Here is a 288,358-nt window from a genome sequence, read left to right as displayed (position 1 = left end):
TTTATTGACAAGTCCACATAGAACCTATAAACCATAGCTAATGAGTTATTTTTAAATACTGCATTTGTAGGAAACATGATATTTTAAAAGTGACAATAGTTTATCTAAAAATAAAACAATAACTAGTATAGCTAGTTCTCTAAACTCATAAGAATTCTAAGGTTGGTTTCATTTGTATGGTTAATTTTCTAAAAATGACAGTGGAGTGGATTATTAATAGTTAAATTTGATCAGTGTTCTATCTTGAAAAGTTGTATTTTTAATTATGGTGAGTGAAGCAGAACAAAAAGATAGATGACTACAAGAATGATTTCTCCTACCTCTCTATTATGAAAACAGGTTTGTTAAATTAGATATTTCCTCTTGAAGTGTAGCTATATGCTATCAGTATACCTGAAAAAGCTTAGCAACAATATTTATCTTGGTTTGAATTCCAGCTGTTAAACAAGTTAGTAAGCCTTTCTTGGCCTCAGTTTCTTTTACAAGCAAATTGGAGTTCTAACCTTTATGCGGGAGCATTTTTAAATGATGTACAAAATATAGTGACTATTACAATGCTGGGCACATACTAGCACTGTATTTTATTTTTATATACTTATTGCTTCTTCCAGATAGAGATTAATTATAATGAATAATTGTATGATTATTACTGAAAAAAATGAATGAAAGTGCTTCAGATTTCATATTTTGTTCAATATCCCACATATTCAGAAGGGATTAAAAATTATTAAATGCAGAATTTCTTAGTCCCATATCATAACTTTAGACTTATGTCTCCCGAATTTTTATTCTTAGTATTTTTTTCTTAGTACTTTTAGGTAGTCCTAGTTATTTTTCTTCCTCTATTACATTCCATGATTAATGTAGCTTATAAATTAGAATCTCAGATGAACAAAAATTAATGCTAACTTCAGTTTCAGTTATGTGTAATTCTAAGGGCCAAAAGAAATGAATAATTTTTGAATATAGAACAGACTTTCTCAACTGGGATACGTTTTTTAAGTAGGTATTATTTATTGAGGTAATATTTTGTCTTTTTCTGTACTACATTTTTAAATCCTATATTAAAATATAATTGATTACCAAAAACACACACATTTCATGCATAAAATTTGATGAGTTTGGACATATGCATGCACTTGTGAAACCATCAACAATCAACATAATTAAAATAATAGACATAGTTATTCATTATTTCTAAAAGTTTCCTTTTGCTTTTTTACTTATTTTTTAATAAGAACACTCAACATTAGATCTACCTTCTTAACAAATTTGAATGTACAATACAGTACTGTAAATACAATACAGTATTTAACTCAAATGAGAAGTTGTGGTTCAATGGGTATAACTAAGACTTTAAACCCACTGAACCACAATTCCCCATGTTGTTCTTCCCCATCACATGGCAACCACCAATCTATTCTCTGCTTCTGTGAATAGAGATTTAAATGCATAACCTAAAACTGTAAAACTTCAAGAAGAAGACATAAAACAGAAGCTTCTTGACATTGGTCTTGACAATGATTTCTTGGATATGATACCAAAAGCTCAGGTAATAAAAGCAAAAATGGACAAGTGGGACTACATCAAATGAAAAAGTTCTGCACAGCAATGGAAGCAATGAACAGAATGAAAGGAAAGCCTATGGAATGGGAGAAATATTTTCAAACCATATATGTAAGAGGAAATTATTCAAAAAAAATATAAAAACATTTATAACTCAATAACAAAAAAGCAAATAACCTGATTTTTAAATGGGTAAATAGCTTGAATGGACATTTCTCCCAAGAAGACATACAAATGACCAACAGGTATATAAAAAAGATCATCAACATGGCTAATCCTCAGGGAAATGTAAATCAGAATTGCAATAAGATATTATCTCACACTTGTTGATGGCTATTATTTAAAAATGTGTTAATGAGGATGTAGAAAAATTGGAATCCTTGAACACTCTTGGTAGGAATATAAAATGGTGCAGCCACTGTGGAAAATACTATAAAGGTTCCTCAAAGGATTAAAAGCAGGACTACCATGGGATCCAGAAATCTCACTTCTGGATATTTATCCAAAAGAATTTAAATCATAATAAAAGAGAAATCTGTATTCTCATGCTTGTTGCTACATTATTTACAATAGATATGATATAGTAGAAACCCAAGTGTCCTTCAACAGATGAATGGAAAAATAAAATGTGTATTATAATTGAACATTACTCAACCTTAAACAGATGGAAATCCTACCATTTGTGGTAACATGGATGAACCTGGAGGACCTTATACTAAGTAAAATAAGCCAGTCACAGCAGGAGAAATACTGCATGACACCACTTATATGAGATACCTAAAATGTACTACATTTTTTGGTGTTTGAGAGAAGGTGACTGGGTATTTTCACAAATATACCGGCATCAAAAATTGATTTCATGATGGTATTTAACTTTATGTTTGATTTTATAAATATGAATGTTGAATAAGGCCATTTATAGATTATTCTGATTAACTGATGCATGCTTTACCACTTTCCAAAGCACTTTCTTAATATATTCATTATTTTCCTTTATGTAAAGAGACACCCTACAGAAACCAGTGGGATATTTTCCCACTACTAAATCTGAACAGTTATGTAATTAACTCAAAGGCAGACATTTCATAAATATGATTGAGATCTTTCTACTTGAACTGTTTATTTATATGCTGTTGTACTTTGTGGAACAAGCAGCTTTTAAAGCATGAGCCTGAGATTAATTATAAAAGTAGTTTGACATCTTGACTCCTTTCACTAAGGTTTCAAGAAACTGTCTCATTTGATTTTAAAGTACAAGTCATGAAATTTAAAATGTCTCTCTGGACACTGGATATTTGTTCCGTGAAAATGTGTGGTATTTGTAGGAATATGTGCCCTATCTCATCAGTCAACATTATTTTAGACAGAGTGCTTGCTTTTTCCTGGGTGACACATATGCCAATTATCCAGAGGAATTCAATTCTCTTCCAGCTGCTTCCAGTTCTTATTTATAGACTTGACTCTCTGACAGACCAATCCTAAATATGTAGCTAGTGGTCTAGAAATGTCATCCTCACCTTTACAAGACAAACAATTCTGATAAACACTGCGTCTGTAGCTTCAGAAGTAGTCCGAGCATGGAGAACACAAATGGCGTGGTTTTTTTTTTAACTATATTTTATGATTAAGATACCTTTGAAACATAATCACACACATGAAAATACTAGTGATTGAACCAATTTTTATGGCCCTAAAATTGTATGTTATTTTTATCTTTGAAAACACTCAATTCATAGTAATAACTATTTGCACTCAAAATAGATTTTTTAAAATCTTAGATTGTCAAACTACAATCATCAGTCTGAATAGTGAGGTAGATAAGTGTTATATTCACTTCTTAAATGTTTATAGTAAAGCCACTCCAAAATGCCAAGACAACCAATTGAAAAAATAACAGAAATCAGTCAAAATGGATATCCATTGGCCACATAACAGATGTAGACTACTTTATTTCCTTGATCCATTTTCATAGATTTGACTGAACTAACTTCAAATTTGAGATTTAGGTTTTAGTCTGTGATCACATACACGCGACAATGAGGTTCTGAGAACTTTGCTGACCTCTATTAATTTCACCAACCATATAATAAAACTTTATGTAGAAATGAGGAAAACCAGACATTCTGGTCAATCTTTTATGTGCCAGTACAAGACTGATAATTTAGCTTAATATAGAATCAGAATACCCTTAGGATGTCTATATTATTGTTTGTATAGATGCAGCATTGATATTTAAATGGTTATACAATATTATAGCATATGATTTTAATAGGCTAATTGTAAGGAAGCGTTTTAAAAAAATTTTTGCTGAAACTTACATAGTGTTTCTGTAAGTCTGTGCCATGCACTATTTAAACATATTGCACATTTTATTTAATCTTCACAAAACTCAAAAACTGTAGATAGGTAGATGTTATATTTTTCCCATTTTACAGAAGAGGAAAAGGCACAGAGCAGTTAAGTAATTTGCCCAAGTTACACATTGATTAACTCCTAAAACCATGATTCTAACATAAAAAGTAGATCTCCAGGTTTACTAAGAATAGTTTTAATAATGAAACATCAATAAAGTACTCTCAATTTATTGTAGATTCTTACATATATGTAGAAAGGATAGTAAATATATGATTTGGCTTTTATCTTTGTACAAAATTAAAAATAATTCATCTGGGAGAAACATCACCAGGATGGCCAACTAGAGTTGCCTGACACTAGTTTCCCCAACAAAAGGGACCAAAATAATGAATAAACAAATATATTTCAACTGGAATAACTGAGGAAATATTCTGTTCCATCACAGGAGCAACCAAATCCCTGGGGAACATGGAAGCCCAGGATAGCACCATAGAGAAGGGATTAAAACATCCTGCCTCTGCAACAGTCTGTTCCTTTGGGATCAGCTCAGAGTAAGGGCAGCTGCTTCCCACAGGATAAAAGTAAGCTGGAGATCCCCAGTAGTTGCCATTGCTGAAACAGATGCTATTGGTCCTTCTGCAGAAGAACCCCCAGTTCTTACGGGCTACAAATACAGTTGGGAGAATTGCCAGTAGTTCACACAGCTGCATGGCCTCAGAGCCACTTCTGTACCTCTCCCTCATGACCTAAGCTGCTATGGCATGGCACCATCTTAAACCAGTCCCACAGCTAGAGTGCATCCTGCTCTGGGAGCCAGTAGCCACTGCATCTCTCCATCACTGAGGCCCTGTCATCATTACACAATCTTAACATGGGTCCATGCAGTGCCACTACTTCAGCTGACTGAATCCTGAGCCTGATGGAATGACCAATAAACTGCCATCTGAACCCATATGGCATCCCACCCCCTGGGAAACAAGCAGACCTGTTCAAAAGTCAAAGACAAAAAGAATTCTAAAAGCTGGAAGAGAATAGCACTAAGTTAAATATAAGGCAATACCTATTAGACTATCAGCAGATTTCTCAGCAGAAACTTCTCATGCCAGGAAAGAATGAGATGACATATTCAAAGTGCTAAAAGAAAAAAAATTCCACTACACTGTCAGCCAACAACACTACATCCAGCAAAGCTATTCTTCAGAAATGAAGGAGAAATAAAGACTTTGCCAGAAAAGCAAAAGCTGAGGGAATTCATCACTACTTCACTGGCCTTGCAAGAATGCTTCAGGGAGTGTTACAACTGGAAACAAAAGGCAATAATTACTATCATGAAAACACATGAAAGTATAAAACTCACCAGTAGATGTAAATTTATAATCAAACTCAGAATACCCAATGCTGTAATGGTACTATGAAAATTTTTCAAAAAAACCAACAACAGTTACAGTTAGTGGCTAAATAACACACAATAGATAAAGATGTAAATTGAGGCAACCAAAATATAAGTTGTAGGGAGGAGGGAAATATCTAGAATATTTTTATGCAATCAAAGTTAAGTTTTTGTTATCTTGATATAGTTTATGATAACTACAAGATGTGTTATGTTACCTTCATGTTATCTACCAAGAAATAAATTACAGCAGATACATGAATGAGAAAGAGAAAGGAAACAAAGCTTAGCATCACAGAAAACCACCAAGCCACAAAATAAAATAACAAGAGATAAAGAAAGAAACATAGAATCTACAAGACAACTAGAAAATAATTTTTTAAATGGCAAAAGTAAGTCCTTACCTATGAATAATAACCTTGGATGTAAATGGATTAAGTTCTCTAATAAAAGATGTAGAGTAACTGAAACAATAAAAAAAGTCCCAGCTAAACTTCCTAAAAGAGACTTGCCTAACCATTAAAGACAAACAGACTGAAATTGAAGGGATGAAAAAAAAATGGAAACCAAAAGCAAACAGGATTAATCATACTTAAATTAAATACAAAAGACTTTAAGCAAAAAACTTAGAGAAGTGACAAAGAAGGTTATTTTATAATGAGAAAGGCAGAGATACACTGCAATATAATAATAGTAGGGAACTTAAACACCCCATTTTCAACATGGACAGATCATTTAGACAGAAAATCAACAAAGAAACATTGAACTTAAACTCTAAGACTAAGTGGTCTAAGCACTCAACATAGACTATAGGTACACATTGGTTAACTCCTAAAACCATGATTTTTAACAGATAGCTACAGAACATTCCATCCAATAGCTGCAGAATACACATTCTTCTCTACTGCACATGGAATATTCTTCAGAATAGATAATGTGTTAGGACACAGAACAAGTCTTACAAACTAGGTAAGACTTAGTTTGTAATGGTATAAAACTAGGAATCAACAAGAAGAACTTTCAAAAGTACACAAATATATGGAAATTAACCAACATTTTTTTTTTTTGAGGCAGAGTTTCACTCCTGTTGCCCAGGCTGGACAGAAATGGTGTGACCTTGGCTCACTGCAACCTTCACCTCCTGGGTTCAAGTGATTCTCCTGCCTCAGCATCCCAAGTAGCTGGGATTACAGGCAACTGCCACAACATCTAGCTAATTTTTGTATTTTTAGTAGAGACAGAGTTTCACCATGTTGACCAGGGTAGCCTTGAACTCCTGACCTCAGGTGATTTGCCTGCCTCATCCTCCCAAAGTGCTGGGATTACAGGCATGAGCCACTGCGCCCGGCCACAACATGCTTTTAAGTAATGAATGGGTAAATGAAATTTTAAAAGGGAAATTAAGAATTTTTTTGAGACAAAAAGAATGGAAATACATCATACCCAAACCTGTGTACCACAGCAAAAGCAGTTCTAAGAGGAAAGTTTATAGCAATAAACACTCACATCAAAAAAGAAGAAAGATTTCTAATAAATAACCTAGCAATGCCCCTCAAGAAATTAGAATAACAAGAAAAAACTAAACCCAAAATTGGTAAAAGGAAGGAAATAGTAAAGCTCAGAGCAAAATAAATGAAATAGTGACTTAAAAAAATTTAAAAAGCCAACAAAATAAAGAGTAGGATTTTTGAAAAGATAAATAGAAATTATGAGCTTTTAGCAAGAATAACTAAGAAAAAAGAGAAAGAACTCAAATAAACTTACAGCTGAAAAAGGAGACATTACAACTGGTACCACAGAAATACTAGGGATCATAAGAGACTATTATGAACATCTATAAACCAACAAATTTAATAATATAGAGAAAAATGAATAAATTCCTGGATGTATGTTGCCTATCAATATTAAACTGTGAAGAAATAGAAAATTTGAACAAAACAATAATGAGTGACTAAATTGAAACAAATAAAAAGCTTTCCATCACAGAAAAGCCCAGGACCTGGTGGCTTTACTGGTCAATTCTACCAAACATTTAAATAACTAATATAAATTCTCCTTAAACTATTTCAGAAAATTGAAGAGGGGGGACTACTTTCAAATTCATTTTATGAGGCCCACATTACCCTAATTCTAAACCAGACACACACACAACAACAACAACAACAAAAATCTACAGGCCAATATCCCTCATGAATATAGACGGAAACATTTTCAATAAGATACTAGCAAGCCAAATTCAACAGCACGTTGAAAAGATAATTTGAGATGATCAAGTGGGATTCATCCCAAGGCTGCAAGGGTGGTTTACCACATGCAAATAAACAAATGTGATATATCATTAATAGGAAGAAAGACAAAAACCGTATTAAAATATTAATAGATTCAGAAAAAGCATTTGACAAAATTCAACATTCCTTCACGCTGAAAACTCTCAACAGTTACGTATAAAAAGTACGTACCTCAACACAATAAAGGCCATTTATGACAATCCCACAGCTAATATCATACTTAACAAGGATAGCAGAAATCTTTTTCTCTAAGATCAGAAATATGACAAGGATGCCCACTTTCACCATTTCTATTCAACATAGTACTAGAAGTCCTAGCCAGAGCAATTAGACAAAAGGAAGACATAAAAGACATTCAAGTTGGAAAATAGGATGTCAAGTTGCCCGTTTGCAGATAGCATGATCTTCTATATAGAAAACCCTGAAAACTTCACCAAAACACTATTATAATTACTGACATTGAGAAAAATTGTAAGTAAAAAATGAATATATAAAAATCACTAGTGCTTTTATATTCTACCATTGAACTATCTAAAATAAATAAAAAAATTCCATTTATAATTGCTACAAAAATAATAAGATATGTAGAAATAAACTTAGATAAGGAAGTGAAAGGTCTCCCCAATGAAAACTATAAAACATCAATGAAAGCAATTGAAGAGACACAAACAAATGGAAAGGTATCCCATGTGCAGGGACTGGAAAAATTACTATTGTTAAAATGGTCATACTACCTAAAGTAATCTATAGATTTAATGAAACCTCTATCAAATATAAATGGCATTCTTGACATGAATAGAAATAATTCTAAAATTCATATGGAACCACAAAAGACCCTGAATAGCAAATGCAACCCTGAGCAAAAAGAACAAAGCTGGAGACATCACATTACCTGATTTCAAAATATGCTACCAAGTTATAGTAACCAAAAGAGGATGATACTGGCATAGAAATAGGCACATAGGCCAATGGAACAGAATAGAAAGCCCAGAAATAAATTCATGCACCTACAGTCAACTGATTTCCAACAAAGGTGGCAAGAAAACACATTTGGGAAATATCTCAGTAAATAGTGCTGGGAAAATTAAATATCCATATGCAGAAGAATGAGATTAGACTCCCAACTCTCACCATATACAAAAATCAACTCAATGTGGATTATAGGTTTCAACGTAAAACCCAAAACTATGAAACTGCTACAACAAAATTTAGGGGAAACACTTCATAGCATTAGGCTGAGGAAGAGTTTTTTTTACATAATGCCTCAAAAGCACAGGCAACAAAAGAAAAGTAGACCTTGGGGTTATATCAAAATAAAAAGCTTCTGCACAGCAAAGAAAACAGAGTGAAGAGACAACCTACTGAAATGGGAGAAAATATTTGCAAACTGTACATCTGTCCAGGGCTTAATATTCAGAATATGTAAGAAACTCAAACAACTCAATAGCAAAAAAAACAATCTGATTTTAAATGAGCTAAAGATCTAAATAGACATTTCTCAAAAGAAGACATACAAATGTCCAAAAGGTATATGGAAAAATTTCAATATCATTAATCATCAGGAAAATACAAACAAAAACCACAATGTGATGCCACCTCACTCCAGTTGGAATGGCTATTATCAAAAATAAAAAGGAAGCAAGTGTTGTGGATGTGAAGAAAAGAGAAGACTTAAACATTGTTGGTGGGATTGTAAAAAGTTCAGCCATTATGGAAAACAATATGGCACTTCCTCAAAAAATTAAAAATAGAACTACTATATGATCCAGTGATCCAACTACTGGGTATACATCCAAAGGAAATGAAATCAGAATGTTGAAGAGATATCTTCACTCTCATATTTATCGCAGCATAATTTATAATAGCCAAGGTATGGAACCAACCTCAGTAGTCAACAATTTGTGAATAGATGGAGAATGTGTTATATATACACAATGGAGTACTATTCAGTTATAAAAAAGAATGAAATCCTGTCACTTGTGACAATAATGGATGAACCTGGAGGACACCATATTAAGTGAAATAAGGCAGGCACAGAAAGACAAATACCACATGATCTCACTCATATATGGAATCTAAAAATGAAAGCAAAAGGTTCATCTTATAGAAGCAGAGAGAACAGTAGTTACCAGACATGGGAGGAGAAGAGGGAGGGAGAATGGGAAAAGTTGGTTAACAGCAATAAATTTACAAGTACATAGAAGGAATAAGTTTTGGTGTTCTATTGCACAGTAGGGTGATGATGAGTTAATAGCAAGGTATTATATGTTACAAAATATCTAGAAGACAAGCTTTGGAATGTTCTCACCACAAGGAAATAATAAATGCATGAAGTGATGGATATATTAACTACCCTGATTTGATTATTATACAACATACATATATATATATGAAAAGATCAATTTTACCCCAGAATATGTATAATTACAATGTGTAAATTTAAAAATAAAAAATAAACAGAATAGAAAAACTGATTCATTTGAATAAACATGCACATTTTTATTTTACTTATTTAGTAACTTATTAATTTAGTAAATAACTTATTTTACTTATTTAGTAAGTAACTTCTAAAAGTTAAACCCTAAAGTCATTTTTGGATTAAAAAATGAATAAAATCATCATATTAGAACTTTTAAGTTACCTACAAAGAGACATCTAACTTAGCTCCAAGTATTAAAACAGTTGAGAAAAAATAAATGAATTAGAAGAAACAGTCAAGGACAAAGGTGGGGAGCTAGCCTATCTTATTATCTTAGCATATTTTTTAAGCTCCTTGTATATGGATTCTGATTTAATCTTAAATTAAATTCGTGGCAGAGGAAATATTATCCTTAGTTCACAAAATAGCAACACGAGACTCAAGGAGATTAAGTGTATCATCCAAATTCACAGAGCTAGAAGATGGCAAAGCCAGGATTTGAACATGTTTGACAAAGCCCACAATTATTCTATTCCACTTAACCTCCAGTGAAAGACAACATACATATCATTCAATAGCAAATGTAAGCTCTTCTCTAGAGCTAAATTTTCCATGGGATTTCTCTTATGAATCTTCTTGTAAGCTGTAATGCATGTAAAAGTGGACAACATCTTTGGCTAATCTTTTATAAATACTAGTATATAGCAATTGCAATGAATGATTCTTATACCTAACCCTGATAAATGCAGCTACATTACACTATTAAGTCAAGATACATCCATCTGAGTGGTATGTGTGGGAGAAAGAAACATGAGGGAAACATAAAGAATACAATTTCTCAAAATAACCAAAAAAATCACTGGGGATGAGGTACAGTTGAAATGATTGTTGAAGGATGAATGAGACTTCAGTTACCAGATAGCTAGAGAAAAACATTCACAGGAGAAAAGAAATAAAATATGAACAGCTAAGACAAAAGCATTCCAATATAAAAATATAAATGATTAGTACTATTTTGAATGTTTTATATATTAATTAGTTAACATACATGACTTCTTTTTATTTATTTAGTTATTTTTTAGATGAAATCTCACTCACTCTGTCGCCCAGGCTGGAATGTAGTGGCTCAGTCTTGGCTCACTACAACCTCTGTCTCCCGGGTTCAAGTGATTCTCCTGCCTCAGCCTCCCGAGTAGCTGGGATTACAGGCATGCGCCACCATGCCCAACTAATTTTTTTTTTTTTTATTTGTAGTAGAGACAGTGTTTTGCCATGTTGGCCAGGCTGGTTTCAAACACCTGACCTCGACTGATCTGCCTGCCTCGGCCTTCCAAAGTGCTGGGATTACAGGCGTGAGCCACCACGCCCTGCCAACATATATGACTTCTAATTTTTACAATTTGCCTGAGCGATAGATATCATTATCATCATTTTATGAAAGGGGAAACTAAGACTCAGAAATACTGTTAACTGAACATAGGAAAGAAGTGATAAATTATTAAAACACGGAAGTACATAGCAACTGATTGGAGGTCATAAGGTGGAGCAAGGGCTGACTAGGGGAGATAATTCTAATATTAACATTTATGTTTTGCTCATGGTATTCTAACCCTGGTACATAAAATTTCTTATTTAAACCTTCATGGACCTTTGAGGAGCCTATTAGGATCACCACTGATGTTCACATAAAAAATTGAGTCCCAGAGAAATTAGCAAGTTGCTCAATTCATAAATCTAGTAGCAAAGACCCCTTGAAATTATATAATTTTATGCAGATTTGCTTATGTGCATTATCTGGGGAAAGGGTATGTAGCTTATGTCAGCTTCCCAAAAGAGTTCATGATGCAAAAGAGAGGGTAAGAATCACTGTGTGCATTGATACAGAGAGGCATGATAGTCTGGCAGAGTTCATAAGAGGGGAGCTTTTGATCAATAGGGCTACATGTTAGGGTCTGCAGATTGTCTACATTGATGAAGATTGAGCAAATAGGTAAATATGTTGAAATAATGGGAGGCTGGCTTCTCACTATTGGAGAAGGAAGTTACAAATATGAAAGAGTGAAAGCTAGAATGAACTCTACGGTGTTGAAATGGAATTAGTGGTATTGGTACAAACATGTAATTTTCTTTTTTGTAATATATACTTTTATTATACTTTAAGTTCTAGGGTACATGTGCACAACGTGCAGGTTTGTTCCATATGTATACATGTGCCATGTTGGTGTGCTGCACCCATTAACTAGTCATTTACATGTGTCATTTACATGTCATTACATGTGTCATTAGCTAGTCATTTACATGCATGTGTCTTTGTATTAGAAGGATTTATAATCCTTTGGGTATATACCCAGAAATGGAATTGCTGGATCAAATGGTATTTCTGGTTCAAGATCCTTGAGGAATCACCACAACGACTTCCACAATGGTTGAACTAATTTACACTCCCACCAACAGTGTAAAAGCATTCCTATTTCTCCACATCCTCTCAAGCATCTGTTGTTTTATTGGAGTCTTCAGGGAAAAAAAGTGTTTTGTGTCTGTGTGTGTATGTGTGTGTGTTTTGGAGGTAAAAATTCTTTCTAATGTTCCACTCACTGGTCACATCTCCCTTCACTTCTATAACATTGTGGTTAGATAGTGAAGTACATGGAGTTCAAATATATGGGTTCATAGTTTTGCCTGGTTTTGCCCCACACTGGATGTAGGACTTCCTTAGTCCTTCTTTGTCTCAGTTATGCTCATTGCTACCAGGGTGATCAGAGCTAAATATATACACACATATATATACACAAACACATATGTATACACATACATATATATTTATATATACAAACATATATATACATATCTATATTCATGTCTATATCTATCTCTACATATTGAAAATTACACGTTTGTTCCCTTTACCATTATGTAATGGCCTTCTTTGTCTCTTTTGATCTTTGTTGGTTTAAAGTCTGTTTTATCAGAGACTAGGATTGCAACCCATGCTTTTTTTGTTTTCCATTTGCTTGGTAGATCTTCCTCCATCCCTTTATTTTGAGCCTATGTGTGTCTCTGCACGTGAGATGGGTCTCCTGAACACAGCACACTGATGGGTCTTCACTCTTTATCCAATTTGCCAGTCTGTGTATTTTAATTGGAGCAGTTAGCTCATTTACATTTAAGGTTAATATTGTTATGTGTGAATTTGATCCTGTCATTATGATGTTAGCTGGTTATTTTGCTCGTTAGTTTATGCAGTTTCTTCCTAGCATTGATGGTCTTTACAATTTGGCATGTTTTTGCAGTGGCTGGTACCAGTTATTCCTTTTCATATTTAGTGCTTCCTTCAGGAGCACTTATAGGGCAGGCCTGGCGGTGACAAAATCTCTCAGCATTTGTTTGTCTGTAAAGGATTTTATTTCTCCTTCACTTACGAAGCTTAGTTTGGCAGGATATGAAATTCTGGGTTGAAAATTCTTTTCTTTAAGAACGTTGAATATTGGCCCCCACTCTCTTCTGGCTTGTAGAGTTTCTGTTGAGAGATCAGCTGTTAGTCTGATGGACTTCCCTCTGTGGGTAACCCGACCTTTCTCTCTGGCTGCCCTTAACATTTTTTCCTTCATTTCAACTTTGGTGAATCTGACCATTATGTGTCTTGGAGTTGCTCTTCTCGAGGAGTATCTTTGTGGCATTCTTTGTATTTCCTGAATTTGAATGTTGGTGTTCCTTGCTAGGTTGGGGAAGTTCTCCTGGATAATATCCTGCAGAGTGTTTTCCAACTTGGTTCCATTCTCCCTGTCACTTTCAGGTACACAAATCAGACATAGATTTGGTCTTTTCACATAGTCTCGTATTTCTTGGAGGCTTTGTTTGTTTCTTTTTATTCTTTTTTTCTCTGAACATCTCTTCTGTCTTCATTTCATTCATTTGATCTTCAATCACTGATACCCTTTCTTCAAGCTGATTGAATCGGCTACTGAAACTTGTGCATTCGTCACATAGTTCTCATGCCATCATTTTCGGCTCCATCAGGTCATTTAAGGCCTTCTCTACATTGGTTATTCTAGTTTAAGCCATTCGTCTAATCTTTTTTCAAGGTTTTTAACTTTTAACTATCCTAGATATATATGCGTCCAATACAGGAGCACCCAGATTCATAAAGCAAGTCCTTAGAGACCTACAAACAGACTTAGATTCCCACACAATAATAGTGGGAGACTTTAACACCCCACTGTCAACATGAGACAGATCCACTAGACAGAAAGTTAACAAGGATATCCAGGAATTGAACTCAGCTCTGCACCAAGCAGACCTAATAGACATCTACAGAACTCTCCACCCCAAATCAACAGAATAGACATTCTTCTCAGCACCACATCCCACTTACTCCAAAATTGACCACATAGTTGGAAGTAAAGCACTCCTCAGCAAATGTAAAAGAACAGAAATTATAACAAACTGTCTCTCAGACCACAGTGCAATCAAACTAGAACTCAGGATTAAGAAACTCACTCAAAACTGCTCAACTACATGGAAACTGAACAACCTGCTCCTGAATGACTACTGGGTACATAACGAAATGAAGGCACAAAGAAAGATGTTCTTTGAAACCAACAAGAACAAAGACACAACATACCAGAATTTTTGGGATTTAAAGCAGTGTATAGAGGGAAATTTATAGCACTAAATGCCCACAAGAGAAAGCAGGAAAGATCTAAAATTAACATCATAACATCACAATTAAAAGAACTAGAGAAGCAAGAGCAAACACATTCAAAAGCTAGCAGAAGGCAAGAAATAACCAAGATCAGAGCAGAACTGAAGGAGATAGTGACACAAAAAAAAAACCCTTCAAAAAATCAATGAATCCAGGAGCTGGTTTTTTGAAAAGATCAACAAAATCGATAGACCACTAGCAAGACTAATAAAGAAGAAAAGAGAGAAGAATCAAATAGACACAATAAAAAAGGATAAAGGGGAGATCACCACCAATCCCACAGAAATACAAATTACCATCAGAGAATACTATAAACACCTCTACACACATAAACTAGAAAATCTAGCAGAAATGGATAAATTCCTTGACATATACACCCTCCCAAGACTAAACCAGGAAGTTGAATCTCTGAAGAGACAAATAACAGGCTCTGAAATTGAGGCAATAATTAATAGCTTACCTACCAAAAAAAGTCCAGGCAAGACTGGTTCAACATATTCAAATCAATAAACGTAATCCAGCATATAAACAGAACCAAAGACAAAAACCCATGATTATCTCAATAGATGCAGAAAAGGCCTTTAACAAAATTCAACAGCCCTTCATGCTAAAAACTCTCAATACATTAGGTATTGATGAGACATACTCAAAATAATAAGAGCTATTTATGACAAACCCACAGCCAATATCATACTGAATGGGCAAAAACTGGAAGCATTCCCTTTGAAAACTGGCACAAGACAGGGATGCCCTCTCTCACCACTCCTATTCAACATAGTGTTGGAAGTTCTGGCCAGGGCAATCAGGCAGGAGAAAGAAATAAAGGGTATTCATTTAGGAAAAGAGGAAGTCAAATTGTCCCTGTTTGCAGATGACATGATTGTATATCTAGAAAACCCCATCATCTCAGCCCAAAATCTCCTTAAGCTGATAGGCAACTTCAGCAAAGTCTCAGGATACAAAATCAATGTACAAAAATCACAAGCATTCTTATACACCAATAACAGACAAACAGAGAGCCAAATCATGAGTGAACTCCCATTCACAATTGCTACAAAGAGAATAAAATACCTAGGAATCCAACTTACAAGGGACGTGAAGGACACCTCTTCAAGGAGAACTACAAACCACTGCTCAACAAAATAAAAGAGGATACAAACAAATGGAAGAACATTCCATGCTCATGGATAGGAAGAAGTAATATCGTGAAGGTAATTTATAGATTCAATGCAATCCCCATCAAACTACCAATGACTTTCTTCACAGAATTGGAAAAAACTACTTTAAAGTTCATATGGAACCAAAAAAGAGCCCGCATTGCCAAGTCAATCCTAAGCCAAAGAACAAAGCTGGAGGCATCACGCTACTTGACTTCAAACTATACTGCAAGGCTACAGTAACCAAAACAGCATGGTACTGGTACCAAAACAGAGATATAGACCAGTGGAACAGAACAGAGGCCTCAGAAGTAATACCACACACCTACAACCATCTGATCTTTGACAAACCTGACAAAAACAAGAAATGGGGAAAGGATTCCGTATTTAACAAATGGTGCTGGGAAAACTAGCTAGCCATATGTGGAAAGCTGAAACTGGATCCCTTCCTTACATGTTACACAAAAATTAATTCAAGATGGATTAAAGACCTATATGTTAGACTTAAAACCATAAAAACCCTAGAAGAAAACCTAGGCAATACTATTCAGGACATAGGCATGGGCAAGGCCTTCATGTCTAAAACACCAAAAGCAATGGCAACAAAAGCTAAAATTGACAAATGGGATCTAATTAAACTAAAGAGCTTCTGCACAGCAAAGGAAACTACCATCACAGTGAACAGGCAACCTACAGAATGGGAGAAAATTTTTGCAATCTGCTCATATGACAAAGGGCTAATATTCAGAATCTACAAAGAACTCAAACAAATTTACAAGAAAAAGACAACCCCATCAACGAGTGGGCAAAAGATATGAACAGACACTTCTCAAAAGAAGACATTTATGAAGCCAGAAGACACATGAAAAAATGCTCATCATCACTGGCCATCAGAGAAATGCAAATCAAAACCACAATGAGATACCATCTCACACCAGTTAGAATGGTGATCATTAAAAAGTCAGGAAACAACAGGTGCTGGAGAGGATGTGGAGAAATAGGAACACTTTTACACTGTTGGTGGGACTGTAAACTAGTTCAACCATTGTGGAAGTCGTTGTGGTGATTCCTCAGGGATCTAGAACTAGAAATAGCATTTGACCCAGCCATCCCATTAGTGGGTATATACCCAAAGGATTATAAATCATGCTGCTATAAAGACACATGCACATGTATATTTATTGCAGCACTATTCACAATAGCAAAGACTTGGAACCAACCCAAATGTCCAACAATGATAGACTGGATTAAGAAAATGTGGCACCTATACACCATGGAATACTATGCAGCCATAAAAAATGATGAGTTCATGTCCTTTGCAGGGACATGGATGAAGCTGGAAACCAGCATTCTCAGCAAACTATCACAAGAACAGAAAACCAAACACCACATGTTCTCACTCATAAGTGGAAGTTTAACACAGGGGCACAGGTAGGGGAACATCACACACCAGGGCCCGTGGGGGGTTGGGGGCTAGGGGAGGGATAGCATTAGGAGAAATACCTAATATAGATGACGGGTTGATGGGTGCAGCAAACCACCATGGCACGTGTATACCTATGTAACAAACCTGCATGTGCTGCACGTGTATCCCAGAACTTAAAGTATAATAAAAAAATTTTATTATAATGATAAATCTTTTGATTCTTTACATTGTTGCCTCAAACCTATCACTTACAAATATTTTTCCTAGATTAGTCTCTATTGTCACTACTATTTGAAATATAAAAGTGTACATTTTAAAAGTTAAACTAATTTAGATAAATATTTTTGTACATGAATTTAATCATAAAAATTAAGTGCTAAATTTACAAAACTTACAAAAATATAGGCAGTGTGGTAACTGCTTTACATAAATTATCTCAAATAATTTCTACAACAACATCCTGAATTCAAATCTGTTACTATCACCATTTTGGGGATGATGAATCTCAGACTTAGAGAGTTATTAAATAAGTTGCTCCAATAATTTATGTTAGATGACTTGATACATTGCAATGGATTATTGTGGACTCATATACATTCATCACAGGATCACAGATGTGTGGTGCTATGACTCAAATTTCCTGAATACCCATGAAGAAGAGACTAAACTGAAAGATACCTGTTTTTCAAAAACAAAGCCTTTTGTGGAAAGTGACTGTATGCCCCCCATTATAGTCTGTTTCACCCTAAATAGAGGGAATTTTGTGATATTATAGAGAACTATTTGAAGAACTTAAGGATGCTTTAACATTAAAGCACATATCAACATTTGTTTCAGACTTATTTTTTCTTTCTAGGCATTGTGTTGCACTGTCCAAAAAAAAGAGGTATTTTATCATACAGAGATAGGCCTAGAGCTAATGTGCTCCACACATCTGTCACTGACATAGGAACTAGTCAATTGAGAGAAATGTTAGTGAACTAAAAACAAGGCTTAGAAAAGCTTTCAAGAGTTCTAGCAGCACTGAACTTGCTGAGAAAGGTGTGGAAGTATAAGCCCCAAATGACTCAACTGAAATCCCTGTAGAGATTTGAACCAACTGTAGTCAGAAATACAAAGTAGAAGCAGTGGAAAACAGGAAAAATGAAAAGTAAATGGTAACATAAAGCAAACAGACTCAAATTTGAGATCAAAAGTATATAATTCAATTGCAGGTGAAGAGTATATCATTCAATTGCAGGTGAAGGGAAAAATAGAGTGGCTAAAGTTTGTTCATAATAGGGCACTTAATATGACAAAAATCCCTGAATAGATAGGGATATGGAGATAATAGGGTTTTTTTACATACAATATTTACCTATTTAAATGATCAAATATTTCCAATTTTATATGAAATCGGTTGGGGAGAACAGTTGAAAGATATCTATGAGTATAAAATGAAAGACATTTGTAAAGTCTATGTTATAAAACCTGAGCTATGCCAAGAGGAGTCTGAGTTAAAAAGGTAATTGTTCATAATTGATTAGTGTTTGGAAAAGTATTATTAAAACACCTTGCAATTTTCATAACTGTGAATAATAGTAAACAAAGTTGTGCATTTTTTAAATTGGAGACTATTTTTTAAGAGCAGTTTTAGGTTTACAGAAAAGTGGAAAGGAAGTTACAGAAATTTCCCATATTCCCCTTGACCCCACACATGCACAGCCTTCCTCATTATCAATAACCCCCACAGGAGTGGAGCCTACATTGACACATCACTATCACCCAAAATTCATAGTTTACATTAGAGTTCACTGTCAATTTCATGCATTCTGTGGGTTGGGACAAACGTATGATAACATGTATCCACCATTATAGTATCATATGCAGTATTTTCACTGCCCTCCGCTCCTCCTATTTATCCCTCCCTGCTGTCACACCAAACCCTGGAAGGCAGTGATTCTTTTCACTGTCTCCTCAGTTTTGCCTTTTTAAGAATCTAATGTAGTTGGGAATATACAGTATGTAGTCTTTTCTGATTGGCTTCTTTCACTTAGTAATATACATTTAAGTTCCTCCTTGTTTTATCATGGCTGGACAGCTCATTTATTTTTAGCATTGAATAATATTTCATTGCCTGGATGTATCACAGTATCTCTGTTCATCTGCTGATGGACATCTTGGTTGCTTCCAAATTTGGGAACTTATGCATAAAGCTGCTGTAAACATCTGTGTGCAGGTTTTTGTGAAGACCTATGTTTTCCAGTCTTTTGGGTAAATACTGAGTGCAATTACTGGATTCTTTGGTAAGAAGAAGTTTAGTTTTTTGAGAAACAGTCATTGAAAGAGGTTGTACCATTTTGCATTCTCATGACCAATGAGTGAGAGTTTCTGCTGTTCTACATCATTGCCAGCATTTGGTGTTGTCAAGATTCTGGATTTTGTCCATTTTAATAGATGTGTAGTGGTATTTTACTGTTGTTTTAATTTTAATTTTCCTGATAACATATGATATGGAGCATCTTTTATATGCTCATTTGCCATCTGTGTATCTTCTTTGATGTGGTATCTCTTAAGGCCTTTGGCCACTTTTCAATCAGTTTTTTTTGTTTTCTTTTCTTGTTTTTTTTTTTTTTTTACTGTGAAGTTTTAAGAGTGTGTTGTATGTTTCAAATAACAGTCCTTTATCACAAGTGTCTTTTGCAAATATTTTTTTCCCAGTCTACAGTTGGTCTTATCATTCTATTGTCTTTCACATAGCTGAAGCTTCTAATTTTTTTTTTTTTTTTTGAGACGGACTCTCGCTCTGTTTCCCATGCTGGAATGCAGTGGCGCGATCTCAGCTCACTGCAATCTCCACATTTCTGGTTCAAGTGATTCTCCTGCCTCAGCCTCCCGAGTAGCTGGGACTACAGGCGTGCACCACCACATCCAGCTATTTTTTTGTATTTTTAGTAGAGATGGGGTTTCCCTGTGTTAGCCAGGATGGTCTCGATCTCCTGACCTCATGATCCACCCACCTCGGCCTCCCAAAGTGCTGGGATTACAGGCGTGAGCCACTGCCCCCACCCAGAAGTTTCTAATTTTACTGAAATCAAGCTTATTAATTATTTCTTTCATGAATCATGCCTTTTATGTTGTATCTAAAAAGTCACCCTCATACTCAAGGTCATCTAGGATTTCTCTTACGTTTGTCTATTAGGAGTTCTTATTTAAAGTTTTGTGTGCTGCATTTAGGTCTATGATCAATTTGGAGTTAATTTTTGTGAAGAATGTAACTTCTGTGACTAGATTTATTTTTTCTTTTCTCCCTCCTCCCTCCCTCCCTTCTTTCCTTTCTTCCTTCCCTCTCTCCCTCCCTCTCTCCCTCCCTCCTTCCCTCCCTCCTCCCTCCTTCCCTCCCTCCTTCCCTCGTTCCCTCCTTCCCTCCTTCCTTCCATCTTTCCTTCCTTCATTTTCTTTTTTTCCTTTTCTTTCCCTCCCTCCCTTCCTCCCTCCCTTTTTTCTTTTCTTTTCATTCTTTCTCTTTTAACATGTGAATGTCCCATAATTCTAGCACCATTTGTTTAAAATGATCTTTGCTCCATTGTTTTGCCTTTGTGTTTTTGTCAAAGACCAGTTAATTATATCTGTGTACAAGTCTATTTCTGGGCTCTCTATTCTGTTACACCGAGCTGTTTGTCTACCTTTTGCCAGCGTAACACCGATATGGCTTAAAGTAGGGTAGTGTCAGTCCTCCGACATTTTTTTTCATTCTCTTTCACCATTGTTTTGGCTATCCTGGGTCTTTTGCTTCTCTGTAGAAACTTTAGAATTGGTTTGTTGATATCCACAACATAACTTGCTGGTATTTTGATTGGGAATTACATTGAATCTGTAGATCAAGTTGGGATGAATTGACATATTGACAATGCTGACTCTTCCTATCTGTGAACATAGACCGTCTCTACATTTATTTAGTTCTTGGATTTCCTTCATCAGAGTATTTGTAATTTTCCTTATATAGATCTTGTACATATTTTGTTAGATACATAGCTAAGTATTTCATTTTGGGGGGTGTCAATGTAGATGGTATTGTGTTTTTCATTTCAAATTTTACTTCTTCATTGCTAGAAATTTAGGTAAATTATTGATTTTTCTATATTAACCTTATATCCTGCAACCTTGCTATAACCACTTCTTAGGTTTTTTTATTTTTAATTTTTGTGGGTATATGGTGTATATATTTATGGGGTACATGAGATATTTTGATACGGGCATGCAATATAAAAGAAACACATTATGAAGCATTTGTCCATTGAGTTGCAAACAATCCAATTATACTAATGTTCCAAATATACCAATATTCCAACATAATCCAATATACCAATATTCCAAACATGGAAAAATATTTTTCCGTTTTTTGTTGTGATTACTCTATGTGATTATAAAATGTACAGTTAAATTATTATTGACTATAGTCACCATGTTGTACTAGAAAACACTAGGTCTTATTCATTCTTTCTAACTATTTTTTTTTGTACCCATTAACCATTGCCACCTCCCCATTAGACCCTCACCACCCTTCCCAGCTTCTGGTAACCATTTTTCTACTCTCTATGTCCATGAGTTCAATTGTTTTGATTTTTAGATCCCACAAATAAGTGAGAACATACAGTGTTTGCCTTTCTGTGCCTGGCTTAATTCACTTAACCTAATGATCACCAGTTCCATCCATGTTTTTGCAAATGACTGGATCTCATTCTTTTTTATGGCTGAATATACTCCATTGTGTATATGTACCACATTTTTTTCATCCATTCATCTGTTGATGGACACTTATGTTGCTTCCAAATCTTAGCTATAATAAACAGTACTGCAACAAACATAGGAGTGCAGATATCTCTTTGATATACGGGTTCCCTTTCTTTTGGGTATATACCCAGCAGTGAGACTGTGGGATCATATAGTAGCTCAATTTTTAGTTTTGTGAGGAACCTACAAACTGTTCTTCATAGTGACAGTACTAATTTACATTCCAAGCAACAGTGTACAAGGGTTCCTTTTTTCTCCACATCCTCTCCAGCCTTTGTTATTGCCTGTGTTTTGGACAAAAGCCATTTTACCTGTGGTAAGATGATATCTCATTGTAGTTTTGATTTGTATTTCTCTGATGATCAGTGATATTGGGCACCTTTTTATATGCCTGTTTGCCATTTTTATGTCTTCTTTTGAGAAATGTCTATTCAAATCTTTTGCCCAATTTGATTGGATTATTAGATATTTTCCTATAGAGTTGTTTGAGATCCTTGTATATTCTGGTTATTAATCCCTTGTCAGATGGGTAGTTTGCAAATATTTTCTCGCATTCCATGAGTTGTCTCTTCACTTTGTTGACTGTAACCTTTGCTATGCAGAAGCCCTTTCACTTGACTTGATCCCATTTGTTCACTTTTGCTTAGGTTGCCTGTGTTTGTGGGTAATGAGATCAAAGCATCTCAAGAAATATTTGCCCAGACAAATGTCCTGAAGATTTTCCCCAATGTTTCCTTGAGGTAGTTTCATAGTTTGAGGTCTTAAATTTAAGTCTTTAATTCATTTTGACTTGATTTTTGTATATGAGAAGACATAGGGATCTAGTTTCATTAATTTCATTTTTCTGCATATAGATATCCAGTTTTCCAAGCACCATTTGATTGAAGAGACTCTCTTTTCCACAGTGTATGATCTTGGCACCCTTGTTGAAAATGAACTCACTATAGGTATGTGGATTCATTTCTGGGTTCTTTATTCTGCTCCATTGGTCTATGTGTCTGTTTGCATGGCAGTACCATGCTGTTTGGTTACTATAGCTCTGTAGTTTTTAAAGTCAGGTAATGTAATTCCTTCCATTTTGTTCTTATTGCTTAGGATAGCTTTGGCTATGATGGGTTTTTGTGGTTCCATATAAATTTTAGGATAGTCGTTTCTATTTCTGTGAAGACTGTCATTGTTATTTTGATAGGGATTACACTGAGTTTGCAGATTGCTTTGGGTAGTATGAATATTTTAAGAATATTGGTTCTTCAAATCCCTAAACATAAAATATTTTTCCATTTTTTATTGTCCTCTTCAATTTCTTTTATCAGTGTTTTATAGTTTTGTTATAGAGATCTTTCACTTCTTTGGTTAATTCCTAGGTATTCAATTTTATTTGTGGCCATTTTAAGTGGGATTACTTTTTTATTTCTTTTTCAGATTGTTTATGGTTGACATATGGAAATGCTACTGATTTTTGTATGTTGATTTTGTATCCTGCAACTTTACCTCATTTGTTTATTAGCTTTAGTAGTTTTCTTGTGGAGTGTTGGGTTTTTCCAAGTATAAGATCATATCATCTCCAAATAAGAATGTTTTGACTTCTTCCTTCCAATCTGGAAGCCCTTTATATCTTTCTCTTGTCTGATTGTTCTAGCTAGTACTTTCAGTACTATGTTGAATAACAGTGGTGACAGTGGCTATCCTTGTAATGTTCCATATCTTAGAGAAAAGGCTTTCAGTTTTTTCCCATTAAGTATGATATTAACTTTGAGTTTGTCTTATATGGCTTTTATCAGGTTGAGGTATGTTCCTTATATATGCAGTTTTCTGAGGATTTTTATCATGAAGTTATGTCGAATTTTATCAAATGCTATTTTGGCATAAATTTAAATGATCAGTTTTTAATTCTTCATTCTGTTGCTGTGATGTATCACATTGATTGATTTACGTATGTCGAACTATCTTTGTATCCCAAGAATAAATCCCATTTGGTCATGATGAATGGCCATTCTAATGTATTATCAAATTCAGTTTGCTAGTATTTTGTTGAGGATTTTTACATCAATATTTACCAGATATATTGGCCTTCAGTTTTCTTATTTTTTTCTTTTTTGATATGTCTTTGATTTTAGTATCAGGGTGATACTGCTCTTGTAGAGTAAGTTTGGAAGTATTCCCTCCTCCTCTGTTTTTTGGAGGGGTTGGTATTAGTTCTTTAAATGGTTGGTAGCATTCAGCAGTGAAAACATAGGATCTCAGGCTTTCCTTTACTGGGAAAATTTTTATTACAGCTTTGATCTCATTACTTGTTATTGGTTTGTTCAGGTTTTGGATTTCTTCCTGGCTCAGTCTTGGTAGGTTGTATGTATCTAGGAACTTTTCCATTTCTTCTAGATTTTCCAATTTATTATCATATAATTGCTCATAGTAGCCACTAATGATGCTTTGAATTTCTGCAGTATCAATTGCAATATCTCCTTTTTCATTTCTGATTTTATTTATTTGGATCTTCTCTCTTTTTTTCTTAGTCTGGAAAAAGTTTTGTCAATTTTGTTTAACTTTTCAAGAAAAGCCAACTTTTTGGTTCATTCATATTTGTGTTTTTTTTCATTTCAATTTCATTTGTTTCTGCTCTGATCTTTATTATTTCTTTTCTTCTACTAATTTTGGGTTTTATTTGCTCTTGCTTTTATAGTTTTTTAAGGTGCATCATTTAATTGTTTATTTGAAGGTTTTCCTCTTTTTTGATGTAGGCACTTACAGCTATAAACTTTCCTCTTAGTACTGTTTTTGCTTTATTACAAAAGTTTGGATATGTTGTGTTTCTGTTATGATTTGTTTCTAAGAATTTTTCAATTTCCTCCTTAATTTCTTCATTGGCTTACTGTTCCATCAGGAACATATTGTTTAATTTTCATGTATTTGTATAGTTTCCAAAATTTCTCTTATTATTAATTTCTAGCTTAATTCCATTGTGGTAAGAGAAGATGCTTAATATTATTTCATTTATTCAATGTCATAATAATTTTTTGTGACCTACATATGATCTATCCTTGAGAATGATCCATGTGCTGAGGAAAAAAAATGTATATTCTGCAGCTCTTGAATGAAATGTTCTTTAAATATCTATTAGATCTGTTTGGTTTATAGTGCAGATTAAGTCTGATGTTTCTTTGTTAATTTTCTGTCTGCAAGATCTGTCCAATGCTGAGAGTAGGGTGTTGAAGTCTCCAGTAACTATTGTATTGGGGCTCTTCTCTTTCTTTAGCTCTAATAACATTTTCCTTTATATATCTTGGTGCTTCAGTGTTTCTTTAGCTTTAATAACACCATCTTTATATATCTGGGTCTTCAGTATATTTAAAATTGCTATATCCTCTTGTTAAATTGACTCCTTTATCATTATATAATGACTTTTTTTGCCTCTTCTTACAGTTTGTGTCTTGAAATCTATTTTGGCTGTTGTAAGTATAAATACTCCTGCTCTTTTTTGGTTTCCATTGGCATAGAATATCTTTTTCCATCCCTTTATTTTCAGTGTGTTTGTGTCTTTATATGTGAAGTGTGTTTCTTGAAGGCAGCAGATCAATGGGTCTTGTTTTTTCATCCATTCAGCTAGTCTATTTCTTTTGATTGAAGAATTTAGTCTGTTTGCATTCAATGTTATTATTGATAAGTAAGAACTTACTCCTGCCATTTTAGTATTTGTTTTGTGGTTGTTTTGTGGTCTTCTCTTCTTACTTTCCTTCCTGTCTTTCTTTAGTAAAGCTGATTTTCTCTGGTGATATGGTTTAGTTTCTTTTTTTCTTTTTCTTTTTTTGAAACAGTTTCGCTCTTGTTGCCCAGGCTGGAGTGCAATGGCATGATCTCGGCTCACTGCAACCTTCACCTCCCAGGCTCAAGAGATTCTCCTGCCTTAGCCTCCCAAGTAGCTGGGATTAAAGGCACCTGCCACCACACCCACATAATTTTTTGTATTTTTAGTAGAGACAGGGTTTCACCATGTTGGTCAGGCTGGTTTCAAACTCCTGACCTCAGGTAATCCACCTGCCTCAGCCTCCCAAACTGCTGGGATTACAGGCATAGGCCACCGCGCCAGCTGGTTTAGCTTCTTATTTTTTTGTTTATCTGTTGTATGTTTTTTGACTTGAGGTTACCATGAGCATTGCAATACTATCTTTTAACCTATTATTTTAACCTGATAACAACTTAACACCATTTGCTTAAACTAACAAAAACTCTCCTTAACTTTGTCCCCCTGCTTTTTAACATTTTGTTGTTTCTATAAATATTCTGTTTTACTATGACTTGAAAAGTTGTTGTAGTTATTCTTTTTAATTGGTTTATTGTTTAGTGTTTCCACAGAGTCGTTTCACACCACAGTTACAATGTTATAATATTTTGTGTTTTTCTGTGTACTGACTTTTATCAATAAGTTTTGTACCTCTGGTGATTATTTATTGCTCATTAATGTCCTTTTCTTTCTGACTAAAGTGCTGTCTTTAGCATTTCTTGTAGGATGGGTCTAGTGTTGATGACATTCCTCAGCTTTCGTTTGTTGGGAACTTCTCCTCCTTCATGTTTGAAGAATACTTTCACTGGACATACCATTCTAGGGAAAAAGATTTTTTTCCTTCAGCACTTTAAATATGTTATGCCACTCTCTCGTGGCCTGTAAGGTTTCCACTGAAAAGGCTGGTGCCAGATGAATTGGAGCTTCATTGTATGTTATTTGTTTATTTTCTCTTGCTGCTTTTAGGATCCTTTCTTTATCTTTGGCCTTTGGGAGTTTGATTATTAAATACCTTGAGGTAATCTTCTTTAGATTAAACTGCTTTGTGTTTGATAACTTTCTTGTACTTGAATATTGATATTTTTCTCTGGGTTTGGAAAATTCTCTATTATCCCTTTGAATGACATTTCTACCCGTATCTCTTTCTTTACCTCCTCTTTAAGGCCAACAACTCTTAGATTTGCCCTTTTTGCAGTTATTTTCTAGATCCTGTAGGTTTGCTTCATCTTTTTAAATCTTTTTTCTTTTGTCTCCTCTGACTGTGTATTTTCAAATAGCCTGTCTTCAAGCTCACTAATCCTTTCTTCTGCTTCATCTATTGTTTTATTAAAGGACTCTGATGCATTCTTCAGTATGTTAATTGCATTTTTCAGCTCCAGAATTTCTGCTTGATTCTTTTAAATTATTTCAATCTCTGTTAAATTTATCTGATGGAATATCAGATTTCTTCTCTATATTCTCTTGCATTTCTTTGAGTTTCCTCAACACAGCTATTTTGAATTATGTCTGAAAGGTCACATATCTCTGTTTTTCCAGGATTGGTCACTGGTACCTTAATTAGTTCATTTGATGTGGTCATGTTTTTCTGGATGTTGTTGATGCTAATACATGTTCTCTGGTGTCTGGGCATTGAACTGTTAGTCATTTATTTTAGTCTTTACTGTCTTGGCTTATTTGTGACTGTCCTTCTTGAGAAGATTTTTCAGGAATTTGAAAGGTCTTGAGTGTTGTGATCTAATTTGCTTCTGCTTTAGGGGGTTCCCCAGGCCCAGTACAGATTCACAGAGGTACTGCCTTAATGGTCTTAGACAAGATCTGGAATTCTCTGGATTACCAGGCAGAGACTCTTGTTCTCTTGTCTTACTTTCTTCCAAACATACAAGTCTCTTTCTCTGTTCTGAGTCACCTGAAGCTCAGAGTGGAGTGACACAAGCACCTGTGTGGCCACTACCACTATTATTGCACTGGGCCAGACATAAATCCAGGATAGCACTGGGTCTTGCCCAAGGCCTGCTGTAACCACTCCCTGGCTACTGTCTATGTTTTTGTTCAAGGTCCAGGGGCTCTATAATAGGCAGGGGGTAAAGCCAGCCAGGCCTGTGTCCTTCCCTTCAGAGCAGTGAGGTCCCCCAAGTCCTGGGTGGGTCCAGAAATGCTGTTCAGGAGTCAGGGACTTAAATGAAAAACCTAGAATTCTACCTGGTATTTTATTGTAGTGCAGCTGAGCTGTCACTCACCACACAAGAGGCAGTCTTTCCCACTTTTCCCTCCCCTTTCCAAAGGCACAGGAGCCTCACCCTGTGGCCACCAACAACCCTTGGCTACAAGGAGTACTGCCAGACTACCACCAATGTTCCCTTTAGGCCCAAGGTCTCTTAAGTTAGCTTGGGGTGAATGCTGCCTGGCCTGGGCCTTACCCTTCAGGGCAGTGGGCTTTTCTCTAGCCCAGGGCAGGTCTACAAATGCCATTCAAGAGTCAAGTCCTGGAATCAGAGACCTCAAGAGCATGCTTGGTTCTTTACTCCCTGTTGTTGTGTTGGTACCTAAGGTGCAAGACAAATTCCCCTTTATTTTTCCCTCTGCTTTTCTCAAGCAGAAGGAGTTTTTCCCTTTAACTATCATAGCAGGTAACATGCTATGTCTCACCTGAAGCCAGCAATTCTCAGATGCTCACTCACAACACTTGATATAGTACCTGGGTATTGTTTCTTGTTATTCAGGGCCCACAGTCTCTTCAGTTAGCAGGTGATGAGTGTTGCTAGAACTGAATCCTTTCCTTCAAGGCAGCGGGTTCTCTTCTGGCCTGGGATCTGGTCTAGAAATGTTGTCTGGGAGCTAAGGCCTGGAATGGGGACCTCGTGACTCTGATTGGTGCCATCTCCTGCTCTGGCTGAGCTGGTATCCAAGATGCAAGACAAAGTCCTCCCCATTCTTCCCTCTCGTCTCTTCAAGTGGAAAGAAGGGGTCTATTTTGGAGTTGCAAACTACAGCCTGGAGCTAGAGGAGGGGTGATGCCAGCACTCCCTTGGCTGCCCCTCCTAGTGTCTCAGTATGTCATATACCCTCCCAGTCCACTGCCTCTGGGCCTAGTTCACCCCTAGGACTTGCCTAAGAGTTTCAGTCCTTATGGCCTAGACTGCCTTTCAAGTTTACTTAGAGACCAAGAGCACTCTGGCTTTAGGTGGCATGAAGTTTGCGGGCACTCAAGTTCTGATGGCTGGGATTGGCAATTCCCCTCTGGATAGGGCTGGTTTAAATGCTCCCTCTGTGGCTGGATGCCAGCTGAACCTGGTCCAGTATTTCTTTTCACATTTTTTATTCTTTTTTTGAGATGGAGTCTTGCTCTGTTACCCAGGCTGGAGTGCAGTGGCAAGACTCAGCTCACTGCAACCTCCACCTCCCAGGTTCAAGTGATTCTCCTGCCTCAGCCTCCTGAGTAGCTGGGATTACAGGCCCCTGCCACGATGCCCAGCTAATTTTTGTATTTTTAGTAGAGACAGAGTTTCTTCATGTTAGCCAGGAGGCTTGAACGCCTGTTGATCTAGCATTTCTAAGTGTTCTAACAGAATAGCCCTGTTAATTGCCTCACAACTGCTGCATTCCCCATTCCTCAGGGCCCAGAGATGCTCTCTCTGTACCACACAGCTACTCTGAGGAGTTGGGAGAGGGGATTCAGGACTGTTTCTTCCATCTCTTCAGTGCCTCTTTCAGCCATACAAAGTTAAACCAGGTGGCATGTGTGCTCACCTGATATTTTGTTCTAATGAAGCTGTTTTTTCTGTGGAGATAGTTGTTAACTTGCTGCTCTTGCAGGAGAAGGATTGGTGGAGATTTCTGTTCAGCCATCTTGCTCCACCTCCTCCTTCTTTGTTTTTGCCAATTCTTTAATATTGTCTTCAGAGACAATCATATCATCTGTGAACAAAGACAGTTTTCTTTCTTCCTTCCTAGTCTTTATATTTCCTTTTTTATTTTACTACATTAGCTAGGACTTGCTGTACAATGCTGAAACAAAGTGAAGAGGGGGTGCACCCTTGCCTTTTTCCCAATCTTAATGGGGAAGCTTCCAGTTTCTTACCATTGAATATGTTATTAGCTGTAGTTTGTGTGTGTATGTATGTAAATATTTTTTATCAAGATGAGAAAGTTCATCTCTCCTCCTAGATTATTAAGAGTTTTTATTATTAATGGCTACTGGATTTTGTCAAATGCTTTTTCTGTATTTGTTGATATGATCATGTGGTTATTCTTTTGCAATCTGTATATATGATGAATTGTATTAACTAATTTTCAAGTATTGAAGCAGTCTTACATACCTGAGACAAATGTATATATTTCTATACTTGTATTGATTGATCCTGGCATTTTTTAATACATTGTCAGGTTCAATTTACTTACAATTTAATACATTTGTTGGATTCAAAACTACTATTTTGTTGAAGACTTTTGCATCTATGTTCATGACAAATATTGGTCTGTAGTTTTATTGTCTTCCAAGGCCTTTATCAGTTTTTGTTATTAGGATAATACTGGACTCACAGAATGAGTTAGGAAATCTTCCCTTTGCTTCTGTCTTCTGAAAGAGATGGTCAAGAATTGGTATGATTTATTTTTTAAATATTTGGTAAAATTTACCAATAAACTGATCTGGAGTTTGTGCTTTCCATTTTGGAAGATTATTAATTGTTGATTCAACTTCTTTAATGGACATAGGCCTACTAAGGTTGTGTATTTCTTCTTATGTGAGTTTTAAAAGATTGTTTTTCTCAACAAATTTGTCTGTTTCATCTAGGTTAACAAATTTGTGGGCATAGAGTTGTTCATTGTATTCCTATATTATCCTTTTTGTGTCCATGGAGTGTGTAGTGATGTTCCCTTTTTCATTTCTGATTTTAGCCATGTGGTGATGTTCTCTCTTTTATGTTTGATATTATTAATTTTTGTCCTCACTCTCTCTCTTTTTTAGTTAGCATAGCCAGATGCTTATCAATTTTATAGATCTTTTCAAAGAACCAGCTTTTGTTTTTATTGACTTTCTTTATTGAGTTTGTTTTCAATGTTACTGATTCCTAGTCTAACTCTTATTATTTTTTTTCTTCTGTTTATTTTGAGAACTTGGCTCAGCTCCTGGAAGTACAATTCACAAAAGTTTGTACACCTCCCCCTGCCCCCATAACTTGGTTCTCCTGGAATTTTTAACCCTCAGACTTGTCCACACTGAGCCTCCAGTAATTTGTCTATTACAGTTAAGGTTTTTCTATCCTCGAAATAGTTCTCATGGTATTTCTGTGAGTCTCTGCTTTCATAAGCCATGACTTCCTGTGTTCATCACATGTTTATCTCTCATATCTTGAGGGCAGTGGATTGCCCTATGTCTTCACCTCTCTTACAAGTGCAAGAATTGTTGATTTATCAGTCTCTTCATTTACTTTTTGTTTGGGCAGAGTGGCAATCAAAGCTCCTTATATGCACAATGAGAAACTGAAAGTCTAGTTGTATAGTTTTTGTAAATTTCTTTTCTATCCTCCCTACTTCTCAAGAATGTTTCATGTGTGTGTGTATGTTTGCCAGTTTTTCCTGTCACAGGACTCTGATGCTATCTGAACTCCTAATTATGGCTTATTAACCTAACCACACTGCTATGGTTTGGATATAGTTTGTTTGGCCTCACCAAGTATTAAGTGGTTATTAATCCCCACTGTTGGAGGTGGGGCCTGGTGGGATGTGGTTGAGTAATGGGAGTGGATTCCTCATGAATGGCTTGGTGCTGTCCCCACAGTAATAAGTGAGTTCTCACTCCACTAGTTCCCGTAAGAGTTCTCTTGAGAGCTGGTCATTAAAGAGAGCCTGTCACTTCCCCCCATCGCACTTTTGCTTCCACTCTCTTATCATGTGATCTCTGCATGCTGGCTCTCCATTGTCTTTTCCCATGAATGGAAGCAGCCTGATGCCCTCACCAGAAGCAAATGTTGGCTCCAGGCTTTTTGTGTAGCCTGCAGAACCATGAGCCAAATAAGCCTGTTTTAAGTAAATAAATAAATAAATAAATAAAAATAAATTACCGAGCTTCAGGTATTCCTTTATAGTAACACAAGACACATACCATGCCAGAAATTATTTTTTTATTTCTTTTGTTTCTCCTATAAAGAGATCAGGTTTTAAAATCAACCAGATCTAATTAGAAACTCATGTTCTTGTTATTGCCTTATTCTTATGATTTGAGTAAGTAATGTAATGTTTCTGGATCTCAATTTTTTCTCTGAAAATTAAAATTAAAATATCCACCCTTTGAAGTTTATTTTTGGATTAATTAGAATACATATCAATATCTTGGCACACTATGTGGTATATACTGGATGTCAGTTAATATTAGACAATAATGATAATGATTAGGTGATAATTTGCTGATCCCATGTTAGAAGAAATATACATTGTACAAATTTATACTGAATTGTCAATTTATTTCAATGGTCATTTGCACTTAAAAGATAGAAATATTTTATCCAATTAAACCATTGATGTATTTTTAAAAGCATTTAGGAGGATTTTTTAATGTTCTAACTAAAACTTAATTACAACATATATGTTTCAACTACATTTAATATTAATATAGATAAATTATATAAAACAGATAAATTATAAGCATTAAACATCTATAGTGGTAAATCTGGCTCTGACTGGATTTCTCTCTTCCCTCAGGAACAAGTATAAAGACTCCATTGAATATATTTGAAAATTAAATGTGTAGGTATTTTAAATTCCTGGATATGGAAACTCTAATTAAGTAAACCTTCTCCATATATTTACATCCTTGGAAACATAAAAGTGTAAGGCAAAATTATATAGTATGTTCTCTACCAAAATGTTAAAAGATGCCCTTACTCTACATTCAGTCAGGTTAATGTAAATTTTAATAACATAACTAAAATATAGCAAGGTAAAGTTTCCAAGATGCTGGAAAGAGAGGGTCATCAATAATCTATTTGTAATTAATGCACAGTAAATGCATATATATTAACTAAACAAGAAAGAATGAATAACAACATTCACACTGCTATTATTTTCCCTCCTTCCTTCCTTCCTCTTTCCTTCCTTCCTTCCTTTTTTTCTTTCTTATTGATTGATGCTGTTAACATTATCTACTTTTGAAACGTATCACATGTTCTATATGCAGTTTACAAATTAATAGTAATAGCAAAAGTGGTAATCTACTTAACATCCTACCTACCCAAGATAAAGCATAGTTAATTGCCTGTATTTTAGGAGCTCCTATGTGCCCTTATTTAATCATATTGCCACCTGTCTCCTTCTTTTCTTTGTACTGTTTCTAACTATGTACATATCCTTAATAGCATAATGGTTGATTTTGAAAAGCATATGACAAAGACAAACCTAGTTGCAAAAGAGAATGACAATATCACAGCTATTAAAGGACTGTTAAAAGAGTCCAGGAGACGGTAAGCTGAACAGAGTCTCTGGATCATAGTCTGACTTCATCTCCTTTGAGAGTTTCAAAGATATTCTTGGAAAGTCAGTGGGTAAGGACATAAAAAGGTTCTGAGAAACATTTAGCTTAGCAACATTGGGACATATGACAGGCCTAGAATATAGGCTAAGTTTTGAAATTTCATAGGTAATATGGAGTCTCCTGCTTCTAAGCTCCAATGTCCTACCTCCTGCTCTTCAGTATAGCTCAAAGCAGACATCTGTGTGGGAGAAATGAGAGTCATCAACTGATCCAAGCAACAGGATATAAACAACAGAGTAGGAACTTCATTAACAAAAGGTTAGATAAGCCAAGTGAAGATACGAATTTGAGTCAGGTTTACCATGGCATTTTGTTCTGAGGTTACAAAGCTAGTACCTAAAATGGCAAAGGGGACTTGGTGAGAATAGCCCTCATCAGATCTGTTTCTTAAGTCACCGGGTATAAATGTGGGCCCATAATCCTATATATCGGTTTGTGGCTCTTTATTCTCTATCCATCTGGGAAATTCAATAGAATATCCTTGTTTGCTCTCCTCCTTATGCAGTCCATGTCTTTTGCTTTCTTGTCTGTATTCTAGTTCTGAAAGAACACATCTTCAGTGGTGTTTTAAGAAAAGATGTATATGAGATAATTTTCTAAAGAACCGTGTGTGCTTAAAAGTATTATTTGACATTTGCCTTTATTGGGTATAGAATTTTCTTCATAATTTGAAACTCCAATATCTTTGTTATTCTAGTGCTGCAATTGGACTCATTCTGATTCTTAATACTTTATATATGATCTGTGTTTTTATAAATCTCTCTCCATGAACTTGTATACTCTCATTTCATCATCAGTGTTTAGAAAACCTGCAATGTGTAGATCTATTTCCATTAATCATGCTAGGCACTCAACCTGGCAACTGTTTATCAGTTCTATAAAAGTTTCTCAAATTCTTTCTCTGATAAAATCCCTTCTGATTTTTTCTTTTCTGTCTTTCAAGAACTCCTCGGACTATTGTACTTCTTTCTTTCATCTATATGATTTTTAAATTTCATTTCTGGGAAATTTTCTCAATTTTATCTTCCTAACCTCCTATCAGAATTTTACTTTCTATTATGATAATTTTAAATTGCAAAAGTTTTTCCTTATTCTCTTAATGTTTATTTCTTTAAATCACTCCATCGTGTGAAATGGATAAATTGCCATGTCTTGTCTCACTGATAATGCTAATCCTAATGCTCTGTTCTTTCTTTTGAATATAATTCCTTGTCCTCTAAGATTAATTATGTTTTTTGTTTAGTTGCTTGTTCAGGCTCCTCTATACTTTACATGTTGTATGCTTTCTTAGGTTATTTGATTATTCTTTATTGTTTTCTCATGTTTAAAAGTCTGAAAAGAGTTGACTGGGAGTCATGGATAAGTATGTGTGTGGGGGGGGAGCTGTTCTCAATATAATCTTGCTAAACAGTTCTCTGACTAGGCTTTTTGTTGTTCTGGTGGTGGTAGTGTTGGTAACAATCAATGTCAATATATTTAGGTCTTTAATCTTGGTCTTGTGAATTCACCAACAAAATATTTTTTAGTTTCTGCCGGATTGATTCTGCATCCAGGATTCTGAGAACTTGATGGGGGCGTAGGGCTTGAGCTCAGAGAATTCACTATTTAATATGAATAAGGTCACTTATTCCCTTTGTTTTCTCTCCAACACTAATATTCTCACATGCATCTAACAGTCCATAGTTCCAAACACTCTGCTTTGCCTTCTACATTAGCCTGGAGACAATGTAACTTGTGACCTATTTTTTTCTGGTAGAAGGGGCAAGAACTAGCTAACCATCTTTCTTACTGCTTCTCTTGGCTCTTGCTCATGTTGTGGACACTGAGGTTGGTTGTGATCTTGAATGAGAGCTATTTTACCCTTAAGGGTGTGACTCTCCTGGAGCCAGTAGCCCAGCCAATACTTCAGCTCACTTCCATGCCACCACCTTGCAGTGTACAGTTGGCCTTCTGTATCCTGCAGGTTCAATCAGCCTCAGATCAAAAATATTTTTAAAAGTAAAATAATGGTAATACAAGAATACAAAGTAATATAAATAAGAAACAATACAGTACAAAAATTATTTGCATAGCCTTTACATTATATTAGATATTAGACATAATCTGGAAATGATTTAAACTATATGGGAAGATGTGTGTAGGTTATATGCAAATACTATGCCATTTTATATAAGGCACTTGAGCATCCATGGATTTTGGTATCTTCAGGGGTCTTAGAACCAATCCTCTAAGGATACTGAGGAATAACTCTCTATGATTCTTCAGGTGACATGCCTGGGACCAAGAGCATCTCAACAGAGGAAGCTAAAGTCAGTCCTCCCTCAGATAACCATGCTATCCTGCCAAGATTATTCTGAAGTGGCAGCCTCTGAAGCAGTTCCCCAGAGTCTTAATTGGTGAAAAACGTATCTGAGAAACCTCCCTTCTTTAGGAATCAAGCCCAGAAAAGGGAAGGATGTAGACATAAATGTATTTGACAAACACGATCAGAGCACTTACTGTCTACCAGGCATGGTTTTAAGTGCTTTATATTCAATTGCTTTGGCACTTAATGTTTACAACCATCTTATAAGAAAGCAACTTAAAAGGTAGGTATTACTATTACTAATATCACGGATAATAATGGGGTTGGTAATGAGGAAACTGAATCTCAGAATAATTTGACTCAGGCCATGGGTCTAATAAGTAGTGGGGCTAAGATTAGATCCTCATTCTAATCACTGTGCTATACTGCCTCCAAGCTTATCTCTGCTTTGTTTTTTCTTTGCTTTTTTTTGTTATTTCTTTATGTAAGTCTTTATATTTTTTAAATATTTTTATTTCCATAGGTTATTTTGGAATTGGTGAGTTCTTTAGTGGTGATTCATGAGATTTTGTTGCACCCATCACCCAAGCAGTATACACTGCACTCAATTAGTAGTGTTTTATCCCTCGTCCCCTTCCTACACTTTCCCCTTGATTCCTCAAAGAGTATTGTGTCATTCTTATGCCTTCACATCCTCATAGCTTAGCTCCCACTTATGAGTGAAAACATACGATGTTTAGATTTCCATTCATGAGTTATTTCACTTAGAATAATAGTCTCCAATCCCATCCAGGTTGCTGTGAATGCCATTAATTCATCCCGTTTTATGGCTGAGTAGTATTCCATTATGTGTGTATATATATATGTGTGTGTGTGTGTGTGTGTGTGTGTGTGTGTATGGGCACTTGGGTTGGTTCCACATTTTTGCTAGATTATATTGAGAACACCTCCCATACACATACATATCTACTTTGGCCCAATGCCTCCCACAATACTCTCCCTTCCACTTTTTGCTGGGACTCACCTACCTTACATCAGTGGTCTTGTCATTCAGGCCTAGTACTTGTTATCTTAAGAGTGAATTCAGGCCTAGTACTTGTTAAGAGTGAATGCACTAAGAAATCCTTTTCCTTTTTTGACAAAGCCAGGTTCTTATGATTACTATCTTGCTAAAGAAGTCCAGGAAGTCAACTATGAAACCCAAAGCTGAACAGAGGTCTAGTTTTTAGAAATATTCACCCTCATCTTTCCTCACACAAAGCCTTAGGAAAGGAAGGCTTTAAAGCAAATATACTGCAAGTTACATAACTGCGATTATTTATTCTTATGATATTAGACAGAGAAATAAAAAATGACTCAGAATGGTATAGCATCATAAACACCATAAGGGGATAGATAATTGAGATGGAGCATGTGATTTAGTTTAAACATGGGTTAGGGAGAGAGCAGATTAATATAATTCTCTTACAGCTGGTAACAGATGATTACTATCGTGCTAAAAGAGGAAGGGAGAGTATTTTGAGAAGTCCATAGCTGAGTAATGAAAAAGAGTCTCTAGTCAATGGTGAGATAATAAGTAAGTGAAAGAGGCAGTAGGCATGTATGGCACATTCAAGATACTTAACAATGGAAGAGAAGATAAATTCACACGTAGAAAATCAGGTGTCGAACATTATATAAATTCAAATGTGTTCTGACAAATAAATGTTTTATATCTGAGAAAAACAATTACTGACAAAAATAAAATCTGGTTTTAAATGCTCAGCAGCTGCAAACCTAATTGTTCTACTTCAGTAATTATCTAACCATCCTCCTCAAGTTTTCTTTACATCCTTTTCCCTTTAAACACTTGTATGTTTAAAAGGGGCGTGTTAATATACATAGCCTTGTCAGAACTGGTAGGAAGGAAAGGTCAGAAATTCCTATTGGCTTTACATTGCAATGTTAGTTTGCCCAGATTTTTCATGGTGCTTAATTAAGCACCAATTTAGAAGACTAATGAGAACATTTATAATTTGGGCATGACATTACTATGCTAAAATTGACTACTTAATTATCAAATTAATTTTATGATTATAACCGTAGTTTTACACAATGTTTATGATGTAAACATTTGGGGACTTTTAACTATAAAAATGCTTAATATCTCTAAACTGTTCCAATGTGTAAAGAGCTATGAAATTTGAAAGGTCTAAGAAACATGCCAACAGCTATAAAATAAATATATACCCTTGATATAGTGCTACAATGTGTACAGCACAATTGCCTTTGTAATATCATTTGCCCTTGGATCTCAGTTGTGTTTCCCATATTTGATGTACCTTAAAAGTCAGTGGTGTCTCAACAATAGCTGGCTTGGGCATGAGGTGATAACGGTAACATTTCACGAAAATTATGGTAAGAACAGCTTTCATGAAAGGTTGCTGCCTGAAGTTAGCAAACCCCTAATGACTTGTTAACAGTTGAAATTTACTATCCTATTATTAAAGAGGAAGAAAACACACACACACACACACACACACAAAGGCTAACCAAACAACAACAAAAAAATCTAATTTGCTTGGCTCTTGAGACAGGAGCCTTGCCAATGCCCCCGGCCGAATAAACCCCTTCCTTCTTTAAAAAAAAAAAAAAATCTAATTTGATTAACATTCTGTGGACAAGTCCATATAATGCTGTCAAAACAATAATGGAACAAAAGAATATTTTTCTTCTTTCTTCTTTTTTTTTTTGAGACGGAGTCTCGCTCTGTCGCCCAGGCTGGACTGCAGTGGCGCTATCTCGGCTCACTGCAAGCTCCGCCTCCCGGGTTCACGCCATTCTCCTGCCTCAGCCTCCCGAGTAGCTGGGACTACAGGCGCCCGCTACCACGCCCGGCTAATTTTTTGTATTTTTAGTAGAGACGGGGTTTCACCGTGTTAGCCAGGATGGTCTCGATCTCCTGACCTCGTGATCCGCCCGCCTCGGCCTCCCAAAGTGCTGGGATTACAGGCGTGAGCCACCGCGCCCGGCCTTCTTTCTTCTTAAGTTTAATTGAAACCTGAATTATCCCAGACAGATTTTTACCCCCTTTTCTTTAATCAATTTCAGCCTAATTAATTCTTCTGTTGCTGAGTCTTGTTACATTAGTTAGTCTGCTGATTATTTCCACGATCAAGAGGCTGTATATTAATGCATTTTCTTTCCATTTTTACCCCTTTTATTTTTAGGTGACACAATGATTGTACATCTTTTTGGAATACAGTGTGATATTTCTATAAGCGTGTACAATGTATAATTATCAAATTATGGTAATTAGCACATGTATCACCTCAAAACAGATACACAGGCCAACATTTATCATTTCTTTGAGTTGTGAACACTCAAAACCCTCTCTTCTAGCTGTTTGAAAATATACAATACATTAAAGCTAACCATTTTACCCTTGTGTTGTTGAACACCAGAACTCATTCCTCGTATCTACCAGTAATATTTTATCTGTTAAGCAAACTCTCATCATTCTCCCCTCCTAAATACTCTTCACCGCCTCTAATACCCACTATTTGATTCTTTACTTCCATGAGCTCAATTTTTTTCATGTCCCACATATGAATGAGAAGGTGCAATATTTATCTTTCTGTGCCTGACTTACCTCACATATATTCCAGGCTCTGTCTTTAAGGTAAATTTCTAGCAAGGTTATTTCTGCATCAAAAAGTAAATGCATAAAAATGCAAAAAGTAAATGCAAAAAAAAAATGCTTTTCTAGATATTACCAAATTCTCTTTGAAAGGGATTCCACTATTTTGGCACTTCACAAACAATGTAAATGAATGCTGATTTTTGCATCAATTAACCAACAGAGAGAAACTTCTAACTTTCTTGAATCCCAGGTGGGCATGTTACCCTTTAATACATAAATCAGACCTTCTTTCATTTTCAGAAAGTTATCTTAGATTACATTTTAAACTAAGGTTGCCTTATGTTGTGTTTTTCTTATTTGGGCATTCTAATGAAGTGTATGCTGAATTTCTTTATTGATCACTTTCTCATTGATCATTTAAAAAATATATTTCTTTTTTTTCATTTTCATTAACTTGACTATTTTTGTTTATTTCTTCAAGTTCCCTTTTATACTATTAGCTAAATCTATTCTCTTATTGGCATGTGGTAATTAAGACTTCATTTCTTTGATAATTTTGAATTTTTTCTTAAGATTCTTTCAGGTTGAATCAGATCTCTTTTTATAATATAGCTTTTAATATCTGTGTCTGTTCTGAGCTTTTTATTTTCTGATATGAAATGCTTTAACTCATATTTTAAAATACTTGTTAAGATAATTAATTTGAATTGGGGTGCTATGTTACAGATTTCTATTGCCTCATGTTTTTATGTAGGGACATTTTTATTAGTCAAAATGTTATGATTCTCATTATCTTTTTTCTTTTTGGTAACTACTATAGTTTGGATATGATTTGTTTGTCCCCAACAAATCTCATGTTGAAATTGGATCCCCATTGTGGTGGTGCTGGGAAGTGGGGCCTATGGTAGGTGTTTGGCTCTTGAGGGTGGATCCATCATGAATAGATTAGTGCCCTCCCTAATTGGAGGCAAGTGAGTTCTCACTCTATTAGTTCCTGTAAGAGATGGTTGTTACAAAGGGCCTGGCATTCTCCCAACCTCTTTTTCTTCCTTTCTTACCATATAAGGCCCTCTCACCAGGTGCTCAATTTAGAACTTTCCAACCAGCAGAAACATAAGCTAAATAAACCTTTTTTCTTTATAAATTACTCAGTCTTAAATAGTCTTTTATAGCAACACAAAAAGGATTAAGACAGTAACATTATATGGATGTTACTTTGTCAGAGAGATAGAGAGAGAGAGAAAGAGAGAGAGCCAGAGCAGAGAGAGATATTGAGGGCTTCTGGAATGTGGCTATATGTATAAATCATGAATTGCCCCGCAAGGATTTCTAGTGGTGATTTGAAGCTATTTACCAGGGAAATTGTGCACTGGGGAAAAGAAAATACACAGAACTTCTAGGCAGTGTTAGATACTGGCTCTGAACTGTTGCTAATACCTGGAGACCAAAATGCAAATATGGTCTGTCAGTCTGACTGTGGGCTTATAGAGGCGAGGCTATAGACGAATTATTGGCTTAAGTCCTTCTCCTTCTCATGGAAAGTTCAGTAGAACTATTGTCTCAGCTTCTGATTATTCTCCAGGTCCAGAATATTTAGTGGAAAAGGATGTACTGGGTGCCTAGTAAAATATACACGTTGTTTCCCTAATTTTTGAATGTGGAACTATTATAACATGAATTGTTAAGTGGGAGTTCCTAGAACAGTCTCTGCTACAGATAAATAAATACCGCATCTCTAGGGAGGTTGATTAGATTATGCAGGCCTGGTGTTTCTAATCACCTTGCCTTTTGGCCTCTACTTAAGCAATGAGTGATGAAGACTGACTATATTTTAAAACAGTTTAATCAGGTAGTAGTGTCAATATTCCTTGTTCCAGATGTGATATTCTAACTAGAGCCAATCAACATCAGCCTTGATGCCTAGCGTATAAATCCTAAAGTGCTTTGTATTTATCCCATACCTATCACTAAAGAAAATCAGATGCATTTTGTATTAATGGGGCAGATACAAGTCTCCTTTATTGTCTTACCTTGAGGCTATGTTAGCTCTCTGGCTTTCTTTCATAATATAGTTAAGTGCTGTCTTGATTATCATTATATTCAACAGAACAACACATTGGTTCATTACATTTATGATATTATTTCAGTTGTAACTGGTGGACAGGAAAGAGCAAACATCCCAGATGCTTGTAAGGCACATGCGCAAGAGATGGAAACATAATTTCTGTGAAAATACAGGGCCATGGCACAACTGTGGTTTGTAAGTACCCAGTGGTCTTCAGCATGTTGACATACTCTTTCAAAATGTATGTTAATAGAAAATAAATACAATACTTGATGGACCTCTTTGGATTTTAGAGACAATGCATAGAATATTTGTCATATGACTCTGACCTATTTTCTGGATGTTTTATAAGGCTGCTGGTTTTTATACATCTCAGAGCAAGAAATGGGTCTGCATGACATATGGCTGCAGTATAAGCTACTCTGACACTTGGGGATTATGAGCTGGAAGTTCCAAGTGTCTGTGGTAGATACTGTATAGCAGGAGTCAATATTAGAATAATAGCCCAGTGTCTGAGGCATTTGTAGGAAGGCCATAGCCTATTCTGACAATAAATTTTGTTCATTAAAAGCAGTTCTTGGTTTGCTACTGGAACACAAAGTGACTATGCACCCCCAATTGCCCATTATGAACTGAATATTATCTGATCTACCCAACCATAAAATTGAATGTGCATAGCAGCATTCTGCTGTAAAATGGAAATGGTATGTAAAAGACGGAGACTGAGCAGGATCAGAAGGAATGAGTGAACAGCACTGGTAGGTGGCTCAGACTTCATATCTGCTTCCTCTGCTGTGCTGGTTCTTCTTCAACTCATACCTTTGGTCCCATACAAAGTCAAAGTTACCTATGACTAATTAAAGAAGAAGAAAAAACTGAGGCCTGATTTATGAATGCAGCTGCATAGTGTCTTGGCACTAGCTAGAAGTGGCAGCCAATCCTTTACAGTCCTACCCTGAAGAAGCTCTAAAAATGTGGTGAAGAGAAATATTCCCAGTGGGCAGAGATTTCTATGGCTAATATGGTATCATACAAAATAGTTTTCCTACCATAAAATATCTTCTATACTTCAATTATTCACCCATCTTCCCCTCCACCCAATCTCCTGGCAACCATTGATGTATTTTTTTTCTTCTTTTCTATCACAAAAAAAATGATATTTGTATTTGTGCTCAAATATATAGATTTTTCCATCACACTGACAGAGGACTGTTTTAAGAGACAATCGTAGGTCTATACAATGATGTCATTAAAATGATGTTTGTGTGTTCAATAATAAAAAACATATATATGCTAAACTGTAAAGAGAATAAGAGATTTTAAAATACTGTTTATATTAACAGCAATTACTTTTGCACCAACCTAATGTGTATTCTATTTTCATGATAATAAATATATATATTTATATGCTAAAAAAGGTTATAGCTAGTGAGGTTACAGGTTATTTTTACTCATTTTCATTTTGCTGGTCCTTTTTTTTCTAAATTTGGTACAACAACCACATATTACTATTTTTAGTTACTTTTATAATAGGAAAACTAGTATTTTTAAGTTGACTCTCACATAATAAATGGGAACTTGTGAAATATGCAGGGTACCAGGAAATCTAGCCAGATGAAGAATACAGTAGAAGGGTAATTTGTGTGTGTATTTTTATCATCCTGTTTTCTTTTCTTTTTTTGATTTTTTTTTTAAATTTGTATGGATTTAGGAGTATAACTGCAGTTATGTTACATGCATACATTGTGTAGTGGTGAAGTCTGGGCTTTTATGGTACCCATCACCCAAATAGTGTACATTGTACCCTAAACGTAGTTTTTCATCTCTCACCTACCCATTTTTTGGACTCTCTAATGTATATTTCTCTGGTCTGTATGTCTATGAGTACTTATTGTTTAGCTCCCACTTATAAATGAGAACATGTGGTTCTCAGAGTTTCTGTTTCTGAGTCATTTGTCTAAGAGTAATAAGCTTCAATTCATTCATGTGCTACAAAAGACACGATTTCATTCTTTTTCATGGCTGAGTAGTAGTCCATGTTGTATATCTACCACATTTAAATTCAATCATCCTTCGATGGACACAGGTTGATTCCATGACTTTGCTATTGTGAATAGTGCTGTTATAAACATACAAATGCAGATATTGTTTTGATAAAATTATTTCTTTTCCTATGGGTAGATATGCAGTACTGAGATTGCTGGATCAAAGAGTTGTTCTATTTTAGTTCTCTGAAAAATTTTTATACTGTTTCCCATAAAGGTTGTACCAATTTACATTTCCAGAAACAGTGTGTAAGAATATGCTTTTCTCTGCAACATTGCCAACATCTATTTTTTTTTGACTTTTTAATAGTCGTTCTGACTGGTGTAAGATGGTATCTCACTGTGGTTTTAATTTGCATAACTCTGATGATTAATGATATTGAACGTTTTTTCACAAGTTTCTTGGCCATTTGTATATCTACTCTTCACAAATGACTGTTCATGTCCTTTGCCCATTTTTTAGTAGGGTTGTTTGTTTTTGTCTTATTGAGTTGTTTGGCTGCCTTGTAGATTCTGAATATTAGTCTTTTGTTAGATTAATTGTTTGCAATTTTTTTTCCCATTCTGTAGGTTGTCTATTTACTCTGTTGATTATTTCTTCTGTGGTGCAAAAAGTTTTTAGTTCAATTAAGTCTTATTTGTTTATTTTTGTTTTTGTTGCATTTCCTTTTGAGGATTAGTCATAAATTCTTTGCCTACATGAATGCCCTGATGAGTTTTTCAACTCTTCTAGGATTTTTATATTTTCAGGTCTTACATTTAAGTCTTTAGTATATCTTGAGTTAATTTTTGCATGTGGTGAGATAGAGGGATCTAGTTTTCTTCTGCATGTGACTACACAATATTCCCAGCACCATTTATTGTTTTGTCTGATATAAATATAGCTACTCCTGTTCCCTTTGGGTTTCTGTTTGCATGGATTATCTTTTTCCTCTCCTTTATTTTGAGTCTGTAAGTGTCTTTACTGGTTAGGTGGCTTTCTTGTATACAGTGTATCATTGGATCATTTTTTAAATCTATTCTGCCAGCCTCTATCTTTTAAGTAGAGCATTTAGTCCATTTACTTTTAAGATTAATATTGACATGTGAGGTTTTGTTTTTATCATTATAATGTTTACTTAATTGCTTTGTTGTCTTGATTGTGTAATTGCTTTCTAAGACATGTGAGTTTTATACTTTCATGTGTTTTCATGTTAATGACTATCATCCTCTTGTTTCCAAGTTTTAAACTCATTTGAGCATTTCTTGTAGGATCTGTCTAGTGGTTACCAATTTCTTTAGTGTTTGTTTCTCTAGGAAAGACTTTATTTGTCCTTCATTTATGAAGCTTAGTTTAGCAGGATTCAAAATTCTTGGCTGGTATTTTTTTTCTAAAAAGACAGAAAATAGGGCCCCACTTTCTTATGGCTTGGATGGGTTCTGCAGAAATTGCTGCTGTTTATCTGATGAGATTTCCTTTATAGGTGCTTTGATGCTTCACTCTTGTCACTTTTACTATTCTTTCTTTCATGTCGACCTTGCCATGTTGAGGTTCTTCTTGAAATTTATTTCCAGGAATTCTCTAGGATTCTTATATCTGGATATCTAGATCTCTAGCAAAAACAGAGAAGTCGTTCATCTCTGCATGAGAATGGAGGGGCAGTGAGGCTCTTATTTCAAGGAAGCAGGTGCACTGGATACTTGGAATTATACCTGGGTGTGAATAGGAGAGGGAGTCAATGCACTAAGATCTCCGCACAGGAAGGGAGAGGTGACCCAGGTCCCTGATCCAGTCAAGCGGGTGTGTTGAATGCTTGGAATTATGCCTGGGTGTGGAGTGGAGGGAAAGCCCTTGCACCAAGAACTCTGCATAGAAATGGAAGGATTACTCAGGCTCTTAATCCTGGCAATTGGGTGCACCAAATGCCTATAAATACATGCCACAGTGAGAAGTAAAGTAACTGCTGCAGTGTGGATTAATTGCTGCTGCAACAAGGTCTTTGCATGGAGAGGGAAGGGCAACTCAGGCACCTATTCCATGTCAATAGGTGTGCTAAGTGCCTGGAAATATGTCCAGTCATGGAGCAGAGGGGGCATTGCTGCACCAAGTTCTTTGCCATAGAAGGAGGATGTGCCCCATCCTCCCAATCCTGGTGAGCAAGAATGGGGTTTGCCTCCCTCCCACTCCTTGCAACTGGTGGGCCATGCTTCTCTGACTGATCGAGGGAACAGGTGGGGGCATCCAGCAATGACACTTGTAGACCAGTCCCAGCCCATAAATCTGGCTACAAATCACATTTCCCAGGAGAAACTGTGACCTCAGCGACTCTCCTGGGCTCTAGTCCAGGGATAGGAGAGAGCCCATTTTTAGCACCTAATGCTGGGGTACACTCCACACTCATCACTGAATTCTGGCCATGGAGGCTTTCCCCTACTCCAGAACAAGTGCTCCAATATCCAGCTGGAGACTAAAATGCCTGCAGCAGCTGTCACTTCCTGGTCACCAAACTATGACTTACTTTGTATGAGTCCATTTAAAAATGACATCCTCCTCTTAGTCCTGGGTCTGGGAAAATGCCTTCAGTGATTCCCTGTGTCTTTCCCTCTCACATTCTCCCAACCTATCCCCAAGTTATCTCCAAGACTTAGGAGAAACAAGGTGCTCTCCTGTGACCTGGGTGGCACAGACCCCTACTGGAAAAGTGAATCACAGAGGCAGTCTCTTTGCCTCCATCATGTAACTGGAGCTTCATTCACTTTTTTCAGTAATATGCCATCATGCAGGCTGCTTGCCAACCTTCTCTTCTCTGGGATTTGGAGTGTCCTTTGCTTTTCAGATGAATTCTCATATTGCTTCTTGTATGAAAGCTCCTAGTGTTGAACTTTACGCACTAGTTTGCAAATTTCAAGTGGATGAGGTATGCTAAAATCCTCTAATTTACCATCTTGGAAAAAAGAAACCATAAATTTGCTCATTATCTTCATACTTTTGATTTTCTAGAATATCATATAGTTGGGATCATAGAGTATAGAGCTGGCTTCTTTTGCTGAGCAATGTGCATTTAAAATTTATCCATATTTTTTCATGGCTTTATAATTTATTTGTTATTTATTAGGGTAAAATATACATAAAACATAATTATCAGCATTTTAAAGTATACAACTTAGTGGCATTAAGTACATTCGCATTTCTGTGCAACCATCACCACCTCTATCCATCTCCAGAACACCTTTTTTTGTTTGAGACGGAGTTTCGCTCGTTGCCCAGACTGGAATGCAATTGCACAATCTCGGTTCATCGCAATCTCTGCCTCCCAGGTTCAAGCGATTCTCCTGCCTCAGCCTTCTGAATAACTAGGATTACAGGCATGTGCCACCACATCTGGATAATTTTGTTTTTTTAGTAGAGACGGGGTTTCTCCACGTTTGGTCAGGCTGGTCTCGAACTCCCGACCTCAGGTGATCTGCCCGCCTCGGCCTCTAGAACACTTTTCATTTTGCACAACTGAAATACTATACCATTAAACAATAGTGTTCCATTACCCCTTTCCCCCAGCCTCTTAAAAACACCATTCTACATCTGTTCTTATAAATTTGACTACTGTAAATACTTCATATAAGTGGAATCATACAGCATTTGTCCTTTTATGACTAGCTTATTTCACTTAGTATAACGTCCTCAAGATTCACCCATGATGTAGCATATGCCAGAATTTTCTTTCTTCTCAATGATGAATAATATTCCACTGAAAAATCAACATACATAATCAGTACCATTTCTATGCACTATCAGTGAACTATCTGAAAAATACATGGAAACCACCCAATTACAACAGCAAAAAATGTATAGAATACTTAGGAATAAATTTAGCAAAGGAGGTGAAAGACCTGTACGTTGAAAATTATAAAGCATTGATGAAATATTGAAGAAGGTACAAATACAAATGAAAATATATTTTCTGTTTTTATACACCAAAAGAATTAATATTATCAAAATATTATTAAAATTTTCTCCACCCAAAACATTCTATAGATTCAATGCGATCCTTATAAAAATTCTAATGACATTTTTCACAGAAAAAAATCCTAAACTTTATATGGAACCACAAAAGACCCCCAGATAGCCAAAGCATTCTTGAGTATAAAGAGCTAAGCTAGAGGCATTATCCTACCTCATGTTAACGTCTGTAAGAAAGCTATAACAATTTTTTTAAAAGCATAAAACTGTCATAAAAATAAACACATAGATTAACACAACAAAGTAGGAAATCCAGAAATATATCAATGCATTTATGGTCAATTGATATTCAAAAAAATGCCAAGAACACACAATGAGGAAATGACAGTCTCTTAAATGGTGCTAGGAGAATGATATACAAATGCAGTAGAATGAAATTAGACCCTTACCTCACACCATATACAAAGATAAATTCAATATGGAATAATAGTGGAATATATTTGCAAACTCTATATCTGATAATAAGTTAATACAAAAAATGTATAAGGAACTCAAACAATTCAAGAGTAAGAAAGCAACCTGATTTTAAAAAGGGCAAGGGACCAAAACAGACATTTCTCAAAAGAAGACATACAGGTGGCCAATAGGTTTATGAAACAATGTTCAACGTCAGTAATTATGATGGGAATTGCAAAGTAAAATCACAAGATATCACCTCATACTTGTTAGGATGGCTATTATCAAAACAATGAACAATGACTGCTAGCAAGAATGTGGAGAAAAGAAAAGCCTTGCACATCATTGATAGGAATGTAAATTAATGTGGCCATTATGAAAAACAGTATAAAGGTTCCTCAAACAATTAAAAATAGTACCAACATATGATCCAGAGTTCCCACTACTGTGTATATATATTTCAAAGGATATATAATCATCAGTATATCAAGAGACATTTGAACTCCTATGCCTATTGCAGCACATGCACATAGCCAAAGTCTAGAATCAACCTAAGTGTCTATCAACAGATGAATGAATAAAGTAAATGTCTCATATATATACACAATGAAATATTATCCAGCCTTTAAAAAGGACATCTACATGAATGAACCTGACAGACCTTATATTAAGTTAAACAAACTAGGCACAGAATGACAAATACCACATGATCATTCTGATATGTGAAATCTAAGAAGCAGAACTCATAGAAAGATAGTAAAATAGTGGTCACTTTAGAGTTGGGGGTGGGGGAGTTTAGGTATGTTGGTCAAAGGACACAAAATTTAAGTTAGATGGAGGAATAAGTTCAAGATATCTATTGTATGTTATGATGACTGTAGTTAATAATATATTTTACACTTGAAAATTGATAGAAGAGTGAATTTTAAATGTTCTCATTACATACACAAAAATGATCAGTATATGAAATCATGTATGTGTTAAATATTTTGATTTAGTCATTCCACAATGTATGCATGTATTAAACATCATGTTGTATACCATAAATACATACAATTTGACTTGCCAATTAAAAAAATAAGGAAAGAAAGAAATACAATGAAATCCTGTGTTGATTTTTATCCTGTAACTTTGTAAAATTTAAATATTAGGTTTAACAGTTTTTTTTGGTGTGAGGAACACTTAGGGTTTTCTACATATAAGATCATGGTATCCATGAACAGAGATGATTTTGTTTTTCCTTTCTAATTTTGATGCATTTTATTTCTGTTGTTTGCCTAATTGCTCTGGCAAGGACTTCCTTCCAGTACTTTGTTGACTATAAGTGGCAAAAAGTGACATTTTGATCTGGTTCCTAATCTTAGATAAAAAGCTTTCATCATTTAACCATTAACTATGATGTTAACCATGGGCTTTTCATTACACTTTTCATTATATTTTCAATATACTTTATTATGTTGAGATAGTTTCCCTCAGTTCCTAGTTTTTTGACTTTTTTAAATCATCAAAAGGTGACAAATTTTGTCAAATGTTTTTTCAGCATCATTTGAGATGATGTGAGTTTTTACCTTAATTTTATTAATGTGGAATTACATGGATTGATTTCCACCTTTTAAACCATTCTTGAATTCCAGAAATAAATCCCTCTTATTCATTGTGTATACTCTTTTCAGTGGGATGCTGAATCTAGTTTGCCAGTGTTTTGTTGTGAAATTTTGCATCTATGTTCATCAGAGATGTGTATCTGTAGTTTCTTTTTCTGGTTTGGAATCAGGTTAGTGCTAACCTCATAGAATAAGTTTAGAACTGTTCTCTCTTCTATCACTTTTTGGAAGAGTTTGAGAAGAATTCATATTTGTTTTTAAATGTTTGATAGAATTACTCAGTGGTCATCTGATCCTGGGCTTTTGTTTTTTAAGAGTTTTTAAAAAATTATTGATCCCCTTATTAGTTATAGGCCTGTTTATATTTTCTGATACTTCATATTTTAATCTTGGTAGAATGTGCATTTTTAGAAATTTGTTCATTTTATCTATGTTATCTATTTTTTGTATACAATTGTTCAAAATACTTTCTTATAATCCTTTTTGTTTCTGTAAAATTGATAGCAATGTCCTCTCTTCATTTCTGATTTTAGTAATTTGGGTGTCCTTCACTTTCTTAGTCAATCTAGCTAAAGGTTTCTTCATTTAGTTGATTTTTTTTAATGAAATCAACTCTTGCTTTCATCGATTTTCTCTGATATTTTCTATTCTCTATTTTTTTTTTTTACTACTGCTCTAATCTTTATTATTTGTTTCCTTCTGGTAGCTTTGTGTTGAATTCTTTTTCTAGTTTCTTACATTGTAAGTTTAGGTTTTTAATTTGAGACTTTTCTTCATCCTTTTTTTTTTTTTCTTAGAGACAGGATCACACTCTGTCACCCAGGCTGAAGTCCAGTGGTGTGATCATAGCTCACTGCAGCCTCAAATGCCTGGGCTTACGTGATCCTCCTGCCCCAGCCTGCTGAGTAGCTAGGACCACAGGGATATGCCACCATGTCCAGCTATTTTTTGTTGTTGTTGTTTTGTAGAGACAGGGTCTTGCTATGTTGTCCAGGACAGTCATGAACCCCTGGGCTCAAGTGATCCTCTTGTCTCAGCCTCCCAAAGTGCTGGGAGTACAGGCATGAGTCACCATGACTGGCCAAGGTCTTTCATTTTTTAATGTAGACTTTTACAGTTATACATTTTCCTGTTATCACTGCTTTCATTTCATTACTTAAGTTTTTGTATGTTATGCTTTCACTTTTATTTTTCTCAAGATATTTTCACATTTTCTTTGTGATTTCTGATATTTTCTGGTTGTTAAGAGTGTGTTGTTTAATTTTCACATATTGGTAGGTATACTGGTTCATTCTCACACTGTTATTAAGAACTACCCTAGGCTGGATAATTTATGAAGAGAAGGAGTTTAATTGACTCACAGTTCTGCAGGCTGTACAGGAAGCATGGCTGAGAGGCCTCAGGAAACTTATAATCATGGCAGAAGGTGAAGGGGAAGCAAGCACCTTTTCCACATGGCGGCAGGAGAAACAGAGAGCAAGGGGGTGGTGCCATACACATTTAAACCATCAGATCTCATGATAACTCACTCACTATGATGAGGAGAACATGATGGAAATCCACATCCATGATCCAGTCACCTCCCACCAGGTTCTTCCCACAACATTTGGAATTACAGTTCAACATGAGATTTGAACTGAGAGCTCTCTGTCCCCTCTCTGGGGACAGAGAGCCAAACCGCATCATTCTACCACAGCCCCTCCCAAAAGTCATGTCTTTTTCATATTTCAAAACACAATGATTCCTTCATAACAGTCCCCCAAAGTCTTAATTCATTCCAGCCTTAACCCAAAGCCCAAGTCCAAAGTCTCATCTGAGACAAGGCTAGTGCCTTCCAATTTTCACAGCTCTACTAGGCAGTTCCCCAGTAGGGACTCTGTGTGGGGGCTCCAACCACACATTTCCCCTCTACACTGCCCTAGTAGAAGTTCTCCATGGGAGGCTGAGGTGGGAGGATCACTTGAGCCCAGGAGTTCAAGGCTGCAGTGATCTATGATTGTGTCACTGCACTCCAGGCTAAATGATAGAATGAGAACCCATTTTTAAAAATATATGAATAAAAAAAGGTAAGAAGATATTTGGTATTATTTCAATTTTTAAATTTTATTATTTTATTTTTATTTTTATTTTATTTTATTATTTCAAAATTTAAATTTTAAATAAGGCTAGTGCCTTATTTTACATGTTTTATAAACCTGTAAAATAAAAAACAAGTTAGTTACTTTGAAGATATAATGAGGATACAGGCATTGGGTAAATACACCCATTCCAAATGGAATAAATTGGCTAAAACAAAGTAGGTAAAGGCCTCATACAAGTCTGAAACCCAGCAAGGCAGTCATTAAATCTTAGAGCTTCAAAATAATCTCCTTTGACTCCATGTCTCATATCCAGGGTACACTGATGCAGGGAGTGGGCTCCCAAGGCCTTGGGGAGCTCTGGCCCTGTGGCTTTCCAGGGTACAGCCCCCATGGCTGCTTTTGCAAGCTGGCATTGATTGTCTGTGGCTTTTTCAGGCTCACAGTGCAAGCTGTTGGTGGATCTACTATTCTGCAGTCTGGAGGATGGTGGCCCACTTTTCACAGCTCTACTAGGCAGTTCCCCAGTAGGGACTCTGTGTGGTGGCTCCAACCCCACATTTCCCCTTTACACTGCCCTAGTAGAGGTTCTCCATGAGGGCCCCTGCAACAGACTTCTGCATGGACATTCAGGCATTTCCTTACATCTTCTGAAATCTAAACAGAGGTTTCCAAACCTCAACTCTAGCCTTCTGCACACCCACAGGCCCAACACCACATGGAAGCCACCAAGACTTATGGCTTCCACCCTCTGAAGCCACAACCTGAGCTGTACCTTGGCCCCTTTTTAGCCACAGCTGGAGCTGGAGCAGCTGAAACACAGGGTGACATGTCCTGAGGCTGCACAAAGCAGCAGGGCCCTGGGCCTGGCCCATGAAACCGTTTTTTCCTCTTAGACCTCCAGACCTGTGATGGATGGGTCTTCCAGAAGGACTCTGAAAGGCCTGGAAACATTTTTCCCATTGTCTTGGCTATTAATGTTGGGCTTCTCTTTATTCATGCTAACTTCTGCTGCCAGCTTGGGCTTGAATTCCTCCCCACAAAAAGTTTTTGTTTTCTATCACATGGTCAGGCTGCAAATTTTCCAAATTTTATGATCTGCTTCCCTTTTAAATATAAGTTCCAATTTGAGACCATCTCTTTCCTTATGCAAATGAGCATAGGCTTTAAAAAGCAGCAGGCCACATATTCAGTGCTTTGCTGCTTAGAAATTATTTCCCTCAGATACCCTAAATCATCTCTCTTAAGTTCAGAGTTCCACAGATCTCTAGAGCAGGGGCACAATGCCACCAGTCTCTCTGCTAAAGCATAGAAAGAGTGACCTTTGCTCCAGTTCCCAATAAGTTTCTTATCTTTATCTGAGACCACCTCAGCCTGGACTTCATTATCTATATTACTATTAACATTTTTGTCACAACCATTCAACAATTCTCTAGGAAATTCCAAACTTTCCCACATTTTCCTGTCTTCTTCTGAGCCCTCCAAAATGTTCTAATCTCTGCCAGTTATGCAATTCCCAATTTGCTTCCACATTTTCAGGTATCTTTATAGCAGTGCCCAACTGCCAGTATAAATTTTCTCTGTTAGTTCATTCTCACACTGCTATAAAGAACTACTTGAGACTGAGTAATTTATGAAGAAAAGTGGTTTAATTGACTCAGTTCTGCAGGGTGTATAGGAGGCATAGCTGAGAGACCTCAGGAAACTTAAAATCATGGCAGAAGGTGAAGGGAAACCCAGCACCTTCTTCACATGGCAGCACCAGAGAGAGGGCAAGGGAAAAGTGTCATAGACTTTTAAACCACCAGCTCTCATGAGAACTCACTCACTATTGTGAGAATAACATGAGGGAAATGCACACCCATGATCCAATCACCTCCCACCATGTCCCTCCCCCAACGTTGGCAATTAGAACTCAACATGAGATTTGGGTGGGGACACAGAGAAAAACCACTTCAGTAGGCTTTCCAATTTTTCTTTTGAAAAAGATACTTTGGGCTGGGCATGATGGCTTATGCCTGTAACCCTGGAAATTTAGGAGGCTGAGGAGGGAAGGTTGCTTGAAGCCAGGAGTTCAAGATCACATGAGCAACATAACAATACCTCCACCTCTACAGACTTTTTAATTTTTTAATTAGCTAGGCTTGGTGGTCCATGACTATAGTCCTAGCTACTTGGGAGGCTGAGGTGGGAGGATCACTTGAGCCCAGGAGTTCAAGGCTGCAGCAATCTATGATTGTGTCACTGCACTCCAGCCTAAATGATAGAATGAGAACCCATCCTTAAAAATATATGAATAAAAAAGGTAAGAAGATATTTGGTATTATTTCAGTTTTTAAAATGTATGAGACTTTTTGTGATCTAACACATTATCTATTCTGGAGAATGCTTGAGTAAAATGTATACCTTATTCTGCTATTGTTGGGTGGAGTGTTATGTGTATCTTTGATAGGTCCAATTGGTATATAGAGTAGTTGAAATATTTTATTTTCTCATTTATCTTCTGCCTGATTATGTTATCCATTATTGAAAGTGCGGTATTAATTAAAGTTGCCTACAATTATTGTCAAGCTATCTATTTCTCCCTTCAATTCTGTCAATATTTGGTTTATATATTTAGGAACTCTGATGTTTGGTGTATATATTTTTATAATTATTATATCTTCTCAGTGTATTAATTATTTTATTGGTATATAACATTCTTCTTTTTCTCTTTTACCAGTTTTTACCTAAAGTTTATTTTGTTTGAAATTAGTATAGTCATGCTTGATCTCTTTTAATTACCATTTGTGTTGAATATTATTTTACATACTTTCACTTTTAGTCTATGTGTGTCCTTAGATCTAAAATGAGCCTCTTGTATACAGCAAAGAATTGAATCTTGATTTTTTAAATCCATTCAACCACTCTCTGTATTTTGATTGGAGAAATTAATCCATTTACAGTTAAATTAATTATTTATATGTGAGGACTTTTTGTTTTCCTTATGTCTTACATTGGTCTTTCATTTCTTCCCTTATTGCCTTGTTTGTGTTTAATTTTGTTTTTAGAGTAATATGTTTTGATTCTCTGATTATTTCCTTTTTTGTATATTCTATAGATTTCTTTTTCAGTCAGAAAACAAGTAACAAAATGGCAGGAGAAAGTCCTTATTTATCAATAATAATCTTGAATGTAAAGGGACTACATTCCTCAATTAAAAGACACAGATGGTTGAACAGATAAAAGACAAAACAAAATACATGCTACTTACAAGAAATTCACCTCAGCTATAAAAACACACATAGACTAAAAGTCAAAGTATGAAAAAAGATATTTTATGCAAACTGAAACGAAAACAGAGCAGGAGTATGTTTACTTATATCAGATAAAATGCACTTTAAAAAATAGTAAAAAGAGACAAAAAATGTTGATATATGATAAAAGAGTCAGTTAAATAAGAAGACATAACAATTATGAATATATGTGCATCCAAAAATGGAGCACTCAAGTAGATAAAGCAAATATTAACAGATATAAAGAGAGAAATAACCTCTAATACAATATTAATATGGGACTTCATCACCCCACTTTAAGCAATGGACAGATCATGAGACACAAAATCAACAAAGAAACATCAGACTTAAGCTAAACTCTGGACTAAATGAACTGAAGGGACATTTACAAAGACTTCATCCAACTTCTGCAAAATACATATTATTCTCATAGCACATCGAAAATTCTCCAGAATAGATCACATGTATAACCATAAAACAAGTCTCAAGAAATTTAAAAAAATCTAAAGTATATCAAATATATTTTTGACCACGTGGAATAACACCACAAATCAGTAACAGAAGGAATTTAGGAAACTTTATTAATACATAAAAATTTTAAAAATATGCTCCTGAATGACCAATGGGTCAATGAAAAATTAAGAAGGAGATTTAAAAATGTATTGAAACAAATAAAAATGGAAACACAACATACCCAAACCTATGGGATACAGCAAAAGCAGTACTAACAGGGTATTTCATACCAATAAATGCTTACATAATAAAGTAGAAAGACTTCAAGGAAACAACCTAATGATGCACCTCAAACAATTAAAAATGTAACAACCAAACACAAAATTAGCACGTGGAATGAAATAATAAAGATCAGAGCAAAAATAAATGAAATTGAGACTAAAAAATTACTAAAGATCAGTGAAATAAACGATTTTTTAAAAAGATAAATACACTGAAAAATTTTATCTAGACTGACCACAAAAAGATAGCAAACCCAAGTAAATAAAATCACACATGAAAAAGGAGATAGTGTAACCAATACCAAACAATACTAAGAATCACTGGAAACTATTACGAACAATTATATGCCAACAAATTGGGAAGTCTAGAAAAAAATGGATAAATTCTTGGACACATACAGTCTACCAAGATTGTATTATGAGGAAATAGAAATCCTGGACAGACCAATAATGAATAATGAGATCCAAGTAATAAGAAAAATTGAACTATGAAATAAGAACCCATGCCTGGTTGGCTTCATTGATGAATTTTTACCAAAAATTTTAAGAAAAATAAATACCAATTATCCTCATACTATTTCAAAAAATTGAGAAGAAGAAATCCTCCCAAGCTCATTCTATGAGGCTAGCATTACCTTGATACTCAAATCAAACAAGGACACAACAAAAAATAAAACTATAGCCCAATATCCCTGATGAACATAAATGCAAAAATCCTCAAAAAAACACTAGCAAACTGAATCCAACAACACATTAAAAAATTACTTGTTTTGATCAAATGAGACTCATCCTAGGAATGCAAGGATGGTTCAACATACACAAGTCAATAAAAATGATACATCACATCAACAGAATGAAAGACAGAAAAACGTGATCATGTCAATAGATGTGGGAAAACATTTGATAAATTTCAACATCCCTTTATGATAAAAAAAAACTCTCAGCAAACAGTGTATAGGAAGAATATACCTCAACATAATAAAGGTCATGAATGACAAACCCACAGCTAATACCATAATGAATTACAAAATATTGAAAGCCTTTCCTCTAAGGTCTCAGACAAGATAAGAATGACCATGTTTACCACTTTTATTTAATGTATTGCTGGAACTCCTAGCCAGAGCAATTAGGCAAGATAAATAACAAGGACATCCAAATTGGAAAGGAAAAAGTAAAATTATTCCTTTTTGCAGATTACATGATTTCATATTTGGAAAAACCTAAACTCCACCAAGAAACTATTTGATTTGATAGCAAATTCAGTAAAGTTGCAGGATACAAAATCAACAAACAGAAATCAGTAGCATTTCTATATTCCAACAGTGAACAATCTGAAAAGAAATCAAGAAAGCAATTCCATTTACAATAGCAAAAATAAAGCAAAAGAAACAAAAAAAACCCACCTCGAAATAAATTTAATAAAAAAGATGAAAGATCTCTACAATAAAATAAATTAAGCAGAACACAAACAAATGGAAAGATATTTCATGCTAATGGTTTGGAAGAATTAATTGTTTAAATATCCATACTACCGCAATCTACAGATTCAACACAACTCCTATCAAAATGCCATGACTGTCTCTACAGAAATAAAAAAAAATCAACCTTAAAATCCATAGGTAACCACGAAAGACCCTGATTAGCCAAATCAATCATGTACAGAAATAACAAAACTGAAGGCTTTACATGACCTATCTTCCAAATATTCTACAAAGCTAAATTAACCAAAATAGCATAATACTAGAATAAAAACAGACACATAGACAAACGTAAAAGATAGATAGCCCAGAAATAAGTCCACATATAAAGTCAATTTCTGTTTGACAAAAATATCAAGAACACATATTGGGCAAAAATCTCTTTAATAAACAGTGGTTGGAAAACTGGTTTCATATGCATAAGAATGAAACTAGATTTCTATCTCTCATCATACACAAACAGTACATCAAAATGAACTAAAGACTAAATGTAAGACATGAAACTATGAAGCTACCAGAAGAAAACATTGGAAAAATTCTTGCCAGGCTTGGACTGGGCAAAAATCTTCTGGGTAAGACCTCATAAACATAAGCAACAAAAGCAAAAATAGAGAAATTGGATTATGTCAAGTTTAAAAGCTCCTGTTCAGCAAAAGTAACAATCATCAGAGTGAAGAGATAATCTAAAGAATGGGATAAAATACTTGCAAACTATCCATCTGCCAGGGAATTAATAACTAGAATATATAATGAACTCAAACAACTCCATAGCAAAACACCACATAATCCAATTTAAAAATGGGCAAATTATCTGAATATGCATTTCTCAAAAGATAGCATACAAATGGCCTTTCAAAAATGTGATTATAGTGTTTCTCCTTGTGCACCTCTTTAAGTTTGTCCTACCTGGAATTTATTTACCTTCTTTTATTTGCATATCTATTTTTTACCTCAAAATTGAATGTTTTCAGTCATTATTTATTTAAATAAGCTCTCTTTCTATTTTTCTGCTCTTTTCTAAGAATTGATCAGTTAGATGTTGTTCCATAATTCCTTTAGGCTTTGTTCACTTTTCTTCATTTGGTTTCTTTTTGGTCCTCAGACTAAATAATTTCAATGACTTTTATCCATGTTTACTTATTTTTTTTCTTCTGCCTATGCAAGTCTGCTGTTGATCTCCTTTAGTAAAACTTTAACTTCAGTTATATTATTTTTCTAATCCAGAATTTCTTTTTGGTGATTTTTTACAGTTTCTATCTCTGTTGATATTCACATTTGTTAATATATTGGTTTCCTAATTTTTCTAGTTCTGCGTCCATGTTTTTCCTTTAGCTCACTGAGCATGTTTATGATGGTTAGTTTAATATCTTTGTCTAGTAAGTACAAAGCCTGTATTTCTTCAGGGTTGATTAATAGAAATTTATTACTTTTAATTGTCCATGTTTCCTTGTATGTTTGTATGTTCACTGAGTTTTTTTATAAGTTGGACATTTGGAAAAATAGTCACCTCTTCCAATCTTTGCAGACCGGCTCTATGAGGGAGAGACCTTCATTAATCTGACTGGCATAAAGACTTAAAGTCTTCTCAGGAATTTTCTGGACATATATCTTCCCTGGGCCTATGCATGCACATTTTCCCCATATTGCCCTCATACAAAGCTGTATTTAAATGTCTTAAAATTGCTACATGCCTCATCCCTGCCTCTTCTCAGGGCCTTGGATATTCTACTCTATTTGTCTTTCTGCAATTTCTTGCTCCCAGTGCCCACAGTGATTCAGTCTCCCTAATGTTTCTGCGTGTCACAGAGCCCACTATAGATTTCAGAGGCCTGCAATCTGAGATCCTAACTATGCCACCATTCCTGTTTGAGCTCTGAGTCAGGCAAGACAGAATCCCATACTCTGGGAGCCGATGGACAAGACAAAACACTGCCACCAATTTCTTCTTTTTTTACTTCTATCCCAAGGGAGTAACTAAAATTGGGGCAGCTTCCTTTTGACAACACTATGCTGTGGCAAGGGGAGGATGAGGCATGAGTAAGTAAAAACGTTTTGAATTCTTCAACCATTTTGTAGGTTTTTTCTTCTGGATTATATGCTCTCTTGGCTTCTGCAGATTCTTGGGTGGTTTCTGGAACTCCCGTAGAGCTATTTTATACACCACGTTGTTTACCTGATGTTTCCTCAGGGCAATGAGGGCCAGGTGCTTCCTAGTCACCACATTGCTGATGTCACCTTGTGGTGATCTCTGAAAGCTCACATTTCATAAGGGAATTTTCCCTAACACATTTTGGGCTGTGGATGTCTCCTATTGACATGACTTTTGTCCTTACAGTGGAGAAAGGAGTTTTCAACTCAAAATGGTGGCTTTAGTCACAGCTCCATCACAGCAGACAATGGGTGTAGTTTAAGATTTTTGTCTTTTTCTTTCTTTTGGCCTGACTACTTGTTTCTGGTCATTACATGAACCATACTTGGAATTAACACATCAATTATTCTTTGTAAGTAATCAGGTGTGTCTCCATTATAATTAAAAATTATCTATTTATAAAGATTATAGTTTATTGCAGGAGATTTCAGTGTTTACTATATCTTATCTTGGTTCCCTAACTATCTTGTACTCCTTCTACTACATGGTCACTAAAATCCATCTTTAGGTTAAAAGCCTCTGGGTCACACATTTCTAGAATAGTAGCAGCTGCAGGACCCAGGGTTTATTATGTCTTTGAGCACTTCTTTTTAAATGTTATGCTTTCTATTTTTTTTCTCAGAATGCTGAATTTTGCTGTTTGCTCTTCATTATCTAACTTACTAGAATCTTCTTTATAATAATTTTAATGTCTTTGGTCTTTTGCATTTCTTTTTTTTGTCATTTCTCAGGTCTAGCTACCATTTTTATGTTTTGTAATATTGTATCTGTGTTACTCTAATATGACTTTAACTCCTATAATATTTTTTATTTTTATAATTTTATGCTGGTCTCTGATTATTTTCTATTTTCTTTTGCCTTATATTCTCTTTTAAGAGCTATTTTATCTTTATTTTGAGCTCTCTCTCAGTAAATATCATACTCTCTTTTCTATTCCTGCACCTGATCATTTTTTAGAGTACTCTTGAGACATTTCTGTTGTAGTATTTGTTATTTAACTTAACTGCTTACATTTATTCCTTCAATTAAAAAAATGCTCTTTTTAATGCTCTTCTTTCTGATTACTTCTTATTTTTAGCAGGGTTGGCTATGTTCTAGAGTAACGTTGTGACCAAGGCAATACCATCCTGGACATGAAAACAGGCAAAGATTTCATGACAAAGACACAAAAGCAATTGCAATAAAAGCAAATATTGACAAGTGGGATCACATAAGAGCTTCTGCACAGCAAAAGAAACTATCAACAGAGTAAACAGACAATGTACAGAATGAGAGAAAATATTTGCAAACTATGCATCTTTGGTCTAATATCAAGCATCTATAAGGAACTTAAACACATTTACAAGAGAAAAACAAACAACCCCATTAAAAAGTGGGCAAAGGACATGAACAGACATTTCTGAAAAGAAGACATACATGTGGCCAATAAACATATGAAAAAAAGCTCATCACTGATCATTAGAAAAATGCAAATGAAAACCACAGTGAGATACCATTTCACACCATTCAGAATAGCTATTATTAAAAAGTCAAAAATAACAGATACTGGTGAGGTCACAGAGGAAAGGGAACACTTTACACGATTGGTGGGGATGTAAGTTAGTTCAACCATTGTGGAAATAATTATGGTGATGCCTCAAAGAGCTAAAAACACAACTACCATTCAACCCAGCAATCCCATTACTGGGTATATACACAGAGAGATATATATCATTTTACCATAAAGACACATGTGTGCAAATGTTAATTGCAGCACTATTCACAATAGGAAAGATACAGAATCAATCTAAATGTCCATCAGTGACAGATTGGGTAAAGAAAATGTGGTACATATACACCATGGACTACTATGGAGCCATGAAAAAGAAGGATATCATGTCTTTTGTGGGAACACGGATGAAGTTGGAGGCTATTATCCTAAGCAAACTAACACAGGAACAGAAAACCAAATACCACATGTTCTCACTTATAAGAGGAAGCTAAATGATAATAACTTTGTGAACACAAAGAAGGAAACAACAGAAGTCAGGATCTACTTGAAGGGGGAAAGCAGGAGGAGGGAAAGGAGTAGAAAAGATAACTATTGGGTACTGGGCTTAACACCTGGGTTAATCACCCAGGTGTTATATATATATTATATATATAACATATACAACATAATTAATTATATACAACAAACCCTCATGACATATGTTTACTTATGTAACAAACCTTCACATGCACCCCCAAACTTAAACATAAAAGTTTAAAAAAAGGAATTGTGTGTGTATGTGTGTGTGTGTGTGTGTGTCTATTAAGGTTGCAGGGAAGTGTAAAGCCAGCAATTACTTTCAAATATTGTATTTGAAACTGACATGAGTGGGGCCAGAACATCTTCTATATCTGTGTTCTTTTCTAGGATAAGTCTAATTTTGAATTTGGTTTTCATGGGGTCTCCATGGCTAAAAACAAGGCTCCATAAACTCTGTTTTTAAAACTGACAGTTATCCTCCTCAATTTATTTCTTCTGATGCTTTTGTCTCAACCAGAGACAAAATCCTCCTTATTTCTTCTGATGCTTTTGTCTCAACCAGAAATTTTATGTCAGCAAGTTTTGTTCTTCAACAATGCTTTTGCTATTTTCCTGTTGTATTGCACAGAATTTTTTTCGGAGATATTACCATGATTTTAAGCACATTTTTATTATGTTCTGGCACTCAGAACATCTAATTAGCTCTCAGAACATAGATTTCAGAGTATTTACTGAAGTTCTTTGAAGATCTGCTTCTTTCTCTGGTTCATTGAAGATGAAATTTTCTTCTGTTTTGCAATTTTTATATTAGTTTAATAAAGGGGAGCAAGATAAAAATATCTTATATGTCACTGAAAGCCTCATTTAAGGGTTTAAAAAAAGTTCCCATTAATTCTCATGTTGTACCTTCGTCTGACAAAAGATGAGATACATTGTTTTACAAATTAAGGAAACTACAGTTCAATTGTTAAGATTAATGTTATTAAAATATAATGTGGAATTAAATCTGGGATTCCATTTTTATGTTTTCTATGCTTCATACAATGTTTCATTTAATACCTTAGTAAAATCCTTTACTGTATAGAGTAGGTGTGATAAAACACTCAAAAATACTTGGAGATATTTCTACTGAGGTTGATCTCTTCTTTTGCTTGTCAGGTATGGCTTGTGTCTCTAGTGCTTCTCATAAGGAAACTTCCCTCTCAGTAAGTTAAAGGCCATTGATTCCTCAGGGCCTTGATAGAGTTGATGAACTGAAGTCTTTTCAGATAGCAGGAGTTTCTTCACTTCTACAGTTGAAGTGTTCTTAGTGCCCAAGCTTAGGTTTCCTTTTGACCAGCAGTTTGAACAGAGTACTGCCTGTGTGTATCCCATAGGATTAAAATAGGTTACTCCAAATGCACTGAAAATTTTTACAAAATAAAATCCCAATCTCTCCAATTTGGCAATGAACAGGATATCTTTATTCAGGAAGGATGATGGATTATCCTTAAATCTTAAACCTTGTGTTTCTCCTTCACTTTTGGAATCTCTCAGTGATTAAGTTGTATTTACAGCACAGTATAGTACTGTTCTAGAACACTTACATATTATTTTACTAAAGCTAAGGAATAAAAAAATACACAGAGTGTAATAGGCAGGTAGATCATCTGGTTGAAAATTGATATATTTATTTTCAGCTCCCTTCTTGATTTCCTGATTCCCTCCTTTTAGCAGAAGTCTTGTTTAGCCATTTTCCCTCATTCGGAAGAGTCTCAGAAGACCAAATACAAAAAGGAGAGACATAGAAGGAGTCAGAAATTTTCATTCCCACTTAATAAAGAGCTACTTTAACAGTTCTGCATTCTTCTCTAAGAACTCTTACATTCTTATTATTGATGCCAGGACTATGTACCTCCTTTCTGAATAACAAAGACATATTGACTTATCTTATTGACTCTAAAAGTTAAACATATCAGAGTATATTGCAATAAATGCAGCATATATACAAGAAGTAGTAATTAAGTGAAACAGGATATTTTTTGAATACTCTGTGGCTCGTAGGGAAAGTAACACCATCAACATCAAACACTGGCATTTATTGGCTTGCTTGCTTCCTCTGTGTTAAATGCATTATCTCATTTGATCCTCAATGACATGTGAGCTGGCTATTAGTATTACTCCACATGACAGGTAAATAAACTAAAGCTTAAAGAGGCCATACAACTTGCCTATGGTCACACGACTTGTTAATGCTGAGGTCAAAATTGTTCTAGTCAGTTTGTTAGGCGAGGCTATCCAATTATTTCTTGCAGCCCATCCCCAATTTCCTGCTTAAGGGCTGGATATGTCTCTAGCCTTCTGCATTTTTTTCAGTGTTTCTGATGGGACTGGACAAGAAATGGATAAGCAGCTTTTGAGCAGTAACATGGCTAATCAGGAAAATACTGCTTATCCATGAGCCAGGGAGCCAAAGGCTGTATTATGTGGAGGGCTGTGGTGAATTTAGTGCTTCGCATGGTAGGTGAGTATCACCAGCCTTTTTACCTGCGTGGAACCCTGAAAGAAGTCAGAGAGGTCGTCTTTAGGGAAAAGTTATAGAAAACTTGAATTGATTGGAAATAATTTTTAATAAATTAATGCATTACCCCAAATCTTCAAACATTTTAGTCTTATATTAACATAAACTATGTTCTTAAAAACTATTTTTAATTTGATGAAATAATAATAATCAGGTTGATAAGTATTTGGGTATACCTAAAGAAAATTCTAGGTCAAAATGGGAATTTACATTGAGCTTTGCTTTTATTTTGTTAGTATTTAATGATGAATTCTTTATGCTTGCCTCTTTTGATGTCTTAAGTTATTCTAAGACAGTTAGAAGACCTTAAGCAAGATTAATTAAATGATGAAGTTAAGATGATTACAAAAGAAGAGACTACTTAGGTTGTACCTAAAAATAATATTTAAACTTTTAATTGATCCAATAAGTAGACCCAGGAAACTAGTCCAATTATTTTTTCTATCATTATTTTTTATCACTAGGAAAGTTAAAGTGTTCTAAAGAGGACATATCAGCTTTTAACAATGATTTTCTGAAAAACATCTCAGAAATCATCACTAGTCCTTGCAGGTTTGGGTTCAGATAGAGTCAGCTGTGATGAAAATAAATTGATACGCTGTAAAAAGGACTAGCAGGATAATTTATTTTCAGGAGAAGCCCAAATACTAATTCAGAGAGATTTCAAGATTAACTGTATCCTGGAGTTTAAAAAAAATCTAATTACCCTGACTACTGCATTTCTTAGCAAATCAAACTTTGCTTTTGTATCTGGGCTACAAAGTCAGTATACTAGTAGAGCTTTATAGAGGACTTTTTCATTAATATCTATAGATTTTTCAAGTTATCGAGAGTAAAATTTTTACATTTTCAGAGAGCTTGGTTCAGAGTGGTAATTTTTCCTAAGTAAGTGTATTTATCACTAAACCCAGATTCTTAATTCTCTTCTTTAGTGATTACATGTATTTCAAGCCTAATTATTTCAACACTAAAATCATATAATTTGAAAATCAGGAAATTATTTCATTTGTCTCGTTTCATTACATTCATTTATTGTTTTTCTTATATACTGGTTAATATGTATTTTTATTTATCATTGTCATGGAGTTTTAAAAATCTACTGTTTGCACACCTTGCTACTTCTTCAATTTACAATGCATTTTAGATGCCCTTGCCTGATAAAAGCACCTGAACAAATTATAGCCAAGAGAACAATAACACATGCCACCATTGCAGGTTTAAAATACCATAATCTTTAACTGTCTTGTCCAAGGGTTTCTTGTCTTCCTTTGTGTGAATATTTAATTGCTCAGGATAATCCTATTTATGTTGTCAGGAAGAAGAAAAATATAGTGCATTCTGAATATAACCTTCTTTATTAAATATTCTACTAGCATCCCTCGTGGTTGCTGAATTGTACAAGCTATTGAAATAGATCTGGGAGTCAACAAGAACCCTGATTACAAATAACCAACTACACTTTATTAATCTTCTAAATGGCTACACAAATGTTCTTTTTCTCCCAACTTCTTGGAAGAAAAGCAGCATAATGGGTAGATCAATGAAGCTAACAACAAAGAAAGGAACACCGTAATTTGATTTTTAAAGTTATAATTCATTATTATAATTTCTTTAGTCTTCTCAACCACAAGGAAACTTAATACTATTTCTGCTTCCTTATGATAGTGCAATTTTTGAAGTTAAAAGATAAATATTAAAAGATTTACAGCTGTAGGATGAATAATTTTATATTTAATTATATGTGTATTATAATTAATTTTATTGTATTTCAAAAGAAATTTAAAAGCCTAATAAATAACTGGAAAATTTTTGGTCAAAGGATGGAAATGTTTACTTATGTGAGATGAATATATTATGGAGGTCTAATGTATAGCATAGTGACTACAGTTAATAATACCATATTGTATACTTAAATTTGCTGAGAGATGACCTTAAGCTTTCTCACCACACACACACACACAAAGAAACCATAACTCTGTGAGATGATTAATATGCTAATGATCTTGATTTTGATAAGCATTTCAAAATGAATATGCATATCAAAATAACACAATGTATGCTTTAAATATATACAATTTTTATTTGTCAAGTATACATCAATAGAGGTGGACAGAAGGATGCTGCTAAAAAATGATAGTGACAATAAGGTAGTGACTGTGTAGATATAAATAAAAGTATACGGTTTTAAAATCCAAATTCAGGCAGGTGTTTGAAATGCAAACAGGAAGTCATTATATGAGGGTCATATAAGACATAATATGTAGAAAGGAATTAAAAGCTAAATTGGCATGCAATTTAAGAGTCGGCAAAGCTTTTAGGCTTGAGCTTAATTAGCAGAGTGGCATAATTACTAAAGAGACCTCCACAAAGTGAGAAACAGAGGAGGGCAAGAAGTACAGCTAGCAGGAAGGAAATAAACTTAGAGGAATCAGATTTAAAAGAGCATTAATAGAGAAAGAATGAAGAGAGAGGTAGAGAGGAGCTATACAGTGATGTGATAAAATACATACATCTTATAGGTATTAATAATGTAAAAAATGCATGCATTGGTTTGGCATTTTGAACAACTATGTATTTAGGGTAACCAAAGAGTTATGGTTAACATCTGTTTTACTTATTTTTTAAATATATAATTAAATATTTAGCTCGTTTAATTAATTTTCTATCCCTTTTGTTGATATGTTTTGTTTGTATATTTTGTTGAATATTGTTTTAGTTTGTATCCCTTTGTTATTGTGTATATATATTCAATATCATATCCCTTTTATTGAGTAAGTATAGGTAATTACCATATCTATATATGTTAATTAATTCTGTATCCCTTTTAATGGATATCTTTATGATGACAGAGTAATACAAATTGTTCCAGAAATCAGAAAACTTAGATTATTCCTTACTCTGTATAAATCACTGGATATAGTTGTCTATTATAAAATGGAAATAATGACACCAGCTATGCTTACTTCAGAAAGTTAAATATGCAAGTTTATCATTAGTGGCCATTGATCTTTCTTTTTGAATCCTGAACTACCAAACTGTCCCCTGCCTGTCCGTATTCCTGCCGCCCAGGACCTACACAATATTTACTATCCTACTATCTTTTGTTCTGTTACCTTATTTCACAGATTCTGAAATAGTTAAAAAAAAAAAAAACTCCTGTAAAATTGGGATAAACTTTACCATGTCTAGGAGCTTATAATCACTGCTGGCTAGTCAGCATTGTTGTTTAGTGCCACTGGATATGTGAACTTGGCTATTATTTCTTATTAAACAATGATACTCCCTCAGTGTTTCTGTGTACAAACCATTTTAAAACCACTTGAGGAAAGATTATGTGTCACTTTCTAATATAATCAAGAAAGTGACAATAACAAAATATGGAAAGTTTGGAAGAAAATTCTATTGCCAGTTTGTATGCTAGTCTTGTGAAAAAACAGACATAAATAGTTCTGAGTTGAAAAATCATTCAGAAGAATCAGACTCTGAAAGTAATTTTTTTAAAACTTTTATTTTAGGTTCGGGGTATGGGTGCAGATTTGTTATATAAGTAAACTGCACATCATGGGGGTTTGGTGTACAGATTATTTTGTTATCTAGGTAATAAGCATAGTACCCAATAGGTAGTTTTTTTGTTTCTCTGTCTCCTCCCACTCTTTACCCTCAAATAGGCCCCAATATCTGTTGTTCCTCTCTATGTGTCCATGTGTTCTCATTGTTTAGCGTCTGCTTATAAGTGAGAACATGCAGTATTTGATTTTCTCTTCCTGCATTAATTTGTTTAGGATGATAGCCTCCAGCTCCATCTGTGTTCCTGCAAAGGAAATGATCTCATTCTTTTTCATTACTGCATAGTATTCCATGGTATATTTATATATAGCACATTTTATTTATTCAGTCTACTGTTGATGGACATTCAGGTTGATTCTAGTTTTTGCTATTGTTAATACTGCTCTGATAAAGATATGCGTGCATGTGTTTTATCGTAGAATAATTTATATCACTTTGGGTATATACCCAATAATGGAATTGCTGGGTCGAATAGTAATTCTATTTTAAGTTCTTTGAGGAATTGTCACATTGCTTTCCACAAGAGTTGAACTAATTTACATTCCCACCAACAGTATGTAAGTGTTCCCTTTTCTCCACAACCTCACCAGCATCTGTTAGTTTTTGACTTTTTTAATAGTAGCCATTCTGACTGCTTTGAGATGTTATCTCGTGGTTTTGATTTTCATTTCTCTGATGATTAGTAATGTTGAGCATTTTTTCATATGCTTGTTGGAAAGTAATGTTAGAAGCATATTAGAAGTTCATTTTTCTTCTATTTTCCTTTTTACATATGCATAAGTGAGATATGTGATAAAATCTACGTGTAAGAAAATGCACTATAGCTTTTACAGGGAGTGAAAAAATACAAATTCCAAGTTATGATTAGCATTGTGTTGTGACTTAATTGACAGCATTTTAAATTTTGTAGTCATACATTAAGTAATAATGAATCTTACAACTGGTAGTATTTAGGATTTGACTTAATAATTACATCTCCTAACTGGTTTTCCTAACCCTATCCCCGTGCTTCAGAAATTTTTCTCCTTTATTCATTAAAGAACACTCCTTTTCTAGACTCTATTTCTCCTGGGCCTTCCCAGGAGATTAGTCAAATTAGACATTGATATAAGCCATGATAGCTTCAAAGGAAGTAACAGCTTCGTGTACTAATGAATCAAATTAATACATTTGCATTTATCAATGGTTTTTGGATCTCAGTAGTTCAAGAGAATAATTTTAATTATACGTACCTCAGGTGCCATGATTAGCATATGCTTATACCAACAATTGCTTGTTACTAACAGCTGTTCTCAGATTCTTCCCATGAGCCCTATATGGGCTCAGTGAAGGACACTGTTTTTATTATTTAAAAAATAAAATGTAGGTTTATATTTGTATATAACAGCATATGTTCATGTAGAAAATGTGGAAAATACATAAATCTGGAAAAATTGCAGAATATCCATAATCTTACAGAGAAGGAACCTACAGGTAACATTTTCTTATATTTCTTGTCATTTTGTTGTTTTATATAATTGTAATCACGTGTCTATATATATAGTAGTGTTTTCTTTTTTATGTAACACTAACAGTTTACTATGCTATGAGGCTAATTATATACAATATTTTAACGTCTGTATACTATTTAATCAACTACATAGGCTTCATGTTCCTGTAGTTACAAATTGGGGTTATTTTCAATTTGTATCTCTTCAGTAAATATGTTTTAACCCAAAGTATTTTTTCTTGTGTAATTTCAAGTTAATTTTTAGACTTCAATCTAGACATAGACTCAGAATCCATTGTAAAAGGGGATGACCTTCTTATTTTATATTTCTATCATTGAATTCCTTTCTAAATGCTTTAAAATGTTTTGTAGTCCTAACAGCACTGTATAAATGCACATGAACTTATTTTTCATCAAAGATGAAAAACACATTTGTCTAACATTTTCTTTCAGGATTCTTTGATTTTCTATCAATAGAAATATTAAATATCAAACAAAAACCCTGTTTTAATAAAGAAATAGGCTGACACAGACAAGCATTAGACAAAACAAAGCAAAAGAAATAAATAAGCATGTGATACGTAATAGAACTTTAACAATATAAGATTAAAAGAATTCCAAAGTGTATCAGGCCTTGGATCATTGACTGTTTTTGGCTAACAATTTAGAAATCCTTAAGTGTGAAGGTAAGTTAAAAATGATGAGATCCTTTCTTCCTATATAATATTGACAACGTATATTTATATTTCTGCTCTAATTGCATAATGTTGTGCTAATATAAAGATTCATGGGCTGACATAACACTCTGTTTAGTCAGAAATCTTCTTGCTCATAGAAATCTATTCCTAGTTACACAATTTCTCAAAGTTCACTTTGAGAATTGAGTTTTCCTGGGGATATTTGTAATTTCACTATGTTTGCCAAATATTTCCCATTAATCACTCTGGGGATATTTCATTGTCTGCTTACATGGCCTTGTCAACTGCAGTCTTTTTTAATTCTAAGCACTTTATGTTCCACATGCTGATACAATGGGACATATTAAAAATTACTAGTTCCGATGGGAGAAAGATCTTTGCAATTGAGGCGCAAACATGCTGTAACTCTTTCTCTATGCAATTAAATGTCTTTACTATCTCACAGAGTTCAGCATTTTTTTTTTTTTTTTTTTGCTTTAAGTTCTGGGGTACATGTGCAGAACATGCCGGATTGTTACATACACGTGCCATGGTTGTTTGCTGCACCCATCAACCCATCATCTACATTAGGTATTTCTCCTAATGTTATCCCTCCCCCAGCCCCAAACCCCCAACAGGCACCAATGTGTGATGTCCCCCTGCCGCAGTGTTCATGTGTTCTCATTGTTCAACTCCCACTTATAAGTGAAAACATGTGGTGGTTGGTTTTCTGTTCTTGTGTTAGTTGACTGAGAATGATGGTTTCCAGCTTCATCCATGTCCCTGCAAAGGACATGAACTCATCCTTTTTTATGGCTGCGTAATATTCCATGGTGTATATGTGCCACATTTTCTTTATCAATTCTATCATTGATTGGCATTTTGGTTGGTTTCAAGTCTTTTCTATTGTGAACAGTGCCACAATAAACATACATATGCATGTCTCCTTATAGTGGAATGACTTATAATCCTTTGGGTGTATACCCAGTAATGGGATTGCTGGGTTAAATGGTATTTCTAGTTCTAGATCCTTGAGGAATCGCCACACTGTCTTCCACAATGGTTAAACTAATTTACACTCCCACCAACAGTGTAAAAGCATTCCTATTTCTCCATATCCTCTCCAGCATCTGTTGTTTCCTGACTTTTTAATGATCACCATTCTAACTGGCATGAGATGGTATCTCATTGTGATTTTGATTTACATTTCTCTAATGACCAGTGATGAGGAGCTTTTTTCATGTGTTTGTTGGCTGCGTAAATGTCTTCTATTGAGAAGTGTCTGTTCATATCCTTCACCCACTTTTTGATGGAGTTGTTTGTTTTTTTCTTGTAAATTTGATTAAGTTCTTTGTAGATTCTGTATACTAGCCCTTTGTCAGATGGATAGATTGCAAAAATTTTCTCCCATTCTGTAGGTTGCCTGTTCATTCTGATGATAGTTTCTTAAGACAATCCTAAGCAAAAACAACAGAGCTGGAGGCATCATGCTACCTGACTTCAAACTATACTACAAGGCTACAGTAACCAAAACAGCATGATACTGGTACCAAAACAGGTATGTAGACCAATGGAACAGAACAGAGGCCTCAGAAATAATGCCACACATCTACAATCATCTGATCTCTGACAAACCTGACAACAACAAGCAAGGAGGAAAGGATTCCCTATTTAATAACCACACATCTGCAATCATCTGATCTTTGACAAACCTGACAAAAACAAGCAATGGGGAAAGGATTCCCTATTTAATAAATGGTGTTGGGAAAACTGGCTAGCCATATGCAAAAAGCTGAAACTTGATCCCTTCCTTACACCGTATACAAAAGTTAACTCAAGATGGATTAAAGACTCAAACGTAAGACCTAAAACAGTTCAGCATTTTTATGTTTTATCATTTAAATTTCCTTCCCACATTGATTTCATTTATCAAAGTCCTAACCTAGTTTGTAATCCATAAGAAAAATACATCAATTAATGTCAGTTGTTATTAAACATTTATATCTTTATTTTTAGTAACTACAATAATAAATATTATAATTATCAAGTCATTAATTATATTTATTAACATTAAATTTAAATATTTTAAAATTATTATTAAATAAAACAATGTTTATTGTTTTAGATTTGCATTCCATTAGTCTACTTATCTTTTCCCCAAAGTTTTCATTGTCCTAATCATATCTTTGATGTCTTAATTTAGCTATAGAGAATCTGATCCATACCAAATTTTGATTACATGATTGGACAATTTGAATTTATAAAAATAACATTCTTAATCCTTTTTACACCCACTACTCTCCTTCTGCCTAGCCAAATATGATGTCATCATCCTTTGATTCTGCTATACTTACTAATTACTCTATCTCCACCCAACAATTTATTGAGTAAATTTATGAGAAAATACAACTTTGATTTTTCACATATCACTCATATTACATACCACATGCAGTTTGACTTGTTTGCTTACTATTCTTCTCAGACTACTCATTCCAACCTCATTATTGATTATCTAGTTGAAGAAAGGATTTTTTCTCACTATTCATTTGAATTAAATAAACTGTTTTAAGTTCTTTGAGAAATCTCCACACTGCTTTCCGCAGTGGCTGAACTAATTTACATTCCCATCAGCAGTATATAAGTGGTGTCTTTTCTCCACAACCTGGCCAACATCTGTCATTTTTTCACTTTTTAGTAATAGCCGTTCTGACTGGTATGAGATGGTAACGCATTATGGTTTTGATTCACATTTCTCTAATGATTAGTGATTTTGAGCATTTTTTCCCATATACTTTTTGACCGCATGCAAGTCATCTTTTGAGAAGTGTCTGTTCGTGTCCTTTGCCCACTTTTTAATGTGGTTATGTTTTGCTTGTTGGCTTGTTACAGATTATGTACATTACACCTTTGTCAGATGTGTAGTTTGTAAATATCTTTTCCCATTCTGTAGGTTGTCTGTTTACTCTATGGATAGTTTCTTTTGCTGTGCAGAAGCTCTTTAATTAGGTCACATTTGTCAACTTTTGTTTCTGTTGCAGTTGCTTTTGGAGACTTGGTCATAAACTCTTTGCTGTGGCCCATGTCCAGAATGGTATTTCCTAGGTTTTCTTCTAGTGTTTTTAGGATTTTAGGTCTTACATTTAAATCTTTAACCCTCCTTGATCTAATTTTGGTATATGATGAAAGAAAGGGTCTAGTTAAATCTTCTGCATATAGTTAGCCAATTATCCCATCAGCACTTATTAGATAGAGAGTACTTTCCCCATTTACTTGTTACCAACTTTGTTGAAGATCAGATGGTTGTAGGTGTGTGGCCTCATGTCAATTCTTTATCCTGTTCCATTTGTCTATATGTCTGTTTGTGTACCAGTATCATGCTGTTTTGGTTACTATATTCTTGTAGTATAGCTTGAAGTTAGGTGGTGTGAAGCTTCTGGCTTTTCTCTTTTTGTTAGAATTGTTTTGGGTATTCAGGTTTTTGTTGTTGTTGTTTCATATGTGTTTCAGGATAGTTTTTTCTAATTCTGTGAAAAATGACATTGGTAGTTTCATGGACATAGCATTGAATCTGTAAACTGCTTTGGGCAGTATGGTCATTTTAACAATATTGTTACTTTCTACCTATGAGCATGAAATGTTACTCCATTTGTTTGCATTGTCTCTGCTTTGTTTCATCAGAGATTTGTAATTCTCATTATAAAGACCTTTCACTTCCTTGGTTAGCTGTATTCCTAGGTATTTTATCCATTTTCTGGTTATTGTAAATTGGGATTGAATTCTTGATTTGACTGTCAGCTTGGACGTTATTGGTGTATAGAGATGCTACTGATTACAGAACTACCATTTGACTTAGCAATCCCACTATTGGGTATATACCCAAAGGAAAATAAATTATTCTACAAAAGAGACAGAAGAACTCTTTTTTTTTTTTTTTTTTTGACAGGGTCTCACTCTGTTGCCCAGGCTGGAGTGCATTGGCATGATCTCAGCTCACTGCAACCTCTGCCTCCCAGGTTCAAGAGATTCTCCTGCCTCATCCCCCTGAGTAGCTGGGATTACAGGAGCCCGCCACCGTGCCCGGCTAATTTTTGTATTTTTTAGTAGAGACAGGGTTTCACCATGTTGGCCAGGCTGGTCTCGAACTCCTGACCTCAAGTGATCCCCAACTTCGGCCTCCCAAGGTGTTGGGATTACAGGCGTGAGCCACCGCACCCAGCGACACAAGCACTCTTATGTTCATTGCAGCACCATTCACAATAGCAAAGACCTGTAATCAGCCTAGCTGCCCATCAGTGGTGGACTGGATAAAGAAAATATGGTATATATACAAAATGGAATGCCACACAGCCATAAAAACAAATAAAATCATGTCTTTTGTAGCAACAGGTCTTTTGTAGCAACATGGGCACAGCTGGAGGCCATTATCCTAAGCAAATTAATGCAGGAACAGAAAACCAAATACCACATACTCTCACTTGTGAGTGGGAGCTAGACATTGGGTAAATATGGACGTAAAGATGGCAGTAGTAGACACTGGGGACTACAGGAGGGGAGAGGTTGGGAGGAGATTAATGAGTTTAAAAAACTACCTATTGAGGGCCAGGCGCGGTGGCTCACGCCCATAATCCTAGCACTTTGGGAAGCCGAGGCGGGTGGATCACGAGGTCAGGAGATCAAGACCATCCTGGCTAACATGGTGAAACCCCATCTCTACTAAAAAATACAAAATTGGCCGGGTGCAGTGGCGGGCGCCTGTAGTCCCAGCTACTGGGGAGGCTGAGGCAGGAGGATGGCGTAAACCGGGAGGCGGAGTTTGCAGTGAACCTAGATAGCGCCACTGCACCTCCAGCCTGGGCAGCAGAGCGAGACTCTGTCTCAAACAAAAAAACAAAAAACTACCTATTGAGAACTATGCTCACTACTTTGGTGATGGGATCATTAGTATACCAAACCTCAGTGACATGCAATTTACCCGTATAAAAAACCTGCACATGTACTCCTTGAACCTAAAAGTTGAAAAAAAATTTAATTTAATTTATAAGCACATACTTATCCTTAAAACTCTTTTCTTCCTTGATCTCAGCGACATTGCACTTTGTGATTATAATTTTACTACTCTTTAATTAGAGATCACACATAAACTTTCCAATTGTAAATCACTGTAACTCCTCCCTGTAAAAGTCTAAGACAGGCTGGGCGTGGTGGCTCATGCCTGCAATCCCAGCACTTTGGGAGGCCTAGGCAAGCAGATCACTTGAGTTCAGGAACTCGAGACCAGCCTGGCTAACATGGCAAAACCCCATCTCTACTGAAAAAAAAAAAAAAGCAAAAATTAGCTGGACATGGTGGTGCATGCCTGGAGTCCCAGCTACTCGGGAGGCTGAGGTAGGAGAATTGCTTGAACCTGGGAAGCAGAGGTTGCAGTGAGCCAAGATCACACCATTGCACTCCAGCCTGGGCCACACAGAGAGACTGTCTTCAAAAAAAAAAGGTCTAAGACAAACCACACTGATCTTGATATCTTGAGTGGTCTCCCTATTGCAATAGCAGGAATAAAATCAATGTACTTATTTGCTTGTTTACTGTGTTTGACAGTGACTTTAGATTAACCTCTCCCAATTCATTTCTTTCCATTTTGTGCAAACAATCTGATTTTGTTTTCTCCTGACTCACCATCAACCTCACCCTTAAAAGTATAATTCCTTCAGAAATGTTGTTCTTTTTAAAAATTGCATTACCTGAGTAATCAAATTATTTGAAAATATTCAACTTCCATCAAATGGATACCTCTCTCTGAATCTCCAGGCATGTACTTTCAACTCCTCACTGAACATCTCCAGGCAATCATGTATCTGTTCTTCACATTCAATATGTCCCAGATCAAACTCATTGATTTTCCCCTCCCTGCTTCATCCTGATCTTCCTCATAATTTTGTTATTGATAATTTACATTACTATCTAGTCAGTTTTCTAAACTAGAAAACATATCTTTGGCTCTTCCCTTACACCCAGTATACAATTAATCACTCTGTCTCCTCTTTATTTCTCTTCTGTACTGACTTCATTTAGTTTCATCACCTGTCAGTTAAAAAGACTACAGTAAATTTAAATAAAATCCCCCTTCCTGAGGTCATAATCTCCCTCCAAATCACCCTCAACAGTGTTACTAAAATTGTCTTCTCGAATGCAAATTTGATATCACCTAGTTATCAAAACATATCTAATTCCTTAAGTTGGTACCAAAGATCCTTTGGCATCTGAACCCATCCAATCTCTCCAAACTTAAACTGTGTTCTAGAAATAAACGCCAAGATGTCAAACTGCCTGCCATGCATCGTAGATGTTCCCCATCAGTCATGTTCATGCTCTAACAGTGTGGAATGCTCATTGCCTTCTTGCCTATCTGATGTCTTTAAAGCTCTATGCAAACATTTCTTCCCAGAAATGTCTCACAAGCTCTTTCTTTATATTGAGTTATATATCCCTCCTATGGTTTTTATAGTATTCACAATACACTGCATTGTAATTGTTCAATTGTTTTACTCATACATAGTCTTTCTAGCACCACAGAAATAAATAGGGTCACTCTATTTCTATGTTCTTATAAACTAGCAGATTGCCTTGCCATGTCCATCCATTGTCCCTGGAGGGATTTCTGTTCAGGCTTCTTCTCTTACACTTATTAAACTGCAAAGACTTTGGTGCTAATATTAGTGTCCCACCAGACCATGTTGGTTTATAATCTTCTTGATAAGGATGTTGAAAATAAAATTACAATTCCAACTACCTGTCATTTTCATAAGAATGGGCACTCCTTTGAACAAAACAAACAAAGAAATGCCAATATAAAAACCCTTCATATGAATAAAGAGAGGGTCTCAGCCTGGGAAAAGCCACACAGCACAGGTTTGGAGAAAAACTAATCATTACATGCACAGCTTTATAGGAAAATTTACCTTTTGCTCTATCATCCCCTATGTTTCCAAAGGTCAAGAACCAAGACAATTGTTATTGCTATTACTTTTTTATTATAAATTAAAAAGACATTTTAAATATAAAAAGTCATTTTTTTCCAGGGAAAGAGCAAGATGAATGGCTATATCAGATAAGTACTGGGGTAATTTTAAACCACTTTTAAGAGATTTTTCTCATTGCCTGGAATCTGGTGCCAGACTTTTAGTTAACACATCTCTAGTTGTTTTTTTACTTTATTTTGTTTTGTTTGTTTGTTTGTTTATTTATTGGAGACGAGTCTCACTTTGTCACCCAGGTTGGAGTGCAGTGGCGCGATATCAGCTCACTGCAACCTCCACCTCCTGGGTTCAAGCGATTCCCCTGCCTCAGCATCCTGAGTAGCTGAGATTACAGGTGCCCATCACCACACCTGGCTAATTTTTGTATTTTTAGTAGAGACAGGGTTTCACCACATCGGCCAGGCTTTGCTGGGATTACAGGGGTGAGCTGCCGTGCCCGGCCTTTTTTTTTTTTTTTTCCTTTATTTTTTCCAGACACAGTCTTGCTCTGTTGCCTGGGCTGGAGTGCACTGGCACAATCACTGTAGCCTCAGACTCCTGGGCTCAAGCGATCCTTCCACCTCAAGCCTCCGAAAGTGCTGGGATTATAGGCATGACTCACCATGCTTGGCCTTCTAGTTGTTTTGAAATTACTCATAGTTTCTGAGACTCAAATTCTGTCAATTTTATTAATCATTCTCTTCAGTGAAGAGAATAACAAATGTCAACTATTTTGACCTTCCAAATTTAAAGTACAAAGTCCTTTACCTCACAGGCAGCATGCAGGATTAGAATATAGTGTTTTTAGTCAGATATTCCAGTGTTCTCTTTGAAAACATCTTTTTCAGAAATGGTAAAACTCATTGAGACTTTTCCACCTGACAAATCTGGTTTGAATTCTGACTCTGCACATAAGAGACTTTGAGACTTTGGCCAATTTAATAAACACGTCCAACCTTAGTGTTCTCATGTATAAAATAGGAGTAAGCATATTGACCCATAGAAGACTCTGGTGTTTTTCTTTTTGTTTGTTTGTTTGTTTTGCATAATATCCCTTCCCACCTTCTTTTTCTTCCTAAGGAAACTGACATTTTTCAGATACCTACCCCACATCTAAATAGCTATGTATGTAAAATAAACCTCAAGAGACTCTCAGAGATAGGTCTAATTAAAACCCATTTCCTTTTCCAATGATTGTATTAGGAATAGACATATGTTCATATGTCCCAATTCCTAAGACCCTGTGGGCCTTGATAAATTTTATTCAACACTTTGCCGAAGAGTGTGATGATTGTCCTAAAAGCTTCATTGGGTAAGTAAGGGGATGGAGATCGTTTGCCTAAATACCACCTAGCCTCATTCTCCATTCTCCTCCCAATTCAGTTTTTCATCTTATAAATACTAAAACTAATGCTCCTTTTTAATATCAATGATTTTCTCAATTGCTTAGTTTATGATGACTTCATTAAGTGAAGGAAGCATATCTGATTTCAGTTTCTAGTGGCTCTGCCCACATGGAGTGAAGGGGAAGGCTGTGAGTGGAATAAGTATTAGTAAGAATGGAGGGTTTGGTGAGAAGGTTATAGTTGGTTTTGTGTTTTCATAGATTTTATTGAAAATTTAGAAAATAACTCCACAAGAATTATATTTTCCTCATTACTCCACCAAATTTTATATATGTGCACACACACACACACACACACACCAGACATGGTGGCTCATGCCTGTGATCCCAGCACTTTGTGAGGCTGAGGTAAAGGATTCTTTGAGGCCAAGAGTTCAAGACCAGCATGGACAGCATAGTAAGACTGCATCTTTAAAAAAAAATTAGCCAGATGTGTTGATACATGCCTGTATACCTCGCTACTCAGGAGGCTGAGGCAAGAGGATCTCCTGAGCTCAGTAGTTCAAGGCTGCAGTGAGCTATAATCATATCACTGCTCTCCAACCTTGGTGACAGAGGGAGACCCTGTCTCAACGTATTTGTGTGTGCATATATGTGTTTGTGTATACACTATTTTGGCCCTGTATCCTACAAAATAATAACTGAATATTTTCTATGAAGGACACATCTATCTCCACTGTATTCTCATTAGAGCTCCCTCATATGGATACATAATGATTGAAACAATGGAAAAATCAGCTCTCTCTAGCTCCTAGGACTGTCCTCTGACCATGGGCCATGGTACCAAGGAATTCAGTTTGTCTCACCACATTACAAAGTGATCACATTCTGCTCTTCATCTTAATCTTTGAAATTCTCTCTAAATGTACCCCTGTACAAATGTTCTGGGCAAACTGATGTTCTCATTATCTTCCAAATACACTATCTGGTCTTTCCTAACCTGGCTCCTCCCTATAGCATATTGCCTCTTACTGTCCCCTCTATTCACCCCACATTTATGATAACTCTTCTTGGTAAAGCTGGTTGCTGAGTAGGATATCAACAAAATCTTGGAGGTAAAAATTTTGTCCCAAGCCCTGCTACCAAAGATCTGAAGTTATGTAGAGCTATCACGGTGAAATAGGATAGGCCCACTGAGTGTTTGTTAGACAAGGTAAGCAAGGAATTCGTGGAAATAAAAAATTATGTAAAGGAAAAGAGTTGACTGGACTGCAAACCAGGGTTCAGAACACAGGTATAATATTTCATGGGACTAGAACATTTTCTGGAAGTTAAGGCTGAAAAAGAAATGAAAGGAGAAAGCAAGAGTGAGAGTGAGACAGGAGAAAGATGGAAGGAAGGAAGGAAGAAAGGAAGGAAAGAAGGAAGGAAAGAAGGAAGGAAGTCACCCTTAGGAAATAGGAAAAGTGTGTACGTACTGGGCATTGAGAAACAATGGCTGAGCATAAGAGATGAGACTCTGAAACTCAATTTGTGGGCTTCCCTGCAGCCTGTGCAGAGATCTGAACCAGAAAGAGCATTGTCTCAGAGAGACAGGAATGTGAAGATCAAGGTTAAGTTTCAATTCTGGGGGACAAGAAGAAGCAGTAGAAAGAGAGGAATAATAAAACTTTAACTTTATATCTAACTGGCATTTAGAAACAACCAACCTCTTTTAGATTTGACAAAAATTTGGAGGTAATTTAAGGTAGCCTCAAGTATTTCAATTATGGGATGTAGGTGCTTCAATGATTACATTTAAAATAAATAAATAAATAAAATAAAGCTAGCCATGACCCAATGAGGTTGTGAAAATTAAGTAGGGGAATGTCAGAACTACCTGTGTCCAAAATATATTATCAGAGCAAATATATATTCTATTTCAAAAAAAAACAAGGAATAGCAATTCATAAAATGATTTCAACAAATTCTATAACCAATGAAATAAATTGCTTGCCAAGTGATAGATACAACTTTAGTAAAACTTGAAAGGAGTTTAGCATGTTGTGAAGACATGTATAAGTCATGTCACACTGCAGGGAAATGTAATTTTGGGAAAAAAGAAGCATATATAAATATTTTCATGAAGTAATAGGCAGTGAAGATTCCATCATTTCAGCAGAACTGATCTTTATTATTTGTAATGCTAGATGTTCAGGAACTTTTTAAAAACATATTTTTCCTCCTTCTGCATAATGAGAACTTAACAAGACAGTCTGCATCTGATCATCATAACATTACGGAAGCAGTTTCTCTTGAAATTTTTAAAACAAAAATCGTAGAGGTGAAATATTATAAGTCATGGCAAGTGAGAAAACTGGTATGTACTAGAAAACAATGCCTCAGAGTACATGTATATTAAGGAGAAGCAGTCAACAGGTTGAAAACGGCCAAGATTTGTCTCCATGGAAATCCAGCAGGCATTTTGATTATGTTTGGCTCTTCTACACCCATTATATTAAAAATTAAAAATAACCTATTTCAGGTCTATTTACGGTCTAATGAAAATACATTTTAAAACATGTATTTTTATTGTAGCATAATTTTTGCTCACTTCGTAACACTTTTTTGCTAGATTGGGGTAAAAGTACCACCTTCAAAAATCTTTAGGTTAAGATTATGCATGATAGATATTTCTACAATTGTGTGAGAAAATACGTTATAGCAGTTCTTATAAATGTGGAATTAATGGATTCCTCAAGATATTTGTCACATTTTTCATGACAGTCAACTTTTTCTGGAAAAGTAAAACTAATGATGGAGGAAGTAAATTGGCATAAATTCAAAATTCATGGGCCCTTTCAAAAATACCAAAGTTTTGGTGAGTGGCTTCATCTCTAAATGACAGTAAGTGGACTGATAGTCACACGTGAATGTCTGAGTAGATTTTGCGTGGTCTAATGTGGACATTTTATGAAGAAGCTCATGACTTTGTGATCATTTGTGCTATGGAGGAGGTTGGAGAATTTTCTGTATACATAAAGCATTTCTCCTTAACTAAGCTTCAACAAGTTCATTAACCAACATCAGTTGAACTCATTTTTGAGAAGTGAACCTCAGGGACTACCAACGGCTTGGAGTGAAGGCCTAGAGCTATGATCACATTCTAGTCAGGGTATGAATCAGTGTGGAACCACAGCTGAAACATCACGCATTTTATTAGACCCATTGCATGAGGATTTTATCTCAATAATAAATAAAATTATTAATAGATGTGAGCTGTAGATATCCATGAGAAGCCAAATGGTTAGAAGGCAACTATCAGTTACTCTTAGGATGCCCTTGCCCACCAAAAATGTGAGAGTGGGGTGAGGAAAGAGAAAAAGAGAGGAAGAAATAAAAGAAAAAGAGATTGGATCCACTAATATGGATCCACTAACCTAGAATTCAATCAGTGAAATTATGTGATTAATGTCTTCAAGGTCACTTAAAAATAGTGTGTATTCACTTAGGATTTTCTAATGCTGAAAAATTATCTGTTATTTATTACCACATAATGCCTTGAAGATCTTAAGTACATTTTTAATGCCATTAAATAATTTGCCTAAAATTTGCCTCAACAAACAAAGGTAAGTGTATTAGTCTGTTCTCACCCTGCTATGAAGAAATAGCTGAGACTGGGTGATAAATAAAGAAAAGAGGTTTAATTGACTCACAATTCTGCAGGCCTGGGGAGGCCTCAGAAAGCTTACAATCATGGTGGAAGGCGCCTCTTCACAGGGTGGCAGGAGAGAGAATGAGTGCCGGTAGGGGAAATGCCGGATGCTTGTAAAACCATCAGATCTTGTGAGAACTCACTCACTATCACGACAACAGCATGTGGGAAGTTGTCCCCATGGTTCAATTACCTCCCACCACGTTCCTCCCATGACACTTGGGGATTATGGGGATTAAAATTCAAGATGAGATTTGGGTGGGGACACAGCCAAACCATATCAGGAAGCAACACCCTGTGCTTCTCAAAGTATCTATATTTTTTCCTTTGAGCCATTGAGGGATGAAGGCTTTAAAAAGACAAAATAAAAATGAATGAACAGAAAAAGGATGTTGTTCTTGGATGTCTTAGCAGTGCCATAGTGCAATAAAGGTTTCTAAGCACTTACTCTCAAATAATTTATTGATATTGTCATGGACTGTGTTATTTTGCAGTCCTCCATTGGCCTGCAGGCCATATTTTAAGTAGCGCTAATTTGGAGAACGTTGTTTTGGCCAGGATTTTTCCTGTGGTGGAATTTTACTTATATAATCACAGAGCCAGTGCTGGAGACAACCTGCTATCATCTTGTAGCACATATTACTTAGATTTCATATTAAGGTATTCGTTTTTGATCATTTGATTGGCATATCCAAATAGTATGGATCTGACATATTTAGGAGTGGAATAATGGTATTTGGGTAACTGTGTTAAGTGACAAAAAACAATTAAATGCCTTCTTTTATAGTTTAAATTTATGAACATCTAATTTGTATGATAGTACATTGTGGCTTACAGTTTGGAAAGACCAAATTTTAATTATAACCAGAAGGGAATCTGATTAAGAAAGAATGAATCTTGATAGACTCAGCAAGGATAATAAATAGTTGCTCATCCCATCTGCATTAATACAGAGTGTCCATAACAACACAACACTTCATCTGACAGTTTAAAATGAGCCTGTAAGGTTCTCACCCTGTCTAAAAGCTTGTAGCAATTTTATATTATCTCAAATTTGCTGCATTTCTACACAAATGATACTCTAATTGCTGCATAAATTTACATTTTAAGTTTGACATTTACTCAAACAGCCTCTAAGCACTATTGATATTCAGGATGGTATCTAAAGCACATCAAGACAACAAAATACTTCTTGAGACTCAGAATATTACCCATCCATTTACTTCTATAAATTTATTATCTCAAATAATTATTGAAATAGAGCTATGTAATCTTAGCTTCTCTTCTTGTATTCATTCATTCCTAATATAGATCAACATTATTAGGAGTCTATACTCTAAAAAAGTTAGTCAATTTAAGGTAACTAATTCAGTTGGTATATATATATATATATATATATATATATATATATATATATGATAGTCACTATTTTAAAAACTTAAACTAAGAGACATTGTAAAATTTTGCATGTAGCTAAATGATAATTCAATTTATGAAAAATATCCCTAAGTATCAATCTCAGGGTAAATTCAAATTACAGGATAAAACAGCTTTAAGAGAAATACTGAATAACCTTAAGAATACATTTTTCTTCCCAAATTAATAGACTAATATATTCTGAACACTCGGAAAAATTTAATTCATAAAATACATTTTACCAAATTTTCATTCTTCTCAGTATCAATATAGTTATAATATACATGTGTGCATGCATGTGCATGTAGATGTATGTCCTGTGTGTGTGTGTGTGTGTGTGTGTGTATATATATACACACACACACATAGGAAGGCAATGTAATATATATGTATGTCTATACATATGTGTGTGTGCCTGTGTGTGTCTGTGTGTGTGTGCATGGAATGTAGTCATCCAAATAAACAAGTCTTTTTATCCTACTCTGTTTATTGTACTTTTGATAAGATCTATATAAAGTTATAGTGACATAGTTTATGTAAAAAGTCCACTTTGTTCTAAAGTCACTTATACTGATCTTTATTTTACTGTTCTAACTCTATGTTTTCCTCCAAGTGTTTAAGGCACTGAATATATAATATTGTTACACATAATGTATGTGGCTACTGATATAATTAAAGGGTGAAATAAAAGAAATTCTGATGATCAAATATATTTCATTATTTTAATTACTATTCCTTTTATTAAAAATGTAAGATTTTACCCTTTACAGCCAGCCTCCTTAAAAGCAGTCTTTGCCTCCTGGCCAATCCTAAACTTACTATATTGTGCCTTCAAACAATCCTAATAAAACTTCATTCACTAAGGTCACCATTGGTTCCAGTTCCTAACTCAAGGTTCACTTTTCAGTTCTTAATTTATTTTCATAGTTTGTGTTTCATTATATTTTCTATTTCTTTCTTAAAAGTCTTTTTCTACCTTTGCTTCTGAAACACTACTCTCTTTTTAAGTTTCTTTACTACTTAGTGTACTTTGAGGACACTCCTTGACTGATCTATCCTTCCAATGATGGTGGTCCAAAAGGTTTGATTCTTGATGTACTTTTCTTCTTACACACTCCCAGAAATATCATTTTCTTTCATGGCTTTAATTACCATGTGATATGGTTTTGCTGTGTCCCCACCCAAATCTCATCTTGAATTGTAGCTCCCATAACTCCTACATGTCATGGGAGGGACCCAGTGGGAGGTAATTGATTCATGGGGGCGGGTTTTTCCCATGCTGTTCTCATGATAGTGAGTAAGTCTCATGAGATCTGATGGTTTCATGAAGGGAAGTTCCCCTGCACACACTCTCTCTTGCCTGCTGCCATGTAAGACATTACTTTGCTCCTCCTTCACCTTCCAGCATGATTGTGAGGCATCCCCAGCCATGTGGAACTGTGAATCCATTAAACTTCTTTCCTTTATAAGTTACCCAGTCTCAGGTATGTCTTTATTAGCAGCATGAGCACAGTCTAATACACCATGCATAAGTAGACAACTGAAAATTTTTTTATTGGTAAGAAGAGACTAGGCTTTTCTTTAGTAATAACCAAGCCCATAATATCCCAATGGTTTAACTCAATAGATATTTATCTTTCACAGAATAGCTGGGGTGTCAGCTGTCTTCGTGGTCACTCAAAAGAAGTAGTAAATTACATTGTCTCTTAAAGCATCTTTGTGGAAATAACATATACATCATTGTTTCTCACATTTTATTGCTATGACTTTGCTTACAACAAGGGAGCAGGGGATTGTGATCCCGCATAAAAAAAGATGAGATATTTGTGAATAACTGTAATACTGTCACAACCTTCAACTTCTACCTCCAGCTCAGATTTTAAGACTTGCGTATTCCTTTGGTTATTGGAAACCTATACTTATACTCTTAAATGAATTTGAAACACATCTAAAACGAAACTCCTATCTTTTCACTTACGTTTGAACATCCTGTACCAATGAATTGCCTGTTTTAATAAATGACAGTGATTGGCTATCTAGATTCTTAAGTTTAAAACTTAGGAAACCACCCTTGACATTGCCTTTAGAGTGATCTATCTGAAATTAACTTCCTTGTACAGTCTTTTGCTAGACACATCTTGCAAATAAAATACAACTAAAAAGTCATTAGTATGGCACAAGGGCTTTTATTATCTGCTTTAGTTATCTTAGAAAACTTAAGACCCAGCACTCTGCAATTTGCAACTTTGGCTCTTGCTAAATTTAACTCTGGATTCTAATTTCTGAAAATTTCTCATGTAATTTTTTATTTGGTATGAAGATTTAGAAGGTGTTTCTCAGTCTCATCTTGAGTTGACTAATACCTGGCAGCCCTCCCCCCGACTCAATCCATGCTATCTTCTGTGGCAAACCTTCTCTGACCCCACAACCTCCAGCCCAATGTAGTGCCCCCACAGCAAACTCAGCTCATCTCCTCTCTCAAATTTGATTTACTTCTATTATTATTTGTTAATCTCAAATATTTACATCTATTATATACATGATTCTCACCCTTATGGAAAAATACGCAGATAATGCAGAACTACTTAGGGGTGGGGAACACTCAATAAATAAAGAGATATACAACATAATTACATGCCATGGCACACTTTTTTTTTTTTTTTTTTTTTTTTTTGAGACAGTCTTGCTCTGTCACCCTGGCTGGAGTGCAATGGCGGGATCTTGGCTTTCTGCAACCTCTGCCTCCCGGGTTCAAGTGATTCTCCTGCCTCAACCTCCCGAATAACTGGGATTACAGGTGCCCACCACCACTCCCAAGTAATTTTTTTGTACTTTTAGTAGAAATGAGGTTTCACCATGTTGGCCAGGCTGGTCTCGAACTCCTGATCTCAAGTGATCCACCCGCCTCAGCCTCCCAAAATGCTGGGATTACAGGCATGAGCCACCGTGCCTGGCCACATTTTAAGGAAATAAAAAGAGTAATGTGATAGGGAGTACCTGGTAGCGCTTGGAGATTCTTAATGATTGAGAAGCAGCTTCTGTAAGGAGACAATAGTTGAGCTAACAATAGCATAAAGAGCCAGGTTTATTTTTTTTAAAAAGTTATGTGGCAGGAAAAGGTTTGTTATGTTCAAGGCACAAAATTGATGCCAGTGTAGCTCCCTTAGTGAGCAAGAAAGAGAGTGGTTTAAGATAACTGAAATGACGAGCAGAGAGATGCTGTGTAGGGCCTTGTAGGTCAAAGTGAGCTTTATCTTAAGAGTAATGGAAAGCCATTTGAAAACGTGAAACTGAAAGAGGGGTTGGTGAAGAAGAGAGATGAACAGACTGAAATGATCCGATGTACATTTTTGAAAAGTTTACTCTGTCTTTTCTGTAGTATGTGGCTTGCAGAATATAAAGAAGAAGAAAGACAGTTGACTGTAGTAGCCCTAGAAAAAGACTCCCATATATTTAGCACATATCATATATGTGTTATCACCATTATGCAGTACATTGTAATATGCTAAAATTCCCTAGCATCTATGCACGTGCACTTCATGTGGATGTAATATTGGTTCCTCTGTAGTACAGCAAGTTTATCTATGGATAAAAGTCTCTTGATAAATATATGTTAATAGAGTTGTTAAAGAGAAGACTGAAAAGAAGTGAAAAATTATTGATATATCTTAAGAATATTTTTATAATATGGGAATTTTAAAAAAACAGACATTAATTATAAGTTAAAGATAATTTTGAAGAGCTAGCTGTTGGTTGAATATTCAGAAACAGAATTTCAAGGAAACCTTAAAATTTGCCTATCAAGTTGTTGTTGGATAACCTTAGAAGGTTTATATTTTTGCTCTGGGAAGAATTGTAAATAAGGTGAAACAGAGGCACAAGTATAAAGATAAAATGTATGGAAAGTTTACAATAGACTCACATGCCCCAGTGAATTTCTCTTGGACACATTTAGGAACTCAAGTTTGCAACCAGCTTTTGTCTCCTGTCATTTCTTTCTCTTTGCTTTTTTCTTCTCTTCTCTTTCCTCCTACTCCTCCCTCTTCTTGTTCTTCATCTTCTTATTCTTCTTCAGTAGATTTACTAGTAGGCATTTCACTCAAAATGTTTTAATTGGTATTTACATGAACTTAGAAGTGAAGTGCATCCTAGATTGAGGTAAAGTCAAAAGATCAGAATCAAAGAAAAATTACTTTTAAGAATTGGTGTGACATAAAACAAAATTTAAAGATTCGGCAGAATAATTCAGATTAACTAGAAAACAATATCAGAATCTTCAGTAATGTGGATGCATGTAATTGAGAAAAATCATACAAGAAATCTGATATATGCTACATGGAACAGATTGTATTCATGAATTATTACATCTTTGATAGTTACTGGCTAACACTAAAAATACTTGTTAAATTAAATTTGGAGATGAAAAGAAAGTCTGATCTGATTTGATTTTAATTGTAAAGAAAATCTCACTAACTTTACAAGTAAAAAGAAGCTATAGTTTCAGAGTTTGGTGTTTGAAAGGAAAATATTTGTAATATAAAGTCAAAGTTGTAAGACACAAAATAACAGAAGTTTTGTACTGCAGCCTATAAATAAAAAAGCAATTAGAAATCAGTTTGCTTAATATAAAAGATTTAATGAAGTGAAATAGACAGTACAGAAAGTAAATAAAAGAGAAAGGAGTCTTAAGGTGATACACATAGATTTTGAACTCTCCAAGGGTGGATATCTGGATGTAGAAAGAGAATAAACAGTCAGTTGTTGAAAAGATTTAGATTTATTTTTTAAAATAAAAATTTCCCCTTTAATCTGATAAATAGTATTACTTAAATATTCTGCATTTTTAGGAAAAATGAAGATATGTGGGTTTTCAATATGTGAAATATTTGTAACCATTTTGGACATAGCTAAAATTTTTCAAGAGCCAGATTATATAATTTCTTATTCAGTGATTTTCAAATGAATTACCTGGCTTTATGTATATTGTGGTTTTATAAAATGAAATTGAATTACTTAATGTTTAAGGCATTCTTTATAGTCATATACATTTATTGATTTATTGTGTTTAATTTCTAGGTGTTGCAGTAACATTAGCCTGTACCAAAAATCAGTCTTCAGTTAGAAAAAAGCCCTTATTTTGCTTATTCCGTTTATTTTTTAATCTCTTTACTTAAAAAAATTGATTGTTAGCCTATACTATTACTTTTCCAGAGAGCAGGCCTCTATTGCAAAAAATCAACAAAAGTATTTAAACTAAAGCATTTAAAAAGCCAGATGATGTATTTTTTTTAGAAGGCAAAAGATAAAGTGTTCAATTAATTACACAGTGCTTGTGCGCATAATTGGAATTACATATTTTTCAGCATAAGAATTACCTTACCTATTGTGGGCTTCATTTCTTAATTAAAGGAAGAATTTAACACAACTCAAGTAATTATTATACTTTCTTAATATTTGTTTAATGAAAAAGTCACTTAAAAATCTAATTTATGGGGAGAGATACCTCTGTGGTTTGTTTGTATAAATGTGCACAGAGAATAAAGACTACTTAGAATACGTTCATTCTCTGGCTTTCTCTCTACAAAATAAATAATTCAGTAATTTGCCTCTATTAACTTGAAATTTCACATAATTTGCTTAAGTACTAAACTAAATATTATGTTTACATAGGAATAAATGTAATATTGAAAATAATATTTTATAATTTTCTCTACATGTAAAAATAAATCCTTACTTGTTAAGTAAAAGAGCACGTGAACACCATGCCACCTGTGAGCCCACCACCCACAGTTGACTGCTCCTGATATTTGCATGTTTTTTCTTCTAAACATTCATCTATGTATGTACAAACACACATAATTAATATTGATTAAATAGTTTTGTATCTGCGTTCTCACTTAATAGTTTCTTACATAAACACTGATTATTTAACAATCTTTGGAAACATAGTTTTAAAGGCTACAACATATTTCATTTTTATAGTTTTTACCATGACTTATTTAACTACATTTACATTGTGGATTATTTCACGTCTGTTGTTGTTGTTGTTTTCATGTTGTAAACAGTCCTAATACAATAGCTTTATATATAAAGCCATTGACCTATATTAGACAAGACTCACTTTTTTGTTTCTGGCAAAAGCCAGAAACAAACTCTATTAGCTTAAATCAAACCAAAACAAAACAGATTTGTTGAAAGGATATGACAGTTTGATAAGTCATCAAACAATTGTCCAGAATGGCAGGTTTGGCAAAAGGACTTCAAAATCCTCATGGCAAAAACAAAAGCAAAAACCAACACCTTCATCTCTCTGGGATTTTTGCTCTGCACAGGTTGCATATTAGCTTTCCTTTTTCTCTCCTTCCTCTGCTTCTCTTGAATAAATGGAATACAGGTGGTACAGCTTCTGTTTTCTTCATATCTTTAATCGCTAATAAGAAGCTCACACAAATTTCTCTTACTTTGTCTCTAGACACAAAAATCCAGCAAGGATGCTCTTTGGCTCTGGGTCTGATGCTCATTGCTGAACTTTACATACTTGCCAGGAGGGCAGGTGGAATCGTCAATTCTATGTGTCAACCTGACTGGGCTACGAGATGACCAGATAGTTGATAAAACATGATTTATGGATGTGTCCATGAAGGTGTTTCTAGAAGAGATTAGCATTTGAATCAGTAGACTGAACAAAGAAGACCCACTCTCACCAATGTGAGTGGGCAACATCCAATTTTTGAGGGCCTGAATAGAATAAAAGGCAGCAGAAGGGCTAATTTGCTGTCTGCTTGAGCTGGGTCATTTGTCTTCTGCCCCTGAAACACTGGAAACTGTACATTAATGCTCCTGGTTCTCATGCCTTCGGACTCAGACAGGGACTTACACCATCAGCTCCTTCATTCTCAGGCCTTTGGGTTAGACTGGAACTACACTAGTAGCTTCCTGGTTCTCCAGTTTGCAGATGACAGATTCTGGGACTTAGCCTCTATAATCACGTCAGCCAATGTTTTATAATAAATCTCTTTCTATATATCGATATATATTGTATTGGTTCTGTTTCTCTGGAAAACCCTTACTGGTATTGCAAAGCACTGTGAATAACCCAGCTTAATCTAGGTGCCCACTCAGGGATAAAGGCTACATTATAGAAGCTTTGCTCTTGCTTAAGCTAAGTGTATAAAGGAGGCATAGGCAATTTTGAAGGACCCTGTGACAGGCAAGTCACACCAGAACAGGAATCACCATCATTCTGCTTCCTGGAAGTCAGATCTTTCCTAAGATGGGAGTTGTGAAAATTTGGATATTATCATTATTAAATTTGGATGGTCTACTTGATTGGTTGGAGAAAGAGGAGTGCAAGTGAGATCTCTTTACTGTTTAAACAAACTTAGGCTTTCCCATGAGCCCAGAGATGAAGTCTAAACCTTGATACATTACCAAGAAGTCATAAGCAGGGTCCGTTAAGTACAGTTGAAAACATGCAGCTGCATTAAAATCCTGTTAAAATGAATGGCAGAGTAAATGGAAAAGACACAGGTCTTCACATGGCCTCGTGAAATACATACAGAATGACTCCTGGAATTGTGTTATGATTTCTCCACATATCCTGAGATGTGGCCTCTAGTTTTTTTTTTGTTTTTGTTTTTGTTTTTTTTTGAGACAGAGTCTCGCACTGTCACCCAGGTTGTAGGGCAGTGGCGCGATCTCAGCTCACTGCAAGCTCCGCCTCCCGGGTTCACGCCCTTCTCCTGCCTCAGCCTGCGGAGTAGCTGGGACTTCAGGCGCCCGCCACCACGCCCGGCTAATTTTTTGTATTTTTAGCAGAGACCAGGTTTCACCGTGTTAGCCAGGATGGTCTCGATCTCCTGACCTTGTGATCCGCCCGCCTCGGCCTCCCAAAGTGTTGGGATTACAGGCGTGAGCCACTGCGCCCGGCCTGTGGCCTCTAGTTTTAATGAAACCAAGTGTTCTCTAAACCAGAAACTCCTTTTCTTATTATTTTAATAACACAGGACCTTGCAGCAAATTTTCCTCTTTGTACCCAACCAACCATCTAAAATCTATATTTAACAGCTTGTCTGGGTTGAGGAAAGATGTGGCCTATCTGCTTTTGAAGTTATGGATACCTTCTTCACTTCTAGCCCTCTACATACTCTGGAAGTAGACGCAGACGCATCTTTAAAAAATCAACTTTTTGGCCAGGCGCAGTGGCTCACACCTGTAATCCCAGCACTTTGGGAGGCTGAGGTGGGCAGATCACGAGGTCAGAAGTTCGAGACCAGCCTGGCCAATATGGTGAAACCCCGTCTCTACTAAAAATACAAAAATTAGCGGGGTGTGGTGGAATGAAGAACAGTGTACCCATTCCCTCAAGCATTTATCCTTTGTGTTATAAACAATCCAATATGCTCTTTCAGTTATTTCAAAACGCATGATGAAGTTATTATTGACTATAGTCACCCTGTTGTGCTAGCAAATAGTAGGTCTTATTCATTATTTCTAACTAAATTTTTTTATATCAATTAACTATCCCCACCTCCTCCCCCTCCAAATCTTCACTACCCTTCATGGCCTCTGGTAACCATCCTTCTACTCTCTACATTCATAACTCAATTGTTTTAATGTTTAGATCCCACAAATAAATGAGAACATGTGATGTTTGTGTTTCTGTGCCTGGCTTATTTCACTTAACATAATGATCTCTAGTTCCATCCATGTTGGTGGAAATGACTGGAATTCATTCTTGTTTATGGCTGAATAGTACTCCACCATGTTTTCATTATTCATTCATCTGTTGAGGAACACCTCAGTTGCTTCCAAATCTTAGCTATTGTGAGTAGTGCTGCAACAAACATGACAGTGCAAATATCTCTGCAACGTACTGATTTCCTTTATTTTTAGTATATATCCAGCAGAGAGATTGCTGGATCATATGGTAGCTCAATTTTTACTTTTGGGAGGAACCTCCAAACTGTTCTCCACAGTGGTTGTACTAATTTACTTTCCCAGCAAAGAAGGTTTCCCTTTTCTCCACATCCTCTTCAGCATTTGTTATTGCTATATTGTTTTTTGTTATATCTTCTGGATATAAGCCATTTTAACTGTGGTGAAATTATATCTTACTGTAGTTTTAATTTGCATTTCTCTGATGATCAGTGATGTTGAACACCTTTTCATATGCCTGTTTGCCATTTGTATGTTTTCTTTTGAGAAATGTCTATTCAAATCATGTGCACATTTTCTGATCAGATTATTAGATTTTTTTTCCTATAGAGTTGTTTGAACTCCTCATATTTTCTGGTTACCCTTGTCAGATAGGTAGTTTGCAAATGTTTTCTGCCATTCTGTGGGTTGTCTTTTCAATTTGTTGATTGCTTCCTTTGGTGTGCAAAAGCTTTGTAACCTAATGTGATCCCATTTGTTCATTTTTGCTTAGGTTGCCTGTGCTTGTAGGGTATTGCTAAAGAAATTTTTGCCCAGATTAATGTCCCAGAGATTTTCCCCCAATTTTTTTTGTAGTAGTACTTTCATAGTTTGAGGTCTTAGATTTAAATCTTTAATCCATTTTTCCTTGATTTTTTTATACGGCCAGAGATAGGGGTCTAGTTTTATTCTTCTGCATATGAATATCTAGTTTTCCCAGCACCATTTATTGAAGAGGCTGTCTTTTCCCCAGTGTACCCTCTTGGCACACTTGTCAAAATGAACTAACTGTAGACATGTAGATTTGTTTCTTCGTTCTCTATTCTGTTCCATTGGTCTCTGTGTCTGTTTTCATGCCAAAACCATGCTGTTTTGGTAACTGCAGCTCTTTAGTATAATTTGTAGTTAGGTACTATGATTTCTCTAGTTTTGTTCTTTTTGCTTCAGATAGCTTTGGCTATTATGAGTCTTTTTGTGTTTCCATATGAACTTTAGGGTTTATTTTTTCTATTTGTGTGAAGAATATATCATTGGTATTTTAAGAGGGATTGCACTGAATCTGTAGATTGCTTTGCTCTCTTTTTAGTTCTAATGATATTTCATTTATATATTTGGATGCTCCAATGTTGTATATATATTTAAAATTGTTACATCATCTTGGTGAATTGACTCCTTTATCATTATCCAGTGACCTTCTTTGTCTCTTCTTATAGTTAGTTTCTTGAAATCTATTTGGACTGTTGTAAGTATAGCTGCTCCTGCTATTTTTTGGTTTCCATTGCTATAGAATATCTTTTTCCATCCCTTTATTTTTAGTCTATGTATGTCTTTATAGGTGAAGTGTGTTTCTTGTAGGCAACAGGTTAATGGGTCTTGTTTTTTCATTCATTCTGACACTTTATGGTTTGATTGGAGAGTTTAGTCCCTTTACATTCAATGCAGTTATTGATAAGTAAGGACTTACTTGTGCCATTTTGTTACTTGTTTTCTGGTTGTTTTGTGGTCTTCTCTTCCTTCTTTTTTTTCCTTCCTGTCTTCCTTTAGTGAATGTGATTTTCTTTGGTGATATGATTTAGTTTCTTGCTTTTTAATTTTTGTGTATTCATTGTATGTTTTTTGGTTTGAGGTTACTGCGAAGCTTCCAAATACTGTGTTATAACCCATTATTTTAACCTGATAATAAGTTAACACTGTTTGCCTAAACAAGCAAACAAGCAAAAAGAAAACTAATAAAAACTCTACATGTTAATTTTATAATCCCATTTGTAAACTTTTTGTTGTCCCTATTTATATCTCACTCTACTGCTATGTCTTGAAGAGCTGTTGTAGTTATTATTTTTGATTGGTTCACTGTTTAGTGTTTCTATTTAGAATAAGATTAGTTACACCACAGTTACACTGTTATAATATTCTGTGTTTTTCTATGTATTTACTATTGCCAGTAAATTTTGTAACATCGGGTGATTATTTACTGCTCATTTAAATCCTTTTTTTTTTCTGACTGAGATACTCCCTTTAGCACTTCTTGTAGGACAGGTCTTGTGTTGATGAAATCTCTCAGCCTTGTTTGTCTAGGAAAGTCTCTATTTCTCCTTCATGTATGAATGCTATTTTCACCAGATAGGGTAAAAGGTTTTTTTGTTGTTGTTTGTTTTGTTTTTGTTGTTGTTGTTGTTTTCCTTCAGCAGTCTAAATGTGTCGCGCCACTCTCTCCTGGCTTCTAAGGTTTCCACTAAAAAGTCTGCTGCCAGACATATTGGTGCTCCATTGGGTGCTATGTGTTTCTTTTCTCTTGCTGCTTCTGGATCCTTTCTTCATTCTTGATCTTTGGGAGTTTGATTATTAAATGCCTTGAGGTAGACTTCTTTGGGTTAAATCTACTAGGTGTTCCCTAATCTTCTTGTGCTTGGATATTGATATCTTTCTCTAGGTTTGGGAAGTTCTCTGTTACTATCCTTTTGAATAAACTTTCTACCCCTATCTCTTTCTCTGTCTCCTCTTTAAAGCCAGTAACTCTTAGATTTGGCCTTTTGAAGCTTTTTTTAAATAGATATGCTTCATTGTTTTTTATTCTTTTATTTTTTGTCTCCTCTGACTGTGCATTTTCAAATAGCCTGTCTTCAAGTTCAGTAATTGGTTCTTCTGCTTGATTCATTCTGCTATTAAAGGACTCTGCTGCATTCTCCAGTATGCCAATTGTATTTTTCAGCTTTAGAATTTCTGCTTGATTCTTTTAAACTATTTCAATCTGTTGTTAAATTTATCTGATGGAATTTTGGATTCCTTCTCTGTGTTCTCCTGAATTTCTCTGAGTTTCCCCAACACAACTATCTTTAATTGTCTTTCTGAAAGGTCACATATTTCTGTTTCTTCAGGATTGGTCACTGATACCTTATTTAGTTCATTTTGTGTGGTTATTTTTTTTTTTCCTGGATGGTACTGATGCTAGTAAATGTTCTTCAGTGCCTGGACATTAAAGGGTTAGGTATTTATTGTAGTCTTTACTATCTAGGCCTGTTTGTACTTGTTCTTCTTGGGAAAACTTTCCAGATATTCAAAAGTACTTGGGTGTTGTGATCTAAGCTTTACTTGCTTTAGGCGGCACCCCAAGCCCAGTAATTTTGTTGTCCTTGCAGACACATAGAGGTACTGCCTCAATGGTCTTAGATAAGATCCAGGAGAATTATCTGGATTAGGCATCATCTGGCAGAGGCTTCATCTTTTCCCTTACTTTCTCCCAAACAATTGGAGTCTCTCTCTCTCTCTCTTTCTCTCTCTCTCTCTCTTTCTCTCTCTCTCCTCTCAGCTACCTGAAGCTTGAGGTGAAGTGACATAAGTACTCCTGTGGCCACCACTGCAATGACTGCTCTGGGTCGTGCCTGAAGCTAGCACAGCCCTCGGTCTTGCCCAAGGCTTGTTGTTATCACTCTCTAGCCAGTGCCTGTGTTCTCCTAAGGCCCTGGAGTTCTCCAGTCAGCAGGTGGCTGACCTGAATGGGTTCACAGATGCTGTCCAGGGGTCAGAGAAGAGTCAAAAACCTCAGAAGTCTGCCTGGTGTTCTATTGTACTGCAGCTGAGCTGGCACTCAAACCAAAAGATGCAGTCTTTCCCACTTTTTTATCTCCTTTCCAAAGGCAAAAGAGCCTCACTTCATAGCCACTGCCACCACAGACTACAGAGAATACTGCCAGACTACTGCCAATGTTCTTTTATGGCCCAGGGGCTCTTAAGACAGTTTTGGTGAATGCTGCCTGGCCCCTAGCACTTACCCTTTAGGGCAGTGGATTCCCCTGTTAGCCCAAAGCAGGTCCAGAAATGCCATCCAAGAGTCAATTCCTGGAACCAGGGACCCTAAGAGCTCATTTGGTGCTCAACCCTGCTGTGGCCATGCTGGCACCTGAAGTCAGCAAGTCTCAGAGGCTCACCCAAAGCCCTCGGGTAGTACCTAGGTATCACTGCTGGTTATTCAGGGCCCAAGGGCTCTTCAGTTAGCAGGTGATTAATATTGCCAGGACTGGGTCTTCTCTTCAAGGCAGCAGGTTCCCTACTGGCCCAGGGTGTGTCTAGACATATTGTCCAGGAGGTAGGGCCTAAAATAGGGGCCTCATGACTCTGACCAGTGCCATATCCTCCTGTGGCTGAGCTGGTATCTGAGATGGAAGACAAAACCCTTCCCACTTTTCCCTCTCCTCTCCTCAAGCAGAAGAAAGGGATCTCTTTTGGAGCTGTGAACTGTGCAGGCTGGGGATACGGGAGAGGTGATGGTAGCACTGTGTTAGCAGCCCCAGCTAGTTATCTCAATGGAACGCATGCCCTCCCAGTCCACTGTCTCTGGGCTCAGTTCAACACTAGGACTCACCTAAGAGTTACAGTTCTTACGACTTTTCAAGTTTACTTAGAGACCCAGAGCACATTAGCCCATTCTGGCAGAGATCTGTAGGAACTGCAGTTCTTACCTCTGGGATCACCAGTTCCCCTCTGGCTAGGGCTGTTTTAAATGCTCTCTCTGTGTGTGGGCATCAGCTGAGTTTGGTCCAGTTTTCCTTTTTGCTCTAACAGAATATTGCTGAGTTCCGTGTATCACAGTTGCTGTGTTCTCCCTTCCCTAGCACCTAGAGAGTTCACACTGTGCTGCTTTTGTTAGGGGAGTGTGAAGAGTGGTGCCAGTGATTCAGGACTGTTTTTTCTATCTCTTCAGTGTCTGTTTCAGTGATACAAAGATAAAACCAAGTACTATGAGGGCTCACCTGATTTTTGTTTTTCATGAAGGTGTTTTTTTCTGTGTAGGTAGGTGTTAAATTGGTGTCCTTGCAGGGGAATGATCAGTGGAGCCTTATATTCTGTCATCTTGCTTTACTTTCCTCTCAAAGAAAAAACTTTAAAAAATCAGTATGTGCATGATTTTTGTACATATACCTATCAGCATAGTATTGCTAAACACAATATATTTTCAAGAAGGAAGGTGATCATTTTTAATATGTCTTCTCTGCTTTGACAATCAAAATTTCATTCTTAAGAAGCAAATATTTTTTAGTTATTATTTTGAAGTTAAATCTCTTTGAATATATTGCCAGATCACTATTTTTTTCCTAATTCACATGTGTTCAACCACATTTATACCTTGTCCAAACATAGGATCTTCATTATTCTGGTTAGCTAACACAGAGGGACGTAAGTTGAACTTTTTATTTCATGATTTCTACAACATTATCTGGGAATTAATATTCAGTAACAAAGGCTTTTTAAAAAACTCACACATTTAAGGAGGAAATATGCATTATGCTGCCCGAAGAGGGATTTATAATTCTGAGACTCAATTCTGCAAGTGCAACAAGGACTGATACCTGTAAATACAAGCACCTACAAGGTTTGCACAGATACTGGGAGTTCATCCTTCATCAATGTGTTCATTCAATAACTAGGTATTTGGTTCTTCTTGGTGCCAGATGCTGTACTTGAGTGCACAGGGTATAAATAACAGGGCTCATAGTTGTTTACAGTGAGTAAAGAGCAAGATATATTACATAAGTTTCTTCTAACACTACATCTTTGGTCATAATCTTGAAGATTTTCATTCACTGAAGATGTATTAACTATGATTTCTGTTCACCCTTTCTTTTTTTCTCATTACAAAAAAAGTCTATATATTGTATCCACAGAATAATTTAGAAAATATGATGTTATGTGTTTTTGGTAATTCTAAATTTTATAATGGTTTTAAGTTATCATGTAACCTTTTTATAAAAAAGATTAGATGATAACAATATCAATAACTGGCATTTATTGTGCTTTTCCTGTACTGGGTGCCAGGCACTGCTCTATATGCTCTAACATGTATATCTCTGTGTATCTTCACAACAATCCAATTAGGTAGGTATTCATATCTGTTATCAAAGTTCTGGTATCCAAAACCCTGGAAACTGAAAGCTGTTTTCATTCAATTGATGATAAAATTTATTTGGTGGCAGAAGTCTGAACTGAATTGATTTGGGGTTAATCATAATCTTTAACCAAATTTACTTAGTGTGAATATTTATATATTTAGCTGAAAAATACTTTCTTGTAATAGGTATTGCTGTGACTGTGATATGGAATATGGAGAGAATTACCTTATTATAATACAGTTTACACTGAGAAATACAGCTAGTCTCAGGGTTTCAGTAAAGGGATTGCGGAACTTTTTTTAATACTCATTTTACTAATGAGAAAACTGAGGTTCAACATGCTTAAGAAACTTGTCCAGGATAACATAGTCAGTGTCCGGAGAGGTAGTGTTGAAACTCAGTCTTAGATGGCTAAAAGTCAGGAATGACTAATCTCCCTCATATTCAAGTAATGTATGAATAGACATTAATGAATAAATGCTGTGGAAACATTATAATTAAGAGGAAAGAGCTTTTGTCTGAGTATTTGAGTATCTTTAAAAAGAAATTCTAACCCAAGTTCTATTACTAACTAGCTATTCAACCTTAGGCGAGTCTCTTAAATGATCTCTATTCTAAATTCTTGTTCATATGATGAGGATTATTATACCTTCTTTTAAAAAAATCTTGTAAAGTTAAAGTGCAATAATATTGCTGAAAGTACTTTGAAACTAATTAGTTCTATACTTATATAAGATGTTATTATAACAGTTTCATAATATAGAGATATTTTTATTCCCTTGAAATGAAAAGTACATTAGAACCAAATCAAACTTAAAATACTCAAGAGAAGCATTTTCCAAAGTGCGTTTCACAGAACACCAATCTATGAAATACTCTAGGACAAAAACAATGTCGTGGTCCAAAAGTTGGAAAAAGATGTATATTATTTCTCCCTCCTGAAGATTCATAAGACTCACGAAGCTACTAAAGACCCTTATAATATTGCCTAAAGAGAACTCTTTTTTGTAGTATTTAACCCAGAATTTCCTAAATTCATTAAGCCACCCTCCCCACTTTAATAACATCTTTAATATCTTGTGAAACTATTTTGAGAAACACGCCTTAGGACATTTTCACAAAAGAATTAATATTTAGAAAGCTAAAATTCTCATTATTGCTAGTTGAATTTTATTTCTACATGGAAAATTATTTAGTTATTTTAGTAATAACAGTCATTCTGTTATATTTAGAAAAGTATAGTTTTATTTCCTTCTGCCAAAAATGTGTTCACAAAATATTATTTCTTTTTTCAACAATACTTCTCTCATAAGAATAGCAATTTATTGGATTTCATCAACATTGCCATAAGTGTGCTACACAAAAGAATTCAATTTTTAAAGAGTTCTCATTTATTTATTTTTTCTTATTTTTGTTTATGAATAAAAAACTGCGTACAGTTTTTTGGTATATTCCATTTTATGTGTTAGGGGGACATAGGGTGCCCAGATATTTGGTCAAATGTTCTTCTGTGTGTTTCTGTCAAGGTGTTTCTGAATGACAATGATATTTGAATTAGTAGACTGAGTAAAGTGGATTGCCCTCCCTAATGTGGGTAGACATTGTCCAGTCAGTTGAGGCTTGAATAAAACAAAAGACTTAGTAAAGCGAACACTGATGAAGCCAGGCGCAATGGCTTATCCCTGTAATACCAGGGCTTTGGGAGGCAAAGGTGGGTGGATAGCTTGGGCCCAGGAGTTTGAGGCCAGCCTGGGCAACACGGTGAAACCCTGTCTCTATTAAAAAAAAAAAAAAATAGCCAGATGTGGTGGTGTGCACCTGTAGTTCCGGTTACTTGGGTGCCAAGTAAGGAGGATTGCTTGAATGTGGGAGGTTGAGGCTGCAGTAAGCCAAGATCACTCCATTGCACTCCAGCCTGGGTGACAAAGTGAGACTCTGTCTCACAAAAAAGAAAATGCAAAGATTAATAGTACATGGTATGTGTTGTAGAAATAAACATTACAAAAACGAAAACAAAAAGGGGTTATTTACTCAGAATCACCCACCCTCTCTAGTATTTCCCAGTGACTCAAAGCAGGCAGTGGAGTGGGAAAAGTTCATAGTGAAAAAAATGTGAAGGCTTCATGTATGTTCTGATTAGAGATTATTGGCATGGGAAGCTGGAGGCAGGCTAGGTAGAGTCAGGGTATTTTTTGTCATTGTTTTAGGGAAGCATATTTGTCTTTCTCTGGTTGACCTGTAATTTGAAGTAGAGACAAAAATTAGGGAAGTTGGAAGTCATTAACTAAGTCCTGACCATTCTGGATCAGTTGCTGAAGAGGCTGTGGCTTGGCTTCCTGGACAGGTTGCTATAGAGGCTTTAGTTTAGAGTTCTATTTTTCTCTATGGTCTGTCCATTTGTACGTTCAATCTCTTGGTGAGACATCATTATAATATTATTGTGAAATAATTTTAGAAGATAAAGTAAAATTTTATATTATGTACACTAAGGGGGGGGAAAGACTTTCATGGTTGTTTCTAGCACGGATAATGGTAATGGTCTCTCTGACAAAGGTATCATATTGATCATCAAAGTCACTGATAGAGAATATGGAACCATAGGACCAACAAATCAATAGTGGTAGGAGGTGTGGGAAAATTTCTGAAAATTATACTCTATGGATTTAAATAATAAATTTAAGGTGCATACCCAACCTATCTTTTCTGTGAAGAGATGCATGATCTATTCTAGTGTATATTGTTAGAATATACCTTATTCTTATCTAACTTTAATTATGGCAGCATCAGCAAATTTCACACTGACTCTCCAATTTAGCAGATTTTGCTGGCAGACTTTAGCCAGTTTATCCCGATAGTTGGTCTACTAATTCACATTAGCCTCTGTGGAAGAGCAAATTGCACTTAAGTAGAAGAGTGATGTATTTAAATGACAGATCTGCATATACAGAACCTCTCACATCATGAATGTAAAAAGGTGAGGAGCAGAAACCTCGGTTGCTCATTTGTTTTCCTTGAATGATCATTTGCATTATTCACTTTCAAAACATAAATGGGCTCTTTTTATTCTCACTCACATATATATCTGCCATATAGTATCTAAGAAAAACATATGCATAGCTCTAAGAAAATGATGTATACATTCTTGTGAAGTAGAACACTTATTTTTCAAAGATCAAGAGAAAACTTATTTTTTGCTTTTAGCAATAAGATAGCATTGCCAAACAGAAAAGTGTTAGGTTCTTTGCAGCCTTTTACAAGAAATGACTATACAATTGTACCTAGAATATGCCTGTTACAAATAAAATACATATTGTTTTGTGTCTTTCATTTAGATACTTTATTGAATAATGGATGATTATTTATGTCTTCAATTTCTTTGGCAAGTCTTAGAGTTTCAGCTCTGTAGACCATTAAGTTGCAAATGATACAGCTTCTTGCTTCACAAACTGAAGTGCCCTCAGCAGCAAAGAATGCATTCAAGTCCCCAGGCCCTCCACTGGGGCCATATTTGGGACAAGTGACATTTTTAAAAGATTGTTTGAGGGTTGAGTAGGGAGAAAGTTAAGTGTGATCTGTTTCTCACAGGTCAAGTTGTTTGTGTTTTCACAGGGCTGACATAGGGTTTCTGATCAGCAATCTCAGGGAAACAACTGTAAAAGTCTTTTCAGTGGAGAGATAACCCTGTAATGCTATTTATTTAACACACATACGCTATATATGTTTCACATGCAAAGTGAAGTACTAGCTCAAAGAAATCAAAGTTGTCTCCATCTCTCAAACTTAGTTTTTACTAGAGAAATGTTATTTCCTTGTCTAACTTCAGGGTCTGATCCACAATTTAGGGGATCAACCATTAAAATAAACAATAAGATAAACTATTTTGCTTTGTGTTGTTTGAGACTGTTCCACTTTAGAAAAAATATCTGTTAAAAAAGCCGATGTCTGACCCTTTATCACTAAACTCTTATCTGATCCCTTGCTACTCAAGCGTACAGTGGTTTCATGTTCCATATTTCATTTTATCTTTTGACATGCAATCTCATTTTTCAATGTGAAGAAAGTAATGAATTAACTTGGTGCTCAAAATAGTCATAAAAAGCCAAGATTGTCCACTTATTTAGGCAAGGTACCAGTATTATTTTTCAATTACAATAAATTGACCTAAAATAATCAATCTTCAAATTAGTCTTTTTATACCATCTACCATTTAAAAAATTTCAGTTGATTGGAGGAAAAAAAATGTGGAAGTAGGAGAATATAAATAAATGATAAAATGGCTAATGGTGCATCCTGGAGTGGTAATACCCCACATGCAAGCATTCTTTCCCCCACTTTGTCTGTTAATACCAGAAAAAAATTACCTTACACGTCTTCTGAAATTCTATTCACAAGTTATTTTGACATCATATTTGGCCAATGACTGTGTAATTTATTTCTCTTTACAAACATAATCACTTTAAATTATTAGGTTACATTAGTAAAGTAGCTGGACATTATTACCCAAGCTTACATCCAGCTCTTAGACAAAAAATTCTACTAACCTCAAGCTCCCAGAAGTTTAGAAAGTCATCTGCGTGCAGTGAATCCCTTAAAAGTCTTATTCAACAAGCACATCTTTTCTAGGTTAGTGGTCTGGGTTTTTTGTTGTTGCTGCTTTTTGTTTGTTTGTTTGTTTGTTTGAGATGGAGTCTTGCTCTGTTTCCCAGGCTGGAGTGCAGTGGCACAGTCTTGGCTCAGTGTAACCTCCACCTCCTGGGTTCAAGCGATTCTTGTGCCTCAGCCTCTGGGGTAGCTGGGATTACAGGCGTGCGCCACCATGCCCAGCTAATTTTTGTATTTTTAGTAGAGGTGGGGTTTCACAGTGTTGGCCAGGCTGATCTCGAACTCCTGACCTCAAGTGATCTGCCCGCCTCGGCCTCCCAAAGTGCTGGGATTATAGGCATGAGTCACTGCGCCTGGCCTGGTGGTCTGTTTTTTAACCTCGAACAGATTTTGCTGTATCTGTAATGCAAGATGGGTTAATAGTAACTTAATTGTACTTTTTAAAATAATGAAAAGAGTATAATTAGATTGTTTGTAAAAGAAAAGATAAATGCCTGAGGTGATGGATTCACCATTTAGCCTGATATGATCACTGCACATTGTATGCCAATGTCAAAATATCCCATATGCCCTATAAATATATACATCCACTATGTACTCAGAAAAATTAAATTTTTTATAAAGATGCCATCAAATTGTTCTTATTTAGCCAATTGCTTATTGAAAAATGAATATGTCATTTTATTTTGCATTTTGTAGCTTGATCATGATGTAGAGGTACTTTTTCCACTTTCTTAATATCACTAATGATTCTTTGCATTTTCTTTTGTTGTCTTTTTGAAAAATCTATTTTTATTATTGATTTGTAAAAATTTTTCCCAAATTTTTCAAGTTATTTGCTTTAGTTTTTTAATATCGATTTTTTTTATTTTATGCAAGCCTATTTATTATGCTTTTCTTCTGTGACAGTGTAGTTATTAAGAACACAGGCTATGGAGGCATATACATGTGAGTTTAGTCCCAGCTTTACCAATTAAATGCTGAATGACTTTGGACAAGTTGCTCAACCTTGCTGAATCTCATTTTTCTCTTTAGTAAAGGTGATGTAAGGACAGTACTGATCACATATAGTAATCACGTCTGCTACATGAAATATTATGCTTAGAGCATTTACCATAGGCTTAAAGTAGTTTATTTATTTTCCCTGATATAGGATAAACATTTCTATTTAAATATTCTATTTTTTTGTAATTAACTGTTTAATTAATTAGAATTGATTTAACATGTGTTATGATATATAGTCAGGACTTACTTCACCTGCAGCAAATATTTAAATAGTTTTTTTAGCTAATTAAAATAATTTGACATTTTTCTGCTTAATTGATGTCACTATGGCAATACATTAATTTTAATTATACATATGTTTATATACTTGAGTCTATTTCTGTGTTTTGATTTTATCCCATTAATCAAATTTTTTTATAAAATTACAGCTATTCAAGAATTAAAAATTCATTACATATTTTATTATCTACTTGTGCAAGCTTCTCAATAACATTTTATTTAAAATTTTTTCTGTTGAGTTTCACATGTATAACATTTTACATTAACTAATCAATATTAGGATTGCTTGGTGAAGTCCACTTGACACTTTGACACAAAACTGAAATTGCATTTAGTGTATATAAATGGATTTGTTTATTATGATTATTTTCACATTATAAAATCCCATTCAAGAATAGAATTTGTCTCAAATATTTTAATGCTATTTTATGTCCTTCATTAATGTTTTCCATTATTCCTAAAAGCCTTACACTTTTCTCTTTGCTTAGTTTTAGGTTAGCACTGGCCAGTAGAACTTTGAGGCTATCCACAAATTTAAGCCACATATGCAAATTTAAATTTTCTAGTAGCCGTAGTAAAAAAAAGTACAAACAAACAAATGAAATTAACACAGAGAAACCCCGTCTCTACTAAAAATACAGAAAAATTAGCCGGACATGGTGGCAGGCGCCTGTAGTCCCAGCTACTCGGGAGGCTGAGGCAGGAGAATGGCATGAACCCGGGAGGTGGAGCTTGCGGTGAGCCGAGATCGCGCCACTGCACTCCAGCCTGGGCGACACAGGCTAGACTCCATCTCAAAAAAAAAAAAAAAAAATTTAATAACAGATTGTATTTAACTCAATATATCCAAAAGAATGCCATTTAACCTGTAATCAATCTAAAAGTATTAATGAAATATTTCACCTTTCTTTTCTGCTAAGTCTTTAAAATGCAGTGCATAGTTTACATTTTAGTTTGGACAAGCTACTTACAAATACTCAACAGCTGCATGTGAGTTAAAGCTACCGTATTGAACAGCACAGTTCTGGACGTCTTAAGATAGTTTATAATTGCCATTCTGAACAGAATATTTTTATTTTATTATATTTTCTTGGAATTCTTTGTTTCACATGATAGCTATTTTTTTGTACACTTTGTGTTTTTTTATTTTTTTATTTTGTGGGTACATAGTAGACACATATTTTTGGGGTGCATGAGATATTTTGGTGTAGGCGTACAATAATCACATCATAGAAAACTGGGTATCTAACCGCTCAAGCATTTATCTTTTGTGCTATCAGCAATCCCATTGACTCTTTTAGTCATTTTAAGATACACGACTAAATTATTATTGACTATAGTCACCCTATAGTTGTCATCCTATACTGTACTATTGTACAATCAAATACTGGGTCTTATTCATTCTTTCTGTTTGTTGTTTCTACCTGTTAGCTATCCCCACTTCTTCCCCCACTTCCTCACTACCCTTCCCAAACTCTAGTAACCGTCCTTCTACTCTCCATCTCTGTGAGTTCAATTGTTTTGTTTTTTAGAGCCTACAAATAAGTTAGAACATGTGATGTTTGTCTTTCTGTTCCTGGCTTATTTCACTTAACATAGTAACCTCAAGTTCCATCCATGTTATTGCCAATGACAGGATCTCACTCTTCTTTATGGCTGAATAGTACTTACTAGTGCATATGTACCACATTTTCTTTATCCGTTCATCTGTTGATGGACACTTAGGTTGCTTCCAAATCTTAGCTATTGTGAACAGAGCTGCAACAAAGATGGAAATGCAGGTATCTCTTCAATATGCTGATTTCCTTTCTCTGGGGTATATAACTAGCAGTGGGATTGCTGGATCATATGGTAGCTCAATTTTTAGTTTTGTGAGGAACCTCCAAACTTTTCCACAGTGGTTATGCAATTTATTCTCATTATTGATATCTTTTACTAATTTTAATAGTTTCTATCTATGCAGGCCTTGGGTTGATCTAAGATCATTATATTATCTGCAAAGAGAGATACATATTTCTTCTTTCCAACTTTTATGTCTCTTATTTCCAGAAAAAAATGTAGACATTAGAATAATAATAAGCTTCCCTGTTCTATTCCTAATATGATCAGACATTCTGCAAATGTTTGAGCATTAAATTGGGGGTATTCATTTGAGACAGCTATTGTATACCTGTTAAATAAATAAATAAATAAAGGTCTTTCTACCACAGTTCATTAAAAAGGTTATTTTATCTGTTTATTTTGTTTTGTTCACTTTGATGAAAAGAGGAAAAGATGTTGAATTTGAGTTAATGCCCTTTGCTCACTTATTTGGATGTACAGTTGAGTTCTCTCCTCTCATCTATTAAGTACTCGCTTATAGTGGATTAATTTTTGCATTTCTACCGCAAATTCTTCTTGGTCAGGTTGTATTAATTTCATAATATATAGCCAAAATAGTTTTTGTTACCATTTTATTTAAATTTATTTTATGTATATATAAACTTGCTTTTTCATAATGTATTATTTTGCGTGCTATATTTTAGGCTCGATATTAAGAATATGCAAGTTTATAAAATGAATCTGAAAACTTACCATCTCTGTATCTCTGAAGCAGTTTATGAAGTGTAAGAAACATTTATTCTGCCTTAAAAATACACACAGTATAAACACAATGGAGGAAATCATAAAAGGAGTCCTTACTAATAGAGTTAAAATCACTTGCCTGTGAAAAGAATGATCCTATGTTTTAGTTACTTGGTCCTCTCAAGCTTCTCTTGGTAACATGTTAAGCTCAGGCCAAAATTATGTCACAGATGTTTTGTTTTCACATACTTTCTGATTACTGCATTTTGTGTTTCTATTATATCTTAATTACATATTGAATGATTAATTAATCTTCCTTGTTTTAGTTATGCAGCTTGTAGCAGGGAAGGTTAATTGTCATGCTATAGGCCTTGAAAATCTCTTTCTAAGAAAAAGATTTTGTTACAGACCTCGCTCTAGCATGTAACTATGAGTGCCACAGCCACAGCAATTAGACCAACCAGGGGCACTTGTTTCAAGGACAACAATTGTACAGCAACCAGTGATCTAGTAAACCTGATGAGCCAGAGTCATCAGATTTTTCTCTCTTAGGAGTATGGCTAAAAACATGCAGGAATTTGATGGTCATTGTTAGAAGCTGCAATCGAAAGATCATGAAAGCTAGTTGAGCCTTAAAAATGTATAATGGATTATTTATAAATTGATGTTGCTAAGGAACAGGAGCTAAAGGGAGTCAGTCAGTTATTTTAAGTGGGAAAGAAAATAGACAATCAGAACGTAGCTTAATCAACTTAATGGTGTAGTATCGGAATGAAAACCGTAACTTTCTTCTCTGCTAAGATTATTGCACCAATTCTTAATCCATACTCTCCATGTGGCTCCTGTTTTCCTGAGATTGTTGCACTTAAACTCCTGGCCTTGAAATTCTAGAGGGGATCCACCTGTCTTCAGGCATAACAAAAACCATGATTATCTGAAGTAGTTATTTCTTTTTCTTGCAACAAAAGTAGCTTCATCCAATAAGTTGCCTTTACAAAATCCACCTTCTGAAGTGCAAAATGTATGTAAATGGTAAAACTATTACGGATATCTTGGATCAGACAGCTAGGTGAAATTCTCTAACTACTGTTAGATTTGTCCATATTTATTTCCAAATATTATACCTATATACTGAATTGTATGGTATAGCCTATTAAATAACAGAACAGGACATTTTAATTTATTTAATGCTGAATATATAAAAAAATTTATTTTGTGAAAGTAAAGGAGACTAACCCGTATATGGGAAAATTTTTAATTTGACATGAAATAAAAAAAAAAGCTTCTTTCAAACTCAAATTGCTAGCTAACCATTTGATCTATTTTTTTAATTCTTAAATTACCCAGCAATATGTCATGTCATTCTCTACAGACTAGTTTTTTTCATAAGACCAACACTATTTTAAAGATGAGAAAGATAGGAATAACCAGAGATGTAGATAAATAATTTTTACAGTTATTTATCATGATTTCAGATTACATTTTGAATGCCATCTCTCTGTAATCAGATATTTTTTAAAGCAATGTTAAATGTTTGCCCTCGGTTGTGAGATATCTTCCCCTGCCAAGAGAAACAAAGAATGTCCATGAAAATCTTTATGAGTTAGGGGAGCATGTGTCAGCCCAGAATTCCATGAAGAGCACTATCAAGCAGCCTTCATACCAGAGAAAATTTCATTATCTGGAATAATCAATTGTTTTGGGTCCAAGCTAAGAATGATATTAGCTTGTCTGGAAGTGGCAATCTAAATGGGTCAAGCCCAGTTGCTGCTGACTAAAATAATACCTGTCTTAATACTGGAATATCTGGGGAATAGTGCCATTTAGAGAAATGAAAAAGTAAAATTGAATTATAAAATGAATTTGTCTTCACTTGTCATCACGCTTTATTTACACTGGCAATTTAAAAGCCTCATATTTCAATCTTTTAGGGCACAATATCACTTAAATTCGTTCTTCCCTTGTGTGCTCAGGGTGGGGGTCATGGTTGTGCAATGCATTATTTTAAGTGCATATTGGCATGACATACAGATACTTAAGAAAGAACCCTTCTGAGAAGGAGAGGAGAGACAAGGCAGATATTACTGGTCCCTGTGAATGAGAGACATGCAGTGTAGAGTGTTTGGCCCACTGTTGGCAAGCTATTTAGTCCTGCTAACAGTGAATTCTCTAGGATGACAGCAGGATTTGTCAGTGGCGGCTGCTTGACAAGTTGAAGTGAGAGGGGCACAAGAAGATAGAATGAAATCACACTGCAGCACAGCCTCAAAAGGTTCAGCATAGGCATGGGATACAGCACAACACGGCAGCTGAACAAGCAACTAGATATCACAGGCAAGACAGACAACTCTTTCCTAAGCCAAGATAGTGTGTAGTATATGAGCAGAAGAGGATCCATGACTAAATTGAATTTTTTAAATGTCTTATCTTAGAACACGTAGCTGTTAGGACACACTGAAGTCCAGCCCAGTGAATGTCATGTAAAAATTTAAATGACACAAATACAAGAGTTCATATTTGAAGGTGGGGAGAAAGAAAGCCAGAGAAAGAAAAAAAAATGCTTTTTAGCAGTATAGGTTATTTGAGGAGTGTATACTCCTGAATAAATGTGACTTGGGAGTTATAATATTGCTGTTCTTTTGGGTTTCTCGTAGGCAGATCATCTCTATCTCCCTGCTCTTACTGTACTTTTCAAGTTTAAAGGTATACACTTTATTTTTGTAATAGCATCTCTCCTAAAAACATAGCAGCTACTTTAAATAAATTCATCCAATGCTGAGAGAATAAGGTGACTGACATGGTATACTATTCTCTACTTAACCACTTTATTAGCTCTTTTCAAAGGCAATTTGCCCAAATATGATTTTCATCTTATGCACTTACTTTAGAATATCATCTCTAGGTAAAATGAGCACCATGGTGAAAACACGTATTTCAGAGGGAAAGAGAAATAGGACTTTTAAAGCGTGTCACAATTTGTGGATAACATTTAAACAGCGGCATTCTTCAGAGAAGAGCGATGTGCACACAAATATTTTCATGGTAACTCTCATCTGAAAGGAGTACATATTTGATAGTAACTGTCATCTGAAATGCTTACAGATCTTAAAGGATTACTGCATATGTTGTAAGACTGCCCCAAAAGATGATTACTTCAACAATAAAAGATGTTTAAAATAACAACTTTTATTATCTCATATGTTTACAATGATGTGACTGCACCTAAAGGTGAATGCAAGATGGCCAGTGGGGGTGAGGGGAGAAAGCACTACAATGCATATTTTTTATATAAAAAATAAGAAATAAATTTATTCTTATGAATTTTAACCATAACTTTGTGTCCTCACTTTTTACATCAAATAAGGATGTCACCTATATAGCACATAACTGTACAGAGAGAATATTGAGAGTTCCATAGAAATCTGAATATATAAGTATTGATATTATTATTATTATTCATTCAAATTATAAATTATAAGCCTGAGGCATAACAAATATTTTCCATTGTTAAAGATCAAATTTGGATAACAAATATTTCATGACTGGTATCTTAAAAACTCAATATTGATTTTAATGACCTAAATCTTTGATGAACAATGTTAGGGCAAAAAATTGTTTTACCCATCTTCCTTAAAGAGCTAAAAACAAATAAATAAAATAAAAGGAAAACAAAAATTATTCAAAGATAGCTGTTTCTACAATTTAAGGCCTTTTACCTCTTTCAGATATTGTCATTTTTTTTCAGAATATCTTACATATCTTTAGGTAGAAATGTTTATCTGTACAGTGGGGTCATTGATGGCTTTCCATTGCAGAAACATTTTGGTTGGGGGCACAAATTTTATGGCTGTTGATCACAAAAGTAGCTTTTTAAATATTACTCTTTCTTTATTTACTAAGAGAAATGCAATAGCCTTGGTTCTTCTTACACTGAAGTAGTGCTCTTGTTATTAAAGTAAGGATGACAGTTCTAACAAAAACTTAGAAAGCACATGTAAAAGTACCCTTTATTAATCTTTGAAGTGTTATTTAAATAGAAGGGCTAAATATACTTATCTTTCATTCGCAGTGGAAAATGATTTAACCTCCACATGGGGACAATCCGTTTTCATGCTTCATAGCATTGGGTTGATAAGTTAATCACTAAGAGAATATTGAACTTATCATCACAATGAAGCCTCTTACCTGTATCATAACAGCAGGGCTAACCTTAGACTTACTTTTAAAATTGCCCCAGTTGTCCCCTTTGAGTAATTCTTCCCTTTAGTGCCTTCTAACTGCTCCTCCCCAACTGTCATGATTGCCCCTTGGAAAGCATGATTATCTGGGACATTTTACTCCTGGCCTAGGAAATTTACTTGTATAGCTCCTGGGGTCTCAGAGAGATAAAGTTAAATTTTATTATTCAAAGAATCATAGTCATAATTAGAGTTTCATGCCAGTTATGAGGACAGAGGGTATCAAGGCAGATCAGTGGTGGGGGAGGGTGTGGTGAGGGGGTGCCATATTTGAGCCTGGAGATATCTTCAAATCATAAGTGGTTGGAAATTGCTTACTTTCTTTTATGTCCCTAAGACAAAAAGATACACAATATATATATCAAGATGAGGTTTAGGAACATTTTCGTAACATACAGAATCTTCTAAGATGTAAAAACATCTTGACAATTAACATAGTCCAAACTCTTCCCCATATAAAAGAATCATAATTAAAAGAAGGAAGATTTTAAAATTTCTAATTGTATTTTTTAAAATAAGACTATGTAATTCTAAATACATTTATGGGATACAGTTTTAGGTGTGAATAAAATGTGAACAAAAGCATTATCCAAAGAACAGCTGTTATGGAAATTTCCAAGATGGGAGAACAAAAGAAAACAAATCTCCAGAAATGAAATATGTATTCAAAACTTGCAAATAGATTTTAATATCAGGTCATAAAAACCTCAAAAAGAAAGTCAGTGAGTAACCATGACAAGAAAATAAAAAAGGAGTCCAAGAATCTATTATACGACCATAACAATGAACAAAATCAAATTTTGGTACAAAAAAAGGACAGTACAGAAATAAAGTAATTGGAGTTGTGCACAGAAAAGTTACCCAGGAGATATAAACAGATCTAAGTGAGGATAAAAATCAACTATACAGATCTTAATAACTCTTATTGTCAATGAAAGTAGAATCCCAAAAGAGAGACTGAAAAGTTGAACAATTCATTGGCTGGCAATAGAAGAAAATAAAATGTGAAAACAGCTAGGTAGGGACTTAGATGTTATTTTAAAGTTAATGCACTGTGAAAAGGAGCAGAGAAATGAACATACCCAGCATCACAGTAATAACCAAAGTTCAGAAAAGTTGGTAAGAAAATTCAATGCCTCTTTATCATATTCTATACACAGAGGAGACAATCTGCCAAGAAATCTTTATAGGTTTGACACAGAACTTTACAAATCAGACGAACTGAAAAACATCATTAGCAAAAAGAGGAAAAAAATATAATTATGTAGCCGGCTCAGCCTTTTAAGTGGAAGAAAGGAATCAAAAAAGATGCCAACTCAGAAACATGATGAGACCTTTTATAAATGCTGCTGGGGGCCTGGGCAACATCTTCTTTTGAAAAACATTGTATCTGTCCGTGAATGGTTTTTATATTTCAAGGGGCCATGGTTTGATTAACTCTGTCTTTTATCGCCTCCATAGTCTTCCTGATCTTTGCTTTCCCCATTTCCCACCCACCCCACATCACACTCTCAGATCTTTTTATTTCTGACCTCCTTCTTTATTGAGAAAATTGAGAGACCCAGGCTTAAATTCTCTCAACTACCTGCCCCACTGTTATAGACTTACTTATATCCAACTGAGCCTGACCTCGAACACTCCAGGTTCAGCTGAAGGGGTATATTTCCTGCTTTTTTATTTCAACAGCTCCTCCCTTACCCTTAACCTCAGTCTTTTCTATCTAAACTAAGTACTTGGTCTGTAGGAAGACCAAGATGGCCTTAAGGCCATCTTGAAGAAACTTTCAAAAAGCTTCTTCCCGTTGGGTTCGATTGTAGACTGTTGACCTCTCTTTACTTAGAACATTTACTTTAGAAAACTTGTAATTGTGAATCTTTTCTCTATCCTTTTGACATGTAAAGTTTATAAAAAGCTACCGGCTTAAAAAAAGAAAACAAACAAACAAACAAAAACACAAAATTCCAGAAATGTCTTTTTCAAGGACATGGAAGCCATTCCTTAAATAAGGGTGCTATCTTTCTTGATGAAAAATTTCCGTGGGAAGATAGGAGCCTAACCTCCACAGGTAAGGAAACTAAATTGTAAAACAACCTCATGTCATGAAGATATGAGAAAGTTTACTCTCCTTTTGAGCAAAGTCTATGATCAGAGAAGGCCTATGATCCCCCTACCCCAGATCTTCAAAACTTTCTAATCATTTGTCTGAGTTGAGTTCAGAGTTCAAACTCTCTCTCCTATAACAGTCACCTTGAATAGAGTCTTCCTATTTAACTTTGTCCAGTGCTAGTTTTGCTTTGATTATCTTAACTTTTTTCCAACAATTTAAAACACTTCCTGTCTACAGGGTCATTTCATCAATTATAATAAGGCTTAGCTGTCCTATACTCCCCAAGCATCCTTCTAGTCCTTTAGTTACCAGCTTCTTTTTTTCACTCATCCAAATTTCTTAAAAGATGAGTGCCCACTTACTATCCCATTTAATTTTCTCATCTACTATACACTTCTCAAATTAGTGCAACATTGTCATTCCACTGTAGCTTTTCTAGCTGCTATTACCCATAAACTAAAAACTGTCAAATCTAATAAACATTTAGTTCTTATTTGAACTTACTGTACTGCCATTGTTGGCTCCTTTCTCCTTGACATTCTTTCATATCCCTTTGCTTCTGTGACAACATGCTTACCCTGGCTCTCTTCCTTCTGCTTTACACACTGCTTCTTAACCTCCTTTGTTGGATTCGATTTTTCTGGGCATCATGTTAATATTCTTAATCCTTTTCTTCTTTTCATGTTCCATTCACTCTCTGAGAAAGAGCTTATCCACATCCAATAATGTTGATAACACAGGCCCCACTTCTGACTTCTAAACTCAAGTCTCCACCCACTTAGTGGACATCCTCACTTGACTCAAATACAGATGCACTATGTTTATTATCTGAATTCACCTTTCCTCCGTAGGTATTTTTCTCTCTTTCCATTCTAGCTCTGGAGGTGGCACAAAGCTTCGCATGGTCTCCCAAGCCCAAATCTGAGGACCTTCTCATATCCCTTCTTCCTTACCCTGCACATCTAAATAATTAGCACATCTTGCTTCTAAAACCCTTCTCAAAAACAAGAAACATGTATATCTGATTCACTCTTACACCCTTTCAATTGTTTCAATGATTCTCCAGCTCTTACACAGTGAAGAGCCAGTTCTTTAGCAGACATAAAGGACACCTGTGACCTGGATCATGCTAAGCTCCTAAATTATGTCAGCCACCTTTCTTTTTCTTGCAATTCAGCAATTTTAAAACAGTTACTCTTCAAATTGTTGCTAATGGCTCAGTTTATTTCCTCACACATTGTCACAGGATTCTTCTCTATAATTTGTTAAGACTCAGATCAAATATTATTTCCACTGGGAAGTTTATTCCAAGCTATACCCCCTTCACACTTGATGGACATTTATGCAGTGCCTGATGTAAGTAAGGCCTCAGTAAGATTGAGTAAATATTAATAGAACTATGAAATGTTGTAATGTAGTCCACCTAGAAAAATCTATATTTATAGTTCTTTTAAACTACTGAAATACTAATTGGGAAAAATGTGAGGAGACAAAAATGAGAAATAAAATATTACAACGATTTTTATTCAAATTTTTTTCTTTGTAAGATATATAATATAGCTGGATTTAGTAAAGACCCTTTTGAAACCATTCCTGTGCTGAACAATATTCACAGAATAATCATACATCAATCTTGTTGTATTTCCTCAGTAGGTTTAAATGATCATACAATTTCTTCAATTACAACTAGAGCTAATTTAGTAAGAAAATGTAAAGACTCTCTCTCTCTTTTGCTGGAGCACAGCAAGAAAGTTCTAATTTTGTTTTGCATATACATTTGTTTTGCAATAAAATATTTTCGGATTATTTCACATTGTAAATTTTAGGTTACCTTTTGGGATCAGTCAGGTTTTCCCTGGCAAGAGAGTAGATAATGACAAGATAGTGAGTTTATACTAATTAGATCATGTTAGGGGTTGACAGATACTAATTAATTGAACTGAAAACTGTGCTTATAGTGATTTATATACAGTTCTGTAACTGCATTAAAATAAACCCTTTGATAACATTTACTGAATATTTACTATGCAACAGGTCCTCATCTAAAAGCACTTCTCATGAATTAATGTACCGAATCCTTACAACATTCCTTTAATATAGGTATTATTATTCTTTTCTTTTTGCAACCAAAGAAACAGAAAAATAGAGTTGATTAAGGTTACACAAGTAGAAAATGGCAGGTGGTTTAGCTCCAAAACTCATGTTACTGTATTTTAAAACTCATATTCAATAAAATATAACATTCTGGTATATTTTAGTTATATCTCCCTTCATACCATTCAGTTATAAATAATACGCTTGTGATAATTATTTTTAGTTTGAGGGACTAAGGATTTATCTTATTTTTATATTGTTTTCTTTCATAATAAATATTCTCATCTTCTGTCCCATTGTCTTTCCCTGTTATTTCTGCTACGGCACTGTTCTAATGTTGACTCATATTAATGTTATAATTATTTCGTAGATGAGAAAACAGAGGCATACAAAGGTTACCAGGTATTCCCAAGGTCACAGAGCTAGTAAGTGATAATGCGGGGGTTTAAACTCAGACAGGTCAGACAGAACCCATGCTCTTTATTAGATTATGTTGCCTATGTTTAAAAGTGTTCAAATTCAGTCTTTTACATTGAAAATAACTTTTTTAAGTAGAATGAAATCTCTTGTTTATATTTTTGATCTATTATTGATAGATAGTATTTTTAAAAGAGTTGTAGAATTTAATTAAATTATTCTCATTTTATATCTGGAAAAATGGAGCTATAGATGCAAATGAAAGAAAGTAGGGATTTATGAATTTCTATTCCCTGCTTAACTTTTGTTGATACTTCAATAGTTGCAAATCTTTTTCTAAAACTTCAAGGGCATCCCCCAACATTCCATGTGATAACTCTTTTGAAGCCCTTTGTGAAGACATAGATAACTTTCCAATTCTCTTTGATGTAAATGCCAATTTAGATGCTTACAGAACTCATCAAATTTTATACTATTGAGTCATCACTCAGCTGAGAATGGAATGGGGGCATTGATATAACTAGTAATTGAGTTGTGACAACTTAACATATGTTGTGGTCTTACCTGTATCACACACTGTGCAAACTCCTTTGTCTGCACTATACTAAAAAATAATTTCAGCAATTGTAGGGTGGTCACTGATTTTTTTTTCATTTTATATGTCAGAAAATAAAGACAGATCAATGTCATTAATTTCACAAGCTAATAAATTTTGCAAGCTGATAAGTAGAAGAGCCAGGATTTTAGTCCACTCATTTTGTCTTTGGGTTTGACTCTAGCGCCATCTTAGAGGTTGCCAAAAATCAACTTTTACTTTTATTATTAAGATTTCATGTTGGCTTTTCATAATAAAATATATGAATCCACAAAGGAAGCGTTGTTGGAAGGGCATGCAAAGGGCCCTGAAAGAAAATGCTTTTTTTTTCTGAGGCTACATTTTGTAAAATTTTTCCATGGAATGTTAGGATGTTAGATATAACTATATGAATACACATATATACATATATATGGAGAGAAATTTCGCCACAGAAATGATAGAAATCATTACTAAAGGGAAATTATAGCAAAAGAACTTAGAGTGTAATTTTTAGCTGGAGAAGAAACAGTATAGTTAGTGATTAAGTTTTTTTTTTTTTTTTTTTTTTTTTGGTCTGAGAACATGTTTCAAGACAGAAGAAAATGAAGAAAAGTAAAATAACAAGGTCAGGGGCAGCAGATGTATCCTCCTTGCTGTCGTAGGGAGAGAATGACAAGCAAGGAGCTGGCAGGAAGCCCAGAAACCTGAGGTTGAAACTCTTAGCATTATTTCATAGCATGCCTAAAATGCTGACATGAATGAGAGGCCTCCAACAGGTATGCCGAAGACTCTGACGACTCAATGACAGTGGTCGATTGTGTTTCTGTGATCACTTGTACTGCAGCAGGGTAACAAATATGAAAGGATGACAAGGAAGGGCAAAAAAAAATTCAAAAGCTTGTATTTGCTACACTGAGCTTTAGGGCAATGGTTATTTTATCCTTTTTGTTTTATTATTTTTCAAGTTTTTTTTTTCCTAAACCTCTTTGTAAGGAATAGTATTCCTTACTCGTTCATGATTTCAAAGCATGTGTTGCTTTCTCTACAGACATGGTCAGACACTATTTTGAAATAGATGACATTTTCATTGCTTACTCTGTTCAACTTTTATATTTAATTTTCACTGGGATATTCACTACTTTTTTTTCTCACTGGGCATTGGCTTATACTTGGGGAAACTATATCATCTAAACTTAACTTTACATTCAAGCTTGTCTGTTCTTTGAGAGTGGATGTTAGTGACTTGATATATTATGCCTTGTGGGCAACGTATTTGCATTTTTACTGGTGCTTTTTGAATGCCTGATTCCATAAAAGAAACTTAGAGCATTAGCATTATAAAGGAGGCAAGGTTTTTCCTCTAGTAGTGTTTGTTAACTCTTTCCCAAAAGTAGCCCTTACCTCTATTAGTAATCTAATACTCTCAGGGGCTATATTATTAATACTCCAAATATCTATTTAACATATATTTATTCCATATTTACTATGTGGCAAGTACTAAGCTTAGCAGAAGTGTGGCAAAGATAAAAAAGACAATCCCTGTAGTTAAGAAACTCAAAACTAATAGAAAAGGCTGAAACAATTATAAAGGCTATCAATTTCTTCCTAAATATTTTATTCTTTTTGACGTTATTGTCAATGGGATTGTTTCCTTAATTTTTTGGATAGTTTGTTGTTAGTATATGGAAATGCAACTGATTTTTGTATGTTGATTTTGCATTTTGCTTACTTTAGTGAATTTGTTTATTAATTCCAACAGTTTGTTTTTGGTGGAGTCTTTAGGGTTTTCCATATATATGATCATGTCATAGGCAGAGACAATTTAACTTCATTTCCAATTTTGATGCCTTTTATTTCTTTTTCTTGCCTAATTAGTCTGGCTAGGTCTTCCAGTACTCTGTTGAATAGAAGTGTCAAGAGTGAACATCCTTGTCTTTTTCCTGAGTTTATAGGAAAATCTTTCAGTTTTTCACCATTAAGTATAACGTTATTATATATATTATTTATTATGCTGAGAAAAATTCCTTCTATATCTAGTTTATGCAGTTTTCTTAAATCATGAAAGGGTGTTGAATATTGACAAATGTCTTTTTCTGCATCTATTAAGATGATCATATAAATTGTATCCTTCATTTTGTTAATGTGATATATCACAATTATTGATTTATATAGGTTGAACCATCCTTTCAACTCAGAAATAAATCCTACTTGATCATGGTGTATGATTTTTTAAAATGTGCTGTTAATTTGTTTTGCTAGTATTTTGTTGAGGGTTTTTTCATGTATGCTCATCAGGAATTGTATTAGTCTGTTCTCATGCTGCTAATAAAGACATACCCGAGACTGGGTAATTTATAAAGAAAGAGGTTTAATTGACTTACAGTTCCACATGGCTGGGGAGGCCTCACAATCAAGGTTGAAGGCCAATGTGAAGCAAAGTCACGTCTTAAATGGCGGGAGGCAAGAGCGCTTGTGCAGGGGAACTCCCATTTATAAAGCCATCAGATCTCATGAGACTTATTCACTACCATGAGAAAAGTATGTGGGAAACTGCTCCCCTGATCCAATTGTCTGCACCTGGCCCCACCCTTGACACTACAGGATTATTACAATTAAAGGTGAGATTTGAGTGGGGACACAGCCAAACCATATCAGGGATATTGACCTTTAATTTTCTTTTCTTGTAGTGTCTTTATCTGACTTTGGTATTATGGTAATGCTGGTCTCATAAAATGAGTTTGGACTCCAATAACTCTTCAATTTTTGGAAAGAATTCAGGAAGGATTGATATCTTTTTATGTTTGGTAGAATTCACCAGTGACACCATCTGGTCCTGAACTTTTCTTTGTTGGCAGGTTTTGATTACTGATTCAAGCTCTTTACTCTTAGTTTCATTGATTTTTTCCTACTGTCTTTCTAGTCTCTATTCTACTTATTTCTGCTCCAGTCTAAATTGTTTTCTTCCTTCTGCTGACATTGAGCATGGTTTGTCTTCTTTTCCCAGTTTCTTGAGGTGTGAAGTCAGTATTTTGAAATCTTTGTTTTTTCTCAGTGTATAGACATTTATCACTATAAACTTCCCTTTTAGAACTGATGTGCTCTATCTCATAATAAGACATTTATGAAAGAACTGAAGAAGAACACAAATAAATGGGAAGATGTTCCATGTTCATGGATTGAAAGTTAATATTGTTAAAATGTGCATACTACCCAAAGCAATCTGTAAATTCCACTACGCAAAATGATCTACAGAGTTAATGCAGTTTCTTTCAAAATTTTAATGTTGTTTTTCACAGCCATACAAAATATTCTAAAATTTGTTTAGAACTAGAAAATTTGTTTAACCTAAATAGCTAAAACAGTCTTGAAAAAAAAGAAGAAAGCTGGAGGCATCACACTCCTTAATTTCAAAATATATGACAAAGCTGTAGTTATCAAAACAGTATAGTACTACCATAAAAAGAGACACATATGAATATGTGTCTGCCAATGAAGCAGAATAGAGAGCCTAGAAATGGATCCATATATATCTGGTCAACTAACCTTTGACAAGGGCACTACGACTACACAATGGAGAAAAGATAATCTCTTCAATGAATGGTGTAAGGAAAACTGAAAATCAAAAAATCAACAACATTTTAAAAATGAAATCAGACCCTTATTTTACAACATGCATGAAAAGTAACTTTAAATTGATTAAATACTTACATCTTTAAGTCTTAAAGATCTAAAACCATAATACTTCTAGAAGAAAACATAGAAAAAAAACTCCTTGACTTTGTTCTTGGCAATGTCTTTTTTGATATGACATCAAAAGCACAGGCAACTAAAACAAAATTAAACAAGTGGGACCATCAAACTAAAAAGCTTCCACATAGCAAAGGAAATAATCAAGAAAGTGAAAAAACCATACATGAAATGAAAGAATATATTTGCAAACCAAACATCTGATTAGAGATTAATATTCAAAATATAAAAGGACCTCACACAACTCAAAACAGACAAAAATGTAACAAAAAATTTTAAAATGGATCAAAACACCTGAGTAAATATTTTTCCAAAAAGATGGACAAGAGGTATGTGAAAAGATGCTTAACATCACTAAACATTAGGGAAATACAAATCAAAACCACAATGAGATATGTTCTCTTACCTATTAGGATTACAGTTATCAAAGAAGACATAAGTGTTGGCGAGGGTGTGGAGAAAAGGGTACTCTTGGGCACTATTAGCAGGAATGGAAATTAGTACAGTCATTATGAAAAAACAGTGTGGAGGGGCCCCCAAAAATTAAAAATAGAACTACCATACAGTCCAGCAATTTCACTTCTGGGTATATACTCAAAGGAAATGAAATAGATATCTTGAAAATATATGTCTGCAGCCCCATGTTCGTTGTGACGTTATTTACAATAGTCAAGATAGGGAAACAGCCTAAATGTCCATCAACAAACGAATGGATAAAGGAAAATCTTAAATTGAAAAACATATTCCAATATAGAAAAATGGATCTTCGCTGGGTGTGGTGGCTCACACCTATAATCCCAGCACTTACAGGTTGGCAAGGTAGGCAGATAGCTTGAGGTCAGGAATTTGAGACCAGCCTGGGCAACACAGTGAAACCGCATCTCTACAAAAATACAAAAATAAGCCAGGCATAGTAACGGGTTCCTGTACATAGTCCCAGCTACTTAGGAGACTGAGGTGGATGGATTGCTTGAGCTTGGAATTCAAGGCTGCAGTGACCCATGATTGTGCCACTGCACTCCAGTCTGGGTGACAAAACAAGACACTGTCTCAGACCAAAAAAAAAAAAAAAAAAAAAAAAAGAGAGAGAGAGAGAGAAAAGAAAAAAAAAGTATCTTCAAGTTATGTATTCAGCAATTCATGTATTCAAAGCCATGGCTTAATAGCTTATGTACATAAATTACTTTCTATCCTTTCTGTCTCTGAATTTCTTCACCACTTGTAAAACTCTTTATATTTACTCTCAGAGATGGTAACCTTCAGAAATGAAGTCTTGGAAGTTCAGTATTTAAACACTGAATTGAGAATTAATTTTTCTTTTCCTCCTCACATCTTAATTGGGGCTATACCTATATATAGAGAGAGATATCCTACATGAAAATATCACATATGTCTATGAATTTGCATATACGATATTAAGGGAGCATAAAAAAATTACATTAATAATTTTCCTTCTTTTCAAAGATGCCACTAAATAGGCCACCATAGAGTATCAAGTGAATGAAATCAAGCACTCACATAGGTTTCTCAGAGTCATTGGGCTTTTATTCATTTAAGGCTGATGTCATATCTGTTCTAAGGAATCTCTTACAAGCATACACCATGAAACTAGCAGCAATATGGTCTTGAGCAAGACAGTTTGGTCCTGGAGACTTCAGGTTTTTTCCTAATAAAATGAAATGTATGTAAGTATATATAAAATAATGTACTAACCTGTCCAAAAAATCAAAGAGTCTATTCAAGAGACACCTGTGATGGATTTCTTTTTAAATCTGTTTGCAAAGAAAATATTTTAAAATGTTTAATTTAATATTTTATTTTAAAATGTATATATGCACATTTCATATCATTTAACTCACCTACATAAGCTTTTAAAATACATTATTAAATCATAAACTTTTATTTTTAATGAGCTATATAATTAAAATTTGTTATAAGATTACATTTCCTGGATTTTAAATATTAGTTTAACCTCTGCACTTGGCAACATGTCTACTCACAGTAGTTTTTTCCCCTGTTTTTTAAAAAGTCACAGTACTTTAGAAACGCTGAATTAACATTAAAGGGAAAAAAATGAAATCCTCCTTTGATCTAACCTTAGAATAATCCCAAAGATTTGTCTTAACAGATGCCAGAAGAGAATTATTATATTTTATATACAAAAATGAATCAGAAAGCCAGGTGCAGTGTCATGCATCTAAAGTCTCAACTATGAGCGGGGTTGAGGCAGGAGGATTGCTTGAGCCCGGGAGTTCAAGGCTATGATTGCCACTCTGAATACCAACTACACTCCAGTCTTGGCAACCTAGCAAGACCTCATCTCTAAAACAAACAGGCCCCAAAAACTAATCAGGAAAACATTCACATACAAGGCCTTTTATAATATATAAGCCTTGAAAATGTCAAAAAATTAAATTTTACTTTTGAACCAGAATGCTCTTGGAAAAAAGTTCATATTCTTTTGTTTATTTTTTCACATAAAATAATAATTGTGGACATTTTCTTGGTCTAGCCTGTTCATTTTGGAAAAAAAATTAAGTTCAAACTCATAAATTTCCTCTTGGACCTAACATAATTATTACCGAGATATTTTGATAGATGGCAGTTTGAAAAGCTTAAATGATTCATCTAACATGACACAGAAGTCTGTATGAAGTCTGAGAATACAATTCATTTCACTGGGGTAATCATTAAGAAATTTCTCTATCTTTTATTTTAAAATGGATTTTAGTTTGCTAGCAGAATCAAACCACTTGTTATAAGTCATTTGTTGAACATGCACTGTTTACTTGATACTTGAATCCATCTCCCTGACTTTTCAAATAGAATCTAAACTTTTAATTCTCTTTCTTCAGTCAATTTAAATACACTAGCCTTCATTATAATGTTCTGAGTATATACATGATAGACATTCACTGGTGACCGCGGAGTATCTATGTATTTTAAAAAGCCTTTGCCTAAGACATAGTGGCAAGCTCCTTCTCCAATTACTTTTGCTTCTGCCCATCTTACTAAATTGTAATAAAGCACCCAGGTTTGCATGTTTAACTATCCTTGACTTTAGCCCTATTCACTCTGTCTTCAGCCCCTGCCTTACTGCTTAACAAATACTAAGTGCCAAATAATTGTTTGTTCAAAATCTAGAAAGTGGAGAAAACAAATTAAAACAGTAAAGCATTTCACGAAGTATATTTCTAAGAGATAACCAAATTTAACATTATGTTTAATTTAACAACAATATATAGTTTCAAATAGCTAGAAGGAGGGAATGAATGTTCTCAACAAAAAGAAATGATAAATGTTTCAGATGACGGATATGCTATTTACTCTGATCTCATCACTATACATTATATGCTTTGAAACATCACTATCTACCCCATGAATGTGCACAATTATAATATGTCCATTAAAATAATAAAATGAAAGAAAAAATGGCTTAAAGACAAAAAATGTTGTAAAAATTTAAGATTTTTGGTCTAATTTATATATGTATATATATGTATACATTTTGTATACATTACAATGAAATACTTTATTTTATAATCTCCCTGATTCCTATGAGATATAACAAATACCTTATTAAGAAAATTTAATTGTTATCAAAAACTTTTCAGACACATTTAATAGTCCCAATATAATAGTTCATTAAGTCCTTCTGAAGAAGAAAATAATTACTACTTTTAATCATTCACGAATGCATTCAACAAATGTATTAAGTACTATGTGCCAATATACTTGAAAAATGCAATTTATTCACATTTTCATAGTTTTGTTTACAAGATAAAATATTTAAAAAACAATTTGAAACAATATTAACTTGTTTAAATAAACTACATTTTACTGAATTCTGTGCAGCCTTAAAATTTATGTTAATAAATAATTGTTTATAATGAATTGTTAATTGAAAGAAAGTATAAACACTCTATTTGGATCTTAGTAGTATTTTAATTATTTCTGTAGCCATATTATATAAAGATAGCAAAAAATTATACATTGATAATTTTTTTTTTTTTTTTTTTGGAGACGGAGTCTCGCTCTGTCACTCAGGCTGGAGTGCACTGGTGTGATCTTGGCTCACTGAAACCTCCGCCTCCCAGGTTCAAGCAATTCTCCTGCCTCAGCCTCCTGATAGCTGGGATTACAGGCCCACACCACCACACACAGCTAATTTTCTTGTATGTTTAGTAGAGACGGAGTTTCACCATGTTGACCAGGCTGGTGTCGAACTCCTGACCTCAGGTGATCCACCCGTCTCAGCCTCCCAAAGTGCTGGGATTACAGACGTGAGCCACTGCAACTGGATAAATTATTCAAATAAAATATTACTTCTTATGTATGAAATGAATAGATGTGATGTTTGCCTGAAACTGCCTATTTGCCCATTCAAATATATTTAAGGAACACCTACCCTCAGTTCTGCCTCCGATTCCATAACTATTGCCTGAAAAATTTAAAGTTAGATAATATATTTTAATAGGAGAAGAGAGATAAAATTAGTATGCATGATAGCAATTTTACGTTAAAAAGAAATTAATATTACAGTGCATATTAATCTTATCAGTATCATACACATTTAAATATTCCCTGTTATTTTTTCAAAATAAAATTTTATTTAGTTATCCATAGTTACTAGGAGAAATTGTCATCCAATTTGGAGTAGCAGAGTGATCAGCATTATGTGTAGACAGAATGATTCTTTTGGGAAGAGATTATTTACCTGAGCCGATCATCTTTAGTGTGATTTACTCTGCACCATTTTTTATACCCATCCAATATTTAAAAAACAAAATACAGACGTTTGTTCTTTCTGGGCAGATTATTATGTGAGCTATTTTTATGTTTAAGTGTTTTTGCCTCAAAAGGAATTATAAAAGAGATTTTAGTAGTTTTCCAGTAAATCATCACATTTTAAAAAGGTATTGGACATTTTGATAGAGTTGCAGATGAAATGGGATTGACCAGTTTCCATTTAATGGTGCACACACACACACAAAGGGCAATAGCCTCAGAAGATAAAAGCTGAAAGTGGAAATGATTGAAGTCCAAAACATTCTGAGGGATGTGTATACAGTAACTTCAGATCTTTTTATTTGATCTCTAATTACTAGAATAAGGGTGACTTTTCACACTTGAAAGTGATTATAAACTTATGAAAGCCATTTCCCAGAAAGGTGATGTTGTTCAAGAATAGTTCAGATAAATTAATTGATGGCAGATGCGTGTCAGCTTGTCAAAGGAAGTTAGAAATCTTCAATGTAACATTTTGAGAGCTCACTTACTGGAATGCGTAAATGATTGATCTGCTCCAGGATGACATTTTTCTCATATTTTCACAATTTTACTGGTAATAGAGACAGTTAATGTTTCTTGTCAATTTATTCCAATAATTTTGTGGCAGCAAATTATTTGTTACACTGCTAGAGAGTCATAATCCTAGTATTTTCCTCCCAAATCCAAAAGCAGCCTTTAAAGGAGAGTAAAGACAGCATCTCACAGGTGCCAGGGTCTTATTTCTTGAGTTAATGTGAAGGAAGTAGCTTCTCTCATGTCATTTGCTTTTTTGAGGCCTGACATTTTCTCTGCTCTAGCCTAAGAGCATGAGCAGGTTTCCTTGGGAAAGATGCCCAACCATGCTGACCCATCCCTCATTCAGGGCGATTTTCTGTCTTGAACCAACTTTTTTTACTTTTGTGTTTTAAGATACTCATAGACACAGAATTTATACTTTGTACCACATCACTTTTTGTACATTATTTCTACTTCCAATAATAATGTTGTCAATATATGTATACATGTATGTATATATCACCGTGGTAATGGACTCTAACAGAAATCCTTTCTTAACTGACAATTAGTTTATTTGTGTGTGTGTTTTTTTTTCATTCTATTCAAATCATAAGCTTCTTTTAGAGGAAACATCTCTTACAGGTCTAGAACTCTCTTATATAAGTAGTTCTTGAAGGAATATTGAATGCATCAGGAGGCTAAAAGCTAGATTTTTGTTATGCCTCTCTTTCAAGACTTTGACCAGGCCACTCATGATTTCTGGATATTAGCGTCTACATTTTTAACATGAAAGTTTTAAATTATATGATCTCCAAAGTCACTTTCTTTCTAAGACTGTATGACTTTGTTATTCTAAGGAAATTCCAAAATATTTGCTGTACAGTGAGACCAGGAATGATAACTCTGGGAAAAGGAAAATCAGTGAATAAAGAGGTAGATTTATTTAGATGAAAATACGTCATCACATAACATAGTGTACCATCAAAAGACTTTTATGCTCCTACTGTTGCCTAAGAAGGGGGTATTAATTGAAGAACTTTTGGGAGAATAGGATTTTGAAACTTTACTAAGAAGAATGTAAAACTTCTTTCTTACAAAACCAGTAAGTTCAGGGTAGAATTATCCTCTTCATTATCATTTTGATACGGGTTTTAGCAGTACTAATTAGATCTTGGTTATGTATTTATTAATTTAATTTGATACATAGATGATTGTGAAGTTTTTTTCACTTCAAAACTCACAGACAACTTCAACTAATGTTGAATGCCAAAGTGTAAACGTTTATCATGTGGCAAATGTAGATTGATTCATGAGGAGAGACTGTGGTTTGGTGCAAAGAAAGTGTCCTGGAATTGGAAGATCTGGATCAGACTCAGGCTCTGTCAGATAATGGCTGTATCATCTTTGAAAAGTTAAGTAACTGTCTGGGGCTCTGTCTCTTTGTCTACTATATGATGATAGAAATACCTAATTTACACTGTTACTCTGAGAAGTAGATGCTAAGTAAAAAGACCTTAGACAAATTCTTATCATCTGGTAAATACATAGTAGTGGTTTAAAAAATCAAAAAAGAGGCTTGATGCAGTGGTTCACACCTGTAATCCCAGCACTTTGGGAGGCCAATGTGGGAGGATTGCTTAAAGCCAAGAGTTCAAGGCCAGCCTGGGCAACAAAGTGAGACACACTGTCTGTAGAAAAAACAAACAAACCAAAAAAAAAAAAAAAAAGGAATAAAGTTTTACAGAGGTAATATTTGGAAGTGAATTTTTAATTTAATTATGACTGGATTTTTGTGCTTATTTTTCCTTGTTTTTGTGTAGTCTACATAATGGTGACATCTTTCTTCAGGCAAAACAATCTACTAATGAAATCAGAAGGATTTCCAGTGATGCTGCCCACATTTCTGTGAAAAAGAGGAAGTTTTTTAAGTCAGATGGAAGTTACACTTTTTTAAAAAAAAATATGCAGGGAAGAATAACTCTCTCTCATCAATGTGGTAGGAAAATAAAATATATTAATAGTTAATAAGTAACATTTGTTGAGAATTTATAATATCCTAGTTGAGAATTTATAATATCCTAGATATTATGCTATGCTGTTTATATGCATTATTTCAAAAATACTAACAATTATGAGTTATGAATGATCCTTATGCCTATTACAATGATGACAATTCTGAGGCTTAGGTTAAATAATTGCAAGAGTTCACAAAAGCAGCAAAGGATTGGAACCAAGACTTGAATGCAGATGACCTGACCCAAAGCCTATGCATGTAACAGTTTTTTATATTGATGTGTGTAACGGTTAACTTTATGTGTCAACTTGACTGTACCAAGGGGTGCTAAGATTAAACATTATTTCAGAGTGTGTCTGGGAAGACATTTCTGGATGAGATTAGCATTTGAATCAGTGGACTCAGTAAAGTAAATGTTCCTCCGCAGTGTGAGTGGTCATCGTTCAATCCATGGAGGGCCTAAATAGAACAAAAAGGCAGAGGAAGGTGAAATTCACCCCATTTGCTTCCTGCCTGCCTGCTTGAGCTAAGCCATTAGTCTTCTCCGATTCTTGTACTGGGATTTACATCATTGACTTTCCTGGTTCTCAAGCATTCAGACTCAGACTGGAATTACGCTGCCGGCTTTCCTGGGTCCTCAGCTTGCAGAGGGCAGATCATGGGACTTCTGTGTTTCTATAATTGTGTGAGCCAGTTCTGAATAATAAATCTCTCTCTCGTGTGTGTATGTATATATATATATGATGGATATAGATATGGAAACATATCCTATTGGTTTTGTTTCTCTGGAGAACCCTTACTAATGCTATGCTTCTTTGCATCACTGATAACTAAAATTTTATTTTATTCCCTCTGTGTCTCTAATTTATGAAAACTTGGACAAGTTAAATGACTACACAAACCCTGAGTTTCCTGAAGTGCTAAAAAGTGAATAATTACACCTATCTTATAGAGTTGTCGTAATGGCTAAAAAAGAAAGAGAATGAATATAAATTGCTTAGCAATATGTCTGGTGTATAGACTGTGTAATAATTGAGACCATCATCTGAGAACCTGGACAGTGTCATATACCCTTTAAAAGCAGCAGAATAGGGAAATACAAATGAAGGAAGAAGGCAAGAACAAAATTGACTGTTATCAGGCATTTACCACAGCATTAGGGTAAATGACTACTTACCAATGTAGCTGATAATGTCTCTTGTTTAAAAGCTTAGCTTTGTGACTAGAATAAAGAAAAGCTGATACCACTTAGCAATTATTTAGGTACTTTCTACAAGGGAATCTCTAAACTACTTAGAAGGACATGGAGCATTTTGAGACACATAGAAGGAATTTAGCCAACCTAGACAATGGGAGAAGAGAAATATTTTCCAGGATAACATAAGGACATTTTCATAGCAACACTTGGCCAAGGTTTTCTATCAAAACACCAAATGATAATATAAAAATTCAGATCATCAGTTCTATGTGATATTTGCAATGCTGAAATATATTGCTATAGAAACTAACAGGTAGTATGCTCTCTGACTCATTTTAATTGTGTTGGCTCAGAACCCATTCAGGCACCATTGTAAATTGATACATAGCTGTGAGGTAGCCTGTAAGACTGTCAAGATTCTCGTATTCAGGGTGGGCAAAACCTTATGATCAAAATTCCCAAATAATTTTGTTTGACTGAAAAAAACCTTCCTATTTATGTGTGTTGCAACTTACTTTTTTACCATGTAATTACAGAAAAAAGCTAACTTCGAAATGTGAAGTTATATGAGTTCCTCAGGATTTTCTCGGGACTATCATTGGCTTTACGCAGATAGAGAAAATTTACTGCGTTCATCTTCTGTATCACTTCTCAACCCTATCTGCAAACATACCTATTATCCAAAACAATAAATGATCTTTATTATTAAAGAAAGTCAGATATGGCAAGACTTCACAACTTGAAGCTGATTTAAGGGTCTTATAGCCTGTTAAACCACTTTGTTGCAAGTAAAGTCTTTTAAAAACCATAATCTGTGTTTTGGCTATCAGAAGCAAATGTTATTACATATAGTCCATCAAGAGAAACCAGTGAAAATTAGTGGGATAGTCTACTTATTGTTTTGTTGTATGCCTCTTAAAAATATAATGAGTTTCAACGTTTTTATAAATAGTACATTGTGATGGTTAATTTTAGCTGGCAACTTCATTAGGCCACAGGATGCCCAGATATATCATTAAATATTATTTCTGGGTGTGTCTATGAGGGTGTTTCTGGAAGAGATTAGCATTTGAACTTCTGGATTAAATGAAGCAGATAGCCTTCTCAATGGAGGTAGGTAGCATCCAATCTGTTGAGGGCCTAAATAGAACAAAAAGGTGGAGGAAGGTTAAATTCCCTCTCTGCCAGACTGTTTGAGCTGAGACATCAATCTTCTCCTGTCCGTGGCACTCCTAGTTTTCAAACCTTCAGATTTAGACTGGAATCTACACCACTGGCTCTCTAGCTTTCAGGCTTTCAAATTAAACCACAGGCTTTCCTCGGTCTCTAGATTACAGATGGCAGATCATGGGACTTCTTAGTCACCATAATTGCCTAAGACAATATTTTATGATAAATTCATTTCTAGGGATTCTGTGTGTGTGTGTGTGTGTGTGTGTGTCTGTCTCTCTCTCTCTCTCTATATATATATATTTTTAATTTTTGGGTACGTAGTAGGTATATATATTTATGTGGTATATGAAATATTTTAATACAGGCATGCAATATGAAATAAACACATTATGGAGAATGGGGTGTCCATCCCCTGAAGCATTCCCCCTTTGAGGTACAAAGAATCCAATTTTATTCTTTAAGTTATTTCAAGATACAAAATTAAGTTATTATTTACTGTAGGTACCCTATTATGCTATAAAATATAGGTCTTATTCGTTATTTTCTCTTCTTTTTGTACCCATTAACCATCCCCACCTCCCCTCCAAACCCCCACTGGCCTTCCCAGACTCTGGTAACCATCCTTCTACTCTCTATGTCCGTGAGTCAAATTGTTGTCATTTTTAGGCGCCAAAAATAAGTGTGATGTTTGTCTTTCTGTGCCTGGCTTATTTCGCTTAACATAATGACCTCTAGTTTCATCCATGTTGTTGCAGATGATAGGATCTCATTTTTATTTGTTTATTTATTTATTTATTTTTTGAGACGGAGTCTTGCTCTGTCGCCCAGGCTGGAGTGCAGTGGCACAATCTCGGCTCACTGCAAGATCCGCCTCCCAGGTTCACACTATTCTCCTGCCTCAGCCTCCTGAGTAGCTGGGACTACAGGCGCCTGCCACCATGCCTGGCTAATTTTTTGTATTTTTAGTAGAGATGGGGTTTCACCGTGTTAGCCAGGATGGTCTTGATCACCTGACCTTGTGATCCACCCGCCTTGGCCTCCTAAAGTGCTGGGATTTTATTTTTGTTTATGAGTGAATAGTACTCCATTGTGTATATGTACCACATTTTCTTTATCCATTTATCTGTTGAAAGACACTTCAGTTGCTTCCAAATCTTAGCTATTGTAAATAGTGCTGCAACAATCATAGGAGTACAGGTATCTCTTCAATATACTGATTGTCTTTCTTTGGGGTATATGGGCAGTGGTGGGATTATTGGTCATTTGGTAGCTCAATTTTTAGTTTTGTGAGGAAACTTCAAACTGTTTTTCATACTGGTTGTACTAATTTACATTCTCATCAACAGTGTACAAGGGTTATATAAACCATAGGTATAATTCAATTTAAATTTAAATTAAATCTATAGTTAACACGTTTGAAACATTGATTATTTGTTTATTTTTTATAATTTTTAAAAATAGAGACGTGATCTCACTGTGTTGCTTAGGCTGGTCTCAAACTCCTGAGTTCAAGTGATCCTCCCATCTTGGCCTCCCAAAGCTCTGGGATTACAGGTGTAAGCCACTGTGCTAGGCCAAAACATTGGTAATTTAAACTTCTCAGATCATTATAAAGAAAAGTGAATTTTAAAATATTTTCATGAATTAAATTTCAGAGAAACAGGGTAGAAATCTGGGTCCCCATTAGAAGAATAAAAGGTTTGTGACTGAGAGAAAGAGGGAGGCGTATGAATCCCTGCACATTCATGTGGAGCCCACTGGTGTTTACAAACCTATATGAAGATAAAAGTTTTCATTTTTAGGAGTTAAATTAGGAATGAGCTTAGGGTGATATTTGAAATGAAGAGAAAGGGAATTTAACATTTACCAGATTCTTCACCTAGAGTAACATGTAGAAGAATCACATATGCATCTATTAGAGGAAACATCTTTCTTTATTAGCATGCACATCACTAATTAGGGAGATACTAACTTCAGGATAGAAGTTAATTAACTGTGAGATCAATACCTAATGCTGATTTCACTTTTTACATCTCTCTAACAACACCAAACTAATAAAAGCATTATGTTCTTGAGTAAAACTTACTTGACCAGAACCTTAAAGTAAATAGTTTCTGAGGCTCCCATCAAGAAGGAAAAGGTGGTTGAGTTGGTAAAAGTTGGGTGTTCACCAAAACCAAGTAAAACTAAGATTATATGATATGCCAGCTTATCTGAGTTATATAAATAATATATTCTTTAAAAATGGTCACAAATAAGATTGTTCATTATTTCATTATATAATTTGTACATGGGATTTCAATAAAATTTATTCTGTTTATATCATGGTCAAAATTTTTTTCTGGAGGAGATAGATTATATCTTCCTCTTATTAAGGTTCAGAATTCCCAGGCTTAAAGTGAGCACTTTATGTTTCTTGAGGAGATTCTCATTTTTTAGTGTAAAAGATTTTGACCCAAACTCGGGGCCACATCAGAGGGAAGATCGGATATCCTTTGTGTGATACTTTCTAATCTGCTAGGTAGCAATTTTAGTTATGGGAGCTTTGTCCTAAAGGCAGTGGCAGCAGGACAGTATCTGTGTATTGTCATTATCCAATACCAGTGTCCAAAGTGTCTATTAAAAAATATTAATATTAGAGGCTAAGCATTAACCATCCTGAAACCGAGCATGAAATTGAAGTGTAGAACGTACTTGAAATCATTCGCTCTCCTTATTTCTCTCTCTCTAAACCAAAGACTTGGCATTCTTCCCCCAAGGTACAGTATCTGTGTTTTTGTAATGACTTGTTTTGTTCCAAGCTAATTGCTTTAGAATGCTCTGCTACATTTCGCATTTTTTATGGGTCTCTTGCTAGAGACTTGAGTTAATACACGAAAAACACTTAGAACACTGTCACATGTAAGCACCTAATATCTGTTTGCTATTGTTATTATAATTGTAATAATAACACTCATTATTGTTTTAAATTTCACTGACTAGTTTGTAATAACCTATGTAATATCGAATATGTAGCATAGGATACGTGGGGAGTTGGACACTGGAAGCGCACAACAAAATTTAAACAAATATAAGGAATTCTGAGAACATAGTGAGTTGAGCACAGTTTGAGTCTTCCAGAATTCCCTAAAAAATGGAGCACAGAGAAAGCAAAACCAAGGACTCACAGACATTATTTACCACAAAACTAGTTGGCAAAAGCATTTGGCGAGACATCAACATAAAGACTAAAGTCAATATTAAATATCAGAAATATATTTACCCATAGAACCAAGATAGGTGGTGTTTTCATAGACATAGTGTGATATCTAAAACTATATTCCCCAATAAGCTAACACAAGTGGGGGGAAATAGGAAATGTTCATGAAAAGTAGAATGAGCTTGCTGGTTGCCTTATAAATATATTCTAGCTACTAAACAAAGACAAAATCGAATTGAATCAAATCTTTTTTTCAAAAACAATTGTGGATCGATGTATGTAGCAATGAGCACAATTGGCTGATAACCTCACAAAATCAAAACCAACATTACAAACGTTTTTATGAAAAAGCACATACAACTCGCCTTTGAAGTAGGCACTTTGAAGTAGGTATGGTTGTATGTGTTCTTTCCTCAAAAAGTTTGTACCTCTTGCAGTTATTAGTTCAGCAAATGATTATCAAGAACCAACATGTACCATGCACAATTATGGGTGCTGGGTTCAGTGACTTCCAAAAGAAAATAAAACTAATAATAAGAAACCAACCTGGCATGTACAGTCACATTGAACAAGTGAGCATTAATCAAATAACCTTGCCAATAAGTGCCATATCACCTCTGTAAAACATAGAAAAGTGTATGGCACTAGGAGAATAAATAATAGGAAGATCACACCTAGTGTGATAGAAAAATAATGAATTATCTGGAAAAAAGTTATATTTGAACTAAAATATGATTGATGAATAGGGTTTAAGGAAATATAAGCCTGGAGGAGGGGTGGAGTCAGAGAAGACTGCTTTAGACCAGAGTGGAAAGCCTGTGCGGAGGCCTTGAATGAGGAAGGAGGATGGTATGTTCCGGGATCCAGAGGACGTTCAGTATATCTGGTGGGTATGAAGTAGAAAAGGGTGGGATAGGAGAAAAAACTAGAACTTGGAAAGGTAACTGTGTAATTTATTGTTTAAACTGGATCACTTTTGAGAGTGAAAGGGAGGTACTATCAATGATTACACCAGAACAACAGGTGGCAACTGGGACTCTGAGTCAACCTAATTATAGGCTGTGTTACAGATAGGTCTTTATGCAGAGAATGATGGAATTGTTTGGAAGGATTTTAAACAGAGGTTTACATTTTGGCTGCTGCCATGGGGAGAGTGGATTATAATGAGACAGGCCTGCATGTGGGAAGACTATCAATTAGCCTGCTTGTTTCCCAGAGACAGGCTGAAAGGCAGTTTCTGTTGCTGTGTTTTTTTTTTGGTGAGCTTGTTACATACCTCTTTCTTGCATGTCGAAATTCTGGCCTAAAATCATACTAGCAGTTTCCCTTCCTTTCAATGACTGGAATCTGAGGAAGTGCTTGCTTCTTCCAATGCCCGTATCTGAAGTACCTAGGGATAAGTTAGGACAAATAAAAAATGACTATGTTTTAATTACTATAGCATAATTTGTCTATTTGTTCTTTCTATCTATCTATCTATCTATCTATCTATCTATCTACATATATGTGTATATATATTTACTTACTAAATATTTAACATACTGTACTAAAATTATTAAAAATCTTATTCAATGAGCCAAACTTCTTTTAGAGAGGTGTCAGCTACACTGCAAGTATACACTTCAAAAATACTTAGTGGGATTGGTTTCTTAAAAAGAAATAAATATCTTTTGTTTTAATTTTGATAGTAAAACATATTAATTAAAGAAATAAATGAATGTACGGAAATATTTTTTTAAACATAAACAACATAAAAATACCAAATGCCACATCTTTTAACCTGGCTGAAATTCATCTATATATAAAAGTTTGTATCCTGCTTTTCTTTTTAAACTTAATGTTATATCATAAGTAAGTTCACCAGATTTAGCAAACAAATAAAAGTACAAGTTACCCTTTTAATTGAATCCCATATGAACAACAAATTGTTTTTTGTGTAATTATATCTTAAATATTGCATGGGAGTTACTTTGACTTTTTAATTTGGAATTCAAATTTAACTGGACATCCTGCATTTCTTTCTAGCAATGGTACTTATAAACACTTTTCTTGGCCAAGTGCAGTGGCTCTTGCCATTAATCTCAGCACTTTGGGAGGCTGAGGCAGAAGGATTGCATGAGCCCAGGAGTTTCTGACAAGTCTGAGCAGCATAGAAAGACCACGTCTCTATAAAAAATTTAAATATTTGCTGGACATGCTGGTGCATGTCTGTAGTTCCAGCTACAAGCAGTTAAGGCAGTTAAGGATCACTTGAACCCAGAAGGTTGAGGCTGCAGTGAGCTGTGATCGTGCCACTACAATCCAGTCTGGGCAACACAGGGAGACCTGATCTCAAAAACAAAACAAAACAAAACATTTTTCTTGTTTGTTTAATGTACTCTTAATAAACTATTATAAATATTATAACATTGTGTTAGACATTTTAATGCAGGAAAATATATCTCATTTTTAAAGAGTATCTTTGGATAGATTTCCAGAAGTAAATGTCTTCCAGGTAATCTGACAGGTAAGATTAATTATATGTGTATTTGTAACTTTATTTCATAGGCACTAGTTTCCTTTCCTTTTTATTTATTTACATAGTTAGTTTGAGGGCTGACTTTGTATTAGCATTGCCTAGCCAAATTTTTTTTTTTTTTTTTAGCGTAGGTAATTTAGACCATTCTTCAAGAATTTATTCTTACTGGATGGCAATCCAGTTCCTTCTAAAGTCTTGCTTGAAGTCATAGATATTTCAGTGAAGGAGATTTCAGGACATGGTAAATATACATTTATATGGATTCCCTTCATTCTATTCCTGTGCTCAGGTTTTTACGAAACAACCTGTAATATATTATCCCAGCCTCACTTTTTTTCTTTGTTCTCTCCTTTATTATCTGTATTATGCCTTTATATTTTGTGTTCTGCTTTTATACAGAATCTACACAATAAATGCCTATTCAGTCAGTGTCTTTCAGACTTCCAAATGTTGGCTTTCACAATTAGCAGCCGGGTGACATTAGTCATGCTGCTTATCTTCTCTGAGCTTTGGTATCTTTATCTATAATAATTATGTAAAGGATTTTTGTCATGATAAAATGAGAACATTTTGAGGACAACACTTAATGTGTCAGTGACATAATATATGCTCAATGTATTCCTGAGAGCATGTATGCAGACATAAAGACTAAGTGACTTGGGTAGTGCTTTTCAAGTCAATTGCGTGTCTCTCTCAGGTATGCAAACCTTAATGGTAATCATCAACTGGGGTCCTCCTAAATGGATTCGGATTCTTTCTAAATATGATTCTTATCCAAGACTGGACAGCAGAAGGATGAATTGATGATGACTAGACTTAGACTCTGGAATAACTACAGTATTACATTTAGCGTTAGCACCATTATAGTTAAGGGAAGCCTTCTTAGATAAAATGTGTTTTGTGGTGGGTAAGTAAACACATTTGGGGGGTGGTGAAGTAAAGTATTTGTGTGGTGCAGTGGAGTTTGCAGTTGCTTATCCTCTTCAGGATGTTTCATGTTCTAGCACTGTGCCAATTGTAGTAAATGGGTCTTTTTACATAACAACGTCCTTATAACTGATAACGAATAAATCTTACTTTATCCATTACATATTCTTTTTCAAGAGTGCTGCATTTAAAAAACACTGTTACTTACATAGTATCTGAAAAGGGCCTCTCTGGTTTTGTTTTTGTTTTTTTGATTCCGTCAGTTTTCTCTCTCGTTCGTGCTCTTGATAAACATTGAGGAGTGTCCCACCAAGACCATGGTGCTCACAAGACTTTCATGAGCCTCTGGCTTTTGGATAAAAGAATAACTACAAGATTGTACCTGAGCAAAAAATAACTTCCTGATGAACAGTCAAATGTGTAAAACTACTAAATACTTCCCTAATTACAGTGGCAGCTCAGGATTTTAGTGTTTGATCACTTTACTGTTACAGAGGTCTCATTCTCATTGACACATACTTTTATCCATTGTTATTAAATACATATTAAATTCTTCTCAGAGTTCAATGCTAAAGAATATTAATACAGATTTTTATGAAGAATTACATATATTACCCAAAATGTTTCCTACAGCCATAAAGCTCAGAGATAATGAAGCTTTGTAGTGCAGTAGTTCATTCAAGTCAGATGCCGGGAACATGTATTTGTCAGCTTTTTAAAATGCATTTTTGTTAATGTTGAAAGTAGTTTGGATGTAAAATGTTTATCTTTTCAATTTATTTTTAATTATTTTTTCATCAGTTAGTTCTGATCAGTGCTCCAGGTATAAATTCTCAATAAGCGAGTGAAATAAACCAGGTATTCCTCAAATTTTTATAACCTCCATTGATGGTTCAGTGTCTCAGTGACACCAAATGCAATTCTACCTCTTGCACTAGAGCATTTTCCTGGGGTTCGTCATATGATTTACTTGCCTCTCTCCAGACTTCTGGTTAATCCACTGCTATTCTAAGGCTTTATCACTGGGTGGCACCCTGCCACCTTATTTGGATCTTTTCTCCCTCCTATTCTCTCTTCTTTAATATAACTGCATTGTAGTCAATAGCTGAGGTCTAAACTCTGATACCCATGTTTGGAATGCTGGCTCTGAAATATATTAATTCTCTGACAATAGACAACCTAGATAACATCTATTCAGCAAAATAAAGATAACAATAGTAACTAACTTATAAAAATCTTCTGAGAATTAAAACCTTTAATTTAAAATATTTAGAAGAATGTCTGGCAAATAAGAAACATCCACTAAAATTTGTCTGTGATTTGTATTACCATACTCAGAATATTACAGTAGAGCCTGGTTACAGTTATAAATATAAGTAAGTCATAGAATTTGAGGAACAGACAAAAAACATACAAAAATGAACAAAGGCTAATAATTATTCTGATAATAGAAGTAAAAACAAGCACTGTGGAGAGCAATTAAGTAGGATATTCAAAGCTAACTTGTGGTCTTCAAATATTAATTTCCAACCATTTATCAAAAGCCTTGTAAGAACAAATGCCTGGGTTTGTTCTTTATACATATTATATCGTCTATGTCTCATAATAGCTATATAAAATAAAAAAATTTATGCCCATTTTCCAGATTTAAAAAAAACTGAGCCTATTATAATAGATATTAATAATTTGCCCAAGGTATCTCATCCTGTAACTGGAAGACCACAGATTTAAATTCAGGTTTGCAAGTGGACAACCACAGATTTAAATTCAGGTTTATTTTAAAGCACTTTCTACTGTGCTCTTCCTTCTCTGTCATCTGTCTATATTTTTTATCTCAGCTGTTACTGGTTAAAATTTTAATACCTACCTCTCCATATTGTTCCTATGTTCTGGAAGGGATTGAGTTGCCTGTGACACCTAATAAGAAAATCATAAACATGCCTGCAGATTGAGCCTCCTCTCATTTCTGAGATGAACGCTGAGCCGACAGAGCTGCCAGTCTCTCATTTAACTTCTCACAATTCCTGCAACATTCCCCTCCTCTCTGACAGTTGTATCAGCATTTCTGCTGCTGCTTGTGCTGATAAAGCCCCCAGAACACACACACACATCAACTAGAAATAACTTGGTGACACATTCACTAGGGGATTCCTTTGTAAAGAAAGTCCGGACTGGGAAGAAAGTGTCCTGCAGATTGCTCCACTACTTAGCAGATCAACTGGATCATTCAAATGTAGTTTTAGAGAAGTGGGGGCAAATTTTTCACCTGAACTGTGTGGAGCAATCGAGTATTCCCAAGAATCTGTTACTAAAAGAAGTGAGTTTCAATGACAGTGAAAATATAAGGTACCAAAGTTGTATTTTTTTTTCTTACACAAGATTTTGACCTGATAACATAAAATAAGAAAATCAGAAAGTATAAATGGTAGGATAAGTTGAAGAAGAGTTCAACCTTCAAGAATTATGTACACTTGCTCATCATCTTTCAATATCTTTCCTAATGTAGAATGTTGTTCAAATATTCTCCTCACTATTTTTTCAGGATGTAGATAAAAACAGAAGTGGCTTTATGTATAAATGTGGTGACTCTACATGGTGTGATTGCAAATGTCCAAGAAGCCCTACCTTCGTGTTAGCAGTAACATTAAATGCACATGTGCACACATGCATACACTCACATACACACACCACCCTCATGTCCCACACTCTGCAAAAGCAGATACCCCCAACACACACACACACACACTCACACACACACACACAATCTTCATACATCACATCCTCCAAACACACATACACATGAGTACACAGACAAACCATGCCCTCACACACTCCAAACAAACACTTGGCTATCTCTCCCACAAGATGAAAGGGCAAGGGATAGAGGATCTGAAAGGATATGAATGAAATTTGTTGAGAACTGAAATTCCACTGTAGGGGCTTTCATACAAACTTGCTGTTTTTTACTTTGGTACAGTTAAATTCAAAGTTACTTGGAAATACATCGTATTTGAAATGGCTATTGGTTAGATATTCTTTAATGTGAATATGCTTCTGATCATTTCTTAAGAACAGGTTTTGATAGACAAACTGCACATTCTGAGGGCCTAAGGCTAAAGGGAAAATAAAAAGAGGGCAAAGAGAGAATGCTGAGGTGCCACAGACAAACTCGGCTAACACAGTGATTTGTCCTGAGGTCAGTGCTGAATGAAAACCTGCAGACACCACTGAGAGCTGTCCATAGGAAGGAACAAAAGGTTACAGAGAATACTGTAGTTAAAGAGTATATTTCTCTACTTACACCAATGTGATGCTTGAAAGGTCTCTGTGATCTATATAAAAATGAAAGTTACTGGATACCATTAAATTAAATGAGACGTTCCTGACCTCAAGTCTGGCAATCGTAAATCCCAATTCTTTAATTCAATCCAAGGTTTAATACTTTTGATCTTTAATAATTGTAAATGTGTATTAGTTTGTCTTTTAATTTGTATGAGTACATAAGTGTTTTAATATTTGGTAGACACAGTTGATGACAAAATGCCAAAATTTTGAGAAGTTGAAACCAAAAGACTGTGATTAATGTGGACAGACTGACCTGTTTCAGTATTTAGTGTGGATCAGAAGGGTGCATTATCACAATGTCTTATGAGCAAATGACTCAAGCTGGACATGGATAAAAGATTTTAATTAAGGAGATAATCATTAAGGAACATCTCCTACTACTTCCTTTCTCTGGTAACAAATGCTGCCCTCCAACCTGAGCCTTAGGCTGCCTTTCCCTCCAGTGTTTTGAATGTTGGCATCTAAGGAACAGTGGAATGGGAAATATTTCTTTGAAGATCCATTAGCTTTAAACTTACCTCCATTTATCCGGCTGATAAAGCCAACATCAATGAAATTGGAGAGCATTCCTTAAAGGGCTGTTTGTTTATTCATACTTCTGGCTGTGGAGATGACTTATAGGACAGATGGAGACCAAGTTAGGTTTAAAAGTGCTTAATATTGGGTTGTACTGTCTGCATTCAATATGAACTTGTGTAAGGTAGTTGTGAGGTTGTGTTCAAGGTTTTTCACTATAGCATAAGGAACGGAAAAAAACCTAATATAACAAACCTCAGATCTTACCTATAAAATTATGTTATTTGCAAGGTAAGAATATTGTTATCTAATATTCACTTTAAAAATGTTTAGTGGAAGATCAGTAAAGGGATACATGATGATGAGCAACTGTACATTAAATTTGGTCAGTGTGGAAAGTTCTTTTGGAATTTCAGATAAAATTGCCTTTATTTTTGTTATAGTGAAAATACCTTCTTTCCACACTCTGATTTTCTGAATAATTCATATTACTTATTTAACTTTGTTTACAGTATATATGATGGCAACTCAAAATTAAAATATAAAGAAGGACTCTCTAGAATTTAAAGTGATATCCACCTTAGTAGATAGTAGAATAGTTCTTAAACTATGTAATTGATTGATTGCCTGACTGATTCATTCATTCATTAAATTTTTTTCAGTGAGGAAGTATTTATTGAGGACTTACTCTATGTCAGGTTCTGTTCTTGGATAAGAAGACAGTGCTAAAACAAGGCGAATAAAAACTTTCTCCTCAGTTAATCTCCTTTTACAGCAAGGGAGTCAAACAAACTTATAGCTCCCAATTTCCCATTAAAATACATGGACTCGAAGAAGAAGAAAAATAAAAACTCACCACATAACACACTGGGGTTACAGGGCAATCAGTTTCAGAAGAAATTTTATTAACTATAATTTCAAAAGAAAAGGTGAAAGAGATTGCTAATTTCCATGCTTTGCCTCAAGAAATAGCAAGGTTAATTTCCTGTAAGAAGACATGTCCTTCCTCTCCCATATTGTTTGTCCCTTGGCTCCAAAGACTCCATAAATGACCAACCAGTGATCTGTACTGTTATCATCTCATGACCAAGAAAATATTTCCACAAAAGCCAATCTCCATTCAATGACTTCCACTTTTCTGTTTTTTATTGGATATGCAGAATAAGGTGCCAGAAATATTTCATCAATAACTTGGAAGACTGTAAAGTTAAATAATGAGTGTAAACCTATATGTTAGCATAACATTAATTGTGTACGTGACAAGAACAACAACCAAAGTCTATAAACATTCCAACCTGTTATACTCCCCTATTTTCTAATGAGGAAAACTCATTTGTTACCCTAGCATTAAGATTAATTTTGTATGTTGGTTTAGGAAATTGATGATAAAAACTTGGAGAAGACTGCTGTATTGGATTACAGGTTCATATGTTCTCAGCAAGAGAGAAAAGCCTAAAATCTATTTCTCTGTCATGATACTGCTCAAAGGTAAGTGATTTGGAGCTGATTCGGTGTCTTATCATTCTTAACATGATACTTGGATCTCAGACTGTCGGGTGGTTGCTACTATATATATCATCTCAGTCAGATGAAAGGAAAATGAGCCAGAAGAGTCTGTACAACATTTTAGAAGTATAACTGGGAAGTGGCGTTATCACTTCTGCTCATTCTTTGTTGGTTAAAATTTTGTCACGTGTCCACACAAAACCTCAAGGAAGTCTGGAAGTGGAAACTGTAGCTGTGTGCAGATGTCACTAGCTAAAACTGAGGAGTTCTGTCATTAAAGAAGGGATGAATACGTATGAGGGGATGACTATTAGTCTATTCCTTAATCCATTTCTGTGGCAACCCTAATATCCATCTGTATCCCTTTTTCCACACATAGAACCCACATAATCACATCCATAGATGGCAACCAAAGCCACTTCCAGTAGTGCCGTTTAGTTGAAAGTGCCAGACCTCTGAATGGTGATTGGTTCTCTCCATTAAGTCAGTCTGGATTTACTGGTGTTTTGGTGACCTATAAACTAATAGAAAAATTACTTGCTCCCTCCCCACACACACTTAACGGTAATGGAGAAAGACAGGGATAACTTCAATTAAAATATCATTCAGAAAAGAGAATAAAGGGAAATACAGAGCAGTCACTTGCCCACAGCAATAACGAAATCCTGTGAGCAAGCGTTGGCAGGGCAAAATGTCCTTGGTTAGTTCTTGTTCTTGTCTCTAGAGAAAGCCCTTTGTGCGTTTTCGTCTCTGGTGCCTTTTGCCATTTTCTTCTGTGACCATATCTGAAGTGTGTTGGAAAATGTGTTCTCCCGAGGGCTGCACAGCTTGTTCAGTTTGGGGACATAGAAGCTGCTTGAGGAGTTGAACAATTACGTGCATTTCAGGCTAGTTTGTGCTTTCAGTGGCAGCAAAAATTCCTCGATAACTTAGTAGATGCATTCAATTTGCTTTCTCTTTCATTTCCCCATGGTAAGGAGTCATCGATGCAAATTATGTCTGGATATAGTTCTTCAACTTAAAGTCTTTCACTTATTTAGTAGTCTTTGTGCTCGGCTTTTCCTTTCTCCAGCATTTTACTGTGCTTTCTTTTTGTCTATATGAAAACCCAGGCTTGGTCTGTTATTATTTGTTTGTTGGCACAATCTGCTTCTCAAGTTATCACAAGCAACTTCGAACCCATAATTACAGTGTCCTCCTGATTACTGCTAAGCCAGTGCCATATATTTTAGGGTTTTGTGAGAACAGCAGACTATTTCCAGTACAAATTTCTGGTTTGGATTGGATATAGTCCAATCTTTTATAATAAAGAGACCTTAAATATAACAGTTTATGCAAGATAGATAGATAGATTTTCTTTTCTTTCTAAAACAGTCCAGAGGTAGATAATTCAGAGCTTTTAGAGTAACGTTTCCATATTTACCATGAAGTTTCCATTTTGAGAGTCAAAGTTGTGAAACAGTTCTCACTGATTCCTTGATGGGGGAAGTAGGAAAAAATCAGGGGAGGAGGTACTCACTCATTTTCTGGGTAATGCACAAGAAGAAAAACATTTGCTCCCACCCATTTGATTAGAATTGTGTCACACGGATCCACCAAGCTTCAAGAGGCATGGAAAGTTAGTGAGTTACTGTGAATAGAAATTATACCAAACTCTTAACAGTTCTTATCTCTGGTGGGATGTGCTTGTGAGAGTTTCATTTTCTCTATGATTTACTTAGACTTTGTCCACTTATTCATTTTACTGTCTCTCTACTTTTTAGATGTTTTACAGTCATCATCTATCATTTGCATGCTCCAATACTATTTAAAAATTAATTAAACCTGAATTCTACAATTAGGCATTGTGAGAGATGCTATAATGAAAGTTGTCTGAAGGTTTAATGCACAAGATAAGCCTATGAAGAACTCTGGAGGAGAAACTGGCTGATAAAAAGATATGGAACTGGAAATCTGTGAAAAGAGAGAGAATGATCTTGTTTGGCAATAGTAAAATTCTTCCTAAGAAATAAAACAGATTAAGGAGTTGAGAGAGAGAGAGAAAGAAAGAGGGAGAGGGATTGAGCATCAGCAACATAAAACACACTAAAAGTTTTAAGCATGGCAATATGCAGAAAGGGGTATTGCTGGTTTCATGTATCAATAATTTAAATAATTGTATGTTTACATTAAGTAAATGTATTGCTGTTACTATAGCAAGACATAATTTAATTATTTCCAGAAATCGTGATGAAAGGAAATAATTTCAGCTCAGCACGCACCGTGAAAATAATTATAGTAGAAAATTTATGTAAAATAATAATGGTATGGATTTCTGATTTGAAGTTGTCTAGAATATATGTCATGTTATAAAAAACAAAAATTCTATAGGTCCACAGAGAAATATGTTTTGGATTTAAAGGCCTGAAAAAATGCTATCTTATTTATAAGATAGAGTGTTATTAAAATAAACATTACATGATTCTAGGAGATCTTACAAAGCGATACTTGGACATCCTCAGAGGTTTATTTCTTTATATAGATAGATTTTTAACAATATTCACCCTCTAAAGCAAAACAAATAGCAATTATAAAAAACGTTTTTATCCTTGATGTTAAAAATATGACTAATTTTTCTTTTTGGTAACTGGAAGTGGAAATTTAGTGTCACTGTGTTAATAAAGAAAAATTAGTCTCATTATGTTAAACAACAGAGTAAAAAAAATATTGAATGGGTGCTGGGAGCCGTGGCATAGAAAGTGGAAAGAACTGAACAATCAAGATGTATGCAATACATAACCCTGTTTATCTCAGCAACAAGAATCATATGGACACAATTTCCATTATGCTGTCTTTAATGTGCCTACATCCTATTACCTTCAGTTTTTTCTCTTTTCTTCAAGATTCAAATATCCAAGAAAAAGAATGTTATTGTCCTAGCTTGGGTCAGGCATCTATTCTCGCATCAATCAGCAATGGCATTTAGAGGGGCAGATCCACTGGCATAAGCAAACCTTGTAAATCAAGGCTTCCCTAAGAAGGGGAATTGTTGAGAGTCAAACATTCAGTGATATGTCAGCTAAACCATACAAGAAAAAAACAGACTACTATTACTAATTTTGAGCTAAATTTCGTCTCAGTAGGATTTGTAAAAGAATTAGGGACACTTACTAAATACTATAGATAAAAGCCTGTGCATTTTCACCAAATCATTACCTGAACTTTCTTCTCTACTGTTGTTTCTTATATACACAAGTGAAAAGGCCTCTTCCAATGAATTTAATTTGTTACATTTTTCTGATGATTGGAGATAAGGGATAGTATAGAAAAAGAATAATATTTATAAATTGTAATACTTTTTTATACAAATATAAAATACTTTTATATTTCATTAGTGGAAAACAATGTTAATGAATAAGAAAACCACCCATCAAAATTAGAGATTTTATTTTAACATATTTCCTTATTTCTCACATTAGAATGAAAAAGTTCTCATCTGGTACCTATATAAGCCAATTATAACATTTAGAATGTCATTTATGAAGTGGAAAATTTCCATTTATAGAAAATCTTTATATCCTCCTGAAAAAACTTCAAAATGTCAATTTCATGCAGTACATCTGGGGAAAATCTGTCTAGGACATAATACCTTAACTGTCACATAGTGATTATAACTTCTCTGTGTAAACAGGGGCTAAAAATTTCAGGATATATATTATCTGTTAGGATAATATGTATTATTAGGTGTTTAGGCATACAGTTAGAGTCCCTGGACCAGTGACCTCTAGGTAGTAGTGACCATAGATGGTGAATGTTGACTTAAGGGGTTGGTGAAACTACATTTCTAGTAATGAGATTTTTAAAAAATAAATTAAAATGATATGTGGTATGTTCAAACTGTTTTTTTCTTTTATGAACTATTTCTTCTTCTATCACATACTTTGGTCACAGGAGAGTAGAGTACATTAAATATAGTGACCTAAAAAACTATTTGTAAAAGAAATGGCAAACAGAAGAGAACGGAAAAAGAAAAATGTAGAAGGGATTGTTGTCAGTGTGCTGTCTCCCAGCAAAAATGTGGTGCTATAATGATGTCAGGGAGAGAGAGAGAGGCAGGTGAGAGAGTCTGCTAAGGACAGCTTCCTGCTTTGGTGATTTTGTGTAATATGTAAATGTAAACCCAGGCATGGTGGTGCCCACTTGCAGTCCTAGCTACTCTGAAGGCTGAGGTGTGAGGATCTCTTGCTGCCAGGAGATGAGGCTGCAGTGTGCTGTGATCTCACCTGTGAATTAGCACTGCGCTCCAGTCTAGGTAACCATAGCATGACTCTATCTTTAAAAAAAAAAAAAAAGTTTTAAATGTATATGGTCATGCAAAAAAAAAAAAAAAAAATACACACACCTTATGATTTGGGTCATTGTATCAGATGGCAGGTAACTTTTTTTGCCTGCATTTCTGCCCTGAAGAAAATAATTAAGACCTGGATAGCACAGCTTAGCTTCAATGCTGATAACTTTCTTCTTATTTTGATTTAATTGGGAATGCTTCTAGTAGGTATCTTGGTAAATGAGAAATAGGAATACTATTCATATATGTTTTCAAAGTATATTGAGAGGTGTACATGTGTGAAATACTTCTTGGGATTGACATGCAAATCTTATGGAAGTTTATTATAAGACTTTTGACTGTTTTTGAGAAGTGTCTTCATATTCTTTGCCATCTTTATAATGGGGTTGTTTTTTTCTTGTAAATCAGCTTAAGTTCCTTGTAGATTCTGGATATTAGACTTCTGTCAGATAGATAGATTGCAAAAATTTTCTCCCACTCTCACTCTGATAATAGTTTCGTTTGCTGTGCAGAGGCACTTTAGTTCAATTAGATCCCATTTGTCGATTTTTGCTTTTGTTGCAATTACTTTTGGCGATTTCATCATAAAGTCTTTGCCCATGCCTATGTCCTGAATGGTATTGCCTAGACTTTCTTCTAGGGTTTTTATAGTTTTGGGTTTTACATTTAACTCTTTAATCTATCTTGAGTTAATTTTTGTATAAGGTGTAAGGAAGGGATCCAGATTCAATTTTCTGCCTATGGCTAGCCAGTTCTCCCAGCACCATTTATTGAATAGGGAATCCTTTCCCCATTGCTTGTTTTCATCATATTTGCCAGAGATCAGATGAATGTAGAAGTGTGGTTTTATTTCTGAATTCTCTATTCTGTTCCACTGGTCTATGTGCCTGTTTTTGTACCAGTGCCATGCTGTTTTGGTTACTGTGGACTTGTAGTATAGTTTGAAGTCGGATAGCCTAATGCCTCCAGCTTTGTTCTTTTTGCTTAGGATTGTCATGTCTATGTGAGCTCTTTTTTGGTTTCATATGAATTTTAAAATAATTTTTTTCTAATTCTGTCAATAGTTAGAAAAATGGTAGTTTAATGAGATTAGCATTGAATCTATAAATTGCTTTGGGCAGTATGGCCATTTTCACAATATTGATTCTTCCTATCCATGAGCACGGAAGGTTTTTCGATCTGATTGTGTCCTCTCTGATTTCCTTGAGCAGTGGTTCGTGGTTCTCCTTGAAGACGTCCTTCACTTCCCTTGTTAGCTGTGTTACTAGGTATTTTACTCTCTTTGTGGCAATTGTGAATAGTAGTTCATTTATGATTTGGGTTTTGCTTGTCTGTTTTTGGTGTATAGGAATGCTTGTGATTTCTGCATATTGATTTTGTATCCTGAGACTTTGCTAAAGTTGTTTATCAGCTTAATAAGCATATGTATATATGTGTGTGCATATATATACATATGTGTGTGTATATATATATATAGAGAGAGAGAGAGAGAGAGAGAAAGAGAGAGATTTTGGTTAGGCAGAAAGGTAGGTTGAAGGTTAAATTATGGTTTTATGATACTGAGTTTAGATTTTATCCATTTTATAATTATGAGTCAATGAATGCTTTAAAGATAGGCAGAGCCTGCTTAAAATGGACATGTAAGTAATATTGACTGATAAAACTTAGGATGCTGAGAAGCAGGTAAAACCTGTTTGGAAGAGTGCAAGATCAGCAGCTCTTATAATAATTCAGATGCAGGGAGTAATAGCATTCTAAAAGAGAATCAGCAGAATTTGGTTAGTGATGGAATTGTGAGATAAGGAGAAATATGAGTTAAGGATGTGTCTGTAGTTATTTTGTTTTGTTAGGGAAAAATGATAGTTAATCTTGAAAGGAAATATAAAATATAATTTGCTTATGTTTTTTCAAAAATCTAAATTTCAACTAGTTGTAGTTTTGTGGAAGTATATATACATGTGTATGTGCATTTTTCTTTCATCTATCTATCCATCCATCTATCTATCTGATTATCTATTTACCTACCTTTATTATATGTACATATGTACATATCAGAAATATTAAGAAAGCTTCACTTGTAAACCAAAGTTATTTGTGACAGTTATCTGGAATAATGTGTGCAGAATTATGGTGCTGGGTCTAGGATAAATAGGAAAAAGCACATGATTTATTTTTGATGTCTGCAATATTGAGAACGTTGGAGAAAATGTCATTTTGTTTTCCAATCTTGATTGACGTGGTAGCCTCAATCATTAGAGTAAATGATATCTCCCAGGGAGATAATATTGCAATTCCCATTTGCCCTATTTCTTTCACATTGGTCCCTTTCCCAGGTTCCTAAACAGATTATTTTCTCTTCCATTTATGCTCCTGATATTTCTAAATCACTATTTATGATTTTCAAGCTATCTAGTACCACAGTCCCTTACTTACATTAGCAGTTTTCTATTCCTTCCCTGAGGGCTGTATGTCTTTCCTTAACAACCAGTCCATTTGGGTTGGTTCCAAGTCTTTGCTATTGCGAATAGTGCCACAATAAACATACGTGTGCATGTGTCTTTACAGCAGCATGTTCTATAATCCTTCGGGTATATCCCCAGTAATGGGATGGCTGGGTCAAAATGGTATTTCTTTGGTGCAGCACACCAACATGGCACATGTATACATATGTAACAAACCTGCACGTTGTGCACACGTACCCTAAAACTTAAAGTATAATAATAACAATAGAAAAACCAGTCCAGTGACAGACACCTAGCCACCAGCACATATTCCTCCAAAATACCTACTGGCTGCTTGCATCCAGTTTAAACACCTTGAACACCTGTTCTATTTGCCCATTGCAACAATTTGCTATTTTACTGAGTTCTACCCCATTTTGAACTATTTGAATAAAATTAAAACTGGCTATGTTTTTGGGCATTGAATATAAACATTTATTATCAGCATCTGCAGCTGGAGCATTTCATTCGTTGCTGACCCTAATCACAATAATAGTGTCCAATGCCTCCCTACCCATAATTTCTTTTTTATTAAATTGGCTACATCCTGTGAAATCTGAGATCCAAGAATGACTTTATGGGAAAAACAAGTATGAACAGCTATTGAACAATTCCTGCCCTAATGTTTAATCAAATAAGATATTTTATTAGGATCTGTATTTTTATGGCTCCTTTTTAACAGCTGTAATAAACTCTTTCAAAGCAATATGCTGCAAGGGATCAAAGAGCTGTGCTCAATTAGAATTGTTCCTTATTAACCATAGTCAGAAAAGAAGTGAGAAATAAATAAGAGTGTGTCCGATATGTCCTTTAGCAGACTGAGAGAGTAATGTGTCACTGTGATGTGTAGCTTTAAAACAAATTAAAAATCCTATGAAGCACTGAAGCTCCCTAAGCCACAACAGTGGACTTGCTATGGAGATCATGTCTCAGTTTCTGATATCAATGCCACCTATGATCTCCTCCTAAGAATCAAGAGATCAAAGATGAAAAGCAACACCAACAAAGTCCTAGAATGTAGCCAGTGTACTGATATTGAAAAGAGGTACAGCATAAGTTGACTGTACTGATTTCAGCTTCAACAAAGTAACAGCAGGTTTCTAAGGAGCTGTTGTACATGAGATGAAGTGAAGTTATCAAATGTAATAAGGGCAGAAAATGATTTACACTGTGATTCACTGAAAAACAACCTCATATTATGTGGCATGGCATGAATTCATGGCAGCATACAGAGCAATGCAGTATATATGGCCTTAATGGAGAGAGTTAATCTCTTTAAATGGGCTCAAAAAGCTTCATTAATTGCACCACCATTCTCCCTTTATCCCAGGTTCAAATGTCCAGTCCTCTTTGGCTGTTTGCACTCTATCATGACATATATCCAAGCACTACATCTATTGATTTTCCCCTTATATCTTTTTGTCTACTTATCATACTATCTTTCCTACAATGTATCTGTGAATTAGTTAATTTTATCATGATATATAGTGAAAGAACAAAGTGTTAGATACATTAATTTTCTCAAGGATAAACTGTAATAAGCAGGGTGATCAGGCTTCTTTTCTCCTGTAAAACATTTCCCAACTGCTCCACACTATACCCTGATAAACAAAGGTGATTACTCTTTATTTGGAACCACATCTGTGACTTCATGATTTTCTGCTACCATGTCCCTCTCCCATATTCCCATATATATGAACATCTGGGGCTTCATTTGATGAAGACAAAGGTCGATTTAACCTGTGGATTCCTAAAAGGTTTTCTTTTATATGAAATGCCAACTGTTATCAAGGAAGCAAAACCAAAATGTCTCAATCTCTCTGCAATCATGTAAGAATTTCCAGAAGCCTATGTGGCCTAGGTCCTTTTCCATATTATAATATTATTTCTGATTTCTCTTAATTCAGTTCACCTACTTTCATAATAAGGAAAGGGAACTTTTATCAAGAAAGATAGAATGGAAAAGCTTTTACTCTATTTCAGTTGCCATATCTCCATCTGGTGAACTCCTCTGATTTTCATTATCCATTAATTTCCTCTATAAAAGCTTCCCAGATTGATCTAGATGCTTTTGCTATTTTAACAAGTATACCACTTAAATTATTTTCCAGAATGCATCACAGTGACATGTACTTAACACTTACATAAATATCACATGAGGAATACAGACGTAATAAAGAATTCAAACTCTAGTATTTTACATTAATCTAAAAAGAAACATAAAATATTTTAATATTAAAACAAATACAGAATGCCTTGATATAATCCTTTGTATATTACCCATGAGATGAGAATGGCTGTCACTGGCAGATTTTAAAAGGAGTGTCATGTGAATCAAAGCAGGGAGGCTAGTGTTATGGAAATTAACAATGTCAGAGAATAAATGTTCCTAAGCTTGAAAATAAAGACAAAAGAATGTATGCCAAGGCATGTGTCAGATATCAGTAGGTGCTAGCTTCCAATTTTTAAACTGTGTTTTCAGCATAGATTAAACTAATATTTATTTAATTAGTTGTGTGCACATATATCTTTCCTTCAAGATTATATGAATTCCATGTGGGCATGTATGTTTTCTTTAAACTTTCACAATTCAGCATATTGTATAAGCAGACTAAGCATTTGAAAAATTGTTGTTAAATGAATGTATACTACCTTAGCTTTCATGCAAACCAAAACTTAAAACAAACCAACTTCACTGTAGCCAGGTTCCTTTCTTCCCAGCCTCCAAGTTTTGTCTTTACTATCACCCCAACTTCACAAACTGGGCAACCTTTCACTTTACTTATACAATTTTACAGGTTTAAAAATTCTAAAGAAAAAGAAGGCAGGATTTTTTTTTTTTTTCTGTAAAGAGCAGTAAATATTGTAGGCTTTCTGAGCCACATGGTCTCAGTCACAACTGTTTAATTCTTGAAATGCAAAAATATGTGTGTCTGTCTTCCAGTACAATTTTTTGTGAATACTTAAATTTGAATTTCAGATTTTTTTTTTTTTTTTTTTTTTGAGATGGAGTCTCACTCTTGTTGCCCAGGCTGGAGTACAGTGATGTGATCTCAGCTCACTGCAACCTCCGCCTCCTGGGTTCAAGTGATTCTCCTGCCTCAGCCTCATGAGTAGCTGGGACTATAGGCGCGTGCCAATACACCCAGCTAAGTTTTTGTATTTTTAATAGAGACGGGGTTTCACCGTGTTAGCCAGGATGGTCTCGATCTCCTGACCACATCGTGATCCACCTGCCTCGGCCTCCCAAAGTGCTGGGATTACAGGCATGAGCCACCGTGCCTGGCCTGAACTTTGGATAATTTTAATGTGAAATTTTCTTTTTCTTTTCTGTTTAAAATTATTTAAAAATGTAAATATCATCCTTGTTTTAAAGGCCATACCAAAACAAGTAGCCGGCCACATTTGGTCCTCTGGTTGTAGTTTACTAATGATTGTGCTAGAGTGAGGTTTTGTTTGTTTGTTTGTTTGTTTTTTGTTTGTTTTAAAATCTTTATTTTATTTGAAGATTTAAGAAAGAAATATATTCCTATGACACATGTACCTATTTATTATGACTAAAAATCTAGTAATCTAAGAGATAACTTCAGATAATTTCAGAATTTGGGAACTAAAAATGTTTTAATGGCTAAAAGGAGAAACAGGAAGTTCAAGTGTCTAAAAATCATACTATTTTTCCTTTTTTTTGGTACTACAATGTTCCAATGCTACTTTCAGGTCATTAAACTCTTTTTTTTTTTTTTTTAATTATACTTTAAGTTTTAGGGTACATGTGCACATTGTGCAGGTTAGTTACATATGTATACATGTGCCGGTTTTTGTTTATTTTAGTTCCTTCTTCCTCAATTGTATATCTCTGGATTTTGTTAACCAAGACAAAAATACTCTGATGTAAGACACAGATTTTCTGAATTACTCATTTTGGCACATTTATTTATATCCACATGTTACTACTTAACAACCTTATTAATATGTATCATCCTTATCCAGTTGGTTGTAAATTCTGGAAGGGAAGGGGCTATCCTTATAGCTTTTTAGAAAAATCCTCTAAGACAGACAACAATAGGAAATGACTGAAGGTGCCACTGTAAAGTTCTAGTTGAGTGAGAGAGGAATAAACAACCCTTTCTACATATGGCTGAACTGCAAAGGCAGATCTTCAAGGCAGCAAAAACAGATTCCACTCAAATCTGCTCACTTTGTATTTCACAAATCTATTTCACAAATTTGTGTGGAAACAGATTCAACATAAATCTGCTACAATGAGTTTCACAAGCCTCACTGTAGAAAGGAGTGCTAGTACCCCATTTATCTTCTTGCCAAAACAAAACTAATTTGAATTAATCTCATCTGTGACTTCTGTGGTATGATCTAAAGGGCACTATCAGGAGTAAAAAAATTTTCTCAGCAGTGCCAAAAACACATCCAGTGGTAAAATATTATTTCTGTAAAACACTGTCCTTTCCCTTGTCCATTGATCCTCAAAAAGGTATATCACAAACTTCTGTGAGATCAGTTTATGTATTAATCAAAATGGGACATCAATTAACAAAAATAAGTATAAGCAATAGCATGGACATTATTGCTTTAGACTAACGGTTCTTAACCTCCACTATACATTGGTATCATCCAGGGAGGTTTTTAAAAATCCCAGCACTCAGGCTACTTCTGTGACAAATTAAATCAGTTTCCAGAAGTGGCACCCTCTAAGTCATTTTTCTAGCTCTACAGGTGATTCGACAGTGCAGCCAAATTTGAGAACTCCTGTCTTACACCCTCTTGTAGAATTAAATCTTCCTCGGGAAAGGTAACAAGTTACTCTTATTTTGATCTAATTTACTTGTTCTATTGACATCTTCCAGGAGGAGAAGGAACAGCAACAAAAATTATATATCCTGAGGTAGTGATCAGTGACCTATGGAAGAAATAGAGACATGACTGATAGGGAGGTGTGGGATATGGAAAAAAGTGCCTCATAAATTTTGTTCTGAGTTAGTCATTTAGGACTTCTCTGTAAACAATGAATGAGTAACATTTACTCCCATAGTGAATTATTTGTACTTTTAATTTCTATGAATTGATGTATTAATATCTAGAAAATGGCCACGAACTGTTCCCATATAAACACTGGCTCCTCCCAAAACCTCTGGAGACGTTAGATATCACCAAACCATGTGCTGTAACAGTAACAGTGCTTAGGCATTTCACAGGATCATGCTCTTAAATATAACTAGCCGATCCTAAGCCTGTTTATCCTGCTTCACCCCATTCCTCCCACAATTTTGCACTTTCCTTTGCCTCATGACAAACTCAGGTGCTTCCCCTGGGTAAGCCTGTGCTTTATGATGTTTTCTCCCCAGGGAACCATAAGTAACAAAACTGTAAAACTCCACTTTCTTTTTCTTGATCTGCCTCTGTCCTCACCATATCTCACCCAGGATAATATGATTAAAACATAGAACAATAGTTAGTGAGGTTTGAGAAGATAGCAGCTATTCAGACATAAATCCTTTATACTACAGAAACTCTTTCAGATTCATGAAAGTCTCTCTCATCAAAGGTTGAAATCCTGGATAACTGTGTCCTTATATTAAGACCGTAAATCTTTTCTTCTTGAAACCTTTTAAAATTTTGTTTTGCTTTTTTGAAAATTATATTTTCAGCGAACTACCTTCTGATTGTTGAATTTGGATGTTAAGGTGAAGTTTTACATTTCACTTCTTACAGGTGAAAACTTTATGTCAGAAAGTAGAAGGAGTAGCAGCTATAGTTTTCCTTGATAGGAACTGACACAACATTGATTAAAAATTATTGCTGTTTTAGTCAAAACCATGATGAGATACCATCTCATGTCAGTCAGAATGGCAATTATTAAAAAGTAAAGAAACAACGAATGCTGGTGAGGTTATGGAGAAATAGGAACACTTTTACACTGTTGGTGGGATTGTAAATTGTGGAAGACAGTGTGGTGATTCCTCCAAGATCTAAAACCAGAAATACCATTTAACCTAGCAGTCTCATTACTGGGTATATACCCAAAGGAATATAAATCATTCTATTATGATGATACATGCATGCATATGTTCATTGCAGCACTTCACAATAGCAAAGACATGGAATCAACCCAAATGCCCATCAGAGATAGACTGGATAAAGAAAATGTGGTACATATACACCATGCAATACCATGCAGCCATAAAAAAGAAAGGAGATCATGTCCTTTGCAGTGACATGGATGGAGCTGGAAGCCGTTATACTCAGCAAACCAATGCAGGAACAGAAAACCAAACACTGCATGTCCTCACTTATAAGTGGGAGTTGAACAATGAGAACATATGGACATAGGAAGGGGAACATCACACGCCGGCATCTGTCATGGTGTGGGGTAGGGCGAGGGAGAGCATTAGGACAAATAGCTAATGCATGCTGAACTTAATACCTAGGTGATAGATTGATAGGTGCGGTAAACCACCATGCTACATGTTTACCTATGTAACAAAACTGCACATCCTCCACATGTACCCTAGAACTTAAAATAAAAATAAATTTTTTTTAAAAAAATTGCTATTTTTGCTTCAAGGAATGCTTAAGAGGCTGTTATCTCTTTATTTCATTTTGAATACTTTTTCTTTCTGGTTTATTATGGACTAATTTTTTTTCCTGGTAGTTTGGATGTCATATATGAAGGCAAAAATAAGCCATCAGTTTTGAGAGACGATACATACAAATACAACAGTTGCCCAACATTTTTAATAGTTATTTTACAAACAGATTTTCATTTTGAACAGAAATTCTAGAGGATTATAATGACATTAAACTTGCATATACAACCTCTTCTTACATTTGAAAAAAGTTTCTTACAATATTATAAAAGATAATATGTTTCTATGTTATAACTTTTTTGATATCATATTACTTTTATTATAATACAATATATAATAATTTGAAGCAATAATGATAGATGTTTATTGAATGCTTTCCATCTGCTTGGCCTGGTTTTAAGATCTTTATATGGATTAAACCATTGAATCTAAATGTTATTTTATTCTTAAGGAAACTGAAACACAAGAGTTTAAAGTCAGGCTGGGTGCAGTGGCTCACGTCTGTAATCCCAACTCTCTGGGAGGCTGAGGCAGGCAGATCACAAGGTCAAGAGTTTGAGACCAGCTTGGCCAATATGGTGAAATCCCATCTCTACTAAAAATACAAAAATTAGCCAGTCATGTTGGCGTATGCCTGTAGTCCCAGCTACTTGGGAGGCTGAGGCAGAAGAAGAGGTGGAGGTTGCAGTGAACCAATATCGCACCACTGCACTCCAACCTGGGCGACAAAGCAAGACGCTGTCTCAAAAACAAACAAAAAAAAAAGAGTTTAAAGTAACTTCCCAGAATTTCAACACCTAATCAGAACTTCAGGAATTGAAAGTAGTTTGTTTGACTCCAAAACTCAAACCCTTAAACACTACAAAATACTCCCTACTGGAGAAAATTATGAATGCTTATCTCAACATATAATTTGTTAAAAGTAGCAAAAATCATTCAATGAAGAAGAAATCTTTTAAATTTTTTGTTCATATTATCTATATTAATTGCTTACAGAATTCATTGGACAAATAATTGCTTTGATTTTTCACTTTGCTAGTATAGACATAATCAGCATGAAGCATATATAGCTTTCTGAATGTGCTGAAGACTTGAATTATTTTGTAGGCGACTAAGATGTAGGGCTTACAATAAGCAATATGGAATTGTAAATTACCTAATTAATTTGGGGGACAAAAGACTAGTTTGTACATATAATACTTTGACTTTTCTAGGTAATCTTTAATTCTTATTTTCTCTTAACCCTGTTTAAAAATTCTCAGAAAACACTTGTTTATTTAAGCAGGCAGAAGATAAAAGAAATTATCTTTGGAAATAACAGAACTTGGAATCTCATATGGGGAACTTTTACAGTATCAATGCAGAATACTGAAATGTAAACTGATAGTACTAGAAAGTATTATTATGTTATAACCTCATAGCATATACATATTAGGAAACCGAGGTGCATTAAAGTTAAGTGACATGGCCAAGGTTAAGAAGTTAATTGATAGTGGGGACAAAAATGTTATTCGGCTCTCTGAATGATTTGAATTATGATGCAATACTTCTTCCTATACCTCAGTTACATAAAATAATAGTAAATCAAAATAAAATTCCAAACAAAACAAATGGAGTGAAATATGTTAGAAGAAGTAATGTTAGGAGTAATCACATTTTATCACAAGAAAATGAAAGCCACAAGAGTTTCTATTAGGGTCACTTTTGTTTATTGTTTTGAATGCGATGATTAATTCTTAGTGTCTCTTCTGCACCAGGAAATATGTAGAAAAATCCTCTGTTTTGACACACAATTTCTTTTATTTTTTACCTAACAACATGAAATTTCTTGTGGAAGTGTCTTTTCTTTCTGGTGAAAGACTAATTTGCTGTATTAACAGAATATAACAGTTTGGTTTGTTAGCTTGATGTTCTTTGTAATTAAGAAAAATTGATAAGGAGGGCTCAATGTCAATACCTGCTTGAAACCATAATCATATTTCTTTTCTTGCAATATTTGATTAGATCTAATAACTGTATCATAAACATTTTATTGAACTGTGGCATGACAAGATCTCTTTTTTATTATTGGCTGTTAACGTTCTTGTCATATTTAATGTTTCACCTGGGAAATGGCTTTTATTCAGAGTTCACTCTTATGTGTGTCTACCTTTCAACCTTGATGCAAAACAAATGACTTCTTATCTCAGCCATAAAGGAATCTTCAAAAAATATGAGGGAATTCTGTATGCTCAGTAAGGGTCTCTCCTGAATTAGACATTAACTGTGCAGTTTGTTCTATCAAGTTTAATAGTTTAAAAAATTATTTTAATAACACATGACATTTTGCCAAAATGATCAGGATTCCTCTTTAAGACTATTTTGGTACTACTCAAAGTATGACAATTTATGTAACTGAAGCATCTTTATTTATAGTTTAAGTTCTGGGCTTCAAGAAAACATTTTGGAAAGATTCTTGTCTACAAAGCTACAAACATCCAGGAAGAAGCCCCTGCTCAGTAAGAAGTACTATACAGATCCATATCATCTGTATCTCTATCTGTATTTATCTTTTATTCTTCACAGAATGCCTCAAAACTTTAAATAAACATATTTGGCTTCTCCTATGTTTAACTAAAAATGTTGTATTTTTCTAAAGATTCCTGATATTATATATTTACATAGGTAGCTATAAGATTTCCATGGTAATAATGTACCAACTCTGTTTATTTGGGGAAAAGAGGTTCTGAAACATATATGGGAAATATCAACATCTATTAAATCTAAATACAAATACATAGTGTTTAATTATGTTCTGTTTATTGGGAAAATGAGAGACAACAAAAATATTTTAATTTAAATTTCTTCCTAATGAATGTTTCTAGATCCACCTTAATTTTCCTCTTTTCTTTGATAAGTACAGTCTGCACCATACCTTTTGCCACCCTTTCCTAATTATTTCTTGTTAAGACTTTCATTCGCTTTCCTAAAAGGCAATGTATTTATACTTCTCTTGTATCCATAATGATTCTTATAATTATTCTAAGTTGGCATTAATTTTTAATGTGTTTTAAATTTTATTTTAACGCAACTGAATACAAATCTCAAGCTCAAATATGATATTTGAAAATGCATTTCCCCACTTTAGCTTTTTGCTTGAGTCAATGTTCTTATTTTTAATTTATTTTTTATTTGTATAAATTTATGGGGTTCAAGTGGAATTGTATGACATGCATAGATTACATAGTGATCGGGTCAGGGCTTTAGGGTATCCATCGCCCAAATAACTTACATTTCAAGCGATTAAGTAATTTCTCATCATCGACCTCTCTCCCACCCCTTTATCCTTCTAAGTCTTCATTGTCTATCATTCTGTTCTCTATATTCATGTATACCCATTTTTTAGCACCCACTAATGAGTGGGAATATGGGATATTTGACTTCCTCTGTCTGGCTTGTTTCACTTGAGATAATGACCTCCAGTTCTGTCCATGTTCCTGCAAAAGACATGATTTCATTCTTTTTGATGACAGAATAGTATTCCATTGTATTTGTATAAGATATTTTCTTTATCCAATCATTTCACTCTTGTTGCTCAGGCTGGAGTGCAATGGCATGATCTAAGATCACTGCAGCCTCCGCCTCCGAGGTTCAAGCAATTCTTCTGCATAAGCCTCCCAACTAGCTGGGATTACAGGCGCCTGCCACAGGCCCGGCTAATTTTTGTATTTTTAGTAGAGACGGGATTTCACCATGTTGGTCAGGCTAGTCTCGAACTCCTGGCCTCTGGTGATCTGCCTGTCTCAGACACCCAAAGTAATTGCCCAATTTTTAATAAGACTATTCAATTTTTTTTTTTTTTGCATATTTTGGATACTTCCATGTAGGATGAACAGTTTGCAATGATCTTCTCCCATTCTGCAGGTGTTGTTCACTCTGTTTTTGTTTGTTTGTTTGTTTTGCTGTGCAGAAGCTTTTTAGTTTAATTAAGTTTCATTGACCTATTTTTGTTTTTGTTACTGTGCTTCTGAAGTCTTTGTCATAAATTCTTAGCCTAGTTCTATGTCCTAGTGAATTTTCCCTAGTTTTTCTTCTTTAGAGTTGTTATAGTTTGGGGTCTTACATGTAAGCCTTTAATCTATCTTGAGTAGATATTTGTATATGGTGAGAGATAGGGATCCGGTTTCATTACTCTGCATATAACAATCCAATTTCCCCATCATCATTTATTGAAAAAGTCGTCCTTTCCCCAATGTATGTTCTTTTCAGCTTTGTCAAACATCAGCTGGCTGTAAAAATATAGCTTTATTTCTCAGTTCTCTAGTCTTTTCCATTGATCTATGTGTCTATTTTTATACCAGCACCATGCTATTTTGGTTACTAGAGCTTTGTAATGTAATTTGAAGTCAGGTAATATTATGCCTCCCGCTTTGTTCTTTTTGCTTAGGATTGCTTTTCCTATTCGGGCTCTTTTTTGGTTCCATATGAATTTTAGAATGTTTTTTTTTTCTAATTCTGTGAAAAATGACGTTGGCATTTTGATAGGCATTGCCTTGAATCTGCAGAGTGCTTTGGACAGTATGGTCATTTTAACGACATTGAGTCTTCTAATCCATGAGTTTGGGATGTTTTTCCATTTGTTTATCTACAATTTCTTTCATCAGTGTTTTGCAGTTCTCCTTGTAGAGACCTTTCAGTTCTTTAGTTAAATTTATTCCCAGATATTTTATTTATTTTCTGTAGCCATTGTAAATGGGATTGGCTTCTGGATTTTTTTCTCAGCTAGCTCGTTGTTGATGTATAAAAATATCACTAATTATTTTTATTTATTTATTTATTCTTATTTTTTGAGATGGAGTCTTGCTCTGTTGCCCAGGCTGGAGTGCAGTGATGCAATCTCGGCTCACTGCAAGCTCTGCCTCTCGGGTTCATGCCATTCTCCTGCCTCAGCCTCCCGAGTAGCTGGGACTACAGGCACCCACCACAGCACCTGGCTAATTTTTTGTATTTTTAGAGAGACGGGGTTTCACCGTGTTACCCAGGATGGTCTGGATCTCCTGACCTTGTAATCCGCCAGCCTCGGCCTCCCAAAGTGCTGGGATTACAGGAGTGAGCCACCGCGCCCAGCCAAAAATGCCACTGATTTTTTATGTTGATTTTGTGTCATGCAATTTTACTAAACTTATTTATCAAATCTAGGAATCCTTTGGTGGAGTCCTTAGGTTTTTCTAGACATAAGATCATGTCATCAGCAAACAGGGATAATTTGACTTCCCCTTTTCCAATTTGGATGCCTTTTATTTTGTTCTCTTATCTGGCCCCTCTGGCTAGGACTTCCAGGACCATATTGAATAGGAAAGGTGAAAGCGAACATCCTTGTCTTGTAATGCTGTACATTTCCTTGAATCGTAAATTACCTATCATACTTGATACTAGTATTTTTCCTTTTCATAATTGCCATCACCTATAATTTACTTTAGCTCATAAATGTACACATATGTGGGTCTGTCATTCGGTAAGGGATTGATAGGTTCATAGATATTTATCTTAATTTCCTTTCCATACCTTTACAGAATGTTCTCTTAAGGACAATTCAGTGTCCTCACTCCAATTGATTGTCTTTCATTGCCAATTCTGATTTGCTTTCAGCTGGCTGAATTTTCCCATGGATCTGTGAAATAATTTTCAACAATAAAATCTGTGTACAATGAAGTGCCTGGCATTACTCTAGGTGCTGGAATTATAACTGAGATGAAAACACATCCCTGACCTTGAGAAGCTTACAATCCTTTACATTTATTTTTTATTATTTAACAATTTTACTAACACCACTATTGCAAAATTTTCTTTAAAAATATACATTTCAGTTTGAGTTTTATTTTGTTTTTAATTCACATATAATGACTGTACACATTTATGGGGTATAGTGTGATTTTTCAGTAAATGTATACAATGTGTAATAATGAAACCAGGATAACTAGCATATCTATCACCTCAAACACTTGTCATTTCTTTGTGGATGAGAGCATTCAAAAGCCTCTCTTCTAACTGTTTTGAACCATAATACATTACTGTTAATTATAGTCACCCTACTGTGCAATAGCCCTCCAGAGGTATTGCTCCTAACTGGAACTTTGTACCTGTTGAAGAACCTCTCCCCATCCCTGCCTTTTCCCTACTCTTCCCAGCCTCTTTACATTTATATTCGTAACAAGGGCATCTGATGTTTTCCACTCTCCACTTTTATTCCCGATTGCAGATTTTTCCTATAGGTAATTTACATTGTGTCCTGCCCTGTTAGTTGACCAGAAAATAGTCAGAGATTACGAGAGTCCTGAGTGATTTGGGGGTGTATTCTCATTCTTGGAAAGGATGATCTTAGCACAGGCATATTTATGATTCTAGTTCTACCATGGCATGGAGTTTATCGTTCAAGATCTGAAAGTATCAGCAGATTGTATCCTATACAAGCAAGGGGAAGCCTACCCAACAATTATCCATGTATACGTATGTTGAGATTATTCCTCTGGTCCAGATACTGATCCTTGGTGTTCTCCCATAGGAAGCCCTTCCCAGCATTCTGTTTCTTGGTTTCTGACTCAAACACTACTTCAGCTTCAGAGCTACTCTCAAACTAGCATTGGAAGTGGTTAGGGTTTCCAGTCTCCAAGGATAAAAGCCTTGTGTCCTAGTCTCCGTTCCTTACATTATTCTCTAAATCCAGTTTTGGCCAAACATGTGTTCCAGTGAAATTTTGGTATCAAGAATAAGCTTTTAAGAAATAGACTAAAAAAATAGACTCTACATATATCAATGTTAAGTTGTAAGAAGCTGTGTAACATTGTCATGGGTTAAATAAATCACTACAATAAAAGTATTTTTTCAATTTTAGGAGGAATTAGTTTCTTAAAGGGATTTTCTTAGTCAAGTCATTTTTCAGGCTTCACTGGGAGTCCTGTGAGAGAGTTTTGCTCATATAGGCCTTTTGATATTTTTCAAAGATTTACCAAAAACACAGCATATAACTTACAGGTAATGTAAGTAATGCCTCTAGGCCTGGTATTGAGCACCAATTGTGTGCCAAAGAACTTTGGTAGGGACTGGGAAAGTAGTTCTTGCACTCAGCATACATATGTTCAAGTTTACTCACTATTTATTGGTTGTGAGATACTGGGCAAATTACCTAACCTATATGAATCTCTTCTGTTTGAAAAAAAGAAACACAGGAAAATAATAATCCCAATACCTGCTCTGTTAAACTCATAGGTTGTTTTTGTTCGTTTGTTTGTTTTTCTTTTTTCTTTTTCTTTTTGTTTTGAGGCAGGGTCTTCCTCTGTTGTTCAAGCTGGAGTGCAGTGGCATGAAATACCTCACTGCAGCCTTGACCTCCCGGGCTCAAGCCATCCTCCTATCTCAGCCTGCCAAGTAACTTGGACTACAGGCACACGCCACCACAGTCTAGTCTCAAACTCCTGAGCTCAAGCGATCCACCTGTCTTGGCCTCCCAAAGTGCTGGGGTAAAGGCGTGAGCCCCTGGGCTGGGCCTCATGGGTTCTTTTGTGAAATCATGAGCTAATGTATGTGAAAGTACTTTGTAACTATAATGTGCTACATTGTTGTTATTTACATTTTCTTTCAAAATTGCAGTAAAACACTGAAAGAGTTCAAAAAATACCACCCCAAAATATGATGCTTTGATATGCTGATTACTTTGAACCGAGAACACTTGGGCAACAGCAGATGTAGGCAGAGGCTTTCCCTGAGCTCCCCTTTTCTCCTTAAAGATGACTCTTCCAAAAAGAACTCAATTGTCATGAATCTCTTTCCCAGGAATCTTATCAACCAGGGAAGGTTAACTAGGATCACAAGAGAGGACTGAAGATTGACAACACGCTCAAACAGACTATCCCTATTCTTCTGAGGGCTTCTCCAAGACAATTTTTATTATCGAAGATATTTTTTATCTGCTCAAAAAGACAATCTTTATTCACCATACATTTCCTCCCCTTCCTCTCCCATACTTTTTGTTGCTACCACCCATTGAACCCCCAAGCCCCTATTTCTTTTTGTAGCTCATGATGCTATATAAGCTTCAATCATCTGACTCTTCTTTGAGTCTCATATTTTGTGGGATTCTCATGCAAACATATGTAATTAAGTATGGGTTTTTTCCTGTTAATCTATCTAATGTCAATTTAATTTGTAGCCCAGCCATGGAACCTAGAAGGGTTCCATGGAGGCAAGCCATTTTTCACTCCCCTACTTCACCTTCTCAGAAAGTGCTAAAATATTCTCTAAGAGAGAAAATGAAAAACTTAACTGCTTTAAGTTGAAACAGAGTAGGTATTAAAGAGCTCCTCCTCTTTATAGCTACCTATTTGTAAAATACAGCTTGGACATCACTGTTGAAAAATATTTCTTACCATTATTGTATATAAATTATATTCCTGTCTTAACTAATTAAGTATGTGCCTTAAGAATTGAATAGATTAAGCCCCAAGAAAGATTTAACGGCCGGGCGCGGTGACTCACGCCTGTAATCCTAGCACTTTGGGAGGCCGAGGCCAGCGGATCACGAGGTCAGGAGATTGAGACCATCCTGGCTAACACGGTGAAACCCCGTCTGTACTAAAAATACAAAATATTAGCCGGGCGTGGTGGCGGGTGCCTGTAGTCCCAGCTAGTCCAGAGGCTGAGGCAGGAGAATGGCGTGAACCCAGGAGGTGGAGCTTGCAGTGAGCCGAGATCGCGCCACTGCTCTCCAGCCTGGGCGACAGAGTGAGACTGTCACCAAAAAAAAAAAAAAAAAAAAAGATTTTACAACTTGTGGAGATAAAGTGACCAGAAATGCTAAAATTATTAGAAATGTAGAAATTGAGGTTGTATTATAAGAAGGTTTGCAACATAGAGTAAATAAATTTAAACAATATTTGTGTACCAAATGTCTCAGGATTTATGCAGAATACATGCTTATCCTGGTTTCTATCATAGGAAATGACAAGATTTTAGTACCTCTCCCCCCTTGTCCAAGGGGTGACAACATTTATTGCACAGTTGGTATCTGAGAGTTATCAATGACACAGGAAGGTGACTAGATAAACATCAAACACAGTTGATGAAGACAACTTTAATTACCTCACTAGGGGTTTTGAGCTAGTTAATTATGGGCTTTTTTTTCCTAAGTAAACTTTACATATTAAGATGCCTGGTTGATCTCAAAGGAATTTAAAAATAACTTGTAAGAAAAGCACAAACTGTGGTAACTTGGAAATGTAAATCAAATTGCAAAAACAGATAGATTTCGTAAATCTGAGAGTATTTTTGGATTCTTTTGTTTCTTCTTATTATAAATAGCCTGCCATTTGTATCCAAGGGCATTTTTTTTTCATCCTTATGTGGGCAGCATAATTACACAGAATACTTGAAGTTTAAAAATCTTTATGTAAGTGTGAGATTACAATCAGAACTTGATGTCGCCTATAGTCGGGGTCTGATTAATATACTTATATTAAATGTCAAAAATAGGATTTAATGTTCTCTTTCTAAAAATAGAAGCTAATAAAATGAAATAATTAAGCTTATAATTAAGAACACAGATACTCCTCGTCTTTGTCTTCTTAGTGGGTAACTAATTCAGGCGACACTTAGAAGTCTTGAAAAATAAGTTTTGAAGGTTGTGCACACTCTCTCACTGGGGTCATAAAATAAATGGGTACTGTCTACAAATAATATTTACCAAGAGACAATGTCCTTCTTTAACTCCCACCACCACCCCCCCCACCAGAATTGTCTTTAATACTTATTAGTTTTCACACGCTCTGTGCTGTCTCTACTTCTAAAATACATTCCTCTCTTTGGAGAGATACCTTATTTTTCATCTCCCATCTTAAATTTTCTTTAAGTCTCTAATCAAGCAAGTCATTGATATTTATTTCATATACGTTTTATTACTTGTTACTATGTCAGGCACCATAAAAATACACAAAATTATAGAACGTTTTACCCTTAAAATTTCTTTGAAGAAAGGAATCCCATCTTGCACTTGTCTGAACTAGTGTTTAGTTAATATGTATTGGTTTGACTTGAGATGAAAATGAGATGTAAGACTATATCAGTGCCAAATATAATGCTGAAGTTTATAGTGATAGCTTCTCTATTACAAATTGTGTTTGCAATATTATATTTGTGTATTTTTTTTTATTTCACTTTTTCACCATTGAGTTCATTGTTAGCTATGGGCTTGTGAAATATGGCCTTTATTATGTTCAGGCACATTCTGTTTTTTACCTGTTTGTTGAATGTTTTGTCATGGAAGAGTGTTAAATTTTATCAAATTTATTGTGTACATCTATTGAGATGATCATATGTTTTTTATCCTTCATTCTGTTAAAGTGGTGTATCACATTTATTGATTTGCATATGCTGAGCCATCCTTGTATCCTATAAAGACAGACTTATTGGCCATGGAACATAATAGAAAGCCCAGAAATAAATTTACACATATAGAGTCAACTGATCTTCAGAAAAGATGCCAAGAATACACAATAGGGAAAGGACTGTTTCTTCAACAAATTGGGCTGGGAATACTAGAAAGCCACATCCAAAAGAATGTAATTGGATCCCTATCTGACACCAGACACAAAAATCAACTCCAAATGGGGGTAAAGACTGAAATGTAACATCTGAGTCTTTGAAACTCTTAGAAGAAAATTTAGGGGGAAATCTTGACAATGGTCTTGGAAATTATTTCTTTGATCTGACACCAAAAGCACAGGCAACTAAAGCAAAAATAGACCAGGGACTTATTATCAAACTCAAAAGCATCTGCTATGCAAAGGAAACAATTAACAGAGTGAAATTTATCTGATAAAGGGTTAATATACAAAATATATAAGACAGTCCTGTAACTCAGTAGCAAATACACACACACACACACACACACACACACACACACACACCCCGACAGAGAGAGAGAGAGAGATTTTAAGAATAGGCAAAAGTCCTGAACATACATTTCCCCAAAGAAAACACACAAATGGTCACCAGATATATGAAAAAATGCTCAGCATCACTAATCATCAGAGAAATGCAAATCAAAATCGCAATGAGATATCACCTCACACCTGTCAGGATGGCCGTTATATATATATATATACACACACACACACACATATACATATATGCATATATATAATTTATATCTGTATATATAAGTATAAATATAAAAACAAGTGTTGAGAATGTAGAGATATTAGAACTATTGTATACTGTTGGTGCAAATGTAAGTAGATGCAGTCACTATGGAAAACAGTATGGAGTCTCTTCAAAAAATAAAAACAGGGTTAGTATACAATCCAGCAATCCCACTTATGGGTATATATTAAAAATTGAAATCAGTATCTCAAAGAAATATCTGCATTCTCATGTTCATTGCAGCATGATTTACAATAGCCAAGATGTTGAAAGAATCCAATTGTTCATCAATGGATGAATGGAAAAAGAAAATATGTTGTCTAATACAATTTAATATTGATCAATATTTAAAAAATAGAAATCATTCTATTTGCAACAGCATGGATGAACCTGGAGGACATTATGCTGAGTGAAATAAGCCAGTCACAGAAGGACAGATACTGAATGATTCCACTTGTATGAGGTATCTAAAATGGTCAAATTTAAAGAAGTACAGAATAGAATGTTGGTTGTCAGGGGTTTGGGAAAGGAGTACGTGCTAATTTTTGCTCAATATGTATGAATTTTCAATTATGCAAGAAGAATCATTTCTAGAAATTCACTATAAAAGGCAGTGCCAATAGTTAACAATGCAGTATTGTGCACTTAAAAATTTAAGAGGGCTGTGGGTGGTGGCTCACACCTGTAATCCAGCACTTTGGGAGGCTTGGGCAGGAGGATTGCTTGAGCCCTGGAATGCAAGACCAAGCTGGGCAACATAGTGATACCCTGGCTCTACAAAAAACTTAAAAAAATTAGCTGGGTGTGGTGGCATGCTCCTGTAGCCCAGGAATTTGAGGTTGCGGTGGGTTGTGATTCACCACTGCACTCCAGCCTGGGCAACAGAGTTAGATCCTGTCTCAAAAAAAAAAAAAAAAAAAAAAAAGAGAGAGAGGACATCTCATGGTAAGTGTTCCTACCACAAAAGTAAACAAAAAACACAAAAGAATATCAGAAAACTTTTGGAGATAATGGATATGTTTATTATCTTGATTGTGATGATGATATCTTGGATAAATGAAGATGTCCAAACTCATCAGATTGTATACATCAAACATACAATTTTTTGTATACAATTATACCTCAATAAATCTGATTTTTAAAAAAGAAATGATAGCAATAATCACCCACACATTCACACAAACAAGCAACATGCAGAAGATGACAGAACTAATAAAAGGAAGTGGTTGGTCTGACTGATTCTATGAATCTGTGGGTTGGTATATTTAATTATTTCTAGACTTCTTAGCCATCATCCCTTGAAATACTGCTTCAGACCCATTTTTTCCTTTTTTAAAAATTCAGTTACATATGCATTAGGACTTTTTACTATATTTTCCATGTCTCTTACTCTGTTTTATAGTTCCATCTTTTTTTTTTTTTTTTTTGCTATACTATATTGTGATTAATTTCTTCTGAACTAGTTCCTAGTTCACTACTTCTCTATATTTTCAGTTTGCTGCCATCTATGTCCAACATGTTTTTTTAATATTGGTTGTTCTTTTATTTCTAGAAGTCCTTTTTTTTAAAGATAGTTGTCATTCGTTTTAGCGTTTCCGTTACCTGTAGATAATTTCAGTCTTGCCATCTATTTCTTTAAACAGGATAAGATGGATTGTTTTAGAATGTCTGACAATACCAACATTTGAAGTTTGGATGAGTCTGTTCCTAATATGTCTATTTTTGTGTTTATTCTTGCTCATGGTGCCTTGGGTAAATGGTTTAAGTGTACTAATAATTGCCATTGGGAAGATGTTTGTGGAGATTCACTAAAGCACGAGATGAAAGTCCTGTCTCAGGGAAGATTTACATTTTCCAGAAATCTGGGAGCACTACAAGTTAGAAATCTCCTTAAAGCAAGTTCAAGGCTTGTGCTTCATTGGCCCACTGAGTTGTATCTTGGCAGCATGTTCTTCTGTAGTGCACTCTACTGGGAGTTCATCAAGAAAAGGTTTTGTTTGTTTTCATTTCCTTGGGTTATGCATAGTTTTTCAGAGCCAAGTCAAATGGCCCTACCTGCAGTGCACCACGGTTGTGGTAGTTGTGGGGGATACCAGTTCTGGCTCACTTTTCTTCTGATAGTGTTAATTTTTGAGATTCACTTAATGTGGGGGTGACATCTTCTCTATGATTGCTTACCTAGAGTGGCTTAATGAGGCCAGAGACCAAAGCCCAAGTTTGTCAGATTGGTAGATTGGTGCACGCAGGGCCAAAACAGTTTAGGTATATGATGTATCCCTTGCTGCTCTGGGTGTAGATTTTATCTATCCTGATTTGGCTAGGCAGTATTCTGTTATCTCTTCAGCTCTTCTATGCTTTAATGTTAATGAAAAATATGTATTTATCTAGTATTTTAGTCATTTTCACCTAACCTAGCTCTTCATACCAGAAAAGCAACTGTCCTAACTTCAAAGCTGGGACTCATAACTGATTTGCCTTCCTGTTATGACAAACATTCTATTATTATTATTATTATTATTATTATTTATTTATTTATTTTATTTTTTATTTTTGAGACGGAGTCCCCCTCTGTCGCCCAGGCTGGAGTGCAGTGGCGTGATCTCGGCTCACTGCAAGGTCCGCCTCCCGGGTTCAAGCCATTCTCCTGCCTCAGGCCTCTCCGAGTAGCTGGGACTACAGGCGCCCGCCACCACGGCCGGCTAATTTTTTGTATGTTTAGTAGAGACGGGGTTTCACCGTGTTAGCCAGGATGGTCTGGATCTCCTGACCTCGTGATCCGCCCACCTAGGCTTCCCAAAGTGCTGGGATTACAGGCGTGAGCCATCGCGCCCGGCCTCTATTATTTTTCTTTAACATTGTCCCCCACCTGACAATTGCTAGACATATTTTTACTGATAAATCCACATGTTCTTCTTGCAGGGGTCAAAAAAGACAAAAATTAACAAGAAGTTAGCATGAATAAATGCTTTCTCAAGCAATCCTACTTAAAACTTGATGTTCAAACTCTTTACAAGTTGTACAGAAACAGGGTTTCACACTTGAAAATTTAAGACTGCAATGTGTTCTAACCTTTCAGGACCTTGCATTCATTTTCAATCACAAGATGCAGGAATTTATTAGAGTTTGATGTGCAACTGATGACGTGCTTAATATGTTATATGAGTATTGTGTCCTCTAATGCTCCCTGGACCAACATAAAAACAAAAAGTTGCATCTCATTTGAGCTGTTGAAACACAAAAATTTTAATAAATAAGAATTACAGTGTAATAAAATTTATCATTATATGAGGAATTGGGATAGCAGTAAATGTCTTTGGAAACTCATATTATTCTTTTGCTCTTCCTGTTTCTATTCCGTTCTAACATTGTAATGAATTCTTTAGGCATTTCTTAGGGGGATTTTAAAATCTAAACTACTCCCAAATCTCCTTTTTTTTTTTTTCTAAAACTATTCCAGGACTAAATTTTAAGATTATCTTTCTCTTTCAAAAACAGAACACCTACCTGTTCTGCTTAGATTTTCCTTGTACAGACATTTATAAATGCTGTTCTGATTCTGACCTTTCTTCCTTCTCTATTTACTCTATGTAGCAGATGCTGCTAGTGTCCTGCCCGTAGCCATTGGCACTTAGGTAACACCAATATGCATGGAAATGGTATTTCTAATGCTAGAATCTGTGATTCTGTCTGAGGATTATCTCCGGCTCCATCAGTCAGGCTGGAAGTGCCAAGGCATTTCTACCACCCTGGAGTAGCACTTAACCAATGACTACTGGGTATTGGTGAATAAGTACTCCTGCTCCCTCACTACTTTTTAGCCTGAATAACTGAAATTGGTGTTCTACATGGGCACCCAGATTTCACTGATGGAACTATTTTCTTTTTTGGCTTCCATAGTCTCCTTTTCCTACTTTTACACTCTTTTCCTGAGGTTTTTTGTTGTCTCTTCCAAATAAACTACCTGTGTCTAAATCCTTGGAATAAAGTCTGCCTCTGGGAGATTCTAAACAAAGACCTACCCATTGTCCCTCCTTCAAATCACATTAGCATTTTGGTAAAGGTACTGATTACAGACATGCATGATTTAGTGCTGCTGAGTTTTGTCTTTAGCTTTACTGAATCATTACAGAACTCACAAATATTCAAATTTACATCTCTTTAAAGAAAGTCTAATAAAAAATAAGCTCACTATCTGCTTGTCTAATTTATTTAAAATTATAGATTAGAGTAGGATTAGCAGCTGCTAGTAAAAAGATGGTAACAAATAATGTTTATTGCATTCTTAGAAAATATATGTTTCATATGTACTAACTCCTCACAACATCTCTCCTAAATTGGAGCTATTTTTGTTACCAGCAAGTTCAAGGAAAAAGCAAAGACAGAATGAGAGGTTAAATAACTTGCCTTAGGTTAGAGTCTGTGCAAGTGTTAGAGATGGGCTTACAACCCAGTTGATCTGTCTGAGAAGCTGCAGTCCCAAACATCATGCTCTGAATGATTGAAGTAGTTTTATTTCCAGGCGGAAGCTGAAGGTAAACCATACATGATTCTACCAATGTTCTTAAAATATACGGATAAATACTAGTGAGTCTCAGAACACATCATTGGTTTCATAGGCAATCTGCGTGAGAAATAAACAATGTAAACGATGAATCAAATCTTTCTCATATTTGTTTCCAAAGCCATAAAGTCCTGGGAAACTGAAGTTAGGATTCTCAGGCTCTAGATGTAAGATTAATAGTCTCTTTTTTGAGATTAAGATTTTACCTCGGAAATGTTCTCTCCAAGTCTCTGATTTGATTTGATTAATCTGTATAACCAGGATTATTTAATTATCTTCTAAAAATTGCATATGCAACTTTGAGCCTCTCCTTCTTATCCAAAATTGAAATTATCCTGAAGCATTCATGACTGCCTTCAGTTTAATAGCATCAATTATATAACTGTATTCATCTTTTGGAGCTTATGGATTTTGTATTACTCTTTAGAAATATATTAGCTCTAAGATCACAGATTTTTAAAGCAAATATGTGCATTAAATTTTATCTGTTAAGCTTTGTATGTATATATGACTCTTCTATATGATATAGCATCATTTATGAGAAAATTATCTTTAAAAGTGATGAATTCACTAAATATAATCTACTAGCTGTTACACAGGTAAGCTCCAAAAGTAAGAGATGACTTATCAGAATAGAAAAGAAGTTACTATTTTAGATGATGTACAAAACCACAAAGAACAGAAAGTAACATTTAAATGGAACTTAGAATACATGATTTTTTGCCTGGTCAAGAAATACTGCAAAGGAGTGAAAGGTCATATTTTGATATGGTCTTGAGGGTCAGTGCAAGAACTTTTTTCTTTCAGCAAGATGGGGAGCCACTGGAAAAATATGAGCAAAAGTATAAGATCAGTTCACTTGCTTTTTAGTAGAATGTCTGTGGGCCTTAGGTTGGTAGTAGATTTACAAAGGACCAAGGGCAGAGGCAGAAGATGAGTTGGAAGACTACAGTAATCCACATGAGAGAGGAGGTGCTTTAGATCAGGGTAGCAGCAGCAGAGTGAAGGGAGTATGTAGATTTCTGGACATATTTTGTAATTAAATCTCACAGGACTTGCTGACAGTGGATATGGGGTTTGAGGGAAATAGGAGTCAAGGATGACATGGAGGTTTGGGGCCTGAGCAAACTGGGAAGGTGAAGCTGCCCAAAACTAGAGATGAGAATAGAAATAAGAGAAGAGATATGAAGGTTCTAGAGAAAAGTTGATTTGGGGTTTGATAGAGGTGCTCTGTTTCTTTTTTGGCTATGTTGAATTTGAGATGCTATCTATAGAGTACTGAGAAAATCTGGAAAACTATTCTTAAAAACACCCATGAACTGACTGTTGCAGACTGTAGGATGCTGATGACAGTGTTTTCCTAAAATTCAAATTCTTGTCTCTTGTGTCAAAGATGTTTGAATGGGAAGTCCTTAGCTGTCCTGTAGACTATTTTATGAGATTTTTTAAAAATGAAGATGAGTCAATTAAATGTGAAAAATTCCTCAGTCTCTCTATATATAATGTAATCCATTTTCCATAGGCTTCTCTGACAACAACAGCAACAACTGCATAGTTATCCTTATTTGAATTCCCTTTGCTGACATTTATTCTACATCCATCACTTGATCTAAAATCAATACTCATGTCTCTAGTCACCTGCTCAGAGATATTATTCATTAATTTTTAACAGGTAAAATCTAACTTGTTCTCATTACAAATGGATAAGTATAGGCTTACACTGCTGGGGTTTTTATCTTTCTTTTCTCTCGTAGAGAGCCAGGCTGGCATGTTTAAAAAGAAAATGAGCCAAATGAAACTTAAGCTTCACATTTTGGCATGCTTAAAACCCAGCATGTAAATATGGCCCCTGAGAGAAGCAAAGACAAGCTTACAAACAGATGTTTTCACAAGTAAACCATTGATTTTTAACCTTGAAGAGATAATAAAGCAATGTCAGCTTCTCTTTATCAGCAAGAGAGGGAAGTCATCTGTCACCCCCAGGGGTTTATGATGCTTATAAATGAATGGTGATGGCAATGTCAGCGTGACACTTTTGATACTGTAAACCCTTAGATCTGTTTGAGGTTGGGATCTTATACTGAGAGACCTAACTAGAAGCTGTGTATTTATAGAGCTCTCCTGCAGCTGCGGATACTAATACATTTTTCTACATATCTTCAAACCCTTTCAGAATGACATTGGCCAGAGCAGCTCCTCTAGCTTTCAAATTATAGTATCAATTGCAAACTTTTCCAGAAGTACTTAAAATGGTATACATTTTAGGGTAGTTTTTTTTTGCAAAAATATTTTATTTAAAAATTATCAGAAAGTACTAATAGACAAACAAAAAAAACAATAAAGTGAAAGCATCTTTAATCTCACATCCAGAGGAAGGTATGATCCATTCCTTAGGCATATTCTTCTAGGCTGAGATCTTTGTATGTGTTTGTGTTTTTGCAAAATATTTATTCAGCATATAGTTTTTAAAGTCATTTAAAATTCTATTGTTTTCATCTTTCAGTATAAACAAATATTTTATAAGTTTATTGTTTTGTGGTTGCATAGAATTCCATTGTATGGGTAAAGTATAATTTATTTAACCAGATTTGTTCTTGGACAATTTGATTTATTCTAGTTTTTATCTACTTCAAATAATGTTGTGATGTGCATTCTTGTCAATTATTGTGGGGAGTTATTACTTTTTTCTAAATTCTATTAAAGTATAAATGTAACATACACATAGAAAAGTGCACATTATTATATGTGTACAGCTCAGGGAATTTCTAGCACTAAACACAGCTGTATAACTAGTTTACTGTTTTTTTTAAAAAGGCACTATCCCAAATCCAGAAGACCTCTTGTACCCTTTCCCAGGGGTTACCCACCCTCCAAAGGAACCACTATCTTTACGTTTGACATCATATGTAGGTCTTGCTAGCTTTTGGACTTTTAAAAATGAAGTGTACTTTGTATTTTCTTTTATGTCTAGCACCTTTCTCTTAACATTATGTCTGCTGTTCATCCATGTTGTTGTGCATAGGTGTATCTATTTATTCTCATTAGTGTATAACAGGGGTCAGTGGATATCTTCTTTAAAGAGACAGATATAAGGTATTTCAGGCTTTGCGGGACACATACAGATGTGTGTCATATTCTTCTGTGGGTGTGTGTCTGTGCGTTTTACAGTACTTTAAAAATATAATAGTTATTCTTAGTGTGCAAGTCATAAAAAAAACCAGGCCTCACACTAGAACTGGCTCATAGGTCAGAGTTGCCAACCTCTGATGAATAGTATTCAATTATATTAATATACCACAGTTTATTTGTCTGTTCTACTGTGGATGGACATGTGCTCCCAATTTTTGCTTATAGAGAGCAGTACAACTATGAGCAGTCTTATACCTGCTTTTGGTGAGCTCGTATGTCCACTATTTAGGGGGAACCACATAAGAATAGAATTGCTAGTCATAAGCAATATGTGTGTTCTGCTTTAGTGCATATTGCCAATTGCTTTCCAAAGCGATTATACCAAGTCACACGCCTATACTCAGTGCTCGATTGTTGCAATTATTCCACATCATTGCTAACAATTGGGATTATGTGTCATTTTATTTTAAAATTTTATCCAATCTGATATGTGTGCAGTGGTATCATGTGCCGTCTTACTATTTATTTTCATAATGAGTTAGGAAGTTGGGCCCCCTTTCTTTCTTTTTTTCTTTTCTTTTTTTTTTTTTTTTTTTTTTGAGATAGAGTCTTGCTCTGTCACCCATGCTGGAGGGCAGTGGAGCAATCTCGGCTTCTCAGCTCACTGCAACCTCTGCCTCCCAGGTTCAGGAGATTCTCCTGCCTTAGCCTCCCAAGTACCTGGGACTACAGGCGCCCGCCACCACATCTGGCTAATTTTGTATGTTTAGTAGAGACAGGGTTTCACCATGTTGGCCAGGCTGGTCTTGAACTTCTGATCTCAGGTGATCCGCCCGCCTCTGCCTCCCAAAGTGCTGGGATTACAGGCTTGAGCCACCGTGCCTGGACCTGGAGCCGTTTTTCTTATATTTATTTGTCGTTTTAGTTTTCTTTGTTATAAAAGTCCTATAGAAGGTTTTTGACAACTTTGCATTGACTTGTATGACTTTTTCTAAATTGGTAGGAGTCGTTTGTACGTTCTGGATTTATTGGATCTATGTGTTGCAACTATTTTCTCCTGCTCTGTGGTTTGCCTTTTCTCTTAATGGTGTCTGTTAATAAACAGATTTTTAAAGTTAAAACTGTAATCTTATAATCAATGATTTTATTTGGAGTTAGCACCTTTTGTATCTTCATAATCCTGAAGATATTTGCCTACTTTTTTTCCCAAAAGCTTTATCACTTTACCATTCACATTTATGTATGATTCATTTGGAAATGTTTTTATACATGGTACAAGGTAGGAATCAAGGTAACTTTTTTGCTTCATATGTTTAGCCAACTGACCCAGACCCAGAACTGTTTAGCAAAAAGACCATCTTCTCCCCCTCTCTACTTTAGTGTCACCTTAGTTATAATTCATGGAACCTCATATATCTGGGTCACTTGTTGGATTCTCTATTCTACTGGTCTATTTGTCAGGATTAATTTTAATTGTCATGTTTAACAAATTCCAAACCCATTAAATAAATAAGTACTTTCATCTTTATTTTGTTAACCTTTAAGATGTTGGGTTAATAGATTTTCTCACCTTATAGCCTGCCATCCTAGAAGTGCTTATTTACAGGACAAGACATTTATGGAGTGTTACCAAATTCAAAAAATGTGTAAGTTTCTTTGATTGAATCCTGATTAATGGGTAGAAAACTAGATGATACTGAGATATTAAGAAGATAGAAAAGAAAATAAGAAGGCGGCATAATTATTTTGAGGACAGCATTAGATTCATTTTTCTAGCCAAGTTTAACTCTACTTCTTAAATGACCACTCTCTAGCAAAGCCTTCCCTGACTTAGACATTTGCTGTCACATTACCCTGTTTATCTTATTATAATTTGTCACTACTGGTATTTTTGGTTGATTTATTAATTTCTTTTCTGTCTTTCCACTCTAATCTTAAACATAAATGTCCTGAAGCAGAAACCCTATACAACTTCTTCAGTACTTTTCCTGCCAGTGCTTAAAAGGATGCCTTTTTATTGTAGGTGCTCAAAAAACATTTGTTGAGTAAGTGAACCTGAGACTGTCAACAAGCATTATTTTAAAATCACTAGCAAAGGTAAGTAAGTAAAATCACCTCTTCTTAGGCTGGCTTGCTTTCTTTCTTTCTTTCTTTCTTTCTTTCTCCTTCCTTCCTTCCCTTTCTTTCTTCTTTCTTTCTTTCTTTCTTTGTCTTTCTCTTTCTTCTTTCTTTCTTCCTTTCTTTCTTCCTTCCATTCTTTCTTTCTCTCTCTCTTTCTTTCTCTCTTTCTTTCTTTCTTTCTTTCTTTCTTTCTTTCTTTCTTTCTTTCTTTTAGACAGAGTCTCACTCTGTCACCCAGGCAGGCTGAAGTGCAGTGGCACGATCTTGGCTCACTGCACCTTCTGGCTCCCAGGCTCAAGTGATTCTGTCTTGGCCTCCCAAGTAGTGGGGACTACAGGTGCTCGCCACCATGCCCAGCTAATTTTTATATTTTTAGTAGAGTTGGGGTTTCACTATGTTGGCCAGGCTGGTCTTGAACTCCTAGCCTAAAGTGATCTGCCCATCTCGGCCTCCCAAAGTGCTGATTAGAGGCATGAGTCACTGCGCCTGGCCCTTTAGGCTATCCATCATAGGCAGATGTCTTATCAAGACAGAGAGCTTTTTGAAGACAATTAAAAAATAAGATTCTGCCTTTGCGTGTAATGACGCAAGCAAGAACTTATTACATCATTAAATGATTATTTTTCAAAATATATTTGTAAAATACAAGCAGATTTAGCATTTTTGTTTACTAAAAAGAATACATTTCTTTCATGACAACAACATAATCAATGTTCAATATTTGAACTTTGTTTTTCTCTATACATTAGTATAAATTTATCCCTTAGATATGACATAAGTCCAGTGATTGTCAAAAAGGAGAGGAAATATGGGTTTAGGGGAGTTTGAGTGTTCATTGAAGTGGATTTAGAAGTATGAAAGAAGAATCTAATTGAAGGTATATAAAATAGAGATGGCAGTTTGAATTGTGTGGCTTTTTTAACTTTTAAGTTCACAGATACATTTGCAGATTTGTTGTACAGGTATACTTGGGTCATGGGGGTTCGTTGTACAGATTAGTTTTTCACCCAGGTATTAAGCCTAGTAGTAACAATTAGTCATTTTTCCAGATCCTCTCCCTCCTCCCATCCTTTACCCTCTGATTGACCCTAGTGTCTGTTGTTCTCCTCTATGTATCCACGCATTCACATTACTTAGGTCCCACTTATAAGTGAGAATATGTGGTATTTTGTTGTCTCTTCCTGCCTTACTTTGCTAAGGATAATGGTCTCCACCTCCGTCCATGATCCTGCAAAGGACATGATCTCATTCTTTTTTATGGCTGCATGGTATTCCATCATACATATGTACCACTAAATGTCTATTGATAGGCATTTAAGTTGATTCCATGTCATTGCTATTGTGAATAGTGGTGCAATGAACATAGGCATGCATGTGTCTTTTTGATAGAATGATTCATATTCCTTTGGGTATACACCCAGTACTGGGATTGCTGGGTCAAATGGTATTTCTATTTTTAGGTCTTAGAGGAATCACTATACTGTTTTCCACAATGGTTGAACTAATTTACATTCCCACCAACAATGTTTAAGCATTCCTTTTTCTCCACAACCTTGCCAGTATCTGCTATTTTTTAACTTTTTAATTATAGCTATTCTGACTGGTGTGAAATGGTATCTCATTGTGATTTTGATTTGCATTCTTTAATGATCAGTGATGTTGAAATTTTTTTCATATGTTTGTTGACTGCATGTGTGTCTTCTTTTAAAAGGTGTCTCTTCATATCCTTTGCCCACTTTTTAATGGGGTTGTTTGAAAACTGGCACAAGATTAGGATGCCTTCTCTCACCACTCCTATTCAACATAGTACTGGAAATCATGGCCAGAGCAATCAGGGAAGAGAAGGAAATAAAGGGCAACCAGATGGAAAGAGAGGAAGTCAAACTATCCCTGTTTGCAGATGATATGATCCTATATTTAGAAAACCCCATAGTCTTGGCCCAAAAGCTCCTGAAGCTGATAAACGACTTCAGCATAGTCTCAGGATACAAAATCAATGTACAAAAATACCTCACATTTTTATACACCAAGCTGAGACATACATACAGTCAAGCTGTGAGCCAAGTCAGGAACACAATCCCATTCATAATTGCCATAAAAAGAATAAAACACCTAGAAATACAGCTAACCAGCAAGGTGAAAGATCTCTACAAGGAGAACTATAAAACACTGCTCAAAGAAATTGGAGAGGACACAGACAAATGGAAAAACAGTTCATGCTCATGGATAGACAGAATCAATATTATTAAAATGGCCATACCATCCAAAGTAATTTATAGATTCAATACTATTCCTATCCAACTACCAAGTACATTTTTCACAGAACTAGGAATAGCTATTTTAAAATTCATGTGGAACCAAAACAGAGCCCAAATAGTCAAGGCAATCCTAAGCAAAAAGAACACAGCTGGAGGCATCACACTATCCAACTTTATACTATGGGGCTGCAGTAACCAAACAGCATGGTACTGGTACAATGACAGACACATAGACCAATGGAACAGAATAGAGAACCCAGAAATAAGAATGCACACCTACAACTATCTGATCTTTGACAAACTTGACAAAAACAAGCAATAGGGAAAGGACTACTTATTCAATAAATGATACTGGGATAACTGGCTAGCCATATGCGGACTCCTTCCTTGTACCATGTACAAAAATTAATCCTGTATGTATTAATGACTTACATGTAAAACCCAAAACTATAAAAACTTTGGAAGACCACCTAAGCAATGCCATGCCGGACGCAGAAACAAGCAAAGATTTCATGATGAAGACGCCAAAAGCAATTACAACAAAATCAAAAATTCACAAACGGGGGCTAATTAAACTAAAGAGCTTCTGCACAGCAAAAGAAACTATCGACAGAGTAAATAGACAACCTAGAGAAGTGGGGGAAATGCATCTGACGAAGGTCTAATATCCAGAATCTATAAAGAACTTACACAAATTTACAAGTTTGAATTGTATGAGATAATTATAATCAATTAAAAGGCATTCTATAAAATTTATTTTAAATTAAAGAATTTGAAGCATTATATTAACATAAACCAAATGCGTCTAGCCTCAACAGATTGTCAAAATTCCACTAGTTCACAGACCACACCTGCTTATACAGAACAAAGTGGCATGATCAGATTTTTTTTCAAAGTGATGGAAATGTTTTGCCAATATGAAAAGCTGAAGAACTGTCAAGCTGCTGTGTGTCATAGATGAGTGATCATAAATGAGTAGCCTGTCTTGGTTGCCTGGGACAGTCATAATTTATACTATTGTCCTAGTGTCATGGTTAATTGGACCCTTTTTCATTACCAACGTTGCTCCAGTTTGCTAAATTACACCTCACCCCAGCCATAGATAGTGTGGGTGGCCTTCCTAATTATGATGAAGCCCCTCTTGGTGGAAGTAACAGTGAGAATAAATGCCCAAGAAGATCTTTAATCAAAAAGAAAGGCTGCTTAGTGGTTGCTGCTGTTGATCTTTCTCTCCTTGGCATAGCAAAGCCTGTGGTATTTTTACAAGTTGAAGACAAACGCTCATAAAGAAGGTCAATATTATAGTTCATGAAGCCGCATAAGACAGTTGGTATTTAGGGAAATTGTTTCTGGGTTGCTTTCTCAGCTCTGGTGGGAGCCTAAATGACTGCCAGTATATTTTGGCAGCCATACTCAACAGACCTGCTCACAGGCCAACGTATTCAAAAGCTCCAGGAAAAAAAAAAAAAAAAAAGCCATTTTCCTCTCTCCACCACATACCACACTTCTGGGATTCTGAAATATCTTACCGAGCACTTTATTCAATCTAAATTTAAATAGAAGTTTTCCCCACTTCACAAGAGAGAAACAACAACGAACTAGATGAGAATGAGAGGAACTGGAAGAAGGTAATGCTCCATATCATTTGGTTAATCTATTCTTGTTTATTAATTTATTACATGGAACAGTAAGTTTAATGGCTTTAACTTTGAAGTGGAAAAGAAGCCCCTACAGTATACTTCCAGAAAATGCAATAATGACTTTAGGAAGATCTAGGACAAGGATTGCATATAATATTTTGAGCTATTTTTCAAGGCCTGCTTTAACCTTAGCCTTCAGATTTATCATTTTACATTAGCCAAAATAAACGACTACCATAAGAAACCATGAATTATTAAAATCAGAACAGTTTCCTATATTTATTAGTTTAGTCATAAAATTGCTATTAGAAATAGCATACAGATGAGTTTGATATCCATAAAATCATTGAAACATAACATGACATTTACTACCTGTAGTACGTAATTATACTCACATACTCTTAGATGCATTTATTTCTGTCACTGAATCATTATTTTCAGCAAGTTGTGCTGCATTTTCAGAAGTAGAATTTTAACTTCCTCTTATCTTTTATAGTTGTAGTCTTGAAAAGGTATAATTTCAAGAAATATTCTTCAGAGGAAAAAAGTCTTCTTAGGGTACACATCATTTTTGACTATTTTTGATTTTTTAGTAATTTTACTTATTTTGTCTTTGTTTATACTATGAAATCTATCAAGCTGCACACAGTGGTTAATCATAAATACATTGATCTATTGATATATTTTCTACTGCATCCTGAATTTTAAAATAAATGTTATAAATCTCAAAGTCACATGCAATGAAAGCACACTTAAAATACTACTTAATGAAATTAGTCTCTCTCTTGTATTTTTTTCTTTTATCTGTTCACTTCACCTTTGCACTTCCATTGCTTACATTTATTCAATAATTCATATGAAGAAAAGTTTTTTGTATTTGTTTTTTGGTAAAATGCAGTAATGAAATCTGAGAAGCTGAATTTAGCAATACAGATGCAAACTGTGCCATCAGAAGATTAAAATGAAGTGAAATGTCCTGAAAATATCAGAATCGCATCAGTAATAGAAATAAATGAAAAGTGAAGACCTCTTTGAATTATCTTATTTCATTTGACTGTGTTCCTCCTGAGTCACAAAAAAAGGATGTTACAGCTATTTTTCTTAAGCTGATGGGCCAAAAGATTGTAGTAAGTGTTTTGACGATTGTCTGGTGGGGGGTGTATGCGTGTGTGAGTTTTCTTGATCTTGACATATATTAAATGCATCATTTTCTCTGATTTTCTCCTGAGAATACTTTTTTGAAAGCTCAGGTTAAAATAATTTGACTAATAACTTAAAATAAAGGAACTTAAAAGATACCTTTGTGCTCTACCAAATTAAAGTTTTACAGTATTCTTCACTGTGCTTGAACAGCACCAGGACATGTATCCAAATGAAATATTGTATTAGACTTCTAAATGATTTGCCTTTATTGAAAGGGCCATCCTCCAGTGTAAAAGTATGTGCTCGAATTTTTAAGGATTTGTGAATGAGTTAAAGCTGTGCTAATTGCCCTTTGAAGCATTAGGAGTCTCTGCTCCTCTATGTATAGTCCTTGATTAGAACTCGAGCAAAATCCTGCTTAGACCATCCCTGGGAGGACCTTGAAATTTGATGGCTAATAAAATGAAATGTACGCCTCTGCAGGGGCTCAACAAGGATTTATGGAATGCTTACTGTGCACTAGACACTGGGATTCCATCATGAATAAGACTTGGTTTCTACATAAAGAAGCTTAGACAGATAATTTGAACTGAGATATTTTAATATAGGAGCATACTGTATCAGCAAGACTTGAAAGCTTAGCCTGACATGGTAGAGCCACTTAGCCCAACCTGACCTTTTACATGAGGCCACTAGATCTTCACCTAAAGGGTGAACAATATAGATATTTTCTCTGCTTCCTTTGTGCACATCTAATTTCAAAACTGCTTAAAATACCTCTACATTGTGCCATCTTCCTGACTAAAAGCTTTATTGTGGTTGATATGATATGGCACAACCAGGCTTTTTGTCTCTTCAGAGACTCTTTATCTTTTCCAGAGATTAAATGAGAGTTTTCATGTAACTTTCACTGTAAGTGTTTGAAGGGATTTCAAAATTTTTGTTATCTGTGATAGTGTAACTGGTAGTCCACTATATGGGGAGGGTGGGGTGAAGGGTATGTATATATGGCTGAAGAAAAGGTCTCTCTCTCTCTCTCTCTCTCATTTTGGAAAGGAGATAGCATTGATCTTGAGGTCTCTAATTATTGTTGATGCAAGGAGAAGGTTGTTCTTATTTCAGATTACATAATTTCCTAATCTTTCAAATGGTGATAACACCTTTTTATCCCTGATAGAGTTGGATATTTCTGTTCAAGTACTGTTACCACCATTATAACTTAAAGTCAATCCTGAAAATAATATTATGCCATAATGATCGGTTGTTCCATGCCACTTAGAAATATGAACCAGCCAAGTCTTTTTATTTTTAATCAATTGAAATTTTACTCTGAGGAAGGGAAGAGATTTTTCAATGCATACAAAGCATTTTCAGCAAAACAAAAATGCTTTTAGAGAAGACTCAGAGGATTATTTCTCATTATTTTTGGCATCCGTCTTTCCATTGAAACAAGTCACAAGCATATCTACAGTTGATCAGTTGACAGATCAGCAATTCTATTAAGATGAAAACTAACCTTGGACATGTTTAGAAGGAAAAGGGTGTCCTTTGATTTATTATGCCATTTTATGCTTGTGCCATTATTTCCCTTTCAGCTATTCAGGCTATGTTAAGTGGAAACATCCAGCATTTTTAATAAAGTGCTTCATTCAAACCAAATATTAACCAGAAGCATTTTAGAAGAGTCTTCTATTAAAGTAAATGAAATAAAGATCACCCAGTTCTGTTCAATAATGGAGAGTAAGGCATAATGAACAAAATATAGCAACATTCTTGCGATGACGAACTATGCTGTCACTTCTTTTTAGTGCCAGCTGAGGTCTGGGTGTTTTCCTCCAGAATTACAGGGACATTTGCTTTTTAGTAGTTGGCAATGCATACTAGTTATTGTGTATCTTGGTGAGAGTTATTGAATGATATGTGGTTCATTTGTATATTTAGGTGAAGTTATTTTGAAAATAATTGTTTTTGCTTGAAGTCAGGATTAATAGCTATTTTATATACTTTGAGATTTGTGGTTTAGTCAAAAGTTAAATGTTCACATTTCTTTGAATTTAAAAGTATTCTCATCAATTTCTCTCTTTGTTGCGTTTTTGAGATTCTATAATCTACTTTCCTCACCACATTCTTTTACAGCCTCTAAATTACCGGTTCTAAATTCTTTCAGGATTTACATTTTACTAAAGAAATATGTAAGATACAGGGAAAGAGTTTCTCAGGAAAGAAGAAATAAAAGTTGAAAAGAACAACATACTTCTAAATACACTTTGACACAAAGTAATCTTAAAATTACAATAATTCTCCATTGAACTTTAATTTTAGATATTCCACCACCGATTTATCAGGATATTTAATTCTACTCTTTGTTCAAATAGATTTAACTTATAAAAACAATGTTTCTTTAGATACTTTGTAGTTGTGATATTAAAAAATTATAACTAAATTTCTATTAATGTCTACTTTATAACTAATATATTAAAGGCATTTTTTGTAATAAAGTGATTGTTTCAAAATTCATTGGCACCTTTAAAAATTGAAGTTTCTCATTACATTTAATAGTTAATCTGAAGAACTATTAAGAAGAATTGGTCTCAGAAATAATCTTACTGGGAGAATATGAGAAAACATATGGATATCTTATAATGATAATAAACTAAAAAATTGTTAAGGTTGTGTTTTCATCACGTGTCTGATGGCAATAAATGAAAAATTAAGCCTACGGATGTATTTATTCAGTTATTTAACAAAAGCTAATTGAATGCCTGCTGTATTTCTGATGCAGTTCTAGGCTCCAGGGACACAAGAGTGACCAAAACTGACAGAACAGGTCATCATGGAGCTTTCAATGTGGCTGAGGATACCTGAGGAAAAAAACATCTGCTATCAACCTAAACTAAACTTTGCTATCAACCACAATAGGATAACACAGGGTGCTGAGAGAATAACACAGAGGTGCTTGAGTAACATGAGCTCCTAACTGACCACCACTAAGTATGTGGTTCTACCAAATGAATAAAATCACTGGCCATCCTATTAGTTTTGTCTTTGCTTAGCCTAATGATAGGAAACGAATGGAACTTTGCCATCAAACGAATACAAGATAATCCCTATTGCTTGAATTCTTAATTGTTTTTTGGACTGCTGATATATTTTACTTCATTTGGTACCGTAGTTTACATATTTTAAATAAAGTATTATACATAATATCTTACATAAATATGAATGATTTCAAGGTGCTACATCCCTGGAATTGTTATATTTTAATCTGATGATGTTGCTAAAACCCACAGTGGTGGCAATGTTACTAAAATTGAATTCATTCTTTCACTTGAAGGTAATGCATAAAGAGGTAAGGCCAAAATACTGAACGAAACTTAATATAGTAATTAAAGTGTGCTGTAAATTTTGCACTTCTTATTAAAGTTTAATTTCAATTAATTAGCATCTTATAAATAAAAAAGATAATTTTTAAAGTATTCTAATTTTCAATAAATAAAAAGAAAATATTACTAAGATTCCTAGGATATATTGATCAATACTATCCATTAATGTAACTGAAAGTGGTTAGAAAATTTCAGGACCAACTACTGTAAACTAAAATCAGAGCTTTAGTTCATCCATAGCCGAAAATATTTATCTCTGTGTTCTGCAGAGCATAAAGCTAGGGAAGTAAATAAGCATTGTGTGAAATTTGTGATTAAAATGAACTTCTATTTAAATAAAAAAGAAAAGGCACTTGATACGGCAGAATGTCTCCATGATGTTCCCTCCACGTTTATCTATATTTATATCAACTATATCTGTCTATATTATCTGTATTTATATGACTAGTTAGCTAGCTGTTATTTATCTATATTTAATGTCTATACTCACATCTATAGTATAAATAATTTTCAAGCTATATATTTATGTGTATATACAGGAGTGTAATTTTTGATATAATTAACTGTATGTGTATATATGTATATCACACATGGTTTTTGATATAACAAATGTTATAGCATTTTATATTTTTAATTTATTTACACTTATTACCATAGCAAAAATGGGATCAATATAGGATCTAATTTACATATAACTATAATTAGCAATTAACTCTTCCACATGCATTTATTTTTATTAGCATCTCTCAAAATCAGTAAGTGAATGTGCATTAGTTTCAGAAAGCAACAGCAGATTAAAAATGGAAAAAAACTGTAGAGCCAAATGAAAAGTGGTAGGAAAACAAGTTCATTACAATTTAAAATGTTAAATACTGCTAATAAATGTTTCTAATGTTAGAGTAATAGCTAAATATCAAAACTTCTATGTAATTCATAAATTCCATCAAATATGAAATTGAGAAACACAATTTAAAAATAACCTTCTATCAGGCAAATCCTTAAATAAATACCTGTGAAAGGAATGTGGAGTAATGTAAACACCAATTCCTCACCTATGTAATTGCTGATAGTCCTCTGAAATTCTCATTTTTTTAGCTTTTTAAACTTGTTTCTCTTTCTTTTATTAAATACAACCCTGTATTGGCATTTTCCATTTGATAGAAAAATAACCTGATACAAGCAGAGTTGTCAAGGAATGTCATATGTCAAAAAATGAGGTGACAAATGAGAAAGGACTGAGTCACTTAGAAAATATCTTGCAGACAGCCAACGGAAACAAGCACTAAATTAAAGAGAGTGGCTGGTGGAAATAGGTCAAAGCAGCCCAGTGAAGCATAGTCGTTATATGACAAAATGACCAGAAGATGTGTTTACATTACTGGTATGTAAACTACATATTATCAGAGGCTTGATATTGGTGACCTTCAAATTAAGTACCTTAATTTTGTTGGATGCTTTGGTTTTATGTTATTTACTTCTGCTTAATTTCAACATGGTATTATTTATAAAAATCTTGATTTAATTTGTCTTAATCAAATACTGCTCAAAGTAATTATATGGATACACTGCCAACTCAAAGACATCTTTTCTCCTTATATGTGGTCAAAAATTTGACATATTCATATACATTTACCCAGATTACAAAATTCTCTTTCAAATGTTGCCACACATTCTGCCACAGATATGAAGGAATTTGTGGATTTTCTCTTAGTTGCTGTCACTTCTTCTCCATGCCCTGCATAGTCCCTGAAGGATTCTAGTTGTATGTTAAAAATAAGACAATCAAAATTCTTGTCTCCCTGATTCTTTTTTTCCCACACATAACGTCAGTTAATGCTTCCAGTAATCTAACTGGTATTAGTTACCTTGCTCCCTCAGTATCAGTTCCAATTTTTAAGGAATACTCTTTTCAATGAGTGAATTAATGATCCTAAAGAAGATTAGGTAAATCTACAATATTTTTTTCCAATCCCAAGAATGGTTATAATTTCTCAAGATATTAGACATCTATGAAGATTGCTCAAACCCAAGTCTCTAGCCTGTTTTTCAGATATAATTATGTTCTGTAAATTTACCTGATGTTCCATAAGGCTGTGCACTCATTCACTGAAGCATTCAATTTCCAACAATTAATCTCCTCTATGCTTTAACTGAGGTGTCAGATCAGTTTCTGTAAGTTCAGTCTGAAAGGGAGGGAATATTCTCCTTTACTGCTAGGTATTGTGGAACAATCTGGACTTGGAGTTTCCTTTGTTGGAGGATGCTTAACCATAATTTTGATTTCTGTAATACATGCTTGACTATTTATGTTACCTATTTGTTTTTGAGTACGAGTAGGGAGTTTCTACCTTTTGAGTAATTCCATTTAAATTGTTGAATTTATGAGCAGAGGGTGGATTATAATATTGCTTTATTAGTTTGTAAATGTCTCTGTGTTTTTAGTGATGTTCTTTCTTTCATCCTGGTATTGGCAATTTGTATATTCACTAATTCTTTCCCTCTCTCATTGGCTGGTCAATCTGGTAGTTGTCTGTTAGTTATATGGCTCTTTTCAAAGAATCAGCTTTAGATTTCATTGACTTTCTCTATTGGTTTACAATTTTTAATTTCACCAATCTCTGCACTTAAATTTATTTTTTTATTTTTTTGTCTTTCAACCTTGGAAGACCTTATCTTTTAAAAACCACTTTATTGAGGTATAATTGACATTTTAAAAATCTGTACATATTTAATGTATATAACATGAGTTTGGAGATAAGCATATATCCATGAACCTATCATTACAATTTATACCATAAACATACCCATCATTTCCAAAGTTTCTTCTCACCTTCTTTTTTTTTTTTGTAATAAGAACACTTAACATAAGGTCTACCCTACGAGCACATTTTTAGGTCTACAATACAGTATCGTTAAAGATAGTTACTCTGCTGTACAGTAGATCTCCAGGACTTATTCATCCAGCATAACTAAAACTTTGTAACCTTTGACAAATGCCTTCCTGTTCCTCCTTCTCCCAGTCCCTGGCAACTACCATTCTACTCTCTATTTCTATGAAATTAATTATTTCAGATTCCTCATATAGTGGTATCATGTAATATTTGTCCTTCAGTGTCTGGCTTATTTCACTTAGCATATTGTCTTTCAGTCTCATCCATTTGGTCTCAAATGGCAGTATTTCATTCTTTTTTTAATGCTTAATAATATTCCATTGTATGTTTCTTTAAAAAAATTTAAATCCATCCATCAATGGACTTTTGTGTTGCCTCCATGTCTTGGCAATTGCAACTAATGCTGCAATAAACATGGGACTGCAAATAGCTGGTTGAGATCTTGATTTCAGTTCATTTGGACAAATACCCATAAGCAGGATTGCTGCATCATATAGTAATTCTACCTTTCACTTTTTGAGGAAACTTCATGCTTTTTTCCAAAAGCAGCCATGCCATTTTGCATTCTTGCCAGCAGTATACAAGTGTTCCCCTTTCTCCACATCCTCCTCAACAATTGTTATATTGTTTTTATTTTAGTAATAGCCATCCTAACTAGAATGAGGTAATATTTTATTGTGTTGTTTATTTGTAGTTCCCTGATTTTTAGTGATGTTGAGTGCATATTCATATATCTGTCAGCCACTTGTATGTCTTCTTTGGAAAAATACCTATTCAGTTATGTTGCCCAGTTCTTAATTTCTTAATTGGCTCATTTGTTTTTTGTTATTGTTTTGTAGAAATTCCTTATGTATTTCAGAAATTAGTCCTTTATCAGATATATAGTTTGCAAATATTTTCTTCTGTTCTGTAGGTTGCTTTTTCATTTTATTGTTTTTGTTTGCTTGTTTTGCTGTGCAGAAGCCTATTAGTTTGATGTAGTCTTACTTGTTACTTATCTAATTTCCTTTTAGTTGCCTGTGCTTTTGGTGTTATATCCAAAAAATCATTGGCAACAACAATGTCAAGAATTTTTTTCTGTATTTTCAGGAGCTTTATGGCCTCACATCTTGTGTTTAAATTTTTAATCCATTTTGAATTAAGTTTTGTATATGGTGTAAGATAAGGCTCTAAATGGAACTGAATAAATTACTAAAAATACACATTATACCAAGGAAGAATCAAAAACAAATAGAAACTAAGGTGATTGAATCAGTAATGGAAAGCCCCCAACAAAGAAAAGCCTAGGACGAGATGACATCACAGGTGAATTCTACCAAACATTTAAAGAATAATGAATACCAATCCTTCTTAAGCCCTTCCAACAAATAAGATATGAGGGAACATTTTCAAACTTTTTCATATGACACCAACATCACCAGAATACCAAAGCCAGGCAAAGATACTATAAGAACAGAAAACTCCAGGTCAGTATTACTAATTAACATGGATATATAATTCCTCCACAAAATATGAGCAAATTAAATTTAACAGCCATCAAAAGGAGCATACACCATGACCAAGTGGGATTTATTCTGTGGATGCAATAATGCTTCAACATATGTAAGTTCAGTCCAAGTCATACACCACATTGGCAGAATGAAGGATAAAAATCACATGATTATCTTCATAGATACAGGTAAAACATTTGATAAAATTTAATTCCCTTTCATGGTAAAAAGTCTCCAACAGATTGAGTGTAGAAGAAATTTACTTCAATGCAATATAAGACATATATGATAAGCCAATAGCTAACACCATACTCAGTGGTGAAAAACTGAAAGCTTTTCCTGTAAGATTTGGAACAAGGCAATAATGTTGATGCTTGCCACTTCTATTCAGTATAATATTAGAAGTTCTAGCTAGATAAGTTGGGCAATAAAATGTATCCAAATTAGAAGTATAAATTAAATTATCTCTGCTTGTAGAGGGCATAATCTTACATGCAGGAAACCCTAGAGACCTCACCCCCCCACCACCATAAAACACCATTAGAACTAATAAATGAACTCAGTAAATTAACTGGATATAAAATCAACATACAAAAATCAGTTGCATTTCTATACAACAACAGTGAACTATTCAAAAAATGTTTAAGAAAACAATTATGTTTACAATAGCATCGATAATAATTAAATACTTAAACAATCGAGGTAAAAGACATGTACACTGAAATCTGTAAGACACTGATAAAAAAATTTAAAAAGATGGAAATAAGTGGAAAGACATCTCCTGTTTATACATTGGAAAAATATTGTTAAAATGTCCATACTACACAAAGAGATGTACAAGTTCAGTTGAATTCCTATCAAAAATTAGTAGTGTCCTGCCGAGAAATAGAAAAAAAATTCTAAAATTCATATGGAACAACAAAAGGCCAGGAGCACCCAAAGCAATTTTATTTATTTATTCATTTATGAATTTATTTATTTGAGATGGAGTCTTGCTCTGTCGCCCAGGCTGGAGTGCAGTGGTGCAATCTCAGCTCACTGCAACCTCCACCACCTGGTTCAAGCGATTCTTCTGCCTCAGCTTCCCTCAGCCTCCCAAGTAGCCTGGATTACAGGCTCACACTACCACACCTGGCTAATTTTTGTATTTTTAGTAGAGACGGGGTTTCACCATGTTGGCCAGGCTGGTCACGAACTCCTGACCTCAGGCAATCTGCCCACCTCAGCCTCCCAAAGTGTTGGGATTACAGGTGTGAGCCACTGCAATTTTGAGGCAGAACAAAGTGGAAGTTATCACATACTTCCTGACTTCTAACTATATTACAAAACTACAGCAATCAAATCTGTATGTTACTAAAGATAGGCGTATAGACCAGTGGATCAGAATAAAGAGCCAAAATAAACCAAAGAATAAACAATCAACTGATCTTTGACAAGAGTTCCAAGAATACACACTGGGGAAATGACAGTCTTCAATAAATCAAGTTGGGAAAGCAGACATTCACATTCAGAAGAATTAAATTGCTCTCATTTCCATGTTTCTGATTGATATGGGTTCAATTTGCTCTGATTTTTCCAGTTTTCTAAAGGAGAAGATCAGGCTTCTTATTAAATATCTTTATTTCTAATAGAATCAATTAATTATATAAATGTCCTACTTAGTACTGTTTAACTCTATCTGTCCAATTCTGATATATTTAAAATTCCATTCGGTCAATGGTTTTAATTTTCTTTGGGCCTTCTCTTTCGACTGACTTCTTTGACTTAATATTTGAGTCCTTCCAGATATCTTTCTGTTAATAATTTTTGGTTTAATTTTGTCATGGTCCATAAAACATACTTCATATGATAAACTTTTAAATGTGTTAAAAATGTGTAGTACTCAGAATATGGCGTATCTTAGTGAAAGCTCCATGTGCACTGGTACATTATATTCCTGCTATTTTTGAGTGAAGGGTTCTCTAAGTGCCAATTAAGGTCGCATCGGTTAATGGTATTGTTCAGATCTTCTAAATCCTTACTAATATCTGTTTACTTGTGATAAACCATTTGCTGAGAGGGAAGTGGTGAAGTCTCTAACTGGAAATAGGAATTTATTTATTTTCCCTTATAGTCCTCTAACTGAAAATATGAATTCTTAGTTTCACACATAATTTGCATATAATAATTCATAAATATTAGCTTCGATGTTTTGAAGTTCTGATGTTCGTGAATATACATTTATAATTACTATGGCTTCTTGGAAAATGGATTCATTATTATTATCTAAACCCTCCCTTTTCTTTGGTAATATTCTCATTCTGAAGTCTACTTTGTCTTATAGAAGGACAGCTACTCCAACTTACTTTTGAATAGTGTTTGTGTATTATTCTTTTTCCTATCCTTTCATTTTAACCTATCCATGTCTTTGTATTTAAATGGCATCTTAGCTCAAGCTGCTATAACAGAATACCATAGTTGGGTGGCTTAAACAACAGACATTTATTTCTGACAGTTCTGGAAGTTCAGAGGTCCAAAATGAATGTGCTGTCAGATTTGGTTCTTGGTAGCCCACACTCAGCCTTTATGAATTTTTAACAATTTTAGCTGAATTCTTTGTTTAGGTATATCCAACTGGATTGGTCTCAGTTAAGAAAGTGCCTGCGTGCTATCTGTCTCTTTTCTCAGGGACTTGTTTTTCCTTAGATTTACATCCCTAGTAGAAACCTGAAGTATACCAGTTTTCTTCTGAATGTTTACTCACAAAAAGATTTTAATATGCTTCTGTAAGGATAGTATATAACAAGCATCCATTCATTCATCAAATTTTAATGAGCACTTTCTATCTGTGAGGTGCTATTCGGGAGGCTGAAGTAAGTAAAAGAGAAAAATATCAATAGGATCTTGTAGCTGGCTTTCTTTATGGAGTGAGGAGGGCAAAAAAATCAATAATATGCACATATATTTTATGCTATTTTAAAGATTGTTAAATGCTACTGCAAAAAGTAATAAAATAAAGAAGAAAAGGGAGATAAGTAGTGCCATTAGGTAATGACCTTCATTTTAAATGAGGTGGTCAAGAAAAGTTTCATTGAGAAGGTACGATTTGGTCAGAGACTTGATAAGGTGAAGTTCATCCTGTCGATATCACCCTGTGGAGAAACAGCATTTCCAGGAGGTAAAAATAGTAAGTACAAGAGGCTCCTAGACAGACAAGCTTGGTATTCTTGAGAGAGCAAGGAGACCAGTGTGGCTGCTATGTACAGTAGCCAAAGGGAAGAGTGATAGGATATGATGTTAGACAGGTGGGTGATGGGCAAATTAATCCTATAAGGTCTGGTATGTTATTGTACTGCCTTTGGCTTTTATTCAGAGGGACACGTAGAAACTTGGTAGGATGTTGAGTAGAGGAATAACATGATCTTACTTTAATTTTTTAAAGTGTCACTCCAGCCACTGTGTTGAGAATAGTCTGGGGTATTAAACATGAATGGCATAATCAAATTGTCATGCCATTTAATAAGGGTGACCTTTAAAGAAGATTTCTCCTTTGAGTCCAATTCGGAGTTCTTTCTCTCTTCTAGTAAAATTGTATTTAATTGTCAAAAATGAAGCATGACTTTATTCTACAATTAATGGGACGTAAAATGCTAAACTGCAAATCATAATGGCTTAAACTATACACCAGTAAAATTTGAAAAATATTCTGATGTATTTCATATAATCAATTATTTTGTGATGTGCCTACTTTGTCATTAATCGCATATATTGGGAATGTCCTGAAAGAATATATACTACATTTATAATAGTTCCATCCTTCTCAAGTTTCTTTAACTTATATTTCCTATACTTCTCATTCATCTGGATACTTAAGGTTAATATTCTGAAGTTTAAAGACAAGGGAGTAACAGACACGAGTTTTTAATCTCAGCATTCTGCCACCCATTTATCCACACCAGCCCTCAAAGTAGACTCACAGTGTATAAAATTTACCATAACTCAAATTTTCTATTAAGTTTATTTGCAGTTTTCCTGGTGGTACAGTTAGCAGAAAGCTGTTCTCATTGTGCTTTCTGTAGAACAGACCAAATTATAGCTACTAATATTTTGAAAATAATACTGATAAACAGTATGCATATGTTTCTGTTGGTGTACTTTCATGTGTTCTGTGGTAATATTTTTAAAGAAAATCTCATATTAATAGCTAATCACAATTTTTTCATAATTTAAACATTAAATTCAGTTCAGGTTGGATCATACAAATATACTTATTTTTATTTTTTGCTGACTGCCTATCCCTCTGGTCTCCTAATAAAAACCCCCAAAATTTTGATGTGTTGGACAGATACTTCACTTCTAAATGCCAAATTGAAAAATAGTGCCTAGGATAATAGGCTCCTAATTTTGTTGTCATTGTTGAATGACTGAGTGTACTGTGATAACACAGGGTTTGAATAATGTTCTTATCTCCTGTATATACAACTGTTTACTTGATTTTTACCTGGATAATTTGCAAATAACTCACATGCAATATGTCTGTAACTGAAACCATTTTTCCCAAATTCAAATGTGTTTCTTCTGGTATGTTTTACTGCACCACCATCCGTTGGGCTCTTCAAATCAGACACCTGGAGATTATTTTTGACACATTTTTTCCATTTAACCCCTACACATAAACATTCATTAACTGACATAACTTCTGCACCTTGACTATTTTTCAAACATTTTTTATTTTTTGCATTCTACCACTGCCATTTCACTTGAAGCCATTATCTCTTACTTTGATGACTGCAATGGCCGTCCTTTTGCAACAACTACCCCAGCCACACTCTAATTCAATCTCTGAGAGATCCTTCAGACATTCAAATCTATCAGCTCACTTCCTTCTTAAAATAATTTTGGTAGATGCCCATTGCTCATAAGATAAGGACAACATTTCAGAATATGATCTATAAAGTCCTGACCTACACTCTCACCTAAACATCACATGACATATTCTGCTTCAGTTTTTATCTTTCAGTCGTATGTTCCTCCATCCAGTCCCTGAGATGAACCCTGAATCTCCCCTATTAGAAGTTTTTGTTAGTTCCTAGAATGATCTCACACTTCCCAGACTCTGCCCTCCCCAACACTTCATCCTGACTCTTCCCCCAACCTCTCTTTATGATCTGAGTTACATTCATTTTTTGAGTCATAGCTTAAGCATCTTGTTTTTGCTTGTGTGTGTGGCATTTTTTATTTTTGTTTTACTTTATAAGCCATTTGTTTTTCCTATACCCACTTCCAAAGTAGTATGTATTTTCTTTCGCCACACTGTTTACATTTATTTATTTGTTTATTTATTTTTGAGATGGAGTTGTCTCACTCTGGCACGATCTCAGCTCACTGCAACCTCCGCCTCCTGGGTTCGAGAGATTCGCCTGCCCCACTCAGCCTCCCAGGTAGCCGGGATTACATGCATGCGCCACCATGCCTGGCTAATTATTTTGTATTTTTAGTAGAGAGAGGTTTCACCATGTTGGTCAGGCTGGTCTTGAACTCCTGACCTCAAATGACCCATCTGCCTTGGCGTCCCAAAGTGCTTTACTTTTAATTGTTACATTTTTCTATATACGTTTCTCCAAATATACTGTCAGCACAATGAGGTTATGAACAATGTCTGTACTGTTCAGTGATTTATCCCAGCTCTTAGCACAGTGTTTGGGACACAGTGTTCAACCAGTAAATATTTGTTGAATGAATTAATTATTAAATTCCAAGTAAACTTTTGGAATGCAACAAAAATGTATCAAGTAAATTGAATAATAGAAACTCTAATTATCTCCTAATGATGAGTTTCAGAGTAATTATAAATATTATCCTTTTAATCAGACATTTTGACAATAAATTTGAGCTTCATTTTTGTAGAATTGGTATTTTATAGAATTTATATTTTCTAGAAAATGACTAGCTATAATCAATATTACAATAATATAATTAACATTATATTTAAAAACTATTTGAGCCAATCTCAAATTATATACCATTTGTCTTTGAGGGAAAAAATGTATTACAATATATCCCTGGCAAGCATCCAATTTGTAATTAGAAAATATTATTCTTGTTCCCCTCCCTGTGTCTATGTGTTCTTATTGTTCAACTTCCACTTATGAGTGAGGACATGCAGTGTTTGGTTTTCTGTTCCTGTGTTAGTTTGCTGAGGATGATGGTTTCCAGCTTCATCAGAACAACACACACCAGAGCCTGTTGGGGGTTGGGGAGCAAGGGGAAGGAGAATGTTAGGACAAATACCTAATGCATGCAGGACCTAAAACCTGGATGATGGGTTCATAGGTGCAGCAAACCACCATGGCACATGTATACCTATGTAACAAACCTGCACATTCTGCACATGTATCCTGGAACTTAAAGTAAAATTTTAAAAAAAGAAAATACTATTCTTCATATATAAGAATATATCTAAGGACCTCTTAATGGCCTTTTTTTTTTTTTTTACAGACTTTGGTATTCTAAAAATTATTTAGAAGTTTCTTTTCCTCAACATTTGATATTTAAGAGTTATTTCAGTCTAGTTGTTGAAACTTCTAGTGCATGTGCTTGGGTTTCTATTTATAATTTAAGGCATTAGGCAAAAGTACATGAATAGTGGAAGAAAAAACCGAATGAACAAAAATTTTTTGCCAAAAATAATGGCAAATGAGCCTACCCTAAGTAACTGTTAAAAATATTTTAATACCTATACACAAGGCAAATCCTCACATATAAATGTATCATAAACAAGATTTATAGTATGCATTTACATTACTTTTTTTGTTAAGATGTCACTGGTTTTTGTAATGTGGAACAGATACCTAAGTTCTATTATCATTAATATGTGCCTAGTATTACTCCTTTATCTGACACTATTCATCACATTCTAATTAATCATCAAGAAACCAACTATTCTTTTTCAGATATGAACCAATAACTCTTGGGATTATTAAATCATTTTTCAAAAACATTTCATTCCTTCATGCTAATAATTCAGTGCAAATGAAATTTCAGAATAACAGCCAGATCATATTAAATAATATTCTTTGATATTTTGTCTCATGCATGAAAATTTCATTCTGCATTTGAAATCTGTGTTTTCTTTTCAAAGCCATTTGCAGTATTGTAATAAGCAGCAAAAGTCCATTCACAAACTATAATATGAGCTTCAGTTGAAGCTGGAAAATGTTACAGAACTTCTTGTTCTTGAAGTTTGTAAGGGTGGATTGAGTGGATTGGTCGCTGGGAACAAAAAAGAAAATGCAGGACATTATTATTTGTTTAGTAATATTTAATCTTATTTTAATCTCTATCTTTTCTCTGTTACACTTGATAAAACATCAATGATCTAATTTTCTAGAATAATTTGCAATTTATACCTGTACTCGTCACAGCACAGAAACAGAAAAATGGCACTGTGATTTGAATGTTTGTTGTGTTCCCTGTTGAAATTCCAACCTCCAAGGTGATGGTATTTAGAGTTGGGACCTTTGGGAGGTTCCATCATGATCATGGGAGATCATGAGGGAGGAGCCCTCATGAATCAGATTAACACTCTTACAGGTCCAAGGGAGCTTATTTGTTCCTTCTATCTATCATTTATAGACATAGCTGGAAGGCACCATCCATGAACCAGCAAATAGGCTCTCACCGGAAATCAAATATTCCTTGATCTTGGATTTTTCAGCCTCCAGAACTGTGAGATATAAATTTCTGTTGTTTACAAGCTACCCGATCTACAGCATTTTGTTATAGCAGACCAGATTAGGACAAATGGAAAGAAAAAATGATCTTCAAGATCCATTTACATATATTATTTCCTAAATTTATGATCTTTTTGATAAGTTGAAATTGGTATGGGTAGGTGAGAATTTCTATGTCCATTTAGTGACATTCAATGTGATACCAAAGGCTAAATCATCAAGGCAATTGGCCATGAATCCTATTGTGGTTCTCATCCACCTTTATACCCAACAACCAATTCCATGATCTGGGAACTCTTGATTTATATCCTTGAACTATGGGATGGCATAGAAAACATGAAGGGAGCACTTCAATGATTCTACCTTTCACCACAGAAATTCAAGGACACCTGCTCCTATTTATATTTTTAACAGGGACAGTATTGTTTATTATTACTGTTATTTTAAATAATCACTGAAGACATCTTTGAGTGCTTAATTCCTATTATAAATAATTGGACTTACAAACATATAAGTATAAATTAGGTAATATTAATATCTCTAACTAAATCTTAATACTTTAAAGTCCCATCTATTGCACAGTGGGACTTCAGATTCTCCAACCCTAGCCTCTTTGGATGCCCCCCTCTATCATTCCTAATAGCATATCATAAAATAAAATCATCATTTTTTGGATATGTTTTTCTCTTCATGTGATCTATGCCATGTAATGGTGTCTTTTACATCCTGGGATTGTGATGTAATTCTCATATCTTTTTACATTCTGGAATATGTGACAAGAAATGTTGGTGAAACATTAACCAGATACAATAATCTCAGTGGTCTATAATGTTCTATATCAGGACAGTGTATGAAAATAATTATCTTATGTAAAAATAAGAGAAATATTTGCAAGTTTGATGTAAGATGGATATATATAAGACATGGTAAAAATTAACTTATAAAATTTTGTGCTGATTTAATTATGTGCATTAAAGATGTTCTAAAGTTCTTCTTGGAGAAAGAATAAAGACATACTAATAAGAGTCATCATCAAGTGGATAATGGCAGAAGAATTGTCTAAAGAATATTATCCTCAGTCACTACCATAAAGCATTGATACATTCCCTAAATATATTTAGCTTTACTTCTTCTCAGTACCAGTGTTGAAGCAGGAGTTAAGTGTCCCAGGTAAAACAGATCCTGATGAATCAGTGGGCCTAGCTATTGTAATGAATGCTGCTGCACAACTGAGAGATATCAAATGACTCCTAACCCTGGTCTGGATGCTTTTCCAATATAGAAGTTGGGATTTAGCAATAACTATGCATGAAGAATCAGTCTGGATAAGAGTGCTCACTTCTGCCTCTACTGTTTCTTTCAGTGATAGACTCACAAGCCCTATGTGGCATCATGTAAGAATTATCTTACTCTTGAACTGAGGTATGGTGAAGGAAATGCCACATCATTTTGTTTAATTTACCAATATATCTCCAAATAAACTGCCTTTTATTTTAAGAGGCTGAGTGTTACAGAATTTTAATTTAAATGATACAAATGGCTATTATTCCTACATTGGAGACTACATAAAGTGGGAAGTCGGAATGGGGGTGAGGGTTGAAAAATTACCTACTGGATACAATGTACTCTCTTTAAGTGATGAGTACACTAAAAGCCCAGGCTCTACCACTATCCAATATAAGCATGTAGGAAACCTGCATTTGTACCCCCTAAATATATAAAAATAACAAAAGTAAATGAACCAAATGTATTTAGTTTATGATGACTACGATAATCTTCTGCCTATTCATGCTTTTAAGAATGAGGATTAAACCCTGAGCTAGCTATTCTAGATAAGAAAGATCGAAGGAAATCCTGTTAAAAATTAGAGACTATAGGTAAAGGCCACACTTTTCAAAGAAACCTAAATTAGTACATAAAACTTAGGACATGGCTGCTTTGTTGTACAATTTGATATCATTTTTGAGAACAGACCTCTAAAACCATGGAATGTGATTGATCACAAAGGCTTAACATGAACAAGACCCATGGAGAAGAATGCCACAACCGAACCACAGAATTTGTGATTTTTTAAAGAATGATTAGCAGTGGGTGATGTTTATATACTCTAGAGAAGAACCAACACTCAGGGGTGTAGTTTCCTGCACTGACTTCAGTGGGTCACAGCAGAAAACACTATCCCGATGTTGGTGCATTTCCCGTAGTCAAGGTATTTCATGCTTACACAACATTGTGAAAGGTTGCATTGTTGGCTTCACTGCAGGTGCAGGGGATGCCCACACACCTTAACGTTATGCATCCCTTCTAACTTGTGTGGCCAATGTTGGAAAGGAAAAGGTGACTATGCCGGTTCAAAGACTAAACTTATAAAGTTTGTATGTGATACTTGTGCTTCTTGAACCTCTGTCATTGCCGGGAAAAAACTGCTCCACCTAGCTCACATATTCAAGGACAGTGAGAAAAAGACATATGATCTACAGTTCTGCTGTGAGAAGTGGTGCTGTCCCAACTTCCTCTTGAATTAGAAACATTTAGCAGAGCCCAGCCTAGATCAGCCAAACTCCAGCTCATCTGCAGACTTGTGAATCATAATAAATTAGCATTGTTTGAAGCCCCGGAGTTTTAGAGTGATTTGCAATGTAGCAATAAATTATGGATACAGTCATCCATAACAACCCAGTACAGACTGAGCTTTGCCTGGATCACTATTTTCCCCTCCACTTTACCCCCTGCAGGGTCAGATGAAAGTGAGATCCATACATCCTTCTTCAGCAACTTGTGCCTCTGCTCTGCACCTCCCGCAATTAACTACTGAAAAAAGAACACAGCTTCACAAAAGTGAGTTGAAGTGCATAGCACAGAACCATCGAATTCCATATTTAGAACAAGAAAAATAAATTCTAAAAGACACTATTTCTGCAGAGAGAAATCTCTCATTTAAAACAAGAACCATAATAAAATGCATACCCCACAGAATATTTGGGACATTATTTGAGAACAATATTTGCATCCAAGTTACAGGTTTCTTCCAGGTTTTTCCTTCTAAATAGGGAGTATGTATTTGCCTTATATGTGAACAATTTAAGGGTTCATTTAAGAAATGTACTCAGGCAGAAGAAAACTAATGCAAAGAATAATTCAAGCCCCTGCCACTGAGAAGACAGAAACTTTTGTATTTCAAAATGTCTCTTGTAATCTCAGTTCAGGCAATATGATACATCAAAAAATGAGAAATTATAAAATAAGAGGAGTCATATATATATGTGTATATATAGTTATATATTTAACTTTTCCCACTCAATGTATTATGAACATTTCCTCTCAACATTCAAGTTTCATATAACACAATATCAATTGCTGCATAATGTGTCATCAAATCAGTATGCTATAACGTATTTAACCTGTCCTCTATTTCTTTAAAGTTGTTTCCAGATTTTCTTGTTATAAACAAAGTTGCAAGGAACATCCTCGTGTTTACATTTCTCATGGTTTCTCTGATTACTTCATGCTAAATCTTAGAATTTGAACTATGTGGTCAATGCACTAAAATTAAAAATGCACTAAAACTGAAAACACCTAGGATAATACCTAGAAAAAATAGTGCACCATAAATATTTGTTCAATGAATAAATAAAACAAAGTTATAGTTCCAATAGCTTATAAGATAAAGTTTATCTTCTACTTCATGTAATACTTAAAAAATTCTTAGTCATTTTGAGTTCTGCTTATGTAAATGAACTGTATCATTGCCCTTCTCTGAGAATTTTGACTGACTTTGAAAATCTCCCTGGATGCCGGGCGAGGTGGCTCACGCCTGTAATCCCAGCACTTGGGGAGGCCGAGATGGTCAGATCACGAGGTCAGGAGATTGAGATCATCCTGGCTAACATGGTGAAACCCCGTCTCTATTAAAAAAAAAAAAAAAAATACAAAACATTAGCCGGGCGTGGTGGCAGGCGCCTGTAGCCCCAGCTACTCGGGAGGCTGAGACGGGAGAATGGTGTGAACCTGGGAGGCGGAGCCTGCAGTGAGCTGAGATCGCGCCACTGCGATCCAGCCTGGGCGACAGAGAGAGACTCTGTCTCAGAAAAAAAAAAAAAAGAAAGAAAAAGAAAATCTCCCTGGAGTGTTTTCAGTAAAATTCAAATGGATGTCAAGTCCCTTTGGGATTCTACCAAATACTGGTTTGAAAGGAAGATTCAAAATTATATAAGACGTTCTAGATTCAAACTAAACTTAAAATGAATATCTGCCGGGCGTGATGGCTCATGCCTGTAATCCCACCACTTTGGGAGGCTGAGGTAGGTGGATCACCTGAGGTCAAGCGTTCGAGATCAGCCTGGCCAACATGGTGAAACCCTGTCTCTACTAAAAATACAAAATTAGCCGGGCGTAGTGGCACTGTCATGTAGTCCTAGCTACTTGGGAGGCTGAGGCAAGAGACTCGCTTGAACCCGGGAGACGGAGGTTGCAGTGAGCTGAGATCGCACCATTGCACTCCAGCCTGGGCGACAAGAATGAAACTCTGTCTCAAAAAAAGAAAAAAGAATATCCAGAGTAATCTTCAGTGGATTCACAAAACAACCAAATTTGTGGGAACAGATGTGTATTTTTCCCAAACTCTGAGGAACATCCAATAAGTAATGCTATAATGTTTGAAAGAGTCTAGTAACTTACTTTGAACTAGATTTTTACTAGGGTTTTCTTTGGTTACCCCAACATACCTATGCTTTTTTTGAATCAGCATGTAGTCTGCACCTTACATTTTTAAATGGGTATAAATATTTCTGTATTGTGTACTATATGTTTTCATCTTGTATTTCTAGGAGACTGTAAAATCAGGAAGTATATCTAAGTCACCTCCAATAGCCGTAACTCTACCTTGTCCAGTAAAAGGTAAGTATGTGAAATAGTATAATTTAGAAGTAATTATTGGAGCTATGAATTAAAGTTGATTTTTAGAATAAACATTATGTATGCTATTTTTAAAATGTTTTGCAAGCTAAAAAAAATTGGTTAAGGTAAGTAGAAAAGTAGTAACTAGAATAAACCATATTGCTTAGAATAGAAGATGGAAGTTAGCCTGAACACAAATGAGTACATAACTACTTATTGTGACTATAAAAAGAGTCGAAAGTGTTTGTAGCACGTTTTATCTAAAAAAAAAAAAAAAACCAAGACTTTCTAAGTGAAGAATCATTACACAGCCTCAACAAATGTCAGTGTTCAAAATGTGGTGAAAACATTGGAACACAGATGATTAGAAAAACTGGTCTACAGGAAAAAAAATTGCCAAAGGGCATGGTATGTTTCAAATATCCCAGGGAGACTGGGTTTTGAAAAATATTTTATATAGAAATAAACCACAAGTAACCTAGAAATGTCTGCTTTGTTTTGGTCTGGGGTTAGGAGTTTTATTCTCATATTCAGTTAACAGTTGAAAAATAAGACTTGCTCCCCAAGAATACATGAATATTTCGTGTATATATGCACAAGTGCCTTCTGAGAAAAAGACACCCATGTATAAGTTATATGCCACCACTATAATGCTGCTCAACAATCAGAAAACTTTGGTGTTAAGTAATTTAGCATGCATTTCTCAAGATTATAGAGTAGCTGCTCTTGCCTGGAGTCAGCAGATTCAACTTGTTTCTTCAACAGAAGTTGTCATCCTCTTCTGGAAGCAGAGGGTTAGCAGGGCAGTGCCTTCTCATGGTGATGGCAGAATTCCAAGTAAAAATGCAGAAACATGCAGAAACAATGTCTCTTGAAACCTAAGATCAGAATTGACAAGCCATATTTCTATTATATTCAATTGACCAAGCAATTTACATGATTGAGTTTGGATTTTAAAAGTGGATAAATAGACCCTGCCTCTTTAATAGATTAACTACAAAATCCATTGGCAAAGAATGCAGTTTCCAGAGGGGAAAAATGGAGTTATTAATGCAATCTACCACAGCCCGTAGTCCTTAAACTTCAGGTGTGCAGGTTCACAACCACTGGCCTAGTGTATCAGGCATCTATATACCAAAAACCTAAGATATATATGAGAATTAATGATATGATCTTAGAATATGTAATTAATTGGGTAGCAGATATATATAGAATTACAATATGATGGTGGCAATACATTCTGTTTTTAAAGTTTTCTTAAATTCTCCTTTTTGAGGTGATGCATTACAAAAGTTGACCCTTTAAAAGAAAATTTGTTTGATTTAACATATGAAGATGCTCCTTTTTCTCTCTGAAGCAACAGAAACAATTGTCTCTCCCTTCTGCTCTTTAATCTGTCATCTGCACATTTTTACTGCGAATTAAGAATAAACGTTTTAAAAATATCAACTTGACTTTATCATTCCTTTTAACTATAAAGATTATTTAAATAAGCATTTTAAAGAATTATAATTGTCATTACCAAAAAAAATAAAGAAAAGGAAACATCATTAGCTAAAAATAGAAAAATAAGTGACGCAGCATAAAGAATGCAGATACTTCTATGACCAGTGACTATCTGGTCAATGGGCAAACAGCAAGCACTTAATTACTTCAGTTTCAATCTTTTGTTCTCTACTTACTGGAAATTCATATTCATTTTTTTCTTATTGGATGACCAAACTGAATGACGACCAAACTAGTAATCTGTCTTTCTAGGCTTGTTTAGCCTCTAGCATGAATGTATTCTCAGTTGATGGATTGGGTGTTTTGTGTTTTTGTCATTTTGTGGTTTACTACTTAGGGTGGTCATTGTCAGTAATTATAATTTCCACTTCAGTTATCTTATGTAAAGACATGCCAATCTCTGCTCTAAAATATCCTACAACTCATGGAGGCCAGGAAACATAGTTGAAACTTTTAAACCTGATATGTGAGGTCATTTGCCAACAGCTCCCTAACTAATATTCCCAGTATCCTCCTACTGATCTCTTTTCTACACCTACCTCTCTGCAATCATACAAAAATCTCTCAAGGTAATCCAGTCATAAACTCAATTTCATGGCTTTAGTCCTTATTTCTAGAAATCTCATTTCTACCCTTTTCTGTTGATCTCTCAAAGTTAGCTGATCATTCAATACCCTAACTTCAGCCTCCCCAACTTTCACAGAGTTTGAATTTCTTCTCAGGACAGTCATTAGCACATTGTAAATGTTTTCATTACATTATACTGTTATATAATGGCACACATTGTTTATATTTTTCTTCTTTCAACTACTAACTATGTGATGGTACTCACACATTGTCAACATTCAGCTTTTCCAGTTAATAACTAAATAGTGCTTAAGAAGACAACTAGATTACGAGTGAGTTATCAATGGGAATTGTATACATTAAACAACAAATGACAGTGTAGAGAAAAAAATTATGTCTCATGGAAAACTATATATTGCCTATAGCACTTTGTTATGAGTTATCTGATTATTGTCATATTTATTTTATACCTTATAGAAATCATGATTTTAACTTTCTTTAAAAATTACTCTTCAGCAGCAGAATTATTTAATAGTTCAATTTTTGATATTGAGTCTATGATTACTATCCTTAAACAACCATTATTTCATTTAAATACTGCAGGATTCAACATTAAGAGTGTCAACCCGAGCATAATTTATTTAATGGAGAACAGTATTTTCAAAAAGTATTTATAAAGAGTTACTGCTGTAAACATACAAAAGGAACTCTGCTTTATGAGAATATTTTTAATCTAGGGCAGTATAAAGTATCTCTGTTTGTTAGAAAAATATTCTTCATGGTTCAATTCCCACCTACGAGTGAGAACATGCAGTGCTTGGCTTTTTGTCCTTGTGATAGTTTGCTGTGAATGATGGTTTCCAGCTTCATCTATGTCCCTACAAAGGAGGTGAACTCATCATTTTTTATGGCTGCATAGTATTCCATGGTGTATATGTGCCACATTTTCTTAATCCAGTCTATCATTGTTGGACATTTGGGTTGGTTCCAAGTCTTTGCTATTGTGAATAGTGCTGCAATAAACATACGTGTGCATGTGTCTTTATAGCAGCATGATTTATAAACCTTTGGGTATATACCCAGTAATGGGATGGCTGGGTCAAATGGTATTTCTAGTTGTAGATCCCTGAGGAATCGCCACACCGACTTCCACAATGGTTGAACTAGTTTACAGTCCCACCAACAGTGTAAAAGTGTTCCTATTTCTCCACATCCTCTCCAGCATCTGTTGTTTCCCGACTTTTTAATGATCGCCATTGTAACTGGTGTGAGACGGTATCTCATTGTGGTTTTGATTTGCATTTCTCTGATGGCCAGTGATGATGAGCATTTTTTCATGTGTTTTTTGGCTGCATAAATGTCTTCTTTTGAGAAGTGTCTGTTCATATCCTTTGCCTACTTTTTGATGGGGTTGTTTTTTTCTTGTAAATTTGTTTGAGTTCATTGTAGATTCTGGATATTAGCCCTTTGTCAGATGAGTAAGTTGCAAAAATTTTCTCTCATTCTGTAGGTTGCCTGCTCACTCTGATGGTAGTTTCTTTTGCTGTGCAGAAGCTCTTTAGTTTAATTAGATCCCATTTGTCAATTTTGGCTTTTGTTGCCATTGCTTTTGGTGTTTTAGACATGAGGTCCTTGCCCATGCCTATGTCCTGAATGGTATTGCCTAGGTTTTCTTCTAGGGTTTTTATGGTTTTAGGTCTAACATTTAAGTCTTTAATCCATCTTGAATTAATTTTTGTATAAGGTGTAAGGAAGGGATCCAGTTTCAGCTTTCTACATATGGCTAGCCAGTTTTCCCAGCACCATTTATTAAATAGGGAATCCTTTCCCCATTGCTTATTTTTGTCAGGTTTGTCAAAGATCTGATAGTTGTAGATATGTGGCATTACTTCTGAGGGCTCTGTTCTGTTCCATTGGTCTATATCTGTGTTTTGGTATCAGTACCATGCTGTTTTGGTTACTGTAGCCTTGTAGTATAGTTTGAAGTCAGATAGCATGATGCCTCCAGCTTTGTTCTTTTGGCTTAGGATTGTCTTGGCAATGCGGGCTCTTTTTTGGTTCCATATGAATTTTAGTTTTTTCCAATTCTGTGAAGAAAATCATTGGTAGCTTGATGGGGATGGCATTGAATCTATAAATTACCTTGGGCAGTATGGCCATTTTCACGATATTGATTCTTCCTACCCATGAGCATGGAATGTTCTTCCATTTGTTTGTATCCTCTTTTTATTTCATTGAGCAGTGGTTTGTAGTTCTCCTTGAAGAGGTCCTTCACATCCCTTGTAAGTTGGATTCCTAAGTATTTTATTCTCTTTGAAGCAATTGTGAATGGGAGTTCACTCATGATTTGGCTCTCTGTTTCTCTGTTATTGGTGTATAAGAATGCTTGTGATTTTTGTACATTGATTTTGTATCCTGAGACTTTGCTGAAGTTGCTTATCAGCTTAAGGAGATTTTGGGCTGAGACGATGGGATTTTCAAGATATACAGTCATGTCATCTGCAAACAGAGATAATTTGACTTCCTCTTTTCCTAATTGAATACCCTTTATTTCCTTCTCCTGCCTGATTGCCCTGGCCAGAACTTCCAACACTATGTTGAATAGGAGTGGTGAGAGAGGGCATCCCTGTCTTGTGCCAGTTTTCAAAGGGAATGCTTCCAGTTTTTGTCCATTCAGTATGATATTGGCTGTGGATTTGTCATAGATAGCTTTTATTATTTTGAGATACATCCCACCAATACCTAATTTATTGAGAGTTTTTAGCATGAAGGGTTGTTGAATTTAGTCAAAGGCCTTTTCTGCATCTATTGAGATAATCATGTGGTTTTTGTCTTTGGTTCTGTTTATATGCTGGATTACGTTTATTGATTTTCGTATGTTGAACCAGCCTTGCATCCCAGGGATGAAGCCCACTTGATCATGGTGTATAAACTTTTTGATGAGAACACATGGACACAGGAAGGGGAACATCACACACTGGGGACTGTTGTGGGGTGGGGAGAGGGGGGATGGATAGCATTAGGAGATATACCTAATGCTAAATGACGAGTTAATGGGTGCAGCACACCAATATGGCACATGTATACATATGTAACAAACCTGCACATTGTGCACATGTATCCTAAAACTTAAAGTATAATAATAATTTTAAAAAAAGAAAAATATTCTTCATGTCTTTTTTGTCAAATCTGATTTTTAGTTCTTTACCTACAGTATCTGAAATAATCTGAAGCCTGGTGTTTCAAAATTATTATCATAGATAGAATAAGAAGAAAATATAAATTACCAAATATCTGCTGTCTTGGTGTCTTCTATGGTCTGAGTTTCTCTACCTAAATGTCAGGCACTAAATATTTCTTGAGTATTCTTTTTTTGGTCTATATTATGTAATTTCATTTATTGTGTCAGTTTTCTGAGTTTTTTCCCTTGGATGTTTATGAAAATTTATTTTATATTTACAAAATGGTCTAGGCACACTTCTATTATTATAATTATTTCCTGGTCTTTTAGAATTATGTGGAGTTGAAATTTAAACCTGTGTCTCTACCAACTACTAATTAAAGCTAAATTATGTTTCTCCAAGACAGAATTAGAAAATTTTTCCTAGCCAGGCACAGTGGCTCACACCTGTAATTCCAGCACTTTGGGAGGCTGAGGCAGGATCACTTGATGCCAGGAGTTGGACACCAGCCTGGGCAACATAGTGAGACCTGATCTCTACCTAAATAAATAAATTAGCTGGTCATGATGGCACACCTGTACTCCCAACTACCTGGGAAGCTGAGGCAGGAAGATCACTTGAACCCAGGAGTTCCAGGTTGCAGTGAACTGTGATCGTGCCATGCACTTCACTGGGTGCCAGAGCAAGACCCTGTCTCAAAAAAAAAAAAAAAAATCTGACAGTGAACAAATAATAAGCTAGAGAAATATGTGAAAACTTGATACAATTTCTGGAACAGAATTTTGATGAAAAGGCTTTGCAGCATTTTAATTTGAAAGGTATCGTAATGTTTGCAAAAACTCTACAGCTAGCATCATCATATTAAGAGCAAAGAATTCCTCTCTCCCCATTGCTATTCAACATTCTACTGAAAGTCATAGCTGGTATAATAAGACAAGAAAATAAAACTAAAGATATATTGGTTGGAGAAGAAAAAATGTAACTGTCTTCATTTATAGCTGACATGATGGTCCATGTAGAAAATCTCAAAGAATCAACAACAACAAAATCCTAAAATTTGTAAACTAGTCAGGCAAGGTCAGAGGATTAATTACCAAGAGTCGTTTTTTTGGTGTATCAGCAATGAGCAATTGGAATTAAAAATTTAAAAAATAATACCAAATAAAATAACACCAACAAAGAAAAACACTTAGGTATAACTCCTTAATAATGTGTACAGAAGCTACATGCAATAAAATACAAAACTTTGATCAGGTACTCAAGGCTAATATCAACAGTAGTAAGTCATGTGAATAGTATGTACCCTTGATACGGTGTGATGAGAATAATGGGACTGGAAATGCACTTTAGTTCTATAGTCTTCCTCCCCAAACCCAGTCTAATCTTGAGAAAAATCTAAAATGAAGATCAGTCTATAAAATAGCAATGCTGCTCAAAACTATCAAGGTCTTCTAAAATGAGAAAAGTCTGAGAAATTGTCACAGCCAAGAGATGCCTAATAAGGCATGACATCTAAATATAATATGGTATCCTGGAGGGAATCCTAGAAAAAGAAAGAAGACAAGTAGAATTAAAATCACAATAAAGTATGAAGTTTAGTTTATGATAATATATTAATATCGGCTCATTAATTATGGCAAACGTCCTATACTAATCTAAGAAATTAATAATAGGGGAAATTGAGTGTAGGGTGTGTGGAAACTGTACTGTGTTTGCAGTGTTTTTGTAAATAGAATACTATTCTAAAATCAACATTTTTTTAAAAAATATTCTGATTCTAAAATCTTATAATCACACACAAAATATGTGAATTTTTTAGCTCAAAACCACCCCAAGATCAGTGTCATAAGAGTATCTTTAACATTGGGGGTAGCCTAACATTTTAAATCTTCACTGTAACTTGCTCATGAGTGTCCTTTATTTCCCTCTCTCAAGCACTACTAAAGGATTATTTGAAAATTTTTCAAAAGTTTCTATCATATCCTAATAATTTCACATGCCAATAGCTTCTGTATTATATTCTTTTAAAATATTTTGTTAAAATATGGCATAATAATTTATAGCTTTGGCCTGTAGAGATGAAAGCTCAAATTTTTTCAATTATCTATTATGGAATCAGTTTTGACAACACGTTTACACAGCAAACAATGGGTCAAAATACTTATGACTTTTCAGAATGGTATAAGCCAAGATATAATTTAATCCATATGTTTTCCACAAATGGTTCATCAATTATTGATTAGGCTTAATGAGTATGCTAATAAGCAGAACTCAAGTGGCTTCTTTAGCCCTTCTGTGCTTTCCAGGTCCTCATAAATTTTTGAAATGGTGACTGCTGGAAATAGATCATGGATTGGTGCCAAGAAGCCATCATGCAGACCACATATGGTGTTCAAGGGCTGATGTTTGTCCTTTCAGGATAGTATCAAAAATGTACTTTGTGTGACATTTGTTCTAAAACATAAATTAATTTGTAAAGTTTCCCCTTGTGTGCTTGCTATACATATTGTTTCATTTTCACAGGAGATATTAAAATACAGACCTTACTCATTTTGAAGATTAAATTGTAAAGGATCATTTTGGAGTCATACCGCCTTTAGAGGTAGTCATGGAGACCTAGATTTCAAACTGAAACTTCTGTTGATTGGTTTCACTGTAAGAAGTTTTACTGTTATCTAAGCCCCGAAAATGATTTCTGGAACCTGACTCATTTATCTCCACTCTCTAAATGACACTAGGTTGAGTAATCTAACTTTTTAAACAAGTTAATACATTCTGATTATTATTTAATCAAAGAGGAACAGTTAAAGTGTAATTGCTTTCTTCGACTAGCAAAGAGAAACACAAAATATGTTTAGAGCATAATTAAAGTATGATTTTGAGTGAGACAATGAGCTACAAACTGTTGTATTTGCATATAACACACCTTGGATAACATAATCCTAAAATAATATGAACGTAAAGCCATTAAAATAGTTTATTGAAAAAATTACTTGAACTTTGCTTCAGATATTTAAAATTGACATCCTAGTAAACTAAATTTTATATGAATGGATATTATAATAATTTGTTAAAATAATTATAAATATATTGAAAATTTTTTATTCAACATTATAGATGCTCTTGTATTAATAAAGAACACTTCCTATTGTAACTTCAAATATTTCTCAGGACTTTGTTGCTCAAAAATATCTAGAAAACTAAATAAGAGGTAGCGACGCCTAACCGCAATGATATTTGCTCATCAGAATATAACATTTTTCATTTTAGGTATTCAGAAAAGGTACCATTTCATAAATATCACTGCTAAATATACCCCTAACAGCCTACATAAAGACTGAAACACAATAAAATATGATGCTACTGAGTGTTGAAATAAACATGATTGTTCTGTTTGCTGCTTCGCTTTTTAAAATGACTGTGACCTTAAATATTTCTGCGTTCTTACGCATCAAAATGCTAATTTCTTTTACATATCTTTAATTTAGGTAACATATTTTATGCTTTCACACCGAACTTTAGTAAAATGATATCAAATTATTTAACTTCTTTCCTAAAGTTCAGACTGTCATTCTTGATATTAGTATCATGTCACAAGCTGTGCTAAAAGAGTGAACCATAAGAAACAAATTGAAGAATAGAAATACTTTAACTGTAATTATCCAAGAGCAATAGTTTAGAATGATGAATAAAAAGTTGATCAATTACTCAGATATTTTCTAATAAAGGGATGAATAATGATTTATACAAACCACTAAAACAGAGCGTTTATCCAGATACTTTTTCTCTTTGTCAGTGTAGTTTAATACTAGTCTTCACCAATATATACTGATGTATATTTTTTACTATCTTCTTTTGTTGAATAAACTGATGATGAAACCAATATTTTAACCCTCTTCAAAAAAGTGAAGCCACCAGAAAGATATCATTTTTCCTAGAATTATGTTCAATGTAGTTATTTAGTATCAACAGATAGAAATCCTAAAGAAAGAAATTTCACAATAAAATCATCACATAATTAAAATTGTGATTGAAAGCTAGCATGCTCTTTAGCTTCAAATGCTGTTTGTGATGTTATAGCATTCTTCCCTGGTCAATTTATTTCTGTAAGTTATCAACTTTAAAGATATTTTACTTTCAAAAACATTAATTCTTTCACCCTCAGAAAAACCAAACTTTACTAGAAACCCATAAATAATCATAGAAATAAATAACAGAATCCTAATTTACATTTAACCTTTGTTTTAAATGATTAATGGATGCTATTTATGTAAACTATTTCTACAATGCAGCATGAAATGAAATTTAAATTGCAGATTTTACAGTGGTGTATTTTAGCTAGTGACCCTATCTCCATGAAGAAAAATAAAAGAAAACCAATTACGTTTGTAATAAAGATGCTAATGCATTTCTTGTTTTAAAGTTATTTAAGTTGTGATTGTTTAAGAAACTTATTTCTAATGAACTTGAAAGAGATGCTGTGGTGGAAATTTGTCTTTAAGGAGAAAAATGGTTTAGTTTTTGCCCCACTTTGAACTCCAACAAATGTCCCTCTCTGGGCCAGATACTGGGTCAGCAAGTGGTTTGGTGTGAATGAGGTCTGGGATGCCTATGCAACCAGACTGAGGGAGAGGTATGGAATTCCTATTTGGTTGGTCAGTAGGGAGGCTAGGCACTTGGTCAGACTGCCCAAATGTGTCAATCAGAACCCAGAGCATTATGGGAAATACTGAGTTCACTGATATCTGTAGACCTTTCAGTGGGAAGCTTGACATCAGTACCTTTAAGTGCATCTGATTTCTCTGGTCTCCAAACATCCAAAAAGGAGCTAAGAAGGTGGGCTACCTGCCTTACTTCCAAATTAAAGAGTACAGGAAAATGGCAGCCCTCTGCTGGTGGTGTAACAGTAGACTGAAAGCCAGCTAAGTCAAACCACACATGTGGCAGAGAATGCTTCTCCTAACATCACTCACAGATCTACTGAAACTCACAATGCATGCCTACACCTCAACTTCAAACAATAGACAGAGATTTAAAAGAACACCTGAAGGGAGACAGGAAGAGAAACAGAATATGAAGAGGATTCAACCAAACAGAGCCAATGAAGCAGACAGAGCAACTTAAATAATAAGAGCAATTTTTTAAAATGAGACAAAAAGGAAAGGTTACTCAGTGCATAGTTGGTAGCTTAAGAAAACAAGAATTTCTTAAATCATAGAGCAAAAATGCAAAAGAATAGAAATCATGAGCGTCTTAAGATAGATTAATCAATGCTATGAGGTACAGAAGGAGAAAAAGAAACAAATGGCAGAGAGGAAACAATGAATAAACAATAGAAGAACATTTATCTGAGTTGAAGAAAGACTAAATTGGATGGATCTATTTTATACCAACCCAAGATGTCATTCACTTGTATAGATAAATGAAAGATGTGTGTGGATACGACAGGATTGAGATAAAATATCACCCACAAAGCCTATTTGAACAAAATACTGGAGCAAATACTCAAGCCAAATAATAAATCAACTAGAAAAAGACCATAGCATGAGAGAAAATAAAATTGAGAAGAAATGCTTTTGAGCAAGTCACAATATGTGTGTGTATATAGGAAAATAGTAAAATGACAAAATAAATGGGACCAAAAAATTCACTTGTGTAAAATCAGAGTTTGTATTATTGTGACAGCAATGAAAATAATATTTTAAGTCAATCTTTTGGTTCTGAAAGCAAAAGTGTGCAAGATGAAATAGATGAGATAAATACAAATGTACTATGAAACATCAATGAGTCCCTTTTAAGATTTGGACGGAGCTAGCAGAGAAGATAAGCGCAGTAAATTTAATATATAAAAGGACACATTCTGAAATCACAATCTAAAAATGCACAGGAAAAAAATTGAAAAGTTGGTCAAGAATAAAATTTTATTTAGAAATTAGGAAATAATTCTTAGGCAACATCGCATCTAAAAAACTCCACTAAAATTGTATAATCTTTTGTTAAAGTGTGTTTTTAAAACCTGTGAGACACATGGCAGACTCTTCACAGAGGAATAAAGAGGCACTTAAAGCTACATAATGTCATTATTAAGAAGGAAAGTTCCTTAATGCTCATGTTAATAAATTTAAACTGAAGTTCATTTTAAGAAAAAGAACAACAAAATGTCCCTAAAAATGTAAGAAAGTAATGTATTAATTGTATATTAATAAATATACAAGCTGAAATGAATGAAGTAAAAATCTAAGAATTAGTAGGAAGAATGCATGAATCCAGAACTGCTTCTTTCAAAATAGCAGCTTAATAGGAAAATAAAAATATACAAGATTAAGAATGATGAAGAATGTATAGTCACAGATGTAAAAGAAATTAAACAAATACTAGCCACAATTCTGTGACACTTAAAGTTGATGGCCTTAAGGCCTTGATGATAAAAAGCAAAAAGTTGCTAAGATTTCCCAAGAACAGGACCTTTATCACCTTCTCATTTGGAGTATTCTGAGTGTATCCTGGGAGACGCTATTGCAGTTCAGTCTGTAAAGGTAAATCTTTCAAAAGCTGGGATGGGAGGAAAATTCTTCAGAATCTCCAGAATCGTTACTGTCCAGTCGTCTGACACATAAGATTGCTGTCCTAATGATGAGCTATTTGCCAGAGTTCCTGATAAATACTAGCTGAATATATTGACCCCCATTGAATTTCAAAATGATATGATTAAATGACAAGCATACGTCACATGGTGTATTAGTCTGTTCTCGCATTGCTATAAGAAACTACCGGAAACTGGGTAATTTATAAAGAGAAGAGGTTTAATTGGCTCACAGTTCTACGGGCTGTAGAGGAAGTATGACTGGGGAGGCCTCAGGAAACTTATAATCCTGGTGGAAGGCTAAGGGGAAGGAGGGACGTCTTACGTGGCCTGAGCAAGAGGAAGAGACAGCAAAGGGGGATGTGCTACACACTTTTATAAACAACCAGATCTCGTGAGAACTCACCATTACAAGTGATTCGAGCAGAATCAGATCCCCAAATACTTCTATAAAAGCAAACTTTTAAAATGAATTTTATTTGCATATAAAGGGTAATGAGGCAGCTGACTTCTCTTTGACTCTTGGGCCTCTTTCTAAACATAACGTTTTCGAGTGTAAATGATTACAAGAACAGCATGGGGAAAATCCGCTTTCAAGATCCAATCCCCTCCCATTGGGCCTTTCTTCCAACAGTGGGGATGAAAACTCAACATGAGATTTGGGCGGGGACAAAGACCCAAACCATATCACATGGTAACAGCATAAGTTATACTTTAAGGTTTTATACACACACACACACACACACACATATAACAATATATGTGTACATATATATTTGTATAATTCAGATTCAGACTATATAATCATATATCTCTATACACACACACAGACACACATAATATATATAAATTATATATGCATATCCTCAGTCTCAATTTTAAAAATCAGAGTGCCACTGGGAGAATAACACAAGCAAAAAGTTGTTTAGAAGGCTTACCCTTTTTGGAAAGTTATAAGTTATATATTAACATTAGTAAACTACTATTAAATATACTAAATCTTTTTATCTTAAAATTGCATTTACAGTGTAAAATTAAAACACACATTCCTGTCATAAGCATATTGTTTGGCACACTTACATATCAAGTAATAGTTTACCAAAGCATGTTATTGAAATATCAGATTAGGTCAACTTCAATCTTTCTGGCACCTAATACATTTTTCCCAGTCCTTAGCAGGCTATCTGGTATAGAATAAGCATTAAATAACTCCTGACTGCATAGCATTTTCCATGACCCACTAAGTAAATCAGATTATGGGCCTTCTTGCATTACCTGAAGAGACTTCTATTGTATCAGGAAATCACAAGTAATTAAAGTTGTCGTATTCATTTCCATTAACTCCAGTAATAAAAGGGTGTGTGATTAAAAAAAGCAAGGACTCTCATTGAACGTGTAGTAACAAAGGACTACTACACAGAAGCATATTATTGAGTGAATTTACAGAGCAATTTGGTTAACAGACTATCCAATTTTTAAAAATCTTGATATGAGTCTTACTGATGCTATTTTAAACTGAATTTTTCTAGAAGTGGTGTTCAAAAATTGCAGCCAGTTGTATAGTCAAACTAATAATAAGAAAGTTGAATTACTCTTCTTTTACTTCAAGGATGCTAGGACTTGGAAACCCTTCTATCCACTTACTTGACTATCTCTACGTTTAAAGGAAATTTTGCTCAATGACATGGATTGATTTTTTAAAATGTCAGAAAGCCTTGCTACATATGTTCTATTTATACATTACTTTTATTGGGTTTACAGAATTGTTTACGAGTTTGAAAGTGTGTTTGGACATAGTGTTTAAACAGCCAGAGATATTTTGGTTAGTTGTGGTCTGATGGTAGGGCAGATGTGTACGGATTTTAGCAGACATTTAAAAATCTCATCTTGACTTTGAGAAGAAGCTCTTCCCGACCCTAGAAAATAACTTTATATGTGATAAACTTCACAAAAAACCTAGTGACAAAAGGCTTTTTCCAGTATGAGACAGCGTAAAGGAATAGAGCCCTAAAATTGTGGCCCCCTGGCCAGCAAAGCCAGGACCCTGATTTTATAGAAAGAAACTGGTTGTAAACTTTAACAAATCATCAAGCTGCAGACAGATCAACATTATGAATTTTCTGAGCAAATATATTCAGAATTTGACGAAAGAAGTCAAACTAACTTGACTAGTTCCTCAAGTTACAATTGAATTATATTTAATATGTAACAAGAGTCTTTAGTTGAGAAATTTACTGTACCATAAATAAGGAAGTAATTCCTAGATATTATAATTAATATCTAAGAATATCTAAGTTAGTAAATATAATATCTAAGCTATATTACAAATTTCTACAAAAGGTGTTCTTTTATATTAGTAAACATGACAATCAAATCGGCTATGCAAGTACCTACCAGATTATGTATTCTTTCTATTCCTGTCCCAATGTTTATGTATTGTCACTTGTTGTCCTAGCTTATTTTAAACCCTTCCGTTTCTATTAATTCATTCTTACGTCTCCTTTACCAAGTCTGGAAAACCTCTTCTAACTTTCTGCCTACACACAAACATACTTCTCTCCTTATTGGTGAAATGCAACACTTATTCATACTTTTTTTTCCAAAATAATCCTGTTGTATAAATTTCAAGGATAATAATAATAATGATATATAAACTAGTAATATTATTATAATCAAGTGTATTTTGTTTTATTTCAATTCCCATACTAGCCCCAAATTCGAGAAACAGGGCATCATTTTATCTTCATGAGTTTAAGACTTTTTGAAGTTAGTAAATTTGTAAGGTTATATTTAGAATGATAGAGAGTAAGTATCCATTGATTAAACTTCTATTTGCTCTTGTTTCTACCCTTTGATAACGGTGAGGGAGATTTTCTATAACTATAAAAAAGTATTGATTGTAGACAGACGAGACACAGAGGAAAAAACAGAAAATAAAAAATATTCCAAAGAACAATATGGGCAAAATTGCTTATGAATATGTGACAAACATTCACCTTAAAAAATTTTAAATTTCTGGATAAATTATAATCATAATATTTTTAAATATACATCTATTTATATTCAAAATATAGAAAGGAAATCTGTGGGTGCCCCCCCGACAAAAAAAAGAAAAAGAAAAAAGATACTTAATATATACAGTAAGCACTGAACCTGTAAATGGCCTAGGGCGTTGTACAAATACCAAGCTTTAAAATCCATGTGGAGAATAGAAGACAAAGCCTTGGGGCTAAATGAGGCAGACAGTCGGAAATGAGATCACACACACACACACACACACACACACACACACACACACGAGTCAAGACTCAAAGAAATACAGTATCAGTGAAAGAGTTAGAAGAACCATCCTATAGTAGCAAAAGTAGCAATAAGGAGAATTGCATGTCAAATAAGGAGAATTCTGTCAGCTTTTATGTCAGCTATGTGTAGAAATTGGAAATAGGTATCCTTCCCAATATAATTTGCAACCAATTTGGGGAATTTCAAACAGAAACATTAAGAAAAGCCTGGAGTCAAATTAATGGTGCATAGTGGACCAGAGCCCAAAGGAAAAGCTTGTAGGAATCATTTTCTGGGAGACCATACTTTCTCTCAGGTCATTCATGATCTCCACTGTTTAGAATCAGCCAAATATGAACTCATAATCTAAACAAACTTTATGATAAAAATAAAAATAATAATAAAAGCGAATGGGGAAAACAGTGTGCAGCTAAGAACTCAGGAAGTCAGAGGTGGTTGCCACTCTACTAAGTATTTTCTAGCCCAACTCCGAGCTGCAACTCTCCTGAAGCTACCGGACCAAATGATTTTTACTAGAATAGACAATAGCTAGGTTGTTTCAAACCTTGGCAAGGACCAGACTGAACTTGGATTAAAAAAACAAACCAGCCAAAACAAACAAAAAACTAACCTGATGCAATGGACTGAATGTTTGTGTCCTCCTAAAACTCGTGTGTTGAAATTCTAAACCCCAATATGATGTTATGAGGTGCAGCCTTGGGGAGGTAATTAGATCATGAAGGTGGAGTCCTCATTATCCTAGAGAGAGTGGTATTAGCCTCCTTCTGCCAGGATACGATGAGAAGACTGCAGTCTGCAACCTGGGAAAGGGCCCTTACCAGAACTAGACCATGTTGGCACTCTGATCCTAGACTTCTAGCTTCTAGAACTTTGAGAAATACATTTTCATTGTTTATAAGCCACACAGTCCATGATGCTTTGTTATATTAGCCCAAACTCGCTAAGACACCTGGATGTCCAGTTGTTTTCCAATGGCTGGTCTATCCATAGCTATAGATGCCTGGCCTCTTTTGCTCAACTCTGGCAACTCTGAAAGCTAGTCCTACCATCAGCTCTCCCACTGGGGTTGCCACCTTACCGTGACTGGATTGCAGTCTAACTTTTCCCTCTAGACAATCCTGCTTTTTTTCTTTCTGCTTCCTCATTTTGCCCCCCAAAAAATGTTGATCCTGAGAGCATTGTCAAATAAACTTCCTGCATGCTACTCTTCTTGGAGTCATTTCACCAAGGAACTCGATCTGGAATACCCACACTTTGCACAATTGAATTATCTGACTTATTAAAATTGTTATAGTACATTTGGCTATTTCACAAAAATGCTGGTTCTCTTCAAATAACTTACTCATGTAAAGCATTTTCAAATATAATTCCAATAGAAACTTCTCATAGAAATTGAGAAAATAATTTAAAAAAATTATCTTGGGGACCAAAGGATGAAATTTACTAATTAAAAAGAAGAAAAAAGGGACATGTGTGAAAATGGCCATGTAACATCACCCAGATGTCAGCAAATTCACCAAAAAAATATACATGGAAACTGGATATGACGAAGAAGACATTTAAGATAGTGTGGAAAGAATAATTATTCAACCAGTGGTCTTAGTACAACTGGTTTTCCACATGGGAAAAAAAAAAGTAAACCCTCCTTACATCTTACAAAAACAAAATAAAGATTAATTAACCATAAATGTGAAAAACAAAACTTTAAAACTCCCAGGAAAATGCAGGAAGCTATGTTATGATTTTAGGTGGGGAAGAACTTTTACATTGCAAAAAATACAAATTATAGGAAAAATTCTCCAAGATAAATATTAGAAAATTCAATGCATAAAAGCAATAGCAACAAAAGCAAAAATTGACAAATGGTATCAAATAAAACTAAAGAGTTTCTGCACCGTGAAAGAAGCTATCGCCAGAGTGAACAGACAACCTACAGAATGGGAGAAAATATTTGCAATCTATCCATCTGACAAGGTGTGATATCCTGAGTCTACAATGAACTTAAACAAATTTACAGGAATAAAACAAACAATCCCACTAAAAAGGTGGGCAAAGAACATGAACAGATACTTCTCAAAAGAAGGCATTCATGCGGCCAACATGGCACATGTTTACCTATGTAACAAACCTGCACGTCCTGCACATGTACCCCAGAACTTAAAATAAAAGTTGATAAAAAAAAAATAGAAAATGTATCTTCATTAAAATATAACATGCCCAATGCAATGTGGTATTCTGGGTTGAATTCTAAAACAGAGAAAGGATATTAGGGGGAAAATTGGTGAAATAAAAACAAAGCCCAAATTTTAATTTATAGTAGTATAACAATGTTGGTTTATAAATTGTGGTAAGTGTACCATATGTATGTAAGATGTTCACAATAGCAGAAACTGGATGAGGGGTATATGGGAACTCTGTACAATCTTTGAAACTTCTAAGTAATTCTAAAATTATCCCACAGTACAATTTTAGTTTTTAAAATGATAGTAAAAAGCAAAAGCAATATGAAAACTGGTATAAAATATTCTATAATATATATCAAAAATTATTTTGTGTCCAGAATATATACTTTTGCAACTCAATATTTTTTAAAAATAAAACCCAGTGAAAAAATTAACTACAGCTTCACAATAGATGAATCTTAATAACATGCTACAACTACATAATATTGAGCAAAACCCAAGTTGCAAAAGGTGTAAATGCGACTATAGATATAACATTTTAAAATATGTAAAATAATTTGCTTAGATATATACTCATGTAATAAAATAATAAATAAATAAACTGATAAGCTCAGATTTTATAAAAAGGGAGTATACATAAAGGACTTTAAATACTTTATTTCCTAAACTGGATAGTATATGCAAAATATACTTGTTTGTACAACTTATATATTGCATGAGAAACATTAAGAAACACATTTTTAAACATTTGAAAATCATATAAAAAGAATACATGTGTATAAAATTAGATTCTTTCTTAGAAAAGTTTGGACACAAATATAGTTGACTGATCTTTCTTTTTATTTATCTATTTATTATTGAGATGCAGTCTTGCTTTTTGCCCAGGCTCGTCTTGAACTCCTGTGCTCAACAATTTTCCTGTCTCTGACAAAGGTGCAGAGGCAACGAAATGGTCATTTTTCAACAAATGATGCTGGACCAATTGGACATCTACATCTGCAAAAAATGAATCTAAACATAGACCTTACACCTTTTATAAAAATTAACTCAAAATGAATCATAGACCTAAATGCAAAATGCAAAACTGTAAAACTTGTAGGAAAAACCATAGGTATAATCTAGCTGATATTAAGTTTGATGATGAATTTCTAGATAAAACAACAAAACAATATATTAGTTGGACATTATTAAAAATAAAAATTTCTCTGCAAAAGACATTGTTAATTAAAAGGCAAGCCACAGACTTGGAGGAAATATTTGCAAAAAAATTTAGACAAAATATGTGAATAGACATTTCACCAAAAAGATATACATAAGGAAAAAAGCATGAGAAAAGATAATCAACATTGTACATCATTAAGGACTTGCAAATTAAAACAAGACATACCAATACAAACCTTCTAGAATGACCAAAATCCAAAAACCCTGAAAATACCATTTGCTGGCAAGAATATGGAGCATTAGGAAATTTCATTTATTGCCGGTAAAAATACAAATGGTACAGACACTTTGGAAGACAGTTTGACAGTTTCTTACAAAGTTAAACATACTTTTACCATAGGATCCAGTAATCACACTCCTATTTACCCAATTGAGTTTAAAACTTAGGTTCCATGAATGTTTATTGCAGCTTTATTCATGATTGTCAAAACCTGGAAGTAACAAAGATGTCCTTCAATAGATGAATAGATGAACAAATGATGGTACAGCCATATAATCAAACGTTATTCAGCTATAAAGAGTAGTAAACTATCGTCGGGGCGCAGTGGCTTACGCCTGTAATCCCAGCACTTTGGGAGGCCGAGGCGGGCAGATCACGAGGTCAGGAGATCGATACCATTCTGGCTAATATGGTAAAACCCCGTTTCTATTAAAAATACCAAAAATTAGCCGGGCGTGGTGGCGGGCGGCTGTAGTCCCAGCTACTCGGGAGGCTGAGGCGGGAGAATGGCGCGAACCTGGGAGGCGGAGCTTGCAGGGAGCCGAGATCGCACCACTGCACTCCAGCCTGGGCGACAGAGCGAGACTCCGTCTCAAAAAAGAAAAAAAAAAAAAAAAAGGAAAAAAAAAGAGAGAAGTAGTAGTAAACTATCGAGATGCAAAAAGGCATAGAGAAAGCTTAAGTGCATATTATTAAGTGAAAGAAACTAGTCTGAAAAGTCTATGTACTGTATTGTTACAAACACATAACATTTTGGAAAAGACAAAACTATAGACACAGTAAAAAGGTTACTAGGAGTTTATGAGGAGAAAAGAGGGATGAATTGTGACACACAAGAATATTTAGAATAGTGAAACTATTCTACAGGATATGGTAATGAATTGATACATGATTTATGCATTTGTCAAAACCCATAAAACAATATAACACAAAGAATGAAACTTAGTGCAAAAATTTTAATAATCACAATCTATTGATATTGGTCCATTATTTGTAGCAAATGTACCACACTAATGCAAGACATTAATAACAGGGGAAACTGTATAGGGGAATGGTGTATGACAACTTTGTGTACTATTTTCTATTGGCTCACATTTTTTTAAATCTAAAACTATTATAGTAAAAAGCCTATGAGTTTTAAAAGATGCCCTGACACTGATAACACACATAAAAGAAAAATCTAAGGATATCCCCATAATTAACTGTGAAAGCTTTTATGCTTTCTTCTAAGACTGGGAAGATTTTTCGGATGATTGCTGTCACCACTTCTACTCAACTTGTATTGAAATAAATTAAAGTCATACAGTTTAGAAAGGGAAAATAAAACTATCAATACTTAAAAGTAAAATAATTTTTTTGCAGAAAATCCTGAAGAGTCTATCAAAAATCTAATATAACTAAGAAGTTGGCTTAAGAAAGTCAAAAAATTCAAAAATTGATTGTATTTCTGTGTATGAGCAATAAACAATTAGACGATGAGGCTAATATAAAAAGTTTAATTTAAAATAACACCAAAAACATGAGATTTTTAGCCACTTTAAGTTTTCTCTGCTGAAAACTATACAACACTGATAGGAGAAATCAAAGACAACCTAAATATATCATGATCCTGGATGGCAAGAGTCAGTGTTGTTCAGACACTACTTGTCCCCAAATTGTTCTATGAATTTATCATAATTCACTGAAAATCTCAACAGTTTTTTTTCATATGAACCATCACGTTGATTCTAAAATTTATAAGGAAAATCATGGAATTTTCATTGGCCACAACAATTGTGAAAAAGTTGAAGTATGCACACTATCTGATGTCAAGACTTTCCTACAGTAATTAAGACAGCATATTCACAATAGCAAAGACATGGAATCAACCTAAATGTCCATCAATAGTAGACTGGATAAAGAATATGTGGTCCATATATACCTTGGAATACTATGCAACCATAAAAAAGAAACAAGAACATGTCCTTTGCAGAGACATGGACAGAGCTGGAGGTCATTATCCTTAGCAAACTAACACAGGAACAGAAAACCAAATACTGCATATTCTTACTTATAAGTAGGAGCTAAATAGAATACATGAGCCCATGGCAGGGAGCAACACACAACAGGGCCTACTGAAAGGTGAAGGATGGGAGGAGGAAGAGAATTAGGAAAAAATAACTAATGGGTACTAGGCACAATACCTGGGTGATGAAATAATTTATACAACAAACCCCATGACATAAGTTTACCTATGTAACAAATCTGCACATGTACCCCCGAACTTGAAATAAAAGTTATTAAAAAGTGTAATATTGGTGAAAGAATAGATACATAGGTCAATGGAACAAAGTGCAAAACAGAACTTGCATATATATAGTTCACTGATTTTTGACAAAGACTCAAAGGCAATTCAATGCTAAATGATAACCTTTTCAACAGAGTGCTGAAACAACTAGACATCCATATTTAAAAAGGAACTTCGAATCATACCTTGCAGCATATTAAAATTTAAATGGATCCTAAACCTAAATAATAAACCCAAAGCTGTAACATTTCTAGGCTATGTCATAGAAGAAAAACTTTGGTACTCTAGGTTAGAAAATGTTTTCTTAAGTAGTACAGAAAAACACAACTCATAAAAGAAAAAATGATCAATAGGAATATATCAAAATCAACAGCTGATGCTCAAATGACCATATTAAAAAATAAAACCATAAGCTACAGATTGAGAAAAATATTGTTTAAATATATATCTGATACAAGTCTGCTGAGATTTTAAAGTTTCTTAAAACTCAACCGCAATAATAATTTTTAAAACAGTAAGAAAAAATGGGCAAAAGATGGCCCATTCACCTAAGGAGATAGACATTTGGCCAATAAATAGATGAAAAGATATTAACCATCACTATTCACTAGATAAATACAAATTTTACAAAGAAAATACTACTAACACCTTTTAATATAACTACACTTTTAAAAAGTGATGGTATGAAGTGCTGATGGGATATGGTATAATTGGCAGATAGCAATTGATAAATAAATTGCAATGATTGCTCAAAAATTGATTGTATTTCTGTGTATGAGCAATAAACAATTAGATGATGAGGCTAATATAGCAGAATTACAAAACAGCACAGCCCCTTTAGAATACAGTTGCCAGTTTTTTATAATAAAATAAATTGTCATTTATCTTGAGATGCAGCAATCCTACTTCTAGATATTTACCCAAGAGAATTTAAAACATGTTCACATAAGAAGAATCTATACAATATTTGTTCTATCTTTGTTCATAATCACCAAAATCTGGAAATAACCCAAATGATTTTTCAATAGATAAATAGGTAAATAAACCATAGTACATCCTTTAAAATGGAATGCTATTCAGAAATGCAAAAGAATGAACTATTTCTGATACAAGCAAACATATGCATGGATTCCAAATGCATTATGCTAAATGAAAGAAGTCAGATTCAAATGGTTACATATTATATGATGTTTATTTATAAGACATTTTGGAAAAAGCAAAAGTGAAGGAATGGAAACAGGTTAGCAATTTTCAAGGACTTATGGGGATAGGAGACTGATGACAAAGTGTTTTGAGGCAATTTTTCGTGGTGTTGGAATTATTCTTCATTTGAATTTGATACTGTATTAGTCCATTCTCACTCTGCTAAGATACTACCCAAGATTGGGTAATTTATAAACAAAGGAAGTTGAATTGGCTCACAGTTCCACAAGGCTGCGGAAGCCTGAAGAAACTTAACAATCATGGTAGAAGGGGAAGCAGACACCTTCTTTACAAGGCAGAAGGAGAGAGTGTGTATGTGTTAAGGAGGGACTATCAAACACTTATAAAACCATCAGATCTTATGAGAACTCATTTACTGTCATGAGAACAGCATGGGGGAAACCATCCCCATGATCCAATCATCTCCCATCAGGTTCTTTCCTGGTTACTTGGGGATTAGAATTCAAGATGAGATTTGTGTGGCGACACAAAGGCAAACCATATTAGATACAGTTGATATGTATCTGTAAGAATTTTACTGTATGTATATTTATACTTCAATGAACCTGAACTTTAAAAAAGTTATCTGTTTATTTGATTAATTTTGCCTTCAGTGGTATAGATTGTCTTTATTATATTTTTCCTTTAAGAGTCTGAATTCTTCAAAGGTTTAACAATTTTTTTCTTCGGTAGAACGTATTTCATTTCTAAAGATGAAGGAAAAAAAAACTAGGCCCAGTGTGTGCTACTGTGGAGGACTTGGGAGTGAGATGGTGTCTTGCAGGCACCCCTGGTTCTCTGTTCTCCCTTAATTGTTTTCCTTTAGATTATCTCAGTCCTGAGATGTTGAGTGTAGATTTGTGGAGAAGGCTTAGGAATCATTCCACTTGTTCTGGCTGCTTTGTTTTTACAGACCAATGGGTATCCAAGAATGTGTTGGTATAATCCAGGCACTTTGATGTGGCTTCCCTTTCTCATTCGCCATGCACTTCTGTAGCTGAAATTCTATCTTTTGAGCAGGGAGAGTATACTCAAACATCCAAGGGAGAAGCACTAGTAGGTGTTTTTTTGGTTTTGTTTTTGTTTTTGTTTTTGTTTTTTTTAACTCCCTTTTCCCCTTCCCCTTCATTTTTTGGAGGAGGCAGGTTTTATATGCACTATGAGATTTTTCTTTATTATCCGTTGAATTTTACAAGTAAAATGGAGCAGGTGCCTCCCTGTTCTGAACTGTTTACCCAAGAAATAAAGGACTAAGCATAAAATGTAAAAGTTAACTCTATGAGCATATTTCTAAACCTTAAAACCAGAAATAAAAATAAAGAGAAACTGCAAAAATCCTTTCTGGGCTAACTTAATATTCTACTTTAGGTCTTATTTGTTTTACCTTTAATAAAGTGTGCTTTATATTCTCTTCAGTTCAACTTTTAAAAAATATTTTGTTTAATGGGTGTTAGTCCACTAGAATTTTAATACCTCAGCTATCTTAGGACTTTTCTCTGTTTGATTAAATATAGCATTAGTTGTTGATGAGAGGTGGCATACTGTCTTGTAATAAGGGTAAGGAGACTTAGATTGATTACATAAATGATTTCACAGTGAATTTGTTTTAACCTAAATATAACTATGCCAGAAAGTACTCTCGTAACTTGGGCTGGAATGAATATTTCATGCTCATCATTAGAGTGACATTTTTAAAACTGTATTTCTTTCAATTATTTGCAATTTTCTATGTTTCATTTAAGTTTAGTTATTAGAAATGTACATTATTTTCTGTATGATGGATTTAACAATAAATTGGGACCAAAAGCCAAGTGTCCATGTTTTCAGTTCTTCTAGAAACTAATTTACTTTTCTCAAAACTTTAATGCAACTTGCAAAAAGATGTAAGTAGAGTATTAAAATGGGGAAGAAATATTTTGGTATAGACCATTTAAAAAGGAAGCAGTAGCTCTCAATAATACTTACTGAACATAAACTCTATCCTAATAATATTGCTTAAAAGGAGTGCCAAAATGCTCATTGTGCATCTCCTATGGCTGATTCAATATAATATTGCCAGGTTTAGATAGCCTGTTTTGTCTGGAACATTGATATTTAAAATACTATTGTTCTTGACTCTTCCTTTTCTTTGTATAAAAAGGAATATACTTTTCTTGGATATTTAGATAGAAGTGATGACGCTATAGACTCCAATCTGTCCAAGATTTTTATAACAAAGTTCAGTTCTTAAGAAAAATTTGTCTAATTTAAATACATGCCATAAAATTCCCTCATTTGATTTTATCCTTTCATGTTTTAAAATAAACAGGACAGTGTACAAATCATGAATTCAAATAACCACCATGCAGGTCAAGAAAGATAAAATCAGCAGCACATTCCAGGTCACCTTCTTGTCTCTACCATCCCTTCTCATCTCTCCAAATATGACCAATAACCTTAGTTTTGTCAGTGTTTGGAATTTGTATAAATGTGATTGTACAGAATGTACCCTTTCATATCTGGTTTCTTTCAGTCAATACTATGCCTATTTTATTTATTCATGTTAATGCATGGAAAAATAGTTCATTTATTTTAACTTCTGTTTGGTATTCCGTTGTGTGATCATTCTACAATATATGTATTTTACCTATAGCTGGTGGGCTTTGTGCCACTTCCAGAATAGTAATGTTATATATAGTGCTATTATATTCATTTTTGTATGAATACAAATGGTACCTTTGTTTTGTTTTGAGTAGGAGGGGATTTACTAGATAAATGGGTTATGGGTGTTTTCAACTTTGACAGACACTAAAAGTTTCTCAAAGTAATAGTACCAAATTACCTTCTCACCAGGAATATAAGAGGTCTATTTTTTCTAGGTCTTTGGTGATAACTGCTGTTTTAGCATTTTAATTTTGTCATATTTGTTGATTTGCTGCAGTATTCCATTGTTATTACTACTTTTTTTCTGATGATTTATGTGATTGAACACCTTCTGATATGTTTATTGGCCATATGAATATCTTTCTTTTAGAGTGCTTGATCAAATTTTGTACATCTAAAGTTTTCCTATTTGTTTTATGGTTTTTTTTGGGGGTAAATGTTCTTGATACGTTCTAATTATTAACCCTTTTTCAATAACATATGCTGCAAATACGTCTCACATTATGTGGACTGTCTGTTCATTCTTTATGAGATGTCTTTTGACTGAAAGAAATTCTTAATTTATTAAGGGCCAATTTATCCATCTTCCCTCAGTCCTGTTTAATAAATCTTTATCAGCACAAAGGTAAAAAAGGTATTCTTCGATATCATCCTCTAATGCAGAGGTTGCCAAAAACTTTTTTTGTAAAGAGCCAGGTAGTAAATATTTTTGGTTTCTCAGGTCACACTATTTTGTCGCACTTACTGAAGGTTGTCATTGTAGCACAAAAGCTGCCATAAAAAATACCTAATTTAATGAGAATGTTTATGTTCCAATAAGCCCTTATTTATAGAAACTGAAATTTCAATTTCATATAATTTTCACATGTCATAAAACGAAATTCTTCTTTTGATTTTGTTTAACTATTTAAAAATGTAAAAAGTCATTCTTAGCTCACAGGCCATACAAAAGCAGGTGCTAAGCTGGTTTTGGCCTATATGGCATAGCTTGACAACACTTTAACAATATCTTAAAAGTTTTTCCTTTTTCATTTATATTTATAATCTACTTGACATGGATTTTTGTATATGACAAGTGGTAGAGAGGACAGAAGAATGTTGGAGGAGGTTTTTATACCCAGTTGTCTTAGCTACATTTACTGGCTATTTGTCTCTACTATGCCACCTTTATTCAAAATCAGTCATATATGTGTAGCAATGTTTCTGAATTCTCTACTTCGTTCTATTGTTCTACATGTCCATATTTGAAAATAAACCACATATTCTAAATTGTTAATTAAGAATCTGAACATTTAGTAGAGGTACTTCTCCCTCTTTTTTTCTTCTTCAAGATTAATTTGGCTATTCTTAGCCTTTATATTTTCAAATGCATTTTAGAAATATCTTTCTGAAAGTTTGTTATGCCATTTTGCCATTATATAGAATTTAAAGCTCCATTAGAGAACCGAGCTTGCAAACGTATGAACATAAAATACACCTCTTTTTATTTATATCCTCTTCAGTTTTACTAATTACATTTATTATTTTAGTATAGAGTCATGATACAATTTTTGGCAAGATTTATCCTTCATTATTTGGTTTTATTGATGCTTTTATAAGTGATATATTTTAAATTCATTTTAGAAATGTTTCTCATATAGGGAATACATCATATGTATTATATAATGTTGTCTTAGTCCCTTTTGTTCTGCTATAGCAGAATACCACAGACTGGGTGATTTATAATAAACAAATTTATTGGGCTTATGATTTTGGAGGTGAGGAAGTCCAGGATTGAGGGGTCACATCTGGTGAGGACCTTGCTGCATCATGACATGACAGAAGTTATCACATGACTTTTTTTTTTTTTTTTGAGACTGAGTCTTGCTCTGTTGGTGAGGCTACAGTGCAGTGGCATCATCTTGGCTCACTGCAACCTCCATCTCCCACGTTTAAGCGACTCTCCTGCCTCAGCCTCCCAAGTAGCTGGGACTACAGGCACACACTACAACACCCAGCTAATTTTTGTGTTTTTAGTAAACAGGGTTTCGCCAAACAGGGTTTTGCCATGTTGGCCAGGCTGGTCTCCAGCTCCTGGCCTCAAGTGATCCACCCACCTTGGGCTCCCAAAGTGCTAGGATTCCAGGTGTGAGCCACCACGACTGGCCTCATCACATAGCTTTTATTAAAAAAACCCATTCCCACGATAGCAACCCCATTCTTGAGATAATGGCATTAATTTATTCATGAAGGCAGAGCCTTCCTGACCTCTTAGAGGTCCCACCTCTCAACACTGTCACATTAAAATATTATGTTTTCAACACCTCACCTTTGAAGAACACATTGAAACCATAGCAGATGCACATGTTTGTGTGTGTGTGTATGTGTATGTGTGTGTGTTCACAGATACTCTTCATCTTACAGTAGGGATACATCGAGATAAACCAGATTTGTCTGGACACAGCCCATTGAAGCATATAAAAAGATTATCACTTAAATACTATCATAAAGTCAAAAACTGCTAAGTCAAAGCATTGTAAGTCTGGGATTGTGATGGTTAACACTGAGTGTCAACTTGATTGGATTGAAGGATGCAAAGTATTGATCATGGGTATGTATGTGAGGGTGTTGCCAAAGAAGTGGGCTGGGGAAGGCAGACCCACCCTTAATCTGGTGGGCACCATCTAATCAGCTGCCAGTGAATATAAAGCAGGCAGAAAAATGTGAAAAGGTGATGCTGGCCTAGCCCCCAGCCTACATCTTTCTCCAGTGCTGGATGCTTCCTGCCCTTGAACATCGGATTCCAAGTTCTTCAGTTTTGAGACTTGGACTGGCTCTCTTTGCTCCTTAAGCTTGCAGACAGCCTATTGTGGGACTTTGTAATCATGTAAATTAATACTTAATAAACTCCCCTTTTTATATATGTGTGTGTGTGTGTGTGTGTGTGTGTAAAAGATATTCTTTGAGATATATATATTATTACTAATTAGTTCTGTCCCTCTAGAGAACCCTGACTAATACAAGGATTATCTGTGTATATGTCAGTAGTTTATTTTAGATTTGTTTACATGCACAGTCATGTCATCTCCAAATAATGACTATTTAGTTTATTTATTTCTAACCCTTGACTATTTTTAATTTTCTTATTTTATTACACTGACTAGAATCTCAGCTACAATGCTGCATTAAAAGCATGATAATAGACATCTTTTACCTAATGGGAAATATTTCAATATTTCACAATAACTTCTGATGTTTGGCAGATACTCTTAATAAGGAAAGTTTATATTCTTATTTTGCTTAAAAGTTTTATCTTATGAATTTTTGTTAACTTGTTTTGAATATTTTCCCATATATATTAAAATGATTGTTATATTTTTTCCTTTATTAATTAAGTGAATTATAATGATTGATTTTTGAATGATAACTAAGGTTGAATTTCTGCAAAAGAAACTACTTGGATTTTGATATACTATATTTTTTGCTAATATTACTGGTTTCATTTTATCAATATTTTGTTTAGGATTTTGGCATCCATGTTCATGAGAGACATTGATCTAGAATTTTCCTTTGTTGAAATGTCCTTTTCGAGTTTTACTATGAAGTTTTTTCCACTTTCATAAAAGATGTTATTAATGTGAAGTGAGCCTCTTTTTTATTATCTGGATGAATGTTTGCCAAATTAGTGTTAATTGTTACCTAAAAGTCTAGAATAATTTACCAATGGAGCCCTTTGGGCCTTAGGTTTCTCTATAGAAAGACTTTCCAAACTGAGTTCACTTTTTTTGGTAGGATTTTTTTTGACGTAGCATATTTTTGGATATTCTTTGATGTGGCCTTTTTCAGACCTTCTATTTCTTCTTGTTTTGGTTTTAGGAAGTTGAGTCTTTGTATTTGTTCATTTTATATAAACTTCAAGGTCATGGGCAATATTTACTTACAATTTTCTTATTTCCACATTATTTGGCTTTAATTTTCTGTTATTTTTCAAATGTTTTTAGATGAACTTCCATATTTCTGATTCTGAGCCTTTCTTATTTTTAATATACGCTTTTAACGCTGTAAACTATTCTCTAGGCGTTTTATACCTGAATCCAATGGTTTGACAGGTATATTCGTTTCCCTTCTGTACTGTAAATCTTTGTGTCTTTGTGTGTTCCAATCTTTATATGGTCATCCTTCTCTATCTGTGGGGGAATTGGTTCTATGATGCCCCACAGAACCCAACATTTATAGACACTCAGGTCCCTTATATAGAAAAATGTAGTATTTAATATTTGCATATAATCTATATACATCCTCCAATATACTTTAAATCAGCTCTAGATAACTTATAATACTTAACACAACATCAATGCTATGTAAATCATGGTTATCCTGTATTGTTTAGGATTAATGACAAGCAAAAGGTGTACATGTGTAGTATATGCACAAGCATCCTTTGGTGGGAATATTTCTGACCTGTAGTTGGTTGAATGCACAGATGTGGAACCCACATATACAGAAGGAGATGGTATTTTCTGTTGAACCACCTTTCACATTGATAATCTCTGTGACAGGCACTAACATGTAGCAGTAAGACTTCCTAATAAAAAAAATTACATGCCTAATTAAAATGTTTGTGTTTTCAAGCCCTTAAATTAATTAAATGTATTTGTATGAAATGGCTGTAAGTCATAAATTTGTATCAATACTTTCCTATGAGTTATACTTTAATGTTGGATGATCAAAATAAAAGTATAAATCTGTGAAACCTTAACATTTTATTAAAATGTATGTAACAGTGCTCAAGCCATATAATCAATATAAAGAAATGCCACATATTTTATAAGTTTATTTTTATTAAAAAATAAAATATACAAGCAAGTATGATGTAGTACTTTACAGTGAACCCAAAATACTTCTGCAAATTATGTTTCCACTACCATTCTCACAGAGTTTTTTAAAATTCACTTCATTGCTTCAGTATTGCAGTTGCTGATACAATTGTGCACACATTGACTTAACTGAGCATTTGGGATGATGGGTAAAATCCATTTCAAATGCAGGTGCAATTTTATGACTCAAAGACTTAACTAAAGGCTCTAAAAGTAGTGTTCACAGAACATGACTTGATTTTACAATCTTTGCAGACAGTTCTTTCAATATAATCAACAATGGTTTTGTGTGTGAACAGGATGTATGATCAGCGAAGTTTTTAAGCAATGTAATGACGTTTTTTGAGAATAATTTGTTGAAGTCATAGCTTTGGCTTTTCCCATTCCTTTGCCTGAAATATATAGGAGGAGAATTTAATGTATATAAACTCATTCCGTTTATATTGGTTTATATTTTGTTATTAAAATTTGCTTTTAGATCTTTTAGCTGGACACATTTTTACTATTTTAGGTTATTTGTGTATTATGTTTACAATATGATATAAACTGGGAAGACAAAATCACTGCTCCTTGAGAACATACAAATCTATACACAAATATTTCATACATGTAAGACATAAAGAAGAAGTAAAACATTATTGAACCAAAATCATACAATTCTTCGTATTAGTATTTTTAATTTTTTTCTTCCTTTTTTTGTTTTTGTTTTTGTTTGTTTTTTGAGATGGAATTTCACTGTTATCGCCTAGGCTAGAGTGCAATGGTGCAATCTCGGCTCACTGCAACCTCCGCCTTCCAGGTTCAAGCGAGTCTCCTGCCTCAGCCTTCTGAGTAGCTGGGACAGGTGCGCGCCACCATGCCCGACTAATTTTTGTATTTTTAGTAAAGATGGGGTTTCACCGTGTAGTCCAGGCTAGTCTCGAACTCCTGATCTCAGGTAATCCGCCCGTCTTGGCCTCCCAAAGTGCTGGTATTACAGGCATGATCCACCACGCCCGGCCAATTCTTCGGTATTTTTCTTTAACAAATCTAGTTTGGTGGAATTTTTTTTTTTTTTTTTTTTTTTACAGAGTCTAGCTCTGTCGCCCAGGCTGGAGTGCAGTGGTAGGATCTCGGCTCGCTGCAAGCTCCGCCTCCCGGGTTCACGCCATTCTCCTGCCTCAGCCTCCCGAGTAGCTGGGACTACAGGTGCCCAACACCACACCCGGCTAATTTTTTGTATTTTTAGTAGAGATGGGGATTCACCATGTTAGCCAGGATGGTCTCAATCTCCTGACCTCGTGATCCGCCCGCCTCGGCCTCGGCCTCCCAAAAGGTGGAATTCTTAAATATTAATGTTAATAACTTATTTGAAATGTAACTTTATTGTTTTAACATATCATTTTCAAAATTTACATAGAGAAGTACACTGGTATGCATGACACAAAATTCTATATAATCTTTCAGATTGTAGTTTGCTTTTATATACTGCAATTTTGATTTTTGTTCTATTTTTATCAATCAAGGTTTTTTTTATATTTATATAGTGCATAGAAGTCCTTGTATGATATATAATATTTAATCATACTTGATATAGTTGTTAAATACCTTTCTAGTACAGTTACCACCACAGAATAGACAGGTTCATTTAGATTTTTTAATTTTATTTCATTTTATTTTGTTTTGTTTTGTTTCCCCCCAGAAAAAAATAATTGAGTCTTAGAAAACCATTGAATTTATGTTGAATAAACTGATACTCACTGGATTGAAGTATATATATATATGTGTGTATATATATATGTATATATGTATATATGTGTATATATATGTATATATGTATATATGTGTATATATGTATATATGTATATATGTGTGTGTGTATATATATGTATATATAGTTTTTTGTTTGTTTGTTTTGTTTTTTGAGATGAAGTTTCACTCTTGTTGCCCAGGCTGGAGTGCGATGATGCAATCTCAGCTCACTGCAACCTCCGCCTCCCAGGTTCGAGCAATTCTCGTGCCTCAGCCTCCCGAGTAGTTGGGATTACAGGCATGCCCCATGATGCCTGGCTAATTTTGTATTTTTTTTAGTAGAGATAGGGTTTCTCCATGTTGGTCAGGATAGTCTCGAACTCCCGACCTCAGGTGATCTGCCTGTCTTGGCCTCCCAAAGTGCTGGGATTACAGGCATGAGCCACTGCACCCGGCCAAAGTATGTTTCAATTTATAATTAGTTTTGATATTTTCATGTGGCCATTACCATGTGCTTATATGGAAAGATACTGTCTTAGTTTATTTGTAGTGCTATAACAAAATACCTGAAGCTGGCCAATTTATAAAGAACGAAAATATATTTTCTAATTGTTCTGGAGGGTGGCAACTCCAAGATCAGGCACTGGTATGCAGTGACTGGTGAGGACCTTCTTGCTGCATCCTCACATGGCAGAAGGTAGAAAGGCAAAATTAGTTCCCTCCAGCCCCTTTATAACGTTGCCAATCCGATTTATGAGGGCTTTACTCTCATAACTTAATCACCTTCTAATATCCCCACCTTTTAATATTATTGTATTAAGGATTACATTTCAACATGAATTTAGGAGAGGACAAATCACAGTAGGTATTGTGTGAAATCAAGACTCAGTACGTGAATTTGGCTACTTTCATTGTCCATTTAAGTCAGAATGTCTGTGAGGCCAGAGGAGAGAGAGGCAGGAAGGCTCTGAAAATCTTAAGTGGCATCTTAACTCACTGTGAATGAAACTTAAAACCTGATCAGTGGTATTTTCTATATCAGGAGAGAATTTTCCTGTATTTGAAATTTAAGAGGAAGGATATTAAGTAGAAGGTAGAAGAATACTTAAGTACCACAGCAGTGTACTTTGCAGTGGGACAGAGATGGTTCATGAGGTTTCACTGTAATTTGAATAATAACTATAGTAACAACTGACATTTCTTTTTTTCTTTTTTTTTCTTTTTTTTTCAGAGACAGGGTCTCGCTACTTTGCCCAGGCTGGTCTGGAACTCCTGGGCTCAAGTGATCCTCTTGCCTCAGCCTCCAGAATTGCTGGGATTACAAGCATAAGCCACCACACCTGGCCATGCTTCTTAAATTCTATTAAAACTGACACTTTTTTTTTGGCACTTTACACGTAGTAATTGGTTTAGTAACTAACAAGCTCATGGAATAAAAACTATTAATATCCCCATTTAATAAATGATCAAAGTAGAACACATGGTAGTTGAATGACTTGCATCATGTAAGTTATTAGCTGCAAATCTAGTAGTACCTGGATGATAGGTATGTACCTCAAGACTATGGACCTCTTTTGCTAGCAGAATTTATGATCTTATTCCTTCCTATCCTTTTCCTCTGATCCCTATACTCATAGCTGAAATGCCTTGAAAAAAAGGTCTTCTAGACTAGACTCAACCTCCAATCTCCATGACTTTGAATCTCTAGTCTCATCTAGTTTCCCAGATGCCTTCTTTTCCTGTTTGCTTTGTACATGGTTGCTTCCTCAGCCTAGTGATGTTTTTTGTTAGATGGTCTATTCTTTACTGTTAATTCAACCACAAGCCTCATGAAGTAGCTCAGCTTCATGAATCACCTCCCTGTTATCCACGCTGGATAGAGAATTAAGATAAGCCAAAAACAGGAAAGAAAAAGAAAGATGACTTTTTTGAACTAGATACCTTGATAAGATAATTTTTTAAAAAATTAGAAAGAACTGGGGATGAATAAATTGGAAGTATAGGAGAAAACATTCAGAGATTTTCATATTTGGAATTTAAGATTCCAGAACAGGAATAATTCTGGGTGACAGTATAATCCAGAACATAAAGAGCTAATATTAGCTACTGTTTGGATTTTGAAGAAGCCAGTTGGACTAGATACTAAATTATTTTAAAATAGGGATAATTCACCCAATGGTTGGTAGTAGCAATGAGAGGGAAAAGTGATGTATCCAGCTGGTATAGCACTCAAAGGGGAGATCTCTTGTTTTGTTTTGTTGTTGTATGTATGTTTGTATACATTTGCCAAAAAATATCAAACTGGGAGATATTTAGTTCAAAATACTGTCTGGCTCATAACCCTCAGATTCTGCTAACTAAAATATCCATGAACCATCTTGCTCTTAAAATTTGTGGCACTCACCCAGGGCGGGAATGCAAATTAAGGACCACATATCATAGGTCTAAATATTTAAACATCATTATCTGGCCTCTGCAGCTTGTTTCCTGAGAACTTTTTTGTTACCTGGAAGCTAAGGGAAATGTGTTCTTTCCAGGCAAGCCTTGCCCTTGGTATCCTGATTTGGACACAGGTCTGCTGAACAGGCAGAAGGTTCACCGGCCAAGTTCCCGTGGGACCAGATCAGATTCGCCTAGTCCCCTCAACCTCACTTCATATTTCTGACTCCAGATAGTCCAGACTATTCTAAATGCCTCCCAAAACACAGAGCAGAGAGAAGGGCAGAGGAAGGACTATTATCTGGTGGCCCAGTGTGCCTAGTTTTCCACTTTGGTTGATTTGGGGAAGTATATTTTGAAAGAAGGACAAAGGTCACTTTTTCTCCTTGGCTTCCTTCTGTGCAATACTCAGGTACTCTTAACCCCTTATTCTGGCCCGGTGGTAGGGAGCAGAGGGAGGGGGAGAGAGGAGCCAGTTCAGTTAAAAAATCTCTCTTCGTAATTTCCATAAACTCAATCCATACCTAAATTTTCAAAAATCATTTTTGTTACATTGAAAAGAGACTTGTAGCAGAAAATCCTACTGCCTTGACTTAAGGCAATATTATCTGTGAAGACCAAAAACACAATAAACACTCATGGCAATATCTAAACCACAACTAACAGATACAGCAGCGTGAATCAGAATACCTGGATCGCCTCAGATTTGTCTGCTAGAATAATAGCTAAATATGAAATGATACTAAAGAAAATCTGGTGAGTTTTATGAAAAAACTATATAGACTCAATAATTTTATATTCATCCGAACTGTCTGTTATAAATATAAATGCAAGAAATATTCTATTCATGTGAATTTCTATGAAAAATTAGAAGACACACTTCTACCAGCTGACAGATTAAGTTAAAAAATGAGTATACCTCACTAATAACAGACTAGTGACTAAGTAAATATCAGTTAAAATAAAATATCCACATATTTATTGTGGAATTGTTTATAAAAATCCTAACGTAATAATTCCTATTTCAAACTTCAAATTTTAACTACCAGCAATATTTAACAAATTGGGAGGTTAAAGGAGTGCAGAAGGTAGGAAGTATCTTAAAAGAGACTCAGCACTTCAATTTTAATTTGCCCCATCATATCCAGAAAGAAAAGTTTCGGAATAATGTTTTGGAATGCATAAATTTAAGGTTTTGTCAATGTAAAACCTGAGGCAGCGTTCCAGTTAAAAAATGGCAATATCCTACTACTTTCATTTATTTCTAAAACCTTGAGTTTAAAACTACTGATTAGGCAGACAAAAATCAATCAAAAACAAAACCATAATTATTCAAAAACAAGAATGAAAAGAGCAGCAGTAATTTTTGGAAAAATATGTTTACTATGGCGCATGCCTGTAGTCCCAGCTACTCAGGAGGCTGAGGCAGGAAAATCACTTGAATCCGGGAGGCGGAGGTTGCAGTCAGCCAAGATCACACCACTACACTCCAGCCTGGCAACAGAGTGAGACTCTGTAAAAATATATGTATAGTGGATAAGCAGTAATTGCATTAGTGACTGGGGAGAAGTTGAGCCATAAATGACAGTGGGGAACATAGAGAGCGAATTTAATAGATATCACTGAATTCTCAGAACTTGGCAGCAACAGTTGCCTCGAGATGTGAGAGTAAAGGAGACACGGATTAAAGTAAGGGGAGTTGTTTTAAAACTCTTTGAAAACTAAGTTCCTTATTATCCTCCTAATATGGGGATTCTTGGCCAAAGACCCAGGTAAGTCATCCTGCAGTTAATTTCAATGACCTGATAACATGCTCAAAACTAACAACCAGGCCGGGCGCGGTGGCTCAGGCCTGTAATCCCAGCACTTTGGGAGGCCGAGGCGGGCGGATCACGAGGTCAGGAGATCGAGACCATCCTGGCTAACACAGTGAAACCCCGTCTCTATTAAAAATACAAAAAAATTAGCTGGGCAAGGTGGCGGGCGCCTGTAGTCCCAGCTACTCAGGAGGCTGAGGCAGGAGAATGGCGTGAACCCCGGGGGGCAGAGCCTGCAGTGAGCCGAGATCGTGCCACTGCACTCCAGCCTGGGTGACAGCGAGACTCCATCTCAAAAAAAAAAAAAAAAAAAAACTAACAACCAGCTTTTTAAAAGTAGTAAATAAGTAAGTAAATATAGACAGGAAACTCATTTTGAGAAAAATCTCATATATATATATATATACACATATATATATATACACTAACGTAAATGAATAAGTAAAAGCAACTTTGAGAAAACAGAAGTTCTGTAGAAAAAGAAAACTTCAAAATATGTGTAATACCTTCAGGGATATAAGTAAATATATTGTATTATTTACAAAAGGACAGAATGTAATGGGATGAAATATTCAGAGAATGAAAAGCCACTCTTGGAAATTTAAAGAAGGAAGCAGAAATGAAAAGCTCAGAATGTTTGAAAAGTAAATTTGAGGGAAGCTTCCAGAAAGTAAAGCAAAGCAACAAGGAGAAGTAAATATGGAGAGAAAAGAAAGTTAGAAAGGTGGTCAGAGAGCTCCAATCTCCAAATCAATAGGAGGAATTCTATAAAGACTTTAAAAAGAAAACAGAGTTGAGATGAGCATCAAGGAAATATTTTAATAAAATTGTGCAAAACTGAAAATACGAGTTCCTAGGCGGAGAAGGCACCATATATGTCTGGCACAATGAATGAAAGTATAAGCTACTGAGTCAAATTGAGATAGAAAACCGGCAGAAGTTATTTGGTGGGCTGAAGAAACCAGCAGGACCAGCTGATGGGAATAAAGTGCTCCCTAACTGCCCTCATTGCTCATCAGTGTAAGAGACTTCCACCAGCACCATGACAGTTTACAAATGCTATGGGCAATGACCTGGAAGCTATCACCCTCCTCCATGGTAATGACCCAGGAGTTACTGCCCTTTCCTAGAAAGTTCTATATACCGCCCCCTTTAGTTTGCATTAACCCACTCCTCAATTTGCATGTAATTGAAAGTGGGTATAAGAGAGTATAAATAGGATTGCCAACACCAGAGTGAGTGTTGCTCACTCTGGGCTGGCTGTGAGTTAATCCTGCTCTGCAAAAAGCAGTACCATTCAACAAAAGATTACTGTCCAATACTACCAGCTTGCTGTTGAAGTCTTTACTGGGTGAAGCCAAGAACTCTTCCGAGCTAAGCCCCAGTTTTTTGAGGCTTACCTGTCCTGCATCATCTTCACACTAGGTATGCATTGTTAGATTGAAAGTTTTTTTTTCAGAATTTGGAAAATTCTTGCTCCTGTGTTTTCTATATTCCATTATAGTGGCTGAAAAAAAATCTGAAGTCTTCACATGCGACTTTGGTTTTCAATTTAGAAGCATGTAGAGTCTCCTCTGTCCACATCATGCTGAATTTTTTTCCCAAGATTATGATGCAGGACAGGCAAGCCCCAAAATTGGAGCTTAATCCGGAAGAGTTGTTGACTTTGCCTTGGAGAGAATTCAAGGGTGAGCCAGTGGTGTTAGACAGAAATCTTATTATTGAATAGTACTGTTTCTTGCAGACCAGGGCTAACTCATAGGCCTTGTACCCAGAATTGGCAAGGTGTGGGCTGTTGGCAACTGTATTTATGCTCATTTATACCCATTTTCAACTACATGCAAATTGTGGGGTGGGTTTTTTAGAACTTTCTATGAAAGGGGTGGTAACTTGCGGGTTGTTGCCATGGAAAGAGGCAGAGCTCCTGGGTCATTGCCATAGCATTTGTAGATTGTCATGGAGCTGGTGAGAGTGTCTTATGCTAATGAGGAATGAGGGCAGCAAGGGACCCCTTTCCTCACTGGCTGGTTCCTGCCGGTTTATTTATTTCTTCCCATCAGGACCAGGAAATAAGTCCTGCTGGTTTCCTGCCTCAAAGGTAGAAAAAAAGGCATTTTCAGATTCCTCAAGAGGCAAACAATTTCGCGGTCATGCACCATTTCTTAGGTAATGATGAAAGATCTGACATAGGAGAGATGGTCAGGAAACTTCCAGGACAATGGGGATGGAATACCTCAGGTTGACATCAAGCTTGTTAGGCAAACAGTACGGAGCTGAGCAGCGGGACTCAGAATCAGGATTATATTGCAATGCTCGTGTATGAATAGTATTTTATAGAATAATTATATAAACATGAATTGTTTAGTTAAAGTATAAATAGACTGGAAAGATAGGAAAGGAAAAGCAGAGGAGATAGTGGGATCAAAGTAAGAATTCTCCTTTATCATAATAGGAACTCAATAGATACAATCTCAGAGAATTGAAATGCACGATAACAATATATCAATATTATTTGAAAATATGGAGTATGAAATTGCCATAAGAAACGGTTAAAATAGTTAGAAGTGATTACCTTGGAGATGAGGATTGTGGAGGAATGGAGAGGGACAAGTTAATTTTTTGTTGTTTTTTTCATGGGCTTCTTGTGCTATTAGAAATTTTAAATTCTATGAATGTACTGTTTTGGTAAAGTAAAATCTACCTTGAAAAGATTCATGTTTCAAAATCAGTATGGAACATAAAACTAAAACCAACCAAACAAACTATTATGAAACCGTTAAAAGGAAATAGAAAGCTAAAAAGAAAGCTTTTAGAAAGAACAAGCATATCAATTATAATAATCACTAGAGATAAGATAAAGATATTTTTAATTACCACCCACCAACTTGGAAGCCTTCTTGGTAAGTTTTTTCTTTTCTTTTCTTTTCTTTTTAATTTTTAGGGAAAGGACCTCTATATGTTGCTCAGGCTGGAGTGTGGCAGCTATTCACGGATGTGATTATAGTACACTACAGCCTCAACTCCTGGGCTCAAGCAAAGCTTCCCAAATTGGTGGGACTATAGGCACACGCCACTGTGCTGTTCAATAATAAGATTTCTGTCTAACACCACTGCGCCTGTTTCCTTGATAAATATTTATTATCTGTGTTTATTTATTTTATCCTGGGAGAACATACAAGATTTCGGGGTCAGAGAACAGACTGATTGTTTTATGTACAGCAATAACAGCACTGGCTCCCCACTCCCTATTTCTCCTTTGAAGCCGTGCTGTGAAGGTAGATGTCAGCCTGCACATGCAAAGGGGTCGCTGCATAAGACGAATCCTGAAATTGTGTAACTGGGAGTTTATATGAAGTGCCTCTCAGCAGCCCCGCCAACCCTCCTCCCTCTAGAGAGGGGAAGAGAAGTCATCACTTTCTAATGTGAAGGAATTCTCTCTGGCAAGGGAGGAGACGGTCCCTAAATTGTTACAACCCTTTGAAATGTAAATGAAGCCTCTGGATTGTTTCTCATTCTTTTAAATGTAAATAAATGGCAAATGGCTCTCAAGGCGATCAATTTTTAACTCTATCTGGACTAATTCAGTATATCTAACTTCCTAAATGTGACTACTATTCAATTACTCTTTAACCCAGATTGCCAAAAATCAGTGTTTAGTAAACCCTGACCATGCAGAAATATGAAAATATTGTTTCCCAACAATTATTTTCCAAACTCCTTTGTTTTAGTCAATGGAACCAGTATTCCTACTGACCAGCCTGGATCTTTCTTTTTCACACATCATATCTAATTGATTCTCAAACCCTATCAACATTCTTTTCAAAATATATCCAGATTTCTACCACTTCTCACAATTTTCTCTGCTAACCCACCAGTTCAGCCTACCATTCCCTTCACCTGGATTAAGGTAAATCGCTGTTTAAATAGCCTGGCTGCTTCTCTTTTGCCCCCACTTTCCAGTTCTTTCTCCAGGTGGCAGCCCTAGTAATCCTCTAGTATGTCAATATATGCCATTCCTCTGCCTTGGGACTTGTAACCTTACCCTGAGGAATTTCTCAAGTTCTTTCCCCATGCTCTACAAGATTCTACATGGCCTTGAACTCCCCTACCTCTCTGACCTCTCCTATTGCTCTTCCTCTTATTTACTCTGTCCTTCTCATTCTGGCCTCACTGATGGTCAGCTGTGGAAACCCAGTAAGCATGCTACTACCTTCCTACTCTCTGGAACCTTTGCTATTCAGCAGATATTCAGGAGGCTCGCTGACTTGCTTCCTCTAAGGCTTGCTCAAATGCCCTCCAGTCTGACATGCACACCTTTTCTCTACATGTCTTTGTATCTTTCTAGCACTTATCAATATCCCAAATATTATAAATGTATTTTTTTATCGTCAGCTTCTTCACAGTAGAACATAATGTCCATGAGAGCAAGGACTTTGTTTTATTCATGGCTGTATCCTCAGCATCTAGAACAACGGCTAGCACAGAAAAAGTATTGGTCTTGTAAAGCGAACAAATATTAAAAGTCAGAATTTGCAGACCAGAATAATAATGAACCCAACTGCAAACAGTTTGTAAAGTCAAATAACACAGATATGTGAGTAGTAAAAGTAATGCGAGGGAAACCATGAAATGAAATGTATTTTAAATAAAAGTAGAAACTACAATACCTATATTATTAAAGATATAATTTCAAATAAAAATGATAAAGGGAAAGACTCTATGTATTAAAAATAAGTACAATTCTCAATTATGAAACATTATTGATATCTGACACTAAATACCGTGAATCAAGTATATATAAAGCTAAAACTAAAAAATTCAATGAAAACTAAATTTTCACAAGAAATCATGGAGAGAGTGTATCATGGTTTTCTTGTCATCAGTTTCTCTCTTTATTCTGTTTCTAAGCAACTGATCTCATAAATATATACCATTAAGTGAAAATCTTCTCAGGTAAAATAATTTAGAGAAAATTCTGCTTGGAATTTTGAAAAATTTACAGCTCTTACGTCATGTAGTCCAACAGCATCCCTGCTGCCTCTAGTGATAAATGTTGTGATGGGGGTTATGGAAAGTTTACTTATTAAAGAAATATGGCTTCTGCCTCTTTCCACTCTCCCTCTGGCCAGCCACTTTCTATGTCTTATTCAAATAAATTTTATATATATATATATATATATATATGAATAAGCTTGTACATTGAATTGCCCTTCTTGTATTTTATAATGAGTAAAAAACACTGGCTCTTCTCTCATTTGATTTTTTAGCTCACTTAGAATATAAATTGCATATTTTTCTTATGAACTTGTTATTTCACCCTTTTTCTCTAGTTCTCATATATAAGTCATAAACCATTATTAGGCACCCTGTGCTTGGAATATTGTCCTTTATTTTCTCAAGGCTAATTTATAATTATATTTCCTTTCTAAAAGCCATCTTTCTTTTTAATCATCTACAACCACTCCTTATACTTTTTGTTATGTAATTTGATAGTATTTGATATATTGCTATAATTTTTTTAATAATAAAACCAAATTATAGCGTGGCTATTGTTTCAGAAAAAAATTCTTATGAGATGAAATTGGACTAAAGCCTGTATTATAATTAAGGACTTTAGGGTAAAAGGATTAGATATGCAATGAACAAGTTTAAATATGTGAAGAAAACCTCTAGCTTAAATAGGGAGATTTGGGAGCTTTCATTTTTGTTTTCTTTCTGATCACATTATAAGTGACCTTCAGACTTACTTTTTTCATAACAAATTTCAGGGGTTTTTTTGTTTTTTGTTTTTTTTTTACAAAGTTGTTGTAACACCTTTGAGTTAAAAGTTCTTTAAAAATTCAAAGTGTTCTTAAAATACAATTCCTGATATGGGTACATACAGCAAAATGCAAATATAAACCCAAATAACCACTTAGCTAATGAACTGTGATGTCACACTGCAAAGAGCGTAGACCATTAAATAAATCAAGCACAGCAGACCTTAAGAAAGAATTTAGCAATTCCAAATTTCCAATTTCATGCTAAGCACCAATTTTTCTTAAGCCATTGTTAGCTAACATGTAAGAAGGAAAGGATATACTTTAACTCACTACAAATATTGATTATCTGCTACTTCTATTAATTTCCGACTTCCTATATTATTTCAGCATTTCCGTTTGGTTCTCCTCACCTCTATCCCTCTGCATCTTTCTTAATACAAATATCCATACTACCAATCTATCTGACCTCTCTTTCTTGTGTTATTTTGTCTTCCTTTACAGTCAAACTATCAATAGCAATGAGTTTTATTTTGTACACTAATAATTGCCTTTGGTAAACTCCCTGTACCACTTACTAAGTCAAGAAAGATTCTAGGGTTTGTTTGGGCTTCCTATGAAAGGAAACCATGATCAGTTAGTGATTATTACTTCAGGCAAGGTGTTGGAATAAATTAATTTTCATGACAGATAAATCCTTGCTATGTACTTCTGCCTCTCCTGACATATTTAATAAATGAGTATTGCTACATACTGAAAATAATTCTCTTCTACCTCTTCATTCTGATATTCCCTTAGTACCCACTTCCTCAGATGCCCCCGCATCTTTGGATCCCTTTGTTCCCCACAACACAACCATTATTCTAACAATAACTCCCACTTTGTCCACTCCATTAGCTCAAGAATTCCTACTCATCTTCTTCTCTATAGGCAGTGGCACCAATGCCACCACCACCCTGAGCAGAACAAGCTCCCTATAATATCCTATCATATATGCGCCATACCAATTGTGCACTCCGTTTTATGGCTCTCCATTGCTGATGCTGTAGAACTTACTGCACTTACTGGAATATAGATGCTCAGTCATACTGATCTTGCCATCCACATGTTCACCTGGCAGCTGCTTGCTTATTTTCATGTTTATCATTTGTTCATTTTTAGAATGATACTCTAGTTGTAAGAGCTTTGCAGATCTCAGCTCTCCTTCTTCATCCTTTTCTCTTTCCACTTTCTCCCTCAGATACTTTATCTATTCTACTTTTTTTTTCTTTTTTTGAGAGGTAGCCTCACTCTGTTGCCAGGCTGGAATGCAGTGGCATGATCTCAGCTCACTGCAACCTCTGCCTCTGGGATTCAAGTGATTCTCCTGCCTCACCCTCCCAAGTAGCTGGGACCACAGGCACTCGCCACCACGCCCAGCTAATTTTTGTGTTTTTAGTAGAGATGGGGTTTCACCATGCTGGCCAGGATTGTCTCAATCTCTTGCCCTTGTGATCTGCTCACCTTGGCCTCCCAAAGTGCTGTGATTACAGGCGTGAGCCACCCACCATGCCCGGCCCTACTGTCTTATAATCACCTCTATAGTGTTGACTGCCAATCCAATCTACAGAATCTGTCTGTCATAATAAATCAGAATTCCCTGGAACACTACTTATGTTATTTGTGATCAGGCCCCAGTGTAGATGAGTCACATTTTCACACCACACATTTTACAATTAAACACCCTGTCAACCTCTGCAACCCCTACCCCATACATATTCATAGTCATATTCTAAACTGCAGCCCTAATTATGTGGTAGTCCCTTAAAATCCTGCATACATAATTATTCCTTTTATTCTGAACACAGACAGACCTGAACTTCTATTTTCATCTACTTTGACCTCTGAAACATTTGGTTTCTTTGAACATTCAGTCTCTGTTTCCCTAAAATTCTTTTTGGATTCTACCATCTCTGGCTTGTCTCTTATTTCCCCAGTTGCTCTATCAATAATCTTTTGAATACTGCAGATCTCTAGATTTCAGGCATCAGCTTCAGCTCCCCTGTCTTTTTACCTCCATGGCCAGAGCCAGAGGATAGTGTAAGAGGGAATAGGCCTGGCCTCAGAGTGCTTGGGAGGAGATGAAATCTACTGTTACCTACCTGCCACCAAGCCTGCTCATTTCTGATTTCAATTGTCTAGCTTGCTGGAAATTTCTGTCACCTCAAACAAACAGAACAAAAAATTTCTGTGGTTTGCTTCTGATATAAAGATTTGAGGCTGGGCACAGTGGCTCACGCCTGTAATCCCAGTACTTTGGGAGGCCAAGGCAAGTGGATCACTTGAACCGAAGAGTTCGAGGCCAGCCTGGGCAACATGGCAAAATCCCATCTTTATCAAGAATACAAAAATTAGCTGGGCATGGTTGCTCTCATCTGTGGTCCTAGCTACTTAGGAGGCTGAGGCAGGAAGATCACTTGAGCCTAGAAGGCAGAGGTTGCAGTGAGCCAAAATCGCACCACTGCACTCCAGCCTAGGTGACTGAGTGAGACTCCGTCTCAAAAAGAAGAAAAAAAGATTTGATTATAATTCCAATCTTACAGTGTAGAAAACAGAGTTAATAAAAGGGTGAGCAACTGGAATTCAAGTCAGAAAGTGTGATTCTAGAGTTGAGACCCATAAACACATATCCTATCTTATTTGTGTTTGCAGAAAAACTGAGATAATTACTTGGATACCTCTCAACTTAGCTTCTTAATTATTTTCATTCTATTAACTTCTCCAGTAACAGCAACCCCATTTGAGTTCCCATGTCTTTATTCTGCAATGATTTTGGTCTAGCAATCAGTTTCTTCTCCTATGACCTCTTTTTGTTATGCATAAAATTCTCCAGTTACAAGAAAGTTTCTCCAACCTTTTTCTTGCTGTAAAACTTCTGACTGTATTCACTGCCAAATTTTGTAAATGTGATCTATTCTCTACTTGTTATGTTAAATTTCACACTTCCTAATCACTTACTAAGCCACAGATATCTAGCTTCTTTCCAACACTGCTTAACATAAATTGTTCCAGAAACATCAGTAATGACTACATGATAGTCGAATTTTAGGGGCCCCTTCCAATATTTATTTTACTGACCTTCTCAGAAGCACTGGGCATCGTGGGCCCTTCCTTAAAACTCCTCCATTTCCTTTCATGAAACCTGTCTCTCTGTGTTTCTCTATGTCCCTGATATTACCATAAATTGATATTTGTGTTTCCTTTCATCCTTCTCTTTAGCATTTAGAATTCTTCAGACATAGTCTTCATTTCTCATGGTATTCTCTAGGCTGGTAGTTCTCATATTTTAGTGTGTATTTAAGTCACGGGTAGATCTTCTTAAAATGCATTTCTGATCCAGGATGTCAAGGCAGAGCCCAAGATTCCACCTTGCCGTCAAGCTCCTGGGTGAACCAAATTCTGTTGCTCAAAGGACAACATTTCGAGTAAGATAGGAGATGCCTTACATCTACAATGATTCTCCCCTCTGTATAGACTGATAACTACCAGGTTTATCTGTATCTTGGGCCTTTTCCCTGAGTACTATTCATCTGCCTGCCTGACTTCTCAAATCAGGCATCTTTCAGTGTTTCAACTCAAAGTGGAATTCACTGTCCTCACAGCAAAGCAAGCTTTTTTATTGCAGAATATGTATAAGTGATAGAAACAGTATCCACTGAGTTATCCTATTTATAAATTCAAATACATATTTTACACTTTGCTTTCCCTTTCTTCTTCTTTTCAAATCTGTAAGTTCCAGAAAGAAAAGAAAAAAATTAAAATACACTGACTCAGGAAAGCACTGTGACAGATATTTTCACATGTGATCTCTTTATATTTCCTTTAAATGCTCCTCTTATTTTCCTATAAATTTAGTAACTGTATTTGTGTACTTTTCAATTTTGTAGCTGTATATTGCCAACATTTTCCTTAATGTTTAAGATTCCTTATCCAGGTGTGGGCGTGGTGGCTCATGCCTGTAATCTCAGCACTTTCAGAGACCAGCCTGGGCAACATAGTGAGACCCTATCTCTACAAACATTTTTTTTAAAAAGGTTCCTTATCCAAACTGAATCCTGGCATTTTCTTTAATATATTATTATTTTTTATATTTTTTTTCATTTTGAGTTTCAAGCAATTCCATTTCTCTAACTTGACATTTTAGATTTTCTTCCTCACTTTTTTTATTAACATATACACTCAAATTTTATGTTATATAATTCATTCTGAAAATATTAAAAATCTTATCTACCTAGTAAAAATGTTTTTGTTAAAGTTTATTTCAGTATTTATCCATTTGTGAAATAATGTACATTATAATCATCATCATATATAAAATTACTATCTTTTGCATGTTATTTCATAAACTCATTCTCATTTTTCAATAATTTTCACAAATATTATTCATGGTAGAGTATAATTTAGTGTTATATTTAGTGTTAAATGTACACATTTACATATACATATATTTCTTGTTCAAAATGCCTAAAACTTTAAGCAATTTTATATCTTTCTGATAAAGTTAGACAATACAAACAGTATAATTCTAATCATTATTAATTTTCTGTCAAATGATTCTAAATGTAACTGAACATATTAATATAAAATAAATCATCTTTGGTTTTCAAAGTTCAAGTAAAATGTTTTGGCTTTTTTTTGTTATTTGAATATTGAATTGTACTAAGTATAGAAAATAGAAATTTTTGTCAGCACTTTAAAAATATATTGCTCAGAAAGTTGCTAAGAGATGCATACCAAATATAAATATATTTGAGGCAAAAATAACAAGTAAGTGTTCTGAGTTTTAAAAAAAGAGTTCGGTAAAGAGGTTTATTAGAATGACATGTTTACATTTCTCTTGGCATCTAATATTTATTTTTACGCTCTTGGCTTAGGATAAAATCAGGATAAATGAAGCAAGAAGACCACAGTTATTGATGGGCCATTGAGTACACGTTTACAGAGAATTTCCCTTTTTAAAGCCTTTTCATAAATCAATATTGAAGTTTATTTTATCATCCCTAAATAAACTTTATTTTAACTAACTGATAATCATTCATTGTTGAACTCTTAACTGGTCAAGTTGACACAAAATATACCTTGATCTTTTGTTCAACTAACATTAATGAATGTACAACATCCTCCTCTGTATAAAAAGGAGCTATAAATATCCGCATGTGTGAGCTTGGTTTAAATGAACCATTCTTTGATGCGTCTCCATGAATAGAGCTAAGTAGCTGATTCTCAGCTGTTCACCAGAAAAGTTTCCTGAGTGACTGCTTTCAGATACTTTACTGTAATTACCAGTTTCTCTTGTCTTTTCTGGCTTTATTTGCATGGAGAGAATAGTAGCCTTGAGTCAATTTCTCAAGTTAAACTATTAAAAATTCATGATTTATTCAAAATTGTAATAACTTTTTCTCTAGATAATTAACCCAGTCTGTAGACCGGGCTAACTTCTTCTGACTTTCTTGGAAGATCCTACACAAAGAAAAGGTCAAATCAGGAATTTAGATTATCTCGAAATGAATTGATGGAGAACAAAAAAGCCTCAAGACTCCTTTTCTCCTATAGCCATGGCTGACAATGACCCCCAAACCAGATTGTAATGCTTACTGTGTTGCAACACCAAAAAAAAAATCACCTGCACCAAGTTCTGCCTACTAAGGGAAAAAAAGACTTAGGAAACCAAAAAAGGTACAATGGAGACATTAGAGCAAATACAACATGGTCTGAGATTTTGAACTCTGAATTTCCAAATACCTTGAAATAATCTTGCAGCAGGATGAGATCCTCTTTACCCTTCTGATGAATCCAGACTTCATTTGATTAAACCTTTTTTTTTCTTTTTTTTTGGTGACACAGAGTCTCGCTCTGTCAACCAGGCTGGAGAGCAGTGGCGCGATCTCAGCTCACTGCAACCTCCGCCTCCCAAGTTCAAGCAATTTTCCTGCCTCAGCCTCCTGAGTAGCTGGGACTACAGGCGCCCGCCACCACGCCTGGCTAATTTTTTGTATTTTTAGTAGAGTCGGGGTTTCACCATGTTAGCCAGGATGGTCTCCATCTCGGCCTCCCAAAGTGCTGGGATTACAGGCATGAGCCACCACACCTGGCCTGATTAAACCTTTTAAGGACTCAACTGAGCATTGCCTAATCAAGGAATAACTTTTGTCTCTATGTTCTTAGAGAGGCAGATCACAAAATTTCCTAGATAGAATAGAATAAGGTCTTCAATGAACCAAGAGAAATATAGCTCCCCCAAATTGCATGATCTTTCTTGCCAATTTTTATTTGCAGAAGTCTGAGGTACACTTATGCAAATAGATTCTAATACTGTAAGACAGAATCAGGCTGCTTTTATCAATATAACTCCAACTCACCTAGAAACAAAGATTAAATATGGTGGTTCAAGTACCAGGGAATGGCATTAATAGTTGGATACAGTGGTAACACACTGTATAGGAAAAAATGTGAAGGTTCAGGGAGATAAAAATAGTTGAATGGATCTCGTATGTGCAAACTGTTTAAACACTCCCTAACCACACTCCCCAGGAATAAGCCAGAGGACTCTCTCTTCATGAAAGTGAAAGAAATGCATTGTTGAGACAAGTACGAGCATCCTTTCAAAGTTGTCGGCTGGTTTTCTTCAGATAACCAATTATAACTATTACGGACTGGTTTCGTCCCCCAAAATTCACATGTTAAGCCCTAAGCCCCAAGTCAGAACGTGACAATATTTGGAGATAAGGTCTTTAAAGTAAATAAGTTAAAATAAGGCTATCAGCATGGGCCTTAATCCAAAGTGATTGGTGTCCTTATAAAAAGAGACTAGGACAAAAACATAAAATGATACCAGAGATGTATGCATGGCTTCCAAGGTCAAGCGGCCACCTCAGTTGAACCAGAAGGTGGGGCTGTGACATTAGTGAGACTGAAGAACAGAGCATTGAGCCAAAGAGCATTATTCTCCAGCCTTAACATCTGATAAAATGTGCCATGCTAGGTTCACACTTCCTTGGGATCCATGAAGACTGCTTTCCTTCTTTGAGCTTCTTTATATATTACAGTTTAATAATGTTGCTTACTCTTGTGTTCCATTGCTATTACAGACATTAATTTACTGGTCAATTCTAGGTGTTTGGTATAGAAAGACAAGCTGGGCAGTATATAAGCTCTGTCTGCACCTGGTTAGGAGCATTTGTCCTAATTTCTCCTTTAGCTCATGAGTGTTTAACATAATAACTTATATTGCGTATGCGTTGCATTGTGAATATTTTCATTATTACATAAATTTTCTATACTAGAATAGCTAATATTTTAATAGACATATCAAATGTATCTAATCATAATGTCATCATTGGAAATTTAGATTGTTTTTCAATATTTAATATTTTAAATGGTTATAAAAGAAACAGTTTTTCCAAAACAATTACTTGTATTTGTAATTAATTTTGTTGTATATTGCCAAATTGACTTCCAGAAAATATGAATCCAGATTTTTAGTTCACTAGCAGTATATACAAATATCCATAACATTTCACACTTGCTAGCATTTGGGATTATAATATATTTTTTAAAAAATAGAACTTGATAGATTTTTTTATATTCTTTTAGTGACTCTTTAAGGAGCAAATACTATATAGCAGACAATTTTTAAGTGCTGGAAATATAATGGTGAACAAGGTAAACAATGTCTGTGCCCTGGAGCCCTCACGGACTTTAGTTTTTCGGTGAGAAAGAGGAGAGGAGACTATAAATAGACAATGAACAGAATAAGTAAGTAGTGAATAAATGTAGCATAGAAGTGGTACCCTGGTATGGAGAAAAATAAAGCCCAAAAGGGAATACCAGTGAAATAGTCATTATTGATGCTCATTATGTACTTGTTACTCAGACTTCTAACGAATCCTGGAGGGCTGTGGTTGACTGGGGCCATCTAGTCAGTTCTACTTAATAAGTGCCAAGTCAAAGTGACCTGTTTTATCTCTGAGCTAGAGTATTGAATACCCTGTGAGAACCACAGCAGAGGTCTCTGTTTTTCTTACTGTTATGACTGGCAAAGTTATATAGTTTCTGTGCTTCTCTAGGGCTGGTCTAAAGGTACTGACGATATTGAGCAGAGCCCTGACCCATGAATGATATATAGCAAGAACAAGAAATGAATCATCATGGTTTTAAGCTACTAGAATTATGGTGGTTTTTGTTTGTTTGGTTGGTTTTTGTTTTTTACATAGAGGCAGTAAGATATATTTTGTTGCTTTTTAAAATTGCATTTCTAGATAATTCAGAATACAACTAATTATTTGTTGGTTATCAACCTGTGTATCTTCTCCTGTGAATTGTCTACTTCTGTTCTTTGCTCATTAGCTTTTTTTTAAATCGGTGTTGGTGTTTTTCTTGCTAATATAAGAGCAATTTATAAATCAAAGAACTGAACTTTTGTAAAATATGTTAAAATATTTCCAAATTAATTTTGTTTGACATAGTTTTATAATTTGCATTTTATATGTCGATAATTATTTCTCACTAATTGCCAATTGGTTTTTGACTATATATGATGACAAGTGTAACACATATAGATTTGAAAGCTAAGGTAAGACACCGACAAAGGGAGTAAAGTAACAGGAAATTTGTGAAAAGAAAACACGGCATGAAGGCTCAGCTCTTATGTGAACAAGGGATAAACACTCATTTATTGAAATGAGTTAATAGGAAATCACTCAGCATGAACTCACAGCCTCAAAGGATTCTCTCTGTCACTGGTAAGAGCCAAGATATCTGTCTGTTTCCAAACGCAGTTGCCCCTGAGATAAAACTGCTTACAATCAGCAGCTCAAGTAAACACAATTTTCTTATGTTTTGTGCATTTTTAAACATAAACTGAACATATTTACAATTTTTTAATGGGATAACTTCCCTCTGTCCCCTGCAATTTTCAGATTTCGGGGGGAAAAAAGATAATGGGCTTGAGTATTTTTGTTGCATAGCATCAAATTTTGCCTATAAAAAGAAAAAATGAAATGAGATCAACATGTGTGCTAAATCAATAATGACTTTCTAGTGGAAAAGTGAATAAAAAATAATAACTAAAAAGTTTAATATAACCACACTACACTAACAAGCAGGAGAGCTTACGGTGAAAAAGTTATAGACTGGTAATAATGAGAGTGCAAAGATATTTTTATTTTACCTTTTGGCTTTATTTGTTTTTGTTTCCAAAAAGTTTTCAATCACTTCTGGGTAAATTTTCAAATATTTGGCAACTACATAAAATATCTAAGCATTTTACATCAATCATCTTTGGTCCTCTAACAGGATCACCCATTATTGCTTCATACTGCATTATTCTTAGTTTGTATTCAGAAAAGAAAATGGAGCCCTCAACACATTGTCTTCTCTAAGAAGGCAGGGACTGTGTCTGTGGTGTGCATCATGGTCTATCAATATAAGTGCTTAGCACCTAATAGAGGCTCAATGCATGTTTAGTAAATGAATAAAAAGTCATCTAAAGTGTAAAATTTAATTTTGAGAATTTTTACTGAAGATAAGAATGTTTCATATGTATTTTGTTTCATGATCACTAATCCTTATGCTGAATAAACAAAAAGGTGGAAATTAAATCAATGAAACAAATTTATCACTGTTCATTCACCAGCAGTTATTGAAGAACCTTTATGTGCAAAAAACTATCCTATGTAGTCAATGGTAACAGGCATACATACACTCAGACATACTACATCCCTGCTCTTAAAGAGATTAAGAAATCTTTCAGTGTAATAGCAATGTTTCATTCTGTACTGTGTCCCCAGTGCCTAGTTCAGCACTCCTTACCATATAACAGACATTGGCCTATTATTAATGAGGTAAGAAAAATATGAATGAACATGGAGATCAAAGTAATGAGTTAACTCTATTAAAATTGTGCAGTGTGTGTGTGTGTCTTTATGTGTACATGAGAGAGAGAGAGACAATGAGATATGGTAGGGGTACAGTTTCCTTTAATGGTATAAACAAAAATTACACTTCCCTGCCAAAATAACGAAAACTTGACTTTCCCTTCATATAAGGAAAAAGAGGAATTTATACACATTATTTATTTTATTTTATTTTTTCTTGAATATATTCACTGGGGTACATTAGGAAGATGTTTACAAAAGAACGATTTGACTCTTGACATCTAGCCTGCAGTAGGTGTTCAAATAACATTGCCACAAAAAGAAGAGAATCCTGTTTTAAAAAGATACATTTGCAAATTTCCTCTCTAGTTTCACATTTCTTGCTCTTTTGAGTTAATCTAGGTTCGTGCCATTCATTTTCAATAACATGGTGTATATGAAAGAACCATGTATATTAAAAACATAAAATTAAGAAGTTAAAAAAATTGTGGGTTAAAGAATCTATACTGTCAGTTCTCTCCTTCATATAGTCTTTCCACTTCCATTTATCTTGCTTTTTCTCTCCTGCTACTGCCAGTCATTATAAAATTTGCTTGTCTGTCGTCAGCCACATTTCCATCACTTCTATTTGCTGAGAAAGAAAAAAAATTGACCTAAAACGCCTTCCAAAAATATACATATATTTTATATTTTACATGAACCAACATGTATAGCAACAACAACAACAAAAACCATAATGGCTTTAAGAGCATGATATAGAATATTGGCAAGTAAATTTTAAAACAATTTTATTTTTTCATGTGATGCTCCCTAAATAGTCCACTGTGTTCTATTTATCACCAGAAAACTTTTTTTTTAAGAAAGAGTCTTTATATTAGTTAATTCTCACATTTCTATAAAGAAATACCTGAGACAGGGTAATTTATAAAGACATGATGTTTAATTGGCTCACAGTTCTGCAGGCTGTACAGGAACCATGATGCTGGTGTCTGCTTGGCTGCTGGGGAGGCCTCAGGAAACTTACAATTATGGCGAAAGATGAAGCGGGAGCAGGCATGTCACATGGCTGGAGGAGGAGCAAGAGAGAAAAAGGGAGCAAGGTGCCACACTTTTGAACAGCCAAGCTCACCAGAACTCACACACTTTGTGAGGACAGCACCAAAACGATGGTGCTAAACTAATTATGAGGAATCCACCCCCATGACCCAGTCACCTCTCACCAGGCCCGATCTCCAACACTGGGGATTACAATTCAACCTGAGATTTGGGTGGGGAACACATCCAAACTTTATCAGTCTTGCTCTGTCACCCAGGCTGAAGTGCAGTGGCATAATCATGGCTCTCTGCAGCCTTTAACTCCTGGACTCAAGTGATCCTCCTGCCTCAGCCTCCTGAGTAGCTGGGACTACAGGTGCATGCCACTACACCCAGACTAATTTTCTTATTTTATGTAGACATGAGGTCTCATTAAGTTGCCCAGACTGGTCTTGAACTCCTGAGCTCAAACAATCATCCTGCCTCAGCCTCCCAAAGCCTCTTGAAGGGGAAGAAACTACATTCTGCTTAAAGATATTTATGCATTTTGTGTGTATAACATATAATACAATGAGGTATGCCCTAAATGGCTTCTCAAAAAGTGCTTCTTTAAGTTGTTGGAAATTATCTTGTTCTCAAATTTTATACGATACATTTTAAAGCTGAACCCTTTATTCCTCAAAGTGTGCCATAACGGTACCTTAGGAGTCCTCACTGCATGACTAAATTAATGAAAAGATTGCCTACATTTGCTTTTTAAAAAGCTATGACTATACCTCACATCTTTTTCCTTCAACAGTGGGCTTTGTTCTGTTTTGAGACCAGCCAATGGTTTTTCTATCTTCAGAGCATCCTCTTGTTATATTGACTTAGATATACATCTTTTCAGGTTGGACCCAAATAAAAACAAAGTAATTCTAAAGAAAAAAGAAGAAAGAGGAAAAGGAGGAGAAGAAAGATGGTCTTAGAACCATATCTTTAAATTAATCTCCTTGTTTTCATAATGTATGTCACCTCTAAATGTTTGATATACATGCCATCTAAAATATTACAGGCTTTCAAACTGACCCCCAATAGAAGCAGATATCCTCACATATTTACATTGAATGAGATAAAATATTTTCATTACAGAATCTTTAGGAATTAAAATAAGGACAAAAAACACTTGATTTTTTTTCTTGCATTGGTGAAATTTTTCAGGAAACAAGTTAAATTTTTAAAATTAATCAGAAGAATAAGTATATGATATATCTGAGATTATATTTCTACTATTATACTTTTTAGAATGAAAACTACAAAAATTATTTAATTCTCTCATTGTTACTTTCCAACTGATACACTTCCAAAATGTCTGCTACCTTGATTGATATATGTAACCTCAGTTATCTAAGGAGCCAATTAGACAGAACACCTCAGCTATTGCTGTTAGAAGTCTATATGCTCTATAGTAAAATGGCATTTGGGTTACCCATTAAAAAGAGCTTTCAAAGCCAAAAATGTTTACAGTAAATCTTTCTTTAGCTTCTCTACAGGCAGCAGTCTAAGCTGGATTTTTTGGTCCAGAGTAGAGATAAAATTCTTTATTTTTTTTTTCTAAACTTTCTGACTGCTAGTCAAACAGGCTATTAAGATTACCCACTTCAAAACACGAAACTCCACATTTTGGATTTGTGAAAAGTGTGGTTAATCATATTTCAAACAAACAACATAATACAAATTAACCAGTAGGGGAAAAGGAGAATCAATCTGACCGCAGAACTATGATGTCTCAAAATATTCTAATTTATGGGTAAATTTATATTGAACAAAGCAGTTAAAAAAAAAAAAGCTTTACCATAAAAAATGATATCTAATCGCTATGGTTTACCCTCCACTTGCCTGTCCTTGCCCATCTTTATAAGTCCACTTGTTGGAGATTGTGGGGGACAAGGAGAATGCAGTGGCTTTGGGGCCTAAAAGTGGCCAGGCTGAATAGAAGCAACTACTGCTGCAGAGTAATGCAGAGTCAAAAAATAAACATCACTTTGTATTTATTGAAACTTTTGATCATTGTTCATTATGAGTTTTTTTGCATTAAGTTTGTGGGGTTTTTTGAATTATTGCATCAAATATCATTTATATTTAATACTGACTTATCTGGCACACTCTTAATTTTGTTTCCAAGGTGACTGCCTCATTGACCTCATCCTAATCCCATCCCTGACTAAAGCTAAAGCTTAACAAAGTATGTATCCCTAGAAAAGCCTTAAAGAACCAGATTAAATAGGAGAAATATCAGGCAACTAGAGAATATTTGGGGGCCAACCCTTGCTTCACAGTTGTCGGTACACAAGGCCATCCTTTCACAGTGATTTATTCAGGAGAAATTCTAAAATGCTTAAGCAGAGGGAGGTTGAGGACTGCCACCAATTTGTTAATCACTCCAACAAGTCATGAATGTCTATATTTAGTTTTCTGCAGCTAAAGAAATCTTGGCTATAAAGAAACTTCTCTGCCATGAAATCCTACACTTAAATATTTTCTAAAGTTAACTGACTGATGAGAATTTTTAATCTCAGCCTCTATGGATTCTTATGATAAAGGATTCAATTTAATCTTGCCTTAAGGACAGAGGCTGTTTGTTTAACTCTCTTTTCTCGAGTCATAGAAATTAAAGCTTTAATCTCGAAGCAAAACCAAATTAGCAGGAATAGATCCCCAAATTTTGTCACTTATTCACCCTGATAGCTCCCTGAGCACACAGCTGCTTGTCCTCTGAGTCATCTCACCACTCCCCTCTTGTATTGTGTATTCAAATAAGCCTGCAAAGGGACTAAAGGGATGCTGGCATCTCTTCCTCTGATAATGGATAATTGAGCTCAATATTATTTTATCACCCGCCTCTGTGCTTTCCAAATAGCCTTAACAGGTTGCACTGTATAAAATCAAGCTAGGGAATGATTCTTTTGAAAATTAGCATGTTCAATCAAAATCCAGCAGGCTTTCCTTTTCAAAGCATCTGTTGTCATTTCAAATTTATGAACCACCTTAGCACTGTCTGTGACATCAATTGGCTTTTGAGCTATCACTTCTTAGTATGTAGCAATGTGTTCCACTAAATGTTAGTAAAAGACAATATCAGGCTTTGATGGCTTATCAAAGTGTTTTCATTAAATGACTTTTCAAAATCATGGTTGTAATATGCTTTGGGGTTACAGCCCAGGAAGATCCATACATTTGAAAGACTTGGGAAAATACAGTTAGGCAGATCCAAATATTGCAGCTGCTCTTTTGTCCCTGGCCAAACAATTCTTGCCTTTGAGTTAAGAGTTAAGAAGATGACAAGCTAAAGGTTCAGTATCCCAGTCAGTACTGTAACATGTGTGTGACCTCCTCAACAGGTCCAAATTCTGTAGTTAAACCTCGTGAACAGAAATTCATATGCAGATAGTTAAGAAATTAAATATAAAGACTGTAAATTATGTAAATGGTATATTTTTTGTTAACTTACTTTATGAGTGCTTTTACCGAGAAAGGGGGACCTCCTACAACGTAGATCACTGCTTCACCCCAGCCTCATCCCTCAGAGATTTTGATTCTCATTCAGTAGGCTTAGGGTCAGGCTTGGCACCTACCTTTCAGGTGATTATTATGCAAATTTATTCAAGGATCGTAATTTTAGAAAAATTTATATATATTTTCATGGTGGGCTTTTATCATGTCCTAGTTACTTTAGTTAGAGCATTAACCGTGTTCAAAACTTCTTTCCCCCTTTGCTCTCTCATCTTTAGATGTTTATTATCTGCACTTTGCATATTTATTCTTCAATGTAGTTACATGCACAATAGAAATAATCCAGGATTTAAGGACACGTTTAAATATTGTCTATGGACAGGAATAAAATATGCCTCTAACTACTGACATTTTACAAAGCTAATATGTACTGTTTTTATTCTTTGTTCTTTCAATGCACTATTTGAATAGAACACTGCAAAGCACTGAAATATGTTGGTAAACTCAAGCTAGTCTGCTTTCTGCTTTGCAATATAGTAAAACATTAATCTTAAACAAGTAATCTGCATGCAAAATTGCCATAAGTGCTGCTAAAGTATAGCAAAGAACACTAAGGTGACTTCGAGGAATAAATGAAGTAACTAATTGTTTGGCTCAAAGAAATTCAATAAATATTATTTAACTTATCCTTGTGGGTTTGTGATGGGAGTTAAGGGTGGGGAGGGTGATATTTTAAAGCTACTTTTTTTTTTGAGATGGAATATCACTCTGATGCCCAGGCTGGAGTACAGTGGTGCTATCTCAGCTCACTGCAACCTCCGCCTCCCGGGTTCAAGCAATTCTCCTGCCTCAGCCTCCCAAGTAGCTGGGATTATAGGCACACAGCACCATGCCTGGCTAATTTTTGTATTTTTAGTAGAAACAGGGTTTCGCCACGTTGGCCAGGCTTGTGTCAAACCCCTGACCTCAGGTTATCCACCCACTTCGGTCTCCCAAAGCGCTGGGAGATTACAGGCGTGAGCCATGGCACCCGACCTTTAAAGCTACTTTTAATGGTAATAGAGTACCCAAGACCACTGATTGTAAAATTAATTTAAATCTGATTTAAGCTCATATAAGTAAATACACACACACAAACACACACACGCACATGCACACAGCTATCGTCTATCTATCTATCCATCCATCCAAATAACCTTATTTTCAGTTTTACAGATTTACTTCCATTTGCTATCTGTCAGCAAGTTGGTACCTAATACTGGATCAATTTTTAGCTCAGTTGGCTTACCTGAATGACTAGTTTATGTTCATAAAAAAATGACCTTTTATTCTTAAAAAGGTATTTGGAATGCCTTTAGTACTGGTTCAATAAATTAATTATTATTGTTTCTTTATTATAAATTTGCATTTAGAATAATTATTATGAAAAATAATATGGGCTCTGCTAGTTTACATGTTTTGGAATGATTGTATCTGCTTGAATGATAATATTAGGATAATGAAATGCTATATTTCTATAAATTCTTCTTGAATTATTCATCTCTAATTTTTGGATAATTTATTTTATTATTTTTAAATTGTGTTTCCAGATTCTTCTCTATCCATCTTATATTTTAAAAAAATAGTTTCTCCTAAATTCTTGAAAAAGGACAGGAATAATCCAGAGTGCTACACAATTTTTAATAAAGAATATTGAGGAAGGCTTATAGTTGGAGTTGGTGATCTTTAAGAGAGTGTAGTTGGGCTAAATTTGTACATAGCAAATCGATTAGCACATGGAAGAACTTAAGGACTACTAGTCATTTTCTATGTTTAATTTTATCTCTCAGTTTTGTTTAACTTAAAGCCTTTAAGGTAGCATGTTAAATCAAGAATCTCCTAATTTATAATTATACATGTAATTATTATTTTCTCAGAAAAAAATTATTTCCAAAGAGTAAGTTTGAGTTGGCTTTTTGCTGTAGTCTCATTTTGCAATATGTTCCTCAAATTTATAATATATGTGAAGGGGAAAATAAAATCCAAGAATTACAAAAACGCATTTCCAGGTATTTTCCATCTAGAATGTATTTATTCTCTAGAGTAAGCAACTGATATTAGAAAATCAATTTATATTTTTACAAAGATAAGTGTACATTGGTAGACTCTCATAAAACATTGGCCTGAAAAAAATGAAGCCTTAAAGAAATAGCTATAGCCTAATAAGCTATAGTCTAATAAGAATTTAGTTATTTTTTTCTTAAAAAATGTAAAATAAAGAAGTGGATCTGCATTTTTTCTACTTATTATTCTCTAGCCAATTAATATGGACACTCTTTGTCACATGAAAATGAGAATTGCTGCTTACAATTAAAATAGCATTTACTCTAAAAGAATACTTTATCTTGGCCTCAAAATATCAGTAAACAATAAACATTGCAAAAGTATGTCATTTTGATTTATCTTCCATCTTCCAACGTTTTACAGTAAATAAATAATTATATTTTGTGTGTTAAGAAAAGTGATTTTTAAATGTAAATGCATATAAAATGTTACTATTTGATCTAGAAACACTCTTTGTATTATGATATGATCCAGGAAGCATTCTTGGCCTGGAATTGACCCTTGTTATAGTTATTGCCAATTCAATACCCCCCCAAACCTGCCTTACAGATAATATTAGTTGACTTTGAGGTATCTTTATAAAATCTTGGTGATCTGGTAATTATATGGTATATTTTAAACATGTTTACAGATAATTGGTCTTGCTCAGAATCTACAAATTTGGAATCTTGAGCCTAACAATGGAGCTCATATTACATATGCAGCTTAGGTATGTTTACTTTAAAAACAGAATGTTTTGACTTGAGTTACAGGGAAGAATGATCCTAACAGAAAAAGGTACTCACCTGCCAATTGATTTCTGAAACCTCACCAAGATACATCTATTCCCTTGGGACCTCCCAGCTACTTTTTCTTTTTTAAGGCAAAATACAAACACCACTAGAAATAACAAATTTAATCCTGCAATAAATATTATGAATAACGCAGTCTGTGTTAGTTATTTAGATTTTTTTTTTCTGAGAGCAATTTTCCATAGGCTAGAAGTTGAAAAACATTTTAAAATAGACATCGTTCATGAGCATATGCGTGTGTGTGTTGGTGCGTCTGTGTGTGTGAGTGTGTGTGTGCGCACAAATGACAAGGCAGTGCAGGTTTAGAAAAGATCTGCCAAAAAGAATGAGTAGTCTGGAGAATATTACAAACATGCTGCATACACTACTTAATAATTTAATGTAGGGCTTGCACTGGGTATTATGTGCACTTTTAGGTTATTATGAAACTGTCATGTAGAAGCATCCTATGTAAAAAAATAATGATGTTTGCCAACTGACTTGGTTAATACCTGTCACTGATTCGCAGTGTGGAGAAATTATTTTAAGAAAACGCTTTTCCAGGCAAAGGAGGAGTGCATTGTCTCTGTCTAGTGAGGGATGGTGGCATCTCAGTTCATGGGCACAGTGTGATTGTTTCCATTTAGCATGCGATGTCATTCAATTAATAATTGGGTTTGCTTACTAGTAGCAAGATATTTCTGCCATCACTTGGGAATTCAAATGCCTGGCATATAACTTAACATTAATTTTTGGTACAATTAACCATTTCTTATTTCTTTATTTCGGCATAATTTCCAAATAAAATGCATGCATTCTTTCATTACTACAATAAAGTTTAGATAGATAGATGAAGTAATTTTTTAGATTTTATTTAAACAATTATGAAACTTCATGCAATAAGAAAGAAGACTTTTAGGCTGGGCACAGTGGCTCATGCCTGTAATTCCAGCACTGTGGGAGGCCAAGGTGGTCATGATCACTTGAGGTCAGGAGTTTGAGACCAGCATGGTCAACATGGCGAAACTCTGTCTCTACTAAAAAATAAAAAATAAAAAAAAATTAGCCAAGCATGGTGCACACACCTGTAATCCCAGCTACTCAGAAGGCCAAGGCAGGAGAATTACTTGAACCCGGGAGGCAGAGATTGCAGTGAGCCAAGATCGCGCCACTGCACTCCAGCCTGGGCGACAGAGCAATACTCCGTCTCAAACAAACAAAAGAGTAGAGAGGTAAGAAGTCAGTCATCACTAAGGTAAGAGAGAGAGCACAAAATAAATGGTCTCTACTTCACACTTTTTCTTATTTTCGTAGTATGCCTGTAATAGAAATGGCTATTTTAAAAGGCTCTTATAAACATTTATGATTTCTTTTTACCTAGTTTTCTTTAGATTGTCCATAGTGAAGCAAAAATATTCAAATGTCTGATGATAGATGCAGATTCTGCTAGGTGAGAGATGAGAAAAATGGCAGAAAGTATATTCAATACACCTTGCTGGCCAACCATCTCAGACACCATGGACACAACCTGAACTCCCCTCTGCCTTTTCATGTTATACTTCTCTCTGGCCTGTTCACTTGGGGAGGCCATTGCTTTGTTTTGATTACATAGTAATTACTCTTGAAAGAATATATGTGCATGCATATGTGTGTTCTGTGTGTGTGTATGTTTGAGAGAGAGAGAGAGAGAGAGAGAAAGACAGAAGACCAGAAAGAGAGACAGAAGCAAGGAAAAGAAGAGCACAAGAGACACAATTGTTTTCCTCTAATTCTGGGATTTTCACCAATATTGCTGATATATTGCTATTCTACTGAGAAATTAATTTATTCTTAAACTATTTTACACTAACCCATCCTAATATGCCCATGATGTGCTTCAATCACAAAAAGGAAGTTTAAGGTGAGGAATAAAATATTGCTTTTAATGATTGGAAGTAACACTTTTAAGATTGTTACCATTTATGGATAAATATCAATGGGCTCCATGGAGCATCCAAAAATGTATTTATTTAAGAGTGATAATATTTGTAGTGTTTAAGGCTCTCCTGCCAGAATGCCAAAATTAAATGCCCTATGATAAAATCCTTGCCATCTTTAGCAAGTTACTTGACTTCCCCGTGCATCTACCTTGTTTTTTCTAACCACACAAAGGAAAAAAGTATAATCACAAGAACCTAAATTATAAGATCATGATGAATTAAATGACAATACATGTAAAATATTTAGAAGACTGCCTATATATTAGTTTGCTATTAGTACTATAACAAATTACCACAAATGTAGTGGCCTAAACAACATAAACTTAATATTTTACAGTGCTGTATTTCAGAAGCCTGAAATATGTCTCACTAGGCTAAAATCAAGGGGTCAGCAGGACTGTGTTCCTTGCTGGAAGCTCTTGGAAGAATCTGTTTTCTTGTCTTTTTCAACTTCCAGAGGTGGCACCACTCCCTAACTCTTGGCCCCCTTCCATCTTCAAAGCCACCAGTACGTAGTCTGGTCTCTCTGATATCTGACTCTTCTGCCTCCCTCCTCCACATTTAAAAGATGCTAGTCAGGGGATTGCTGGCAAGATGGCTGAATAGGAATAGCTCTGTCTGCAGCTCCCAGCAAGATTGACACAGGAGGTGAGTGATTTCTGCATTTCCAACTGAGATACCCGGTTCATCTCATTGGGACTGATTGGACAGTGAGTGCAGCCCAAGGAGGGCAAGCCAAAGCAGGGTGGGGCGTTGCCTCACCCAGGAAGGGCAAGGGGTCGGGGAACTCCTCCTCCTAGCGAAGGGAAGCCATTAGGGATTGTACCATGCACTCCGGCCCAGACACTGCACTTTTCCCACGGTCTTTGCAACCCACAGACCAGGATATTCACTCCAGTGCCCATGGCACAAGGGCCCTGGGTTTCCAGCACAAAACTTGGTGGCCCTTTGGGCAGACACCAAGATAGACACAGGAGGTTTTTTTTCATACCCCAGTGGCTCCAGGAATGCCAGCAAGACAGAACTGTTCACTCTCCTGGAAAGGGGACTGAAGCCAGGGAGCCAAGTGGTCTGGCTGGGCAGTTCCCACCCTTATGGAGCCCAGGAAGCTAAGATCCACTGGCTTGAAATCCTTGCTGCTAGCACAGCAGTCTGAGCTCGACCTGGGACACTCCAGCTTGATGCGGGGAGGGGCGTCAGCCACTGCTGAGGCTTGATCAGGCAGTTTTACCCTCACAGTGTAAATAAAGCCGCCAGGAAGTTTGAACTGGGCAGAGACCACAGCAGCTCAGCAAGGTCACTGCGTCCAGACTGCCTCCCCAGATTCCCTCCCCTCTGGGCAGGGCATCTCTGAAAATAAGGCAGCAACCCCAGTCAGAGACTTAGAAGTAAAACCCCCACCTCCCTGGGACAGAGCAGTTGGGGGAAGGGGTGATTGGGGACACAGCTTCAGCAAACTTAAATGTCCCTGCCTGGCAGCTCTGAAGACAGTAGCAGATCCCCCAGCACAGTGTTTGAGCTCTGATAAGGGACAGACTGCCTCCTAAAGTGGGTCCTTGACCCCGTGTAGCCTGACTGGGAGATGACTTGCAGTAGGGGCCGACAGACACCTCATACAGGAGAGCTCTGGCTGCCACTTGGCAAGTGCCCCTCTGGGACGAAGCTTCCGGAGGAAGGAACAGGCAGCAATCTTTGTTGTTCTGCAGCCTCCGTCGGTGATACCCAGGTAAACAGGGTCTGGAGTGGACCTCCAGCAAACTCCAGACCTGCAGCAGAGGGGCCTGAATGTTAGAAGGAAAACTAACAAACAGAAAGGAATACTATCAACATCAACAAAAAGGATGTCCACACAGAGACCCCATCTGAAGGTCATCGACTTCAAAGACCAAAGGTAGATAAATCCACAAAGATGGGGAGAAACCAGCGCAAAAAGGCTGTAACTTCCAAAAACCAGAATGCCCCTTCTCCTCCAAAGGATCACAACTCCTTGCCAGCAAAGGAACAAAACTGGACGGAGAATGAGTTTCACAAATTGACAGAAGTAAGCTTCAGAAGGTGGGTAATAACAAACTCCTCTGAGCTAAAGGAGCACGTTCTAACCCAATGCAAGGAAGCTAAGAACCTTGAAAAAAGATTAGATGAATCGCTAACTAGAATAACCAGTTCAGAGAAGAACATAAATGACAGTCTCTCAGACCACAGTGCAATCAAATTAGAACTCAGGATTAAGAAACTCACTCAGAACCTCACAACTACATGGAAACTGAACAACCTGCTCCTGAATGACTACTGGGTACATAACGAAATAAAGGCATAAATAAAGATGTTTTTTGAAACCAATGAGAATAAAGACACTGTGTACCAGAATCTCTGGGACACATTTAAAGCAGTCTGTAGAAGGAAATATACAGCACTAAATACCCATAAGAGAAAGCAGGAAAGATCTAAAAGCAACACCCTAACATCACATTTAAAAGAAGTAGAGAAGCAGGAGCAAACAAATTCGAAAGCTAGCAGAAGGCAAGAAATAACTCAGATCAGAACAGAACTGAAGGAGATAGAGACATGAAAAACCCTTCAAGAAATCAATGAATACAGGAGCTGGTTTTTTGAAAAGATCAACAAAATAGATAGACCTCTAGCCAGACTAATAAAGAAGAAAAGAGAGAAGAATCAAATAGATGCAATAAAAAATGATAAGAGGATATCACCACCAATCCCACAGAAATACAAACTACCATCAGAGAATACTATAAACAAGTCTATGCAAGTAAACTAGAAAATCTAGAAGAAATGGATAAATTCCTGGACACATACACCCCCCAAGACCAAACCAGGAAGAAGTCGAATCCCTGAATAGACCAATAACAAGTTCTGAAATTGAGGCAGCAATTCATATTCTACCAACTAAACAAAGTCCAGGACCAGACGGATTCACAGCCAAATTCTACTAGAGGTACAAAGAGGAGCTGGTACCATTTCTTCTGAAACTATTCCAAACAATAGAAAAAGAGGGAATCCTCCCTAACTCATTTTATGTGGCGAGCATCACCCTAATACCAAAACCTGGCAGAGACACAACAAAAAAAGAAAATTTCAGGCCAATATTCCTGATGAACATTGATGTGAAAATCCTCAATAAAATACTTGCAAACCGAATCTAGCAGCACATCAAAAAGCTTATCCACTACGATCAAGTCAGAGTCATCCCTGGGATGCAAGGCTGCTTTGACATGTGCAAATCAATAAACATACTCCATCACATAAACAGAACCAATGCCAAAAACCATATGATTATCTCAATACATACAGAAAAGGCCTTCAAGAAAATTCAACACCCCTTCATGCTAAAAACTGCCAATAAACTAGGTATTGACAGAACATATCTCAAAATAATAAGAGCTATTTATGACAAGCCCACAGCCAATATCATACGGAATGGGCAAAAACTGGAAGCATTCCCTTTGAAAACTGGCATAAGACAAGGATGACCTCTCTCACCACTACTACTCAACATAGTATTGGAAGTTCTGGCCAGGGCAATCAGGCAAGAGAAAAAAATAAAGGGTATTCAAATAGGAAAAGAGGAAGTCAAATTGTCTCTGTTTGCAGATGACATGATTGTATATTTAGAAAACCCCATCGTCTCAGCCGCAAATCTCCTTAAGCTGATAAGCAACTTCAGCAAAGTCTCAGGATACAAAATCAATGTGCAGATATCACAAGCATTCCTATACGCCAATAACAGACAGAGAGCCAAAACATGAGTGAACTCCCATTCACAATTGCTACTAAGAGAATAAAATACCTAGCAATACAACTTACATGGAAAGTGAAGGACCTCTTCAAAGAGAACTACAAACCACTGCTCAAGGAAATAAAACAGGACACAAAGGGAAAAACATTCCGTGCTCATGGAAAGGAAGAATCAATATCATGAAAATGGCCATACTGCCCAAAGTAATTTATAGATTCAATGTCATCCCCATCAAGCTAACAATGACTTTCTTCACAGAATTGGAAAAAACTACTTTAAACTTCGTGTGGAACCAAAAAAGAGCCCACATAGCCAAGACAATTCTAAGCAAAAAGAACAAAGCTGGAAGCATCATGCTACCTGACTTCAAACTACACTACAAGGCTTCAAAACTACACTTCAAGCAACAAAAACAGCATGGTACTGGTACCAAAACAGAGATATAGACCAATGGAACAGAAAAGAGACTTCAGAAATAACACCACATGTCTATAACCACCTGATCTTTGACAAACCTGATAAAAACAAGCAATGGGGAAATGATTCCCTATTTAATAAATGGTGCTGGGGAAACTGGCTAGCCATATGCAGAAAGCTGAAACTGGATCCTTTCCTTACACCTTATACAAAAATTAACTCAAGATGTATTAAAGACTTAAATGCAAGACCTGAAACCATAAAAATCCTAGAAGAAAACCTAGGCAATACCATTCAGGACATAGGCATGGGCAAAGACTTCATGACTAAAACACCAAAAGCAATGGCAACAAAAGCCAAAATTGACAAATGGGATCTAATTAAACTAAAGAGCTTCTGCACAGCAAAAGAAACTATCATCAGAGTGAACAGCCAACCTACAAAATGGGAGAAAATGTTTGCAATGTATCCATCTGACAAAGGGCTAGTATGCAGAATCTACAAAGAACTTAAACAAATTTACAAGAAAAAACAAACAATCCATCAAAAAGTGGGTGAAGGATGTGAACAGACACTTCTCCAAAGAAGACATGTATGCAGCCAACAAACATCATCATCATCACTGGTCATTAGAGAAATGCAAATCAATACCACAATGAGATACCATCTCATGCCAGTTAGAATGGTGATCATTAAAAAGTCAGGAAATAACAGATGCTGGAGAGGATGTGGAAAAGTAGGAATACTTTTACACTGTTGGTGGGAGTATAAATCAGTTCAACCATTGTGGAAGACAGTGTCGCGATTCCTCAAGGATCTAGAATTAGAAATACCATTTGACCCAGCAATCCTATTACTGAGTATATACTTAAAGGATTATAGATCATTCTACTATAAAGACACATGCATGCATATGTTTATTGCGGCACTGTTCACAGTAGCAATGACTTGAAATCAATCCAAATACCTATCAATGATAGACTGGATAAAGAAAATATGGCACATATACACCATAGAATACTATGCAGCCATAAAAAAGGATGAGTTCATGTCCTTTGCAGGGACATGGATAAAGATGGAAACCATCATTCTCAGCAAACTAGCACAATAACAGAAAACCAAACACCACATGTTCTCACACATAATTGGGAGCTGAATAATGAGAACACATGGACACAGGGAGGGGAATATCACATACCTGGGCCTGTTGGGTGGTGGGGGGCTAGAGGAGGGATAACATTAGGAAAAATAACTAATGTAGATGACAGGTTGATGGGTGCAGCAAACCACCATGGCACATGTATACCTATGTAAAAAACCTGCACGTTCTGTACATTTACCCAAAACTTAAAGTATAATAATAATAATAATAATAATAAAAGACACTTGTAATGATTATGTTGCATCCACCCAGATCATCCAGGAAAATCTTCCTATGTTAAGGTCAGGTAATTGGCAACATTAATTTCCTATTGCCATGCAACATAACAAGTGACAGAGATTAGGATGGGCATTTTTGTTGGGGCCATTATTCTGCCCAACACAGCCAGATATATAGCAAGAATTTTAAAATGTTAACTATTGTAACATTTTTGAAAATGCAAATGTATGGATTTTTTTCTATAAAGGTTCATGGTTTTAATAAACCCAATCACCAGAAAGATAAATAAATTATTATTTGTAGAAATAAAGTATGTAAGTTAGAAAATAATGTCAGGCCAGACATGGTGGCTCATACCTGTAATCCCAGCACTTTGGGAAGCCAAGGAGGGAGCATTCCTTGATCCCAGGAGTTCAAGAGCAGCCTGGGCAACATAGTGAGACCTTGTCTTTACCAAAATCAAAAAATTAGCCAGGTGTGGTGGTGCCTGCTTGTAGTCCTAGCTACTTGGGAGGTTGAAGTGGGAGGATCACTTGAGTCTGGGAGGTCAAGATCGCAGTAAGTTGTGATTACACCACTGCACTCAAGCTGGAGTGACAGAGTGAGACTGTCTCAAAAAAAGTATACATTAAAATGAATAATATAAAGTGAATGATATAAAATTGCCACATATTATATATGACTAGACTGGATACAAAGTGATTTGTATTTCTCTTGGAGGAGTACTGTTTTAATTGAAAAATTTTCAAGTGCATTTGCTTTCTGTCCGATTTTAGCCCCATTCCATTGCAAACACAATTAATTGGAAATAGATAAAAATTATTGGTGTTCATAGAGAAGTACAATATGCATATCTGTATTGTTATATTCAAGATCAAAAAGTCCCTGTTATTAAGTTAGGAAGGGGAGCTAACACAAGTCTCTACTGTGTTCTGGACACAATGTCAGGTGCTCCACTGGTGGCTTCATTCTCACCAAAAGTCACATGTGATTCAGAGGTAATTGTCCTGTTTTATGGATAAGAAATCTGAGATTTAGAAAAGTTGACCACATTGATAAAATTTATACAGCTAGTAATATATGAGACTAGCATATTGACCACCCATTTCTCACTCAAAAGTCTTTGTTTTCTCCCCACAGTCTGCTTCCTCTCTAAACTACAGCCTATACTATATTGGTTTCCCATCTGTACCATGAGATTTCTCATAAAACATTGCTTAGTCTCCATATAACCTATAACATTTATAACAGAAACACAGACCTATAATATGACATTTTAGGCAGTTGTGACATCATTTTCTAATGCCCCATTAAGTTAGCAGAAACTACTATTTTAAAGACAAGTAGTATTTTCCATTCAATAGTTGGCATATTTACAATTTTCAGTCAATGCATGTTTTTAATTTCATACCATATGATTTTGAACTAATAATTTCAGGCCAGTGATATTTGTCTTTGTCTCCTCCTTAATGAACTGAATGTTTCCAAAAACATGAAATAAGGTACCTGTGTTGCTAACAAAGATGAAGTCATTTCATCTACAGAAAATATTCTTACTATCCTAAAAGACTGGAATTAGTGGGGAGTGACCCATAGGAGTGATTAAATTCAGGTTGGTCAAACTTGACAACTTGTTCTCTTTAAGTACAAACAAGTACTTAAGATTCTTTTCCCTTTTATTTCCTCTCCCTTACACTTATTCATATTGTATAATCATAACAGTTTCCCAATACTTGAAGAAATTTGACCTAGCTTTTGAGCTCCTTGAAAGAAAAGTCTGGGCCAGGCATGGTGTCTCACGCCTGTAATCCCAGCACTTTGGGAGGCCAACGCTGGTGGATCACTTGAGGTCAGGAGTTTGAGACCAGCTGGCCAGCATGGTGAAACCCTGTCACTACTAAAAATACAAAAACTAGCCAGGTGTGGTGGCATGCACCTGTAATGCCAGCCACTCAGGAGGATGAGGCAGGAGAATTGCTTGAACCCGGGAGGCAAAGGTTGCTGTGAGCCGAGATGGTGCCACTGCACTCCACCCTGGGCAACAAAGTGAGAATCCATCAAAAAAAAAGAAAGAAAGAAAGAAAGAAAGACAGATTGATTTATATTTCTGTTTTATTCTCATGTCGCTTGACATGGGATTATAGTAGTATTATGCTTGGGGTAAACACTTAACAGATGCATTTTAAAGGACTTTAACAGGCTTGTTACTTCCCTTTCTCATGAAGACCTTTGTTTTTATAACAAATATCTTAATATACTTATGACAAAGAATGATAGTGACTAGTATCCAGAGCTTCCTTCAGCTTTCTTTGAGCCTATTCTCCATCTTTCACCAGCTGTCTTTCAGAAGACCCAAGGCAAGCAAAGTGGCTAGAAATGTAAATTACCTCTTTATAGCATGGAGTTTTGGTAAGGAAAAATGTGGTGAAAAGTTTTGAATTACTGTATAAATTATTTGTAGGCAAATCAACAAAAATTTTAAATGGTTCAGTGACAAAAAGCAATATACACAAAAATGTTTTTTTTTTAAATGGGAATATGTCTTATCTGTTTTAGCACTGATGTTTCCTAATTGTAAAATGTCTTCATAGAACTGCAGGAGACAGAAAAGTAAGACTTCTTCATAGTTTCACAAGAACACCTTTGGAATTCATATGTAATTGACTTAAACTGTAAAGACAAGAGATCATTTTCTGTATTCCATGTCTTTTGGCATGTTTCTTTATTTAGTTCATTACATAGGAAGACAATAGTTTCAAATATTATTTTTGGAAAAAAACAGAATACCATCACCATCAGATAATTTTCCACCAACATTGATTGTTATACTGAAATTCTCTCTAGACGTGGATTCTCAAAGAGAAAAGAGATAAATGTGAATTAAATATTGTTAAAGTGTTAAATGTTAAAGTCATGCAATCAGAATTAGGGATATATTGGAGGTTCATTAATTTAAGCATTGGCTTTCTGGAATCAAAACAGCTGTTTTCAATAATTCATCTTTACTGTTGCCTCAGGCTCTTATATCTCCTGTTTATTAATTAGGAACAGAATTATACTTATTTACTCTTTGATTATTTCATCTTTTTCTTGGTTTCTTACTGAATCCCCATAATATGGGATGCTTGCCAAAATGTTGATGCTGGCTCAGGGGGATTACCCATGTAACAGATCATCTAATAAAGTCTAGATGATCTGGGATTTATAGAGAGGAAATTGAATAAGGAGGAAAGGTCAGTGGAAAGGTAGGAGGAAATTTTCTCTGACATTTATCTTAGTCAACACACTAATTTTCGAGTTTGGATAGGAGCATCTATGCCTAGCTCTCAGGTTGCCAGGCTGGACATAACAGTGTCTCATCTCCTTATCTTCTGCAAGACTAGCTCAACATTCCCAAAGTGGGATTCTGACCTTTTCCTTGATAAAGATTATACTGTAGTAAAGGAGGAGCTGAATAGTTTTGCTCTTTTCTCTATCATATGTTCACACTAATTATCTTTTCAAAAAAGACATCCTACTCTTCTTTTGTTTATTTACTTTCCTAGTTCATAAATCGCTTTAAAAAGATTTGTGTTATCCTTAAATTTTTAAATAAGTCTGAGTTGATTTTAAGCATGTTCATTTATCTTGACATTGTGGCCCTTTTGTGTAATCGTACTTGATCTTACAGCCCTCTTTCCAACATTTGTATAGACAATTAAACATTCTGAGTTTATCATAAAGCTCTCTCTCATTTGCATTAAGTGCCTTCTTTTTTCTTCTTCACTGGAATAATTTGTGATTATATTAGCATAACTTTTACAGCCTTCAGGTATTCCTGACTTATCAATATTCTTAAGACTCATAGAACATAGGATCATAAAAGTATTTCCTGGAATGTTTTAATGACTTATTATTATAAAATTATTTATTTTTTATTATTGATTGAGCTACACATATTATATGAAGTTATGAAAAAAAGCAAAGTAGACATATAGCCAACGAACAGTAGCAGTAGTAGTAGTAGCAGTAGTAGTAGATGTTTATTATAACCAGTTCTCCAAGGGTGGGGAAAAATACAGAAGGGTAGCATTTCTTAAATTCCTTGACATAAATGCTCCCACTATGATCAAGCTCAGATGGCCAGCACTACAGCACTGAACAGGGCATAGGAAAGAGATGAGAACAATTGGTCCAGGGGAGCTGGTATGAGTTGGCACCAGCATACACTTCTGTTCACTTCAACAACACTGGTTTCATGCCCAGTACCCTCTTAGTCCTTAGAGTCCTCTCTGCAGAAGTGACAACTCTGGACCCTGTTAGCTGTTCAATTCGGCATTTAGGCATCATTAAATAATTTTTATTAATAAGAATTGACAAGTATTCTTTATTTATCTATTTTAGACATTAAACGTTGTCTTCTTATTTTGGTACAGAAGGATTTAATTCTCTAATGCTGCCATCCCTTTTTTATTTCCTTCTGCCTTCTTTTTAGTGTTGCTGAGTGACAGTTTTTATTTGAATCAATACTAAGTTTTAATTTACTGTGTTATGAATATGAAATCACACTGAATATTGTGTACTATTATTACTTATTTTTCACTTTCTTCTGAAGTTAATGATTACCTTTTTTAAAATAAATGTATATAGTTTTGTACCTATTGCTAATTTTTCCCACAACTTCCAATAGCCTGTCAGCATAACTTCTCAAATATTATGATCTGTAATCTGACAGTTTCAAAGTATTTTTGGAGCCATTTCTCCTGGAGTCTTCTTCTTCTATTTGGACTGTCTATTCTCTAGTCTTAGTGAACAACTCTCTTTCTGGGACTCTCCTTGCTGTAATTGTAAAAACTCTTTTTGTTTTTCTCTTAGTTGGTGTATATATTTCTGCCATTTGATAGATCTTATGTATATGTCTTTATTAGATCTCTTTCTTTCTCACTCCGTCATTGGACCACATTCACTTATGGCTTCATCCAAAGAATAAAGCAGAGAAAGAGCAGAGACATGGTGTTGATGACCTTAATATATTTACCTTGAGTCAAACCGCTTAACACCAAGCTCTCTTTGCCAAGTTCCCACTTGTCATTCTTCAATTGCCTTGACATCACCCTTGAGGAGGATACTTTAATTTCTTCCCAGGTTCTATGCTCCTGTTTTCTGATTATCCAGTATTTTTCTCAATATTGGTTTACTCCATCTTTTTGTGGAGCATATCTTCTAACAGTTTTTTGACAAAGGGAGATAAATATTTTGAAATTATATATATATATGAAAATGTCTTTATTCTACTCTCTGATTTATTTGATGGCTTAGGCATAGAGCTCTATACTAAAAATCATTTTCTATCAATATTTTGGATGTACTTTTCGATTGTCTTCTCTCACTCACCTTTGGTTTCAAAAAGTTTGAAACCATTTTGATTCCTTTCTTTTTGTTTTTGACCTTGTACCTCCGGGTGTTTGTAGCATACCCCATGCTACACCATTGCTCTGAATTATCAAAATGATGTGCCTTAATATGAACTGCCTTTCTTTCTTTATGCTGGGACCTCCATGGATTCTCGTAATGTAGCAGATTACATCCTCAAGATGAGGGAAATTTCCCCAAGTTATTTCTTTGAGAATTTTCTTTTCTTATTTTCTGCCTTTTCACTTTACATTCTAGGAGACTTTCTCAAATTTTATCATGTAGCTCTTCAATTTTCAATTTCTATTCTCATTTTTTTAATTGCAAGAGCTCATCTTTTTTTCTTTTCTCTGAATGATTCTCTATTATATCAATTTTTTCTTTCTTGGATAAAGTATCTTTATATATCTGAGGTAAGTAATAACACATTAAAATTTTTTTTCTCCCTGCATCATGTCTGTTTCCTCTAAGATTCTTTATCTCTTCATTTACCTTGGTTTCTGTATCACATGTTAAAAAATGTTGGTCAGAAATCCAGTGATCCTTAAGTATCAACTCCTGTTAAACAATGAGGAACTAAAAAGCTGATTGGCAACTTTGAGTCTGTAGGTTGTTCTTATATCCAAAGACATCACTGGGGGCCATTTGTCGACATGGGTGGGCCATTTGTTGAAGAAAAGTTAAGGTAAGTGTGGTTAAATATTTCTTCTTGAACTTGTTAGATTCTCACAGAAAATATTCTGTTCTCTTGCCTGCAGGTTGTGAAAGAAAAATAAATCTTGGGGCTCCAAAATCACTAAGCTAAAGGGAATAGTCAAGCTAGGAGCTGCTTACAGCAAACCTGCCTCCCATTCTATTCAAAGTCACCCCTCTGCTCAGAGATAAATGCATATATGATTGCCTCCTTTGGAGAGGCCAATCAGAAACTCAAAAGAATGCAACTATTCATCTCTTATCTACCTATGACTTGGAAGCCCACTCCCTGCTTCAAGTTGTCCCACCTTTGCTTCAAGTTGTCCAGCCTTTTCTGGACAGAACCAGTGTTTATCTTACATATATTGACTGATGTCTCATGTCTCTCTAAAACATATAAAACCAAGCTGTGCTCTTGAAGTGGCCTCATCGTCTGGGGTGACACCCGAGGTTCGTTGTCTCACGGCCATAAAGATAAAGAACATGGACACAAAAGGGTGAGGTTTGGAGCAGAAATTTAATAGGTGAAAGAAAGTGAATAGCTCTCTGCTACAGAGAGGGGTCCCAGAAAAATGGGTTGCCGATTCACAGTTTGGATACAGAGGCTTTTATAAGAAATCAATAGTGGGCTGCTCATCTCATTTGCAAAAGGCATGCATTTCTGGTAGTTCCACCCCATCATCCTCATGCACGGGCTCTTAGTTTGAGTTATTCCATGTTGTTTTGTTACCCTTACTGCACATGTGTCAAGGGGTGGAATTTTCCCTTGCAGGCATGCCTGGGCAAGTCTCTTATGTAGTCTTTCTTATCTGCGTGGCTGTGGGGATGTCTTAGGCAAGCCCCCTGGGAAAGTTCCCTTATCTGTGCCTGCAACTTGATTTTTCAGGCTGTTCTTTTGTTTGAAAGAATTTAACCAAGGACTCATCTTAAGAATCTGCCTAACCCGTTTCTTCCTTTCTCCTGACTCACTCTAACCATCTTGGGCACATGTCATCAGAACCTCCTGAGGCTATGTCATGGGCACACATCCTCAACCTTGGCAAAATAAACTTTCTAAATTAACTGCAACCTGTCTTTGATTATCAGGGTCACAAGGGTAATGGCCAGCCAATGTTTTTTGAGCCCTATAATGGAATAGGCAAGTCAGAGAGGAGGTGGAAGAGGTCTCAGCATTCAGCATCCAGTCTGCATGTTTATTTTTCTGTTTGGGGATGGTATTCCCACCCTCAGTCACTAAGGGTTTTCATAGCCCACAAAACCTCAGTTTTTGCGTCTCCAGAGAATGAAGTGCAAATGTCTGCTGAGATAAAATCAGGTGGTCAGTTAGTCAAGGTGTTTGAAAGAATTCTAGGCATCTAGTTTCTTAAATAACTTCTGACTGACTCTCTGTAGTTTAATTCTTCCTTCCAGTTATTCTGTGATGTTTGATGTCCCCCGTTCCTGAACCACCTGGAAACTCTGTGTATGGATTGGGTTGTCTCTTGGCTTTTGTCATTGCTGATTTAGGATTTGGCTTTTTGCTTTTGTTTTGCTTTGTTTTGTTCTTTCCTGATAGGTCAGTTCAAACTTGTATATCTGCTTTTCAGAATCTAAATGTTTGATGCTGTTGCCTGCTCTCTGTTCCCTCCATTCTTGCAGGTTTATGTCTAGTTAAAAACAATCCATTTATAGTAGTTTCAGCGGGGTTTGTAGAGGGAAGAGATTAGATGCATTTTTACTCTGCCACCTTTATTCTGAAGTCCTCTCTCTGAACTTTTTGAAATCTGCTTTTCTAAAGCACAGAGCACATTCTGGTGAGACCCAGGTCTCCCACCTGATGATCACAGTCTCTAAGAGTGCATGTTCATCACATCCCAGAGTTCTTGTCTTTTCTACCTCACTGAATCTGTTCTCTGTGTTTACTTGTATTGTAGCTATGGTAACAGTTCCCTTCATTACTTACTCAAACTTCAGAGAGATAAAAGAGAAGGAGTCACAGCATCTTTGTGCAAAATATGCCTCGTTTTCTGGGAAAAGGCTTGTTTCAGAAGAGAAGACAGTGGTGATTCACAGAAGATATGAGGGAATGGAACACAGTAATTTCTACTGATTACAGAGAGGTTAAGAACCTCCCACAACCAACAACAACTTTGCTGGTGTTAATGCTGGCTAGTAGTTTTCTTTGGGACTTAATCTCAAAAGATGCTTCTCACTGTAGAGAACTGAGCAGTATGTATGCAAAGAGTTATAAAGATATATGGATCTGCTTCTATCCAAATTATACTTGAGGTGAAAAGGAAATCCTTTACTAATTCTGCAGACTTTAGGAAATGTACAGAGCATTATTTTCTGATGCCTTAGGAGAGAAAAAATAATTCCTAAACATTAAAAAAAATCTGAATAACATTTCCCCTCACCCAACACTTCTGTAACCTATCTCCTTGTCACTTGGGTGAACCAGGGGTGCCCAGTGAAACTTTGCCCAGCCTTGGACTGGGAGCACATGCTGGTCAACTCTCAAGAGCATCTTAATCGGACCTTAATTATATGTGGACTCTAAAATGACAAACTTCTCAAAACAAAAGGGAAAATGCTGGTAGCCGGGCATGAGATGTGGGAGAAATGGGAACATATTGGTCAAATGGTACAAACTTTCAGTTACAAGTTCTGGGCATCTAATGTACAGCATTAGTTGCAGGCACAGATAAGGAAACTTTCCCAGGGGGCTTGCCTAAGACATCCCCACAGCCACACAGATAGGAAAGACTACAGTTAATACAGTATCATATACTTGAAAATTGCTAGCAGAGTAGAACTTAAGTGTTCCTGACACACAAACACAATGGTAACTATGTGAGTTTACAGATGTGTTAACTAACTTCATTTTGGTACTCATTTCACAATTTATGTGTATATGTATATCAAATTATCACATTGTGAACCTTGAATATGTACAATTTTTATTTGTCACTTAATTATACCCCAATAAAACTGGAAAAAAAATTGTCCTTAACTTGTCTATTCTCCCTAATGAAAATAAACTATATTATATCATAGATAGGTTGTTTTTTATATACCAATTATTTTCTGTGTAGGGAATAAGAGAGTGAAACTGTAATTTCCATTTTGTGGTCATGTCTATGTTAGCTGCAATCTGATAGAACAGTGATATTGTTTGAATATTTGTCCCTTCCAAATCTCATGTTGAAATTTGACCCCCAGTGTTGGAGGTGAGACCTAGTGAAAGATGCTTGGGTTATGGGGGTGAATCTCTCATGAATGGTTTAGCACCTTCTCTGAGTCAATGAGTGAGTTCTTGCTCTATTAATTCTTGTGAGAGATGGTTGTTTTAAAAAGCCTGGCACATCCTTTCTCTCCTGCTCTCTGTCTCTCTTTCCATGTGACAAGCTAGCTTCCCCTCCCCTTCCACCATGACTGAAAGCTTCCTGAAGCCCTCACCAGAAGCAGATGCTGGCGCCATGCTTCTTGTACAGCCTGCAGAACCATAAGCTAAATAAGGCTCTTTTCTTTATAAATTACCCTGTCTCAGGTATTTCCTTCGTAGCAATGCCACACAGACAAATACAAATAGTAATTTTAGTTTTTAGTCATTAATTTCCTCAGCCTATTCATCTGGATCTAGTCAAAGTCCATTGTTCCTTTGCATGCTCCAAAAGCATGCGAGAACTCAGAATGTTATCATAACCCTCTTATTTCTCTCCACACAGATTGTGAGCAACCTCCTCCCCTCTCTCAGTTTCTGTCACCACTAAGGTAGATTCACATCTCTCATGCTCTCTCACCGTGACCCACTCTCTTGTCTAATGCCCCTTCAGGTTCAGCACTAGTATTTGAGTTCTTGCCTTAGAACTTTATAAGCACATTTTATACCCCACAAAGAAGAAACTATGCTCACAAATACAGTAAAGTATTGGCTTTGAAATCAAGTTTTAAATTCTGCCAAGAAAGGAAGTGTGACCAAGTATGACTGGTATATGTCCTTGAACAGGTCGCTTCCTATTCCTAAAACTCAGTATCAAAACACACAGCTCTTCATCTAGCGAACACAGGCAGATAATTAATAGTAGCTAAAATTAACATTTAGAAATGCTAATATAAATTGATAAATAATTATAATATTTTAAAAGTAAATAAATAGGATCCACATTCTTTCAACAGACTAAAAAGTAAAGGTAATTTTTATTTTGTCTCCATAGGTTAAACTGGCAGGCAATACATTTCATTCTCTGTAACCAATGTGTAGAACTCTTTGGTTTGTGAAATATGAGTATGTTTTTGAAAGTTGCATGTGTCAAATAACACATTCATTACTGCTAATGGAGTTCAAGCTAAGTATCTTTTTATTGGTCAGGCTTGAAGCCTTTTCATTAAAAGATTTACTGTCTCATCAATTGCAGAATGAATAGCTATGCATTGTTTCCAAATAACTAATAATGATAAACATCTTAGATAAAAATTTAGCCAACCCAATGTGCCCAATCATAAGAAAAGATGTTAGCATTTAACTTTAAAATGACGTTTTATTCTATCACTAGCAGTTCATCACAGTTAAAATTTAATTCATTTCTTACCTGGCCATGGTGAAAAAATATAAGATAATGGCCTATAAGATGGCAAGTCACAGTAGAGAAGTAGGGAGGAAAAAAGCCAGAGGAACATGGGGGCAACCTAAAACATTGAACGGAATCTTTTCTTAGGTTGTTTTTAGGAGTTTAGTAATTGAGAGTGTTGCCTAATATTGAGAAAGGAAACTGTACAGATTAAATGCTTACTGTATCCGAGTCATAAGGACAAAACGCAGAATAAGACTTAGACATTATCCTTGAGAACTCACTATTTAGTAAAATGAATGATTGTGATTCAGAATGATAGGTGCAAGAACTCATTGTACCTGAGTTTCAGGTATATTGTAGAACAAAAAGGGAGCTTTCCATGAAGTATTTGTGTGGGCTTTCATAAGGATTCTGAAGGAACAGCATTTAATAAGGCAATTGAATAAACTAATTTAGTGGAAAGATGTTAAAATGGAAGAGGGAGGAAAACACGTTTGAAGAATTATCATTGTGAACTGCTTTGAAACTGTTAAGCAACCAGCACTGCAGAAAAGAATTCAAGAATGATGATTACATGCACTTTTTTTGGTTTCCCTTTGACAATTTCTTGCTAGCAATGATGTCAAACAAAAATGTAATTTCTATCTGGACTCATTGTTTTACATATGGCTGCTTGATACTGCCAAGCAGAGCTAATGACTGAATATCACTGAGAAAGCCACGCTGATTGTGAAAGCATTCATCCCGAAAGCTTTGCTCTTAAAGCACTGCACTTTCTGCAAACCTGCAGTTCCTTTGTGTCTCAAATACTTACTTCATCTTTTCTCTGTTTCTTCTTACATCTCTAACCCTATTTTTTTCTTCATTCTGTCTTTTTCTTTGCTACATTTATTACCTATTTACCACCTGCTTCTTGCCTCCATATTTGACATATTATCCTCTATGTGTCCTGCTCAGGAGAAGCCTAGTAAGATAATTACACAAGATGGGCAATGAACAGGAGGCCATATACTGTGTCCCTCTGCTACGTCCAACCACATCCCCCAACCATGCTGTCCTAGCTCTCTAGTGTCCCTTAACTTGGGCTAAGGACAAAAAGAGAACAATCAATACCACTCAAATTGTTGAAGGTGGGAAGAATACAGGTAGAACTTTGCCTACCACCTAGATAAATATACAATTACCCCAGTGTCTATCTCCTTTATTCAACTTTTCTCTGTCTTTGTACACTTTTATTTTCCTCCCTTTTAGAGTCATTGTAAAATCTGCCTTTAAAGAAAATCAAAAGTAAGATCATAGCCTTCTCACATATTGCTCCACTTTTGCAGGTCCCCTGACATTAAAGAAAGTGTCAGCACCAATCTTCTTTTCTGGAATCATTGATTTTTTAATCCCATATTCTTTCACCCACAGCTACTAATTGCAGCTGTCTGTCACTCTGGGTTGGACAGGGGAACAAAGGCTATCATTTCAGTGAGTGAATTTGATGACATGCAAGGCTGCAAAGAGGCACCATGATTGAATTCTGCATTCAGCCAATTTTTCCAGTGATCACATTTTAGATTTACCTAACCAGCTACATGCCAACCAGTTTAGTTCAATGAAGACACACAAAGCATGCATAACCTTGTTGTATGCCTCTTCCTTTTCCCCTGTTTGTTTTAATCTCTGGGAGTTCTCTGTGTATCACCTTTATTGTCAGCACTTTAACTCTCCTTTTCTTTCAGCTTATGTTTCACATAGGAGATATGAAATAAAAATCAGAATTATTACATAAACAAAGCTTCACTGAAGTTCTGTTGTACATATTTTTCATTTACTGAAAGCAGGGGGTGCTATATGCAAAGAAATCAGCTAGAGTAAGCAGGCAGAATTTCTAAAGACAGGCACCTGAAGACATTTATAGTGTCCCATTATAGAAGTGCTTTAAAATGTATCATTTCTTCCAGGTTCTGCCAAATGTACAATGATGCATGTCCTGACTGAGATATACAGACAGCAAATGTCACACACATATTCTTCTCATCGAAGAAGCAATGTGTTGTAACTAATAATGATTTCTCCAAATCACAGATTAATTGGTGTGCAATTAATTTAGCATATCTCAAACACAGCGGAGTATCCTCCACCTGAATTCATCTACAGTAATAAAACATTTTGTAGAGAATATTATTGCTCGGATGTCCAGATATTACCTTTCTCAATAAAGACTCTAATCCTCCCTTAAATAGATAAATAAGAAGTTAGAGAAAATTGACCAGAAAAAAAATTTTAAAAACATATCTCTTTACTTTTCCTTCCAAATAACTGACATCTTTTGAATTTTTTTCTTCAAATGGTTACATTTTTTTAATATCTCACTATATAATTTGAAACAGATAAAAGGAAAAAAAGTGCAATAAACACATAATTTGCAAGCACAAAAGGTAAAATGTAGTACAGGGTATTACATAATTTCAAAAGCTTCCTAAAAGAGCATAACTATGAACTTTGAAAGGTCAATAGATGTTGAAGTGTTTTGACATGCCATATGGATAAAAAGCCTCAAGGACAGACAATTTGACTTGTTCAAAAAAGGGTATTATTTCTTTAAAACATTCACTTTCAATACTTTCCCATATTACAGTTATCTGCAGATCAAATTGTACAAGATAGATATGTAAGACACTTTAAAAAGCTTCTTTGCAGCAAGCAAAGTCCAACATCCAAAATGAATTATCCAAGATGAAGCATTCATTTTTAAGTGCTATAGTCTTGCCAGACATTCTGAAGATGCCAAAGTAAATTTGGATGTTTGGAGGGAATAGAAGAAGAAAAGTCAGAGCAATGAGAATACATTTCCGGGTCTAGTTCATAGATTCAACAATCTAAATGCAATGCAATATTTTTTCCAAAGTTCAAAATGTCAAGAAATTTGATAATTAAGGTCACCTATTAATAATGATCTAACAAATAATATTGAGTTCATGATAAATAGGAATATGTGCTTATTGGTGCACTTTGTATTTATTAAGTTTCTCTGTCTGGTGGACTACTTTAATACCTAGTGATAAATTCATTCAGTTGCTTACTTACCAAGGGACTGCACTACAGCATAGAGCCACCAGCTTACTGACTCAACACTCCTGGAAAGTTAAAGCAAAACAAAACAAAATACCAGAGTAATAAAACAAGAGCAAAGAAAAAAATGATGTTTATTTGTGGTGACTCTTGGCCAGTGTGCAAGAAAAAGATGCTGTGTTTGCTACTGATTTTAATTCCTGAAGTCTTAAGAACAATAATTCCCATCAAGACAAATCAAGAGGTATATAACATGTTATATCTTCAAAATATTTACCTATATGCCATAAAATACATTTATTCCTGGATAAATGATAACTGAATGTGTCTACTTTATGAAACATCATGCTCGCTCCTTTGAGAGTAGTAAAGAGAAATGGAGAGATAAAGAAGACGCATTTCATGTCCTCAAGGGTTGTTATAGTCTGACAGAAGAAACCAAATCATACAAAGGTCCAACCAAATAATACAACTGCATGACAGAGGAAGAGAAAAGCCAATTGTTGAATGTGACCTGATTAGAACAATTGTGGCATAGTGGGGAAAACACACACACACACACACACACACACACTGAAATCATAATTCTCTGGGTTTGATACAGGAGGTAGAAATAAATTATTTAGGCAGAGAGTGAGGGCAACAGAGTTCTTGGCAGGATTTCCCTTCTAACAAAAAGCATCCCCCCAAATAATTTCTTTTCTAACAAAGAGCAGCCTGAAAATTGAGCTGCAAACATAGATAAGCAAGCTGGAAGCTTGTATAGGGGAATGTCGGCAGTTGTGCCAATAGAAAAGGGCTACCTTGGGGCCAGGCATGTCCAACGTGGAGGCTCTATCGTCTCTTTTTTTGTTACCATGTATACAGTAATAAAGGAATGGGCAACATGGCACAGCTCAAACAGAAAACCCACCTGCATAATAAAAGATTAGGTTGGGGGCTACCAGAGATTTGCACCCTATGCAAATGGCACAACTGGTCTAACCAGTCTTTTGTGTGCTATATAAATCAGACACTGCCTCCCCACCAGCTCATCTATAAAAGCCCCTGCATTTCATCACAGATCCAGCAACCTATTTTTCCAGGACCCCTCTCTGCAGCAGAGAGCTATTCTCTTTCTTTAGCTTATTAAACTTCTGCTCTCAACCTCACTCTTTGTGTGTATATGTCCTTGTTCCCCGTGGTCATGGGACTACAAACCTTGGGTGTCGTTCCAGACAATGAGGCCGTTTCAGATTCAAATATCGGCTCAACATCTTAGTCCTGCAATCTTTGTGCTTTTTCTTAATCTCTCCGAGTCTATCTCATCAATAAAATAAAAATAAAGTTACCTTTCATTGTGTCATTATGAAGATTAATAAGAAATGTACGTAAATTCACTTATACAGATTGAGCATTCCTTATCTGAAAATCTGAAACGCTCCAAAATCAAAAAGTATAATATTTACGTGATATCACAAGTATCAGGTAACATTGACATGATACCACGAGTAGAAAAATCTACACCTGGACTCATGTGACAGGTTGCAGTTAAAACACAGTCAAAACTTTGTTTCATGCACAAAATTATTTAAAATATTGTATAAAATTGCCTTCAGACTATTTATATAAGGACTATATGAAATAAATAAATTTTGTGTTTAGTCTTGGGTCCATTCAGAAAGGAAAAACATTCCCACATATAACTAATACTTATTGACCACCTACTGCTCTAGGTACTGGAGATATAATAGTGAACAAATAGACCTTCAGTCACGGACCTTACCTTCTAATGGGGCAGGAGGGAAAGTCAAGAATCAAAGCAGCAAGTGTGCTAGATAGTAATAAATAATGAAGAATGAAAGAAGTAAGAAAGGGGAAACAAATGTTTCGTGGAGATGTAAATTCTTATATAGTCTGGAGAGGAGAGGATGCAGTGATAATTAATACTAGAATAAAAATGAAAAGAATTTGAGGGAGAGAGTTGTGCAGATACTTGGAAGAAGAGAATTCCAAGCACAGAGAATAATAAATGCAAAGCCCCAAGACAGAAGCAGCTGTTTGAGTAGAAGCATAGTTATCAGTGTTGATAGATGAAGCAAGTAAAAGAGACAGAAATAGGAGATAAGGTTAGAGAGGTAGCAGGACAAGATGTAAAACATTAGAGACCATCTTACTCTGGGAAAAACAGGAATGGGGCATTGCTGAGTTTATCAGTCACCTACTGTCATAATAATTCAGTGTAATAAATCATCCCTAAAACTGATTGCTTAAAGCAACAATTGTTGGTTCTTACTCATGCATCTTTGTGTGGCTGGTTGTCAGCGGAATTAAGCTGGGCCCAGATGAGCTTCTTTCAAGATAAAGATTGGGTGCCGATTTATTCTATGTATCTCTTCTACTTCCTGGACCCATGGGCTACTCTGACTATGTTCTTTTCACAGCAATGCTAGATGTAGATAGCAGCAAGTGCAAATTTACAAAGGTAGTTAAAGCTTCTAACTAGTGTTGCATCCACTAACATCTCATTGGCTAACGCAAGTCACATGGCCTGGTTCAAAGTCAAGGACCAGGAACACACAGTGTACTTCTAGTGGGAAAGGTATGAAGTTATACATCAAAGAGTATGGATACTGAGACTGACTTGACTATTGTAGACTGTAATTCAATCTATCACAGATATTCGAGCAGAGGAATTACATGACCAACTTTCATTTTATCAGGATAATTCTGGCAGCTATTGAAAACAGACTGAAGAGAAGAAAGAAGATTTGGAGGAATATGTATCCAAGATTGATGATGGTGGCTCAGATCAGGTTGGTAGCAGTGCAGATGGTGTTTGGGGCTCAGGAACTGATATCCCAAAATATGACATTTTGACATCCTGAGCTGAGGAAGCCTCATGGACCCTCTGCCCTTCCCCACCTCCCACCATCTCTCCCAAAGCCTAGGACGAAGTTGTTCTCTGAAGTTCCTTTTTCTGCCTGAAGTCTGGACCACCAAGGAGAACAATTCTTTTTATTTCCCTCAATCTTATCTTCTTATCTATTGCAGAAAAGACCAAGAACATAATCATACCTGAAAAGACCCTTTTACAAGATAATGTCTGTCTCTCAGACTCATTCAAATTTCAGAGAGAACTATTTACCATTTAAGCTATGTTCTCCATTCATTCATTCTCCCTAGTAATCATTTATTGCTCATTAACAGAATTTCTCTTCTCACCACCTCCCACAACCTGTTTTGTCAGGATACAAGCCCCCATTCTTTCTCAAACTCAGGATGGCATATAAACTTGTATACCTCATTGGGGAGTTGTGTCTTCATTCTGGAGTTTTCCATGTATACATGTTATGTATATTTTCTCCAGTTAATCGGCCTTTTACAAGTTAATACTTAAGTGAAACTTTGGGGTCCCAAGGGCCTTGGTTCCTAAAATGGCAAGGAATATTTACATTCAGATTATATTTTGAAATTACAGCATACCGGTTATCAAAGAAAAAATTTCGCCAAATAAATTAAACAGGCAAGGAAGACTTTATTCAAAACTATTGCAATAGGGAAAAAAGATTGAACTGAATTCCACTGAAACAAAAGGTGAGATAATTTTTAAGCCCTGGAATTAGCTAGTGGAAAAGTGCTGGAGGGTGTTATGGGGAGAGGTTGGTCAATGTGGCTAGATCATCTGTATTTGCTAATTCAGCTCCTGCCCTCCACTACAGTCTGGGGAACAGGGGCACTATCTGCTTTGATGGTTACATTTCAAAAGGATGGCTCCCAATTCCCTGAGAAAGATATTCCTGGGTTGTAAAATTAGCAATTGTCTGGGAGAAGATTTATCAACATTTCAAAGGGGCAGAGAAAAAATTAGCAATTACAAGTTTTATAAAGTGAATATTCTAAGAAAAAGAAGACCAGGAGGCTATAATCAAGCAAAAACCTCCTTGAGGTTTAGTCAAGCTGAAGGGAACGTTTTGTTTATCTTGGCCACCGTCACAGTGAGAGCATGGACTTGTCCTAAAACTGCCCAGATTGAATTCTGGCTCCTCTGTTTGATAACTTGTGACCTTGGAACAGTTACTTAACATCTTTGTATCTTAATTTTCTCATCTGTAAAATGGGGATGATGAAGTGCCCAATCCATAGGATTATGCAGGAATTAAAATAGTTAGTATGAACCTACAGGTTTCCTAACAATTGCTGGCACACAATAAACATTAATTATTCTTAAAGCGAAGTCAACAGATTCTCCTGAGTAGTCAGAGATCAGGTATAAGAGAAAAAGAAAAATTAATGATAACTTCAAGGTTTTTGCTCTGAGCTACTGAAAAAATTGAGCTGCCATTTACTGAGTCAGGGAATGTTATAGACACAGGGTTTTATTATATTAGGAAATGGTAAATTCAATGAGGATTCAAGTTTATAAGAGTTCAGAAAAAGGATTAAATTAGGTAGTGTAATTTCTCTTTATTCCTTACTAAACTGTATATTATATATTGTATTTTTAAAGTTCTTAATAGAGTGTTAGGAGACTTTAATATTTATTTTTTCCTTTAACGTGTTCCAAACTAACCATCAGTAATTATAGGCAGAGGGATTAGATAATAAATCAGTCAAGGATATTATTTATTGTAAGCCTTAATTACGAGGAACAAAATGCTATGAGAAACTATTAGAAAAATGTTTGATTGTTAACCCTAACATGAATTTATTTGTGCCATTAAGGAATCACTCTTACTTCAGAAAGCAAACCATTTTCTTTGAATGAAGAAAGGTAGGATGTTCTACCTACAAAAGCTGTGCCTTGTTTACTACCATGTCCCCAGCATTCAGAGCAATCCCTGCAACACAGAGAATACTCAATAAATATTTATGGAATGAATGAAGCCACAGGGTGACACTTTATGTTTAGAGTAGTTGTGTACAAATGAATATGCCTTTGTAATACAGTGAATTATTTGATGTGCAATTTTGTTAACCTGTAATTTGCCAGCTGATAGATCAATATATTAAAATCCTCAACTTGAGGTTTGCATTAGCATTTTTAGGTAAAGGACATGGTCAGCAGGGTAAATTTCATCCAAACCTTTAATAGAATTACAACACAGTAATTGTACATTAATGAATGCATTAAGAACAATTACAAAATAACAATGGGGTATTACTTCTTTTAGATCAAATAGTTTACATAATATAAATGTAGCATGGTTTTCTTTTGGCTAAGGATTAAATGATATGCTTTTGAATAAGACTTTCTTTCCCTAGTAGTAAGCTAATGTTATCAGATTTATCTTTTTTATTTGTTTGTTTTTCTCCCTCCTCTCTCTTTCTTCCTTTTTTTCTTCCTTCACTTTCTTTTTGTCAAGATAGAGGTTCGAGACCAGCCCAGCCAATATGGCAAAACTCCATCTTTACTAAAAATACAAAAATTAGCTGGGCATGGTAGTGCATGTGTGTAGTCCCAGCTGCTTGGGAGGCTGAGGCAGGAGAATCTATTGAAACCAGGAGGTGGAGGTTGCAGTGTACTGAGATCGCGCCACTGCACTGCAGTCTGGGTGACAGGGTGAGACTGTTTCTCAAAAAAAAAAAAAAAGAGAGAGAGAGAGAAACGTTTTGATCTTTGAAATGGGAACCAAAGATACAAGGTTGGAATAGACAAAGGTTTTTAAAGATTCATAAAGTCAGAATTTTATTGTAAATAATAATATGCTTATTTTCTTATCACCTGGATTCATAAATTCTTGGAAGAAACATTGTTAAAATATTTCCTTGAAAAATAAAAAGCGTGTCCATGAGTATGTTACACATGTGTTATTATCTGAAGAATTATTACATAGTTGCATCATGATGGAATTATTTAATCATTTGGGACTTTGTTAGACCAACAGTTATTCTGCACTTCTTTTTTTTTTGAGACCGAATCTCGCCCTGTCGCCCAGGCTGAAATGTAGTGGCACAATCTCAGTTCACTGCAACCTCTGCCTTCCAGGTTCAAGCAATTCTCCTGCCTCAGCCTCCTGAGTAGCTAGGATTACAGGCATGTGCCACCATGCCCGGCTAATTTTTTGTATCTTTAGTAGCGATAGGGTTTCACCATGTTGGCAAGGCTGATCTCAAACTCCTGACCTTGTGATCCATCTGCCTTGGCCTCCCAAAGTGCTGGGATTACAGATGTGAGCCACCGCACCCAGCCTATTCTGCACTTTTTTTAAGACAAGAAATCATATGGAGGAGAAAAACAAGAACAAACACAAACAAAATAGAAGTCCTGCTGAGATCTGAATATTTGTGTCCCTGCCCACTCCCCAAATGTACATATTGAACTTCTCTTTCCCAAGGCGATAATATTAGGAGGTGGAGCCTTTGGAAGGTGAATTGGGTGGGGGCAGAGCCCTCTTAAATAGTATTCATGTTCTTAGAAAAGAAGCCAAAGAAAGATAGACTTCTCATCCCTTTTACCATGTGAGGTTTCAATTAGAAGAAGGCTGTCTATGAGAAAGAGAGTGCTCACCAGACACCCAATGTGCCAGCCTCTAGATCATCTACTTCTTCACCTCTAGAATAGTGAGAAATAAATTTCTGTTGCTTATAAGTTACCCAGTCTTTGGTATTTTGTTATAGCAACCTACACAGAAAAAAACACACACACAAACTACAAACAATTCCAAGTCTGTTAGCATTTTGCTTGCTTAATAGATATTATAAAAGTTTAATTAAAACACTATATGTACTTCATTTCCTGATTGGGAGAAGATAGATATTTTTAAGTAAGCAAAAATCAGATTTAATATTTTTTCTTTAATATTGGTATAATTTACTTTGTGTTTGCTTCTTGTATTAGTCTGTTCTCACGCTGCTGTGAAGAAATACCCGAGACTAGGTAATTTATAAAGAAAAGGGGTTTAATTGACTCCCGGTTCCTCATGGCTGGTGGGGAGGCCTCAGGAAACTTACAATCTGCTGCAAGGCACTTTTTCACAGGGCAGCAGGAGAGAGAATGAGTGCTAGCAGGGGAAATACCCAACGCTTATAAAATCACCAGATCTCATGAGAAGTCACACATATGAATATGGAGTGACTTTCTATCATGAGAACAGCATGAAGGAAACCATACCCATGATTCAATTACTTCCCACCAGGTCCCTCCCATGACACATGGGTATTATGGATTACAATTCAAGATGAGACTTGGGTGGGGACACAGCCAAACCATATCACTTCTCAACAAATTCTGAACAAATTGAAGTTTTGTGCTCTAAATTTTATTTTTCATGAGTATACTAGAGCTATTTTGCATTCATTTCTGATTTTTCTTCAGAAGTAATGTATATTCAGTGTTAAGTCCTGCAGCCCTTCAGCCTCTTTATTAGGTGGTTAATGATTTGTAAACAAACATTTAAATTTAAAAGTGAATTAAGGAAACCTAAAAGCCTTGTGAAAAATTATTTTCTAGTTTGTTCCAATGTTTTGAAAATTTAATCTAGGTAGGGGA

Source organism: Pan paniscus, chromosome 1, assembly GCF_029289425.2.
Source record: "Pan paniscus chromosome 1, NHGRI_mPanPan1-v2.0_pri, whole genome shotgun sequence".
NCBI lineage: Eukaryota > Metazoa > Chordata > Mammalia > Primates > Hominidae > Pan > Pan paniscus.
This window is presented reverse-complemented; position numbering follows the sequence as displayed.